The sequence below is a fragment of the Monodon monoceros genome, unplaced genomic scaffold (genome assembly GCF_005190385.1).
Source record: "Monodon monoceros isolate NGI ecotype Baffin Bay Population unplaced genomic scaffold, NGI_Narwhal_1 Super_Scaffold_16, whole genome shotgun sequence".
NCBI lineage: Eukaryota > Metazoa > Chordata > Mammalia > Artiodactyla > Monodontidae > Monodon > Monodon monoceros.
The window spans coordinates 81,465,731-81,754,088 of record NW_021703772.1 but is presented as its reverse complement, the minus strand read 5'-3'; the positions used below and the strand labels follow the sequence as shown (position 1 = coordinate 81,754,088).

Below are 288,358 nucleotides of genomic sequence, written 5' to 3'. Positions count from 1 at the left end.
CTGTTATTCTTGTTATTAAAATTGAGATGATAAGAAATTAGGCATATTGTGCATAAAATGATTGTTTTACTCAAGAGTTATTAATAGTATATAATTTTATATTGCAAACTGGTCTTTTAAAAATGTACGAAAGTACAATTTTATTCTTTTTTCCCAAGTTTTTAGTGCTTTATGTGCTATATTTCTTTACCAGACTTCTTCATTTTGAGAAGGAAAATATTTTTCCAAGGTGAATCTCTTACCCTTTTCATTTCCTACTACCTCTCCCCCAACCCCACCCCCTCAAAAATACCTACCCCGTGCATTCACACTTTAAAAGTAAGTCTGACAACCACAGAACCCACAGAGTGACAGCAGAGGTGCCCTGACAAAGCCTGGGGCGCTACTTTCTGCAGTAGAGATAGACCAATGCTTGGCAACTATGTCGTAAAAATATAATTCAGAGGAAGTAAATGCATGCATAATTGTCCCAAATAGCATGATAAGTAACATGGCACAGTTTAAGGGGAAATGTCATTTCTTTACTTTCACACAGCACTTGCTTTCCACCTTTTTTTCTCTGTTCTCTTCAAAAAATCACAACTACAAATCAGTTTCATAGCTACAGTATTGATCTTGCTTGGTACAGATATATAGTTGATATACAGTTATTTTTCTCACTGGTATGTTTAGCTTTTGAAAGATCACCGCTCTTTAATAAACCTACATCAGTGGGTAGTATGTGACCAAAGATGCCCCTATATGGCCCACAGACCTCAAGACAGCCATCTAGTTTGGTTTAGCTATCCAGTTGGCTGTAAGCACTAATCCAAAGTGAGACATTGAGCAGAGTGAAGATCCAGAAATAGTAATCCATCAGATTTGGCATCACATTGACCACAGGAGCTCTGGCATTATGGTAACACCAGGACCTGGACCTGAGCTCTCCAGGTCAGCAACTGTCAACTGACCCCAAGAAACATAAATGCTGTCGAATACTCCAAAAGGAGGAGGCTCTAAGATGCAACTCGGATGAATACTAAGAGGAGCAAAGAAAGATTTTAAAGCTGAGTAAGAATTCAAATCTGAGTAACAGAAATTTTACTTAGGTCAGGGCAGTATTGTGTTTTCGGGGAAAGTGTTTGTGGATCCTCCAAATGACTTTATCCATACTTTGATTTTTTTTTTTTAATACCATGGGCCTTCAAGTTGCAGTAAGAATGTAGCCATTTATTAGGGACCGGCCAGACTGATTATTTGGTTTGATGCTTCACATTCTTTGTTCTGATGGATGTTGGTCCTTGCTGTAGTTTGAGACATTATAGGAATCTGTAAGGATTATTTCTTGAAAGAGTTAAATCATAGGCTGGTATTATTCCTTGAACTTATATGTTTCCTAGTGTCTTTGTACCAGGCTCCTATTGGGTTAGCACTTTGAATTGAGAAGTTACAAACCACCTTATTAGTAGTAATATTGGGCTGGCCAAAAAAGTTTGTTAAGGTCTTTGTAACATCTTATTGAAAAACCCGAACGAACTTTTTGGACAGCCCAATACTTAGATATTGTCACCAATATCTAATTTCAGCTTCCAGTTAGAACTGGTTTGCCAAAATTTCACCAACATTTTGGGCTAAATTTACTTTGTTGGAATGATCGCTGTGGTGATTGGGGGCTACCTAACAGCTTTAATAGGTAATGTGGTACTCTGTCCATATGCTCTTGTAGCCCTTCACTGTTTTGTACACATCAGCCTTCCAAAGGCCAGCACCTGCATCTAAGCCATAGGATTGCCTTTGAGCTGCTGGAAGCTATTGGGGGAAGACTTTAAGCAATGAGTGATAGGTTTCAGCTTCCTTGTCCTTGGCTTAGGCAGTTCTGAGACATGTGTCTTATACCATTTGCCAGGTTCCCCCATTAGTTTGTTTCTATTGGCTTCTGTGATACCTAGCTTAATAATGTACCCTGTATTAGCTGCCTGCCCTTCTCTTATCACCTTGCCCCCTCCCCTACCAGTTTTGCTGAACCTCCCAAATAAATTATGTCCACTCAGTCCTAGTCTCAGGGTCTGCTTCCTTGGAAACCCCACTAAGATAACTAATAAACCCAAAGATGAGAATCCTTCCCATTTTGCTGGTATAATTTATTTTATACTGTTATGATAAATTGTTTAGAGTAAATGGGCAGTTGTAAAGGTTATCTATTAATTGTTTGGGACTGAAAATATTTAGTATGATAGTATTTTGTATGATACAAAACTGTTAAAATTACTAGCTACCAAATACTGGTAAAAATTAGCAAAGTTATGTAAGTAAAAGGATCTTATATGGTCACCCTTTTATTAAAATTCTAAACATAACTTTAAAATACTAGAATCAATATAAATAGTAAAGTCTCAACACTGGAAGTAAGAAAAAATGCATTTTAACCAAAAAATTAAATATAGTTCTAACAAAACATTTATTGAAACCTACAGTCTAAATTAAAACAAACCTTAATACTCTTAAAATGCTCAAATATAAATGTTTAGGGATACCTAAAAATGCTAAGAATTGAAAACAAAATAATAAAGTAATAAGATCCTGAGAGACTAGAAACTAGCATTCAGAGCATTTAGTATACCAAATTAATGAATAAAATACTTAACGGCCACCTTGATTCTAGAAGTAAAATGTAATTAATTGCTCAGAGGAAAATATTAAGAGCAATCTAAAAATACTAAGAGTGTTAGAGATAAATCATTTAACACACCAAGAAGTGAATTTAAAAAGTAACCTTTCAAAGCCAGAAATGGTCACAGAGCATTCAGAGGAGTCTCAAGGGTAAAAGGAAGGCCTAGGTCTAGTTTGAAGAAGATGGAGTCAGGCAGTGGCTGAGTTTAACCCCCTTGGATCAAATATGCCCATTCTCTTGATCTGAGGGAAAGGTGCCAGGCAAGAGCCTGGTCACTGTTGATAATCCAGTTTGGGGAGCCCAGGCCAAAACCAGTTGCAAACTGTTTGCAGACTGTCTTTAAAAGGACACTTACCCTGAAAGAGGAGGGAGAAATCAAGCCCATTTTAGGGACAATAGATTTCCTGCTGGATTTTCCACCCTTTAAGTGTCATTTTGTAAAACCTATGATAGATATGTAAATAAGAAAAGGAAAGATAACTCAGGAAGTTTAACTGTGATGAAGAACCAATGATAGCAGCATTTAAAGCCTTTGACAATAGACGAACTTGGTATCTCCATAAATCTAATTTGTCTTAGCCTGCTTTTCCTCCAGCCACCAGCATGCGAGATAAATTCAGTGTAGCACTTTTTTCTTCTTTTGCTCAGTTTGACCTGCTTTGTTTATATCACAAATTGAGAAACTACTATGTATTTCTTCTCAGTGTTTTACTTTTTATAAGTATTTATAGGTTTTATGATTTATATAACTCCAAAGACAATACAGTATAGTGATTAGGAGGAACATAGGCCCTTGGTCAAATCCTGGCTCTGCCACTCAATGAGCTAATGTGACCAAGCACATGTTACTTCACCTTGCCTTGATTTCCTCGTTTGTTAAGTGGGCATGATAAGAACATACTACTCTGTGAGAGTTTTTGAGGATTAAATAACTTAAATGTAAAATTCTTAGAATAGTGCTTATCATATATGAGTGCCCAAAAAATTTTTCATGTATGAGAACAGTGCATTATGGATAAAATTGGAATTTATAAAATTGTTGAGATACATAACTACTTTTTTTTTTTTTTTTTTTTTTTTTGGTGGTACGCAGGCCTCTCACTGTTGTGGCCTCTCCCTTTGCGGAGCACAGGCTCCGGACGCGCAGGCTCAGCGGCCGTGGCTCACGGGCCCAGCCGCTCCACGGCATGTGGGATCTTCCCGGACCGGGGCACGAACCCACGTCCCCTGCATCGGCAGGCGGACTCTCAACCACTGCGCCACCAGGGAAGCCCATAACTACTTTTATATAATGATTACTATGGGGAACATTCATTCTAATTCTACTCATTTCAAAAATGAATATTTAAAACATGACCCATTTGTGATAAAGGATTGCAGTTCTTGCTTATTTTTCCATGTAATATTTACTATGTTCCTAGTAAGGTCAGGAGAAAGTAAATGGTATGCCTACCGTGTGCTAATAATAAGCCCATTATGTCATTTCACATAATCCACAATCAGCCCTACTAGGTAGCTAGTAATAACTTTATTTCAAAAGAAGTTGAAATTTCAAAAAGATCCAGTGATTTACTCAAATAGCAGAGCTGCTGTAATATAGTCTCTCTGACTCCAAGCTTAAAGCTTGTGCCCTGTCTTATTAACAGAGGAGAGGTTCGAATTATGTAAGGGCTGGTATGGTCCAAGCACCAACCATAGTGGATGCCAGGGTCTTGTAGGCCTTATGCTCTGCCAAGTGTTAGCTCCTTAGGGATTAGAACATGGAGAACTCTTGGTGGGGGGAGAGGTCCCTCCCCCCACAAGAGAGAGAAGGGGACATATGGAGAGGTTGGAGCAGTGGCTATTTTCCAACAAGTATGGAAGTCTTTTACTATTTAGTATTTAACAACTGGTATAGCCACACTGTTCATTCTGACCAAACATTAGATATATCAAAATACATAATCTTGATATATCTAATATTTGGATAGATATGTAAAGATTTGAATACTGTATTAATTTTTAATGTTTTTTAAGACACATTTATAGGATGAGGCATAACTGAGAATTCCTTCCTTGAGATTTCTGCTAAACTTTTATTGTATGGTCCTTTTCAGGTATATTGATTGATGATTGATCGATCTCCAGTTAACATACATTGCCTTTATTTACAGTCAACAATTTTTTTTAAATTATGAACTTGCAATAGTTTGGAAGAAACTTGTGATTTATGGTTCTCTGACCAAAAATTGTATTAAGTTATTGTAAAGACTTTGTCGGTTTGCTTTTCCAAATGTGAATTTGCTCTCATAACCTTCTTCTTGTTACGTCTTCTTTATCCACATCCAAGAAAAATAAAACAATGATTTTTACCTAATAATCTATATAGTGTATGTTCAAATTTGCTAAAAACCTAATCTCTTAATTTCATAATCTGGGAGCAACAGAAAATGACTGAGAGTATTCTTTCACCTTTTTGTGTGATAGAAGAATTATTTGAAATGCAGATTTCAGTGAATGAATACATTTTTTCTTGGTTTGTATCACAATATTTCGTATTTTTTTAACTGCTTTGAGATCATTTCTTTCTATTATTTTTATATGAAAGAACTGAATATTTCATTTTATTTTTTGCTTCATTTGCTCTCTGTTGCAACCAGCCAATCAGTAAATATTTTAAACGTTTTATATTTAATTTTTACCGAACATGAACCCAGCATACTAAGTTTTCCTTCCACATATTAATTTGCAGTTTACTGTACCTAGTTAAAGATATACTTACTGTATATTTATATAGGGTGCATTTTATTATTTCTGTATCTACCATGGTACCTACAGCTGTATTCTCAGTGCTAAGGAATCATCAGAAGATCACAGCATTATAAATGCTGGCCATGTTTGGAACATTTAATATTCGACTAATTTTAAGTAGCATTTAAAGCTATATGTGAGAGGTGGTATTAAGACTTAAATCACTCAGAGAAAAATGGCCTATGATCTGTGGTTTAAACGTTCAAGTATTTTTCTGCATAGTCATTCAGCTCATTATAAACACAGAGAAGATGGAACAAATTTCTGGAAAGACTTCACATTTTATATGTATAGCATTTGACTTGTCACCTTGGAAAGATCTAAAATGATATTCCATTAATTTTTCATACATCCCACAAAATCTTGACAGGACAATCCTCTAAACCTGAAAAATCTCTAATAAACAAGAGTGACTCAGAAGCTCTTTTTGGTTGCATTTGTGCTCATATTTGGATTTCATTTGTTTATTTCTCAATTATCTTTCACCGAGTCAATAATGACCCCATCTTTGTTTAATCCTAGAGGTAATTTGTATAATCCAGACATCTTTTTCTGTTTATAAGGAATTTATTCCTTTGGCAGTGTGTTATTTTCTCCAGTAAAACTCTTCATTATTTGACAAGTTGGCATAATATTGAGCTGTTCTTGGTAGGATTTGAAATATTGTTTTTGAAATATTGTTCTTTTGGTAAAAGATAGCTGTTTCCAGATATCATAAAATCAGTCATTACTGCAGCTCACAGAATTTCTTACATAATATGGTTTCTTTTGCTGTTATGAGTGCCAGCATCAAAAATCTGCAGAAGGTCTGAGCCTAGTGGTTCCTCCAAGCACTGGTGGCTTTGATACTTTAGTCACATTAATGTGTTTTTCAGACATCACTAAGGATGATATTCCTATTCTTCTGTGCATTTATTTGCATTTTCTCTGCTTGTCATTTTATTGTTTCAATGGGTTGACATATGGGGACTTCACCTCCTTGCACAGAGCTCTATCACCTCTCCCTGCTATCTTTTTGTTTCTGTTGGAAATTGTGGTAGAATTTGATTTGGTTATGTAGGTAATTTTCATTTTGGTTTTTTCCCTCCATTTCTTTCTTTTATAACTTTTTAATATTCTCCCAATATACAACCACTTGTTGGTTTTTTCAGTTATATTGGCTAAAGTCTCTTTTATTAGGATATTACCTTGAATATTTATTTCCATTAATGAGGAGTGATGATTCATCATTTTGGAGAGCTGTTTTGTTTATAATTTGAAAAGTCACTTTGGCTTTACATGTGTTATATAAACTATGTGTTATATATAAAGTATATGTTATATAAAAAGATTATGCTTTCTTTACATTATCAATGTTATAAATATTGGAAGGAGGGTATTTACATATTAAAGGACGTTTAAAAAGTCTTATAGCATAAATTCGGTGTTTGCCTAGGAGCACTTTTTATGCCAGTTTTAATAATCTATAGCTGTATTGTGAAGCTGCTTATTTAAAAAATATCTACAAGAGAGCAATTTTTAGTCTGTATGCACATACTTTAAGTTGTATTTATTTAAAATTTTTCTATAAGTTAATGTAAATATGTCTTCCCTCTAATTAGTTTTCTCTTAAATTAGTCTTAACTAGCAAGTACTAATTAATGAGTCTAGCATATCTTATTAATTTTTAACTTACATGATTTTGTTTTTATATAGAGAACATCTTCCAAAGAGACTTTTTCTGAGTTTTGATTCAGTGTTTTCTGCTAAAGCTCCTATAACACTGTAGTAATTTGTTCAGTTAAATACAGTGGACCTATTATTTTAGACCTATTATCTTTGTTACCACCATGTAAATAAAGCATGGTTCATATTCTGGATCTGGATTTCTTTTTAGGCAGTGGACTGGATTTATGATAGCTTCATGAAATCTTTCTTCATAATAGTGTTCTTTGAGATGTCAGTGTCTTTTATGTCAAGTGCCCCAAAATGTTGTTGTAGCACCATTAATATACTGGAAAATATGTGAAACTTCTTTAAGGCCTCCTAATTTTTGTGCACAAAAACAATGATCTCTCTCTCTCTCTCTCTCTCTCTCTCTTTCGTGCGTGCACGTGCACACGAGGTCATGGACCCATTGTCTGTTTCAGCAGCAGCAGAACATCTTTTTTTTTTTTTTTTTTTCTTTTGCGGTAAGCGGGCCTCTCACTGTTGTGGCCTCTCCCGTCGCGGAGCACAGGCCAGCCATGGCTCACGGGCACAGCCGCTCCGCGGCATGTTGGATCCTCCCGGACCGGGGCATGAACCCGCGTCCCCTGCATCGGCAGGCGGACTCTCAACCACTGCGCCACCAGGGAAGCCCCAGAACATCTTTTTTGTTAGGCAAAATTCCAGTTTTTTCCTTTGGTGGCATGAAGTTCAGCATCATTCCCCAGGTTTTGGTTTTATTCTTCATGTTGGCTCATGATCAGTTTATAATATTTCAACCCCAAGGTTTTAACCTTGGGGTTAGTTAAATATGTTAGGTAGTAAATTGCTGACTGGTACAACTAGTGCCTGTATTTTGCCATATTGCTTTAGAATTTAAAAAATTAGTGATACTCTGTTAAATGTTCATGAATTTCTGTTGTCTTCCTCCAAAAAGAGGCAGTACAACTTTGGTGTTTGACTTGTGAATGCTTTTTTCAAAACATTCTTCTCTTGTTTGCTCATAAATTCAAAGAATCATGGAGTTGGAAGGGGCCTTCAAGGTTGCCATGTTTCAGAAGGAATTTAAGCATGCCCTCTGATGTTGAAATTCCTTCTTTGATATCCCTGTCTCTTGTCCAGTAATCTCATCTACCCTTTTAGCATAATCCTGAACAGTGAAATCAGTAGTTGTTGTCACTCTTACATTTCTTCCCTTCTTTATCCTCCTCTGTAGAATTTTCCAGCATTGAAAAGTACTTCATTTCTGGTATTCTGGAAATGTAGGCAACTCCTGTTGGTGATGATAATCAGAGAAAGAGGAATATGATGTTTTAGAAAAGAAAACTGAGGTGATGTCAGTGGTAGTGACTTTTTAAGGAAGCCACACACACACTCACACACAAAAAGATAAAGGGGGGGATAAACTGCTAGAAATGTGTTGAGAGACTACTGGGACAGGACTCAGGAGGCAAGAGGCAGAACCTGAGAAGATAAGAAGATAGCATCAACATCATCCTAGCTATTTATCCTATAAATAGCTTTATACTGTTTCTATAGCACTGCCTCTGAGGAAGTCCTTGAAAATTTCTAACACATGGAAGGATATATGAAATGATTCCTTTAAAAAATTTTTGTTTTATTGAATGTAAACCTATTAACACAGACCTTCATATTCACTTGATTTCGTTCTCCCAATCCATTTTTTTCCTCTACAACATACTCATTTTTGTCAACCTTGAGTTCTCATTCCATAGTAGTTGAGGAATGAGAACCTTATTTTTGAGGTTGAGAGAGACTATATAGAGTTATAGTAATAAATGAGCTGCCAACCCATTTACTGGCTCCAACTCTATTAGCTCATTAATTGTCTATCAACAAGCCCAATAGGATAATAAGATTAAAGTTGAATTTAGTATTACCAGAATATTAATATGTATGTTCTTGGTACTGTATTTGGCAAAATGTTGTACTTAGTTCTTTCTCTCCAGAAAGGTCAGTTCTCAAGGTGTTTGCATATTAGTGTAGCCAAAAAATCACTCACTAGTATTCTCCAAATAACAGATGTAATTAAGGAGGTCTGTCACAACCAAATTGATTATTTATTTTAGCTGAGGAGATACCCTGCCTAGACCAGATGGATGTTTTTAGAGAATGCTAGTAGGGAAAAAAAAAAAAGGATGGCTATTTTTTCTTTATTTAATGAAAATATATCATTTACTGTGAATACCTTGAATACCCTGGTTATTATCAACTTTCAAAGAGAGAACTTCAGTTGCTTTGGACTTTATAGTTTCCTACTGAAGCCAGATCATATGGACAAGTTGCAAGAGGGCTAAAGACAAGGTTTAATTTGGTGGACAGGATTTAGAATAACCTATGGTTGTTTGTTTTTGAAAGTGACTTGGGCATACTCAATAAGGGCCTCTTAGGCTGTTTACCACAAAAAAATAGAATAGCTACAAAAAAACATATATAAAAGTTATTCCAGATCCACTAAAAGAATGATCTGGAATAAATCTAATAATGGTCCTAACTGGCACTAAGAATGGCTTGAATATGCTCAGGCTAAGATTATTCTCTATGATAAAAACAGTTGAGAAAACAAATCTTCCATGGATTGCATGATTAGAGCTCTTGTACTGAAGAAATTTGGAAACTTTAAGAAAGCAAACATAGGCTAAAAATATTTTTAATTCTTTGAATGTTTGTTTTCTGTTAAGACTTTGTGAGTTTTTTTTATTCTATAATTTCTTTCTATAATCTGTTTCTATTCAGCCATATATGAAACTTGTGAATTAAAAAAATTTTTTACGTCACTGTCAGATCAGAATAAATGGGATCTTGAGGGCTATGAAATTGCATACTGCTAATGGTATGAAAGCAATAACCTGTAAAAGTTTAAATATAATTCCATAGCTCAGGGAAGTAGAAAACTGCCATGTTTTAAACTTGAGAGTGCAGTGATATTTTAAGAAGGCAAATTTTTTTGTAGAAAAAATTGAGTTAAAACCATAAGTTTTATATCCCATTATCATTGATTTTAATGTGATTAGGCTTATAATACATTACATTCAGAAGCAAGACTGAGGTTTTTAGGATATACCCTTTATATCACAGAGGCTTTATTATGTAAATAGTACAGAAATAATAGGAAGCATGTAGAGCTAAATGAGAACTTAGAAATCATCTTATTGTGAGGAAGAAGTGTTGGAATTCCATCTTCCTTTCTGTGGGAAACCTGATAAACTGCACAAGGGTGGAAGGCGTAAGGCAGAAATGATATGAGGATGTATTAGATAAGGCTACCAGAGCTAATGGATGAGGGTTTCATGAAATGCTATAGTTAATTGTAGACTGCATGAGTTGAAAACCCAGCTCTGCCAGTTATTATCTGTGAAACATTGGGCAAGTTACTCTCTCTCTTCCTCAACTTACTTATCTATAAAATGTAGATGATAAAAGCATTTCTTAGTATTGTTGTGAGGATTAAATTAATTAATGCTACTTAGAATTTAGAAATCAATAAACGTTAGTTCTTACTACTGTATTTAAAAGCAAGAAGGAAGTTTTAGCAACTTATATGACAAATGTTGGAGATACCTAATGTGCATTATCTAGAAGTCTGTATTTTTAATCATTGAAGAGTAATATACATAGGTTGTGAATTCTTTGGTGGTGTAAAGTATTGTGTGATTTTAGAGTTATTGGTTCTTCTTAAAACAGGTGGTTTTCCCAAGGAAACACTGAACCATGTTCCCTATGACTTCTGTGTTAAGTATATTTAAATAGATTCTAATTTACTGAAAATTGTTCATTCTTGTTAATTTAGTTGCTATTAATACCAGTAATTATTACGCTATTACTCTCAGCCAAAATTACCTGGCTTATTAGACATTAAGAGAGTTAGGTGCCATAGTCTTCAGAACAGATGGGAAAGTTCATGCAGCATAGGGAGATTACAATTTTTAAAGCATTCATAGTCATAAAGTATACTAAAGAGAAAAGCTAGGTGCCTCACTTAATCACTGTAAAACACTGTACTTAATTACTAGAAAAACATGCTAAATCTTAACTAATAACAAAAGTAGAAATAAGGGACCACAAGTGAGTACCTGATTAATTAGCTAAGTAATTTGCAATAATGAGTGAAGGAAGTCAGAAGAGAAAGATAGCTTTAGTGTCAGGTTGATGGAAATTTCCGTTAAGGAGCAAGCAGTATCTGAGCTAATTTTTGGTTGACCGAGAGATGAGAGATAAACAGCAAAAGGCAGCTGAGGTCAGATAATAGAAGATCAAGAGTCTTCTATTAAAAGACACTGGGACTTCATTTCATAGCTGTGAATCACAGAGGCAGACGTACAGCCTCTGCTACTGGTTTGAGAGGTGGGATAGCTCCCTTTTTGTGAAGACATTTGGGAAGTCCATGACTGTTGCCCAGCTGTTAAGCAGCACTAAGCCTGGGAGAAAAAATCGACTTTGGTCACGAACTTAAGATTGATGTTAACTTAGTAGAAAAACCTAGTCTTTAGCGGCACATGCATGTAGGAAGAATATTTTATTAGGAGGTCTTCCATCTTAGGCAGATAAGAGAAAATATCTATAGTTTTCTTTCAAGGTTTAGTACTTGTTGATTGCCATCTTTATTGTGTATAACAGAGACTCTGATACTTACCTCTGTTTATTATACTTTTTCAGAAAAAATCTAAAGAGTAAGTGATGTTGAATATATTATTTTTATTGTGAAGTACTTCTGGACCTGTTTATAAGAATTTTCAAAACTAAAATGTTAACAGCCTATTTCATGTTATTTTTAGTAAGTTATGTTTGTGTGTGTGTGTATGTTCTTGAGGAAAATGAATCAAGATGTTTTCTTGGCTTTGTATTTAAACAGAGCAAATGATATTAGAGTAGCTTTTTCCCCCCACTAAGTTAAGGACAAAAAATTTTAATTTTGAGACATTGAGGGCATGTTTCTAGTTATATATGAGGTTTTAGATTAAATTTTCATTATAGAATATAACCTGATTTTCTCTTTTTTGGGCCACAAGTATTTTATCAATTACCTACACAGTTTATTTAGGAGGATAGCAAAGCTTACAAAATATATGATCCATAAACATTATTTTAGCTTAACTACATTGATTTATTGCTGAAATCCTATTTACTCTTGTTTAAAGTTACTTTTTACCAGTGGGTTTTAGAATTATCTTTAAAGATCAGAAATGTAACCGCAGAATAAACTCAAGAAGTTTTTTTATAAATGCTTATAATGAAGTTCTAGTAATAGTCACTATTTATAAATACTTGGAGCACTGTTTTTTTTGTTTTGTTTTTGGCCGCGCTATACAGCTTGCGGGATCTTAGTTCCCTAACCAGGGTCAACTCTGTGCCCTCGGCAGTGAGAGCACAGAGTCCTAACCACTGGACTGTCAGGGAACTCCCTTAGAGCACTGTTTTACAGGGACTGTAGACCTTTTGTATTATGATCACCAGAGATAACTCTAAAAATAGAGACTCCTATTAGCCTAGTTCTTCTGAATCAGAATCCCTGGGCATGGCACCTGGGAATCTATATTTTATTTTAAAATAGTACCTTTGGTCCTTAAGTGCATCATAGTTTGGGATTCACTACAACCACCATTTATGCCATGCTTGGATCCATGTAATCTAACTTATAGATTGTTGAGGTAGGTTTATGTGTGTCATGGAAGCTTTGAAGTCATTTTAAATATTGAGTAATGAGATTAGCAAGTATCTTACTAGTTTTCATAGACATCTGTAGTAAGTATTTTTTTTAAGTTAATGTCTTATTAGTTATCTGTAGAAACTAAGTCAAATAGTTGCAGTGAGATTGTTTCTTAACCTGCAGAACAGATATCCTTCCTAAATGCTTTTGAAAAATAGCTAGTTTCTGGCCTCCATGTGATACCAATTAAATCAGAATATTTAGGGAAGAGACTGAGTCTCCATACATTTAGAAGTGCCCCAGGTGTTTTTAATGTGTAGCTGCAACTGAAACAGGGATCTACACTAATGACAGAAAGGAACAATGATGTTCCTAATCAAAAAGTTATTGATTGGCTTTGGAATCCATAGTACTGAAAACCACATGCTAAAGGTATGGCACTGTAGCATCCAAATCCTGTTTCCCTAACTGCTTGTCTCAGGCTTATTTAAAAAATCAAAGGAAATCAGAATCAAATTATTTCAACAAAGAGCATTTTCTCTGAATAATCCCAATTCTCTGTTAGCGGCAATTTCTTTTAAAAGACCCCTGCTAAGCTTTACTAGGTTGATGTAAAGCACTGATTGGACAGTTGAAGTGATAAGGGGTAAATAATACCTTTTCATGAGGGCAGAATATTTAACTAATTGATTTCTATGATTTTGACTTTTATAGGCAACTCAAATGTAATTGAGAATATATTTTTGGTAATTATTCATTCTGAACAAGGAAAGTATTTTCTAGGGTAGGGCTACATTCATGTAGGACATCAGAATCAATGTGTTTAAAATTATATTTCTTAATAATGTTGATAGAAACTAGGTTAGCGAGATAAAATTAGTACTTATAGAAACTATTAAACTCTATGCCAGGGATCAAAATATATGTTTCACAAAACTTTCTGATCTTCTAAAGGGAAGAATTATTATTAGTTTAATTACATAAAATATGTCCTATGATGCATACCTCCCTTTGCACACAGTTATTAAAGAAATCATAAAAAATAATTTCAAGATCTCCTTTAATATTTAAAATAAGTGGAAAAATATTTATAACCTCAAAGTCATGATATTTTCTTATGTTTCTCTTTTAGATGCTTATTGAAGATAACAGTTTCTGCGTATGGGAAGTAGATATTGAAGGGTATATGGTTTACAGACAAGATCTTTAAAAAATAGACACTCAAGGTAAGTAATAAATATAGCCTCATAAATAAGCTAATTTAAATGGTTAGGGCTGCCAAATTATAATTTAATTTGCTAAACTTGCTTACTTTTTGTCACTGGCCCTAAGCAACCTCACAACCACATTCATTCATATTTGGAAGCAAATTTTTATGCCCTAATACCATCTTGACAGGAAGTATCAGATTTCATTTATAATGGGAAGTTGATAAAATTGATGTATTATGGAAGAGTGCAAACCAATTAAGAAGACTGGAGAAGAGATTAAGTAAGCTTCCATCAACACTGTGTGCATAACTCAGTAGAGTTTAACTTGAAAAAATAATTTTACAGAAACTAGTATCCACTGTATTTTTTAAATTTATTTATGTCCTTAACCATATTAAAAGCGTGTTTTTTAACCACTCCAAAAAACACTGTCATAGTTTCAGATACTAATAGTATTACCTCTGAATACCAAACCTCTTTTTCACTATTTTTTGAGCCCCCAAAGATTTGTTTTGACTTACCATATCCTTTCACTTATATTCTGTGCATGTCTCCCATGACTGTTTACATGCTTATGTTACTAAGTAAATTTCTGAATACACTTGGTAAAATTTTGAGTGAGATACAAAGAATACAAAATGCAAAAAAGGTACTTTAAATAATTTCGTGTGTCAGGTAGGTACACTGGAACCTTGGAGAATATGTGACCTGTTAATGGGGCACTTTTGTTTAGCTCTAGAATCCTTTCTAAGTGGGAATATTAGACCAGTAAAATCAAATTTTGTTATTTTTTTTTTCAGAAGAAACCAGAAATACTTTGAAAAGTCCTAATTTTTCAATATCAGCATAAAATTTTTCCTGTGACAAACTCCACTTCTGCTACTGTGTGAATCAAATAAAACAGTATACAGCCTCTGGTGCAGGAATTTTTTTTCCTTTGCTCTCTATTTTTCTTCTTTTTGAGTGTAGGTACTTAGAGTCTATTTTTTCCCCTTAATTTCTGGTTAGCAGCTTAGTAATTTTTGCTAGTTTTCTGTGATGAATATTATTGTCAAAAATGACTTCTCTTGAAAATATAAATATTACTTATTTTTAATTTGTTTCTATAGTTTTATATGGTGAGTTGGTTGCTTAGAAGAGCTATTAAATTGTTTTCTGAATTATGATAATTAGACAGTTAAAAAAAAAAAGGTTTCCTTTTTTTTTTTTTTTTTTTTCCGGTATGCGGGCCTCTCACTGTTGTGCTTCTTCCCGGACCGGGGCACGAACCCGTGTCCCCTGCATCGGCAGGCAGACTCTCAACCACTGCGCCACCAGGGAAGCCCAAGGTTTCCTTTTCACTGTACCTTTTGCATAGAAAATAGAGTTAATCACATTCCTTAGTTCACATGACACACTGTCATCACTGGTCCATGAGAAGCACTTTATTTATTTATATATATTCTTTTATTCTCATTTCCACTCTCATGCTGCTAACCTGGACTCCTAGGAAATCATTCTAATGTGATAGTCTAATATCTGTTGCACTGTTCTCTTTTGTTTATATGTATTTTCAGAACATGAGTATTCGTTTATATATATGTATTTTTTTAATATTTTAAGTGGAAATTTTTAAATAAATAAAAAAGAAAAGAGAGTATAATATCATGAACTTTCATGTGCCTGTCTCTCAGCTTCAACAGTTATCTCACGGTTGAGCTTGTCTTAACTATATCTTATGCCTTCTCCCCCACTTATGCAAGTTAAATTTTAATATGCATAAATGGTATTGTGCTGTGTAACTCATTCTCTTTATTACTGTTTCATTTTACTTATCTTTACATTTTTATCATTTATTTATGTTGTTGTGTTTACATTGCTTCTAACTGCTGCATAGTATTCCAAGGTTTGTAGCTATCATGTTTTAACTATCCACATTTCCAGTGATTTCCACCCAGATTGCTTCCAATTTTCTGTTGTAACAAACAATGCCATGATGAACATCCTCATATTTCTCCTAGCATAGAACTTTGCAAGGATTTCTTTGGGATATATACCCAGGAACAGAATTGCTGGGTTTATACTTAATTTTTCTGAGTCCTGCCAGATGCTCTGCCAAATAAATACTTGGACCACACTTTCACCAGCGGTAACCCCCTCCTTCCTGCCAACCCTTGACATTATCTAGCTTTCTAATACTCTCAATCTAATGTGTGTAATTCTATAGCTCACTGTTTTAATTTGAATTCTTATCACTAATGAGTTTGAGTATCTCTTTGATATTCTTATTGGCCTTTTGGCTTCCCTCTTCTGAAATTCCCTGTTCATATTCTTTATTTTTCATTTGGGTTCCTATCTGTTGGTTAATGTTCTTTAAGAGTTTATTATATATTTTAGATCGTCATTTCCTATCAGTTTTAGATATTAAAAACAATCTTCCATTTTTTTCAACTTTTTAATTTTATGCATGATGTCCTTTAAGTAGATATTCATGTTTTAAATATTCAATTAAAAATATTTTCTTGAAGTCTACTGCTGGTGTACAGAAATGCTACTGAGTTTTTGAAACTTGACCTTGGTTCTAACACTGAATTCTCATTCTTAATAACATTACTGTACTCTCTTTCATTTTTATAGGGAGATGATCATATTATCAACTATACATAATGACGGTTTTATTTCTAATTTCCTTATCCTTACATACTTTTACTTCTTTCTTCTTTCCAATACCTTTGGTCAGTTCCTCTGGAACTATGTTAAATGGTAGTACTGACAGTAGGCATTCTCATCTTATGCCTAATCTTAAAGAGAATATATCTAATTTCTCACTTAAGCATAATGCTTGCTGAAGGTTTTTAATATAAAATCTTTACCAAATTAAGAAAGGTTCTTATTTCTAGCTTGTTATGCATTCTTACCATAAATAACTTTCAAACCCATAAAATGTTTTTTATGCATCTGTTAAAATAATCATGTGCTATTTATCCTGGTATATTAATGTTGTGAATTATATGGATAGAATTTCTAATGTTAAACCATGCCTGCATTACTAGTTTACACCCTACTTGACCATGGTGCATTATTTTAATACATTACTGTATTTGGTTAGCAAATATTTTATTTAGGATTTTAGAATCTACATTTTTAAGTGGAATGTGCTATACTTTTTTCTTCATTTTCCTTGTCTGGTTTTGCAATTAAGATTACACTGGCCTTATAAAATGAGATGAGCAGCTTTTACTCTTTTTCTATTTTCTAGAATAACTTTATATAATACGAATTTACTGTTTCTTTAATGTATGTTAAAACTCATATGTAAAAGTATCTGGTTGTGAGATTTCTTTGAATGCTATTTATGTCTTTAATCCCTTTTGATCTATTCAAGTTTTCCCCTCAGCTTCTTCCAGTCCCCCTCTCATGGGTACTGCTAACACCTGATTGTCCTCCCACCTGCAGGTATAATAGCCCAGACCCACTTTCCTTTCAGTCAGGAAATACCTAGACAATCTCAGTGTCCACACCTGAGCCATGTAATAGTCACTGTTTTGAGCTAATGTCCTAACCCTGACCAGTGGGCTCTGATCTGCCCAATCTTGCTTGACTTAAACTGCCACTGACACATACCTAAATTAATCCTGAACTCCAATAGTTTTCTACTATTCTATAACCAGAAACTTTGGTTAACAATGCTCTGAATTGACTTCTTTACATCTCTTAAAACCTTTGCCATACTGCTGGTTACGTGTGTTAAGGTTGCGTAAAAGGTAAATATTTTGACAAAAGAACAAGTAAGGTTATTATGTTCAGGGAAGGTTAAGTGTTCGGAAAAAAATAGGCAACCATCCAGTCTAATGTCCTGTACAGTATATACCAAATTGTAGTTAACTTTGGAAGATTTTTACTTTATCTCCAGAGTTTGACACTTTATTGTAACCATTTATTATCAGAAGAATAATTAAAGGTATTTCCATGTACAAAAAGAAAAAAGAGTAGAGAGCACAAGCAGGAAGTTCATAGACCCACTAACAAAAAGAAATGATAAATAAACATATAATAGTTATAATTTTTGATGCATTTGAATGTGTTTCTACCATCTTATTTCAGTTTTTCTTACACACTTTCATACTATATCTTTATTTCTTTTTAATTCTTTCTTACTTAAAAAAAACTTTATATATATATATATAAAGTTATATATATATATATATATATATATATATAAAGATATATATTCTCCCCTAAAAAGATTCTTGCTGGGGCAAATTATGTATGAGACTTAGAGGTCTTATTAAGGAATTTAAAGTTTAGGTTTTATTTTAACTCTACAAGAATCCATTGGTGGGTTTTGAACATAGGATTGATGTAATTTCTGAAATTTAAAACATCTTTGGAAAACATTGGATGATAACTGTGACTTTAGTATTTTGTTTTAAAAGCAACTCTTTAAAAGCCATAAAATAATAGATGTGTAATTTTTACTATAAAAATTTTAAATAATTAGAAAGATCTATAAATTAACTTTAAAAAGCACTTCAAAACCTAAGAACTAATAGTTAGTAGCTACAACAAGGAAGATGCTGATTTTCTTAATATACAAAGAGTGTCAACAATTCAATATGGAAAAGACAACCCATTTTTATAAAACTTGAACATGTAATTTATCAAAGAAGAAATGCAGATGGCTAACAAACATGCAAATGTTCCATTTTCCAACCTCTCCCTTGTATTGTAGTAACATTTTTCTAGTGATCAGTTGCTGCCTGTCATTGTGTTTTGCTATTCTTTTCATTCGCTTAGAGTATCCTTGTTATCAGTGCCGTGCTAGTCCTTTTTTTTATTACTCATGACCGAATGTAATGGTTTTACCTGGCATGTATGCGTGTGTGTGTGTGTGTGTGTGTGTGTGTGTGTTGGTGGAGAGGGTCCAGAGTATTGTTCCCAATTTGCTTTCCAAGGAGCAGTCTTCTCTGCTGCCACAGACACAAAATATTTCCTGTAAATATGGCTTGTTTATGTATTCTGTGTGTAACCCCTACCTTCTTTACTTCTCTAAATCTAACGGAGTCTGCTGGATTCTGCTGATAACACAACTCACCTATGTTCCCATACCTGTGATTATAAACAAGGCCTGTAACAACTTAGGGTGTGTTATGTACCTTCAGGGCATATTTTTTGCCATCACTTTCTGAGATCCACACCGTGGTGTCCTTTACCACTACATTTCTCCAAAACTGCTTCTCTTCACTTACGCTCATGTGGCTACTATCAGGTCTCAGCTGCTTTTGCCTATTTCAGAGTTTGGAGATTACAACTGAATCCTAATATTACTGAAAATATATTTAAATGTGTTTCTCCATAAAGAAAGAAAAGGAAAGAGAGAGACACGGAGTGATGGATAGAAAGACACAGAGACAGAGAGAGAAGAGAGAAAATGAATAAAGCAATCAACTCTAGAAGCAGAACTGATCCAGAAAGCAAGAACTCTGGGAAACGTGTTATAAAATGACAGAAGGTGAATTATGAGCTGGCCAAAACAAACTTAAGAAATACTTACTTCAAAGTTGAAGTTGGAAAGAACAGAGGAGAGACTAGACATTATGGCAAGTAGTTTTAAGGAATATAAAAGGTTAAAATGAGAAGAATGAACAAAAGAAGCCAAAGAAAGAATAGAATAATCATAGAAAAAATTTTGTGTGTTATGTCTATAAGTATTGATAGATAAATTGAGATAGACACTAAAGAAAAAAAAGGAACAAATATTTAAGGATAAAATTTAATATCTTTTATAAAATAGAAGGTACATATGGAAAAGGCACACCATGGGCCAGGGAAAATTAACCAAGAACTGTCAGTACTGAGACATAGCTTCATGAACTTCCAGACTTTAAACATGAAGAAAGAATGATTAAGTCACTGATTAGAGGGAAATGGGGAAAAATATTTGCCCTTGTCTCTGATTTATCCACAATAACATTTAGGGCCAGTTGACAGTGGAGTAACATCTACATGACCATATAAAAAACAAAGTATTTTGTATTTTAAATTCAAAGTGTCTTTAGGTATAAAGACTACAGACAGTTTTGAACTCAAAGAATATTGTTTTGAAAAAAATTCCTAGAAGATGAGCTACTGCCATTCAGATGGAAATACCTTAAATTACCACAGAAAGATAAGCAGTGAGCATTGAAAGGATTTAACTGTAAAATAAAGATGAGAACAAAATATAAACACTATATCCTATTCTCTAAAAATAGAAATTACTCACTACCTTGACCTATTTTCTCCCCTTTTCCTCCTGGGTTTTGTAGTTATAAGTTTGTTGATTTCCACTTCTTTAATACTTGAAACTCAAAGAATGTCCATTAAAGCTGCAAATAATAAAAGTATTAGCAGAGTTTAACAGTACAGAGGAAAATACTAAAAAGTATTAACTGAAATATGAAGGAAAGAAAGAGCAGGACAGAGTAACAGGAAATATGCTAATATCTTAATTGCTTATAGAAGTGAACTAATAGATTTTGAATAGGGAAGTAAAAGACAAAGTTGTATAAATTAACTAAGTTAATTTATAAATACAAAGTTGCATAAAGTTATAAAAACATAACTACTGGAACAAAGATATGTACAGAGAAGCTACACATGGAGAGAAACAAGATAACTAATGATAAAATATTTCTTTTAAAAAAAAATCCCTAAAGTAAGTTAAAATAAAAAGAATGAAAAGCAATTCCATTTATCAGATGCCCACTGTCACAATTATCATTTAAGATTGTACTGAAGGGAATCAACCAAGAGAAAAATTAATGTAAATGGGCTTTTAGCTTGTGTTGGTTTTTTAGAAAGTGGATTTCCAACTAAATCACAGAGCAAAATGCTATTTTCTGATATATGCAAGAAATACAAGAAATTGCTTTTAAAATACTGAAAACTAAAGAAGGATAAAAATTAAAATTAAGACAGATAAAGGCAAGCAAATACTTAATGTCAGGCCAGACCAGTCGTTCCACATAAACATCAAATGAGATGAACAAAGTCATTTTTTAATGCAAAAAGTGCAATACACAATGAAGATGTAGCAGTTATGAATATCTGCAAACCAAATAACATGGTGCCAACACTTATAAAGCAAAAACAATGTAGGTACAAGGGAAAATAGTCAAAAACACACCAGACTTGGAAAGTTTATTAATTCTTTCAGTACAGAACAAATCAGCCAGGCGTGGGGGTGAGGGAAGAATGAGGAAACACTGAAAGCATTTGCACAAGTCAGGAACATTGCAAAGATGCCCACTGTCATGACTATCATTTGACATTGTGATGAGGGCAAAAAGCCAAGAGAAAAATACTAGAACTATAAAAGAAATTTAGAAAGATGAAGTTAAAAGCTCCATGTGCAGATCATATGATTATATACTTGGAACTACCATCCAGTGGATTTTACTTAATCAACTGAGTGACTACTACAAATAATAGCATTCACTAAGCTATTGTAACACAAGATTAATGTATCCATATGGGTAATTTTCATGTGTAACAAAATAATTTTAAATTAAGCCCTAGTGCCACATTGTGCTTACGTATATTGTTTGAGTATGTGCCATAAACCTAAGAATATTATTAGTTTCCTATGGCTTCTATAACAATTACCACAAACTTGGTGGTTTAATACAACAGATTTTTTATTCTTTCACAGTTCCAGATGCTAGAAGTCTGAAAGTAGTGTCCCTGGACCAAAATCAAAATCAAGGGCTATTCTCCTTCTAAGGCTCCAGGGAGAATTGTTTCCTCATCTCTTCGAGCTTGTGGTGGCTGCCAGCATTCCTTGGCTTATGGCCACATCCCCGCTTCAGTCTTGGGCTCCATGGCCACATTGCCTCCTCCATTTCTGTGTGTGTCTGATTTTCTCTTATAAGGGCCCTTGTGATTGCATTTAGGGCTCACCTGAATAATCCAGGACAATGTCCTCATTTCAGAATCCTTGATTTAATCACATCTGAAAAGACCCTTCTTCCTTATAAGGTGACATTTACAGTTTACAGGGATTAGGACGTGATAACTTTGGGTGGCCATTATTTAGCCAATGTATGTAGTGAATTAACTTCCTATGCATCTAGAATGGTACTATGTACCATACTTGGGAAAATCAGGAAAGTACTACCCTTGGGATAGTTAAGAAAATTTTATTCACGTATTTTTGTAGAATTTAATTCTCTCACAGAAACCTAGTTGGAAACGGCTATATTGGTGTAGGAAATGACAGAATGAACAGGATTATAAACTTCAGCAATAGACTTAATAAATGCAGGAATATTGAAAATAATAAAGATGGCATCTCATATCAGTGGGCAATTGTTTAAGACATGTTGGGACAACTGGTTAGCCATCTGGAAAGAAAAGTTGAATCCATACCTCACACCATACACCAAGATATATTATAAATGTATCAAATATTTAAATGTAAAATATGAAGCTACAGAGGTTCTCAGTAAACATGGGAGTGGTTTCTTTTTTTCTTATTTTGACTTTAGAGTAGAAAAATGTCTTCAAAACAAGATCTATAAGCTGCAAAATGACATGACTAATAAATCTGACCTCATTTTGCAACACAAACACACACACACAGAAGCAAAACTCAAACTTGAACATAGAAAAAAAAAGTTTGCAATTCTTACTGAAGTGACTAAATTTTTTTTTTTTTTCCCGCGGGGGGTATGCGGGCCTCTCACTGCTGTGGCCTCTCCCACCGCAGAGCACAGGCTCCGGACACGCAGGCCCAGCGGCCATGGCTCACGGGCCTAGCTACTCCGCGGCACGTGGGATCCTCCCAGACCGGGGCACAAACCCGCATCCCCCGCATCGGCAGGCAGACTCCCCACCACTGCGCCACCAGGGAAGCCCAAAGTGACTAAATTTAAAAAAAAATTTTTTTATTGTAGTATAGTTTGATTTACAATATTGTGTTTCAGGTATATAGCAAAGTGATTCAGTTATATATATATTCTTTTTCAGATTCTTTTCCATTATAGGTGATTACAAGATACTGAATATAGCTCCCAGTGCTATACATTAGGTCCTTGTCATTTATCTGTTTTATGTATAGTAGGTGTGTATCTGTTAATCCCAAATGCCTAACTTATCCTTCTCCCTCCTTTCACCTTTGGTAACCATTAGCTTGTTTTCTATGTCTGTGAGTTGTTTCTGTTTTGTAAATAAGTTCATTTGTATCATTTTTTTAGGTTCCACAAATAAGTGATATCATGATATTTGTCTTTATCTGACTTCACTTAAATTTGATAATCTCTAGGTCCATCCATGTCACTGCAAATGGCATTATTTTGTTCTTTTTTATGGCTGAGTAATATTCCATTGTATATATGTACCACATCCTCTTTATCCATCCTGTGCTGATTGACACTTGGGTTGCTTCCATATCTTGGCTATTGTAAATAGTGCTGCTGTGAACATTGGGTTGCATGTGTCTTTTTGAATTAGAGTTTTCGTCTTTTCTAGATATATGCCCAGGAGTGGGATCGCTGGATCATATGGTAACTCTATTTTTAGTTTCTTAAGGAACCTACATACTGTTCTCCATAGCGGCTGCACCAATTTATATTCCCACCAACAGTGTAGGAAGTTTCCTTTTTCTCCATACCCTCTCTCACATTTATCACTTGCAGGCTTTTTGATGATGGCCATTCTGAACAGTGCGAGGTGATACCTCATTGTAGTTTTGATTTGCATTACTCTAATAATTAGTGATTTTGAGCATTGTCTCATGTACCTGTTAGCCATCTGTATGTCTTCTTTGGAGAAATGTCTCTTTAGGTCTTCTGCCCATTTTTTGATTAGGTTGTTTGTTTTTTTAATATTGAGTTGTATGAGCTGTTTGTATGTTTTGAAAATTAAGCCCTTGTGGGTCACATCATTTGAGATATTTTCTCCCACTCCCTAGGTTGTCTTTTTGTTGTTTATGGTTTCCTTTTCTGTGCAAAAGCTTGTAAGTTTCATTAGGCCCCATTTGTTTCTTTTTGCTTTTATTTCTTTTTCCTAGGGAGATTGACCTAAGAAAACATTGCTACAATTTATGTCAGAGACTGTTTTGCCTATGTTCTGTTCTAGGAGTTTTATGGGGTCATATCTTTTAAGTCTTTAAGCCATTTTGAGTTTATTTTTGTGTATGGCGTGAGGGAGTGTTCTAACTTCATTGATTTACATGTGGCTGTCCAGCTTTCCCAACACCAAAGTGGCTAAATTTTTTTTAATATACCTAAAAAATACAAAATAAGTTAAAAGACTAACATTGCAGTCAGAAAAATGACAAAGTATGTGAACAGGCTGTTTACAGAAAAAGAAATACAAATGCCTCGTAAGCATATGAAAATTTCAACTTCACTCTTAATAAAAGAAAAGCCACCATGAAATACTACCTGTCACCTATTGGAATTCCTGAAATTCTCAAAATTGGATATAATAGTTTTGGTGAGAATGGAGGCATTCTTTTATGTTCCTGGTGGACTGTATATAGACACAAATCATATGGAGGGTAATTGGCAGTATCTGTCAAAATTAGAAAAGCATGTTTTCCAATGACCTAGTTAATTACTTCTAAGAGTTTATCCACTGATATATTACTTTATGAGATAGGTACAAAGTTATTCTTAGCAATATTTAATAGCAAATGTTGGAGAGACCTAATGTGCATCTATATGGGACAAATTTAACTATGGGCCATCCAGATGAAATACTATGCATCTGTTAAAAGCAAACCAGGAACTTGCTATTTCTAATAAAGAAAAATCTTCATGGCCTAGTTTTTCAAGTTACAATTAAAATTAAAATATTACACATACAGAACAGTATGTATAGGATGCTACCTTTGTGGTTCAAAGATAATGGGGAAGAGAACGTTCATTTTTATATGCTTACTTATGCAGAAAAATCACTGCAATGATACACAAGGAAATAATAACAGTGATGACATTATCTCATGGAGAGAGAATAGGAATTAGATAGATGGAGAACAGGAGTGGGAGGTAAATTTTACTATAAAATATTTTAAGCTTTTAAAAATTATTAAAATAAATATATATCTTAACTTAAATTAAATGAATAAACTTTTGTTCATTTTTTTTCTCAAATATTTATTGAGGGCCTACTTTGTGCCAGGCAGTGTTTTAGGTGCTTGGGATCAGTGAACAAAACAAAGATCCAAACCCTTATGGAGCTTACCTTCAAGTGGTGGGAGAGGGACATTTAAAAATAATCATAATACATACATAGTGTTGTACTTCAGAAGATAATATGTGCTATGGAAAAAAGCATAAAACAGAGTAAGTTGTATTGGCAGTGTCAGTGGAATTGGGAGAAGGTGTTGCAATGTTAAATATGATTAGCAGGGTAAGTCTTACCAAGAAAGAGCAAATTTAAGCAAAGACTTAAAAGAAGCAAGGGGGTTAGTCATGTGGATATCTGAGGAAAGAATGTTCCCAGGTAGCAAGAACAACCAGTGTAGACTCCTTGGGAGAGGGACATGTCAGATGTTTTAAATAAAAGGGTTAGAGGCCAGTGTGTCTTTAGCAGAGCAAGAGGGATAGTGATAGGATATGGGGCCAAAAAGATAATGATATCCATTGGACTTTGTCTTAGCAGAGAAGTAACATGATCTGACAAATTTCTAAAAAGCTTACTCTGGTTTTACCAATGATAATTATTACAAATAGGCTGATGGGGAGCAAGTGTAAAATCTGGGACGTAATTTGGAAATAATGGTGCCTTAGACCAGAGGAATAGCAGTGGAAGTGGTGAGAAGTCATTGGAGCTTGGATGTAATTTGAAATTAAATCAACTGGATTCCTGACAGACTAGATGTGGAGTGCGAGAGAGAGGACTCAAGGAACAGAAGGTGTGAAGACATTATCTAGGAAAATGAGAGATTAAATGGACTAAGAAATTATACTATGATTGGCTGAGAGTGTTAAGAGCCCACTTGAGTTCTTCATGAGTTTAAAAGTGAGACCAGTCAGTGTATTTATTGGTTTTTCTCCAGCTGCATTCAGCTGCATGACTTAGGTCTCATCCAGTCTAAACAAGCAGATCTCTGTGGTATAATGGAAGGATACCCTTGTTAAATTTTTTTTTAACTGAGTTATAGGACATTATACATAGAATGTTCTTATCTTAGTAATTTTAAAAGGAATACATATATGCTTATTTATATTTATACAAAACTTAGATATGTTTCCCTGAGGTTTAGCTGAACATGTTTTTTACATGCTCATTCTAGACATAAATGTACAAGCATTAAATGATCCTTAATAAACCATGCTTCTTATTCTTACTATATTAGCAGGTGGCAAATATAAGATAAGATCTCAATTAAAAAATTGAGGGGGTGGGGATGGACTGGGAGTTTGGGATTGAGAAGTACACACTGCTGTGCTTAAGAGGGATAACCAACAAGGACCTACTGTATAGCAAAAATAAATAAATAAATAATAAATAAATAATTTTTAAAAAATTGAGGTGACAGGCAGGTAGTGACCATTTAAGGCAGGAATGCATTTCAGAGTGCTTACTTATTTAATCTTTTTACAATTAAGCTTATATTATGCAGTTTTTTAAATGAACATCATACTTATTTTGAGCTTAACATAGTATATAAAATTGTTTATACGGATTTTATGTGTTTCTGATCATTTGTTAACTCAAAATGCTTAAAAGTTTTAGTGTGTAAAAACTTTATGAGACTATGAAACAAATGCTTACAAAATATCAAAAGAGTTGGAAGGATTATTAACCAGATTGAACATCTAGTGAAAACAGCTGGTAAGGGAACATACAGAGGGGGAAAAAAAGAAGTTGGAAATGAAAGGAGGCAAATATCAAAGGCTGAACCAAACATATATAAAAGATATAAATAATTATAACCCACAATCAATAGCAAAGAGGGAATGTGGATGGGGTACATCCAGAAGCAATGCAAGGCATGATGTTACAGTGTTGGAGACAATAGTTAGACATTGAATGAATACACCACATGCCATGTGATAGAGCATTTTCACTTGACCCAACTAACTGAGTTCTCTTTTCTGAATTCTCTGTATAAGCTGCTTCTAGGAAATATACACAAATCCAGAAATAACTCAACAATGAGACCCTTTACTAGTGGGTCCTAAGTTACTACCTGTATTTAGTGAGAGTCAAATATGTAGTGTTCTTAGATTTCAGTCATTGAATACCATGACTAAGAACAAGATTGCGTTTCATTTATAGTGAAGCATGTGAATGAATAAAAGGACACAATTTATCATTTAGGTATATGGTAATATATTGTGTTTCCGTGGGTAGAGTTAATACAGGTCTATAATTGCAATTCTAAAAGGTAGTGTTAATACAGGTCTATAATTGCAATTCTAAAAGGAAAAAGGCTCTGAAATACAAAAGGTTCTTTTTCCCTCAGTACATGTTGGCGGTAAAACCTGACTGACCAGGGAACATTAAGAGCCCACCTGAGTTCATTGAGAATTTAAAAGCTATTTATGACCACACACCAGATAAGAGGTTAATATCCAAAATATATGAAGAACTCATACAACTCAATAGCCAAAAAGTGAACAATCTGGTTTAAAAATGGGCATAGGACCTGAATAGACATTTTTCAAAAAAAGACATACAGGTGGCCAACAGGTACCGGGAAAGGAGTTCAGCCTCACTAATCATCAGGGAAATGCAAATCAAAACCACAATGAGATATCACCTCACACCTGTAAGAATGGCTGTTATCAAAAAATAAATAAACAACATGTGTTGGCAATGGTGTGGAGAAAAGGGAACCCTAAGGGTGAATGTAAATTGGTATATCCATTATGGAAAATATTATGGAAAAAATTAAAAATAGATCTACCATATGGCCCCACATCTGCATATATATATCCCACTTCTGGGAATATATTGGAAGGAAATGAAATCATTATCTCAAAGTGATACCTGCACCCCCATGCTTATTGCAACATTATTCACTATAGCCACAACATGGAAACAACCTAAGTGTCCATTGATGAATGAATGCATAATGAAAATGAGATATATATGTGAAAATGTGATATATACATATCACATATATATATTTACATATGACTGTATATCTATATGTATGTATATGTGAATATTATTCAGCCGTAAAAAGAGAAGGAAATCCTCCCATTTGTGACAACATGAATGGACCTTGAGGGCATTATGCTTAGTGAAATATGTCACACAGAGAAAGACAAATACTGCATGATCTCACATATATGTGAAGTCTTTAAAAAAAAAAATCAAACTCATAGAAACAGAGATTAGAAGGGTGATTGCCAAGAGCTGGGAAGTAGGGGAAATGGGGAGATTTTGGTCAAAGTGTACAAACTCCCAGTTACAAAAGGAATAAGTTCTTGGGATCTGATATTTAGCATGGTACCTATAGTTAACAATACTTATACTATATACTTGAAAGTTGTAAAGAGAGTAGATCTTAAATGTTCTCACCACAAACACACACACACACAAAACTGTAATTAAGTGAGGTGATAGATGGGTTAACTAACCTTACTGAGGTAATCATTTTGCACTATGTGTATCAAATTATCACGTTGTACAGAAATATACCAATTATATCTCAGCAAAGCTGGAGGAATAAAATATCCTCTGAGGAAAAAAATAAAAGCTACTTGTTAATATGTGAAATTATTTATGTTCTATGTTTATATCAAAGGGTGAATATTCACTGCAGATAACATGAATGTCTTTGATTATGAGCTGCTGGCTAGACACCATTGACTGGTGTTAGTGGTAAAATTCAATAAATGCATCAAATTATCTTTCTAAATCTGTAAAACTCCAGATTCCTAAATACATTTGTCCCCAAGAGTTTCTAAGACAGGTGTATAAAATCTATAGAATGAGATATGAAGGAAATTATAATGGTGTTCATCTGTGGAGAGAGAGACGGGGCTTTTATTTTTCACTTTACAACCTGCAGTGCTCTTTGAATTTTACCAGCATCATGAATTACTTTAATAAATTTTTTTAAATGACGTTAGAAATAAACATACGATGGATTATCTCTGTGCTATGGGAAAAAAATCAGTTGGCTTTTTGCTCTATCTCATGACTTTTAAGTGGGTAGTACTCTCAACCAAGAGTCCAGAGAAAGGGGAGCATACTATGAGCTAGAGTGGGTAGGATGGACTGTATAATTCTGGGCCTTGGGGCTAAGTTTTAAAATGTGAGGGGTTAGAGAACAAGAAAGGCAATGAAGAGCAAACCAGAAGGAAGGGTTATATTATATGAAATTACATATAGTGTATAATTTGGGGCTTCTTGCTAATTGTACAAATGTGTTTATTTTTACTTTATATTATGCAGTTATACTTTAATCTCTATGTATGGGACTTGAAAATATTCAACAATGTGTATTACATTGTTGAACTTACATAGTAGAACTTTCCTTGCTGTATTCCACATTAGTTAATGGATTTTACATAGCTTGCATGTCATACAGTTGTGAAGACATGAAATAATGACATTGTACTGTGTTTTTGCTTCACCCAGATAACTACTCTAATAGGCTTAAATTATAAGATTTCATTTCTACTAAGTGAAATGTGTGACTAGAAGCAATTTTGTGATCTTGCTATATACCTACTTCTTGTTTTACATTTTTAGCAGTCAATTTTTTTTAAGTTGCCTATAAGCATCACTTGGCTATTAGTTATTTTTATAGATTCTTTTGTCTGTCACTTATATGGACTCTTCATTCCCCAACTTTTCTGTTTAATTACTTATTTTTCTTAGAAACTTTAAACCAAAACTTTTCATAACAAAGCAAATGCTTTCATGAAGTATAAAGTTAATACAAATAGTTGTCACCAAGTGCCTCTCTTCTATAAGTTATAGTAAAAGAATTTATTTAAAGCAAATTAAATTTTAATTAAATGTCTCCAGTAATGTTTCTGCATAGGATTTCTTTTTGTATTTAATGTAAAAAGTTTCCAAATCCAAATGTGATTTTTAACCCTTATTATTACTTCTCTTTTTCATTAATATTGGTATTAATATATTGTAACTTCTTCATTTGATTTCTCCAAGAATACAGAAGGATTTTTTCTTCCAGGTCTATTGAGATATAATTAACATATAGCACTGTATAAGTTTAAAGTGTACAGCATAATGATTTGACTTAAGTACATCATGAAATGATTACCACAATAAGTTTAATGAACCTCCATCGTCTCATATAGGTATAAAATAAAAGAATGTATTTTACTTGTGATGAGAAAGAACTCTTAGGATTCACTTTCCTAACCACTTTCATATTTAACATACAGCAGTTTAATCATATTAATCATGTTGTATATTACATCCCTAGTATTTATTTATTTTATAGCTGGAAGTTTGTACATTTGACCACCTTCATCCAGTTTCCTCTGTCCCTCCCCTTTCCTCTGTTAGCCAGAAATCTGTTCTCTTTTTCTTTGAGTGTATTTGGTTGTTTGTTTTTTGAAGTATAATTGACCTATATCACTAGATTAGTACCTGGTGACAACATAGTGATTCCATATTTCTTTTCATTACAAAATGATCACAGTAAATCTAGTTACTATGTCACCATACAAATACATTATTACTGACTGTATTTCCCATACTGTCTATTTCATTCCCATGTTTCATTTATTTTGTAACTGGAAGTTTGTACCTCTTAATTTCCCTCACCTATTTCACTTATCCTCCTCCCCTCCTCCCCTCTGGCAACCACCTGTTTGTTCTCTGTATCTGTGACTCTGTTTTGTTTTGTTATGTTTGTTCACTTATTTTGTTTTTTAGATTCCACATATCAGTGAAATCATATAGTATTCGTCTTTCTCTCTTTAATTCATTTCACTTAGCATGATACCCTATGGGTCCATGCATGTTGTGGCAAATGGAAAGATTTCATCCTTCTTTACGGATGAGTAATATTCCACTGTGCATGTGTGTATATATATACCAGGTCTTCCTTAGCCATTCATCTGTCAGAGGGCACTTAGGCTACTTCCATATCTTTGCTATTGTGAATAATGCTTCTGTGAACATTATATAATGTGCATATATCTTTTTGAATTAGTGTTTTTGTTTTCTTTGGAAAAATACCCAGAAGTGGAATTGCTGGATCATATGGTAGTTCTAATTTTTTGAGATAATTCTATACTGTACTCCACAGTGACTACAGCAATTTACATTCTCACCAACAGTGCTTAAGTGTTCCCTTTCCTCCACATTCTAACACTTGTTATTTGTTGTCCTTCTGATAATAGCCATTTTGACAGGTGTGAGGTGATATCTCATGTGGTTTACTCATGATTAGTGATGGTGAGCATCTTTTTATGTGCCTGTTGGCCATCTGTATGTCTTCTTTGGAAAAATTTCTATTCAGATTCCCTGCACATTTTTTAATAGGCTTTTTTTTTTTTTTGGCTATTGAGTTGTATGATTTCTTTGTATATTTTAGATATTAACCCCATATCATATATATTGCTTGCAAATGTTTTTCTCCCATTCAATATGAAGCTTTTTCATTTTGTTGATAATTTCCATTGCTGTGCAAAAGCTTTTTGGTTTGATATAGTCCCATTTGTTTATTTTTGCGTTTATTTCCCTTGCCTGAGGAGACATGTCCAAAAAAATATTGCTAAGACTGATGTCAAAGAACATACTGTCTTTGTTTTCTTCGAGAATCTTTATGGTTTAAACTCTTATATTTAAGTCTTTAATCCATTTTGAGCTTATTTTTGTATATGGTGTGAGAAAGTAGTCCAGTTTGATTTCTTTGCATATAGCTGTCCAGTTGTCCCAGCACCACTTATTGAAGAGGCTGTCTTACTCCATTGTGTATTCTTGCCTCCTTCATCAAGTATAGGGTGACCATATGTGCATGGGTTTATCTCTGGGCTTTCTATCCTGTTCCATTGATCTATACTTCTGCTTTTGTGCCAGTACCATACTGCCTTGATTACTGTGGCTTTGTAATATACTCTGAAGTCCAGGAGCCTGATTCCTCCAGCTCCATTTTCCTTTCTCAAGATTGCTTTGGCTATTCAGGGACTTTTGTGTTTCCATATAGATTGTGAAATTTTTTGTTCTAGTTTTGTGAAAAATGCCATTGCTAATTTCATAGGGATTGCATTGAATCTGTACATTGCTTTGGGTAGTATAGTCATTTTCACAATGTTGATTCTTCCAATCCAAGAACATGGTATATCTCTCCATCTCTTTGTATCGTCTTTAATTTCTTTCATCAGTGTCTTACAGTTTTCTACATACATGTCTTTTGTCTCCTTAGGTAGGTTTATTCCTAGGTATGTTTTTGTTGTCATTGCAATGGTAAATGGGAGTGTTTCCTTAATTTCTCTTTCAGATTTTTCATCTTTAATGTATAGGAATGCAAAATATTTCTGTGCATTAATTTTGGATCATGCTACTTTACCAGATTCATTGATTAGCTCTAGTAGTTTTCTGGTAGCATCTTTAGGATTCTCTTTGTATAGTATCATGTCATCTGCAAAGAGTGACAGTTTTACTTCTTCTTTTCCGATTTGGATTCCTTTTATTTCTTTTTCTTCTCTGACTGCTGTGGCTAAAACTTCCAAAACTATGTTGAATAATAGTGGTAACAGTGGACAACCTTATCTTGTTCCTGATCTTAGAGGAAATGGTTTCAGTTTTCACCATTGAGAACGATGTTGGCCGTGGGTTTCTCCTATATGACCTTTCTTATGTTGAGGTAAGTTCCCTTTATGCCTACTTTCTGGAGGGTTTTTATCTTAAATGGGTGTTGAATTTTGTCGAAAGCTTTTCTGCATCTATTGAGATAATCATATGGTTTTTATCCTCCAATTTCTTAATATGGTGTATCACATTGATTGATTCACATATATTGAAGAATCCTTGCATTCCTAGGATAAACCCCACTTGATTATAGTGTATGACCCTTTTAATGTGCTGTTGGATTCCGTTTGCTAGTATTTTGTTGAGGATTTTTGCATCTATGTTCATCAGTGATATTGGCCTGTAGTTTTCTTTCTTTGTGACATCTTTCTCTGGTTTTGGTATCAGGGTGATGGTGGCCTCGTAGAATGAGTTTGGGAGTGTTCCTCCCTCTGCTATATTTTGGAAGAGTTTGAGAAGGTAGGTGTTAGCTCTTCTCTAAATGTTTGATAGAATTCGCCTGTGAAGGCCTCTGGTCCTGGGCTTTTGTTTATTGGAAGATTGTTAATCACAGTTTCAGTTTCAGTGCTTGTGATTGGTCTGTTTATATTTTCTGTTTCTTCCTGGCTCAAGTCTTGGAAGGTTGTGCTTTTCCAAGAATTTGTCTATTTCTTCCAGGTTGTGCATTTTATTGGCATATAGTTGCTGGTAGTAGTCTCTCATGATCCTTTGTATTTCTGCAGTGTCACTTGTTACTTCTCCTTTTTCATTTATAATTTTATTGATTTGAGTCTTCTCCCTTTTTTTCTTGATGAGTCTGGCTAATGGTTTATCAATTTTGTTTATCTTCTCCAAGAACCAGCTTTTAGTTTTATTGATCTTTGCTATTGTTTTCTTCATTTCTTTTTCATTTATTTCTGATCTGATCTTTATGATTTCTTTCCTTCTGCTATCTTTGAGGTTTTTTTGTTCTTTCGCTAATTGCTTTAGGTGTAAGGTTAGATTGTTTATTTGAGATGCTTCATGTTTCTTGAGGTAGGATTGTATTGCTATAAACTTCCCTCTTAGAACTGCTTTTGCTGCATCCCATAGGTTTTGGGTCTTTGTGTTTTCATTGTCATTTGTTTCTAGGTAGTTTTTGATTTCCTCTTTGATTTCTTCAGTGATCTCTTGGTTATTTAGTAGTGTATTATTTAACCTCCATGTGTTTATATTTTTTACAGATTTTTTCCTGTAATTGATATCTAGGCTCATAGCGTTGTGGTCAGAAAAGATACTTGATATGATTTCAGTTTTCTTAAATTTACCAAGGCTTGATTTGTGACCCAAGGTATGATGTATCCAGGAGAATGTTCCATGAGCACTTGAGAAGAAAGTGTATTCTGCTGTTTCTGGATGGAATGTCCTATAGATATCAATTAAGTTCATCTTGTTTAATGTGTCATTTAAAGCTTGTGTTTCCTTATTTATTTTCATTTTGGATGATCTGTCCATTGGTGAAAGTGGGGTGTTAAATTCCCCTACTATGATTGTGTTACTGTCGATTTCCCCCTTATGGCTGTTAGTATTTTCCTTATATATTGAGGTGCCCCTATGTTAGGTGCATAAATATTTACAGTTGTTATATTCTTGGATTGCTCCCTTGATCATTATGTAGTGTCCTTCTTTGTCTCTTGTAATACTCTTTATTTTAAAGTCTATTTTGTCATATGAAAATTGCTACTCCAGCTTTCTTTTTATTTCCATTTGCATGGAATATCTTTTTCCATCCCCTCACTTTCAGCCTGTATGTGTCCCTAGGTCTGAAGTGGTCTCTTGTAGACAGCATATATATGGGTCTTGTTTATTTATCCATTCAGCCAGTCTATGTCTTTTGGTTGGAGCTTTAATCCATTTACATTTATGGTAGTTATCATTATGTATGTTCCTATTACCATTTTCCTACTTGTTTTGGGTTTGTTTTTGTAGGTCTTTTCCTTCTCTTGTGTTTCCTGCCTAGAGAAGTTCCTTTGGCATTTGTTGTAAAGCTGGTTTGGTGGTGCTGAATTCTCTTAGCTTTTGCTTGTCCATAAACGTTTTAATTTCTCTGTCAAATCGAATGAGATCCTTGCCAGCTAGAGTAATATTGGTTGTAGGTTTTTCCCTTTCATCACTTTAAATATGTCCTGCCACTCCCTTCTGGCTTGCAGAGTTTCTGCCAAAAGATCAGCTGTTAACCTTATGGGGATTCCCTTGTATGTTATTTGTTGTTTTTCCCTTGCTGCTTTTAATATTTTTCTTCATATTTATTTTTTGATAGTTTGATTAATATGTGTCCTGGCGTGTTTCTCCTTGGATTTATCCTGTATGGGACTCTCTGTGCTCCCTGGACTTGATTGACTATTTCCTTTCCCATACTAGGGAAGTTTTCAACTATAATCTCTTCAAATATTTTCTCAGTCCGTTTCTTTTTCTCTTCTTCTTCTGGAACCCCTATAATTCGAATGTTGGTGCGTTTAATGTTGTCCCAGAGGTCTCTGAGACTGTCCTCCATTCTTTTCATTCTTTTTTCTTTATTCTGCTCTGCGGTAGTTATTTCCATTATTTTATCTTCCAGGTCACTTATCCTTTCTTCTGCCTCAGTTATTCTGCTATTGATTCCTTCTAGAGAATTTTTAATTTCATTTATTGTGTTGTTCATCATTGTTTGTTTGCTCTTTAGTTCTTCTAGGTGCTTGTTAAACGTTTCTTGTATTTTCTCCGTTCTATTTCCAAGATTTTGGATCATCTTTACTATCATTACTCTGAATTTTTTTTCAGGTAGACTGCCTAGTTTCTCTTCATTTGTTTGGTCTGGTTGGTTTTTACCTTGCTCCTTCATATGCTGTGTGTTTCTCTGCCTTCTCATTTTGCTTAACTTACTGTGTTTGGGATCTCCTTTTCGCCTGCTGCAGGTTCATAGTTCCTGTCGTTTTTGGTGTCTTCCCCCAATGGCTAAAGTTGGTTCAGTGGCTTGTGTAGGCTTTCTCGTGGAGGGGACTGGTACCTTTTGTTCTGGTGGCTGAGGCTGGATCTTGTCTTTCTGGTGGGCAGGACTACGCCCGGAGGTGTGTTTTGGGGTGTCTGTGACCGTATTATGTTTTTAGGCAGCCTCTCTGCTAATGGGTCGGGTTGTATTCCTGTCTTGCTAGTTGTATGGCATAGGGTGTCCAACACTGTATCTTTCTGGTCATTAAGTGGAACTCAGTCTTACCATTGAGATGCAGGTCTCTGGGAGAGATTTCGCTGTTTCATATTACGTGGAGCCAGGTTATCTCTGGTGGACCATGTCCTCAAGTTGGCTCTCCCACCTCAGAGGCACAGGCTGGACAACCAGCCGGAGCCCCAAGACCCTGTCAGCCACATGGCTCAGAGAAAAAGAAAGAAAGAAAAAAATAAAATAAAGTTATTAAAATTAAAAATTTTTTAATTATTAATAATAAAAAAATTTGAAAAGTAATTTTTAAAAAAAAGAAAGAAAAAAGAGAGCAGCGAAACCAAAAAACAAATCTGCCAATGATAAGCAGCACTAAAAACTATACAGAAAAATAAAGAAAAAGACGACAGACAGAACCCTAGGACAAATGGTAAAAGCAAAGCTATATAGACAAAATCACACAAAGAAGCATATACATACACACTCGTAAAAAGAGAAAAAGGGAAAATTTATTTATATCTTTATATTAAAAGGAAGAGAGCAACCAAATCAATAAACAAATCCACCAATGATAATAAACTCTAAGTACTAAACTAAGATAAACATAAAACCAGAAACAAATTAGGTGCAGAAAGCAAACCCCAAGTCTACAGTTGCTCCCAAAGTCCACCTCCTCAATTTGGGATTTCGTTGTCTATTCAGGTATTCCACAGATGCAGCGTACATCAAGTTGATTGTGGAGATTTAATCCACTGCTCCTGAAGCTGCTGGGAGAGATTTCTCTTTCTTTGTTCGCACAGCTCCTGGGGTTCAGCTTTGGATTTGGCCCCACCTCTGCATGTAGGTCGCCTGAGTGTGTCTGTTCTTTGCTCATATAGGAGGGGCCTAAAGGAGCAGCTGATTCTGGGGCTCTGGCTCACTCAGGCCAGGGGGAGGGAGGGGTACGGAATGCGGGACAAGCCTGCAGTGGCAGAGGCTGGCGTGATGTTCCCCCAGCCTGAGGCACGCCGTGTGTTCTCCTGGGGAAGTTGTCCCTAGATCACGGGACCCTGGCAGTGGCAGGCTGCACAGGCTCCCAGGAGAGGAGATATGGATAGTGACCTGTGCTTGCACACAGGCTTCTTGGTGGCTGCAGCAGCCTTACTGTTTCATGCCCGTCTCTTGTGTCCACACTGATAGCCGCGGCTCACACCCATCTCTGGAGCTCGTTTAGGTGGTGCTCTGAATCTCCTTGCACACCCCAAAACAATAGTCTCTTGCCTCTTAGGCCTTTCCAGACTCCCTCCCGGCTAGCTGTGGTGCACTTGCCCCCTTCAGGCTGCATTCACACAGCCAACCCCAGTCCTCTCCCTGGCATCTGACTTCCGAAGCTGGAGCCTCAGCTCCCAGCCCCCACCTGCCCTGGCAGGTGAGCAGGCAAGCCTCTCGGGCTGATGAGTGCTGGTCGGCACCTACTCCCTGTGCTAGAATCTCTCCACTTTGCCCTCTGCACCCCTATTGCTGTGCTCTCCTCCATGGCTCCGAAGATTCCCCCTTGCCACCCCCCATCTCTGCCCATAAAGGGGCTTCCTAGTGTGTGGAAACTTTTCCTCCTTCACAGCTCCCTCCCAGAGGGGCAGGTCCTGCCCTATTCTTTTGTCTCTGTTTTTTCTTTTTTCTTTTGCCCTAGCCAGGTACTTGGGGAGTTTCTTGCCTTTTGGGAAGTCTGAGGTCTACCAGCATTCAGTAGGTGTTCTGTAGGAGTTGTTGCACAGGTAGATGTATTTCTGATGTATTTGTGGGGAGGAAGGTGATCTCCAAATCTCACTCCTCCTCCATCTTGAAGGTCTCCTGATCACAGTATCTTTACATGGTTTTTTTTGGTAAAGATTTTTTTGCTGTACACCATTTTTAAAGTCTTTATTGAATTTGTTACTGTATTGCTTCTGTTTTATGTTTTGGTTTTTTGGCCACGAGGCATGTGCGATCTTAGCTCCCCGACCAGGTATCAAACACTCACCTCCTGCATTAGAAGGCAAAGTCTTAACCACTGCACCACCAGGGAATTCCCTCTTTACATGTTATTTTAATATTTTCATTCCAAAAAGAAAAGTAAAGCCATAAAACTACTTACTTCTAGCTGCAAGCATTAGCCAATTTCTTCATCCTAAACAGGACCTATAGACTGATTTTCATACAAATCAGTTGCTGTTGCTATGTTATTGTCACATATATGTACCTACCCATCATCCCTTTCTATCTCCAATGTTGAGTGTACTACTTACGAAACAATTCTGAATTCTTTTTTTTCTCATACTTCAAACATACCACATGATTTTATACAAACTGTTCAAGAGATAGCAGCTTCTATAAAATGATTGGGAAGCTCATATTTTGCTAAATTACCTAGATCCAATTATATTTTATACTTTATATTATTAAGCTTTCTAGTAGTAAACTTATATTATGATCTTAAAAAACCAAAACAAATAAAAGAATTTCTAATAGTGTTGTTGTGATTTACCACATATTAAAGTAAATATTGGGAGCTGCTTGAATTTATCTCATGGTCATTTCCTAGAATCTAGTAATCATATTGTTATGTTATATTTATAAATTGAAATTTATTTATTTTACTTACGTTGCCCAATAGGAATAAGACACAAAGTATAAAAATATATATAACTAAATAAATATTGGTAATTTGGTAAGAATTTTATCCTGTTACAATTTATTTTCGATGAATATTAAAGAAAGTGTTTCTTGCTACATATATAAAGCTTTTTGACTCAAAAATTTTCAGTATATGTACAAATTTTCATATATATATATGAAGATTATGCAGTTGTAATTTCACTGTAGACTTTCCCAAACCACTGGAGTAAATTTCTCTCTTTACCCATTTGCTGACTAGTTGTGATCTACCAATGGAAGCAATCATTCAGTTGATCTTAACACCTGAATCATCAAGCCAATTTAAGTATTCTAGATAGTAATATCTTCAGCTCAAGCCTAACTGGAACATCAGTATGGGACTCAAGTAAATGAACATAGATTTTGGTGGACTTTGCTGTCTCTTTTCTTGTTTGTTTTTTGCTCTATAATTCACCTTTTGCATGTTAAAACTTCAGGTTCAAATTCAGACAGATTCTAATTTCTTCATTCTTTCATTCTTCTGATTGAATCTTCAATTTTAAATTTATTCCAGTTCCCAAATACCATTGTTCACAGTGATCCTATTGTAGTGGTTGTAGATTGGTTTATAAATATTTCCTAACCTAATTTGGACTTTGAATTTAGAGGGGGAAAAAATACCAGATTAACGCTTTAGGACTATTTTCAGCATCTGATTGGAATTTTTAATTTTTGTTATGTGTTTGAAGTAAGGACAAACTATAGCCTAAACCAGGTTTAGTCTATCGTTTGATTCTTTTCTTATTTTTCTTTACTTATCCATACTAATTATATGTGTTCCCATGTTTTAGATTTTTGTGTATGTGCTTAGATTTTTAAACGTGAAGTGTCTGAAGAACTTTATTACTACTTTCTTTTAGCTATCTTACAAGATCAATGTGGTTATTCAGTCACAAACAGAAATAGTTCCCTAGGATAGTTCATCTTAGCAGTTTATTTTTAATACTTTAGAGATTGAACATTCTCTGATAAAATAAGTTCATTCTTCTTCATAGAAAAAATTTTGATGACAGCTTTATTAAAATACAATTTGTTATAAATTTCACAATTTTAAATTGTACAGTTCAGTGCTTTTTGGTGTATTCAGAATGTTGTACATCAATTACCACTTATTCCAGAACATTTTCATCACCCCAAAAAGAAACCCTGTACCCCTTAGCAGTCACTCTTCATTCCCCTCTACTCCAGGCCCCTGGCAGTCATTAATCTTCTTTTTGCCTCTATGTATTTGCCTATTCTGTACATTTTATGTACATAGAATCATACATTATTCTGCTCTTTGTGTCTTGATCCTTTCACTTAGCATAATGTTTTCAAGTTTCATCCATGTTGTAGCATGTGTCAGAATTTCATTCCTTTTTATGGCCAAATAATATTCCATTGTATAGATGGTAGTACATTTTATGTATCTGTTCATCAACTCATGATAGTTTATTCTTTTTGAATAAGTTATTATCAGCGACAGGAAGCCTAAAATTATCTTTTGGTACAGAGCAGTCTTTGATGTAGGTTTTAGGCATTAAAAACTTGTGGTTTTTTGTTTTTTTTTTTAGTTTTGGTATGTTTTTTAACAGTTATAATGGATTTAAACTTACCTTTCAAAACTAAAAAGTTGTTAATTACAAAACACATCTGACTCCCAAAAGTTTTGAATGAAGGTATTGTGTAAACTCTCTGGAAATTAAGAGAAAAGGAGAATTTGGTCATCTGTTGAGAATATTTAATTTATCCTTTTTTCTAGATAAACATTCACTAGACCCTGCCTTCCTTATGTCTGTAACTAAAGTGCATCCTTTTTGAAAAGAGAGTCTCTCTTCTGTTTTCGCCACCAGGAACTGAGTTCATTTTTGTCTAGATTATAAAGTAGCAGCTTCTTTACATCTGTGAGCACCTTACTTTACATCTATTAAAGAAGTTAACAAACTGAATTTTAACAATCGGTATACTTGTCACTTTTCTAGCTACCGGCCTGTAAGCTGCTTGAAAACAAAAACTGTCATTTATCTCTTGGCTTTTTTCTACAAGGCTGGCAAAGAGTTTCTACTCATTTGTTTGCTGGAAGAATAATGAATGAATATGTAGAGTCAATAAGTATTATCACTTATTTTCCCTATTCTTTGGTACAGTGTTTCTCAACATTTTTTAATAGGTAAGTGTTAAAACTTTCAAGAAGAATGTCATTGTTTTTCAGTTACAAAAATGTTGGGAACCTATATTGTTAAAAATTAGATCACAACCCAAAGCTTTATGAAGGAACATTACAAATCAAGGGGAAATGGACCTCTACAGTGAACATTCAGAGAAGTAACATTTCTAAATACAACAAGTTTCAAAAACATAAATATTTAGAAAACTGTTTATTGCATAAAACTCCTATGAAGCCTGTAAATCTGCTTGCAAAATCAGCTGATTTTAATTTCTAAATAAGAGAAAATTTTACTCAAGAAAATTTTGAAAATGATCATCACCATATTCTTTTTAATACTGACTTTTAGAATATTTGAGTCTTTTAGGGGTTCCTTTTGATTAGATAAATGCAACTTACAGATTTGATGACAGTCATCTTAAGGCAGATTTACAGGCTTCATAGAATTTTTATTCTCCTCATTAATTATATGTCACCAAAAGTTTCTTTGTATTTGCTGTCTTTAACCAGCATTCTGTGTGACAGTAAATTTGAAAATGTAGGACTGGTAGTTAAACAATTTAAACCTCTGTAATAATCACAAACACCATGGTGTCAAGGAGGTCATCCGAGTGATCAGCTGCCTGAGTGGCTGAGATGCAAGCATGCTTCTCAGGCCCCTAGGATAGTCATTGACTCATATGCCTCGGGTGCTCTCAAATCATTCCATTAGATAACTATGCAGTTACTAATTTCTTAAATTAAAAATTTAAACAGATGTTTTTACCACCTTTAACATGAACTCCTTGGAAAACTCTGTGACCTTCTAGATCAGCGATCAGCTAACTTTTTCTGTTAAAGGCCAGGTAGATAGTAAATATTTTAGGCTTGACTGACCAGCAGGTCCTCAACTACTGTTGAGGCATGAAAGAAGTCACAGGTGATACATGAACGAATGAGCATGGCTGTGTTTCAGCTTTATTTATGGACACTTAAATTTGAATTTCATATAATTTTCAGGTGTCATGATTTTTTTTTCTTGTGGTGCTTTCTGAACCACTTAAAATGTAAATACCATTCTTGGCTTGGGGGGACGCGGGGGGCATAGAAAAAACAGGTGGCAAACTGGGTTTGTTCGCTGGCTGAAGTTGGCCAACCCCTACTCTAGATGGTTAAATCTTCTGGTTGGGAAAAGTCTGCTGTAATGCATTCTTAAACTCCTCCACTACCAATTCTATCATGGCATCCCAAAGTGATTTGAGCTTATGCCTGAAGACAAAAGATGTTCAATTTGTTACCAGCAGCTTCTGTGTGACCCCAATAATGTTGCTTCTTTCTCCCACTTCACAAGTAGCTCACAGAAGTAAATAAAAGGAAATTTCATCGCTGCCTGCTGTGAAACTAATTGTCTTTTGTTAAGATGATGTAGTGTGGTATAATGAAAAGAAAAGCTGGGAAACTTAGAAACCAGGGTGTAGTTGGTTTTACCACTACGCAAAGTGGTCAAATTTCTCAAACTTCTGAGGCTTCATTTTCTCTCCTGCTCATCTGGAAGAAGTATTGAGGTTATATTGTAGTAGTAGATATGAAATCACTGGTAAAGTAAAAAGCATAAAAATCATTGCCATTGTGGTGGTGGTAGTATTGAATGCTTTATTATTTACTCTTACATAAGATTTCTTGCAGGGTTCCCTATATATGCTGATATATTCCTCTTGAAGATTAGGTATAGATTAAGGATTGCTCATAAACTTTCCACGGGCATTTTACCACCACATACTCTCACACTTTCAAGCTACCCTCATCTCCTTACTGTATAGATGTACCAAGTTCATTACTAACAGTACTATGAAATTTTTAAATTATATTCCTCATATTCTTTCTTATTCCTTTATGAGGGCAGAGACTTTGTCTCATCCCTGTTGTATCTTCAGTATCTAAAACAATGTCTGGAATATATTTGAGTCTCATAAATAGTTTCTGAGTGAATCAATGACAAAGATAATCCCATATGTTTACTTGCCTTTCATTATCAAAAGGCATATAGAAAGCTCCTTACAAACAAAATGTATTTAAATGCATAAAATACATAGGGTTACAAAGGAAATCTACTTTTTGCAACTTTACTAAAATACAGTTCTATCCACAGATCCTTTAGGGTCCATGAACCCTGGTTTTTAAAATACGGAAGAATTTTTAACTAGTATCAGGAGACACACAATCCATAACTCTAAACTGCAAAATTACTTTGACAGGATCAAAAAGCAAATGCAAGCTTCATTTGGTCTTTTTAAGAAATCCTTCCTCTGCACTTTTAAATTATAACAAAAAGAACAATGGTTTTTTAAAAGAAAACAATGGATTTTCTTTTGGTTGCAGTAAGAAAAAACAGAGTTTAGCAAGCCTATTTTTAAAAGGGCATTTGCCTGGGAAGATAGTAGAGTATCATGAAATTCACAGGTGGGAAGAAAATGAACAAGGATAGCTCTGGGGATTTCATCTTTCTCTAGAGTAGAGCCATTCATGGGGACTCCCACTCATATGTCAAAATTTCAAGCTACTAAAAGAGAAACCTGGATGATTCAGCTTAGATCACAGATGCATTCCTGAATTGGTCAGCCAAAGTCAGAGGGTAGAATTATGCGGTAGAGCTATGAGCACTGAGGGCCACTGTTCGGTGTCAGGGTGAGCTGGGAAGCTACTTCAAGAGATGTGTAGTCTTATTAGTTTGACTCCAGAAAATAGTACATTTATTTTATATTTATTAATGTCTCAAGATGAAACTTTACACTCAAAGCTACAAGACATCTTTGTCCACTGACAATTAGACTACAATTATGAATTTCAATATGTGCCAGATCACCCACTGCCGTATTAATAAATGGCTTAATATCTTATAATACAGTATGCCAGTATAATGTAGTGGCAATATAGCATAGGGGCTTAAGAGTGTAGGCCCTTGAGCTAGACTTGCATGGCTTCATATCCACCTCCACCGCTTTATTAGCTGTGAAAGTTTGGACAAATTACTCAATCTCTGACCCTCATTTTTGCTGTCTATAAAAAGGAAGTTTATCAGTGAGCTTTTGCTGCAGTACAGACCACCACAAAAATCTCACTGGCATGTCACAAATGCATTTAGTTCTTGCTCAGAAGTCTGGGGGGTAAGCAGGAGGAGGTCTGATCCAGGTTGAGCTCAACTGGACGTGGTTCCAAGTAGAGGATGGGCCTAAGTCTGTGCCACATGTCTCATCTTCCTTGGACCTATAGCTACCTGAAACATTTTTTTCTCAGAATAAAAAGAAAGAGTGCAAGGAGGAAGCCCACTTACTAAAGCTATGTATTTCAAGGCTCTGCTTGTGTGTTGCCTGCTGTTATCCTCTTTGGTCAAAGCAAGTCACGTGGCCAAGCCCAAACTCAAAGAGCAGAGAGGTACACATGCACCTCCCATGAACGTGTGGTGGGGAAAGGGAGGAATAATCTAATATACCACAGAGATTTAATATTAGTACCTAGCTAATAGAATTGTAAGTTTAATACTATACATACGGAGCTTAGAATAGCACTTGGCACATAGTAAATGCCCAATAAGTATTTGTTATTATTAGGCATACTCTTATGCAGAAACTCACACAGAAGTTCAGTATTGTTTACCTGTGATACAAGGTAGATATTTTACAAATGTGTCACTTCAAAACAGGCATGCTTAAATTTAATTAAAAACTTATCTCTAATTTTTAAATTGTAGATTAAATAAACAAGATTATATGTCTTTCAGACTGGCCAGCCAGCTTCTGGGATAGTCAGAGTGGTTACTGCCTCAATTACTTAATTCAGTGAAGTCATAGAACTACTAAAGATTGAGTTCTGCCTTCTCATTTTAGAGATAATATGTTGGGCCAAGAATGGTAAGGTATCTAAATCAAAGATAAAGAGATAGATTGATGGAAGGTGGATAGATAAATGATAAATAGATAAGTAATTAAATAGAAAATGGGAATGCAAGGAATCACCTAGATCTCTAGAATTCCAGTTGAAAACTCTTCCCACTATATTACACAGCCCAGGTGTTGTTTCCTGTAGTTTTGTTTTGGGGTTTTTTTGAATTTTATTTTTTTATACAGCAGGTTCTTACTATCTATTTTATACATATTAGTGTATACACATCAACCCCAATCTCCCAATTCATCCCACCCCCCACCATCCTTTACCCCCTTGGTGTCCATACGTTTGTTCTCTACTTCTGTGTTTCTATTTCTGCCCTGCAAACCGGTTCATCTGTACCATTTTTCTAGGTTCCACATATATGCGTTAATATACTTGTTTTTCTCTTTCTGACTTACTTCACTCTGTATGACAGTCCCTAGGTCCATCCACGTCTCTACAGATGACCCAATTTTGTTCCTTTTTATGGTAGAGTAATATTATCTAAGTGCTGTTTATCATATTTTTTTCTTTCAGCAACCCATATAAGAAGAAATAATTTTAAGAAGCTTTTAAAATAATTTTTTCAACTTCCTTCAACTGAGAAGAATATTATTATAGGATAGGGTTTACTTATAATGTTAAAAAAAAAAACTAATCCTTACAGAAACCTTCACTTACCTACTTAACTAATATTTATTGAGTACTTATCTGTTAGGTACTTGGGCATACGGCAGAAAAAGAAAAAAAAAGCTGGTCTTGTGAGCATACATTACATAGAGGAGACAGGCAATAAACAAACTAATGCATAGTATATTCCACAATCCTTTATCTGCAATTCCAAAATCCAAAAGCTCTAAAACTGAAAGTTTTTGCAATTCATATAATGGTAAAACCTGACCTAATCTTAACTTGTTTAGTGGTAAAACTGATATGAGCTATTTATTGTCTTTTTACAAATACCACTGAGAATGGATATATGTTTTGCTGTAGAGATATTAACATTTTATTTCAGAGTGCTGTCCCAGACCTCTCAGACTAGGGGGAGAGGCCGCATAATTATAGTCCATTTACCATATTACCTTTAAAAACTCAAATGATACTTAATCCCAAAACACATCTGGCCCCCTGGGGATTATATTGGGTTGTTTAATATCTAGAAATTATAAATACTGTGACTGGAAATGAAGTACGTATGGGTATAGAAAAATGAGGGTCAGTAGGGAGAGGGATGAATGCTGGAGGGTGGGAAAGTTGTTTAGCTAGTAGTAAGAGAAAACCTCTCTGGGAGGTGACATTTGAGCAGATTCTTGAAACATGCAGTGGAGCTCTCAGGGAAAAGAATGTTTCAGTCATTGGGAACAGACATGCACCTAGATGGAGAAATGTTCCAGTCTGAGGAGGAACCAAGGTCAAAGACCTTACCCAAAAGTGTGCTTAGTATATTTAAGGAAGAACAAGAAGACCACTAGGCTGTAGATTACACAGCAAGGGGAAAAATGATAGGATAGGCTCTCAGAGGTAGCCAGGGCCCAATCATCTAAGGCAAGATAAGGCCTTTGGATTTTATCATAGATGCTCTGGGATATCTTTGAAGTGTTTTGATCAAGAGTGTCTAAAATCCAATTTTCTTATTAAAAATATTGCTCTGTGGATAATAAAAATATCCTTTTTTTGCTATATGGATAATAGATTGTTGCAGTACCAAAGATTAGAAAAAATAAGTGATCATAATTGTTTGAAATTCAGAAATTTAACAGTGATTGGTCATTTTTAATAAAATACTCTTAATCGTACTTTAATAAAATAGTATCATAGGTGTTCATTGAGCAAGTGCTGTGCTTTGAATGAATAATCTAAATATTACTTAACTATCATGTTTGTTCTTTCTTTCTAGATTTTTCTCTAAGCATTAGGGCTGAGAAACTAGCTTGGTCATGATAATGCTATTCCCAGTCTCCCTTCCTCTTCCAGAGAGTCTTCTCTTCTACCTGCTGGGAGATAACTAGAGGAAAGAGCCCTGGATTTGAAATGATAAGAACTGGTTTGTCACACTGGCTCTGCTACCAGTTGATTGTAACAATGGCTGAGTTGTTTAACCTGTCTGGATTTCAGTTTCCTATCCTGTAAGATATGGGGATTGAATCATCTGATTTATATAGCTCTTTCTTACCTGGAGTCATAAATTTAGCAAGTCCTGTGTGTAAGACTAAAATTCTATGATTCTTAACGAGACCTCGTTAAGAATCTCAAAATGTCTTTAAATATGAATCTAAAGAAATATAGAATAACTGTCTGTTCAGAATTCACCCTTATTTCCTTTTTAACAGGACCAAGGAAATATATACCAGAAGCCAAGAGCACAGAATATTTTTCTTCATCAATCTGTAGAACTGTGATACTCCTCTAATTCCATCAAACACAAAGGAATGATCACCTTGACAGATGGCCACGGAGGATGTCAACAATTTTTTGGAGGCAAGCAATGAAATATTTGTGCTATGAGTTTTCTATTATTAAGTATGTAGAAACAAGTAGAATTATCTTATGTTTTAATGAAAAAATAAAAAGTAGTCTTTAGTATAGCAATTTATATAAGCATAGCTATTTCTTTTTCTTTTTCTTTTTTTCCTGAGTACTGCTGCATGTCAAAAATTATAGTAAGCTGCTTTTGCTTACCTGGAGTACTATATAGTATAGGACTACATTATATCCCTAAATACAAAAAATCTAAATAATAAAAATTAAGTACCCATGTTTGAAAATAGGGCTCTTTGCATCTATCTTGGACACACATATCATATAACTACAAATACTAAATAGTTTGGGAAGTTAGAATTATTTTCTACTTATTTTAAAATTATCCATACCATGTATGAATTTTTTTTGTTTAATTTCTACATTTTTTTCCCTCACTTATTTTAAACAACTATTCTGAAGTGCTCCAAAATCTTGGGGTGTCATCCCTTTACATCCCTAATAGCTTTATATTTTATGATAATCATACACTGCAGGATCCCATTGAACATTTCATTACTTTCACAGCAGCTCTTATTGCTCCTGGAAAAATAGCTGGCCAAGGATTATGGACCACAGTGCCATCTTCAAAATTGAAATTAATTACATTACCCTTTAAAGGGGGTTTGCTTGGAAAGAAATTGACTGGATTATAAAGAAAAAAATAATAAATGTATGGAATCTGCTTTCTCTACTTTAATTGAAAATAAAGACTTAAGTAGATGAATATAAAATGAAATAAAAGTAAACTCAAAAATTTGAGTAGAATGCACTAAAGTTGAATTTCTCCAAGCATTTTATACAAACAAAGAAACTGTAGATATGTTCAGAATTTTTAATTTAGTGTTAATTCAACTCATAGGCCTAAAGTCATCCAGCATATGAGTCTGCTTTTTAAGCTGTACATAAAGGGATGCTTTCTAGGTAAAGGAGACCATAAATGTTTAAAAAACCCAGTGTAGCTTCTGAGTTTTCTTTCAGTAACTAGAGTCAAAATTAGTTCTTGCTTTTCTGTTGGGGAAAATTTCATCTAATTACATTCAAATTATTCTGCAACTTTTTGGACAGCAAATCCTGATCACAAAAGAAAAGAAAAAGCAGCTGTGTTGCCCTTTCCTCGTAGTTATAAGAATAGCATTATTATGCAGTCACTAGGCTTTATAGAACCATAAGTGATTATCCACTGGCGGCTTTCTGGCAGAGAGACACCTAAACCTTTCTGAACTGCTGATAATGTATGCCTTCTCTTTTTAAGGATCTTCAGAAAAATAGATTTCATTGCTTCCTTCAGTAAACCAATCTAGTATAACAGCTCTCAGGAGTAGGGAGATCTTTCTTAACCCTTTTATTAAGTGACTGTTTCTAAAACTTCTTTTCTCAGAATTACACTCTAATCATGATTTAAATCTTCTCTTAGTTCGATATACATAATTCACCTAACTATTTAAGAAAATAGTTAAAATTGACCATTGCTAAATTAATGGAACTAGTTCCTATAAACAGTGCTTCTCTATAAGCAACCTGTAGTCAAATTTCTTCTTTCTCTAATATTTCCTTTTTTAACTCATCCACATGTCATATCTTATTTTGATCTTCAGCTATTCTTTAACCACAGCAACGTATCTTGTGTCAGATAGCTGTAATTTATATTTCTTCCACATTATATTAAGAACCAGCCCTTTGTTCTCTTTGAATTGCATTCTATTTATGACCATGTCATTAATAAGCCACAGATATTTATAATTCTAATCAAAAGTGCTATTTCATTTATTTCCCATATTTTAACATTTATTTGCAAATTATGATTTAAAAAATTTTCAGTAGTTAGAAAGGCAATTAGAGCATAGCGGGTATGACTTACAAGCTTACTATTCAAGAACACAAATTCATAGAACAGATTAAGACTGACTGATTAACCACAACTGTGCCACACCCACCAGCTGTGTGACCTTGAACAAATTGATTCTCTCTGACCCCCAGTTTGTACATCTTTAAATTTGATAATATAATTGTAAGGATTAAATGGGATGCAAAATATAAGTAAAAAGCTTAGCTACCTAGCACTTGTGTAGTACATAATTCAATAAATAGGTGATGCAATTATTCTACTTTTTGCAAAATGAGTAAAAACAGGTTTCCTCATAGTAGCAAGCTGAGCTCTTGCAAAAGCAATAATGAATTTGTCCATTATACTCATGCCAAATTTCTTTTATCATGTTTGTTGTACTGCTAGTAAATTTTATGCCCATTGAAGTTTCCCAATCAGCAGTTGAAAGTTGATTTTTAAACATGTAAAAATAGTTTATCCAGAAATAACCATTAAAAAACATAATTCTTAAAAAATGGTTGTTAACCTTTTAGTCTCATGAAAACTATGTATATGCCAAATTTTGCAAGAAATTTTACTTGGGTGTTCATGGACTCACTGCCTATTATAAAATTTAACTTCATATCAACCACTATTATTTGGAGAAATATTCCATGTGCAAGGCAGAATGATTTGAAGAATTTTCTTATTTGGATTAAATATCTTTTATGTACACATTGATCAGAAATTTATTTAGTCTGAGAAACTGATTTGACATTTCACTAGAAAAATAAAAGTAAACAGGCAGTTTGGTTCTCTGTTAAAGTTTCCTAGGTTTCTGTAAAAGATTACCACAAACTGGATGGTTTAAATTAACAAAAATTTATTCTCCCACAGTTCTTGAGACTAGAATTCTGAAATCAAATTGTCCATAGGGCCATGTTATTTTGAAGGCATTGGGGAGAATCTGCTCTATGCCGTTTTCTTAACGTATTGGCAACATTCCTTGGCATGCGTTGGTTTATAGACTCATCACTCCAATCTCTGCCTCCCTCATCACATGGTTTTCTCCCTGTGTGTCTGTGTCTCTTCTCTTATTATAAGGACACAGTCATGTTGGATTCATCATGACTTCATCTTAACTTGATTACAACTGCTAAGGTCCTGTTTCCAAATAAGGTCACATTCATAGGTGTTGAGGGTTAAGATTTGAACAATGTCTTTTGGGGGAACACAATTCAACAATAACACTGTCTTTTATATATATCTATATATTTTTTTTTAACTGAAAATAAAGTTAGGGAAGAAAAATTGATTTTAAAAACAAAGAGTTTTTTCTCCTAAGAAAGAAGTTTTTACACTTGTGAAAAGGCACCTTTTGCTTATAATGATTTGGCAGTATCTTTTCTTCAACATTGTTTCTTGATACTTTTTCCCATCTCCTCTATAGCTCTATTTCTTAAAATTATATAACAATAGCTATCATTTTATTTGTTTACTTGAGGTCAAAGTTCAAATAATAGCATTATTGTTTTATTATCAAAGGCTTGAGTCCATATTATACATATCAACAAATGAAACACCCTAAAGACTGTAAAGATGGTATAGCGTTTTCATTTATAATTGAACTGGTAGTTGTACTTTGTAAATGAACTGAGTCAGTTTTTCCTTTCCTTTACTTGATTCAAACCAAGGTTACTTTTTATTTCCATGAGTAAGAAATTCGCTTTAAATAAAGTTAAGAAAAATTGATGACCTTTCAAAATGAACATAGCCACTATATATTTTTAACATTAATTCTACGCTTTATTCTAGTCAAGTCTTTCTAACTTATACTTGGTATGTGGTATATAGATCATCAGTACATTTTTATCATATCTTTTTTTGCATTCATTTCCCATATATTTAGACAATTGTCACAGATTTTTCATGTAATAAAACTTATACAGGGTGTACACTCTTATTTCAGCGCTTCAATATAAAGATTTTATGTTTATTTTCTTCTCTTTGAGCTTCCGAAAGGAAGGGAGGTAAAGCATTATAAAATCCTATTGTAGGGTCCTTGTGTTTTTCCATTCTTGCATGAAGCACGTGAAGTTTCCAAAACATACTTTTCTTGTGGGTAAAACCTGCTTCAAATTATTTTTTGCATGCAATAGACACTCAATAAATGTTTTTGAAGTTAATGAAGAAAATTGTAATTAGGCCCTCTGCTGTAGACAGCATCCAGAAGGATTGCTATTGCAAGATAAGTTAATTCTGAAGCCAACTCAGTTGTTCACCATTCATGTTAAATATTTTCCTTGAGTTTGGTATAAATGATAAACAGAAGTAGGAACTAGAGAATTTACAGTGCTGAAAAGTGGAGATATGTTCTTTATTTCCCAGAACTTAAGCCTAAAGGATTCCAGGCTTTGGTTTATATTTTTATCTATTTTTCCAAAAGAATGTTTAGACTTTGGGGAAAAAAACAAAATGCATGGTTAAATGAATAGTTGACTGTGTATTTACGGAGTGAGATTTTCTAAACTATGGATCGAATTAGTAGAGTGGTGGTTCTCCACCCTGACTGTGCTTCAGCATAACCTGGAAAGCTTTTTAAAAACACAGCTGTTTTGGTCCTGTCTCTACAGGTTAATCTTGATTCTGCCAATTACTAGCTGCATGACTTTGAGCTTTATTTAGTCCACAGAATCAGATTCTCTAAAAGTGGATATGATACAAGAGTAGTAGACTTAACAGACAGAGGAAGGCAAGTATCATATGATATCACTTATATGTGAAATATAAAAAAATTATACAAAGGGATTTATTTACAAAACAGAAATAGACTCACAGACATAGAAAACAAATCAAAGAGGAAAGAAAGGGGAGGGATAAATTAGGGATTTAGGATTAACATATACACACTACTATATATAAAATAGATAAACAACAAGGACCTATCATATAGCACAGGAAACTATATTCAGTACCTTATAATAACCTATAATGGAAAAGAATCTGAAAAAGAATATGTGTATATGTGTGTGTGTGTGTATAACTGAATCACTTTGCTGTCCACCTACCTGAAACACTGTAAATCAACTATACTTCAATCAATCAAGCAATCAATAAGAATAGTAGACTTTTGGGGACTTCCCTGGTGGTCCAGTGGTAAAGAATCCACCTTGCAATGCAGGGGACACCGGTTCAATCCCTGGTCGGGGAACTAAGATCCCACATGTCACAGGGCAGCCAAGCCGTGCACTGCAACTACTGAGTTCACACGGTTCAACCAGAGAGCCCGCATGCTGCAAACTACAGAGCCCACGCTCCTTGGTGCCTGCAGGCCACACGCCACAACTAGAGAGAGAAAACCCGCCCACCACCACTAAAGAGAAGTCTGCATGCCACAACAAAGAGCCCGCGTGCCGCAAGGAAAAGACCCCACGTGCCGCAACTAAGACCTGATGCAGCCAAACAAAATAGTAGACTTTTGGATGAGAATGTACCTCACAAAATTGGGAATAAAATATTTACTTAGAGATGTGCTGATCTAATTAGGAAAACTTTGAAGTTTTATAGTATGAAGAGGATCAGTAACAGTGAAGTAAATACCCTGTACCTCTGGTAAAAAATACCTGATGGAAATGTAAGGAAATTGTACTTTTGCCCTCAAATGTCTATATTCAGAGGCCCAGGGTACATCTGAAACTGGAATGGACTGATTTCTTAGGTGGAGGATTTAACATCAATGGAGTGTTCCCAGTGAGATTGAATAACCATTTGGAGTATGACAGTGGTAGTTATGGTGGTGATTAGGGATAGGCTAAGGGTGGCTTAGGGAATTCTTATAGATTGGAAACCTCTAAGGTCCTTTCCAACTCTAACATACTATATTTTTAAATAACAGTCCTTTCTTTGCACTTACTTATTCTTCTATATATTTAGGACACTTTTATTTGCCAGACACCATACTGGAAGATAAAATTTATGGATATGAAGAAAAATAGAATATACCAGATTTGATAATCACTACAATATAGTATAATGGAGGCAATTAAATGACATAATTGTATTTCATTTGTATATGTGTTAGTTCTGTTACCATTTAGGAGCTAACTGAAATGTATGAAATAGGAGTTCCAATGTAATTAAATGTTCAGAAAGAAATTACATTGTGATTATTAGAAAAAGTGTTATTTTTTTAAAAATTGAAATTTTGTTGATTTATAATATTATATTAGCTTCAGATGTATAGCACAGTGATTCAGTATTTTACATTTATACTCCATTGAAAGTTACTACAAGATAATGACTGTAATTCCCTGTGCCATATACTATATCCTTGTTCCTTATCTATTTTATGCATAGTGGTTTGTATCTCTTAATCTCATACCCCTATCTTCCCTCCCCCTTCCCTCTCCCCACTGGTAACCACTAGTTTATTTTCTATATCTGTGAGTCTGTTTCTGTTTTGCTATATACACTCATTTGATTTAATTGTTAGATTGCACATATGATATACAGTATTTGTCTTTCTCTGACTTATTTCACTAAGCATACTATTCTCTAGGTCCATCCACGTTGCTGCAAATGGCAGAATTTTATTCTTTTTTATGGCTGAGTAATATATTCCATTGTATAGATGACCACATCTTCTTTATTCATTTGTCTGTTGATGGACATTTGGGTTGCTTCCATATCTTGGCTGTTGTAAATAGAGCTGCTATGAACATTGAGGTGCATGTATCTTTTCGAATTAGTGGAGTTTTTTCCAGATATATACCCAGGAGCAGAATTGCTGGATCATACGGTAGTTCTATTTTTAGTTTTTTAGGGAACCTGCATATACTGTTTTCCATAGTGGCTGCAGCAATTTACATTCCCACCAACAGTGTACAAGGGTTCCATTTTCTCCACATGCTTGCCAGTAGTTGTTATTTGTAGATTTTTGATGGTAGCCATTCTGACAGTTGTGAGGTGATATCTCTTTGTTTAGATTTGCATTTCTCTAACACTTAGCCATATTAAACATCTTTTCATGTGCCTGTTAACCATCTGAATGTCTTCGTTAGACAAATGTGTATTCTGGTCTTCATCCCATTTTTTGATTGGGTGGCTTTTTTGATACTGAGTTCTATGAGCTGTTTATATATTTTAGATATTAACCCCTTGTCAGTCATATGATTTGCAAGTATTTTCTCCCATTCTGTAGGTTATCTTTTCATTTCATCAGTGGTTTCCTTTGTTGTACAAAAGCTTTTAAATTTAATAAGGTCCCATTTGTTTATTTTTGCTTTTATTTCTTTTGCCTTAGGAAACAGATCCAAAAAAATATTGCTACAATTTATGTCAGTGTATCCTGCCTATGTTCTTCTAGGAGTTTTATGGCTTCAGGTCTTACATTTAGGTCTTTAATCCAACTTGAGTTTCTTTTTGTATATGGTATAAAGAATTGTTCTAATCTCATTCTTTTACATGTAACTGTCCGTTTTTCCTAGCACCACTTATTGAAGAGACTGTCTCTTCTCCATTGCATATTCTTGCCTCTTTTGTCATAGATTAATTGACCATAGGTTTGTAAGTTTATTTTTGGAGTCTCAATTCTGTTCCATTGATCTATGTCTGTTTTTGTGTCATTATCATGCTGTTTTGATTACTGTAGCTTAAGTATAGTCTGAAGCCTGAGAGGATGATAACTCCAGCTTTGTTCTCCTTTCTCAAGATTGCTTTGGCAATTGGGAGTCTTTTATGTTTCCATATGAATTTTAGGATTATTTGATCTGGTTCTGTGAAAAATGTCATGGGTATTTTGATAGGGATTGAATTAAATCTGTACATTGCTTTGGGTAGTTATGGACATTTTAACAATATTAATTCCTCCAATCCAAGGGATATCTTTCCATTGCTTTGTATCATCTTCAGTTTCCTTCATCAGTGTTTCATAGTTTTCAGAGTATAGGTCTTTCACTTCCTTGGTTAAGTTTATTCCAAGGTGTTCTTTTTGATGAAATTTTAAACAGGAATATTTTTTTACTTTCTCTTTCTGATGGTCCATTATTAGTGTATAGAAAGCAACAGATTTCTGTTTGTTAATCTTGTATCCTGCAACTTTGCTGAATTCATTTACTAGTTCTAGTAGTTTTTTAGTGGAGACTTTAGGGGTTTTTATATATAGATAGTGTCATGACATCTGCAAATAGTGATGGTTTTACTTCTTCCCTTCCAATTTGGATGCCTTTTTTTTTTTTTCTCATCTGCCTCCTGTGGCTAGGACTTCCAGTGCTATGATAAATAAAAGTGGCGAGAGTGGGTATCCTTTTCTTGTCCCTGAATTTAGAGGAAAGGCTTTCTGGTTTTCATCATTGAGCATGATGTTAGCTGTGGGTGTGTCATAAATGGCCTTTATTATGTTGAGATATGTTCCCTCTGTACCCACTTTGATGTGAGTTTTTATCATGAATGGATGTTGAATTTTGTCAAATGCTTTTTCTGTGTCCATTGAGATGATCACATGATTTTTAACCTTTTATTAATGTGGTGTATCACATTGACTGATTTGTGAATACTGAACAATCCTTATAAATCCTAGAATCCTAGAATAAATCCCACTTGATCATGCTGTGTGATCCTTTTTATGTATTGTTGGATTCAGTTTGCTAATTCAGTTTGCTAATATTTTGGTGGAGATTTTTACATCTATATTCATCAAAGATATTGGCCTGTAATTTTCTTTTTTTTGTAGTGTCTTTGTCTGGTTTTGGTATCAGGGTAATGGTGGCCTTGTAGAATGAATTTGGGAGTAGTCCATCTTCTTCAATCTTTTGGAGTAGTTTGAGAAGGATAGTTATTAACTCTTCTTTATATGTTTGGTAGAATTCTATTTGAAGCCGTTCAGTCCTGGACTTTTGTTTGCTGGGAGTTTTTTTAATTAAAAATTCAGTTTCACTACTAGTGATCAATCTGTTCAAATTGTCTGTTCTTCATTCAGTCTTGGCAGATTGTATGTTTCTAGAAATTTTTCAATTTCTTCTATGTTGTCCAATTTATTGGAGAAAAAGTGTCACCTTGATCCAGCATCTTTGAGGAGAAACTTCTTAAAACTCTCTACAATATGCAATATACTGTATCTCAAATTACTCTACTAATGGGTCAGACTCAGATCATTACATTAATTACTGTCATTGTTCCTTGTCTGCATGCTTCTCTATTGAGTATGCAACTGATCAAGTTGCTTTTCATGCAGCTATTGCTTGTTAATAGCTAGAATCTTGGGCAGAGAGACCAGTTTCCTGGAAAAAAAAACTGCTGAGATTAGAGAAGATGCATCCATAAGAGAGAAGTCTGAGTGTGATGGGCCCTGAAAGGCGAAACTTGATTGATTTTAGAGTCCCAGAGGGAATGAAGAGAAAGGGAGTTCTAGACAAAACTCTCTAGTTCTGACTTTAAAGAACCAAAATGAAAACGGCAATAATCATTTTCTTTTTTCTGCTGTATATTTCAAAAATAATACAAGGATAAAAAAAGTTCGTAAGTAAAATTGTGCTACCTTTATTTAGTAAACTTCCCTTAGTCTAGAGTTGTACTGCTTTCTGTTTTACCGGATTTTACTAAGTCACTCCCTTTTTTTGAAATGTTTCTAACGCCATAATAGAATACAGCATGTAATGTTGTCAGTGAGTGAGGAGAGGGACTACAGAAATGAATATATTGGTTCAAGCAGTCAGCATATTACTGGTGGGGTTCTACAGAAGTAATGTGTTTCTATCAGGTTTTGCTTTTGAATTATAAAAACAATACATACTCATGGTTTTTAAAATAAGAAACAAATAATATGGAAAAGTGTAAAATAAAAAGTAAAATTTGAAGCCATCCTGTTTCTACTTCCCACAAGTAACTTCTATTAACTTTTTTAATGTATCATTTCAGAATTCTGTCCATATACAAGTAAGTGTATGCACATACATGTGCCACACACATATGCATACACATTTATGCACTGCATATACTTTTATATGCCTTTTTTTGTACACAAACACAGCATATCTATTGTTGTTTGCTAGTGGCCTTTCTGCTATTTGTCTCTGTATTATTGATTTCTAAGAGCTCTTTGTATACAAATAAAATACGCCTTTTTCATGCATTTCAAATGTTTAATTTGAACATTAATTCGTTGTTTAATTTTGTCCTTCAACTTGATTTATGGTAGTCTCTTTTTATCACACTGAAATTTTTAATTTTAGTTTAGTCAAATTATCATTATTTTCTACTATGGCTTCTGGAATTTATGTCCAAGATTATAAGATATATGACACCGTTTTTTCTTCCCTACCCATATGGCTTAATTTTTGTTAAGATACTTTGTTTTACAGCAGTTTCAGTTTCACAACAAAACTATGAGGAAAGTGCATAGATTTCCCATAGACTCCCTGCCCCCAAATATGCATAACCTCCCATTATCAATATGCCCAACACAGCAGTACATTTGTTACAATTGATACACCTACATTGACACATCATTGTTACCTGGAGTCTGTAGTTTACATTAGGGTTCACTATTGGTATTGTATGTTCTATAGATTTGGACAACTGTATAATGGCATGTATTCACCATCATAGTATCATACGTAATATTTCACTGCCTTAAAAATCTTCTATGTTCTGCCTGTTCATCTACCACCACCCCCAATTATTGTATAAAATTTTTTGTGTTTAAGTCACCTAGAATTTTGTTCATGTCCCAGTGGCTTTTCCTGAAATAACCTTTTCTTAAAATGTCACCTTTATCATATATTAAAATCTTATATATATTGTAGTGTATTTCAGGATTCTCATTATACATTTTTCCATTTGTCTATTTCTTCTCTAGAACTAAACTCTTTAATTACTGCACTTTTACAATGTTTTTAACATCTGAAAGGACTGGTCCTTTCTTTACTCCTCCTTTTTTTCAAAATATTCCTAGATAATGACATGTTTTAGCCATATGAACTTTAGTATCATCTTTCAAGTTCTCAAAATAAAAAAATTCTATTGGTATTTTAATAAGAATCTTAGTAAAATAATATATTAATTTAGGAGAATCAGCAGTCTTAGAATATTGATATATCTATTCTGAAAACAAATTATATGTCTTGCAGGTATCTGGATTTATTTTGAGTTATTTTTCTAGTGTTTTTCATATTAAGTGGGTTTATTTCTAGTTTTTATTTTTTTAACTTGGCTTGTAAGGAGAGTCCTAGATTTCCATATACTAATTATATAACTAGTTACCTTTCTAAATTCTTTTTTGTCTTAGTTTTTCCATTGATTTTCTTGGGGTTTTCAAGTATACGTGCATGTCATCACGAAAACTAGGATATAATTGCCTCCTCTTTTTATTTTCTTGGGTTTATTGAGATATAATTGACAGAAAACATTGTGTAAGTTAAAGGTGTACAATGTAATGATTTGATATGTGTATATACTGCAAATAATTACCACAATGTTAGTTAACACATCCATCACCTCAAATAGCTACTGTGTGTGTGTATGGTGAGAGCTTTTAAGATCTTTTCTCTTAGTAACTTTCAGGTATACAATACAGTATTGTTAACTATAGTCACCATGCTGTACATTAGATCCCCAGAACTTATTCATCTTATAACCAGAAGTTTGTACCCATTTCCCCAACCTCATCCTCCCCACACCTCTAGCAACCACCAATCTACTCTCTGTTTCTGAGTTCAGTTGTTCATTTGTTTTTTAAGATTCCATGTATAAGTGAAATCATTCTATAATGCCCTCAGGGTTAATCCATGATGTCTGATGTCAAAAATGGCAGAATTTCCTTCTTCTTTACAGATGAGTACTATTCCATTTATTTTTATCAATATATATACATCATCATATTTTCTTTATCCATTCATTCACTGGTGGACACAGGTTGTTTACATGTCTTGGCTATTGTAAATGATGCTTCAATGAACATGGAGATGTAGATACCTCTTCGAGATACTGATTTCATTTTCTTCAGCTATGTACCCAGAAGTGAGGAACCTCTATACTGTTTTCTATAGTGGCTATACCAATCTACATTTCCACCAACAATCCACAACAGTTCCCTCTTCTTCACATCTTTGCCAGCACTTGTTATCTCTTGGTCTTTTTGATAATAGCCATTCTACCAGGTGTAGAGTGGTATCTCACTGTGGTTTTTATCTGTATTTCCCTAATGATTAATGATGTTGAGCACCTTTTTATGGAACTGTTAGCCATTTGTATATCTTCTTTAGAAAAAATGTCTGTTCAGTTCTTTTACCCAGTTTTTAAAAATCAGGTTTATTTTTTTGCTATTGAGTAGTATGAGTTTCTTATATGTTTTGGATATTAACCCCTTAATCAAAAAATCGTGGCCAATACCAATGTCAAGGAGTTTTTTCACTATGTTTTCTTCTAAGAGTTTTATGGTTTCAGGTCTTACATTTAAGTGTTTAATCCAGTTAAGGTTAATTATTGTGAGTGGTGTAAGATAGAGGTCCATTTTCATTCTTTAGCATGTGGATATTCAGTGTTCTCAACACTGTTGAAGACAGTCTTTTCCCTACTGAATTTTCTTGCTTCCCTTGTCAGCTTGGTCCCTTGCTGACCGTATGTGTGGGTTTATTTCTGGGATCTCGATTCTGTTCCATTGGTCTCTGTGTCTGTTTTATGCCAATACCATACTATATTGATTACTATAGTTTTTTAATATAGTTTGAAATCAGGAAGTGTGATGCCTCCAGCTTTGTTCTTCTTTGTCAAGATTGCTTTGGCTGTTTGGGGCTTTTTATATTCTATACAAATTTTTGCATTTTTTTCCTCTGTAAAACATGCCATTGAAATTTTGATAGGAATTGCATTGAATCTAAAGATGGCTTTCGGTAGTATGGACATTTTATTTAATATTAATTCTTTCAATCCATTAACATGAGATATCTTCCCACTTATTTGTGTCTTCTTCAGTTTCTTTCATCAGTGTCTTCTGGTTTTCAATGTACAGATCTTTCAGCCCCTTGGTTAAATTTATTCCTAAGTATTTTATTTGGTACTATTGTGAATGGGATTGTTTTCTTTATTTCTTTTTCAGATTATTCATTGTTAGCATATAGAAATGCAGCTGATTTTTGCATATTGATTTTTCTCCTGCAACTTTACTGAATTTACTTATTAGTTTTAACAGTTTTTTGATGGAGTCAAGGTTTTCCTATATGTAAGATCATATCCTGTGCAAACAGGGAAAGTTTTACCCCTTCTTTTCCATGTGGATGGCTTTTATTCCTTTTTCTTGCCTGATTGCTCTGGTTAGGAATTCCAGTACTGTGTTGAATAAAAGTGGTGAGAGTGGGCGCCCTTGTTTTGTTCCTGATCTTAGAGGAAAGGTTTCAAACTTTCACCATAGGTATGATGTTAGCTGTAGGCTTGTCGTATATGGCCTTTATTATGTTGAGGTTTTTGTTGAGAGTTTTTAATCATGAAAGGATGTTGGATTTTGTCAAATGCCTTTTTGGGCATCTGTTGAGATCATTTGATTTTGATCTTCATTCTATTAATGTGATGTATCACACTTATTGGTTTGCATATACTGAATCATCATTGCATCCCATGAATGAATCCCACTTGAACATGGTGTATGATCCTTTTAGTGTGCTGTTGAATTCACTTTGCTAATATTTTGTTGAGAATTTCTGCATGTATTTTCATTAGGGATATTGGCCTGTATTTTTCTTTTCTTGTGGTATCCTTATCTGGCTTTGGTATTAGGGTAGGCTGGCCTTGTAAAATGAGTTTAGGAGTGTTCTCTCCTCTTGAGCTTTTTGGAAGAGTTTGTGAAGGACTGGTGTTAATTCTTCTGTAAATGTTTGGTAGAATTCACCAGTGAAACCATCTAAACCTACCTAGCCTTTTGTTTGTTGGGAGGTTTTTGATTGCTGACTCTGTCTCCTTATTCATTATTGGTCTGTTCATGTTTTCTATTTCTTCATGATTCAGTTGTGGTAGGTTGCATATTTCTAGAAGTGTAACCATTTTTTTAGGTTGTCCAGCGTATTGGCGTGTTATTGTTCATAGTAGTCTCTTATTATCCTTTATATTTCTGTGGTGTCTGTTGTAATGTCTCCCCCTTCATTTATAATTTTATTTATTAGAATCTTCTCTCTTTTTTACTTAGTGTATCTAAAGTTTTGTCCATTTTGTTTATCTTTTTAAAGAACCAACTCTTAAGTTTTGTTAATCTTTTCTATTCTTTTCCTATTCTATTTCATTTATTTCTGCTCTGATCTTTATTTTCTTCCTAATGCTAACTTTGGGCTTAGTTTGTTCTTTTTCAAGTTCCTTGAGGTATAATGTTAGGTTGTTTATTAGAGATCTTTCTATTATGTATGCATTTATATCTATAAACCTTCCTGTTAGAACTGCTTTTGCTGTATCACACTAGTTTTGGTGTGCTGTGTTTCCATTTTCATTTGTTTCAATGTTTTATATTCCCCTTCTGAGTTCTTCATTGATCCATTGGTTGTTTAGGAGTGTACGCTTTAATTTCAATGTATTTGTGTATTTTCCAGCTTTCCTCCTGTTATGATTTCTGATTTCATACCATTATGGTTGGAATACATCCTTGATATAACTTCTCTCTTCTTGAATTTGTTGACATTTGTTTTGTGGCCTAATATATGATCTATTCTAGAAAATTTTCCATATATACTTGAAAAGAATGTATATTCCACTGCTGTTAGATGGAATGTTCTATACATGTCTCTTAGGTCCATTTGGTCTGTAGTGTTGTTCAAATCCACTATTTCCTTATGTGGTCTCTGTATGGATTGATCTGTCCATTGTTGAGAGTGGTACCTTTTCATTCCTAATATTTATCTTTTATTCTTTTTCTCCTTTCTAATTAGCTAGTATATTCAGAACAATATTAATATAATTGCTTTTAATAGAATTACTATCTCTTTTTTCCTATGACTACTTTAAGATTTACTCTTTATCTTTGATCTTCAGCAATCTGACATGATGTCCCTAGAGTATGTTTCTTTGCATATTTCCTTCTTGAGTTTTGCTGAGCTTTTTGGATCTGTAGGTTGATTTTTTTCACCAAACATGGGGAATTTTGAAATCTTTTTACTTATTCACATATTTTTTCCTGCCCCATTTTCTCTCTCTTCTCCTTGAGGGGCTCCAACTACATGTACACTAGATTACTTGATGTTGTTCAATGGATAGGTACGTGGGTCACTGAGATTGTGGATTTTTTTCCTAATATTTTTCTATCTGTCCTTGAGAAATTTCTATTCATCTGTCTTCCAGTTCTCCAGCTGGTTTATCTGTGATATCCAATATGCTATTAAGCCTGAACAGTGAATTTTTCATTTTGATGCTGAGCTTTTTATTGCTACAATTTCAATTTGATTCTTTTAAAAAAATGTATTCTGGTAAAATATACGTAACAAAATGTATTATTTTAATCATTTTTAAGTATGCTCAATTCTTTCTTATTGTTTCTGTTTCCCTGATAAGATCTCTATTTGTGCATTCATTGTGATGATATTTTCCTTTATGTTCTTGATAATGTTTATAATAGCTTCCTTAAAATACTTGTGTGAGTCTTCTCAGAGTCTTTTCTATGGGAAGCTTTTTCTATGGACTTTGGGTCACATTTTACTGTTTGTTCATGTTTATTGTATACTGGATAGATATACACATTAGAGATTCTGGATTCTGTCATCTTCCTCTGAAGAGTATTGACTTTCACTAGCTGCTGTCTTTATCTAGTAAAGGCTTGGTTTTATGTTTTGTTAGAGTAGGTCTCTTTGGGATTTGCCCTTAATCCTAGGGTGACTCTTTTAGTACAGGGATATAATCTTTACTCCTAAAATGTTGCCCTTGAGGGATTTCTGTGGAAACCCTGAGTTGTTCACCAAGCTGCTTTAATTTGGTGGGATTCAAACTCCAAACTCTGTCTCACACAGTGAGCAGCAATAGAAATCCCTGTTTCAGCCTTCCATCTGTTACTTTCTGCTGGGTTCTTTAGAGTCTTCCCCAAAAATGTGCAGTTCAGGGATCAACCCTGGTGGGAGTATACATGCAAATTTTTTTTTTTTTTTTTTTGCAGTACGCGGGCCTCTTACTGTTGTGGCCTCTCCCGTTGCGGAGCACAGGCTCCGGACGCACAGGCCCAGCGGCCATGGCTCACGGGCCCAGCCGCTCCGCGGCATGTGGGATCTTCCCGGACCGGGGCACGAACCCGTGTCCCCTGCATCGGCAGGCGGACTCTCAACCACTGCGTCACCAGGGAAGCCCTACATGCAAATTTTTAAACTCCTTCTCTGTTTTCCTTTTTTCTGAAATCCACCTCTCCGAACACTCAATTGTCAACCATTCTCTCAACTTTGAACTCTGGCCTCTGATACCTCAATCAATAAAAGTGTGGCCTTCTGCATTAATTCTAGCTGCTCCCCCATCTTTTTACCTCAAGGGAAACCCATATAAATGTAGATCTTGCCCAGTGATGTTCTCCTCTTTCAAGCATAAAATTCTCTCTTTCTGTTTCTGCCTGCTTTTGGTCACTCTCCATTGTGTCTTCAGATAGTTCTTTTAAATTTGTTTGTTTTAGTATTTTTCCACAGTTTATAATTGTTATCAGTGGGATAACAAGTCTGACTCAAATTACTCCTCAATTACCTAATTGGAATTCCAAAGGATTTTTATTTTCATATTTATCTATCTACTTCATTATTTCACATTCATGTTTATTATTTTACTTCATGATCAGTTTAGTCACTTAGACCTAGATTTGATTCCTGGCTCTGACATTTATTATGTCATTACTTCAAGTTTCTGATCTTTAGTGAGTTTATATGGCCCTTATATGTAAAATGGAAATGAGCCTGTGTACCTTAAAAGGTTGATTACTTTTGAATATTAAATGTGAAGACATATGTAAAACATGGGCACAGGGCCTAGAACTTCATTGACACTCATAAATGCTGCTACTGTTCTTAACATAATTCTATAAGATTGGAAGGTCAGATATTACTATATGGGATGACTTACCTAAGATCTTACTGCTAGATAATAGGAGTACAAATCAATTAAATCAATTCTGCAAGATAAGTTTATGCCTCCCAGAGGTTCCTGTGTCAGTATTATCCATATACAAAGGAGAAACTGCCAGATTATGGTTCGAAGGAGGAATAGCAAAATGAGGATTACTAACAGTAAGGCTGCATGGTCAGCGTTCTGCGCAATGTCCTTTTCTCTTCTTTGAGCATTTAAGAGCCAGCCAACTGACTAGTGGCCAGAAGGTACTACTGTAGCATTTTTTTTTTCATAACAGAGAAGAAAGAGGCTAACTTTCCAATTTTAGAACCAGCCAGAATATTCAATGAGAATACTTAGGCCCAGTAAAATAAGTGGTCCTCATATATATGGTCAGTAAATAGTATATACCACTATGTAATGAACTCTTCTCTCCTCCTGGTTTACTTGTGACTCACAAATGATTAATTTGTACCCTGGGAAAACGTGGAACTTCAGAAATTGGTTATAGAATGATCTTTTCTATGAATAGTTAACATCAATATTTGTTCTGTATACTGGAATCATGTTATAGATGTGCATATGTATTGTTTGGGGTTATATCTAGGCAATGCATAGGATTTTGTGTGTGGTTTGTTAAAGTATTTTGCTATAGAGCAATTTAATGCTATAGATAAAAGGGGAAACTGGTTGATGTTGCATCAACTGTCTCTGTGGTAAGCATTATTACAGTTACTATTCACATTTATGCCCGTTCAAATAGAAACCCATCAGGCATGTAAACTTAGGGCCAGATTCTGATCTCTAATGCATAGCATGAATTGCCACATATTTTTTTCTACCAAAAAAAAAATCCTTAGTAGCATCTGAGATTAAAATCTGTCCTTTCAAATTGATTTTATTTTTATCTAGACTAAAAAGCAAAGTGCAGTGTCAGAAGAGGAAATAAAATAATTCCTGTCAAGCTGTGGGTTCTTTTTTTATATATGATTCTTGTGAAATCAAGTGTTCATATATTTCTATAATCATAATAATAGCTTTGAGAAAAAATAGAAAAATTATTATTTATTCCTTTTAAAATAGAATCTTTTTATCCTTTTGAAATCATATGCACAAAATTAGATTGTAGGGAAAGGCCATATTATAAAAAGAACATTACCTAAGATTATAATATATGAAAAGCAAGCAAAGCCTGTTTACATAGAACATGAGATTTATAAGAATAGATTTTATATTTATTTCTATGAAAATTTAACAATTTTATTAAAACTCACCGATAAAATATTTAAAAAATAAAACTGTCTCATTTGGGGCATTTATATTTTTTTTAAGTATAGGATAATTGCATGGAAGATTTGAAGATAAAATCTTCATTTACATTTTTTCTCAGTCCAGGAAATTTAGTTCAAACTGTGTTTATTGAGAACTTTTTATAACATCACACTGTGCCTAGGCATTTTTAGGGAACACAAGAAAATGAATCTGGTGCCACCCTGCCTCAAAGAAGTATGTAGCTAGTAGGACAAACAAAAGCCCACATGTTACACCTGGATATGAAAAGAGTGGGGAAACCTTCGGAGTATAGTTTTCAACAGTAAGGTCTCAGAGAGTAATGTTGTTGTATGCCACTTATTTCAGAATTACAAGTGATCTTAAGATTGCCCAGCATAGTGCCTGGAGCATAATAGGTGTTCAATAAATGTTGAAAGAGTAGATGAACATTGTCTCATGCTTGCGGTTGGGTAGCAGGCTCGATGTATTGTGAGTCTGTGTGTGTGTGTATGTCGACTATCTCTGTGATTAAACTGTTTACTTTAGAATTAGAGTAATTTTATATGGATTTTACCATCTTTGTGACCTTGGACACCTCCATTTTAAACTCTGTTTTCTTCATCTGTCAAATGTGGTGATAATATCTGTCTCATAAATTTGTTGTAAAGAGTGAATGAGCTAATGTATGTCAGGCCTATTTATAGTGGCTATAATAGTTTAGGTTAGAAAAAATTGTTACAGTTATTCTTACTGTTCTCATTATTTTTACAAATAAAGGATGGGTGGAAGTACCTCATTATGAAACAGAAGTAGTTAAACCATAACATTGACATTGCATTGTATAAGTAGCAGAATTTTAACTCCAAATGGATAGCACTTCATTTTATCTATATTATTTGATTTTTAATTAAGGAAAAATATGTCATGAGTTATAAATAAAATAAGTTTATTATATGATTTTGTACTTAGTAATTTTGTCTTTGCAGAGTGAAAACTCAATCACTTAGGAATGATTATTTACTCTTTCATCCATTCCACAAATGTCAACTGAGCATCTAGTGTTCACCAGACATTAATAAGGAAGGCACTGTTGATAGAGCAGTGAACAAGACTAACTCCCTGCTTTCAAGAAGTTTACATTTAGTTGGAATTCTAGTTCATTGTTCACAGACCTGGATTTACAAGTCCAGCCCTTCAGAGGTGGTTCACAGGTGGTGAGCAGTGTCCTAGGCATAGATGGCATATGAATGAGGGTTTCTTTTTTTGACTCCATGAATTATAACAAGACCAGACACCATCAGGCTTGAAAAGTTACATTATAGCCCACATTCCTGAAAGTTATATTTAATTGTTCTCCTCTGTCATTTTAAGGGAAAGATCAATTTTTGAGCATACTTTAAGAAATTATGAGGGCTTAGGTACAAATGAATAACAAAGTTAGGTCAGGAAGTACATGATCCCAGTTGACTCTAACTCTACTATTAGAGTTCTATTAATTCTATTATCTAGGCTACATTAAGTAAAACTAATTAAATTTCTCTGTCTTTTGAATATTAGAAAACTTTGGGCCTTGGACTGGTATCTAGATTCATAGCTATTTTCTGTTTAGAACTTTTCTTCTATTTTCCCCACCATTAATCACCTTATTGCTAACTATGGTGAAAGAACTTATTTATGATTAATGATTTCATCATTATGTATGATGAAAACAGTGTACTAAAGCTCAGAAAAGGCTATATGTCCTTGCCTTCTCTGCTTTTCTGTTTATTGTTTGAACGAGACAGAACTATTTTTGAGACAGACTGAGCAAACTAAGCGTTTGTAATTTTGTTTCAAGTTTAATTTCTTACCAGTAGGAGGATTTGGGCAAATAGGCTTGTCCTTTTTGCTCAGCTGTAAAGCACAGATGATAAAGCTTGCCAGATAGTTATGTGATTCAGATTTCAAAATAAGAATGAGGCTTTAGAAAGTATGCATAGACTTTGATATAGCTAGCTATTGTTTTTATTGGCAAGAAATAATGAATAATTATAGCAGCAACTATTAATTAAGCATTTTCTAGGCGCCATATGCTTCATATAGATTGTTGGTAGTCCTCACAGTAACTCTGCATTATAGGAATAATTATTGCCTAATTATATATTAAAAAATATGGTCTTCAAAAACATTAACTGGCTTTCCCGCAGGTATTTGAAATACTCAATTGCACAGCCAGAATTCAAATGCATGTTTGTGCCGATCTGAATCCAACGCTTGTTGCACCATATTGCCTCTCTATTGGATGCTAAAACGCCGAAGTGGAGTGAGAAAGCATATGCCTTCAATTCCCTGTTATGGCCTTACTCTTTTTACTTCTTTTTTAAAAAATTTACTCGTTATAGGCACATGTTAAATCAAATAGTATTGAGTGTCCCCTCCATAGGAATCCACCTGAAGATAACTGCTTTTAGTTTTTAATTGCTTCAAATTTTCTCAAGTATTTAGCCACCGAATTGTAAATAATGCTATGTCTAGGTTTACCAATATTAGACATTATTTATAGATAGAAATTATAGATAATTTATTATAGGTGATGACTTAGCTCACTTATACCACCTAGTAGCTCTGTGTCTCCCTGTCTTACCAATATAGTTTTAAAAATTAATGTTTACCTTATTGATGTTATATAAATATTGTTCACTGCAAAACCAAGTAATATATTATAATTACATTTCCTTTCTTGTACAACGATTTTTATTGCCTAGGGTTTTTCTCTCATTCTCTGTTACAAGCTTTTTACGATCAGAAAGAAACTTTCTTTTCACCTGTTCCTTTTCCTATCTCTATCACTATTCTTTGAAACCATGATTGATATAAATGTTAACTTTTATCCAGTTAGTTTCTTTATTAAACTTGCAGCAGGTTTTCTTGTAGACTCTGCAACCCATCTCTGCCAGAAATTCATTTTAATTCTCAAAGAGCCAATGCATTTGATTCCAGAAGTTTGCCAAAATCCACATTTAAAACATCTTTTGATAGACAAAATTTAAGCAGAGATCTTTGCTCTTTTTCTCACAATAAATAGATTCTATGGTAGGAGCAGTATTTTATTTTAATCAGTAAGTACTTTAAGTAAATTAGCATGGGTTTTCATCACAGCTTAAAAATATGTGTATTGGGGCTTCCCTGGTGGTGCAGTGGTTGAGAGCCCACCTGCCGATGTAGGGGACACGGGTTCATGCCCTGGTCCGGGAAGATCCCACATGCCGCAGAGCGGCTGGGTCCGTGAGCCATGGCCGCTGAGCCTGCGCGTCCAGAGCCTGTGCTCCTCAACAGGAGAGGCCACAACAGTGAGAGGCCCACGTACCGCAAAAAATATATATATATGTGTGTGTATTGATACCCTCTTGGCTAGTGGACCTCCAAAATATTGAAATGGTAGATGTCATTAATCGTTCATTTGATCCCTCAAAAGAGGTATGCTTTTGCAGCATATCGGAGCAACCAAAGAAGATGGTAGCTCAAAGCCAGTGAGAGTATTGAGTCCCTTTAAGGAATATAACAGCTACTTTAAATCTACTTAGTATCATTTGAAATAAAATTTATGTAGTATATTGAGCATATTGAAAATATTTTGTAATCCCACTATACCTAATGACTTACAAAATCCTAATCCAGGGATGGAATTTTATAAAAAGAAATGAGAATGTCAAGCCTTGAAAATATGTCATGTTGAGTCTATTTAAATTATTTACTAATAAATAGCATAAAGTGAATTGGTGAGTGTGGGTCTCCAAGCAAACATTGCATATTCAATAAAGTATGTTAAAATATACTTTCAGAGTGTCTTTCAGAAAGTAGGATTCTAAATTGAACAAAAGAGAAATAAATTCAAGATTTGCAAGAGTGTTTTCTTTTGAAAAGGTTCATGAAGAAGAGCTATAATTAATGTGTTAAATTTTACCTGATACAGTGTTTCTTTTTTTAAAACCATGTTAAAGAACAATAGGGAAATATGAGTAGGTATACTGTTTTATATAACAAAATATATAAAATAAAAATATATATCATATGAGAGCAAAGTATTAACAGTGTCTTTGCAATAGCGTTATGTGGAGGTGGGGTGGGGGACTGTAACTTTTATACTTCCATATCATTTGAGGTTCCTCAAGATGAGTATCTGACTTGTTGAAAGCATAAAAATAAAAAAATAGAGACATCTTAAAGAAATAAGTAAAGGGTAGATAAATCTGAAGGAAAAAAATAAAATGTAGCCTTTATGTCTTGTTAGTATGGTGAACTACATACCCGAACGTCTCAGGATAAACAACCAAAAATGATGTGATAGATATAAAAATAGTGTTTGCATACAACTGTGAACTGGAAAGGCAGTGTGGAAGATGGTGATGGTTTGTTTAGCCAAAGAGGTTAAAACAAACAAAAACAAAAAACAAGAAACCTAGGTAAAAATGTGATCCAGAGAGGTATGCCTTAGAGTATTTGTTGAACCTGGTAAACCCTGGGCTAGGGTTTTCACATGCTCATTCCTTTTTTTTTTTCTTTTTTTTTTTTTTTTTTTTTGCAGTATGCAGGCCTCTCACCGTTGTGGCCTCCCCCGTTGTGGAGCACAGGCTCCGGACGCACAGGCTCAGTGGCCATGGCTCATGGGCCCAGTCACTCCACGGCATGTGGGATCTTCCCAGACCGGGTCACGAACCCGTGTCCCTTGCATCGGCAGGCAGACTGTCAACCACTGCGCCACCAGGAAAGCCCACTCATTCCTTATTGAAAGAAGAACAGGAAGCAGTCAAACTCCAGGTTCTTCTTTGGTGGAGAGTTTAAACTTCAGGTCCCCTCAACATAGACTTCAAATCTCTGCACCTTCATTGTAAGAGTGCATAATAAAATCAGCCTGTCACCTCCCACAGCACTGCAAAAAAAACTGATTGGCTCAAACCTTAGCACTGAATATAGTGAAAAGAATATTTCCCTGATCACTTGTAACCACAAGCTGGTCTTGTGTGTTTGCTACTGAAATTCACACTACATGGTGTTATGAAAAAGAAAATTAATACAAGAATTTACAGTGGTCCTAAGTTTAAAATTCCCCCAAGTACCTGGCAGAAGCAAACATAAATCCCCTCTGAAGGACTCTACCTTCAATGAAGGACTCAAAAAATCCCCACAGGTAAAATTTTTTTTAAAAAATGAGTTTGCAGGCTTTCCTGGTGGCACAGTGGTTGAGAGTCCATCTGCCGATGCAGGGGACACATGTTCGTGCCCCGGTCCAGGAAGATCCCACATGCCGCGGAGTGGCTAGGCCTGTGAGCCATGGCCGCTGAGCCTGCGCATCCGGAGCCTGTGCTTCGCAATGGGAGAGGCCGCAACAGTGAGAGGCCCATGTACCGCAAAAAAAAAAAATAAATAAATAAATGAGTTTGCAATCAAAAATTACTAAAACAAGTTGTCATAAATGAGTATCAGGAACAGTATTCAGGAGAATAAGATTAGTAAACATTTCAGATATTAAAATTATCAAACAATATAAAACAAATGTGTTTAATTAAGAAATAATAGAAGGGATTAAGTTCATGAAAGAATAATAATAAGGTGGGGAGACTTGACCTACCACATATAAAGATTTGGTTTAAAGCTTTAGTAATTAATACAGCAATATACTGGTGCAAAGGTAACTGGATTGGCCAGTGAAACAAAATAACCCAGGAATATCTATGTGGGTGGAAACTTACTATATAACAGAGCTAGTGTTATGATAAGGATTGACTTTTCAATAAATGATATTGGGCTCATTGATTATTATGGGAAAACAAACAGATAAATGGGCCAAAGAGTTACTATATTTTAATCTGATTTTGCTTTCAGATGATCTTTTATTTCTGATCCTCTTACTTGTCTGTCCACCTGCCCACTTATCTAAAGGGGCAAAATCTGCTATTGTGTGTTCCTCAGTTACTGCTTTGGCAAAAAATATTAAGGAGAAAATTTAAATTGTTACACTGGAAAAGTTACCTCTGAGCTGACTCACTCCCACATCTTTGTCTACCCCCACCCAATTCATTGGTCCCTTCTCTCAGCTTCTGACCTTTGACACAGTCATTACATTACATTCATTCTTCTTCTGTAGTATCAAGTAGATACTACATTATCTACTTGAGAGTTACTGCTGATAGTTTTCCCCAGACATGATTCATATAAACATATATCATTTTTGTGTTCATAAATCTTTTTAAATTGTGCCTTTTTTCAACTGTGAATCTTTTGGACAGTATTATTAGTTATCTCACTCTTTTTGTCACTACCACTGTTACCATCTAAATCAGTGTTTCTCACCAACGGTGCAAGAGGGTTCCCTTTTCTCCACACCCTCTCCAGCATTTATTGTTTGTAGATTTTTTGATGCTGTCCATTCTGACCAGTGTGAGGTGATATCTCATTGTAGTTTTGATTTGCATTTCTCTAATGATTAATGATGTTGAGCATTCTTTCATGTGTTTGTTGGCAATCTGTATATCTTCTTTGGAGAAATGTCTGTTTAGGTCTTCTGCCCATTTTTGGTTTGGGTTGTTTGTTTTTTTGATATTGAGCTGCATGAGCTGCATGTAAATTGGAGATTAATCCTTTGTCAGCTGCTTCATTTACAAATATTTTCTCCCATTCTGAGGGTTGTCTTTTCATCTTGTTTATGGTTTCCTTAGCTGTGCAAAAGCTTTTAAGTTTCATTAGGTCCCGTTTGTTTATTTTTGTTTTTATTTCCATTTCTCTAGGAGGTGGGTCAAAAAGGATCTTGCTGTGATTTATGTCATAGAGTGTTCTGCCTATGTTTTCCTCTAAGAGTTTGGTGTAAATTGATACAGCCACTATGGAGAACAGTATGGAGGTTCCTTAAAAAACTAAAAATAGAACTACCATACGACCCAGCAGTCCCACTACTGGGCATATACCCGGAGAAAACCATAATTCAAAAAGGCATTACCACAATGTTCATTGCAGCTCTGTTTACAATAGTCAGGACATGGAAGCAACCTAAGTGTCCATCGACAGATGAATGGATACAGAAGATGTGGCACATATGTACAATGGAGTATTACTCAGCCATAACAAGAAACGAAATTGAGTTATTTGTAGTGAGATGGATGGACCTAGAGTCTGTCATACAGAGTGAAGTAAGTCAGAAAGAGAAAAACAAATACCTTATGCTAACACATATATATGGAATCTAAAAAAATTGTCATGAAGAACCTAGGGGCAAGACAGGAATAAAGACACAGACCTACTAGAGAATGGACTTGAGGACATGGGGCGGGGGAAAGGGTAACCTGAGACAAAATGAGAGAGTGACATGGACATATATACACTACCAAATGTAAAACCGATAGCTAGTGGGTAGCAGCCACACAGCACAGGGAGATCAGCTCGGTACTTTGCGACCAACTAGAAGGATGGGATAGGGAGGGTGGGTGGGAGGGAAGGAGACGCAAGAGGGAAGAGATATGGGGATACATGCATACGTATAACTGATTCACTTTGTTATAAAGCAGAAACTAACACACCATTGTAAAGCAATTATAGTCCAATAAAGATGTTAAAATAAATAAATAAAAAATAAATCAGTGGTTCTCAACCAAGGGTAGTTTTTCCCCCTAAAGAAACATTTGGCAATGTCTGGTGACATTTTGGGTTGTTATGGGTGCAGTGTAATATGAGGCCAGGGGTGATGCTATGACAGCCTCCCATAACAAAGAATTACCTCACCCAAAATGTACATAGTGCCAATTTAAGAAGCCCTGCCCCATATAACTGCCTTTTGAGCTAATTTCTTATCATGCTTCTTTCTAATTTTGACTCTTCTGGATGTACCTGCTCTCCTAGGCCACCTTCCTAATGTAAGAAAACACTATGTTCTGAATTCTGTTACTGCAACTAATATCTAGCCATAAGATAGCCTTTTTCTTCAGTGGGTCCCACAAAATAGTGCACAAAGTGGAGAATGGATTGGCAGAAATAGGTTTGAATCAAGATAGCTAGGGCTTTCCTGCTCTCCTATATCAGTGTTTTCCCTGCTTTCCTGTATCAGTGTTTTTCCCCCTACAGATTATGAACTTTAGGCAAATTAATAAAACACAGATAGTGATCCTGCCTTGGTTTTCATTCCCAGACTATATGGAAAAGAAGCGTTTACTGGGTGGCTAGTTATGTGTGCCAATCATTATACTAGGCCAGTGCTTTCAGAGATTTAGCTCAGTGATTCTCAAAACAACTCTAAGAGAAATCTTATTATTCTTAATTTACAGAAGAGAAAACTGGGACTTCGAAAAAGTAAACATAAATGCCTTTCCCAGTTTCACACAGAAATTGGGATTTGATCCCAAGTTTTCTAATTCAGGGTTAGTGTCCTTTCTACTATCCCACTCAACCACTTTAGACTTTATTACTTGCAGCATGCCTGTTTTATCTAGTCCTTTTTTAAGACTTTTATTCTGTTATCCAGAAAAGTACTGGATAACCGAATACTATTTGAAAAATACTGTGACTTTTTAAAAAATAGGTCCTCTTTTTTTTTCCTTCATGTTTTTAAAAGACTATTTTTTAGAGCAGTTTTACATTCACAACAAAATTAAGAGGAAGGTATAGAGATTTCTCATATACTCCTTGACCCCGCACATGTGTAACCTCCTCGATGATCAATATCACTAATCTGAATGGTACGTTTTTTACCAAGGCTGAACCTACAATGACACAGCATAATCACTCAAGAGTCCTTAGGCTTTACTCTTGGTGCTGTACATTCTATAGGTTTGACAAAAGTATAATGACATATATCCATCATTAGAATATCATACTGTTTTCACTGCCCTAAAAATTCTGTGTTCTCTGTTTATTCATCCCTACACCACCTCCCCCCTGGCAACCACTGATCTTTTTACTGTCTCCATAATTTTGCCTTTTCCAGATATCATGTAGTTAGAATCATACAGTATGTAGCCTTTCTGATTGGCTACTTTTACTTAATACGCATCTAAGATTCCTCTGTGTCATTTCATGACTTAATAGCTCAATTTTTTTTTAGCACTGGTTAATATCCTATTGTCCGGATATACCATACTTTATCTGTTCATCTACTAAGGGACATCTTGGTTGCCGCCAAATTTTGACAATTACAAATAAAGGTGCTATAAACGTCCATGTCCAGATTTTTCTGTGAATGTAAGTTTTCAATTCCTTGGGTAAATACCAAGGATTTGCTGGGTCATATGATAAGAGTATGTTTAGTTTTGTAAGAAACCACCAAACTGTCTTCCAAAGTGGCTGTACCATTTTCAATGCCCAGCAGCAATGTATGAGAGTTCCCTTTGCTCTACATCCTCCCCAGCATTTGATGTCAGTGTTCAGATTTTGGCCATTCTGATAGTGTAGTGGTATCTCGTTGTTGTTTTAATTTGCATTTCCCCTTTTCTTCATTTTTCACCCTGCCATAATTCAGAGTGCCTTGTATAGTGCTATGGGTACAAAAATGCTCAATAAATATTCTTTAAAAAGAAAAAAGATACAGGTGGGGGGCAGATGGGTGTAAAGAAGAAAGGTAGGAATGCCTGACTTCTTCAAAACAATGTAAGAAACCTGCCAGAGCAGTTATTTCAAAACAGAAAAGGCTAGGTTTGCATTATAAATTAGGGCTTTGTTTATATTTCCTTTTGACTCAAGAAATACTGTACTTCAGAAGCCCTTATTGCTTGATGTATTTGAATCATTTATCTTACTGATTTGTATTTTCTTGTTGCAGTGAGGTTAAGTGTCATGATGAGTAAAGAAAGGCAAGACCTCCCATGCATTATGGACTTCCTTGTGACTCAGCATTCTTGTTATCATCAAAATTAAAAATGATTGGGTTTCACTTTCATACCAGTTTTTGTTTGTATGACCATTTTGATGAAAATGACAACAGTCATTTGAAAATATTCAATACCTATGCATAATATTTTTAAAAGTTTTCAGTAGCTTACTATAATAAGATAGAGGTGTAATTGTCTATATTAATTGATTTAAAGCATACATTTTACATAATTTCTATTCAATTTAAAGTACCTGTTAGTCATGGTTTTTTGAGAGTTGTGGTCATTTTTCAGAAGAATTATTTCCTAATTTTAATAGGGAGTGCCACGTTCTGTATGTTTAACTTAAAACTGAGTAAATGTAAAAACATTTCAAAGGTAATATTTTTTAAATGTATACATATTCAACAATTAATACAAATGTTGATTTCTCTTAACGTTTTACTTGTATATGTCAAGAGTACAGGTCATTTTGAGAGGGGAAATGCGTAATCATAACCTTCACAACTCCTGCCTTTCATCAATAGGAAATCAGGGACAAAGTATGTATTAAGTATATTAGAGAAATGAATATATTTTAGAGGTTATGTGAATGATCTTACTGAAAATGATTCTCCACTAAGTGTGATCATTTTCATTCCCCCTCACCCATGCCAGAAAGAGTTTGGATAGGTCTGGAGGCACTGTTGACTCTCACAGTGGTTGGAGGGAGCTGAGCACTACTGGAAGGGTCCAATAGTGTTAAATTACTTGCAGAGCGTGGAACAGTCCCCGCTAACAAAGATTTTTCTTATCCAACATATCAGATGTCTGCATTAAGAAACACTGAAAGATATTGATTCATATTCTACTTTTATCACCAAGTATAAGACACTAGGTACCTTTATGAGAAATCTCTGAGAGTTAAGGCATCTCCAAGGCAAAATCTTTAAACTGAACAAACCTCTTCCACTCATGAAGATGTTTGTTGTAAAAATAAAGTTTATCCATGTCACATGGCATTAGGTGTTTGAAGAATGTATCCTGAACTGTTCTTAGAAGCATTTTTCTCCAGTGTTAGCCCTTCAGAAAAAGGCCCAGAAATGAAAATAGAGACTTAATCTCTTATTATGAGGAGATTATTAAGGTTGGGATACTGAAACTCAGCAATGACAATTGGTTTAGATTCAGGTAAAAGGGCTCACTAAATGGCCTGGTACTTTATCTGGTAAAGGTCAAGATTCAAAGCAGAGAGAACTCTAGTAGGAGACTGTCATACTACCATCCCCACCATAGACTGAGAAAATTGATAAAGGGAATTAACATATATTGACCACCTACTATTTGCTAGACATTGGGAAAGGTGCTATGTATATATTCATTCATTTGTACAATAAAATTTTGCTATGATATACAGTAGGAAAACTGCTGGGGGATATATAGCTCCTACAATTCAAGAACATCCAGTATGATGAGGGAGACACAGAAGCAGTCAACTGTAACTACATATGATAAGTGCTATGATATGGAGTACATACTGGTACAGTGGGGGCATATACATTTATTCCTGACTTGGAGAATTGGGAGGTCTGAAAATGCTTTAACAGAGGATGTGACATCTAGTATGAGTCTCTTTATATCATCTAATATCAAAAAAACTATGTTGTACATATTATTTCTATTTATAGATGAGACTGAAGTTACAAAAAGGCGATCTAGTCTATATAAGGCCATATAATAATAATAGCAATTCTTCATATGGCTCTTAATCTGCAAGAGTGTTATATTAATTATTGTAATCCTCACCACCACTCTATAACTTAGGTGCTTTTGTTATTTCAATTTTACAATTAAGAAAACTAAGCCCAACAAGGCTAAGTAATTGTTCCAAGATCACGTATTCATAAATGTTGCGATTTGAACCAAAGCAGACAAACCGTAGTGTCTGTGTGCTTAACCACTGTAGCATACACTCTCTCTCCTACTTGATCATTAAACCAGGGTTCAGAACTCAGCAGTCAGACTCCGGAACCCAGGCTGTTAAGTGACAGAATGAGATTGGCATTTTAGAAAGGTTGTTTTGACAATAGTATAAACAGTGAACTGAAATTAGACAGATTTGGAGACAGGAAGGCGAAATAGAAGAAAGAATGGCTGCTGGTCTGATCTTGGGTAGTGGCAGCTAATGTGTACAGTAGTGTACAGATTCAAGAGATTTTAACAATTGGAAAGATCAGGACTTGGTGATTGATTAACATGGAATATGAAGGAAATAGGAAAGTCAGGGATCACACGAGGGCTTTTTGTTTGACTGAGTGAGAAGTTGATAGTTGGGATGGAGAATACAGGAGGAAGAAGAAGATTTGGAGAGAAAGTTGTTAAGTTTTTCCATTCTCTTTAAATTTTGTGTTTGGAATGCTCTAAGACACCCAAATGAAGATAATCCAAAAAGCAGAGGCATTTTTGAATCTGGAATTCAGGAGAAAGGCCTGGGCTGTAAATAGAGAAAAGGACCAAGCAGGGAAACGTAGGGTTGCCAAGCATTTTTAAAGACACAGTTGAGGTTTTTAGGTCGAAATATATCATGGCCCAAATCTATAAAATTGTGGTGGGTGTGTATGTGAGAGAGAGAGAGGGGAGAATGGGGAGGGAGAGAGAGAGAGAGAAATGGTGGCGGGGGAAGATAGAGGGAGAGGAGAAGAAAAAGGAGAAATCTTGGAAGGCATTGGGGAGGATAAAAGATTGTAAATACTTAAAAGTTAATAAATCTTTTCCTGTTTGCCTGCTCAGCTTCGGGGTCAATTCTTGGGCTGTTTTATAATGTTGGAAGGGAGGAGAATTGAAAGAAGCTGAGAAAGCTTGATTGATTTACACTAGGAAGTTAGAAGGAGAAAATAATCAATCCAGAAGACTGGAGGAGGGTATATATTGGAGGAAAATGTCATATTGGGTGGAGCTTGGAGAGATAGTTGGAGGAATATTTGCGGGTATGAGATGAGATTCTGGGGCAGCCGCGCTGCTCTGGACGAAAGAGAATTTTAAGATCTTTTACTATGCATTAGCAATGAAATCCTACATTAGTGCTTGTTCATGAGAGTTCAGTAAAGATTTAAAATCTCTTTCCGCTTTTCAGTGCTTTTTGGATATAGGCTGCTGTTTTGTTTGTTTTTATCTGAACATGGCATTATGAGTCTGGCCAAAAGGTAGGTTGGCTTTATATAGGTTACTTCTAATTTCTCTCCCAGAACTCCAGCAGCTTCACAATTTCTACTGAACATCTTACATGACAGTTTTAGAAGTACATACTGTTCCATTGTATAGATGTATCATAATTTATTCAAAAATCACATATCTTTGAACACTTAGGTTGTTTACAGTTTTTTAATCATAACGCTTTAATAAAAAATGTTTTTCATTAGATTCGATTACTTTAGAAAAATGCTAGAAATACACCTACTTGGTCAAAAGGTATCACATTTTAAAGACTTCTGGTTGTTATCTTCAAATTACTTTTCAGAAAAGTTATCTCAATGTACACATATAAATGTGTGTTCATTTTTCCCCAAAGTCCCAATATGGATATTTCAAGCTTTTTGTCTTTGCTAATCTGATTGATGAAAAGTAGGATTTTTTTTTTCAATTTAACATATTTTTGAGCCCCTGCTGTATAGATTTGACACAGGCCTAATTTCTGGGAAGAAACAAGTTCCTTATTCTTATGGAGGTTACATTTTAGAGCGTGTGTGAGGTGGTAGACTGAGGGTAAGAAAAATGGTTTGGGAAAGAGAAAAAATAAATACTTAAATATATTTGGAAAAAAGGGAGGATTAGAGGATAATCCAGTTGGTGGCTTGGACTAGGGTGGAGGAGGAAAGAAGGGTTTCAAGAAAAGTGAGAAAGCTTTTCTCTTTGATTTTAATATCAGAATCAGGCAAAGACAAATCGGAAAAGTTATAAACCAGTCTCACATGAATACTATGATGCAAAAATCCTAAATAAAATATTGGTAAACTGAGGTGAGTAATGTTTTATGTGAGCGTTAGTATCTCTGGACCATTAGGCTTTATGGAAGAAATTCAAGAATAGCTCAGTTTTTTTAAAAAAATCTATCAGTGTAATCTATTACATCGAACAAATTAAAGCAGAAAATTATATGATCATCGCAACAGATGTGTAAAAAGCATTCAATAAAATTCAACAATAATTGTAAGAAAAACTTAGCAAATTAAGAATAGAAGGAAAATTCCTTAACCTGATAAATGTTATCTACAGAAATTAAATAAGTAAAACCAAAAACAGCAAGCATGCCATTTGAAAGTCTGAATAAAAGAAAAGGTTGCCTATTATTCCAACTTCTCAACATATTAGAAGTTCTACCCAATAAAAAAAGGAAAGAGAGATATACAGATTAGCTAGCAAAACACAATGTCATTATTTGCAGATGGTACTGTTATCTATGTTGAATTAAAAGAACATAGCAGCAAGTTTGCTGGATAAAAAATAAACTCACAAAAATCAGTAACTCTCTTATCTACTAATAATCAGTCTTTTAAAAGAATCCTGATGTCACTTAGCTGTCTTTGGAGCTTGTCATATATTATGTGTGATTAATAAATAACCTTAATATTGAAACAAAAAAAAAGATTAAAAGGGTATCAGTAATAACAAAAATTATACCAAGAATAAACATAAAAGGAATGTCCTGAACAGTTTATCTGAAGAAACTTATAAAATTATAAAGCTTTGTTGAGACATTTAAAAACATATTAACAAATAGATATATGTTGGTTTGACTAAATACAAAAAAGGTGAAATTTTCCTCCACATTAGTCTGTAAATATAATGTGAATCTAGTTTGTCAGGGTGGGTTGTTTTTTTTTTTTTTAGGGAAAATGAATGAATTTACTGAACAGATGCTTATTCAGGGACTACCCTGTATCAAAATCTGTGGACGCTATTGGGATACAGGAAAAAACAAAACAGGGAAATCCCTGTATTCGTGGAGCTGACATAAATAGTTCCAAGCTTCACAGCTCTTCTAACATTTACTTTGAATGCTGTGAGGAACAGTAAAGGAAGTACAAGGCTAATGCTGATTTGAGAGAGGAGGAAGGGTTGTGAAGAGAGGGAGGAATAATGCAGGCTAGGCTGTCTGTATATTTTCAACTTGATTATAAAGGTTCTTTTTTATTTGAGGTGTAATTGATATAACACATTATGTTAGTTTCAGGTATACAACGTAATGATTTGATATTTGTGTGTATTACAGAATGATCACCACAGAAGTCTAGTTAACATCTGTCACCATACACAGTTACAGAACTTTTTTCTTCTTGTGATGAGAACTTTTAAGATTTACTCTCTTAGCAACTTTGAAATATGCAATACAGTATTAACTTTAGTCACCATGCTTTACATTACATCCCCATGACATTTATTTTATAACTGGAAGTTTGTACCTTTTGACTCCTTTACCAGTTTTGCCCATCTCCACACCCCCTGCCTCTGGCAAACACCTATCCATTCTCTGTAACTATAAGCTTGGGGGTTTTTTGTTTTTTCTTTTGTTTTTTAGATTCCATATATAAGTGAGACCATATGGTATTTGTCTTTGTCTAACTTATTTCACTTAGCATTATGCCCTTGAGGTCCATCATGTTGTCACAAATGGCAAGATCTCATTCTTTTTTATGGCTGAATAATAGTCCATTATATATTCTTTATCCATTCATTTGTCAGTGGACACTTAGGTTGTTTCAATATCTTGGCTTTTTAAAATAATGCTGAAATGAACATAAAGGTTTTAATAACTAAAATGCAATTCTACTGAATAGCAGAATAGACAAATAAAAAAGAAAGACAGAAATAGGCCCAAGTGTAAAAAATTTACAACATGATACAGGTGGCATTTCAAATTAAAATGGGAAAATTATGGATTATTCAATAAATAGTGTTGTGGCAATTTGGAATGAAATTAATACACTAGCCTCATAACTTACACCAAAATAAAGATCAGATGGGTTAAAAATGTTGCAATTTTTCTCACCTTATTTTTTGCTATGAAATATTTCAAATATACTGAAAACTACAGGATAATTAAGTAACTCAAATCAAATTACATTTAATTCTGATTTCTCTCTCACTTAAAAAAAAAATAATAGTATGTTACTGACAAAGCTAAAGCCCACTTTCCATCCCTTCTCCAGTCCTCCCTTTACAGAGGTAACCACTATTCTGAAATTAATATATTCAAATGCATGGATGTTTTTATGTACTTTTTAAATATATGTTGATAAACAATAGTATTCATTAATTTTTTTAAATCTTATGTTTAAGTCTGCAGTTCATGTGTAGGGCTTAAATCCACCTGGAATTTGCCTTACATATGATTTAAGGTAGGGATCTAATTTTTTGTGTGTGTGTGTGTGTGGTACGCGAGCCTCTCACTGTTGTGGCCTCTCCCATTGCGGAGCACAGGCTCCGGACACGCGGGCTCAGCGGCCATGGCTCACGGGCCCAGCCACTCCGCGGCATGTGGGATCTTCCCGGACCGGGGCACGAACCCATGTCGCTTGCATCGGCAGGCGGGCTCTCAACCACTGCGCCACCAGGGAAGCCCAGGATTTAATTTTTCAATATAAATAACCTATTGTCCAGAAGAGCCCATCCTATTCCTACTGATTTTAATAGTATAGTTTCTATGAGGTTTATTACCATTACCAAGTATGTATGCTTTTTTGTTTCTATTGTATTCTTCCTTGATACTCATCTTTCCTTCAGTCTCTCCATTTTTTTCCATTTGCTAGAGTATATTTTAGTCTGACACTTAAACATCTGAGTGTCTAATCAACTCTCCTGAGTGGGATCTGCCATTTCTTACACTCCCTAGTTTTCCTCTTTCTTGATTCCCTCCCTATTGCTAGATGCTCAAGCTCAAATAATCATCCAAGAAAGGATAATAGGAAATTCTTCTATGCCTGAAAGTCTTTTTATTCGACTTTTCATATTTGAAAACTGCGTTTGTGGTCCAGTGGTTGGGAATCTCACTTCCAATGCTGGGAGCCTGGGTTCAGTCCCCAGTCGGGGAACTAATATCCTATAAGCTATGTGGCACAGCCAAAAAGAAAAAAAGAAAAGATCGAAAACTGCGTTTGTTAGATATCTGATTTCAAAATCATCTTCTCACAAATTTAAGATATTGCTCCATTTCTTTCAGTGTTGCTGATCAGATGATTGATCTGTGACTTGTTTCTTCCTTTTGGAAGCCTGTAAGAGCTCTTTATCTGGTGGTCCAAATTTTCATAAAGATATGTCTAATTATAGGTACTTTTTAAATCTGTTGAACTTGGCATACAGGTCTCCTTAAATCTGAGGTCTTATATCCTTTTTGTCTGTGGCATTCTACCTTCTGTTATTTCTATGATTATTTTTTTCATTTCTATGTCTTTATTTTTTCTCATTCTGGGACTTAGTTGAATGTTAACCCTTTAGAATCAGTCCTCTATAACTCTTAACTTACTATATCCTTCCTTGTGCTTGTAATTCTACTTTTTAAAGATTTTTCTCAACTTTACTTTCTAAGCTCTGCTTTATCACTTACCACTCCTTCTACTTTCATTCTTCCCAAAGTTATTAAACTCTCTTTTCTACAGATAGATGGTCCTTCATTTTTTTTCCTTATTGTATGCTTTTCCCTTTAAAAAAGTATTTCATTACTAGTATATTAATGAGATCTCAAGAGAGAGGAAATGGAAATATGTGTTCAACGTATAATCTCACAGCAGAAACACACCTTAAGAGCTTTTAACTGCCTTTACTGTTCTTTTTAAAGCATAGAATATGCAATTTATGTTTTTATTTCCTCTTTGGAGAATCATTTTTAGTCTCTAGATAGTATTATTTATACTCTTTATCTTTAGTCAGTAGTTTCCAGTTTTATTGCCCTGTGATAGTTTCCAGTTTTATTGCCCTGTGATTAGTGGCTGCCCTATAGATTTTTTTTCTATTTTTTTTTTTTTACATCTTTATTGGAGTATAATTGCTTTACAATGGTGTATTAGTTTCTGCTTTATAACAAAGTGAATCAGCTATACATATACATATGTTCCCATATCTCTTCCCTCTTGCATCTCCCTCCCTCCCACCCTCCCTATCCCACCCCTCCAGGCAGTCACAAAGCACCAAGCTGATCTCCCTGTGCTATGCGGCTGCTTCCCACTAGCTATATACCTTACGTTTGGTAGTGTATATATGTCCTTGCCCCTTTCTCGCTTTGTCACAGCTTACCCTTCCCCCTCCCCATATCCTCAAGTCCATTCTCTAGTAGGTCTGTGTCTTTATTCCTGTCTTACCCCTAGGTTCTTCATGACATTTTTTTTTCTTAAATTCCATATATATGTGTTAGCATACGGTATTTGTCTTTCTCTTTCTGACTTACTTCACTCTGTATGACAGACTCTAGGTCTATCCACCTCATTACAAGTAGCTCAATTTTGTTTCTTTTTATGGCTAATATTCCATTGTGTATATGTGCCACATCTTCTTTATCCATTCACCTGATGATGGGCACTTAGGTTGTTTCCATCTCCCGGCTATTGTAAATAGAGCTGCAATGAGCATTTTGGTACATGACTCTTTTTGAATTATGGTTTTCTCAGGGTATATGCCCAGTAGTGGGATTCCTGGGTCATATGGTAGTTCTATTTGTAGTTTTTTAAGGAACCTCCATACTGTTCTCCACAGTGGCTGTATCAATTTACATTCCCACCAACAGTGCAAGAGGGTTCCCTATTTTTGGAGTTCAGTGAAGTTTTCTATGTAGTACAGAATATAATCAGTTTTGATAAACATTACATGGACGTTTGAAGAAAATGTGTTTCTGTTATATACAAAGTTATGTGCATCCATTCTGTTAGTTAATCCTTTAATTTACTTCTAAATGCTTGATTTGTAAATGACTGTGTTAGAGAAGCTGTTATCCCAAAACAATTATTTCCATCTTTTCATGTTTTCCTTGAATTTCAAATAGCTTTCTTTTGTTTCCTTTTTAAGTGCTATGTTATTTGTAGTATAAAACTTCATAAAATATATATATATATATATCTCCTTATTGTAGATCTACACTTCTGATCAGTTTTTTTAAATTCACTTTGTCGGTGAATGTGCATTTGCTTTGATTTCCCCAAATGTGCTGTTAACGTTGCCACTCTTCCTTTTTTTGTTTGTATTTGCTTGATATATCTTTATCTTTTCCATTAATTTTAACTTTTGCTTACAAATTTTTAACATGTGAATCTTACAGCATATAATTTCTTATATAGCATAGAATTGCTTTCTTATAGCATAGAAAGGAGCATAGAAATCAATTTTGTTGTTTAGACTAGCCTAAGAGTCTTATTTTTCTAGACAAAGAACTGAATGATCTCACTGTTACTATGAGAAGAAATATGTTTGTTTCCATGTTCTCTATTTTTTACACTTATTTTTAGAAAACATTTCTCTTTTTTTCTTTTGTTATATCTCTCATATGTGCCCTGGGAAGTGACAGTGCTTGAATTCGCCTGTGTCCCTTACGAATATAAGCAGTTCACTGTCATCACATATACTTATCAGTGTTGGACTGTTTTTTTCTTCCAGTTTTATTTAGATATAATTGACATACAACCCTGAATAAGTTTAAGCTGTACAGCATAATGGTTTGACTTACATACATCATGAAATGATTATCACACTAAGTTAAGTGAACATCTATCATCTCATATAGATACAAAATTAAAGAAATAGAAGAAAAAAATATTTTTCTTTGTGATGAGAACTCTTAGGATTTACTCTCTTAACGACTTTCATATATAACATATAGCAGTGTTAATTATATGTTTATCATGTTGTACATTACAGCCCTGGTACTTAACAGGGAGGTTGTACCTTTTGACTGCCTTCATCCAATTCACCCTACCCCTACCCCCGCCTCTAGTAAACACAAATCTGATTTCTTTTTCTATGAGTTTTTTTTTTTTTTTTGATTTTTGAAGTGTCATTGACCTACAACACTGTTAGTTCCAGTTATGCAACATAGTGATTTGATACTCTATACATTACAAAATGACCACAATAAGTGTAAGTTACCATATGTCACCATATAAAGATATTTCATAGTTGTTGATTATATTTCCCACACTGTACACTTCATATCCGTGACTGATTTATTTTGCAACTGGACGTTTGCTTAATCTCCCTCACCTATTTCTTCTGCACCACCCCCACCTCCCCTCTGGCAACCACCTGATTGTTCTCTGTATCTATAACTGTTTCTCTTTTGTTATGTTTGCTCATTTGTTTTTCAGATTTCACATATAAGTGTGCCCATCCATGTGGTTGCAAATGGCAAGATTTCATTCCTTTTATGGCTAAATAGTAGTCTATTATATATTCTTTATCCATTCATCTGCCAGTGGACACTTAGGTTGTTCCCATATCTTGGCTTTTGTAAATAATGCTGCAGGGAACATTGGGATGCTTGTACTTTTTGGATTAGTGTTTTTGTTTTCTTTGCATATATAACCAAAAGTGGAATTGCTGGATCAATATGGTAGTTCCATTTTTAGTTTTTTTTGAGGAACCTCCATACCGTTTTTCATAGTGGCTGCACCAGTTTACATTCCCACCAACAGAACATGAGAGTTCCCTTGTCTCCACATTCTCGACGATTCTTATTTGCTGTCTTTTTGAAAATAGCCATTCTAACAGGTGTGAGATGATGTCTCATTGTGCTTTTGATTTTCATTTCCCTAATGATTAGTGATGGTGAGCATCTTTTCCTGTGCCTGTTGGCCATCTGTATGTCTTCTTTGGAAGGAGGTCTATTCAGGTCCTCTGCCCATTTTATAATTGGGTGGTTTGTTTTTCTGATGTTGACTGGTATGAGTTTTTTGTATATTTTGGATAGTAACTCTTCATCAGATATATTGTTTGCAAATATATTCTTCTATTTACTAGGTGGCCTTTTCATTTTGTAGATAGTTTCCTTCACTGTGCAAAAGCTTTTTAGTTTGATGTGTTCCTGCTTGTTTATTTTTGCTTTTATTTCCCTTGCCTGAGAAGACATATCCAAAAAATATTACTAAGACTGATGTCAAAGAGCTCACTGCCTATAATTTTTTGGAGAGGCTGTCTTTTCCCTAATGTATATTCTTGCTCCCTCTGGCATAGATTCATTGACCATAAGTGTGTGGGTTTATTTCTGGGCTCTCTATTCTGTTGCATTTATCTCTGTGTCTGTTTTTGTGACAGTACCATACTGTTTTGATGTCTGTAGCATTGTAGTGTAGTTGAAATCAGGCAGCATGATACATCCAGCTTTGTTCTTCTTCCTCAAGATTCTTTTGGCTATTCGGGGTCTTTTGTGTTTTCATACAAAGTTTAAAATTATTTCTTTTGTGAAAAATGCCATTGGTATTTTTAAAGAAATTGCATTGAATCTGTAGATTGCCTTGGGTAGTTATGGACACTTTAACAATATTAATTCTTCCAGTCTATGAACACAGTATATCTTCCCATCTGTTTTTGTCATCTTCAATTTCTTTCATCAGTGTCTTACAGTTTTCCAAGTACAGGTCTTTTACCTCTTTAGTCAGATTTATTCCTAGGTATTTTATTCTTTTTGATGCAATTGTAAATGGAATTTTTTCCTTAATTTCTCTTTCCAATAGTTCATCGTTAGTGTATAGAAATGCAGCAGGTTTCTGCATATTAATTTTGTATTCTGCAACTTTACCAAATCCATTGATTAGCTCTAGTAGATTTTTGGTAGTATCTTTAGGATTTTCTATGTATAGTATCATGTCATCTGCAAACAGTGACAGTTTTACTTCTTCCTTTCCATTTTGGATTATTTCTATTTCTTATCTGATTGCTGTGACTAGGACTTCCAATACTATTGGGATGTTGAATAACGTGTCTAGGGTGAGTATCCTTGTCTTGTTCCTGCTCTTGGAGGAAATACTTTCAACTTTTGACCATTGAGTATGGAGTTAGCTGTGGGCTGTCATATATGACCTTTACTATGTTGAGGTAGATTTCCCTCAACACCCACTTAGTTGAGAGTTTTTATCATAAACGGATATTGAATTTTGTCAGAAGTTTTTTCTACATCTATTGAGATGATCATGTGATTTTTATTCTTCAGCTTGTTATTGTGGTGTATCACATTGATTAACTTGGGGATATTGAACCATCCTTGCATTCCTAGAATAAATTCCACTTGATCATGGTATATTACCCTTTTAATGTATTATTGAATTTGGTTTGCTGATATTTTGTTGAGGATTTTTGCATCTCTTTTTGGATTTTTTTTTTTAGTTTGCTCTTTTCTTTTTCTCTTCCTATATTTTGCTATATCTGCTGAGTTTTTCTTGATCTTTCTTTATTCTAGTTCCCACCTGGAAGTTTTACATTATATTTTTACTCTACTAGTGCTTTATTCTTCTTTCAAGGTCATGAATAAAATTATGTAATAGTTCCCCTCATGTACAATGAGAGATTTAACATTTTACTTCCTCCCATTCTTACCCTTGCCACAAACACACACACAAGTGCGTGTGCGCATGCACGCATACCACTTTTTTGTCATGATAATCTTGACTTTTAGCTTTAGATCAACGTTATCTTTTTTACATTACTTAAATTTTGTTAAATGATTATTTTAACATGTTCTTTGGCTTAGACCCATGTTAACTTGGGCATATAATCCAAAGCTTTAATAGTTTTTTGGTGATACTTCTTCATTATTAAGTATTTTGCGTTTCTTAAATTCATTTGTTTTTTGTTTTTGTTTTTTTGTTTGTTTTTGTTTTTTTGCGATACGCGGGCCTCTCACTGTTGTGGCCTCTCCTGCTGTGGAGCACAGGCTCCAGACACACAGGCTCAGCGGCCATGGCCCACAGGCCCAGCCGCTCCGTGGCGTGTGAGATCCTCCCGGACCAGGGCACGAGCCCATGTCCCCTGCGTCGGCAGGCAGACTCTCAACCACTGCGCCACCAGGGAAGCCCCAAATTCATTTGTTTTTATGATGGATGGTAAGTTTCTGAGTCCTTGCATGACTGTGAAATACTTTTGTGTCTTTGAAAGTGAAAAATAGAGCTAGGCTAGTTTTAGATTCTTGGGCAGAAATCTTTTACTTTTAAAAATTAATTGATTATGGTCCACTGCCTTCTATTACATATGGTATGAGAGAAGTCTAGTGTCAATCTGATGTATTTCATTTTAGATGACATGTTTTTTCTGCTTGAAACCCATATAGGGTTTTGTCTTTCCTTTATTATTTAAATTCTTTAGATTTAAATGTATCACCAGGGTTTTTTATGAGTAAGACTTCTTTGTGTAAGTTTGAGTAAGCCCTTTTATTGTGAAAATTCATATTTCCTTTATCGCAGGAAAATTTCTAGTATTATTTATTTGATTGCTCCCCTCCCATCTACTATCTTTTCTCCCATTCAAATTCTTATTATATTGGACCTCCTGGATTTGTCCTCTGTATGCGGGTTCTCCAGAGAACCAATGGGATATATGTATGTGTATACATACCATATGTATGAATGTATACATATTTGTATATATAAAGAGATTATTTTATGTATATAAAGAGATTTATTTTAAGGAATTGGTTTGTGCAGTTGTGGCAGCTGGCAGGGAAGTCTGAAATCTGTAGGCAGATTTCAGTCTGAAAATTCCAGCAGGAGTTGATGTTGCAGTTTTGCATCCCAAGGCAGTCTGTAGACAGAATTCATTTCTACTTGGAGGACCTCAGTCTTTCCTCTAAATGCCTTCAAGTGATTCGATGAGACCTGCCCACATTACCAGTTAACTGCTTTACTCAACATCTATTGATTTTTTTCATTAATTAGTTAATTAATTTGGCTATGTCGGGTCTTAGTTGTGGCACATGGGATCCTTCATTGCGGCACACGGGCTTCTCTTTAGTTGTGGCGCATGGGGTCCAGAGTGTGCAGGCTCAGTAGTTGCAGCACAGGGGCTCTCTAGTTGTGGCATGCAGGCTCTAGTTGTGATGCATGGGTTAGTTGCCCCATGGCATGTGGGATCTTAGTTCCCCCACCAGAGACCACACGCACATCCCCAGCATTAGAAGGCAGATTCTTAACCACTGGACCACCAGGGAAGTCCAGCATCTATTGATTTTACATGTTGATTACATCCAAAAATTACCTTCACAGGAATATCTAGACTGGTGTTTGATCAGACCAAAGTGCACTAGAGTGCAACCAAGTTGACATAAAATTAACCATCATATCCTCGGAATCACTTTCTCTTTGCTTTTTATTTCTTTTGCCTTTTAGTTTGAATTCTAGGAGAATAGTCTTCTAAAACAGTCTTCTAAATTCACCCATTTGCTGCTTGCAGCATTTATTGCTTTTTATAAATTTGGTGATCATGTTTTTATTTAAAAGCAATATTTACTGATTTCATATTTTTCATAGTTATAAACTTTCTATTTTAATTTGAAATATTTTTTGGATAATTATATATTTGTTTTTAAACAAATTTAAATTTTTTTTAATTTTTAAAAAATTGTTATTTTTTAACTAGTATTTGAGTATTTTTTAAAACTTTATTTTGAAAAATCTCAAAGCTACAGAAAATTTGGAAGAATAGTTTAATTAATATCATTATACTCTTCACCTAGATCAATGTTTTTCACATTTGCCATATTTGGTTTATGTCTTGTCATATCCATGAATCACTTATCATTATTTGGCTAAACCATTTGAGATTAAATTACAGACCTTGACTTCTGTCTAAATAGTTACTTCAGTAATATCTCCTAAAGTAGGATGACTTAAAATAGTTATTGAAATCAGAAAATTTAAATTTAACATTGATGCAGTACTGTTATCTAAATATACAGTCTATATTCAAATTTTGCCAGTTATTTCAATACTGTCTTATTATAGTAATTTTTTTCTCCAGTCCAGTTTCCAGTCGAGAATTATACATTGACTTTAGTTACCATCTAGGAGATTTTTTTTGAAATGATACGCTCTTTCTTGACATAAATCTGTTTTATAGGGAAATATTTAGTGTGCCTCTTCAGAACAAACACCTTCTTTTCATATATTTGATGTTTTTTTTGTTTGTTTTCTTATCATAAAGAGCAGTTGTATATGTATCCAGTATCAGGAGTTCAGAATTTGATAAAGCTTGTATTAGTCCTTTCAAAAACTTCAAACCCAGGGAAGAGGAAAGGGAAAGTTTGTCTTTTTCTAGTTTTAATATACTCAGTTGATTTACTCTTGACTCTATAACTTCAGAAAACAATTGTGTCTTCCTTTCTTCAACATCATTCTTCAGGAACAATTTTCAGTTGTTATTCACAGTATTTAGAGAGCATTTTGTTAAGCCCATCTGAGAATACAAAGTAAGTGTAAAGTCTGGTTGAATGGGCAGTAATCATGTAGAGAAGGCAATTAGAGAGCAGCTTTGAGAAATTGGAAGAACTTATGGAAAGTTCAGAGCTTTGGGACTGAAAAGATGCATAAGATTTGCGTAATAGCGTAAAGATTCCTAGTGAGACTTCAGGAGGAATAGATCGTTAAAAGTTTGATTTTAGTATGCCACTATGAAGCATTTTGTAAAACCTACCCCTTTACTTGAATTCTATCAGATTACAAAAACAGGCAAACAGGCATAAATTGTTCAATTCCTCCACACTAGCAAATATGTCCTAAAGTTTTTAATATTTTGTTATTTTTCATACCTTATCTGTGATAGTGTCCCCTTCTCATTCATAATGTCTTTTGTTTGCTCTATTCATCAGTCTGGCTAGAGATTGGTTTACATTGTTATCTTTATCATTTCCCTCCTTCTTCTTTCCTTTTTTTTTTTTAAGGCCGCACCATGCGGCATGCAGAACCTTAGTTCCCTGACCATGGATCAAACCCGTGCCCCCTACATTGGAAGCACAGAATCTTAACCACTGGACCTCCAGGGAAGTCCCCTTCTTACTTATATTTACTCTTCTTTTCACACTTCTTTGATTGAAACACTTTATTGATTTTTAAGCCTTTTTTAATTTAATAAATGCATCTGAAGTGATACCTTTATTACTGTTTTAATTAATTAAGCAGGGTTTCAAAATCAGGTTAATTAGGGTATAAGTTGTACAAAGTAAAATTACCTTTTTACTGTACAGTTCTGAGCTTTGGTAAATGTACATATTCATTTACCCACCACCATAGTGAGGTTATAGAACCTCCATCACCCACAAGAATTTCTTTGTGCCCTTTTGTAGTCTGTGCCTCTCCTCAACTCCAGTCCTTGGAAATCAATGGTTTGTTTTATGTGCCTATAGTTGTGTCTCTTCCAGATTGTCATATAAATATAATCATACCATGTGTAGCCTTTTGATTTTGTATTCTTTCACTTAATGTAATACACTTGAAATTTATCTGTATTTTTACATGGCTTGGTAGTTCATTATGATCAGACTACTGGCCTGTATTATTCTGAATCTTTTATCCTTATTGAGGCTTATTTTGAAGTTTCTTATGTCCTCATTTTTCATCAATGGTCTCATATGTACTGGAAAGGAATTCTCTATTTTTTGGTGCTGTGTTCTATATACAGCTGCTAGAAAAACTTATTAATTCTGTTGTTCAAATCTTCTACATTCTTACCTCTTAGCCAAAAGAAGTACTAGTACTGCCTGGAATATCTTTTCCATTTTTCTTTGTTTTTATACCACTGAATCATTTGGTTCTAGGTGTGTCTCATCTGAGCATCATAAAGCTGGATTCATTTCCCTAATTCCATTCTCATATTTTTTAAGAAGTTAGTTTAACGCATTTGTATTTATTGTAGACATAGACACATTTGATTCATTTTTACCATTTTATTTTGGTTTTGTTTAATTTTTCTTTCCTTTTTTCCTCCTTTCATGCTATCTGTTGAACTTATATTCTTTTCTGCTTTTTTTACTCCCCTGCTGGTTTGGAAGCTGTAACTTTATATTCTGATCATTTTAATCATTAGCCATAAATTTTAATATACATAAGTACTATCATATTTTCTCATAAATTTTAAAATCATTTATTCTATCCTCTACCTAAGCAATCTTTGCATGGTTTATCTCCCACCTTTCTTAATAATTTTTTCTAGAATTGTAATAACATCTTTGTGTATTGTTGGTTTTATTTTTAAAAAGATTAATTTGATTTCTGTGCTCAGAGTTATGTCTTATGTCCCATGCTTTCCCTCAATGTTCAGTTTTTTCCTTGCTTTAAGAAGTAGCTATTTCAACAAACATGTCTAGCAGGTAAACTAGATCTTATAGGCCTAAAAATACCTTTATTTTGGCCTTACTACTTAATGGTAGGTAGTTTTAAATGTTTAGGTTGCAGTTGTTTTTCCCTCAGTACTTTGAAGATATTCCTCTATATGTTCCAGCATCTTCGGATACAATAAGAAGTCTGCTATTTAATTATTGTTTCTTTACAGCTAATCTTTTTTTCTCTCTAACAGTATTAAGATTTTCTTATCCACCTTGATTTTTACATTTGCTCTATGTGGGGGTTGAGGTGTGGATTTATTTTCATGTATCTTTCTGTAGATTTAATGATGATGATGCTTTCGATCTTAGATATTACATTGATCTTTAGTACCAGAAATATCTCAGGCACATGTCTAAACATTGCTTATCTGCCATAACTTTTATATTCTATTTCTGAAATATCTGTTTTGATAGATGTTAGAGCCTGTTTCCTCCATGACTGTTAGCTGTTTCACAATTTTCATCTCTCTGTATCTCACTCTTTGTGAATTCCTTAATCCTGTTTTCTAGTTTACTGTCTTTTCTACTATATCCAGTCTAGAATTTCTACTGTATGCTACGATTTTCTTTTTCAACTAACATATTTTCATCTCCAAGAATTTTTGTTGTATTTTTACGTATACATCTACTCTTGTCTTTTCTTTTGATTTTGTTTTGTATTTTCTTTTTATTTTTATAGGTGTTGTTTATTCAGTGTTTCTTTGTGAATTTTAAACTCTTATTTTTAAGATGTTTTCTGATTCCTCCAAGTATATATTTGTTCTTACATACTTTTTTCTTTTTTTAACTTTACATACTCTTTTTAAATTTTTATTTTGTATTGGACCATAGTTGATTTACACTGTTGTGTTAGTTTCAGGTGTACAGCAAAGTGATTCAGTTATACATATACATATATTATTCTTTTTCAAATTCTTTTCCCATTTAGGTTATTCCAGAATATTAAGTAGAGTTCCCTGTGCTATACAGTAGGTCCTTGTTGATTATCTATTTTACATATAGCAGTGTGTATATGTCAATCCCAAACTCCCAATTTATCCCTCCCCACCCCACCTTTCCCCTTTTGTAACCATAAGTTTGTCTTCGAAGTCTCTGAGTCTGTTTCTGTTTTCTAAATAAGTTCATTTGTATCATTTTTTTAGACTCCACATATAAACGATATCATATGATATTTGTCTGTCTCTGTCTGACTTACTTCACTTAGTATGATAATCTCCAGGTCCATCCATGTTGCTGCAAATGGCATTATTTCATTCTTTTTAATGGGTGAGTAATATTCCATTGTGTATATGTAACATCTTCTTTATCCATTCATCTGTCAATGGACATTTTGGTTGCTTCTGTGTCTTGGCTGTTGTAAACAGGTCTGCAGTGAACACTGAGGTGCATGTGTTTTGTCCAGATATATGCCCAGGAGTGGGATTGCTGGATCATATGGTAGCTCTGTTTTGTTATTTAAGGAATCTCCATACTGTTCTCCATAGTGGCTGTACCAATTTACATTCCCACCAACAGTGTAGGACGGTTCCCTTTTCTACACACCCTCTCCAGCATTTATTGTTTGTAGGCTTTTTGATGATGGCCATTCTGACTGGTGTGAGGTGATATCTCATTGTAGTTTTGATTTGCATTTCTCTAATAATTAACAGTGTTGAGCATCTTTTCATGTGCCTGTCAGCCATCTGTGTCTTCTTTGGAGAAATATCTATGGAGCTGGAGGAATCGGGCTCCCTGACTTAAGACTGTACTACAAAACTACAGTAATCAAAACAGTGTGATACTGGCACAAAAACAGAAATATAGAACAATGGAACAGAATAGAAAGCCCAGAAATAAACCCACACACCTATGGTCAATTAATGTATGACAAAGGAAACAAGACATACAATGGATAAAAGATGGTCTCTTGAGTAAGTGGTGCTGGGAAAACTGGACAGCTACATGTAAAAGAATGAAATTAGGTGGTCCAGTGGTAAGGAATCTGCCTTCCAAGGCCAGGGACACGGGTTCAATCCCTGGTTGGGGAACTAAGATCCCACATGCTGCAGGGTAACTAAGCCCACACACCACAACCATTGAGCTCACGCACCTCAACAAGAGAGCTCACATGCTGCAAACTATAGAACCCATGCACTCTAGAGCCTGCACGCCACAACTACAGAGTCCACATACCCTGGAGCCCTGCGTGCCACAACTCAAGAGAGAAAACACACACACCACAACTTGAGAGAAGCCCAAGCACTACACCTAGAGAGAAACCCAAGCAGACCACACACCGTAATGAAAAGATCTCACGTGCCTCAACAAAGATCCTGTGTGCTGCAACTAAGACCCAGTGTAGCCAAAAAAAAAAAAAAAAATTAAAAAAATAAGGAAAATAAAGGAATAAAATAAATTTTTTTAAAAAAGAATGAAATTAGAACACGCCCTAACACCATACACAAAAATAAACTCAAAATGGGTTAAAGACCTAAATGTAAGGCCAGACACTATAAAACTCTTAGAGGAAAACATAGGCAGAACACTCTTTGACATAAATCACAGCAAGATCTTTTTTGATCCACCTCCTAGAGTAATGAAAATAAAAACAAAACTAAACAAATGGGACCTAATTAAACTCAAAAGCTTTTGCACAGCAAAGGAAACCATAAACAAAGCAAAAAGACAATCCACAGAATGGGAGAAAATATTTGCAAACGATGCGACCGACAAGGGATTAATCTCGAAAATTTACAAACAGCTCATTCAGCTCAATATGAAAAATACAAGCAACCCAATCAAAAAATGGGCAGAAGACCTAAATAGACATTTCTCCAAAGAAGACATACATACTCTCCTATTGTTGCGGTTGTTGACTTTTTTTCTTGGCTTTAATTTGCCTCATGTACTTTGGAAATTATTTTGCAGGTTCATATTGAAGGGAAACTTTTTTCTCTATCTCTGTCTTTTTCTGCTTTATCACTGAGTCAGTATGTGACTTGGCCTGTGTTTTAGGAGGTAGACTTAGTGTCCTCTGGACTCCTGCGTTTTTATAACCTTTAGTTCTAAGAACTTTTTTCAGCCTCTTTTCATAGTTTGGGGAGTCATTCCTCAGTATAGGTATCATGCATTGAGACTGACTCAAGTCTTTTGCCGGGTAGTTATTTTTATCCCCACCCCCATGCAGTATCCAACCCCTGGTGCCTCTGACTGCTACCAAACCTGGAACCAAACAAGTCTATGCTGTCATCCTTGCTTACTACTTTGTGTTCTGTTGCATGTCAATTTTTATTTTTATACAATTGCACTTTTTACTATTTTCTCTTATCTGTTATTACTAAGTATCTGAAACAGAGAAGTCTCTAAAATGTGTACTCCCACTGCCATCTTGACCAGAAGAAGTCCTATCAATATAGTTTTTATGTAAGAATTTGGAAGTTAGGATATGAATCTTTGTCAAACCCTTCATCTTTGATATATATATAAGATTCATTGTGCCACCTTATTTAATGCCATAGATTTGGTGCACCAGAACAAGAAAATGAACACCAATTCATATTCTACGGGCATAATTTCTAGACTCAAAGTGAATAGGTTCAAATCATGGCAATTGGTATTCACTCCCTGTGTGACTCAACCTTTCGAAGACATTTGTTTCTTCATCTGTATTTATGAGTTTGTATCTACCTCATAGACATGTAAAGGATTAAATATGGTAATATATAAAACATTAGTATAATATATGACTTGTAGTAAGCCCTCAATGAATGTTAGCTATTATTTTTACGGTGAAGTTCATGATATGCACATTAAATTGTATAAATTCAGCTAGAGTCATTTTCTTTTGTGAAATATATGTAAATAACACATGTATAAAATTATATTTAGGTATATACCCTAGTAAATGTGATATATTGATTTGTACTTTGAAATTAAGTATTACCAAGATTGTTAACCCCCCATATTATGTTTATACCTTATGGGTGATTTAAATTATCTTCAAAGGCAATTTTGACTACTGGATATTTTTCCCTTACAGACCGACTTTAAGACTTAATCGTCTCATCAGGTATAACTATCACTAGTTATATCTAAACTAATCAGGTGTGTATTTATGACAGGCATTGATAATCATATATAACTGTGCGATAATAGAAAATCATTTGAGCTCAGAATCAGAAGATCTGGGTACACATCTGGACTCTGCCAGTCCCTGGAGGTGGGATTTTATCCAACATCACCTCTCTGAACCTCAGTTTCTTAATTTCTTAAACAGAGAGAATAATACTCACATACCAGTGTGTTTGTAAAGGTTAAATAAATTATGAGGATGCAATCTGTAAACTGTAAATCACTGTAGAAATATAAGCTGTGATTGCTTGCCTTCATTACAGTGACTTTATGGAGCTCATATGGAAAGCAGGTTACCCTGAGCCTGTAAAGTTTGTTTCATTTGCAGTCCATCCTGTACTTTTGTAATAAGGATAAACTCTCAGAGAGTAGTCTATGAAGAATGATTGTTAGGGAATGGCAGTGATATACATTATCTAGTGTTTATATTTGACAGTTTAACTGCTGAGACCAAAGTTTTAGAATCCTTTGCTCTTTCAAACACAGCATACAATATTTAGTTCTTAGCAATTTGGAAAAGCAATAAAGGAATCCTAATTTTAGTTCTGGAGTCAGCTGAGCAGGCATTTCCTTCCCTATTCAAATAAAATTACTGCATACCTTTAGTGGGCTATGCCGAACTCGAAGATGTGAGCTGTTTATCCGTAGTTGATGTCTCCCTCTTTTTTTTTTTTGGCTGCGGCTGCATTGGGTCTTCGTTGTTGTGTGTGGGCTTCCTCTAGTTGAGGTGAGCAGGGGCTACTCTTCGTTGCAGTGCGTGGGCTTCTCATTGCGGTGGCTTCTCTTGTTGCAGAACACGGGCTCTAGGCACGCGGGCTTCAGTAGTTGTGGCACACGGGCTCAGTAGTTGTGACTCATGGACTCTAGAGTGCAGGCTCAGTAGCTGTGGTACACGGGCTTAGTTGCTCTGCAGCACATGGGATCTTCCCAGACCAGGGCTCGAACCCGTGTCCCTTGCATTGGCAGGCAGATTCTTAACCACTGCACCACCAGGGATGTCCCAGTGGCTCTATTTTAAGTCACAAGAAATGTGTTCCCCACCTAAGTCTCCAATACAGTTTTTCCCTTCTTTCTCCAGACTCAAATGTAGCAGAAACTACTCTAAGTGGAATGCTTTGTCGTTACCAGAGCAGGATAAACATTAAACTAAAATTTTAGTTCCTGGAAGCCCAGTAAAAGGTTAGCACGTAAACTTGTAATTCCACTCAGCTCCTTTTAACCCCTTCCTTAACTGTCTTCTTAACTTTCCACATATGGTTCAAAAAACAAAGCAGTATGAAAAAGTATTCACTGAGAATCTTACTTTCAATCCTGTTCCCATCTGCTCCCACCATCACCCCCTTCTGGTCAAAGCTATTACTGGTTTCTTATGTATCCTTCTGGTATCTGTTTATACACACAAACACAACAAGATAGACAGAAAGATTCAATCCAAAGTAGGATTTACGGGGTGAAAGAATAAGTGCATTCTTTTAAAAATAAGTTTTTTGTTTCAACCACCGCAAAACAACAGATAGTAGAGGCATAGGGGATGGAGCCTGTTGGAGTTGTGCCGACAGCCTGGATTTGGTCCAGGCTTCTTTATTCCCTGGCCACGCGGTTTTGGGCAAGTCATTTCCCCTCTCACTGAGCCTTGGTGTACTCCTCTGCAAAAATTGGAGACCAGGCTCTGTCTTAATTGGTTGATTATGAAATTAGATGAGATAATGGATGAGAATTGTCAGCATTGCCCACCTTTAAGGTACTATGATTATCAACCTGAAAATGTCTACAACCCTGTGCCCACGTGCTACGCTCACTTGCTTTGTTTTCTTATTATCATACAGTGAAACTGACTTTTTTCTTTTTGATGTCCCGTACTATAAATTTTAACACATATGTAGATTTGTGTCACAACCACCATAATCAGGATACAAAATAGTAAGTACATTTTTATTTTAATCAATAAAATAAAATGGCTAGTTGCTCTCCACGATGAAGCTTTTACACCTTCACTGGACTCCCGCCAACAATATATGAATGAGTTTTTCTCATAGCTTTGACAAAAGATAGAGTTGATTGTTTGCTCTGATTGTTTGTTGTTATAGCATTCTCCGGGCAGAGATATAAGCAGTGGACTAAGGCTGCAGCAGCTGTCTGGTCCTTCTTCTCTTGATTAAAGTTGCTTAAGCCTAAAATCTAAAGCTTAAACAGAAAAATAAATACTAAATGGAGGCCTCACATTTTAATCACATTTGAGAGTAGCTACTTTTCCCATCTGCTCTTGAAACAAATAGACAGCTCAGTTTTCAGCACTCTGTCTTTCTGAATAACTAAGAGAAACCTAAAGGAGAGGAGAAAAAGTAGTCTCGATTGCAGTTGTGTATCTTTGACATGATAACGGTTCTTCACTAAATATTGCCAAGTTCAGATGCACATATATTTTCTCTTCTGCCTCCTACCCAGTGTCAAAACATTTAGAAATGGATAAAGTGATATTACAATTTTATATTTTCATTTGTAAATTTACTTTAAAAAAAGAATCGTATTAATAGGATTGACATGAGAAAATTGGACTAAAGTGTTTGAAACATTTTCTTTCTGCACTAAAAATGTAAATCAGCCATAGATAACCAAAATAGCATTCCTTTGTACTTGGTTTGCAAACGGCTGTCCTACAGGCCGGATTCAGCGAGCAGGCTTGTATCATCTGTATCACATAATCTTTCAAAATGGGGAGATTTTGCATTGAAATCCAAATCTCTGGTTTGTCTTGAATAATCAGACTATCTGGCCACAGTTACACATATTATTGCACTGCCACTGTTGATTGGGGCATGCACTCTAATTCACTACATTTCTGTATATGACTACTTCCCTTATTTTTTTCCTACATCCTCTTCAGAATATTATATTATTTAGTTAAAGTTTTAACAAGTTTTAATATCAACAAACACTTGTTTTTATTACCAGTATTTTTAGGTTTCCATAGAGTATTTAGCAGTAATATTTCAGCAAAAAAATATAGTTATCATTATTAAACTATTTGTTTTTACAAACATGAAATCTGACATTTGATTTAATGGTCTACTTACCATAGAAATTTCTTTCCTTCCTAATAAATGAACGTATTTTCTTAGAATCTTAGAAAACTTTCATTGATTTTTATCACTTTCCAAATGAATCTTGCCTTTTTTCCACCTGATAGATTATTCCATATCCATGTCATTTGACTTCTAAAGATACATATTGTACCTTTAAAATACTTTAGTTGCTGAGAAATGATACAGCAAAGTTATGATCAGAATTACAATCGTATTTCTTCTGCATTTTGATCCCTGAGCTGATGAGCTGACTTACTGTATAACTTCTCATTGATTTTAATCTTCCAGACTTTGCACACTTCTTTTCTATTTAGTTGAGCTTTAATCACTTGTTCACCTAACACCCTACACTCTTATTTTATCTTTTATTTTTTTTACATCTTTATTGGAGTGTAATTGCTTTACAATAGTGTGGTAGTTTCTGCTTTATAAGAAAGTGAATCAGTTATACATATATCCCCATATCACTTCCTTCTTGTGTCTCCCTCCCTCCTACCCTCCATATCCCACCCATCTAGGTGGTCACAAAGCACCGAGCTGATCTCCCTGTGCTATGCGGCTGCTTCCCACTAGCTATCAGTTTTACATTTGGTAGTGTATATATGTCGATGCCACTCTCTCAGTTTGTCCCAGCTTACCCTTACCCCTTCCTGTGTCCTCAGGTCCATTCGCTAGTAGGTCTGCATCTTTGTTCCCATCTTGCCCCTAGGTTCTTCATGACCATTTTTTTTTAATTTTAGAATCCATATATATATGTTAGCGTACGGTATTTGTTTTTCTCTTTCTGACTTACTTCACTCTGTATGACAGACTCTAGTTCCATCCACCTCACTACAGATAGTTCAATTTTGTTTCTTTCTACGGCTGGGTAATATTCCGTTGTATATATGTGCCACATCTTCTTTATCCATTCATCTGTCGATGGATACTTAGGCTGCTTCCATGTCCTGGCTATTGTAAAAAGAGCTGCAGTGAATATTGTGGTACATGACTCTTTTTGAATTATGGTTTTCTCAGGGTATATGCCCAGTAGTGGGATTGCTGGGTCGTATGGCAGTTCTGTTTTTAGCTTTTTCAGGCACCTCCGTACTGTTCTCCATAGTGGCTGTATCAATTTACATTCCCACCAACAGTGCAAGAGGGTTGCCTTTTCTCCACACCCTCTCCAGCATTGATTGTTTGTAGATTTTTTGATGCTGGCCATTCTGACGGGTGTGAGATGATATCTCATTGTAGTTTTGATTTGCATTTCTCTAATAATTAGTGGTGTTGAGCCTTTTCATGTGCCTCTAGGCCATCTGTATGTCTTCTTTGGAGAAATGTCTATTTAGGTCTTTTGTCCATTTTTGCATTGGGTTGTTTGTTTTTTTGATATTGAGCTGCATGAGCTGTTTGTAAATTTTGGAGATTAATCCTTTGTCAGTTACTTCATTTGCAAATATTTTCTCCCATTCTGAGGGTTGTCTTTTCGTCTTGTTTATGGTTTCCTTTGCTGTGCAGAAGCTTTTAAGTTTCATTAGGTCCCATTTGTTTATTTTTGTTTTTATTTCCATTTCTCTAGGAGGTGGGTCAAAAAGGATCTTGCTGGGATTTATGTCATAGAGTGTTCTTCCTATATTTTCCTAACCATTTTATAGTGTCTGGCCTTACATTTAGGTCTTTAACCCATTTTGAGTTTGTTTTTGTGTATGGTGTTAGGGATTGTTCTAATTTCATTCTTTTACATGTAGCTGTCCAGTTTTCCCAGCACCACTTATTGAAGAGGCTGTCTTTTCTCCACTGTATATTCTTGCCTCCTTTATCAAAGATAAGGTGACCATATGTGCGTGGGTTTATCTCTGGGCTTTCTATCCTGTTCCATTGATCTGTATTCCTGTTTTTGTGCCAGTACCATACTGTCTTGATTACTGTAGCTTTGTTGTATAGTCTGAAGTCCAGGAGCCTGATTCCTCAAGCTCTGTTTTTCTTTCTCAAGATTGCTTTGGCTATTTGGAGTCTTTTGTGTTTCCATACAAATTGCGAAATTTTTTGTTCTAGTTCTGTGAAAACTGCCATTGGTAATTTGATAGGGATTGCATTGAACCTGTAGATTGCTTTGGGTAGTATAGTCATTTTCATAGTGTTGATTCTTCCAATCCAAGAACATGGTATATCTCTCCATATATTTGTATCATTTTTAATTTCTTTCATCAGTATCTTATAATTTACTGCATACAGGTCTTTTGTCTCCTTAGTTAAGTTTATTCCTAGGTATTTTATTCTTTTTGTTGCAATGGTAAATGGGAGTGTTTTCTTAATTACACTTTCAGATTTTTCATCATTAGTATATAGGAATGCAAGGGATTTTTGTGCATTAATTTTGTATCCTGCTACTTTAACATATTCATTGTTTAGCTCTGGTTGTTTTCTGGTAGCATCTTTAGGATTCTCTATGTATAGTATCATATCATCTACAAACAGTGACAGCTTTACTTCTTCTTTTCTGATTTGGATTCCTTTTATTTCTTTTTCTTCTCTGATTGCTGTGGCTAAGACTTCCAAAACTATGTTGAATAATAGTGGTGAGAGTGGGCAACCTTGTCTTTTTCCTGCTCTTGCTGGAAATGGTTTCAGTTTTTCACCGTTGAGGATGATGTTGACCGTGGGTTTATCATATATGGCCTTTATTATGTTGGGGTAAGTTCCCTCTATGCCTACTTTCTGGAGGGTTTTTATCATAAATGGTGTTGAATTTTGTTGAAAGCTTTCCCTGCATCTATTGAGATGATCATATGTTTTTTCTCCTTCAATTTGTTAATATGGTGTATCACATTGACTGATTTGCTTATATTGAAGAATCCTTGCATTCCTGGGATAAACCCCACTTGATCATGGTGTATGATCCTTTTAATGTGCTGTTGGATTCTGTTTGCTACTATTTTGTTGAGGATTTTTGCATCTGTGTTCATCAGTGTTATTGGCCAGTAGTTTTCTTTCTTTGTGACACCTTTGTCTGGTTTTAGTATCAGGGTGATGGTGGCCTCGTAGAATGAGTTTGGGAGTGTTCCTCCTCTGCTATATTTTGGAAGAGTTTTAGAAGGATAGGTGTTAGCTCTTCACTAAATGTTTGATAGAATTCACCTGTGAAGCCATCTGGTCCTGGGCTTTTGTTTAGTGGAAGATTTTTAATCTCAGTTTCAATTTCAGTGCTTGTGATTGGTCTGTTCATATTTTCTGTTTCTTCCTGGTTCAGTCTCAGAATGTTGTGCATTTCTAAGAATTTGTCCATTTCTTCCAGGTTTTCAATTTTATTGGCATATAGTTGCTTATATTAGTCTCTTTTGATGCTTTGTATTTCTGTGGTGTCAGTTGTAACTTCTCATTTTTCATTTCTAATTTTATTGATTTGAATCCTCTCCCTTTTTTTGCTGTTGAGTCTACCGTAAGGGTTATCAGTTTGTTTATCTTCTCAAAGAACCAGCTTTTAGTTTTATTGATCTTTGATTGTTTTCTTAATTTCTTTTTCATTTATTTCTGATCTGATATTTATAATTTCTTTCCTTCTGCTAATTTTGGGTTTTGTTTGTTCTTCTTTGTCTAATTGCTTTAGGTGTAAGGTTAGGTTGTTTATTTGAGATTTTTCTTGTTCCTTAAGGTAGGATTGTATTGCTATAAACTTCCCTTTTAGAACTGCTTTTGCTGCATCCCATAGGTTTTGGGTTGTTGTGTTTTCATTGTCATTTATTTCTAGGTAGTTTTTGGTTTCCTCTTTGATTTCTTCAGTGATCTCTTGGTTATTAAGTAGTGTGTTGTCTTTTCGTTTTTTTTTTACTTGCGGTACACGAGCCTCTCACTGTTGTGGCCTCTCCCGTTGCAGAGCACAGGCTCCAGATGCGCAGGGTCAGCGGCTATGGCTCACAGGCCCAGCCGCTCCGTGGCATGTGGGATCTTCCCAGACCAGGGCACGAACCCGTGTCCCATGCTTCGGCAGGCAGATTCTCAACCACTGCACCACCAGGGAAACCCAGTAGTGTATTGTTTAGCCTCCATGTGTTTGTATTTTTTTCACAGATTTTTTTCCTGTAGTTGATATCTAGTCTCATAGTGTTCTGGTCAGAAAAGATACTTAATACGATTTCAATATTCTTAAATTTACCAAGGCTTGATTTGTGACCCAAGATATGATGTATCCTGGAGAATATTCCATGAGCACTTGAGAAGAAAGTGTATTCTGTTGTTTTTGAATGGAATGTCCTATAAATATCAATTAAGTCCATCTTGTTTAATGTGTAATTTAAAGCTTGTGTTTCCTTATTTATTTTCATTTTGGATATCTGTCCATTGGTGAAAGTGGGGTGGTAAAGTCCCCTACTATGATTGTGTTACTGTCGATTTCCCCTTTTATGGCTGTTAGCATTTGCCTTATGTATTGAGGTGCTCCTATGTTGGGTGCATAAATATTTACAATTGTTATATCTTCTTCTTGGATTGATTCCTTGATCATTATGTAGTGTCCTTTGTCTCTTGTAATAGTCTTTGTTTTAAAGTCTATTTTGTCTGATATGAGAATTCCTACTTCGGCTTTCTTTTGATTTCCATTTGCATGGAATATCTTTTTCCATCCCTTCACTTTCAGTCTGTATGTTTCCCTAGGTCTGAAGTGGGTCTCTTGTAGACAGCATATATATGGATCTTGTTTTTGTATCTATTCAGCCCCCCTATGTCTTTTGTTTGGAGCATTTAATCCATTTACATTTAAGGTAATTATCGGTATGTATGTTCCTATTACCATTTTCTTAATGGTTTTGGGTTTGTTATTGTAGGTCTTTTTGTTCCCTTGTGTTTCCTGCCTAGAGAAGTTCCTTTAGCATTTGTTGTAAAGCTGGTTTGGTGGTGCTGAATTCTCTTAGCTTTTGCTTGTCTATAAAGGTTTTAATTTCTCTGTCAAATCGAATGAGATCCTTGCCAGCTAGAGTAATCTTGGTTGTGGGTTCTTCCCTTTCATCACTTTAAATATAGTAATCTTGGTTGTAGATTCTTCCCTTTCATCACTTTAAGTATATCATGCCACTCCCTTCTGGCTTGCAGAGTTTCTGCTGAAAGATCAGCTGTTAACTTTATGAGGATTCCCTTATATGTTATTTGTTGTTTTTCCTTTGCTGCTTTTAATATGTTTTCTTTGTATTTAATTTTTGATAGTTTGATTAATATGTGTCATGGCATGTTTCTCCTTGGATTTATCCTGTATGGGACTCTCTGTGCTTCCTGGACTTGATTAACTATTTCCTTTCCCATATTAGGGAAGTTTTCAACTATAATCTCTTCAGATATTTTCTCAGTCCCTTTCTTTATCTCTTCTTCTGGGACCCCTATAATTTGAATGCTGGTGTGTTTAATGTTGTCCCAGAGGTCTCTGAGACTGTCCTCAATTCTTTTCATTCCTTTTTCTTTATTCTACTCTGTGGTAGTTATTTCCACTATTTTATCTTCCAGGTCACTTTTCCGTTCTGCCTCAGTTATTCTTTTATTGATCCCTTCTAGAGTATTTTTTTTCTTTTTTTTTTTTTTTCTTGCGGTACGCTCTGGACGCACAGGCTCAGCGGCCATGACTCACGGGCCTAGCCGCTCCACGGCATGTGGGATCTTCCTGGACCGAGGCACTAACCTGTGTCCCCTGCATCGGCAGGTGGACGCTCAACCACTGCGCCACCAGGGAAGCCCTAGAGTATTTTTAATTTCATTTATTGTGTTGTTCATCACTGTTTGCTTGCTTCTTAGTTCTTCTAGGTCCTTGTTAAACATTTCTTGCATTTTCTCCATTCTATTTCCAAGATTTTGGATCATCTTTACTATCATTATTCTGAATTCTTTTTCAGGTAGACTGCCTATTTCCTCTTCATTTTGTAGGTCTGGTGGGTTTTTACCTTGCTCCTTCATCTGCTGTGTGTTTCTCTGTCTTCTCATTTTGCTTAACTTACTGTTTTGGGGGGTCTCCTTTTCGCAGGCTGCAGGTTTGTGGTTCCCGTTGTTTCTGGTGTCTGCCCCCTGTGGCTAAGGTTGGTTCAGTGGGTTGTGTAGGCTTCCTTATGGAGGGGACTAGTGCCTGTGTTCTGGTGGATGGGGCTGGATCTTGTCTTTCTGGTGGGCAGGTCCACGTCTGGTGGTGTGTTTTGGGGTGTCTGTGACCTTATTATGATTTTAGGCAGCCTCTCTGCTAATGGGTGTGGCTGTGTTCCTGTCTTTCTAGTTGTTTGGCATAGGGTGCCCACCACTGTAGCTTGCTGGTCATTAAGTGGAGCTGAGTCTTGGCGTTGAGATGGAGATCTCTGGGAGGTTTTTGCCGTTTGATATTACGTGGAGTTGGGAGGTCTCTTACGGACCAGTGTCCTGAACTTGGCTCTCCCACCTCAGAGGCATAGCCCTTACACCTGGCTGGAGCACCAAGAGCCTGCCATCCCCACAGCTCAGAATACAAGGGAGAAAAAAAGAAAGAAGATAAAAGAAAAGAAAAGAAGATAAAATAGTTATTAAAGTAAAAAATAATTGTTAAAAAACATTATAAAGTAATAAGTAAAAAGATAGAAAGAAGAGATCAACCAAACCGAAATACAAATCCATCAATGATAACAAGCGCTAAAAACTATACTAACAAAAACCAAAAAAACCAAAAACGGACAGACAGACTGTAGGACAAATGGTATAAGCAAAGCTATACAGACAAAATCACACACAGAAGCATATGCATACACACTCACAAAAAGAGAAAAAGGTAAAAATATATGTATATCGTTGCTCCCAAAGTCCACCTCCTCAATTTCGGATGATTCGTTGTCTATTCAGGTATTCCACAGATGCAGGGTACATCAAGTTGATTGTGGAGATTTAATCCACTGCTCCTGATGCTGCTGGGAGAGATTTCCCTTTCTCTTCTTTGTTCACACAGCTCCCAGGGTTCAGCTTTGGATTTGGCCCCACCTCTGCGTGTAGGTCACCTGAGGGTGTCTGTTCCACGATCAGACAGGACGGGGTTAAAGGAGCAGCTGATTCGGGGGCTCTGGCTCACTCAGGCTGGGGGGAGGGAGGGGTATGGATGTGGGGCAAGCCTGCGGCAGCAGAGGCCAGCATGACATTGCACCAGCGTGAGGCGCACCGTGCGTTCTCCCAGGGAAGTTGTCCCTGGATCCCGGGACTCTGGCAGTGGCGGGCTGCACAGGCTTCCAGGAGGGGAGGTGTGGATAGTGACCTTTGCTTGCACACAGACTTGGTGGCGGCAGCAGCAGCCTTAGCTTCTCATACCTATTTCTAGGGTCCGCGCTGATACCTGCGGCTCACGCCCATCTCTGGAGCTCCTTTAAGCAGCGCTCTTAATCCCCTCTCCTCGCGTACCGGGGAACAAAGAGGCAATAAAAAGTGTCTTGCCTCTTCAGCAGCTCCAGACTTTTTCCTAGACTCCCTCCCAGCTAGCTGTGGTCCACTAGCCCCCTTCAGGCTGTGTTCACACAGCCAACCCCAGTCCTCTCCCTGGGATGTGACCTTCGAAGCCTAAGCCTCAGATCCCAGCCCACACCCGCCCCGGCGGGTGAGCAGACAAGCCTCTTGGGCTGGTGAGTGCTGGTCGGCACCGATCCTCTGTGCAGGAATCTCTCCGCTTTGCCCTCCACACCCCTGTTGCTGTGCTCTCCTCCGCAGCTCCAAAGCTTTCCCCACTCCTCCACCTGCAGTCTCCGCCCGCGAAGGGGCTTCCTAGTGTGTGGGAACCTTTCCTCCTTCACAGCTCCCTCCCACTGGTGCAGGTCCCGTCCCTATTCTTTTGTCTCTGTTTATTCTTTTTTCTTTTGCTCTACCCAGGTACGTGGGGAGTTTCTTGCCTCTTGGGAGGTCTGAGGTCTTCTGCCAGCTTTCAGTAGGTGTTCTGTAGGAACACATGTAGATGTATTTCTGATGTATTTGTGGGGAGGAAAGTGATCTCCGTGCCCTACTCTTCTGCCATCTTAAGCTCCTCCTCCCTGCACTCTTAAGATGGCTCATTTTTAAATGGTATAAGCAAAGATTGAAGATGATGGACATTGCTTTCTTTGCACTTTACCAGAACTGTGGAATGCTTTGTTTATGAGCACACTTAATTAAGGTTCACATCTCTGTTAAAAAGAAATTCATTTAAATCTGGTTTTATTCATTTTTAAAAATCAAAATTCTTTTCATGACTTGTCCTGTATTATTATTGTTATCTAAGAATAATTGGTACCAGGATGAGAAATTTAAATGAAGTAGGAACTAAAGATTTATGGTAAATAGTAGGGACATAGGAGTGAAGAGGGAAAGTTTAGTAAGACTTTATTATGAAAAGTATTAAACCAAAGGCTATTTAAAGACAGGTTATAATTTTAACTGTGGGAATAACAAAAATCAACAGAGTGAATAACATTTTTTTCTTTTTTCTGATGTCTAACACAGTTGATAACACAATATGACATTCTGTCCTTAATGTTTAACTTCCTAGCATGCTTTTTAAAAGATTCCTTTCTTACAAAAATATTCAGAGCGTTTTTTCAATTTTCCCAATGCCCTCTCCAATCCTTTGATATTCAAATTATTCTCCTTTGTAGCACCCATTGAATCATCATCCATTTTCTCTATTTCATTTTAACTGGTATAACTGGCTTTATGTATGATTTGAGTAGTATTCAAATATCACTTTCATTAACCTCATGAAATTCTGCATTTTTCCCAGTATTGACTTTGAGTCAATTTGCATTACATTATTTATAGCCATAAATAGCATCCCAAAAAACATATACATTTACATCATCCAGTGATTAAGGGAAGATTGACCAGCAGAACTTTCATCATGATGGGTAAGGACAGGCTCTTTAGTGTTGAGCTGGGAAGAATATTTGAGTAGGGAACAGTTAGTGAGTGATGCATGCATTAGTCAGTATTTTATGGTGTGAGAACTTTTGCTTGGGTGATGAATATTCAGATGATGGGAACTCTTTTGGGTCTTTAGTCTTCTGGATATGGAACTGTGCCTTTCTGGGTGGCAGATTCTGAAGTTTTTTGAGTTTAATGTAAAAGCTTCCTATCTGACATATACTCATCAAGTATATATTTCTTTAAGTACCATAAAAATGTGTGTGTGTGTGTGTGTGTGTGTGTGTGTGTAACCTTTAGACTTTGAAAAAAGTGAATTGATTTCTTCAAAATAATAAGATGGAAATTCATTTGTAGCATTGGTTAAATGAGGCTGCCAGTGTTGATACTGATATTCATTTAGCATGAATAATATTCTACCAGCCAAGAAAGATATTTTTCTGTGTAATAGATATTAGACAAAAGAGCATAACACCAGGGGACTCACTACTACATTACAGTAGATGCTCCAAGGACAAATCCATACCAAGGAAAAGAAAGCCCTGATGACAGAACTAGATGAACCACACGTGCAGTTTAACCACTCACTGCAAGGATGAATTTAGTTAATCTGTCACAACCTAATTTGTTAGAAGTGAGTCTTAAAGTAGAAATTTAAAAAATGAAAGAACAGTAATCTAGAAATGGGGGATATAATGGCCAAATGTTATAAAACACTAATTAAACAGAACTTAAAAATTCTGACATTTATTGTTCAAAGACTTTTGAATAATGTTAAGACAAAGACTTTTTTAGGTTTCCTATATATGTAGTAAGTTCTTTGATTAGCAAATCTCATTCTAACCTTAAGTGATTTCTCTTTCCTGTGAACTTCTAGAAGTTTCGTTCTCCATATTGCTCCTTTGACAGATAATTTTATGTCAACCATGAACAACTCTTCTGCAATTTTCTGAAACTTACTTAAATCTTACATTGTTACTGAACTACTTTTGTGCTTATACCTTTCCAACCAAACTCTAAGCTTCTCATAATCCATCATACTTTCCAATTTCTATTATTACACCTTATTAATGGTAGACACGGCCAAAATATTTATTTGATTTGGCTGATACAAACCCATTCTTTTCCAGAATAAGAAAAATTAACTTGATTCCTTTTTAATGTATGGGTACAATACTTTCGTGAAACTACAAAAAGCCTTTGTAGCAAATTTTAACCAATACCCCATTACTAAACTTACAATGAATTCTTCTAATATGCATTGTGAGTACAATTGCAGATTCATGCTCTAAAGACTTTCTAAGAGGATAGCATTTATGAGGGTGAGATGATGTATTTGTGAAGGTGTTCAGAAACAAGTATTTTCTGACACTGCTGGTGGATGTAAATTAGTACAACTCTTGGAAAGCAATTAAGATATATATGTATACCAGAAGCCTAAAGATATTATTATCCTTTGACCCAATTTCTAAAAATCTATTCTAAAGAAGTATAGAAAAAGCATTATTCTAAGGAAACTGCAATATTATTTAATAATAATTAACTTTGGAAAAAACCTAAATAATTAATAAGAGTGAATGGTAATAGGCACATTACAGTACAATAATATGATGTTATTATAAATAATGTTTGCAAGGAATTTGAAACATTGACTTTTTTGTTAAGAAATGTATAAAATTTAGGTATACTAGTATCACTGCTTTACAAAAGAAGTGCATAGGGGAAAATGTCTGGAAGAAGCTATGCAAAAAAAACCTAACAATTTAACAGTGATTTGTCTTTGAGTGGTAGAACTGTTTCTTTCTTACACTTATTTGTATTCTCTAATAATCCTATAAAAATCATGTATTATTTTTAGAATGCAAAAACAAGCTGCCTTATTTTTTTTAATCTATGAAGCAAAACTTAAATCATATCTCTTTGGGGAAAGACATACTTTTAAAAAATGAGAACACAGGCTTCCCTGGTGGCGCAGTGGTTGAGAGTCCGCCTGCTGATGCAGGGGACATGGGTTCGTGCCCCAGTCCGGGAAGATCCCACATGCTGCAGAGCGGCTAGGCCCGTGAGCCATGGCCACTGAGCCTGCGCGTCCGGAGCCTGTGCTCTGCAACGGGAGAGGCCACAACAGTGAGAGACCCAAGTACCGCAAAAAAAAAAAAAAAAAAGAAATGAGAACCTTGCCTTTTAATAGTTTTTAGGAACTTCAAAATAAAAAAGGAAAACTAGAACTACTTTAAAACACTGAGGACCTGATCAAATTCACAGTCATTCTGCCATGACTCTTCCTCCTTCCAAATGAAAGAGGCCTCAATGCAAATCATCAGACTCCTTTTCTCATCTGGCCTTCTCTCTCATATATATATATATATATATATACACATGCATTTATATATATCTTATATGTATATATATAAATTTTTATTGGAGTATAGTTGATTTACAATGTTGTGTTAGTTTCTGCTGTACAGCAAAGTGAATCATTTATACATATAGATCATTACAGAGTATTGAGTAGAGTTCCCTGTGCTATACAGTGGGTACTTACAGGCCTTCTTTTGACTTACCAGAGACTAAGCCAAATGCCTGCCCATTTCAGTGTGGCAACTTCCAGACTCCTGCCTTTACTACCCATTATTTACTCTTCATTTCCTTCTTATGAAACCAGATAGAATTGCCCCTTGTAGCTTTCACCTAATTATGTGTGCTGAGTCCAACCTCATGTTTTAAGAAACAGACTAGTGAACTACCGAAGGAAAGCTTTACCTCTATTTGAGATGGACTACTCTTAATCTTTCTCATGTATTGTTTAATGTCACTGACATGGGTGGTTCAAATTGCAGACACAAAACTTCATTTTCTGAAACTCAACTCACAGTTCTAGTTCAGGCATTGTTGTTTATAATTTGCACATACTAGTATAGTTGGGCCATTAACTTTTTAAAATATATGTAACAGCTTTATTGACCTGTAATTCATATATCATACAATCCACCCAATTAAATTATGTAGTTCAGTGTTTTAGTATGTTATAGCTTTATTGACATATAATTCATATCTAATACAATTAACCCAATTAAATTATATAATTCAATGTTTTTTAGCATATTCACACAGTTGTGTAACCTTCACTACAATGAATTTTAGAACATTTTCCTCACTCCAAGAAGAAATCTATACCCATTAGCAATAACTCCTCATTTCCCCCAAGCTGTGTTCCCCCCTTTGGGGGGGAACCAGTAATCTGCTTTTTGTCTCCATAGATTTTCCTATTCTGGAATTTCTTAAAAATGGAATCATATAAAATGTGGTCTTTTGTGACTGGTTTCTTTCACTAGGCACAATATTTTTAATGTTCATTTTGTAGCATATATCATTAATTTGTTCCTTTTCATTACCGAGTAATATTCCATTTATGGATATACCCATTTTTATTTATCCAGTCATCAGTTGATGAATATTTAGGTAGTTTCTACTTTTTAGCTATTATGAATAATGCTGCTTTGAGCCTTTATGTACAAGTGTTTGTGTGACCATATGTTCTTATTGCTCTTCAGTGTATAACTAGGTGTGGAATTACTGAGTCATATGGTATCTCTATTTTTAACATTTGAGGAACTATGAGGCTGTTTTCCAAAGTGGCTGCACCATTTTTTCGCCTACCAAGGGTGTATGAGGGTTTCACTTCCTTCATATCTTTGTCAGTGCTTGCTAGTATCTTTTTTATTTTGTTATTACCATCCTAATGGATGTAAAGTGGTACCTGATTGTGGTGTTGTGTATTTCCCTAATGTCAGATGATGTTGAGAATCTTTTCTTGTGCTTATTGACCATTTGTATATTTCTTAAAGAAATGTCTATTCAGATGCTTTACCTGCTTTCAAGTTGTCTTTATTATTGTTTTAAGAGTTCTTTATATATTCTAAATATAAATTCATTCTTGTGAAGCACAGAAGTTTTAATTTTGATCATGTACAACTTTTTCTTTCTTTATCACTTGTGATTTTGGTATCATATCTAAGAAGACTGCCTAACCAAAGATCACAAAAATTTATTCCTATATTTATTTCTAAGAGTTTTAGCTTGTACATTTAGTTCTAAGATCTATTTTGAGTTAATTTTTTTGTGTATGGTATAAGAAACATACCCAACTTCATTTATTTTTTTGATGTGAGTATCCAGTTGTCATAGCACCATTTCTTTTTTTAAATACTATAGTTTTGTGATGTTTGAAATAAGAAAGTAAGAGTCCTCCAACTTCGTTCTTGTTTTTCTTTACTCTAGCTATTCTGGTTCCCTTGAATTTCCGTATGAATTTTTTAAGTTCAGCTTGTGAATTTCTTTAAAGAAGCCAGCTGTAATTTTGATAGAGATTAATCTAGAGATCAATTTGGGGAATATTGGCATCCTAAAAATATTAAGGCTCATGTTCATCCATGAACATGAGATGTCTTTCCATTTATTTGTCTTCTTTAATTTTTTCAACAATGTTTTATACTTTTGAGAATGTAGGTTTACACTTCTTTTAATAAATATATTTCTAAATATTTTATTCTTTTGATATGTAAATGGAAATTTTTCTTCCTTTCATTTCATATTGTTCATGGCTAGTATAGGGAAATATGGCTGATTTTTGTATATTGATCTTGCATCCTGTAACCTTGCTGAACTTGTTTATTAATTTCTATAGTTTCTTGGGGGATTTATTTTGATTTTCTTCATATGAGATCATATCATCTGAAACACAAATAGTTTTACTTTTTACCAATCCAGATGTCTTTTATTACATTTACTTGCCTAGTTTCCTTGGCTAGAACCTCTAGTACAATGTTGAGTAAAAGTAGTGAGAGTGGACATCCTTTGTCTTCTTCCTGATCTAAGGGGAAAGCATTCATTCTTACTTCATTAGGTATGATGTAAGCTGTGGGTTTTTCTTAGATGCCTTTTATTAGTTAAAGAAGTTCCCTTCTTATTCTAATTTATTGGATACTTTTATTATGAAGAGGTGTTAGATTTTTGTCAAATTCTTATTCTGCATCTATTGAGATGATCACTTGATTTTTGTCTTTATTCTATTGATATGATGGATTACACTAATTAATTTTTGGATGTTAAATGAGCCCTACATTCCTGAGATAAATTCCACATAGTCATGGTGTATGATCCTTTTCATATGTTGCTGAATTTGGTTTAGTACTATTTAGTTGAGGATGTCTGTGTCTGTATTCATAAGAAATATTGTTCTATAGTTTTCTTGTGATGCCTTTGTCTAATTTTTGTATCAGGGTAATAATGGCTTCAGAATGAAAGGAGAAGTGTTCTCTTCTCCTGTTTTTTTGGAACAATTTGTGAAGAATTGGTATTGATTGTTCTTTAAATGTTTGAAAGAATTCACCAGCGAATCCATCTGGGCCTAGGCTTTTATATATGGGAAGGGTTTTTTTTTAAGACTTTTTTAGAGCAGTTTTAGTTTCACAGAAAAATTGAGGGGAAGATACAGTGATTTCCCGTAAAACCTCCTGTCCCTATACGTGTGTGAATCTTTCATTATCAACATCCCCCACCAGAGTGGTACACTTGTTATATTGATGAATCTACATTAACACATTGTGGGAAATTTTTATATTACTGATTCAATCAGTTTACTTGTTACAGGTCTATTCAGATTTTATATTTCTTCTTGAGTCAGTTGTAGTAGTTTATATCTCAGGAATTTGCATATTTCACCTAATTTATCTAATTTTTTGATTTTGTATTCCCTTATATTCTTTTTTTTCTACAAGTCAGTAATATCCTCTCTTTCATTTCTGATAGTAGCAATTTGTGCCTTCTCTGTCTTTTTTTTTTTTTCTTGATTAATCTAGCTAAAGGTTTGTCAATTTGGTTGATCTTTCCAAAGAACCAAATTTTGGTTTTATTTGTTCTTCTCTACTTTTTCTAGTCTCCATTTTATTTATTTCCACTATAATTTTTATTATTTCCTTCCTTCTACTTTCTTTCAGTTTAATTTCTCTTACTGGTGTCTTAAGGTGGAAAGTTAGGTTACTGATTTGAGATCGTTCTTCTTTTTTAATATAGGTGCTTATAATTTTCCTCTAAGCACTGCTTTAGCTTCATCCCATATATTTTGGTACATTATATCTTGTTTTCATTCATCTTAAAATATTTTCTAATATTTCTTTTATTTCTTTCTTGATCCACTGATTATTGAAGAATGTGTTGTTTAATATCTACATATTTTTTAATTTCCCAAATTTCTTTCTGGTACTGATTTTTTATTTCATTCTGTTATGATTGGAGAACATACTTTGTATGATTCAATCCTTTTAAATTTATTGAGGCTTTTTTTTTTATTCACAAGATATGGTCTAGCCAGGAGAATGTTCTGTGTCCAGTTAGAAGAATGTGTATTCTGATATTCTTGAGTAGAATATTTTATGAATGTCTACTGAATCTAACTGGTTGGTTTATAGTGTTATTCAAGTCTTTTGTTTCCTTGCTGACCTTCTGCCTAGTTGTTCCTTCCATTAATGAAAGTGGGATATTGAAGACTCCAACTATTGCTGAATTGTATATTTCTCCCTTCAGTTCTGTCAGTTTTGCCTCATGTAATTTGAGGCTCTGTTGTTAGATACATTTGTGTTTATAATTATTATATCTTCCAATGGTCCTACTTTTTATCATTATAAAATGTCCTTTATCTTTCATAATAATTTTGTTTTAAAACCTATTTTATCCAGCTTCCTTTGGTTGCCATTTGCATGAGCTGTGTTTTTCCATTTTAAAAATTTCAACCTATTTGTGTCTTTGAATCTAAACTGTCTCACCTATAGCATATAGTTAGATTTTGTTTTTTTAATCCAATTTGACAGTCTCTGCTTCTTGATAGATTGTTTAATCCATTTGCATTTAATGTTATTAATACATTTAGATTTATGTCTGAAATTTCATTCTTTGTTTTCAGTATGTCTCATATCTTTTTTGTTCCTCTATTCCTCCTTTACTGCTTTCTTTTCAATTAAGTGAATATTTTCTCATGTAATATTTTAGTTCCCTTAATGATTTTTCATTATATTTTAAAGTTATTTTCTGACTGATTTCTCCTGGACTTACCATGTACACCTTAACTTATCAGATTCTACTTCAGATTTTACTAACTTAATTCCAGTGAGATAATTTTATTTCTATATAGCCCTATTTCCTCTTCTGCCTTTTTGTGCTGTATAAGTGTTATGCACTTACATGTATATGTGTTACAAACATAACAACACTTTGTATAATTTTATGTCTTTTAAGAAGCTAAGAGAAGAAAGGAAAGCAAGTGTGTATTTATAGTTTGTTACATTAACCTTCTTATTTACCATTTCTGGTTCCCTTTGTTTGTTCTTGTGGATTTGAGTTACAATCTGGTGTCATTTCCTTACTGCAATACAGCTTTGCTCCCTCCCTCCTCCTTACTGAGCTGGTGGGCACAGATGAGTGAGTGAGTGGGTCATGATTCAAGTGCCAATGACTCTCACTGTTCTTACCAAGAGTTAGTAAATTGTCTTGCTTAATGTTTCTTCATTTACTTTGTACCCTTAGGACAATTTCCAGAAATTTTCAGTGACTTTGTTTTTATAATTTTTACCAGTTATGATTGTTTTACTGGTGAGCTCCTCATCCATTTCACAAGTGGATCTTGGTCATTAACTTTTGGATGGTATCCTATCAACCTCTCCGTTCTTTACAGAGGACCTTTATTACTGTGTGATTTATAATTTATTAATATGTTGGTATAGTTCTAGAAATCAACATCATCATGCCATAAATCACTTTATACATTACATGTCAATGAATTACAGCATCTCCAAATATCAATAATACATGTGTAGACTTATGGCCAACAGTGTGGATATATATTCAACCTAACTTAAGATCACCTGTGAATATATATTCAACCTAACTTAAGATCACCTGTTTATATAGATGACACTTTGTAAGTCATATACAAGGAAAGGAAATAAGCAATTCTGGGTCACAGCCAATCTTAGTTTTTGTCATGTTATTGCCTTCATCCATATGCAATGTAACAAAGCCAAAGGGGAAACTTTCCGCTTTCTCTGAGAGATGATTCCCTAGTTAACCCAGGCTATGCCAGCCAGGATGGAACAGGCCCTCCTTCCTTCTCCAGCAGCCATTCTCTTCCCAGAGCCTCCCTGGCAAAAGGTGATCTTTGCTCTGTACTCTGTTTAAAGAACTTTGTCTCAAGTTCTTTAGAATTTTAAGAGTTCTGAAGTTAAATTTTAAGAGTTTGACTCTGAGGAGTTAAAGAATTTGAAGAGTTCTCACTTCTCCCCACCCAGTCTGCATTGGCTACTAATCCTCCACTCTAATTCACCCAAGAAAACCAGAGTAAAAGATCTTCTGGATCTATTGCTTGATTAAGCCTTCAGGCACCTGCATACAATATGTTAAAAAGGCTCAGTTTTATTCCATTTTCTGGGTAATAATTTTTCTGTTTTGTTTAATAATTGATATCTAGTCATTTCCTATTGTTCACTGAAGTGTTAATATTTCACCCACATGCAGGTTAACAGGTTTCTCTGTTGTGTTATTCCAATTTTCAGAAATGTCTGGTGGCCTGTAGAATAAACTTAAAACTGCTCAGGAAGTCTTTTATAACGTTTCCTATTTGGCCATAGTTTACTGGTCTTGCCTCATCTCTGATCTTCTGCCTGTGCTTTACTTATACTGGGCCAGCAACTTACTACTTTCTCCGAACGTCTCATTTACTTCACATGTTCATGCCTTTCCTTTCAGAGATGCTAAACCAAGTGATTGCAAAAATATCCTGAAGATAATGTGAGGTGGTAGGGCCCCAGTCCACATCTACTGAATCAGATTCTTTACAGATGATGAGTTTTTTAAAAGCTCCTTAGTTGATCATAAAGCTACTTAGGAACCACTGCTGCTCTCATTTCTCTCTTTGCAGCATCTTCCCTTTCACTTGCTTTCACATTTCCTGACAAAATCTTGTTCAACAGAAACAAGAGACCCAACTAAATATAACCCAACTAAAATATTACCTTTTCTGAAAAATTTTTGTCAATTCTGTCTCCATTCTTAGTCTAATGGATATATGTTATTGCTCTTGGCTAATTAGTAGTAGGATCCTCTTTCTGTGCTCAGAGAGTTCCCTACATTCTGAATTAGAGATAGTTCCTACCTAAAAGACTTAAAATGCCAACTCTTGACTTTCTCAGCCTTCCTTACATATTGAGTGTGACTCCACAAACAAGACTCTTAAGCATACACACAACATCTTTGAAGCAAAACCTAGAGACATTTAAAAACAGACCACAGACTCCTTTTACAGAGAAGGTAGTACTGGCAGTGGCAGCTACTTGCAGTGTCCAATATAACAGAAAAGTCATTCTAGTGGCAGCATCCAGCTTGCAGCTCCCAAGCAGGAGCATTGTACACTGCTGCCTCTTTTCTGGCTGGGTCGCCTCCAAAGCTGATTCTACGACTCCCTGGAGAATTCTGTGAGATGCTTCCTACCTTTTAATAAATTTTTCTGCTGAAATTACACTGAGTTGGTTTCTGTTGCTGGTAACTAAGATACAGGGACATCTAATAGAATAACCACCCCATTACACTTCATTCACAGGCCAATATAATAATGAATTATATTGTCTTATAGTTAATTGCCAGTAGAATATGGGTTAACTATGTCAAGAGGGAAGGAAAGAACATTTTAGGCAGAAGGCATAGCAGGAAGCCATATATGGCTGGAAGGAACATAGAGAATACCAGCCACTGAAGGGACAATGTGTCCAGAAGATAAAGTGAACTAATTGGTGAAAGATGTCAATGGATAGAAAGTTGTTAGAGGAATTAAGTAACTGGATCATAGTAGCTCTACAAGACCATCTGAAGACACTTTTATTTTAAGTTCATGAACAATGTAAAGCTATTGAAGGTTTTTAACTGGCAGATGTTATGCTCAGATTTATATTTTGGAAAAAAATTACTCTATCACATAAAGAATAAATTGGAGGTGGGGAAATGCTGGTAGGAATTCGCTTGGATTTGAGCTTTGCTCATAGTATTATGAGGTTCTACATTGTTCCAAGTTAATCTCTGCTTTCTAGCTATGTCTTGCTACTAATTCTAAAATTTTCCTTTTGGAGTAATCCAGGGTGAAGTCCTCCCTCTCCCATCAGAGAGCCCTTTAACCTTTAAAGCTAACTAAACATGCAGAGCAGTCTGGGGCAATATTTTCTCCAAGTTTCTTGCTGTTTATAAATAGCTATTGCTAATAAAGACACTTAAATTTTTATCAAGTCCATTTAACTTCATATAGATGTATAACTTAGATTGGATTCTTTTGATATCCAGGAATTAAAGCAGTTCTAGTTTGTTTTTTGTTTGTCTGGTTTTTAAGAGCTGGGGTACATTTCATCTTACTCTTTTAAAACTAAAAATGAAAGTATCACAGTAAAACATATGCTAATAATGTGTCTTTATATTATTTTATGTATTGTTATGAATACTATGGCTGTATTACAAGAGCTATTCAAAACTAAAATTAAGTCTGAAGATACTATTTATACTTTTAGTTGGTCTCAGAGAATGAAACAATGATTGCACATGGCCAGATTGCAGATGGCCAGCCAAATAATTAGAGCTGCTACTGATTTTAATAAGTATGACCTTCTGAATTTTAGCATATCCCCCAAAACATTACAAAAGGCATTCAGTGGAAAGTCAACAATTTGGTTTTTCATTCATTAGTATAGTCAAAAACCTTTCAGTTTCTGAAGAATAATGTTACCATTCTAGAAAATCTTTCCAAGCAATATCCCATGAGTTTGTTTCTAAGTCTATGAGTCTGTTTCTGTTTTGTATATAGATTCATTTGTATTTTTTTTAGATTCCACATATAAGTGATATCATACCAAAGGGGAAAGGGGGGGATAAATTAGGAGCATGGAACTAACAGATACACACTACTCTATGTAAAATAGATAAGCAACAGTGATTTACTGTATAACACAGGGAACTATATTCAATATCTTGTAATAATCTATAATGGAAAATGATCTGAAAAATATGTGTGTGTGTATATATATATATATATATATATATAACTGAATCACTTTGCTGTACACCTAAAACTAACACAATATTGTAAATCAACTATAGTTCAATAATAATTTTTTAAAAAGCAATATTAAGAACAAAGGCAAGGCATTTGGTGACTAATACATGCAAAGTTGGTAGGGAGATATCTCTAAGGCCAGCCTGCTCACAACAGCACTGCAGAAACTAGGGGAGGAATCAGAGGTTAAAGGTCAAGACAGAGGAGTTTTGCAAGTTCCAGACTGGTATCTTACATAAGAGTGATTTTGTTCAAATCATTCTGTGTTTTTTTGTTTTGTTTTGTTTTGTTTTTGGCTGTGTTGGGTCTTCATTGCTGCATGTGGGCTTTCTCTAGTTGCTGCAAGGGGGAGCTACTCCTGTTGCGGTGCATGGGCTTCTCATTGCGGTGGCTTCTCTTGTTGCAGAGCACAGGCTCTAGGCGCCTGGACTTCAGTAGTTGTGGCACGCAGGCTTAGTAGTTGTGGCTCGTGGGCTCTAGAGCGCAGGCTTAGTAGTTGTGGCACACGGGCTTAGTTGCTCCGTGGCATGTGGGATCTTCCCAGACTAGGGCTCGAACCCATGGCCCTGCACTGGCAGGCGGATTCTTAACCACTGCACCACCAGGGAAGTCCCATTTCATGCTTATTTTAACAAACAAAGAAAAGTGTAGAATTTGCTTAAGAAAAATAAAAGTATATATTATTTGTCCAAAGTACGTTTAAGGTAATATGAAGCTGAACCATATGAAAATGTCATTTTTGTAAGTCAAAAATGATTAAATATGACAATTTTATGTGGCCCAACCTAATAAAACCTACCAGTGCACTATAACATACCATAACATATAGCAAATCATTGAGTTTGCCCATTCTGAGAAGACAGATATACATTTTTCTCCATTTTTTAGTATCAACAATTATCTTCTATCAAATAAATTTAGTCTTACTAGATGCCAAAAACACTTGCTGTGGACATTTTTAAAATACGTTATCAAATTTATAAGAGAATTTGATGGTAATATTTTTAATGGTAATGAAGGGGCAACAGGGTATAAAATGTACTGATGAACTGGCTCAACCTATAATGTTTTTAAAGCCCTCATTGATCTCTGGGCTGATATTCTAGGACTCAGGGATTTTTCCAGAGCCATCACAGAATTAGAGAAGATATACTCACACTGTAGATCTCCCTAGTTCCTTGGAACTTAAAATCTCAGGAAAAATGAGGGTTAATATAAATAGTTTTTTTTTAAAGTAATTGTGGCAGCTAACACTTAAATAGTGTTTACTGTGCCAGGCACTGTTCTAGGTGCTTTACATGTATTAACTCATTTAGTCCTCACAGCAATACAGTGAAGTAGGTAGTACTGTCATTAGTCCCATTACACAGATGAGGAAGTAGAGATACAGAACAGTTTGTACAAAACTTATACAGCATGTAAGTGCCTGCGCTGAAATTTAACCCTAAGAATTCTGGCACCAGAGTTGGTACTTAACCAACAGTAAACTGCCTCTCAACATCAAGAAGGTCTAGTATCATTCAGTCAATTCTAATATACTGCAAGGTTGCTATATTAGTTGAAATACTAAGTTCCTTAATAGAGCTTGTCAAGTTTCTTTCCATTCTAATAGCTGCTATTCTGGACTGTTGCAATAGTTCCAATAGTTCTTTAGCTAGGATACAGATTTCTAATCTTCTCCCCCATTTCTAGGCCAGCCTGCATCCTGCTGCTAGATTAATACAAGTAAATCATCACTTCAGTCCTGTTACTACCTTGCTCAAATTGCTTTAATGACTATATTTCCACTGCCAGGAAAGGATGTAAATGAGAGCACCCCCTAGGATCTGGTAGCATAGCTCACCACAAGCTCAGTATTTCTTGGAAGTTTCCTGTTTTATCTTAAAAATTTGCACAAATTTTACATCCCACTCCATAGTACATCTGTTTGTTTTAATATAAAAATAATGTATTAAATTTAAATAAATGTTTTAAAATAGTGTTTTAAATTAAAATTTAAATTACTTAATTCTGCAAATTTTCAAATAAAATTGATGAGCCAGAAAGATGCTTTATATTTATTCTGGGCCTTCTAATGTCACATGAGGTTTGCATTCTCCTATTTGAAGAGCCTGGGTATTCAGGATAGATTTTAGGTGCCTTTGCTTCTTATTTATTGATTTATTTATTTTTGGCTGCGTTGGGTCTTTGTTGCTGTGCACGGGCTTTCTCTAGTTGTGGAGAGCGGGGGGCTACTCTTCGTTGTGGTGCGCGGGCTTCTCATTGCGGTGGCTTCTCTTGTTGCGGAGCATGGGCTCTAGGCACACAGGCTTATGTAATTGTGGCTCACGGGCTCTAGAACTCGGGTTCAGTAGTTGTGGCGCACTGGCTTAGTTGCTCCACAGCATGTGGGATCTTCCCAGACCAGGGATGGAACCCATGTCCCCTGCATTGGCAGGCAGATTCTTAACCACTGAGCCATCAGGGAAGCCCTGCTTCATATTTTAGAGTCTAAGTTATCTGGCCATATTCCAACCTTCCCATCTTATAGCTTGCTGTTTCCCTGTATTCATCCTCTGATAAATCCATCTACCCATCCATAAGTATTTACCACATACCCTCCTAAAGATGTCATGTACTGTATACCACCTATATATCTTGGCTTTTGTCCTTTCTCCCCGCTTTGTAATATAGGCATACCTCATTTTATTGGACTTTGCTTTATTGCACTTACTTCACAGATATTGCATTTTTTACATATTGAACGTTTGTGGCAACCCTGCGTTAAGCAAGTCTTTTGGCGCCATTTTTCCAACAGCATTTGCTCACTTCATGTCTCTGTGTCGAGTTTCGGTAGTAATTCTTGCAATATTTCAAACTTTTTAATTATTATTGTATTTGTTATGGTGATCTGTAATCAGTGATCTTTGATGTTACTGGTGTAATTGTTTTGGGGCACCAGGAACCACACCCATATAAGATATGGAACTCAACCAGTATTGTGTGTGTTCTGACTGCTTCACTAACTGGCTGTTCCCCCATCTCTCTCCCTCTCCTTGGGTCTCCCTGTTCCCTGAGACAAAACAATATTGAAATTAGCCCAACTAATAACCCTACAGTGGCCCCTAAGTGTTCAAGTGAAAGGAAGAGTTGCACATCTCTCCCTTTAAATCAAAAGCTAGAAATTATTAAGCTCAGTGAGCAAGGCATGTAGAAAGTTAAAACAGGTTGAAAGCTAGGCCTCTTGTGCCAGACAGTTAGCCAAGTTGCGAATGCAAAGGAAGAGTTCTTAAAGGAAATTAAAAGTGTGAGTCCAGTGAACATATGAATGACAAGAAAGCAAAACAGCCTTATTGCTGATAGAAAGTTTTAGTGGTCTTGGATAGAAGATCAAACCAGCCACAACATTCTCTTAAGCCAAAGCCTAATCCAGAGTAAGGCCTTAATGCTCTTCATTTCTGTGAAGGCTGAGAGAGTTGAGGACGCTGCAAAAAAAAAAGTTTAAAGTTAGCAGAGGTTGGTTCATGAGGTTTAAGAAAAGAAGCCATCTCCATAGCATCAAAGTGCAAGGTAAAGCAGCACGTGCTGATGTAGAAGCAGCAGCAAGTTACCCAGAAGATCTAGCCAAGATAATGAAGGTTAAGAAAGAGAAAAACAAATACTGTATGCTAACACATATATATGGAATCTAAAAAAAAAAAAAAAAATGGTTATGAAGAACCTAGGGGCAGGACAGGAATAAAGATGCAGACGTTGAGAATGGACTTGAGGACACGGGGAGGTGGAATGGTAAGCTGGGATGAAGTGAGAGAGTGGCGTGGATTTATATATACTACCAAATGTAAAATAGATAGCTAGTGGGAAGCAGCCTCATAGCACAGGGAGATCAGCTTGGCGCTTTGTGATCACCTAGAAGGGTGGGATAGGGAGGATGGGAGGGAGACGCAAGAGGGAGGAGCTATGGGGATATATGTATATGTATATGTATAGCTGCTTCACTTTGTTATACAGCAGAAACTAACACACCATTGTAAAGCAATTATACTCCAATAAAGATGTTAAAAAAAAAAGATAATGAAGATTGGTACACTATACAACAGATTTTCAGTATAGCCCTATGTTGGAAGAAGATGCCATCTAGGACTTTCATAGGTAGAGAGGAGAATTCAGTGCCTGGCTTCAAAGCATCAAAGGATAGGCTGTCTCTCTTGTTGGGGCTAATGCAGCTAGTGACTTTAAGTTGAAGCCAGTGATCATTTACCATTCTGAAAATCCTAGGGCTCTTAAGAATTATGCTAAATCTGCTCTGCCTGTGCTCTATAAATGGAACAACAAAGCCTGGGAGACAGCACATCTGTTGACAACATGGTTTACTGAATATTTTAAGCCCACTGATGAGACCTACTGCTCAGAAAAGAGATTCCTTTTGAAATATTACTGCTCATTAACAATGTACCTGTCACCCAAGAGCTTTGATGGAGATGTACAATGAGATTCATGTTGTTTTCATACCTGCTAACACAACATCCATTCTGCAGTCCATGGATCAAGGAGTAATTTCAACTTTCAAGCCCTATTCTTTAAGAAATACGTTTAATAAGGCTATAGCTGCCATAGATAGTGATTCCTCTGATGGATCTGGGCAAAGTAAATTGCAAACCTTCTGGAAAGGATTCACCATTCCAAATGCCATTAAGAACATTTGTGATTCATGGCAAGAGGTCAAAATATCAACATAAATAGCAGTTTACAAAAAATCGATTGCAACCCTCATGGATGACTTTGAGGGGTTCAAGATTTCAGTGGAGAAAGTAACTGTGGATGTGGTGGAAACAGCAAAAAACTAAAATTAGAAGTGGAGGCTGAAGATGTGGCTGAATTGCTACAATCTCATGATAAAACTTGAATGGGTGAGGAGTTGCTTCTTAAGGATAAGCAAAGAAAGTGGTTTCTTGAGGTGGAATCTACTCTTAATGAAGATGCTGTGAAGATTGTTGAAATGACAGTAACTTAGCTGATAAAGCAGCAGCAGGGTTTGAGAGGATTGAGTCCAGTTTTGAAAGAAGTCCCGCTGTGGGTATGGGTAAAATGCTATCAAACAACATTGCATGCTACAGAGAAATTGTGAGAGCAAGAGTCAATCAATGCACCAAACGTCACTGTTGTCTTATTTTAAGAAATTCCCACAGCCACCCCAGCCTTCAGCACCCACCACCCTGATCAGTCAGCAGCCATCAACATCGAGGCAGGACCTTCCACCAGGGAAAAGATTATGACTCACTGAAGGCTCAGATGTTTGTTAGCATTTTTTAGCAATAAAGTTTTTTAATTAAGGTATGTACACCGTTTTTTAGACATAATGCTATTGCACAATTAATAGACAACAGTAGAGGGTAAACATAACTTTTATATGCACTGGGAAACCAAAAAATTTGTGTGAGTTGCTTTTTGAGAATAATATTTGCTTTATTGCAGTGTTCTGGAACTGAACCTACAGTATCTCCGAGGTATGCCTGTACCCTCTCTCCTCACTTCTGTTAAAGTGCTAATCTTTCAAGACCTAATTCATTTACTAGCTTTTCCTGACTACTCCAGTCAGGACTTTGAATTCCTGTAATACTTACTCAATGCTTATTATACAACAGGTTGCATTTTTAATATTTGTTTGACTAAGTCTTACACATAAACTTTTTAAGAGTTCAACATGCAGAGAAGCAAAAAAAAAGGACATTTCGGGCAGTGGACACGGTGTGTACAAAGGCACAGAATTATGAAGTAGCACAGAGTATCCCAGTAAATGCTAGGTTGTTTACTATAGCTGGAATGTAGAGTATATACTGGGAATGTGAGAAAAGTAGGAATCAAACCATGAAAGAATATATAACTCATGCTACGAAATGTACATCTCACCTGCCCCAGCCCCTACTATAATTAATGGGAATTCATCAAAGAAATCAAATAGGAAAGATTTATTGTATTAGTTTTAATCAACTTTGATGTAATTTCTCTAGGTTTTAATATTCTTCATTTTCTTAGATCTTATTTTATATACCAGTAAAATTATTATCATATTTTTATGCAGTCTTTTTTCTTAATCTAAATATATCCTCCATATACTCAATGTGTATACACATATATATATAGACATATATAGAGAGAGGAATTGTTCATTGCTTTAAAGGATGGGATTACGCACACACACACACACACACACACACACACACACACACACACACCCGCACCTTGCATTTCTCACTCTACAGTGCTTTGTAGAAATAGCTCTAATTTAGTTTTTTAATGACTGCAATATTGTGTAGTATGGAGGTACCAAATTTTTTTTAACTATTCCCCTATTTGTAGACATTCATCTTGTTTCCAGTTTCTTTATATTTTTTAAGGAGGTATAGCTAAATCAAACCTTATGTTTATCTGACTAAATTTCACTGTAGCCTATGATTAATTCACCATAAACTATTAAATAATCCATGTAGGTTTGGGTATATAAGATGAAGTAAATTTATATTGATAATTTCTTATTATGATACTGTCTCATACCCTCTGTTTGCTACCAAATTGGTGGATATTTAGCAGTTGTTCCCAGTAGTACTATAACATCATAATGCATGAAATAGACCCATTTGATGACTCAAATTTTAAGTTAAAGTATAGTGATACCTTATATATTAAAAATAGGGATATTACAATAATATTTTCTAAACTGAGATGTTAACAGGAATTTTATGACAGAAATGTTCCATGGTCAAATTATTCGGGAAAATATACTGAATTGAACTGGGTTCTGCAAATGTTCGCATTTCTCTAAGAGTGCATTATTCCATGAAATGCCATTTGGTAAGGAGTGCTCTACATTATTCTAAAATAATATAGACATCTGAATTGTGTTCAGACATAAGAGTAGATTTTCAAAGGCCATTTTTTGTGACACCATTTTGATAGACGTGTACTGTTGGTCCCCCGATAGTACAGGTCTGGGAAAGATGACCCACTCAGATTGCTGCTAATTTGTCTAAGTGTTATTCCCAGTACCCCTCCTATAGTTAATACATCTATTAATCAATCACAAAAGCTTGGAATTCCAGTGATACTGGATTATGAATATTGTAAAGCATACCCAGTACCTTCCTTACCTTCATAGTTTTGCAAACTTTTCCTGTTCCATCTGCCCATAATCCTCTCTTGTTATGTTTCTGTATATTAAGATCTCAGTTTTCTTTAAATGCTCCCTTGTTTTTGAAGCTTTCTCCAGTGGGAATTAAAACCATTCCTTTTCTGACTTTCTCATACCGCTTCGCCTTTCTTTCAGTAATTTAACTTCCTGCCTTATGATTCACACAGTTGTTGTTCATGCACGTTACAGTAGATGTTGTGCCATGACCTCTAGTTCATGTGGAGGAGCTCATAGACCAGCTGAGGATAAATAAATTTATACAATGTGATGTGATATGTATTTATAATGGTACACAATGCTAGTGGTAAAAGGAATGACATGAGAAACTATGGACTAAAACGTTTGAATGTAAATTAGCTTATATAACTAAGATTTTAGCTTTATTTAGAATGTTTAAGTCTAGAACTGAAGTAGAATGTTGTACTGGTTATTGTACGTAACTTTCTCTTCCACTTAGCTTATAATTGCTCTGAACACCTGGCCTGTATATTACTTATCTTGCTGTTTTCTATTGTACCTATAGCACTCCTATAGATAAATAGAATACATTCAATAAATGTTTGTTAGATTGAATTAATTTTTAGAAGCTGCAATTTTAAAAAAATTTATTCTCACAATCTGAAATTTGATAGTTTATGTCTGCATATTCAGACTGCTATTTTATTCTTAATTTAAGACATAGTTATAGGGACGGCGACAACATTTTAAAATCTTTATTATTTTTTGACTCTCAGAAGCACTTTTGGAAACTGTAGACTTACTCCATGGATACTGCCTTTGCACAAAATATTTATGGAATTGCTTTTGTTCCTTAACATACTATTTTGCATGCACATTACTAGTTTAATGTGAATTCTTAAGCCAACTAAATGTCATGTCAAACTAAGCTTAGTGGGTCAAAAGTTATGTATGCCTTTTGGGGTCAGAAACAACAAAGGATCTTGTGTCGTACAAAAGTTAACTGTAGATGCAATTACAAAAGAGAAATTCCAGAAATATTTTCACAATTCTGGCATTTCTGGGCTTGTTTACAGCCTCCGAAGATAACCATTTTGAAGGACAAAAGTGACTTAAAGTATATTTATTAAAATACCACATTCTTCATAGTCCAGTTTATTAAGAAAAGTTGTTGGTTTTGTTGGACTGGAATTTAAGCATTTTATTATGTTTCCTGACTAATTATCTAATACTATTTTTAATTGGTATTAAACTTTTACCAGTGACCCTGATATTATAACTTGTTTTTAATTAAAGAATAGCATTCTTATCTCATCATTTTCTTTCTTTAAAAAAATGCCATTACAGCCCAGTTTTTTTTTTTTCATTTTGTATTGGATATTTTCCATCATGAAAAAAATGTATACATTCATGCTCATGATTTTCTCATTATTATATTCATTGTTATCATTAGGTATTGATAATGGAAGATGAGACCAAAGTCATCCTTATTACCTGATTATCTGATCCTTTACCTAAAGGAGCGTAATCTAGAGATAAGACCTCGGAGATATCAGATGAAGCAAATACTGTAAAGCAGCATTTATTTCAATTGCACTTATTTCGTTTCTGAGAAATTAAACAGGAGTTGAGCTAAAGTTTACTTTTGCTTTAGCCAGAAAGAAAAGAATTGTCAGTCATATTAATCCTGTAGACATGAAGAGATGGATCTATTTAAGAAAACAAATGCCTTTTTATACCCTTTGAGGTCACTTGGGATATCATTTATTTCTAATTTTTATTCTGAATTCAGAGTATTTTATTTTATACATTTATAAAATCAGCTTTTATAGGGACTAGGTACCATTTTTCAATTTCTCTTTAATTTGTGTTTTACTTATAAATAATAAAATAATTGTACTACTCTAGACTTTACTAATTAAGTCTGATAAAATTCACTTGTAAGTAATTAGTACAGAATACATATTTTCAAAAGGATTCAAACAGGTTTATGGAGCATACAACTTTAAATATCAAAGGGTAAAATAGAGATTTGGGGTGTACTAGCCTAACCTTTTAAATCTGGTAGATAAGGAAGCTGTCTGAGCTGCTGTCACATGCATGACCTGGAATAATTTGGACAATTGGGCATTCTTATATTTTTTATGCAAAATATATATTCACAAATACTATCCATCATGTCCAGATTTTTAATAAGGTACTTTGATTTTTGTGAAAATAAGTTATAACTATTACAAGGATAGTATACTTTGTGAAGAAATTGGGCTTGTGTTATTACAATTTTTAACAATTAACATTTGCATACTCTTTTACGTTTATCCAAGATTTTTATATTTATTATCTCAGTTCATCTTAGAAACAGTAGAGATAATACTTACATGGTTGATAGGAGTTAAGACTCATTTAGCTGAAGAACACTTGCCCTTTCTGCCCTCCCCTCCCCCTCCCCTCCCTCCCCACTCCACACACACAAGCTTAGGCTAAAAGGAGATATTGTGGTTTATAGGATAGAATGGTCTCTAGAAAGACTAATCTGAGGCTCGCAGTTCTTATCCCCTGAATTGGCTTCATTGTCAGCTCCACACTTGGCGTCACTGACAGTTTTGAGTGTCAGTGGTCCTGATCTGATTAAGTATCCATCCTGATCTGATTAAGTATCCATCACTGTGGACAGAGGGATAGGGGGCTATGCAGACTGGCTTTGGCAGTTAGGCCCACCTCTAAAGCTGTCGAACGGGTGAGTTGTCAAAAGGAAAATTGGTATACAGTTAGCAGAAATAGCAGGAAAGCATGGTGGAGAGACAAACTTCAAGTATCCACTCCAGCAGGTATTATCATCTCTTAACAGATGAGAAAATGGATAGTCAGAGAGGCTAAATGATCTGCCCAAACTTAGGTCCTCTGCTTACAAATTCTGCTCCAGGCTGCCTTAAAGGAAAAGGAAAGTAAGAATGGATAAGACAAAAGAGGTGGTTCCAGGTATTTATTTCTAGTTTGTGTTTTGAAGTGAACCAGGCAATATTGATTTTAGGGTGATGATTAGGGTTAGAGTTGTTGAACAAGACATTTGTGGGAAATAAAATGTCGTGAGGTCTGTGCAAGGGAGTAGTAGGAGGTACAGTAGACATGATCCTTAACATCCAGAGTTAGGATTTGGGGATAAAAATTAAAATAGCTAGCATTTATTAACCATTCCTTATGCCTCAGGCACTGTGCTAAACACTCTTCCTATAATATATGTTAACACTCACAACATTCCTATGAAATGAGGATTTTACAGATAAGGAAGCATAAACAAAAAGAGATTTAATATCTTGTCCAAGACTATATAACTAGAAAGGGTTAGAGTCAAGATTTGAACCCAGGAGGTCTAGAACCCACCACAGTGCCTGTTTTTGTTTTTCATTGTTACCAGGTAAAGTAGCAATGTTTAGTTACCTGCCATGTGCTGGCTGCCATAGCAGATATTTGTCTGGTGTGACACCTGTTTTCTAGAAACTTACCCTTTAAGGTTGGACAGTACAGCAGTTCATACGCAGCCACATTTAAGAATTTAAATTTGAATTGCTAAGTTCCTACAGATCATTGTTAATGTTAATTTTATACTGTTTTGTTCTATATTTATCAAAGTTACACATGCACATAGTTTAAAAAATCAAGTAGTCCTACAAGACTTATTTTTAAAAGAAATTAGCAGTTTCCTGTTCTACACCTCTTTTCACCATTTTTCCAATTACCAGAAGCAATCACTTTCGGTTCTTTCTAGGTGTTTCTTTTGGTGTTTATGAAGAAGAATATCTCTAAATAAATTATGATTATTTCTACTTCTTGATTTTTTTTCAGCTTCACATTTAATCCATTAATTTCCCACTGCTCATGTTTAAAGAAAGAGGGATATCTGGATAATACATAATTGGGGCTTGATGACTGTGCATTCCATAGATCTGACTATGCTGTTTTGTTCAGGAACTCCCAGTGTCAATTTATTGAGAACTTTAATCCAGTTTTTAATCCAGTTAGATTCTCTTTAATCCAGTTAGATTCTCCAAAGAAGAATCTTTCACTCTCCTACCTAGAGGTTATAAGATGCGCTACTAGCATTTTACAAACTAAGTAGAAGAGGACTTGGGATGTCATATTCAAAGTATAAAATTTCATTCAGTTCTGTTTTCAGTAGAGTACTCTGCTGACCAGAATTCTCCAAATTTCCCAGTTTGGGAACCTTCTGTTTTACCACTCCAAAGAATAAACATTGTCTTCGGCTAGGATGATAGAGGGAGGGGTACTTGTCCAGTTGCAGATGGTAGAGAGGGAATGCAAGAGACTAATTCTTAAACAGACTTCCAACCAGCCTTGCTCTTATTTCTACCTTTAAACTACTTCCATAAGTCTGGGTGCTACCAATTACTAAGTTTCTTGGAAACTGTAATGCAAATAAAACTTTTTCCTGGCTTTATCTCCTACTAGTTTAAGATTTAGTTTGTTTGGATTTGCTAAGTCAGTTAGCTGTAGTCCTTCTGCTGTCTAGTTTCGAAATTTTGGTACTGTCATTCATCCCTCATTCTCTTTTTCTTTCTTGTTTCATGCTTTTTAATGAAATATTTAATATTATATTGTATTTTAATGTGGTTTTGAAAGGGGATGGAATTAAGTATATGTTCAATCTACCATCTTTAACCAGAAATCAACATTATTATCTACTGAGTAGTTTTTCTTTCTAACATGTGTTAGATTTGAGATAAATACCTTTTTTTTAATATCTTTTTCAAAAAGATAATTTCTATTTTAAGAAAATGGGAAATTACCATATCCAATTCCTATACTCAGTCTCAGAGTAAGACTTGAAGAGATTGCTGGTTATGTATCATATATTTTATATTGAATGCTTTTATTATGACACAGGCCTGCTTTCTTCACAGTGTGTGGGGATGTTTAGTACTCCATTGCCCTGGGAACAATAACTAAGAGCCGTATATTACAGAGCTCAATATATTAGAGTCAGGACATGGACAAGATTATCAAAATTTCCAAATCAAAAACTGGGCAACATTGTTTAACCTTTAGAGGAAGTAATTGTTTGTTTCATTATCTTACTTAATATATGTATACAGTGATTTTTGGTTATTAAAGACAGTGTCGTGTGTACATTTCATTATTTCACTTAATACAGTATAACATAATTTTTGATTGTCACACTATGTTTTATGAATAAAGATTCAGAGACTCAGAGAAGTTAAGTTACTTCCCCAGATTCTTACAGCTAGTGGGTGACAGAGGTAGAATTTGAACCGAGGATTCACTTACTTCAAAGCTAATACTCTTTGGAAGTGGCCGTGTATAATAAAATTTGGAAATATAGGACCACCGTAAAGTTCCCCAGAACTTGGGGGGAAGTCACAGAAAGGTTGCTATCAAAAACTGTAACCAGCAGAAACTAATGCAACATTGTAAAGCAATTATACTCCAATAAAGATATAAAAAAAAATTGTAACCAGAAAATCACACCATTTATTCTTTGTACATTTTCACACAACCATTTCATTGAATCCTTGTAACAGCCTTATGAGCTATGTAGGTTTAAACCTTATTAAGTGTGTAAAATACCGTTTGCCTATGTGTGAACAGGATTAACTCACAAACCTCTTCTCCTGGTCCCCCCACCCCATCACTTCCATAGATAAAGGAAAACTTAATCTTACCAGCTGGTAGTAACTTGGTCACTTCTGAGTTAAAATTGAGTCAGTTTAGGCTTTAAACTAAGATTCTTCTTATCCTCTCCTTCCCTTCTGCTCTTCCCCAAGTTCCTGGGCAGACTCATATCATCCTGATATTAGCGGATAAGCATGGGCTTCCACATTCTTCTCTCTGCTTGCTGGTCTCTGCTGAGTTACTCAGGGCCCTTGGCATTTGGGCACCATGTGCCGTCATCCGCTGAGATGTGTTTCCTCTTGCTGGGCCTCTGGACTTCATATACTTAGTCTACTGCTGCGGTTCTTGCTGTGGTCTCCAGTTGTGAGGAGCAGGTACTCTTCACCCTGTTTCCTCAAACCCCAGTCTCCTTAATGTCTGCCAGATCAGTCTTAGTCACTTTTGCACCCCTCTCATGGCAAAGGCTTCAGTAACTTTTCAGATGTTCTGCCACAATGCACTGGTACTCTCTGAATCCAAAGATGTCTTCAGACAAATCCTCCCAGCTACCTTTCTCAGTCGTCATCTTCAGTACTCTACCCTCAGATACCTCAACGCTCTTTTTTGTCTGGTGGACAGTATTTTTTTTCCTTTCCATGGGAAAACACCTGTTGTGTCGTCTTGCGTTCTTATCTACTCTGTAGTTTTTACAGTATAAGCTTTATGAAAATAATATATAATAATGCAGCTCTCTATGTACTGAAGTGATCAATTGACAAAACATATTACATAAAGAAAGCAAGGTATAGAACAGAGTGTATAACCTGCTCCATTTCTGTAAATACATGTATAGATATGGCAATGCATTAAACATTTCTGGAAGAATACATGAGCGGTAGCAGGGATTGCCTCTGGGGAGGGAAAATAGATGTCTGGGGGACAAGACTGGATGGGAAATTTTTCACTGCCTTTTTATATCTCTCAAATTCTATATCATGCAAATAACCTATTCAAAAATAAATAAAAGATAATTATAAAACATTTATAATTTGGCTTCTTCAGTCCTGCCAAGCTCCAGATCATCTGATTCTCATCCACAGACAGAAAGTAGCTCTTTTGGCAAAGCTATCTTTTTTTCCCTTCTCTGCTTCCTGATGTGCCACTCTTTCTTGTAGAACTTTATTGAAGGCTGCATGAAGCAGCAGCCTGCTCCAACATTCTGAATTTTTCCCCTTCATTAGAAGGGAAAACACTTCAGTAGGAAGATGGCCTGAGTCCCAAATATATCAGATGGTGGTTTAGCCACTTTGCTAACTTGCCAGACTAAGATAGAGGGGTCCGCACCACCCTTCACCTGACCTCTTTGGCCAGGCCAAGACTGTATTTTAAGGTCTGTTACTTGCAAGAATTTTTATTATCTGCAGGCCTATCACACTGAATAGATGTTTAATTAATTATGATGCATATAAATGCATGAATGAATAATTTTTATTTACAGGAATAATCCACCTAATTTTAAATGTATTAACTAATAGGGATTTTAAAAGTCTGTATTTTAAATTTCCGAACTGTTCAGTAATTATAGCTGTCTTTTTTCCCCCTGATTCCAAGATCCAGTCAAGGATCATGCATTGTATTCAGTTGTCATATCCATTTAATCTCCTTTAAACTTAAAAAAAGAAAAATTCCCAGCCTTCTTGTGTCATGTTGTTGACATGTTTTAAAAGTCTGGGCAAATTGTTTGCAAGATGTCTCTTAATTTAGATTTTTCTGATTTTTTTTTTGATTATTAGATTGAGATTAAACGTTCTTGGCAAGAATATTCCATTGGTGATGTTGTGCTTTCTCAAGGTATCATATCAAGTGTAAGAGGAGATTAGTAACACCGTAGAAAAGCACACTACTATGGTTTGATGGAAGATCCAGTTTGAGTTTTTCAGTTCTACTTGCTTTAACTTTACACTAAACAGGTAGTTTCTAAGTGGTTTCTACTTAAATAGACCAGGTAGCAGGAAATAGTATTATATCCAGTCCATTTGCTATCATTTTGGAACACCAAAAAGTTGCCTTTTTAAATTTATCAGTTCTTGTGAGTTTGTAACAGTTTGGGGAGCTCTGATGAAATCAACTTTCTGATTTGCAAAGCTGAGGGCTAGGTGGTAATAATATCCATTCATAGCACTGAAGTGAGAATTACTTGAGATGTTAACAGAAGTAAAATATCACTGAAAGTAATATGGTCTGTGAAGAGTCTCTATTAATATAATCAACCCCACTCAGGTATTTCTCTTTAAAAACCACATATATGGCATACACTATTGTTATTGTATCTGACACTGTTGTACTTTATGAATATTAATCTTTATAATAACCCTTCTACTTGGGTACTGTTATTATCCCTATTTACAGATGAGGAAACTAAGGCACAGAGAGGATAAGTAATGTTCCCAAGGTCATATAACAAATAAGTGGTAATGGGGGACTTCCCTGGTGATCCAGTGGTTAAGACTCCACGCTTCCAATGCAGAGGGCGTGGATTCAGTCCCTGGTCAGGGAACTAGATCCCGCATGCATGCCGCAACTAAGAAGCCCACATGGCACAACAAAGGTCCCTCATGCCACAGCTAAGACCCAATACAGTCAAAAGTAAATAAATAAAATGGTTAAAATGGTAAATTAAAAAAAAAAATAGGACTTCCCTGGTGGCACAGAGGTTAAGAATCCACCTGCCAATTCAGGGGACACGGCTTTGATCCCTGGTCTGTGAAGATCCCACATGCCGCAGAGCAGCTAAGCCCATCCTCCACAACTACTGAGCCTGTGCTCTAGAGCCCACGAACCACAACTGCTGAGCCCGCTTGCCACAACTACCGAAGCCTACGCGCCTAGAGCCCATGATCTGCAACAAGAGAAACCACCACAATGAGAAGCCCACGTACCGCAATGAAGGGTAGCCCCCGTGCACCGCAACTAGAGAAAGCTTGCACACAACAACAAAGACCCGATGCAGCCAAAAATAAATAAATAAATTTATTTTTTTTTTAAAGTGGTAATATTTCCAACTGTTTTTCTGTGAGACCCCACTTGAAAACAGGCAGCAGCCTATATAGCTCCAGTGTGTACTTAAGGATAATTTACATTCCTTTAAATAAATGTGTGTGTCTATGTTATTTCTGTTACAGAGAGAAGAGGTACTCCTTTATAGGGACTCGTAAAGGCATAGAGCATCTAGAGATTTACTGCCTCCATTACGCTGCTGGGTCTCACAGCACATGTTATGTTTTTATCAGTTTCTCTGCAGAAGGTAGGAGTTGTTTTCTCTGCATGAATTCTTCATATAATTATAGTTTTCTTGTCTGTGAACTTAATATTTATTGAATATGAAAAACATCTGACATCTATAGATTAAAATGCCAATTGGGAGATTGGGATTGACATATATACACTAATATGTATAAAATGGATAACTAATAAGAACCTGCTGTATAAAAAAATAAATAAAATTCAAAAAATAAATAAAATGCTGGACTTCTCGAAATAGTTGACATACAAACACCTCTAAAGAATATTTCTATTATAAAATTAATACATGTTTATTGTAAAAACAAGAAAAGACAATATGGAAAAGTAGAGTAATCTTACCACCTTGAGATAAGTACTTTTTATATGTTGTCATGTCTTTCTGAATTTATTGATATATGTCTATATGATGCATAATAATACATATATATTATGCATTATGTATTATTATATACATATGTACATATATTATGACTAGAAATAATAGAATATAAATGTTCCTTGGCTAGAATGCTTCTTTTTTAATTTTTTAAATTTAATTTAATTTTATATTAGAGTGTAGTTGATTTACAATGTTGTGTTCATTTCAGGTGTACAGCAAAGTGATTCAGTTATACATATACCTATATCCATTCTTTTTCAGATTCTTTTCCCATATAGGTTATCACAGAATATTGAGTAGACTTCCTTGTGCTATACAGTAGATCCTTGTTGATTGTCTACTTTATTTATAGTACTGTGTATATATCAATCCCAATCTCCCAATTAATTCCTCCCTACCAATTTCCCCCTTGGTAACCATAAGTTTGTTTTCTACATCTGTAACTCTGTTTCTATTTTGTAAATGAGTTCATTTGTATCATTTTTTTAGATTCCATATGTAAGCGATATTATACGATACTTGTCCTTCTCTGTCTGACTTACTTCACTCAGTATGACAATCTCTGGGTCCATCCATGTTGCTGCAAATGGCATTATTTTGTTCTTTTTTATGGCTGAATAATATTCCATTGTATATATGTACCACATCTTCTTTATTCATTCCTCTGTCGATGGACATTTAGGTTGCTTCCATGTCTTGGCTATTGTAAATAGAGCAGCAGTGAACATTGGGGTGCATGTATCTTTTCAAATTATGGTTTTGTCCAGATATGTGCCCAGGAGTGGGGTTGCTGGATTATATGGTAGCTCTATGTTTAGTTTTTTAAGGAACCTCCATACTGTTCTCCATAGTGGCTGTAGCAATTTACATTCCCACCAACAGTGCAGGAGGGTTCCCTTTTCCCCACACCCTCTCCAGCATTTATTGTTTGTAGACTTTTTGATGATGGCCATTCTGACTGGTGTGAGGTGATAACTCATTGTAGTTTTGATTTGCTTTTCTCTAATAATTAGTGATGTTGAGCATCTTTTCATGTGTTTGTTGGCCATCTGTATGCCTTCTTTGGAGAAATGTCTATTTAAGTCTTCTCATTTTTTGATTGGGTCGTTTGTTTTTTTGTTATTGAGCTGCATGAACTGTTTATATATATGGGAGATGAATCCCTCCCTGGTCACTTCATTTGCAAATCTTTTCTCCCATTACGTGGGTTGTCTTTTCATTTTGTTTATGGTTTCCTTTGCTCTGCAAAAGCTTTTAAGTTTCATTAGGTCCCATTTGTTTATTTTTGGTTTTGTTTTCATTACTCTAGGAGGTGGGCCAGAAAAGATCTTTCTGCAATTTATGTCAGAGAATGTTCTGCCTATGTTTTCCTCTAAGAGTTTTATACTTTGCCACCTTACGTTTAGGTCTTTAATCCATTTTGAGTTTATTTTGTGTATGATGTTAGGGAGTGTTCTAATTTTATTCTTTTACATGTAACTGTCCAGTTTTCCCCACACTACTTATTGAAGGGACCATCTTTTCTCCATTGTATATTCTTGCCTCCTTTGTCATAGATTAGTTGACAATAGGTGTGTGGGTTTATCTCTGGACTTTCTATCCTGTTTTATTGATCTATATTTCTGTTTTTGTGCCATTACCATATGGTTTTGATTACTGTAGCTTTGTAGAATAGTCTGAAGTCAGGGAGCCTGATTCCTCCAGCTCTGTTTTTCTTTCTCAGGATGCTTTGGCTATTCAGGGTCTTTTGTGTTGTAAAATTGTAAAAAAAAATTTTCTAGTTCTGTGAAAAATGCCATTGTTACTTTGATAGGGATTCCATTGAATCTGTAGATTGCCTTGGATAGTATAGTCGTTTTGATAATATTGATTCTTCCAATCCAAGAACATGGTATATCTCTCCATTTCTTTGTGTCATCTTTGATTTCTTTCATCAGTATCTTATAGTTTTCAGAGTACAGGTCTTTTGCCTCCTTAAGTAGTTTATTCCTAGGTATTTTATTCTTTTTGATACAATGGTAAATGGGATTGTTTCCTTAATTTCTCTTTCTGAACTTTCGTTGTTAGTGTGTAGGAATGCAAGAGATTTCTGTGTATTAATTATGTATCCTGCAACTTTACCAAACTCATTGATGAGCTCTAGTAGTTTTCTGGTAGCATCTTTAGGATTTTCTATGTATAGTATCATGTCATCTGCAAACAGTTTCAGTTTTACTTCTTCTTTTCCAATTTGGATTTCTTTCTTTTTCTTCTCTGATTGCTGTGGCTAGGACTTACAAAACTATGTTGAACAAAAGTGGCTAGAGTGGACATCTTTGTCTTGTTCCTGATCTTTGAGAAAATGCTTTCAGTTTTTCACCATTGAGAATAATGTTTGCTGTGGGTGTGTTGTATATGGCCTTTATTATGTTGAGGTATGTTACCTCCATGTCCACTGTCTGGAGAGTTTTTATCATAAATAGGTGTTGAGTTTTGTGAAAAGCTTTTTCTGCATCTATTGAGATGATCATATGGGTTTTTTTCTTCAGTTTGTTAATGTGGTGTATAAATTGATTGATTTGTGTATGTTGAAGAATCCTTGTGTCCCTGGGATATATTCCATTTGATCATGGTGTGTGATCTTTTTAATGTGTTGTTGGATTCGGTTTGCTAGTCTTTTGTTGAGGATTTTTGCGTCTACGTTCATCAGTGATATTGGCCTGTAATTTTCTTTGTTTATGATATCTTTGTCTGGTTTTGGTATCAGGATGATGGTGGCCTCATAGAATGAGTTTGGGAGTGTTTGTTCCTCTGCAATTTTTTGGAAGAGTTTGAGAAGGATTGGTGTTAACTTTTCTCTAAATATTTGATAGAATTCACCTGTGAAGCCATCTAGTCCTGGACTTTTGTGTGTTTGAAGTTTTTAATCACAGTTTCAATTTCATTACTTGTAATTGGTCTGTTCATATTGTCTATTTCTTCCTGGTTCAGGCTTGGAAAGTTGTACCTTTCTCAGAGTTTGTCCATTTCTTCTAAGTTGTCCATGTTATTGGCATATAGTTGCTTATAGTAGTCTCTTTTGATGCTTTGTATTTGTGGTGTCAGTTGTAACTTCTCCTTTTTCATTTCTAATTTTATTGGTTTGAGTCCTGTCCCTTTTTTTGCTGATGAGTCTGGCATAAGATTTATCAATTTTGTTTATCTTCTCAAAGAAACAGCTTTTAGTTTTATTGATCTTTGCCATTGTTTTCTTCATCTGTATTTCATTTATTTCTGGTCTGATCTTTATGATTTCTTTCATTCTACTAACTTTGGGTTTTGTTTGTTCTTCTTTCTCTAGTTGCTTTAGTTGTGTTTTTAGGTTGTTTATTTGAGATCCTTCTTGTTTCCTGAGGTAAGATTGCATTGTTATAAACCTCCCTTTCAGAACTGCTTTTGCTGTGTCCCATAGGTTTTGGATCATTGTGTCTTCATTGTTGTTTGTCTCTAGGTATTTTTTTATTTCTTCTTTAATTTCTTCAGTTATCCATTGGTTGTTTAGTAACATTGTTTAGCCTCCATGTGTTTGTGTTTTTTACAGTTTTTTTCCTATAATTGATTTCTAATCTCATTGAGTTGTGGTCAGAAAAGATGCTTGATATGATTTCAATTTTCTTAAATTTACCAAGGCTTGATTTGTGGACCAGGATGTGAACTCTCCTGGAGAATGTTCCATGCGCACTTGAGAAGAAAGTGTATTCTGCTGCTTTTGGCTGGAGTGTCCTATCAATATCAATTAAGTCTCTCTCGTCTAATGTGTCATTTAAGGCTTGTGTTTCCTTATTGGTCTTCTGTGTGGATGATTTGTCCATTGGGGTAATTGGGGTGTTAAAATCCCCCACTATTATTGTGTTACTGTCAGTTTCTCATTTTATGGCTGTTAGCATTTGCCTTATATATTGAGGTGCTCCTATGTTGGGTGCATATATATTTACAATTGTTATGTCTTCTTCTTGGATTGGTCCCTTCATCATTATGTAGTGTCCTTCCTTGTGTCTTGTAACAGTCTTTATTTTAAAGTTTATTTTGTCTGATTAAAAAGCTGCTACTCCAGCTTTCCTTTGGTTTCTATTTGTATGGAATACCTTTTTCTATCCCCTCATTTTCAGTCTGTATGTGTCCCTAGAGCTGAAGTGGGTCTCTTTTAGACAGCATATACATGGGTCTTGTTTTCGTATCCATTCAGCCACTCTTTTTCTTTTGGTTGGAGCATTTAATCCATTTACATTTAAGGTAATTATTGATATGTATGTTCCTATTGACCTTTTCTTAATTGTTTTGGATTTGTTTTTGTAGGTCTTTCTTCTTCCCTTTCTCTTTTGTTCTCTTCTCTTGTGATTTGATAACTATCTTTGGTGTTGTGTTTGGGTTGCTTTTTCTTTTTGTGTGTTATGTATTGTAATTTTTTGGTTTGCTGTTCCCATGAGGTTTTGATATAGCAGTCTATATGTATACAAGGTTGTTTTATGTTGCTGGTCTCTTTCCCACCTAGGGAAGTTCCTTTAACATTTGTTGTAAAGCTGGTTGTTTTTGTTTTATGTACTTACTTTTTGCCATATAAAGTTAGCATTTTTATGAGGTTAAATCTATCATCTTCCTCATGGGTTCTGGTTTTGGTGTCTGCTGGTACATTGGCTTTTTTTTTTTTTTTTAACTGTGTATATTACGGACGGTTTTAAACACAGAGTATTTGGCAGAATAGTATAATGAACCTCCATGTACCTCAGTCTGGCTTCAGTAATTAAGAACTCACAGCTAATCTTGTTTCACTTATATCGTCTGTATTATTTTGAAGCAAATTCAGATATTAAATCATTAAGTACTTCAGTATGCACACTGACTTTAAAGGTATTTTTAACTAACCTGTATTTTACATCTGCCATAGTTTGTCTTGCTGGAATCACTGACTTTCACTACAAGATACTTATAATGTTAAACCAAACATCAGCATTAGTTAAGATTATTGTTACATAATTCAGGATTTTAAAATAGCCTCTATGAGAATTTAATTATACTAAATACTTATGTTACTCCTCTCTCATTGATTAAATATACATATCTGTATGATATCCGTATAACTTTTTTGTTACTAAAGTTATATCTTTTTTTTTTAACCAAATCCTGTTCTTTTAATCATTTTTTTTTTTTTTTTTAGATGTTGAGGGTAGGAGTTTATTAATTATTTATTTTTGCTGTGTTGGGTCTTCATTTCTATGCAAGGGCTTTCTCTAGTTGTGGCAAGCGGGGGCCACTCTTCATCACGGTGCGCGGGCCTCTCACTATCGCAGCCTCTCTTGTTGTGGAGCACAAGCTCCAGACGCGCAGGCTCAGTAGTTGTGGCTCACGGGCCTAGCTGCTCCGCAGCATGTGGGATCCTTCCAGACCAGGGCTTGAACCCGTGTTCCCTGCATTAGCAGGCAGATTCTCAACCACTGCGCCACCAGGGAAGCCCCTAAAGTTATATCTTAATAAAAAGCTTCAGCTTCCTTTTTTACTAAAGTTATGCCTTATTAGAATCTATGACTCTTCTTATACCATGATATAAATTTTATTTTCCTGTCCTCAGAAGGCACTATCCTAAATTGTGAATTATGTTACTATATTAAAAAGACTTTCCAAGCCTTTTGAGTAAAACTTTGTATATGCCTCTCCAGAAACATAACAGGGTTTGTTTTGTTTTTTTTTAATCCGTGGATTAGATAGAATTTCATTTGTTATATGTGGTTAATATCTGATTAGTTTATGAGCTATCAGTTCAGAAGAAAGCAATACCATCTTAAGGCCTTCTTTGGGGTTTGATACTGAATGTAAAAGTTCATCATAAGAAGTTAAGAAAGTATCTCATGATTACTAATGCCAGAAAGAGTACAGAATATCATTAGACATGATTCTTATTCAAAGAAGAAGGATAAAAAAACCAGAGTTAGTCTCAACTGGAAATAAGATTGTCAATACATATCAAATGTAGAGAAGGAAAATAAATCTGAACCTTCGTCACAGCTAAGTAATATCATGTAAGTTTTTATAGTTAAGAGACTCCTTTAGGTTAATATTGCCAGATTATTTCATTTTATAAATGAGAAAACAGAAGAGCAGAGAGCTTAGCTGAAGCTTATCCAAAGTCACAAGGATGTTTCTTTATCCAGTTTTCTCAGAAGATATTTAAGAAGTATTATAAATAAAAGGTTCTAAAAAGTTATCATTATTAGCAATAATAACAGTTATTCAGTGCTTACTATGTAGCAGTCAATCTACTAAATACTTTGAATTATTTATTTCATTTAATCCTTACAGTGTGCTTTGAGGTAAAATCTTTTATTATCCCCTTTTACAGAGGCAAGGAATCTGACTCTAACCTAGGCAGTCCGAGACACATAGTCCTCACTCTTAATTGCTGTTATTCAGAGAAGAGACTCCTAAATGTTATAATCAGTAAGAAATTGTATTTCTCTATCAACTAAAGTAGACAGAGTTACTGGAAGAACAGAGAGAGGATTCCAGCAGTCAATCCTAGAGATAAAGCAGGAATGGAAAGTTTTGGCAAGATAGATGGCAAGAAATTACATCCTAAGGAAAAATAATTTGAAAGGTCTAATTAAAGAAATGTGTGGCATGATTTGACTCTAGATTATTCCCTTATTTTCAGGGAATGCTGCATCCCTCAATTCATTTTTGCATTTATAAATTTTATTTTGGTTTTCAAATAAAGGATGGCTTATCTTTTTCATAAATTAATGAAGAAAGCAACACTCAAAACATGTTGACTGTTGCTCTAGGTTTTAATATTTGCTGCAGTTCGTGTCTAAAGGTGCACATGGATTAAGCAAAAAAATGAAATCATGAAAGAAGAAAGAATTTTTTTAATGAATTTGCAAGTTTAGTTCTAAGTAGCAATCACAGTTTTAGCTTGAGGCTTTTCTGGGTGATTGTGAATAATGATTAGGTGAGATTACAGACCCCAGGCAAAGCCCGAGGACATTAATCCTCCTAGACAGTCATTTATCCTCAAAATAAATGGTCCTTAGTTTGTGGAGTATTGTTTGAAATACCAGAAGGAATCAAGACTTGAGTCTGTCATTTTATCCCAAGGGTCATCTCAGGAGTCTGAAGCTTAAATGTTAAGATAAATGTTTACCAAAATGAAAACCGTTGGCAGGCTTTTCATTTACTGTTGCTTTATTTTATTTTTACTGCTTTGTGGGTATGTATTTTTATTTACCCTCAGATGGAATTATGTATTAAAAAATTGTAACCCCAAGAAAGTAATATCACTATTGAAAATTGTGTTCAACTGTGTAGAGCATCTATTCAGGGGAAATGGGTAAGATTTTTTTAAAAAAGATAATAAATTCCACCTCTCATTTTTATTAGATTTTCGTGGAAATTTATGTTTGAGAGAATTCTGATTTACTACTCTTTGCTAAAAACATTCTTCTAGCCCGATCTTATCATGTAAAATTATGAACTGGTTAGTGTGGCTATTTTGAAAGCCCTGAAGTTTTGAATTCGTGGATAATTATGTATTTTCAATTACCAAAATCTCCATTTCCTTCGATCCTTATAGCTCTTTGCTCTAACTCTTCTCTAAAAACTTTGTGACTTAAGTTCTTAAAATGACTCCACCCTCTTTTAAAACATATTTACATAATAGATAGTAAGAGGGAGGAAATTAACAAACTAAAACATTTACTTAACTCACCCAGTGTATGGAATAATAATGATGATAATACTAATAAAAAAGGTAGTGTTCTCGTAATCATCTAATAACATGAAGAAGGGTAACGAGGCTTTATATAGGGTTTACTATATGCTGGTCACTATTCTAATTCACATTCTAACTCAAAACTCCATTATTATCCCCAATTTTAAATGAGGAAACTGAATCAATAAGAGATTAAATAGTAAGTAGTAAATTTGGGATCAGAAACCTGAACCAGGGCTTGAGGGAGCCACAGTAGAAAATTCTCAGTCCTACATGGCCTCACATCAATACATATAAGGCTTTGTACTGGAAACATAGTGGTAAATGAGGTAGGCACAGTTCCTGATTTCATTAAACAGAAAATTACACAATTCATTTCATTTCCACATTATAAGGTAATGCAAGAACATATGTAGGGACCTCATATAGTCTGGGAAAATCAGGCAAAGGATCTCCGAAGAAGGGGCTTTTTGGCTGAGATCTGAGGGATGAGTAGGATCCACAAGGTCAGGTGGAAATGGGGAGTAGGATAGGCAGGGGCCACACTGTGACTTTTATGGGCCCTAGACACTTTTGCCTTCATGGGCCCCTTCCTCCATAAGAATATTAAAAATTGTATTTTGTGATTATACTGGTGTGAAGACAAATATGTTAGTATTATATACTAAAACATTTTCTTTCAACGAAAAGTGTTTTTTTTTTCCTTATTTTAATAGAAAGTAAAACATTTTCATGGACTCCTAAAAGTATTTTGGGCCCTAGGCACTTGTGCCCGCTGTACCTAATGGATAAGTCAGCCTGGAGGTGAATATTGGGCCAAACATTTCAGATGGAAGGAACAGCATAGGGACTTGCTTGCTCAGGAAGCTGAAAGGGGGCCGGTGTGGTCAGAGCAGAGAGTGCAGGTGAGGGAGGCATGAAGTGAGGCTGGTGAGGCAGGCAGGGCCCTGTAGGCAGTGTTATTTATCCTAAGAGCTTCCAAAGGGTGTGTGTGTGTGTGTGTGTGTGTGTGTGTGTCGGTAGGTGGGTGTGCTTAAGTCAAATTGATATATGCACATGGTTAAAATCAATAGTTCTTTGGTTCCCCTTTTCCCACTGATGCCTCACTTCTCTTTCCACTTTTCCTTCTGATATTTATCTTCATTTATCCAGGTAAAAGTAATTTGCTTCCACCTCAAATTTTTTAATTTATCACTTTTAGGCATCATATAGTAATGCACACACACATACACACACACACAAATAAAGGAGGCATTATAAATTCACTCACTTAACCCTACCCCACCTCTACCTTTTCTCTATCATTCTTCATTTGGTTTTATCTCTGTTTTGGGTTTCTCTGTTGTAACTGTGGATACAGCAGTATACCTTTATAATACCTTTATTTCTTATCCCATTAACTGTAGGTGCTGCTTTGGGATTGTCCCCTCTAGCAGATGAGGATAAGTGTGTCCACATTCTCCATGGTTCTGTTCTCAGTTCTTTCATTTTTGTATTTCCAAAATTGATGCCATTTACATCTATTTTATAACCATAATTAAGCATTTATATATTATTGTGTGAAAAGTGCCTTTGCATTTTCTGTTCCTACCACCTGGAACATCCATTCACCCACAGGACCACATTGACTGTTCCTGCCCTTCCTTAAGTTCTTGACCCAAGTGACAGCTGCTCAGTAGGGCTGTTCCTGACCATCTTATCGGAAATAGCAACTCCCCTACCTAGGATTCTTGTTTTACTGTCTGTTGTATTTTTCGCTGTAGCACTTATTGTTAATACAAATCATATATTGTATTTCACTTAATTTTTAAAATTATTGTCACTCTCTCTGTCCTTGACTACAGCTTCAAGGAGACAAGGATTATCTACTTTAATTTCTTTGATTTTTTTGGTTTACTATTTTTCCCCTCACTTTTATAATCTCAGTGGCTAAAATAGTGCCAGATACAGAATCATTTGAATTAATGATTAATTATAGTCCCAAGTAGTCTTCTTTGGTTATATTCCCTTACTTAGGCCATTTTTCAGTTTTCTTAAAATTTCTAATTGCCTATTTTTGTTTTTCTTGCATTGTTTTTCTTTGTCATATTCCCAATTCTTTCCAACTCTTCATTATGTGAAACATTCTGGGCATCTCTTTTTGTTTTTGTTCTTTTCCCTGGGAGCTGCTCTTCTAGATCCTTACATCCTTTGGCTGCACAACTGTCATCCTAAGGCTTCCCTTTCCTCCTCAACCCACATTTTTTCTCTTTATCATTGTACATCCTCCTTTAATGAAGCATATCCCTTAGCAACTTTCTAAGAAAGAATATATGGATGATAAACTTTTTGAACTTTCACATGTTTGAATGTTCTTTATTTTATTCTCGCTAGAAGTGTATCCAGGTTCTAACATCAGAAGGTGCAAGCATGGGAGCAGGGCCTGACTGGGGGAAAGGGGAGAAGCGGGGTTTGTGCATCAGTATTGGAGAGGGAGAAAAAGCATTAAAAGGTGCCACGTTCGACTACTTGCTCTACATGAGACACAGTCTAACAACTGACATTTTGTGCCACTTCCACAACTGACTGTTTTTATAATAGTCTTAACAATCGTTGTGTTAAAAATTGTAGGAAGAGTACCGCCTTTGAAGAATGTGCTGAGGGTAAGCAGTTGCTGCCTATCTAGCTGCTTTGCCATCTGAATTGTAGGTTGTCTGGGATTCTAGGGTACAAATCATTTTCCCACTGAACTTGGATGGTGATGCTCCACAATCTTTTAAAATTTATTTACACCAACCTGAGTTGGTCCTTTGTAGCTCACCTGTTCTTTCCTTCTGGTAACTTTTGGGGTCCATTCTTGTTTTTCTTGATGTTTTCAGTTCCCAATGATATGCATGTTATAGGCTTTTTTCTGTTCATGTTGTATTCAGTGAGCACTTTCATCTGAGGAGTTTAATCCCTAGAAAATCATCTTGTACTATTTCTTTAGTAATGTCCTTCCTTTTTTTTTCTTCTTGTTCTTTCCTTCTGTAACTGTTGTTATTCTGTGAAGGACCACAAGAGCTGAACATCTAATGTCTCTTCTTTACAATAATATTTTCTATTTCTTTTTAAATCTATTTCCAGGCAATGCTCTCAATTCCTAAAACCAAACCAAAAGAAGAGATTCATAGGAGGGTTGCAATATAAAATTATGTTTTCATTTTCCAAGAGTCTTTCATATTCTCTGGGAGTTTTGTTTGTTTGTCTTTGTTTGTTTAAAGATGAAGAGGGTAGTGATTAAGAGCACAGATTTTGGAGCCAGACTGAGCTTGAATCCCTATCTCCCACGTAGTAACTCTGTGACCTTGAGCAATTTTAAATTATCTGTCTCTGTCCTAATCTGAAATGGGGATAATAATAGTCTACTTATCTCAGAGTTCTAAGGATTAAATGAGTTTGTAAACATAAAACGTTAAGAATAAAATCTGGAATGTAGTAAGCCTTATATGTATTTGCTATTATCGTTACTATTATAATCATCACTAATATTATTTTGTGTATGATGTCTGCTCACTGTCCCTGAGGATGCTAGAGTTCTTTTTAAAATTCATCTTTTTTCCCTAAGTTACCCATTGCCTCCAATTCAGCTTCATTTTTCTGTTCGCTTTTTTTTTTTTTTCCTCTTTTTTATGCAGGAAGCTTTCTTTAAATATCTGGTAATTCTTGGATACAGGTTCATATATAACAGTGAGGAAATAAACAGCTGATTGGGAGCTTTGCATACAAAGGCAGCTTTTCCTGATTTCAGGTGTTTAGGGTGGCTAGGACAGGACCCATTCATAACAATCGAGAGTCCCTAAATGCCAGAGATAAAAGCTATTCATAGGATTGATTTTCCCCAAGAGGAGCCCTTTGATTATTTCTTTAGGAATGCCTGGCTTCAGTGGATGTGGGTGCCAGCTGTTCCTTATACAAACCTTAAATTAATCCCCCCGTTTTCAGCCCAACCTCTCACTGCTGCTTTCATTGCTGCCCTCTCACTGGGCATCTGCGAGCCTTTGAACCTCTCTGTAGTTCTGCAGATTGATGGGTCCGATCTTAGCTTTTGCCACTCCATGTCTACTGTAGGCTGAGGTTTCCTGTGCTCCACCGCAGCATTTTCCTCTCTGTATTTTCCTGTTCACATTAATTTTTTGAAATCTCTTATCTGTTGATGGTCTGTCCCCCATACATTGTGGTGTCACTTATTTTTTATTCCTTTACTATCATTTTAGTAGGTCTTAAAAGAAGTAAAAACATGTATGGTCTACCTCCCATCTTTAACTAGAAGTCATTGAATGTTCGTAAGTAGAAAAATGACCAGATCAAATGTCATTTGAAGTATAGCAGCATAAACTAACAGACTAAGTTTTCCTGGATATAGTTATGTGATGCTTATAGCACCTAGCACATGATAGATAATAAAACTAGTTATTAAAATAATGACATAAATATATGTTCTTAGACATAAATAGATCAATATTTAATGAAATAAATATTAAGCAAAATATATTTATTATCATATAACATAAAATATTAATATGTTATATAATCTATTATTCCCCAGGCTAAAACAGAAGTACATTTCTTCAGAAGTCATCTAATCTCTACCTACTCTAGCAGTGCTTTCCATCTGTTGCTGAATACCAACCTATCTCTTTTATCATTGAATATAAACGTGATTTTGCATAGAATAGCAGTAAATTAGTCTTAAACCAGCCTTTGACTTCTAGAAGCTTATAATCCTTTTTTTGCAGTAAGATGACAGCTATGAGGATCAAAATACTATCTCATAGGGTGGCAATGATGATTAAATGAGATAAAATATATAATTTCATTTTCCCCTTCTTCATACTGTGGACCCATTTTTAAACCACCCCTAGAATATTTCCATAACTAGAGTAAATTCACTAATCCAAATCCCCTAACCTGTATCTATATGAAAATTTTGGTACTTTAAAGAGGATTGTTGCCAGCTCATGGAATGTTACATCTAAAAAGTGTTTTTCCTGCTTTCTTGTTGTCTTAAGCAGCTCCGTTGGGTACTTGATTAAAAGATACTTGTAAGCTTTAGTGCTGTTAAAGAAATATACATTGATTATAGCCAAGTCTTTATATTATGAATCATTTCTTTATCAAAGTTCTATCTTTATAAATTCTAGTCACTTAAATGCAGTTTTTTAGTATTTCCCATCTAATTTGTTGTGCTGTCATGTGTGATTTCTCTTTAATGTTATTGAATAGATTAAGAAAAATGCACTTAGACAAGTTGCTTTCATTTGAATCTCCCTTAAAAAGAAATATACATACATAAAAATTATAAGTGGTAGCAGAGTTTTATTATAGATTATTAGGGTCTCTCATTTACTTCCTGTCTTTCTCATAACCTGGGGAAGGGGAAAGGAGAAATTTTAAATCCAAAACCTAACAAATTCAGTAGATTTCAAGGAAATAATAAAAATTACAGTAAAGAAGATTCCAGACTCCAGATATCTACAACTATGTGATTGTGGCCTAAAGAAATTAGGAAACCACTATGCATTTTTCATAATTAAAATATATTGTCCGCCCCTTGAGTTTCCTTATATAAATAAAAAGATTGTAATTTCAGATATCATTATTGTCATACCTATTTGCCTTTATTGTAACTGGAAATTTTCAGTATCTTCTTCTTGCCTCTTTCTGACTGTTCAGTGCTCACACACACATACAGTGTGTGCACGTACACACACACACACACACATCTGAGGGAGTAGTAAAAACAAAAGGCATTTTATTAGGTAAATAACGCTCCTCAATGGTTTTATTCATTTTAAATAATAGATCAGAAGTTCATTTTTAGGGCACTAGCTTCTATTTTTACATAGGAATTCTTTTTAAAACCATACTATGCTATTTTCTTTCATAATTTGAATGTTGTTATGATTTCTTGGTAGCACTACAGAAATCTTCCTGCTTGTTTTTTTTCTCTATTCACAGTATTCAAAGTGAGTCATGTGACCTAGATATTGAAAATTGAGGTGGAGTGTGCTGCATTGCTGATATTTACCGTGAAACCTCAGAAACTGCTTCCACAGCCTAGAATGACAGGGTGCACACCATTTAATATTGCTGCACCATCATTTTTAAATCTGGCATTAAAATATTGTTTTAAAATATTCAATTAATAGAACATAATGCTTTTATATTCCAGTTTAAAATGCACAAATAATGATTGTTCATTTTAAAGTTTTAGATCATGCTAGATAAGACTCATTATGGACTTTTCCCCATTATTTACCTTGTGTTTAGAATTACAGTAATCTACTTATTTTGAAATCTAACCCCAATAAGGTGCAATTAGTCTGTTGCTATTTCCTAATTTGGGGTGAACTCTGTTAAATTATTAAAAATAAAATAGTATCTAGAGTCTGCAGTATAAAATTGTGATCATCAAGAGAAGTTATTTTATCATCTATCAGATTGGTGTAGAGCATCTCTTACAAGAAGTCAGCTTTCACATTCAGGAAGCCATATTCTCCCAGTGTGGAAAGCTCTTTCACCATTTAATACTTTTGTGTAAAAAATAAAACCCAGAAAGGAAAGCACTGAATGAATTAAAGCATCTGAACAGGTGACTGACTTTCAAGTCATGTATGTACTGAAAGAATCTGATTTGTTTTCTCTTTACTCACTGCAAAAATATTATAAAATAGAAGAAATAACAGATTACATAACAACTCTCAGCTAAGAAAATTAAAGCACAAATGTGCTAAGGATCAGCTCTGTAGTTTTGTTTGTCCTCTTTTTTTTTTTTTTGCGGTACGCGGGCCTCTCACTATTGTGGCCTCTCCCGTTGCGGAGCACAGGCTCCGGACACGCAGGTGCAGCAGCCATGGCTCACGGGCTCAGCCGCTCCACGGCATGTGGGATCTTCCCGGACCGGGGCACGAACCCATGTCCCCTGCATCGGCAGGTGGACTCTCAACCACTGCACCACCAGGGAAGCCCTGTTTGTCCTCTTGATGACAGAGAGATTAGCTTACCAAACTAATTCATAGGTTTCTTTATATAGCCAGGGAAAACTACAGAGTACCAGGGCAGATGACCAGAATCCGTATTGAGAAGTCTAAGACCATAAGCTGGAAACTCAGTGCCTAGAATCCAATCTGAAGTACAAGGAGAGGCAGAAATAAGTAAGGAATACAACCAGGTTTGGCCAAAGCTGGGTAGAATGAGATGCAGTAAACAAATAAACAATAAGCAAATACAAGAGAGTGGCCCGGAACCAGGACTCTAACAGAAAGTGTGGGTGCAGCATATTAATACCTTTTGGGGGAGTGGGAATGGGAGGCATATCAGGACTAGAAACTTATTATAATTGAACAGTACACTGAGCTCTGATTTGTCTCCAGCTCCTGGATGAATTTGCTCATCCTTTTTCCCAAATCAGTATTTCCCAAACTGGTGTTTCATGGAACAGTCTTCTAAAAGCTGTATCATGAAGGCTGGGAGAAAATATCACTTGTCAAGTAAATCTGGAAAGTGAAAATACACACACACACACACACACACACACACACACACATATATTCTTCATATTTTTCTTTCTTGAAAATGCATAATGCCCTTATCATGTAAAAGTTTCTTAGTAGTCCTGGAAAAAAGAAATCTGTAAACCCAACCATTCCCAAACATGTTTGACCTGGAACACTATTTTGCATCATGTCAAGTTCCATCTTTTAGAGCTGTGTTCTCCAGGACACCAGTTTGGGAAACTAACTGTCTTGTTTTATAAGTATTTCAATAAGCTGTTGCAAAACCATTTTTAAAAGGTAGGATATATGCTGAATAAACGAATAAATTTGTCCAATATTTACTAATATAGTTGTTTCAACTTCGCACAAGATCCAGTCTTTGATACAAGAAGGGCTCACATTATTATCTGTATAGTCAGACAAATAGGAAATCACTATAGCAACTTATTTTTAAAGGTCACTTACTGTGTTGAGTTATATAAGCTAGGCTCTACAACATAGAACCACTGATCCTGTATTTGGGGCAGCAATCACTATTCATTAATAAGAGCATCAAAGCATGTTTCACAACAATTATATTGTGCTCTTAGTAATTCTTGGTAAAGAGGACTCCAACTAAAAGGGTCCTGAAGTGGTCTTGTGTTAACAAGACACACAGAACTGCCAGTAGCCAGGAGATTTGTACTTTCTGTTCTGGATCTGCCATCAGCTGTCTATGAGACATTATAAAAGATATTTCTCTTCTGAAAAATGAAGAGATTACCACTTCCCAGCTAGATATTAAGAATGAACTTCTAAAAAATTCTAAGTTCTGTGCTCATTCTGTACTCAATATTAATGTGAATTTCCAAAAGATGGATGTAGTATTAAAAGTTTCTGTTACCCTATATTTTAAGTGATCTTCTAAACATAGTTTGGGAAATACAGGACTAAATATATTCCAAAATTCCTTGTAATTCTGAAATGTTATATTCAATTATTCTAAATTATATATTTACATTTTTCTCCTTACAAGAAAGAGGATGGTATAAGTTCTTTATAAGCAAAGAACTTTACCATGTGCTTGTGAGGGACCAGAGCTATTTGAATAATGTCCTAGGTTACAGCATTATCTTATAACAGCTCAACATTTAATTAGATCTTTTTAATTTTTAATTAATTAAAAATAATATATGCATGATTTTAGAGTGTTAAAGATTTTTAAAGTTGTTATATAGTATTGGTATTTATGATTTCTAGATAAAATACTCTAAAATCATGAACATATTATTTTTTACTTTAAAAAATTGCATGTTACAACTCTAAGGAAATAATAGCTAAAGAAGAAATAGTTTTTCCAAAATAGAAACCGTGTTGGGTTTTGTCACTTAATTTAGTAGTTCATCAGTGTCATGTGTCATCGCATATTCTTCTAAAACATTTTTGAATATGACATAGTAACTTTCTGCTATTAAAAAAAACAAAAATAAAGGAAAAATATTTTATTTCTTTGGCGGTAGAGTGGAACGTAGAATGGTTGGGATTTTCTTAAGGAAAATTTAGTTGCAAAAAATATTTGGGACAGGAGACCATTTGAAAAGATCCTCACTGGCCAAATTTGAGACAGTTTGAGCATCAAAATAAATAATGATGATAATGAATTATAACACACTGAATAAAATAAGAATCCAACCATTAAATGAATAAATAAATAAATGAGAGAGAAGAGAAAGCTCTTCCTTAAATTAGAACGACAACTAATACAAGAGATCAGATCATGGAGTTAGAAAACCATCAATGGGATGCTAAAATTAGTGGGTAAAATTTTACATAAAATATTTCCAAAATATTTCCCCACGAATAACTTTTTAACTATAAAGGAAACAATAATTTGACAGTGGAGAAACCGGTGGACATCACATTAACAAACTGATGAAATTTAACACCATCAATATTGTATTAAACTGACATTTCATGTACCTCCTGATATGATGCACTTGAAAAGCACACAGCATTACCTCTGTAGTGTTCCCGCCAAAATGCATAACGCAAAGCTAATCATGAGGAAACATCAGACAGACTCAGAATGAGGGACATTTAACAAAATACCTGGCCTGCATTCTTCAAAAATGTCAAAATCAAGAAAGACAAAGAGAGGCCAAGTAAAAGTTCCATTTTAAAGGAAACTAAAGAATCTTTAACAACTAAAGGTAATGTGTGATAATGGAACCTGGCCCAGGGGATTTTTAAAAAAGTATAAAATGCTAAAAGGGCATTATTTAATAGTTATCAAAAATTTAATATGAACTGTGAGTTACATATATTAAATTTCTTGATTTCAAAAATTATATTGTGGTTATATAAGAGAATGCCCATGTTCTAAGGAAATGCTTACTGAAGTTTTCAGAGGTAAATTGGCACATTGCTCCAATTTACTCTCAAAATAAGAAATTAGATAAGATACTTAGATGACAAAACAAATGGGGCAAAATATAAACAATTGAGGAATCTGGATGATGTTTCTGGAGAGTTCCTCATCCTATTCTTGCAACATTTCTCTAAGTTTGAATTTATACCAAAATAAAAAGTTTTAATACTTCTTTGAACTCGAGTATGCCACTGAGAGTTAAAGCCAGTTTCATTATCATGGGTCAAATTGTTCCAAGTATTTAAGAAAAAACGCCAAACCTTAGAAATGTATTCTTTGCTCTTTGTCCAAATTGATAAAATTATAAACCTAAATTAATATGGTGATTAATCCTCCTCCCTCAAGAAAAGGTAATTTATAGTGTATTTGTGAGCCATGTTAAATTCTTTTTTTTTTTTAAGGTTTATTTATTATTTATTTATTTTATTTAGTTTTGGCTGCATCGGGTCTCAGTTGTGGCCTGCGGGATCTTCATTGAGGCACGCAGGATCTTTCCTTGCAGAGTGCGGGCTTCTCTCTAGTTGTGGTGGGCGAGTTTTCTCTTCTCTAGTTGTGGCGTGCGGGTTCCAGAGCTCGTGGGCTCTGTAGTTTGTGGCACACAGACTCTCTAGTTGAGGCACGCGAGCTCAGTAATTGTGGCATGCGGACTTAGTTGCCCTGCGGCATGTGGGATCCTAGTTCCCTGTCCAGGGATCAAACCCATGTCCCCTGCATTGTAAGGTGGGCTCTTTACCCCTGGACCACCAGGGAAGTCCCTCGTGTTAAATTCTTTATGTTAAATGTACCATATGAATTCAGGGTATTAATATTTTAAGTGAATGCACTTGGAGAATGTACAATGGACAGCTATTTCAAGACACACATAAAACTTAGACTACATCCATTCTTCCCAACCTCCACCCCACCTGCCACACTCTTGTTTATTCCTCATCCTGCACTTTATGTGGCTAATTCAAGTGTAACAAGAGCTTTGTCTGGTAATCTTTTTTGCCTTCTATATTTTGTAATCATTGTCACCGCTCTATAAAGGTGATAGTTTATGTATAGAAAGGTTTTTTAAAAAAGACTTTCTACTAAAAAAGTTACCTAGTTTTTGACATTTTCTTTGTGTCATATATTACTATGTTTTATTTTTTAAGTGGGATAATCATTAAATTATCCTTTTAAATATTTCGTGTGCATTGCCATTTTTTAAAACCTGGCACAATATGTATATTTATGTTATGTATGTTATTTACATGTATTATATGTATATTTACATAAAGGAAGTAAAAATATGTTTTACTTCTTTTATCCTTCTCAAAGTATAAATCTTGCTTTCTTTGGACACATAAGCTATATAGTCTTTATACACTAATTAATATTTGTTTTCTTTTCAGAAGTTACATTTGCGAGTTGGTTGACATTGCAAGTTGGCAAGTCAGAGTAAAATCCAGAGGACTAAATTGTTCTGTGGTTTAATTTTTTTAAGATATTTTCCGTTTAATAGATAATCAGGAGACAAAGACTGTAATAGATTCAGATATCAGCTGGTATAATTTTTGAATCCAAGAGTCTAGACCAAAAATAAATGAGTAAGAGGGGTAAACTAAGAGGGACAAAGTATGTGTGAATATGTGAGTATGTTTGAAGCAGGATTTTTAAATTGTTTTGATGTTTCTGTGTAAGAAAGAATATTATTATTATTATTATTATTATTATTAGGCCATACCGCACGGCATGTGGGATCTTAGTTCCCTGACCAGGGATTGAACCCGTGCCCCCTGCAGCAGAAGCTCAGAGTCTTAACCACTGGACCACCAGGGAAGTCCCAAGAAGGCATATTCTTATTCTTAACGTTATAAATATTGAGAGAGATGAAGGATTGTTTTCTCACAGAACATTTAATGGCTTTCTAAGTAAAGGTAAACATATAAGCATTTCAGCAAATGATTTTTTTTCTGTTGAATCTTATTTTTTTTAATTCCACCAAGAATTTTATAGTCTACATTCAAAATGTATTGAATAAAACATGCCAGTAATATTCTTGCCCTTTTAACAACCATATAATTTCTCTGAGAAAATGGTCCCGTGTCATCATGTAAAATTATTTTATAGAATTAAATCTTGGCGCTCTTATCTACATAAGAAAGGATTCAGCATCAATGTTGACCTACTTTTTTTCTCATTCAGATTTTTTTAGCAAGAGAATAACTGTCTCACACCAAGATTTGAAACCAGAATTTTATCGTAACATATTTAAAAAGAGAAACTCATTCTTCTTGTGTTTCTGTAATCTGAATATCAGGTTATACCATATCAACAGCCAGCAGATGGAGAAAAAAAAAAATGCTCTGGGAAGCTAGGCTATAAATACTAGGTTAATTCCAGAACTTCAAGATTTTCAAAATTTTGCTAAAGCTTCTCTAAACTCTCTGATCTTTTAGTAAGAAATTCATAGTTTAGAGTGGGAAAGAAAGGCACAGAATCTCAAGTTGAGGTCTGTATACTTCAGGTCGTTTCATCATCCTCTTATACTTTCTGTGAAAGCCATTTTTGGTTCTCTAATCTCCTCACTGGTGTCGGTTCAAAAAAATCATTCAATTGGGAATCGAAAAGTGATTTTTTTTCCCCATGATACCAGCGTTGTGACTCTCTTATACATCTAGTGATCTTCCTATTAAAAAAAAATCAATGTATTAAATTTACCCTTAGTAATTGAATGCCCAGTTGGAAAAGCTGCTTTGGCTTTCATTCATTAAGTATAATTCATGCATGTGTGCCAGGCTCTGTAATTGGATTAATGTTGCAGACATAGAAGATATAGTTCCCATTCTCAAGTTGCTTAAGACAAGCCGACTGAACCATAACAATGCAATATAATAAATATGATATAAGTAAGCACAATGTGCTATGGAGGTATGTAGTCATAGCTCCTAACCCAAAGTGGGTAGTTGTAGAAGTCAGTGATTTTGACCACCAAAGATGGGGTTAGTAAAATATGAGGTGAATTTTGTGATCCAAATCAGCTTTTTTCAATACAAACATTAGTCTTATTAACATTACCAATGTATTGAATGTCTATGATATGTTAAATGTTACAACAAATGCTGTCTTATCATCTATATTAGATATCTTAATAATAATGAGGATTTTTTTTCCCTAAAAAATATTTGTCTTATTTCTTCTGATTGTTGGGCTCTTTATGGTTACTGGTATATGCCAGTTCAGGGCACACAACTCTCACGTACTGTTGGCTTTCAGAGATACCTAAGGAAAACTATGGATTCATTAGTAAAAATTCATCCTTTACTACTATAAACCCAACTCAAACTCATGTCATACTAATGATTGTTGGATCATTCCCTTCATCCTTGTGTGTGAAGGACAGTAAATCGTGATTACATTGTGAGCCCTCAGTGATAGGAAAAGCATTGTGATCTAGTGTTTCTGAAAAGTAGTAGTAATGAATTTGGAGAAACAGCTTTGAACAGAGAGGGAGATTTCCAAACACAAGAAAAAGGGATACAGAAATTAAGATGAAAGATAAGAAGGTGGGAAAGGTTAGCAAAGAGAACATGAGTTTAAGTGAAGTAAGGTAAGTGGAAGAAAATGTAGTAGGCTCAAGAAGTTTGAGGACATTAATAGTTAAATATCATGCAAAAAGACTTAATGGAAACTCACTTGTACTTGAAGTTGGGATGTTGGGCAGTCTTTGTTATTTTCTACAATTCTGTCTCTGATTTTTACCAACTCTGCTACCACGGTAACTGCGGAAAACTACTTTAGCCTTTGATCAGTTCTAATTAGCTCTCTATAGTGTAGTGAAGACCTATATCTTATCTTTAGTTGCGTACTGCAGTAAACACATAGTTTAATCGTATATAGTCATCTAATTTTTAAAAGAATTATGTGTTGATATGGCTACAGAATTAATTTTTAACTTTGGTAGGAACAGACTTCAGTGGTAAATGAAAATTTTGTTCTGTAATATCACAGGAAAGCAAGCAGGCCCAATTTTTAAATAAGCTGAACCATTCAACATTTTCAGGAAGCAGAGGGAGAGAATATCTTTGAGAAAGTTTTGTTTACTTATTTTTTATTTCCACTCATGATTTTAGTAGATCTCAGTCAATTGGGGGAATAATACCTCTTGTTTGGTGATACCATTTCATTATAGTGAGAAGTACACAGTGAATAACTGGATAATGACCTAACACAGTAATGATTCTTGTTGATTTATATCTCATATGGGGAAAAATAAAATCATGTTCATCTGTATTTGCTGTTGAAAGGAGAGGTTTTACAAGTACCATTTTTGCTTTCACTTATGCATTACATCTATTATCTTTTCAATAACTGATAAATCATAAGACTTTTTGGACCAAAGTATGTTGGAATCTTTAGGATTTTGAAAATTTCAAACTGATGGTATTCATATGACATAAATGTTGATGATGGCTTAAATTTTAAAATGGACAAGCTTCTGTCTACCTGCAAGTCACCTTTTTAGGAGATTCTGAAACCAGTTACATTTACTGAAAAATCCCCAATTAAAATTTGAAGCAAGTAAAATACTCTGAATAGTCATTAGGTGACTATAATCCTTTTTTTTGTATTTACCAATTAGAATTATTCTTAATACTGTAATTGGCTTTCCACACCCTCCTTTTTCAGCACAGTCCTTTTAAGTGTTGAATATAGCCTTACCTGATGACATTACTGATATAATATATTGAGATACTTCATTGGGTTGGAGTGACTTACTAGATGCCAATTTGCCACACCCAGAATGTTGCAAAGCTTAGAACATGGCACACAGGCCTATTTACTTGTTCCAGACTAAATAAGTATCTTTGTGTATGTGTGTTTATATACACATATGCCCATGTATTCCTTTATTTCAATGATCTTTATTACAGCGATAGAGGGCAAAACAATTCTGAATGTATACGTAGGTGTTTAACAATCCTCAGTCATCATATTATCTTTTACAGTGTAAAAGACCCTTGAGCAACATTAAGCAATATAAGACTATATTCTGTATTTCTTTTTATGGGTCTAAGATATCCTGTTTTCTTTTTTCTTTTTTAACCTCGATAAATTAGTTAGTTAACAGGTGCTTGTTGAACACTTTTTAAGTGTAACCTAAAGTTTAAAGTAATATTAAGGAAAAGAAAGTGAAACCCTGGCCTCTGTTGACCTTCCATTTAAGTGTTTCCCCATAGTAGGAGAATCTGCAGGTGACCAGTCTGCTCCCTTGCACTGGGGTTGAGGTGTGGAGGACAGAGTACATCTTCTCAGGACCCTGGGATACTGAAGAAGATGATCTTTCAGACAGATGTGCAAATTGGTGCTGCAGATACAAAGTAATAATAATACAGATTGTACTGTCCTCCTGAATTGTCATATCTAGCCTCCTTTCTGCCACACATACATATGACTATACTTATATTTTAGAGCATTTCTTTTTTTTACTCCTAAGTGTGCTTTTTTCTTAACATTAGAAAACAATACTATTTTAAATACTCAATCACTATTCCAGTATAATGATTTTATTTTGGATTCAAGTTAACTTCTTCGCTAACATTATTTAATACCTGTTGTATACAAATATTATGTTAAACATTGATCCTGAATGCCACAGCCCTGGACTTTTATTTTAACATCCTTTCCAAAGTATAATACATGTAATTAATGAAAATTCTATAAGCACCAGCTCCAAAACACCATGGTTTAATAGTATATCTTAGGTCTACTGCTGAATCTTTACTTTATTAGTAAAAAGAGAGTTTAGGGAAGAAATATTTTTAAATCATATATTTTTGTATTGGTCAAGATTCTTTATTACAAATGACATAATCCTCTTTGACCAGTTTAACATCAAAGGAAACACATTGAAAGGTATTAAGTAGCTAACAGACTCCAGCAGGACCAGAGAGCTGGCTCTGAAGTTAATAACATTTTCCAAACATCATTCAGGAGCTCCTCTAGCAAAAAACACTCTTTTCACTGGCACCCAGCACTTATGATGCATCCGTCTGAACATCACTGCTGTCCCAGAAGAATATCCCAAAGAAATACCTGATATTTCTACCAACAAATCAAGTTCTCCAAGAAGAGTTGTATCCTCAGGTTGTTTGCTTCCAATGTCAAATCATGCTCTGTGAATTTGATTCCTGGAACCAAAGGTACTTGCCTAGCTGCAAGACAGTCTCAGAATGCTAGTTTTCTGATCTCTGCCATGAGAAGATTGGTATCGTATTGTAGAAAGTTAACAAAATGTAAAGGAAGTGTTCAAAGTGTTGTGGCAGCCAGGGTGACCAATGCCACAGACAGCAGTGAACTAGATTAATTTTCATGTTAAATCTTCTTTGCAGCATTTTATATTTTTAGGGGTCAGATATAGGTCATTATCTTTCTCTGGGAAATTTATCCCAATCTTTGCCTTCAGTAAGCATCCAAATTATTTTCTCAGTAAATCACCCACCATATATTAACTTCTCTAACCACCATTCATTGTTGAACTGAACGAGAGGAGCACATCTGTGGTGTAAGGCAAGATTTCTTGCCCTTACCACTATTGACATTTCAGATGGATAATTCTTTGTTGCTGGGGACTGTCCTGTGCATTATGGGATGTTTAGCAGCATCTCTAGCCTCTACTCATTAGGTGCCAGTAGCATACACACACACACACACACACACACACACACACAATGATAATTAAAATTGTCTTCAGAAATTGACAAATGTCCCCTGGGGTGCAAAATCACTGCCAGCACTGAGCTCTGCCTACCAGAGCAACAGGCAGCTCTACCCACCACCAGTACCTCCCATCAGGAAACTTCCACAAGCCTCTTAGATAGCCTCATCAACCAGAAGGCAGACAGCAGAAGCGAGAACTACAATCCTGCAGCCGGTGGAACAAAAACCACATTCACAGAAAGATACACAAGACAAAAAGGCAGAGGACTATATACCAGATGAAAGAACAAGATAAAACCCCAGAAAAACAACTAAATGAAGTGGAGATAGGCAACCTTCCAGAAAAAAAAGTGTAGAATAATGATAGTCAAGATGATCCAGGACCTCAGAAAAACAATGGAGGCAAAGACTGAGAAGTTGCAAGACATGTTTAACAAAGACCTAGAAGAATTAAAGAACAAACAGAGATGAACAACACAATAACTGAAATGAAAACTACACTAGAAGGAATCAATAGCAGAATAACTGAGGCAGAAGAATGGATAAGTGACCTGGAGGACAGAATGGTGGAATTCACTGCTGCAGAACAGAATAAAGAAAAAAGAATGAAAAGAAATGAGGACAGCCTAAGAGACCTCTGGGACAACATTAAACACAACAACATTCGCATAATAGGGGTCGCCGAAGGAAAAGAAAGAGAGAAAGGACCCGAGAAAATATTTCAAGAGATTATAGTCGAAAACTTCCCTAACATGGGAAAGGAAATAGCCACGCAAGTCCAGGAAGCACAGAGAGTCCCATACAGGATAAACCCAAGGAGAAACACACCAAGACACATAGTAATCAAGTTGGCAGAAATTAAAGACAAAGAAAAATTATTGAAAGCAACAAGGGAAAAACGACAAATAACATACAAGGGAACTCCCATAAGGTTAACAGCTGATTTCTCAGCAGAAACTCTACAAGCCAGAAGGGAGTGACATGATATACTTAAAGTGATGAAAGGGAAGAACCTACAATCAAGATTACTCTAGCCAGCAACGATCTCATTCAGATTCAATGGAGAAATCAAAAGCTTTACAGACAAGCAAAAGCTAAGAGAATTCAGCACCACCAAACCAGCTCTACAACAAATGCTAAAGGAACTTCTCTAAGTGGGAAACACAAGAGAAGAAAAGGACGTACAAAAACAAACCCAAAACAATTAAGAAAATGGTCAAAGGAACATACATATCAATAATTACCTTAAATGTGAATGGATTAAATGCTCCAACCAAAATACACAGGCTTGCTGAATGGATACAAAAACAAAACCCATCTATATACAGTCTACAAGAGACCCACTTCAGACCTAGGGACACATACAGACTGAAAGTGAGGGGTTGGAAAAAGATAGTCAATGCAAATGGAAATCACAAGAAAGCTGGAGTAGCAATACTCAGATCAGATAATGGACTTTAAAACAAAGATCGTTACAAGAGACAAGGAAGGACACTACGTCATGATCAAGGGATCAATCCAAGAAGAAGATACAATTATAAATATATATGGACCCAACATAGGAGCACCTCAATACATAAGGCAACTGCTAACAGCTATAAAAGCGGAAATTGACAGTAACACAATATTAGTGGGGGACTTTAACACCTCACTTACACCAAGGGACAGATCATCCGGACAGAAAATTAATAAGGAAACACAGCTTTAAATGGCACAATAGACCACATAGATTTAATTGATATTTATAGGACATTCCATCCAAAAAACAACAGATTACACTTTCTTCTCAAGTGCGCACGGAACATTCTCCAGGATACATCACATCTTGGGTCACAAATCAAGCCTCAGTAAATTTAAGAAAATTGAAATCATATCAAGCATCTTTTCTGACCACAATGCTATGAGATTAGAAATCAGTTACAGGGATAAAAAACACAAACACATGGAGGCTAAACAATACTTTATTAAGTAACTAAGAGATCACTGAAGAAATCAAAGAGGAAATCAAAAAATACCTAGAGACAAATGACAATCAAAACAATGATCCAAAACCTATGGGATGCAGCAAAAGCAGTTCTAAGAGGGAAGTTTATAGCTACACAAGCCTACCTCAAGAAACAAGAAAAGTCTCAAACAATCTAACCTTACACCTAAAGGAACTAGAGAAAGAAGAACAAACAAAACCCAAAGTAGCAGAAGGAAAGAAATCATAAAGATCAGAGCAGAATTAAATGAAATAGAAACAAGGAAAACAGTAGCAAAGATCAATAAAACTAAAAGCTGGTTCTTTGAGAAGATAAACAAAATTGAATAACCATTAGCCAGAGTCATCTAGAAAAAGAGGGAGGGGATTCCCTGGTGGCAAAGTGGTTAAGGGTCTGCCTGCCAGTGCAGAGGACATGGGTTCAAGCCCTGGTCTGGGAGGATCCCACATGCCGCGGAGCAACTGGGCCCTTGAGCCATAGCTGCTGAGCCTGCGCCTCTGGAGCTTGTGCTCCGCAACAAGAGAGGCCACAGCGGTGAGAGGCCCGCGAACCGCAATGAGGAGTGACCCCCACTCGCCGCAGCTGGAGAAAGTCCTCGCACAGAAACGAACACCAAACACAGCCAAAAATAGATAAGTAAATAAATTTTAAAAATTAAAAAAAAAAAGAGGGAGAAGACTCAAATCAATAAAATTAGAAATGAAAAATAAGTTACAACAGCCAACGCAGAAACACAAAGCATCCAAGAGACTACTACAAACAACTCTATGCCTATAAAATGACAACCTTGAAGAAATGGTATACCTTCTTAGAAAGGTATAACCTTCCAAGACTGAACCAGGAAGAAATAGAAAATATGAACAGACCGGTCACAAGTAATGAAATTGAAACTGTGATTAAAAACTTCCAACAAACAAAAGTCCAGGACCAGAAGGCTTCACAGTGAATCCTATCAAACATTTAGAGAAGAGCTAACACCCATCCTTTTCAAACTCTTCCAAAAAATTGCAGAGGAAGGAAAACTCCCAAACTCATTCTATGAGGCCACCATCACACTGATACCAAAACCAGACAAAGATACTACATAAAAAAGAAAATTACAAATATCACTGATGAATGTACATGCAAAAATCCTGAACAAAATACTAGCAAACAGAATTCAACAACACATTAAAAGGATCATACACCATGATCAAGTGGGATTTATCCCAGAGATGCAAGGATTCTTCAATATACACAAATTAATCAATGTGATACACCATATTAACAAACTGAAGAATAAAAACCATATGATCATCTCAACAGATGCAGAAAAAGCTTTGGACAAAAATCAACACGGATTTGTGATCAAAACTCTCCAGAAAGTGGGCATAGAGGGAACCTACCTCAACATAATAAAGGCCATATATGACAAACCCACAGCAAACATCATTCTCAATGGTGAAAAACTGAAAGCGTTTCATCTAAGATCAGGAAAAAGAGAAGGATATCCACTCTCACCACTATTATTCAACATAGTTTTGGAAGTCCTAGCCACGGCAATCAGAGAAGAAAAACAAATAAAAGGAAAACAAACTGGGAAAGAAGAAGTAAAACTGTCACTGTTTGCAGATGACATACTATACATAGAGAATCCTAAACATGCCATCAGAAAACTACTAGATCTAATAATGAATTTGGTAATGTTGCAGGATACAGAATTAATGCACAGAAATCTCTTGCATTCCTATACACTAATGATTAAAAATCGAAAGAGAAATTAAGGAAACACTCCCATTTACCACTGCAACAAAAAGAATAAAATACCTAGGAGTAAACCTACCTAGGGAGACAAAAGACCTGTATGCAGAAAACTATAAGACACTGATGAAAGAAATTAAAGATGATACAGGGGCTTCCCTGGTGGCGCAGTGGTTGAGAGTCCGCCTGCCGATGCAGGGGATGTGGGTTCATGCCCCGGTCCAGGAGGATCCCACATGCCACAGAGCAGCTGGGCCCGTGAGCCATGGCCACTTGGCCTGCGCGTCCGGAGCCTGTGCTCTGCGACGGGAGAGGCCACAGCAGTGAGATTCCCGCGTACCGCAAAAAAAAACAAAAAGATGTTACAAACAGATGAAGAGATACACCATGTTCTTGGATTGGAAGAATCAATATTGTGAAAATGACTATACTACCCAAAGCAATGCAATCTATACTACCCAGATCCAATGCAATCCCTGTCAAATTACCAAGGGCATTTTTTAAAGAACTAGAACAAAAAAATCTTAAAATGGGGATACAAAAGACCTCGAATAGCCAAGCAGTCTTGAGGGAAAAAAACGGAGCTGGAGGAATCAGACTCCCTGACTTCAGACTATATTACAGAGCTACAGTAATCAAGATAATATCGTACTGGCACAAAAACAGGAATATAGCTCAATGGAACAAGATAGAAAGCCCAGGGATAAACCCACGCACCTATGGTCAACTAATCTATGACAAAAGAGGGAAGGATATACAATGGAGAAAAGACAGTGTCTTCAACAAGTGGTGCTGGGAAAACTGGACAGCTATATATAAAAGAATGAAATTAGAACACTCCCTAACACCATACACAAAACTAAACTCAAAATGGATTAAAGACCTAAGTGTAAGTCTAGACACTATAAAACTCTTAGAGGAAAACATAGGCAGAACACACTATGACATAAATCACAGCAAGATCCCTTTTGACCCACCTCCTACAGAAATGGAAATAAAAACAAAAATAAACAAATGGGACCTAATGAAACTTCAAAGCTTTTGCACAGCAAAGAAAACCATAAACAAGATGAAAAGACAACCCTCAGAATGGGAGAAAATATTTGCAAATGAAGCAACTGACAAAGGGTTAATCTCCAAAATTTACAAGCAGCTCATGCAGCTCAATAGCAAAAAAACAAACAACCCAAACCAAAAATGGGCAGAAGACCTAAATAGACATTTCTCCAAAGAAGACATACAGATTGCCAAGAAGCACATGAAAAGCTGCTCAACATCACTAATTATTAGAGAAATACAAATCAAAACTGCAATGAGGTATCACCTCACAGCAGTTAGAATGGGCATCATCAGAAAATCTACAAACAACAAATGCTGGAGAGGGTGTGGAGAAAAGGGAACCCTCTTGAACTGTTGGTGGGAATGTAAATTGATACAACTACTATGGAGAACAGTATGGAGGTTCTTTAAAGAACTAAAAATAGAACTACCATACGACCCAACAATCCCACTACTGGGCATATACCCTGAGAAAACCATAATTCAAAAAGACACATGCACCCCAGTCTTCATTGCAGCAGTATTTACAGTAACCAGGTCATGGAAGCAACCTAAATTCCCATCGACAGACGAATGGATAAAGAAGATGTGGCACATATATACAATGGAATGTTACTCAGCCATAAAAAGGAACGAAACTGGGTCATTTGTAGAGACGTGGATGGATCTAGAGACTGTCATACAGAGTGAAGTAAGTCAGAAAGAGAAAAACAAATATCATATATTAACACATATATGTGGAACCTAGAAAATGGTACAGATGAACCAGTTTGCAGAGCAGAAACTGAGAAACAGAAGTAGAGAAGAAACGTATGGACACCAGAGGGGGAAAGCAGCGGGGGCCTGGGGTGTGATGAATTGGGAGATTGGGATTGACATGTATACACTGATGTGTATAAAATGGATGACTAATAAGAAAAATAATTAAAGAAAAAAAAGACAGGCAAGGTTCCTGATCTCATGTAGCTCATATTCTAGAACAGTGGAGGATGGGGAGGAGGCAGACAATATACAAGTAAATAATAAATGAACAGAATATTAAAAAATGAAAAAATCACTGCCAGTTAGAGCCACTAAGTTACAACTGTGTTTTTGCCTAGTGGACAGCTTACACAAATAAATGGAAGCCACCTTTGACTACTTTATCTGTGTTTCTCACCATTGATGTTGTAGTTATATGTCTCTCACTGCTTCCCCTAAATTCTTTTCATCAAAATATAAGAAATTGTATAAGTCTAAAAAGTAGGTTGAAAAATTATCTCTTCTGTGTAGCTTCCTCCAGTACTTCCCTTTTGCTTTGTCTTCTGTCCCTTTTGCACAGTGTAACTATTCTACATCCTCTCCCTTCTTCAAGGGTAGTCTTGACATTGGATACCTATAAGAAGGAAGGGAGAAGGAAAGGTAGTTCATATTTTCAATTTAAACTTTGTGCCCCAGAAATTTGGTTAATTGAGTGAGTACATATTTCTTAAGCTTATCATTGGAACAAATGAAATACAAGTTTCCATTTTGTCATTACATTAAATTTACTTGAAAAGATGTTCCCAGGATACAGAAATTAGCTGTTATGTAGTCAAGATTTGGGATAGAGCGTGGAAAGCCTCTTTAAAAAATCTTCCGATATTTCCTTTTGTAATTCAGAGCATGCACAGGGAAATATAGATAAGCCACATAAATTGCCTTTTTCTTTTCATGCTTATTGCAGTACTGATTAATTTATATATATTTTCACTCCTTAAAAAATAGTTTATATGAGTAAGATGGTTTTATGTATTAATCCTTAACTATCCAAAGCAAAGATATAATAGTAAAAGGAAAGAAATTCAGTTTAATGACATTTGGTTTCCTGATAAATTTCAAAGTTGACATGAATCATATTGCTACTTTTTCAAATTAACTTCCAAAATTGCTAACCTGTTTTAATAGTTTAGGAGCATGCTTTTCCAAAATTGAAAAGTAACATCTAATTTCCTTATTTTAAGCATTTCTTTTACTGCTTAATAAGTTGTAGCTTTGCAAGTATAAGAACATGATTAAATTTCTTTTTGTATTGCTTTTAAATAGAATGAATAATTCAGCTTCTTAGAAGAATAGTTTCAGTTTTTATACTGTATCATAAATAGCTCATCAGCCGTGTTAAAGAGATTTTTTTCTCCTTGCCAGAAATACTTAAGGTTTTTCTATTATTAAAAAAGAGAGAAAGAGAAATGTTGATGTTATTCTGTCTTGAAATAATTCACTTGAAATAATTCACTAATTCTAAACAATACGTTTTTATTTATTAATTTTGGCTAACTTTATCTTAATGTATCTCCAGAGTGTTTATTATTCTAATTAAACTCATTTAGAATTTGGTATAGCTCAGATATGTTTTAACAGTATATATAGGAAAAATACTTATTTACAAATGTGTGATAGGTAATCACAAACATATAATTTTTTGCTATCCGTTGACCTATTTGGAAGTAACAAATATTTTGTGGCTTACATCTTCCTATTTTTAATATTAGCGAGGTTAGAATTTTACATAATGCATCAAATGAAAAGAATTTGGAGAGTCTGAGGTACACTGTGTAAAATATAATTAAACATAAGAAATTGATATTCATGTTTTATTATTTATGGTTAAAATTAAAGAAAATATTTAATTGGAAAGAGAAGAGTAATACATTCTTGCTCGTCTGAATTATCATTAAATTCTTTAGAAACTATTATTTTTATTATAAAATAATACTATTTTGAAAACAGTGGAATAAGTAGAAAATCAGAATGAAGACCTCCATTTCTAGCAGTGTAACAGATTACTCTCAAGGGCTGTCTTAATTGTAAACAACCAAATCTTGCATAAAACTTAATATTATTTCATTGTTATGTTCCACAGGTTGAAGTAAAACCTCAACAAGCAAGGAAAAAAAAAACTTGGGCTGAAACTAAAGCATGAGCAGTAAACATGCAAGACAGGGGGGGTTGTCTTAATGGCAAATGAAAGTAAAAACACTTAATCCAGAAAGAAACCTATAGGCCAACAACAAGATAAAGAAGCTAGAAGAAATTCTCACTTAAAGCCCCCAGGTGGGGTTTTTTTCCTTTTGTTTTTTTTGTTTGTTTGTTTGTTTTTAAAGATGGCTCTTTTTTTTATTTTATTTATTTATTTTTGGCTGCATTGGGTCTTCGTTGCTGTGCGCAGGCTTTCTCTAGTTATGGTGAGTGGGGGCTACTCTTCGGTGCTGCATGGGCTTCTCATTGCAGTGGCTTCTCTTGTTGAGGAGCATGGGCTCTAGGCACGTGGGCTTCAGTAGTTGTGGCACATGGGCTCAGTAGTTGTGGCTCGAGGGCTCTAGAGCGCAGGCTCAGTAGTTGAGGCACACGGGCTTACCTGCTCCGAGGCATGTGGGATCTTCCCGGACCAGGGCTCGAACCCGTGTCCCCTGCCTTGGCAGGCGGATTCTTAACGACTGCACCACCAGGGAAGCCCTCCTCCTGTTTTATTTACAGATTATGTCAACCATATATGTGTCCATAATCAAAGTCCAGCAAACACATAAGGAAATAACCCATTGTGAGTGAGATTTAGCAGTATTGACCTAAAACAAATAGGCTGCCAGTTATTTCTCCAGGGGAAAAAAAGGGGGTTAATTTGGGATCAGCAGAGAAGTGAAATTTGGAGTCTGCATCCATGGTGAGCCACATGCAAGTCTCCACAAAGCAAGGAAAGGAGAACTGCTTTATAGAAGAGAGAAAGAAGTTGGAAGGGCTATAGTAAAGTAAGAGTTTATGATTGGCAGAATTGTTGCCAGGAAAGAAGAGAAGTCTTTCTTCTTCCTCTAGGCTCTGCCGTCATCTCAGAGCATGAGAGCTCCCTCTTCTGGTATCACGACTCTGTTTAATTGAGGTTTCTGTTTATTAATTTTTACGGCAGAAACAACAAATTACAAATTTAGACCCCAAGGACTGTAGATACTGAAATTATCTGATGTAGAATATGTAAAAACAAACCTGAAATACTTTTAAAAATAAGCCAACAGAATTTAACTTACAAGTGGAAAATTTAATTGTCGAAATGAAAAAGAAATCCTCAATGGATAGGTGTATTAGTCAGTGTCTAGTCAGAAAAACAAAAACCATTCTAATTATTTTATACAGAGACAATTTAATACAGGGAATTGGTTACCCAGGTTATTAGAAAGGACCAGGAAAGCAAAGAGAGGATGACTGGCAGAGCAAATAAAAAGTAAAAACGAGTAATAGCCAGAACTCAGAAGCTGCTAACATTTCTTGGTTGGAGCCTGTGATCCTAGACTCACTGAGATGCTGTTGCAGTCACTTTTGGATCCACCAAAGTGGTGTCATCTCAGCCAGAATTACCAAAAAGTCACACTGCCTCTTCTCAAAATGCTGGGTTCCAGAATCACCTCTTTCCTGTTGCCCAAATAGCAACTCTTTCTTTATAATCTGCAACTGGTGTCTTTTATTGGAAGAATTCAATAGGAAACTTGTCAGGGGAACCAGGCATTTTCAAACTCCTCACTTCATACAATACTAAGCAGAGTATAGAACAGTGGAAACAATGAGGACTTTAAGAGTCAACAGACAGATAGTTGGCAGAATGGATTATGTGTCAGTTTGAACACAGCTGAAGGGAGAATTGGTGGGTTAGATGGGATGTTTTAAAATGGCAGAATATATGAGAAAAACAAATACATTGAAAACATGAAACAAAGGTAGAGATTTGTAGGCTTAAATGGGAAATTCTGAGACTAATCAAAGCTCCCCACAGAAAAAATAGAGGGAATGAAGGATAGACAGTATTTAAAGAGCTAATAACTGATAATTTTCCAGAAATGGTGAAGAATAGAATCTACAAATAGCAGAAGCACAAGATGTAACAAGCAAGAAAAATAAAAATAAATCCATATCTTGAGATTGTATGGTAAAACTGTAGGATATCAGGCAAGAAAAGGTTGTAAAAGCAGCCTGAGGGAGTAAAAACACATAAGCTGAAAAGAAACAATGAAATGGACAACAGACCCCTCAAAAGCAACAATGGAAGCTAAAAATCAATGGAATATCTTTAAAATGCAGAGAGAAAATACTTGTAAACCTAAAATTGTGTGCCTAGTGAAACTTTTTTTCAAGCCAAAGTTCTAAAAAATGTAGACAACCAAAAACAGAGTTTACCACCAACAGACATAAACTAAAGGAACTTCTAAAAGGAAATGATTAATTAAGAAAAATATCATTAAAATGACAGGAAAAAGGAAATAATTTCAAAGTCAAATATATGAAGGTAGAAGTAATGATGAGTGAAAAAAATTGGCAGATAAAATAAGTCCAATAAAATCTATATAAAATACCATTACTACTAGTAGTAATAATAGATATTATTATTTAAAGTTTCGGGGGTTGAAGAAAATGGAAAGAATGTAATGTCAGACATCAACAGCATGAAAGCCTGGGGAGGGATACAGCAGGGATTATCAGTACTCATAGTAAAATTTCCAAGGAAATTAAAAGAGTATAAAAGGAGTGTATGAGGGCAATTCCATGGCAGTCCAGTGGTTAGGACTCAGCTTTTTCACTGCTGGGCCTGGAGTTTGATCCCTGGTTGGGGAATTACGATCCCACAAGCCACACAGTGCAGGAAAAAAAAAAAAAAAGAGGGTATGATATCCAGTCCAATAGAAGGGAGAAAATGGAATAAGTTCCAAACAAATAAAAACTATGCCAATCAATTTTTAAGGCAAGAAGAGAGTTTTTTTTTTTAAGCATAGAAAAATGGGGCCAATAGAAAGCAAAAGGTGTAAAGTAATTGAAACAAGCCTAAAAACATTAGCAATTACAATCAATGACACTCTGAAAATATAAAGACATGAAAAAGTTAAAAATAAAAGGTAGTAGAAACTTATACTGGGCAAACAAAAGCTGGGGCGTCAATCTTTTTTTTTTTTTTTTTTTTTTTGTGGTACACAGGCCTCTCACTATTGTGGCCTCTCCCGTTGCAGAGCACAGGCTCTGGACGTGCAGGCTCAGCGGCCATGGCTCACGGGCCCAGCTGCTCTGTGGCATGTGGGATCTTCCCGGACCGGGGCACAAACCCGTGTTCCCTGCATCGGGAGGCGGACTCTCAACCACTGCACCACCAGGGAAGCCCTGGGGCGTCAATCTTAACGTGACAAGCATGACTAGAGGTAAAAAGAGTCACCACATAATAATGAAAAGTTCAGTTCACTAGAAAGATGTAATATATAACATGCTCCCTGGTTTCAAACTATATTACAAAGCTATAGTAATTAAAACAATATGGTATTAGCATAAAGACAGGCATGTAGATCAATGGAACAGAATAGAGATCCCAGAAATAAACCCATGCATGTATGGTCAATTAAGTTACAACAAAGGAGCCAGGAATATGAAATGGATAAAGGATAGTCTCTTCGATAAATGTTGTTGGGAAAATTAGACAGTCTCATTCATGAAGAAGAATGAAACTGAACTGCTTACATCATACACAAAAATTAAAATAGGTTAAAGAACACAAGACTTGACACCGTAAAAATTCCTGGAAGAAAACATAGACAGTAAGCTACTTGACATAAGTCTTGGCAATAATTTGTTGAATTTGACACCAAAAACAAACCAACAAAAGCAAAAATAAACAAGGGTGACTACATAAAACTAAAAAGCTTCTGTACAGCAAAAGAAACTATCAACAAAGTGAAAACACAACCTACTGAATGGGAGAAAATAATTGCAAATCTTACATCTGATAAGGGACAAATATCCAAAATGTACAAAAAATAAAATTTAAAAATAAAAATTGGGCAGAAGATCTCAATAGATATTTTTCCCAGGAAGACATACAGATGGCCAACAGGTACATGAAAAGATGCTCAACATCATTAATATATAAGGAAATGCAAATCGGACCACAATGAGATATCACCTTACACCTACCTGTTAGAATGGCTGTCATCAAAGAGTAAAAAAATAAGTGTTGGTGAGCATGGAGAAAATGGAACCCTTGTGCGCTGTTGGTAGGAATGTAAATTGATGCAGCCACTATGGAAAACAGTATGGAAGTTCCTCAAAAAAATTAAAAACAGAATTACCATATGATCCAGCAGTTCCACTTGTGAATATTTATCTGAAGAAAGTGAAAACATTAATTCGAAAAGATATATGCAGCCCCATGTTCATTGCAGCATTATTTACAATAGCCAAGAGATGGAAACAACCTAAGTGTTCCTCAGTGGATGAATGGATAAAGAAAATGTGGCGTATATGTACAATGGAATATTATTCAGCCATAAAAAAGAATGAAATCTTGGCATTAGAGACAATTTGGATGGAACTCAAGGGCATAATGCTAAGTGAAATAAGTCAGAGAAAGACAAATACTGTATGATTTCACTTATATATGGAATCAAAAAAAACAAATCAAGCTCATAGATACAGAGAACAGATTGGTGCTTGCAAGAGGTAGGGTTTGGGGGGTGAGAGAAATGGGTGAAATTTAAACAAAACAAAAACAAGTGTTAGAGAACTGACATACCTAAACTTCCCAACAATCAAGCCAAACTAAAGAGATAAAAGGATAAAAATATATATAACAATATTCAAACTAAAGAGATAAAAGGATAAAAATATATATAACAATATTAAGCCTCTATACCCATAAAAACATGGCTTCAAAATATATTAAAATATTAAAATTCAATAAAATTAAAGGAAGAAAGTGATAAACTCAATACCATAATAAATATTAACATACATTTGTCTGATTGAACTATGTACCCAACAATTAGACAGTATGCATTCTTCTCAAGTGATTACTCATTTACAAAAATACACCATATTTTTTAACCACAAAATGTCAATAAATTTCAGAGAATTATCTTACAGACCACATCTTCTGACATATAAATAAAAGTCAATAGCTAAAAGATAAATTTTTAAATGACTATACATTTGGAAATTTAAAGAAAAAAGACTTTTGAATAACTCATGAACCAGAAAGGAAATACTTCTAACTGGACAAAAGTAAACATTTCAAATGTATAGGATACATAACCTTAACTGCTTACGTTAGAAAAGGAGGGAGGCTGAAAGTCAATGACCTAGGGTTCCAATTTAATGAGTTAGAAAATGAACAATAGCTTTAAAAACAAAAAGTAAGAAAGATAACAAAGAGCAGAAATGAATGAATAGAAAACATTTAGCAGGTGGGATCAACAAAGCCTGAAATTCCTTCTTTTAAAACACCTATGAAATAGATAAACCTCTGGAAGTTTAATCAGTTAAAAAATAAAGGGAAAAAGCAGAAATAAATGATATTATCAGTTTTTTTTTAAAGGTACACACCTACAAATCAAGTAGGGATTAAAGGATAAGAGGATACGCTTAACAACTTGATACCAATAAATTTTGAAAACTTAGGTAAAATATACAAACTCCTAAGAATTATCACTTACCAGAAGTGACTCAAGAACCAGATGAAAACCAAAATAACTCTGTAATCATTAAAGAATTAAATACTTTGTTAAAACCTTATCATTTAAAAAAAAAAGAACACTTCTGGCAGAGTTACAACTGACCTCTGACATTTCAAATAAAAATTATTTCAAACTTACATACTCTTCCAGAGAAGAGAAAAAGAATAAATATCCCCAAATTCAGCAAATACATCTATATCAAAACCTTAATATCCAAACCAGACAAAGACAGCAAGAGAAAATAAAAAGTATCATTCATTCTCACTCACGAATGTTAATATCAAATCCTAAACAAAACATTAGCAAACTGAATACAACAATGAATAAAAGGAGAAAATACATCAGGACTAAGAAGGGCATCAAAAGAATGCAAATGTGGTTTAACATTAGGGGGAAAAAATCTGTATGTGTCATTTAGCATATTTACAGGAGAAAAAACGTGGTCATCTCGATAGATTTTTGAATAATTTAGTTGACTCATTCAACTAAATTGAAGGAGGAATAAAACCTCTTAGCAAAAGTGGGAAAAAAGGGAAGATTCCCTAACTTCATAAAGGGTATCTATCAAGAATATGCAGCAAATATTATTCTTACCAATGTAATACAGACATTTTCTTTAAAATTGGGACAAGACAATTTAACATTGTAGTGGAGGTCAGAGTCCCCACAGCAAGAACAGAAAAGAAATATCAAGTATAAGCATTTGAAAGGAAGAAATAAAACTGCCTTCATTTGTAGATGACATGATTGTCTACATGGAAAACTCAAAATAATGAACAGGTAAACTGTTAGAAATAATATGAGAGTTTAGCAAGTTGACTGACTATAAAATCAATAGACAAAGATAAGTTGAATTTCTAATGTTAAAAAAGTTAGAAAACATGCTGTTTACTACAGCCACAAAGACTTAAAGTACATAGAAATAAAATGAACAAAAGTACGCAAGATGTCTATGGAAAAACTATAAACTTTATTGAGCAACAGTAAAGATCTAAATGGAGAGTTGCACTAATATATTAGATTCAGTATACTCAGGTTTTTCCAAATTGATTCATAGATCAATGTGATGCTAGTGAAAAATTGTAACAGGATTTTTAAGGAATTCTACTTCGGAATATCTACTTGATATTAACCTCTCTTGGAATTCCTTTTTATATTTCTATAAGAAAAGCAAGAAAAGGGTCCTGAATAGGAAACAGACATAGTCATAAATCACATAAGACTGTAAAGTCTGCATTTCAAGCCAGTAAATTGAAACTCCCAGGACTCTTTAAAAACCTAATAATGGAAGAGACCAAAGAAAACATTCCGAGGTTTCTGAATATTTAATCTTAGATAGTTGCAAGTTATATTTCAAGGTATTTTTTATCTTCTATAAATGACTTGGAGAAATGTTGATTATTTTTTAGATGTTTAAGAAAACAATGTTAAAGAACAATACTTACTAGGAAGAACATCTGTATCTAAAAACAGTTTTATCACATGAGTTTATATTTCAGCACACAAACAAAAAAAAATTTACAGGTTTAATTTGCAGCCAGCTATATTTTTGACATATTCTTGCTTTACTAGACTGAATGACTCAATGACTTAATATTTCTCTCTGCACTGAATGCAAGGAATTTTACCAACTACCCAATAATTTAATGTAATTTATACTGTTTAAATCTCTTTTTCCTGCCTGAAAGTAAATTTTGACTCTAGAATGCTTTTCTTTTGACATCACATATTTCACAAGTAATGTACTTTGGGGGTCACCTAAAAAAAAAATGGGTTTCTTACCAGCAGATACCATTCCCATCTAATATGTTCAGTCTGCCTGACTTTTAGTAAGCATGTAAGAATTAATGGAAGTGCCCAGATATTTTTACAATAGGCTTATTTCTTCAATTATTCTGTATTTTTCAAAGCTTAATAGCCTGAAACCTAATAGATATATTGATAAAGTTGTGGGATAAAAACAAATATTTACAAATCATTATTCTGAAAACAGATGATATTCATTTGTTTCAGGTTTTGCATTTCTTCCTCAAGGGATATAGATATATAACATGTATTCTCTAAGGGAATGTTTCTGTTGCCTTTATATGTATCTTTTTTTCAGTTCTCTCTGAAGTATTGAACTGTTGAAAAACAAATAGAACATTTAATAATTTTTTCCTGTAGCATCCCTCAATCTGGTGTACTATGTTATATAAATTTCTGTTGTACTTTTTTCTCACAAAGTAGAAATTACTTCATTGGTTTTTTTTTTCTGAATATAAAAGTGGTGCTACTTATTGCAGATGTCTGTTTTTCTAATAATGTAGACAAAAGTTTATATTAGAACGGGTTTTCTGGAAGATGTGATATCACATTTTATTATTGCCATAGATATTTCTGTAATAAGAGCAATGTAGACAACACACAGTAACATAATTCCAAATTCCAAATCTTTGTCATGGGATTTGATTGGTTTTTATTAACAAAATCAACTGGGGAACTGCCACATACTCTATTTCTTTTTTATATTTTAGACCAGTGTTCTTCAATATGTGGCATTTAGACTTCCACTTCTACCAAAATTACCTGGAAGTGCTTGTTAAAAAGTACAGGTGCCTAAATGCTACCCTGTAGTTTCTCAGTTAGAATACTGTCAGTCTGGCCTGCACATATGCATTTTAACAAGCAGCACTGGTGATTCTTAAGCACTCTACAGTTCCAGAACCACTAATATACCCTATAGCCTGAAAACTGAAGAAACTTTATTCTCTGCCTTTTTTGGTATACTTCATCTTCCAAGTTACTACTTTTTTATTGAGGTATAATTGATATAATATTAGTTTCAGGTATACAACATAATGATTCAATATTTCTATATATTACAAAATGATCATCACAATAAGTCACATTAACTTCTATTACCATACATAGTTACAAAAAGATTTTTTTTCCTTGTGATGAGGATTTTTGAGATCTACTCTTTTAGCACCTTTCAAATATGTAACACAGTATTACCAACTGTAGTCAGCATGTTGTACATTACATCCCCACGACTTATTTATCTTATAACTGGAAGATTGTACCTTTTGACTCTCTTCATCCATTTCACCCACTACTGACTCCCCACCTCTGGCAACCAGCAATCTGTTCTCTATCTATAAGCTTGATTTTTGTTTTGCTTTGTTTCATTTTGTTTAAATTCCACATGTAGGGAATTCCCTGGCAGTCCAGTGGTTAGGACGCTGCACTCCCACTGCAGGGGGCACGGGTTCGATCCCTGGTGGGGGAACTAAGATCCCACAAGCCGAGTGGCATGGCAAAAAAAAAAAAAAACCCACATGTAAGTGAGGTCATATGGTATTAGCCTTTGTCTGACTTATTTCATATAACATAATGCCCTCACATTCCATCCATGTTGCCTCAAATGGCAAGAATTTTTTTTTTTTTTTACAGCTGAATAATATCCCATTGTATCTGTATACCACATCTTCTTTATCCATTCATTATCCATTGATGGACGCTTGGGTTGTTTCTATCTCTTGTCTATTGTAAATAATGCTGCAATGAACATGAGAGTGCATATGTCTTTTCAAATTAGTGTTTTCACTTTCTTCAGATAAATACTCAGAAGTAGAACTGCTGGATTATATGGTAATTCTATTTTAAAATTTAAATTCTATTTTAAAATTTTTGAGGAACCTGCATGCTGTTTTCCATAGTGTCTGCACCAATTTATATTCCCACCAACAGTGCCCAAGGGTTCGCTTTTCTCCACATCCTTGGCAATACCTGTTTTTTGGTGTGCGTGTATGTGTGTGTGGTTTTGGTTTTTTTTTTTTTTGTCTTTTTGATGATAGCCATTCTGACAGGTGTGAGAAGATATCTCATTGTGCTTTATATTTGCATTTCTTTGATGATAGTGATGTTGAACACCTTTCCAAGTTACTTCTTTTTTTTTTTTAACATCTTTATTGGGTTATAATTGCTTTACAATGGTGTGTTAGTTTCTGCTTTATAGCAAAGTGAATCAGTTATACATATACATATGTTCCCATATCTCTTCCCTCTTGCGTCTCCCTCCCTCTCACCCTCCCTACCAAGTTACTTCTTAATGCTATTATATCTGCATTACAGCCCTTAAGCAGCAACTCAAACCAAGGCGAAGCAGCCTCAGCTCCCACTCTGAGCTAAATGGTCTTCCCTACACTAGTTTACCTGAGGAACTTCTCTTCATCCTTTACAGCCTATGGCTGCCCAGTGTTTGTCTGTCAGGTCTGGAGTACAGATAGCATTTGTAAAAATCTGTCCCATTCTTTCTTGTTACAAAGAGTTTAGGAATTATTATCTCTTGATTTATTTAAAGAAATATTTTAGTCCAGTATTAACTTAGGGGATAATGTTTACAGTGAAAGGTTTGCTTTCATTCTTTAATTCAGTGTAACTACAAATTCGAGCAGCTTTTAACTAAGTTAAAAAGAAAAATTCACTGCCCTTCAGCCTCTTAAATACAGCTTGTAATTCTCTACCAGGGGTTATGATATATTTCTAAATTTTAGCTCTACATTACTAGGATTTAGTTAGTTCCAGAAACCTTATAGGCTACAGGCCTTTTTTGTTATGTAGAGACCAAGGGAGGTAAAGATAAAGACCTTCCAGCAAATTATTCGGCTCTCACTCCTGTAAGAGTTTCTGGATAAAAGAAATAAACTGTCAGCATGTTTTAGAGAATTGAGAAGTTTGACAATCCTGTGGGGAAGTATTCCTATCTAATCTTTTAAATGTATGTCCATCTGTGTTTTCCATAGTTTTCGGAATCTCCTCTTTAATTCCTGTGATACTACAATAAAGAAATAAATCACCTCCAGAGTCAAAAATCTGAAATTAAGGAAAGTAAACAGTACACTACTCAAGCTTTTTTCTTCCCCTACCCAGTTAAAATAACAAAATAGAAAAGCAACATGGTCTGTAATTAACATCTCCCTTTTCCAAAGGCATTGCTAGCCTTATGTCATCCTCACAGGTTAGCAGGGAGTATACGTTGAAGCCATGAGAAACAGATTGTGTACCCCCAGCAGTCAAAACAGCGAACTGCTAATTTCATTGGTTCCTATGCATTATAAACCAGTGCTTCTAAGTTATCCTAACAGGTTAACCAGATATACCAGATTTGGGGGACCAATGGCAGACATCTCCTTGTCCAGGGCTCCGTTCTCTTCTCACTTTTATCCTGATTTGGGAAGTCTGATTTTCCTAGCCTGAGAAGTTCACCAACTTTGAAAGAAAAAGTTCAGCCTCCTCTGAGATGAACTGGAGATAGAGCAGATGTTCTTAAGTTTATGTTCAACCCTAACACACCTGAGGGATTAGTAGCAGTGACAAAGTACAGTGGCGGAGAAGGGGAGGTTGGCAGATTTGGAGTAAGAAAAGGAGTTGTTGAGACCACTGAGGATTCACGGTAGTTTTGAATTGCAAGGAAAAGGTCATGCTTATAACTTTAAGGTAGATATTAAGGCAATATTAACTTATTACTGTCTAGTATATTATTTACACTTTTTACTGCTTTATGTCAGAAATCTTCTGACTTAAGATTTTACAAATAGCAAATGCATTTTTGCATTAACAAACATATGAGGTCATATTTTTGCTTTTCTTCCATACTAAATTCACCATGGAGCTGGATTGTTTTTTGCGGTGCTATTTCTATCTGACTGGCTAAAATTATATTAGCTTCATAAATAACTCGGGTAGCCTTTATTCTTTTTGTATTTTTCTGGATCAAATTACATGAAATAAGAGTTCTATATGTCGTAAAATTTGTTCAAACCTACCAGCATAGCCATCTGGTCCTGGGGTTTCTTCACAGGTGTGGTCTTTGACTGTTACTTCAATTTCTATATTACTTATTCAAGTTCTTTATTTCTTCTTGTAATAGTTGTGATATTTTACATTTTCCTGGGAATTTATTTATTTATAAATTTATTTATTTCATCTCTATTTTCAAATATTTTAATATATAATTGTTCATAATACCCATTCTCCTTTTTTAATCTTTTGATATCTATAGTTATTTTCTTTTTTTAATTCTGTATTTTGTTTATTTGCACATTGTCTTGTCTTTTTTTCAGTCTTGCCCAAAGTCTACTTATTTTATTAATCTTTTCAGATAATCAGCTTTTGGGTTGCTATTCTTGTTTGTTACTATTGTGGAGGTTGTTGATGTTGTTCTCTACATCACCTGCCCCTATATTTATATTTCCTTCCTTCTTGTTTCTTTGGGCTTGCTCTGTGACTCTTTTCCAACTTCTTTAGCTGGATGCTTAACTTCATTTAGTTTTAATCTTTTTTGTTTTTTGCTTTTTTTTGATAAATGTTTGAGCTATGGACTTCCTTCCAGCTCCTGCATCAACGCATGTTCTTTCTTTCTTAGGATCACTGAATATTAGATTTTCAGTTTTGTTCAAAGCAACCCTTTTCACTTGACTTTTCCTTTCCTGACTCCTCCACGGCTTTCCTTTTAGTCCTTGTCTTAGTGTTGGAGTTTGGGATTCGAGGAACAGAAACTCATTCACATTAAGAGAAAAGATGAGTTAATGTAAGGATACCAGTGAACCATAACTGGAAAGTTATCAGATACCAAAGCAGTTCTCTGTGTCACTCCTTTAGAGGGACATGGCCTCTCTTGGAGCCTCCACCTCTCCCCCCCACACATCTCTGTTCTCTTATGTTTCTCTAAGATCTAACTTCCTTATGCTCTACCTAACAGATGATTCCATCATCCACTCATGGTTTTTATTTTGTCTGACTTCAGCTTTAACATTGCTCATCACTGCTGTGCTGTGCCTTCTTTTTTTTAATCATTACTCTTTCCTCTGAGTTTCCACTGCTAATCAGCCAATTATTTCCATATTTCTTAGTTCATACTCCTAACAAAGAGAATCCATTTGGCTCAATTCATCTTTTCTTAATAGGTCATTAACCAATTTATATGCCTACTATAGTCAATCACCTGTACTGAGGGGTGTGGGCAAGACACTTTCCCTTAGGGAACAGGCTCCAGCCATCTCTAATAGTTCTCTCGTTCTTATTTATTCAGTTTCACTCCATTAGCTCCTTCTCCTCATACTTTAATTTTGTTTTGTCACTCTAAAAAAATACTCTTTTGATCCTGTTTTTGTCTGGCTACCATCAACTCATTCTTTTTTTCACCTCACCCATTGTATTCAAAAGAACAATATTTGAAGTGTTCACATCCTTGTCTCTCATTAACTTCTCATCCCACTGAAATTCCTCTTTCATTATATTCCTGAAACTGGTCTCATCAAGGGCACCAGTAATCTTCTAATTGTCGTATCCAGTGGAAATTTTTCAGTCCTTATTTCACGGCTGTTCTTCAACATTTGGCATTGACGGCGACTTTCTTCTCCAAATATTCTACTCCCTTGGTTTCTGTGCATCTACATTCCATGGTGCTGCTTGTAACCTTCTGACTATTCTTGCTCTTTTTCTTTTTGCAGGTTTTTTCTATGCCCTCCACTTATAATGTTGATATTCCCCAGTATTCATACTTACCCATGACTCTTCTTCTCTGTGTTCTCTGTATTCTTATGTTTTCAACTATCATGTATAAACTATTGATTCCAAAACTCCCATTTCCAGGCTGGACTTCCCCACTGAACTTCAGATTCATATATCCAGGGATGATCTTTGGGCGTCTCCAAGTCAACATAACCTAAACTGAATTTATCATCCCTGCTCCCTAATATGTTCCTCTTGTATTTTTTGTTTCATTTGTTGGTATAGCTACTTATCATTCAGACAAACTAGAAGTATGAAAGTCTTCATACTCCAGGGTTGGGAAACAGAAGACACACATGCTTATTACAGGCATAGGATTCATGAGCACATGCTGACACTGCCTCACCCCATTCTCATAATAGGTATATGGCTCTCATGGTTGTTTATCCTAATGAGGTTGGATGACATCACAGAATCCTTTTCTACATGGTGTTGTAGGCAACTACTCTCAATCGATTAGGCTTAGTATCCGGCTTATTCTTCACCCAACTCTTTGTGCAGTCACCTTTAGGACTACATCAAGAGCTTTCTTGTCCTGTGTCTTCTGGGTGGGTTTGCTGGGAGGCATCCACAGAAGATCAAAAAGTGGAAGAAGAGTGATATTGAGATATTTATTTTTACAGGTGTCGTCACAGTGAAGGACACAACTCCTGTCAATACCCTCTTCAATTCTAGAAACTGCTCTTTTCTGACTTAGGGATGTAATGGGTCTTTGGTATTGCCAGCCCTGGGGCCATATACTATCCCTTGCCAGTTCCCCTAAATCTGCTCCACATCTTTGCAGGTAAAGTTTTTCACAAATTACCCAATTTGAGTGTACTGTTGTCTTATTTTCTGCTGAAATCCATGCTATATCAGATAGCATGTGAATTAAAACTTATTTGCCATCCCTTTCCTAGACTCCTTACATCATCCTCAGGCCCCACACATCCATATAATAACTAAGATTTGCTTATTTCAGAACCCAAATATTGCTCAATTGTATTCCTTCTCTCTAGTCTCATTCTCAGAATCCTAGTTCAGGCCCTCAGTATCTCTCTATGAGATAAAAATGTGTGAAATGGAAAAGGATTGATATTGAGGCGAACTATTTAACAAAGGTTGCCAGTCCCTGGCAAACTGATTACATGGCCTACTTGATTATATTTGGTTTTATTATTCTCTGGTTAATTCACGAGTGTGTATTCTGTGGCCCCTATAATTTTGCCTTCTGCTCCTTATATTTTAAAAGGTCATTGTTTGGGGGCGGGGGGGTTGTTTTATTTATAAATATAGGAATCTTTGATCTAATAGAATCCTCTTATATAAAATAAAAGTGGAGCTGGTTCTTGTTAAAGTAAGGTTAGCACTTCAGACACAATAGGAAAATTACTGCTCAGCATCTATTACCAGTGCTTAATAATTATTTTTCTCCTATTGCCTCCAGCTCTAACTCTACTGCCATCCTGGACCTGTGCCAAATTAGCATGTATAAATATTCTCACCTGACCTTAGCCATGATACATTAATAAATAGGCTGTTCCGTTTTGCTAACAGAGAGTTTGTTCTACCTATATTCACCAGGGTAATCAGAAACTGGTTAAAATGAGATCTTGGCTCTCATTCTATCTGGGGAAGATGATTTTTCAAGAAAGATTCTCATTTCAAAGGCATTTGGAAAGTGTATCATAAGAATTTGCTTATTCTCATTTTTCTATGAATTAAAGAAATTTGATGAGTGAAATATGGAAAATTTTACAGTTTGTCAGAATTCCCCATTCTTTTTCTTTATAACCTTTTTTTTTTTTTAATTTTTGGCTGCATTGGGTCTTCGTTGCTGTGTGCGGGCATTCTCTAGTTGCGGCGAGCGGGGGCTACTCTTTGTTGCGGTGCGTGGGCTTCTCACTGCAATGGCTTCTCCTGCTGCGGAACATGGGCTCTAGGCAAGTTGGCTTCAGTAGTTGTGGCGTGCGGGCTCTAGAGCGCAGGCTCAGTAGTTGTGGCGCACGGGCTTAGTTGCTCCGCGGCATGTGGGATCTTCCCGGACCAGAGATCAAACCCAAGTCCCCTGCATTTGCAGGAGGATTCTCAACCACTGCACCACCAGGGAAGTCCACAGAATTCCCCATTCTAATGTAGGCTGAATATCACTCTCTGATAACTATGATCCCGTTGGCCCTTCTACCAACTATATTGTACAGCAAGATTTTATATCATATACTATAAATTATATCTCCTCCATCTTCCACTTGACCTTATTTTTTAAGGTGTTTTTTTTAAAATTCCTTTAAGGATATTAGGATCCTAATTCTATTCTGCAACCATCAACCATTCTTCCATCTCAGAGTTTCTTCATCCTTGTTAATGGAAAATGGTTATTTGGATAGGATTGCAGAGAAGAAGCCTTTCGATCTGCCAATAGAGAATTCTAATAGATTGAACTTGGACATTGAGTCATAAATCTGTAGTCATTCAGTCAATAATGAATATATACGACTTCTGAAATGTCACCTAGCTCTTATTTTACCATCTGGTCCACAAGCTTTCTAATGACTTTACCAAATACCTTCTTAAAATCAAATTTACTAGGGCTAGAGTATTTTTCCGATCTGCCAAGCAAGCGATACTTTCAGGAAATGACTGAGGTTAGTCTAACATGACTTGTTCTTGGTAAAGATGAACTAACTCATAGTTATCACTGTCTTCCTTTCTAAATACATGTAAAGCTATCTGTTCATTAGTTCCTTCCAGAAATCTTGCAGAGCTTAAAAAGCACGATTTAAAACCTGACTGGTTTATAACTTGAGATCTCCACATTCTTTTCCTTTTCAAAAAAATTAGAGTTTCATTATCTAGTCTCTTATCATCTCTTCTAGTCTCTGTAGTTCTTCAAAGATTACCATCATCCAGGGCTTCTCTCGTAGTGCAGTGGTTAAGAATCTGCCTGCCAATGCAGGGGACACGGGTTCGAGCCCTGGTCCGGGAAGATCCCGCATGCCACAGAGCAGCTAAGCCCGTGCGCCGCAACTACTGAAGCCCACACGCCTAGAGCCCGTGCTCTGCAACAAGACAAGCCACCGCAATGAGCAGCCCGCGCGCCACAACGAAGACTAGCCCCAACACGCTGCAACTAGAGAAAGACCGCGTGCAGCAACAAAGACCCAACGCAGCCAAAAATAAAATAAATTAATTTTAACAACGTATTTTTTAAAAAAGGATTACCGTCATCCATCCAGTCATTTCATCTCCAGGTTCTCTCATTCATTTCTTTCAGGCAATCATGTAGGGCAAACCCGTGCCCCCTGCAGTGGAAGCACAGAGCCTTAAGCACTGGACCACCAGGGAAATCCCTGTGATTTATTCTGTAAAAAAATTTTTTTTTGTTTTGAAATAATTTTAGACTGAAAAGAGAGTTATAAAAATTGTGCAGAGCATTTCCATGTAGGCTTTACCTACCCTCCCATAATGTTAACATCTTGCATAGGGCATAATCAAGTGGTCAAAACTAAGAAATTAATATTGATGCAATATTATTAACTGAACTATAGACTTTATTCTGATTTCACCAGTTTTTCCATTAATGTACTTTTTCTTTTCAAGATACCGTCCAGGATCCCACATTACACTTTATTTTCATGTCTCCTTAGTCTCCTCCAGTCTGTTAGAGTTCCTTAGTCTCCTTACCCTTCATGCCCTTGACCCTTTGAGTACCAACTACTCAGGCATTTTCTTTAATGTCCTTCAGTTTGGGTTCATCTGAAGTTTTGTTTGATTAGATTGCCATTATGCATTTGTGGGACAAATATTTGGAAGTGATGTCCCCTTCTCAGTGCATTCTAGCAGGTGGTGCATGATGTTGATATGCCTTTCTACTGATGGTGTTAACCTTGATCACTTGGCTTAGTGGGTGTCTGTCAGGTTTCTCCACTGTAAAGTTACTATTTTCCCCCTTTGTAATTAATAAATATTTGGCAGGAAATACTTTTATGCTATGCAAATATCCTGTTCTTATACTGTCGTCTACTATTTTTAGCATTCATTGATCACGCCTGCCACAGTTATTACTGTGGTGTTCAAATAGTGATTTTCTGTCTTCCTCATTTCTTCTGCATTTATTGACTTATTCTGTAAGGAAGAGTTGTTCCTTTTATTTATTTATTTTTATTTATTTTATTTATATTTATTTTATTTATTTTATTTTTATTTTATTTTTATTTATTTATTTTTATTATTTATTTATTTTTATTTATTTTTAATGGTTTTATTGTGATATAGTTGACATACAATAAACATATTTAAGGAGTACAGTTTGATGTTTTAACATGTGAAACCATCCCCACAATTAAGATAACTAACATATCCATGTCCAGCAAAAGTTTTCTTATATTTCTTTATAATTCCTACCTCCCTTATCTCCGCACCCTCTTGATGTCCTCAAGCAATCACTGATGTGTTTTCTGTCACTGTAGATTCGTTTTCATTTTCTAGAATTTTATATAAATGGGAAAATGCAGTATATACTCTTTTTCATTAGGCACTTTTCGCTCAAGATGATGACTTTGAGTTTTATTCTTGCTGTTACATGAGTCAATAGTTTTTCGTTTGTTTTTCAGAGTTATATTCCACTATATGGATATACCATAGTTAGGTTATCTATCTGTTCACCTGTGATGGATATTTGGGTTTTTTCAGTTTGGGCTATCACAAATGCCCCTTCTACCTTTCTTTTGATTAGTGTTAATAGATTTATCATTGTCATTTCGTTGCTATCTTTAAAAGTATGGTTTTTCTAAGCAGCATTACTTTTTATTTTTTACAAAGTCTGACAACCCCTGCCTCTTTTTTTTTTAACATCTTTATTAGAGTATAATTGCTTTACAATGGTGTGTTAGTTTCTACTTTATAACAAGGTGAATCAGCTATACACATGCATATGTCCCCATATCCACTCCCTCTTGCGTCTCCCTCCCACCCTTCCTATCCCACCCTTCTAGGTAGGCACAAAGCACCGAGCTGATCTCCCTGTGCCATGAAGCTGCTTCCCACTAGCTATCTATTTTACATTTGGTAGGGTATATATGTCCGTGCCACTCTCTCACTTTGTCCCAGCTTACCCATCCTCCTCCCTGTGTCATCAAGTCCATTCTTTATGTCTGTGTCTTTATTCCTATCCTGCCCCTAGGTTCTTCAGAACCTTTTTTTTTCTTTTTTAGATTCCATATATATGTGTTAGCTTACGATATTTGTTTTTCTCTTTCTGACTTACTTCACTCTGTATGACAGTCTCTAGGTCCATCAACCTCACTTCAAATAACTCAATTTCCTTTCTTTTTATGGCTGAGTAATATTCCACTGTACATATGTGCCACATCTTTATCCATTCATCTGTCAATGGACACTTAGGGTCCTTCCATGTCCTGGCTATTGTAAATAGTGCTGCAATGAACACTGTGGTACATGACTCTTTGAATTATGATATTCTCAGTGTATATGCCCAGTAGTGGGATTGCTGTGTCATATGGCAGTTCTAATTTTAGTTTTTTAAGGAACCTCCATACTGTTCTCCATAGTGAATGTATCAGTTTACATTCTCACCAACAGTGCAAGAGGGTTGCCTTTTCTCCACACCCTCTCCAGCATTGATTGTTTGTAGATTTTTTGATGATGGCCATTCTGACTGATGTGAGGTGATACCTCATTGTAGTTTTGATTTGCATTTCTCTAATGATTAGCGATGTTCAGCATCCTTTCATGTGTTTGTTGGCAATCTGTATATCTTCTTTGGAGAAATGTCTATTTAGGTCTTCTGCCCATTTTTGGATTGGGTTGTTTGTTTTCTTGATATTGAGCTACATGAGCTGCTTGTAAATTTTGGAGATTAATCCTTTGTCAGTTGCTTCATTTGCAAATATTTTCTCCCATTCTGAGGGTTGTCTTTTCACCTTGTTTATGGTTTCCTTAGCTATGCAAAAGCTTTTAAGTTTCATTAGGTCCCATTTGTTTATTTTTGTTTTTATTTCCATTTCTCTAGGAGGTGGGTCAAAAAGGATCTTGCTGTAATTTATGTCATAGTGTGTTCTGCCTATGTTTTCCTCTAAGAGTTTTATAGTGTCTAACCTTACATTTCAGGGCTTTAATCCATTTTGAGTTTATTTTTGTGTATGGTGTTAGGGAATGTTCTAATTTCATTCTTTTACATGTAGCTGTCCAGTTTCCACAGCACCACTTATTAAAGAGGCTGTCTTTTATCCATTGTATATTCTTCCCTCTTTATCAAAGATAGGGTAACTGTATGTGCGTGGGTTTATCTCTGGGCTTTCTAGCCTGTTCCATTGATCTATATTTCTGTTTTTGTGCTAGTACCATACTGTCTTGATTATTGTAGCTTTGTAATATAGTCTGAAATCAGGGAGCCTGATTCCTCCAGCTCCATTTTTCTTTCTTAAGATTGCTTTGGCTATTGAGAGTCTTATGTGTTTCCATACAAATTGTGAAGTTTTTTGTTCTAGTTCTGTAAAAAATGCCATTGTTAGTTTGATAGGGATTGCATTGAATCTGTAAATTGCTTTGGGTAGTATAGTCATTTTCACAATGTTGATTCTTCCAATCCAAAAGCATGGTATATCTCTCCATCTGTTTGTATCATCTTTTTCTTTTTTTTTGAATTTTTGAATTTCATTTTATTCTTTTTATACAGCAGGTGTTTATTAGTTATCCATTTTACACATATTAGTGTATATATGTCAATCTCAATCTCCCAATTCATCACAGCACCACCACCACCCCCTGCTGCTTCTCCCCTTGATGTCCATACGTTTGTTCTCTACATCTGTGTCTCAAATTCTGCCATGCAAACCGGTTCATCTGTACCATTTTTCTAAGTTGCACATATATGAGTTAATATATCATATTTGTTTTTCTCTTTCTGACTTACTTCACCCTGTATGACAGTCTCTAGATTCATCCACATCTCTAAAAATGACCCAATTTCATTCCTTTTTATGGCTGAGTAATATTGCATTGTATATATGTACCACATCTTTATCCATTTGTCTGTCGATAGGCATTTAGGTTGTTCCCATGACCTGGCTATTGTAAATAGTGCTGAAGTGAACATTGGGGTGCATGTGTCTTTTTGAATTATGGTTTTCTCTGGGTATATGCCCAGTAGTGGGATTGCTAGGTCATATGGTAATTCTGTTTTTAGTTTCTTAAGGAACCTCCATACTGATCTCCATAGTGGCTGTATCAATTTACACTCCCACCAACAGTGCAAGAGGGTTCGCTTTTCTCCACACCCTCTCCAGCATTAGTTGTTTGTAGATTTTCCGATGTTGCCCATTCTAACTGGTGTGAGGTGATACTTCATTGTAGTTTTGATTTGCATTCTCTAATAATTAGTGATATTAAGCAGCTTTTCATGTGCTTCTTGACCATCTGTATGTCTTCTTTGGAGAAATGTCTATTTAGGTCTTCTGCCCATTTTTGGATTGGGTTGTTTGTTTTTTTAATATTGAGCTACATTAGCTGTTTATATATTTTGGAGATTAATCCTTTGTCAGTTGCTTCATTTGCAAATATTTTCTCCCATTCTGACAGTTGTCTTTTCATCTTGTTTGTAGTTTCCTTTGCTTTGCAAAAGCTTTTAAGTTTCATTAGGTCCCATTTTTTTTAATATTTTTTTTATTTCCCTTGCTCTAGGAGGTGGATCAAAACAGATCTTGCTGTGATTTATGTCAAAGTGTGTTCTTCCTATGTTTTCCTCTAAGAGTTTTATAGTGTCTACCCTTACATTTAGGTCTCTAATGCATTTTGAGTTTATTTTTGTGTATGCTGTTAGGGAGTGTTCCAATTTCATTCTTTTATATGTAGCTGGCCAGTTTTCCCCGTACCACTTATTAAAGAGACTGTCTTTTCTGCATTGTATATCCTTGCCTCCTTTGTCATAGATTAGTTGACCATAGGTACGTGGGTTTATCTCCGGGCTTTCTATCATGTTCCATTGATCTGTATTTCCGTTTTTGTGCCAGTACCATATTGTCTTAATTAGTGTCACTTTGTAGTATAATCTGAAGTCTGGGAGGCTGATTCCTCCAGCTCCATTTTTTTCCCTGAAGACTGCTTTGGCTATTCTGGGTCTTTTGTGTCTCCATACAAATTTTAAGATTTTTTGTTCTAGTTCCTTAAAAAATGCCATTTGTAATTTGATAGGGATTGCATTGGATCTGGGTGGTATACATTGCATTGCTTTGGGTAGTATAGTCATTTTCACAATATTGATTCTTCCAATCCAAGAACATGGTATATCTCTCCATCTGTTTGTATCATCTTTTATTTCTTTCATCAGTGTCTTATAGTCTTCTGCATACAGGTCTTTTGTCTCCCTAGGTAGGTTTATTCCTAGATATTTTATTCTTTTTGTTGCAGTGGTAAATGAGAGTGTTTCCTTCATTTCTCTTTCAGATTTTTCATCATTAGTGTATAGGAATGCAAGAGATTTCTGTGCATTAATTTTGTATCCTGTAACTTTACCAAATTCATTGATTAGGTCCAGTAGTATTCTGCTGGCATCTTTAGGATTCTCTATGTATAGTATCATGTCATCTGCCAACAGTGAGAGTTATACTTCTTCTTTTCCAGTTTGTATTTTATTTGTTATTCTTCTCTGATTGCCATGGCTAGGACTTCCAAAACTATGCTGAGTAATAGTGGTAAGAGTGGACACCCTTGTCTTTTCCTGATCTTAGAGGAAATGCTTTCAGTTTTTCAACACTGAGAATGATGTTTGCTGTGGGTTTGTCGTATATGGCCTTTATTATGTTGAGGTAGGTTCCCTCTATGTCCACTTTCTAGAGAGTTTTTATCATTAATGGTGTTGAATTTTGTCAAAAGATTTTTCTGCATCTATTGAGGTGATCATATGGTTTTTATTCTTCAATTTGTTAATATGGTGTATCACATTGATTGATTTGCATATATTGAAGAATCCTTGCATCCCTGGGATAAATCCCACTTGATCATCGTGTATGATCCTTTTAATGTGTTGTTGGATTCTGTTTGCTAGTATTTTGTTGAGGATTTTTGCATGTACATTCATCAGTGATATTGGTCTGTAATTTTCTTCTTTTGTAGTATCTTTGTCTGGTTTTGGTATCAGGGTGATGGTGGCCTCATAGAATGAGTTTGGGAATGTTCCTTCCTCTGCAATTTTTTGGAGGAGTTTGGAAGGATGGTTGTTAGCTCTTCTCTAAATGTTTGATAGAATTCGCCTGTGAAGCCATCTGGTCCTGGACTTTTGTTTGTTGGAAGATTTTTAATCACAGTTTCAATTTCATTACTTGTGATTGGTCTGTTCATATTTTCTATTTCTTCCTGGTTCAGTCTTGGAAGCTTATACCTTTCTAAGAATTTGGCCATTTCTTACAGGTTGTCCATTTTATGGGCATAGAGTTGCTTATAGTAGTCTCTAAGGATGCTTTGTATTTCTGCGGTGTCTGTTGTAACTTCTCCTTTCCCATTTCTAATTTTATTGATCTCAGTCCTCACCCTCTTTTTCCTGATGAGTCTGGCTAATGGTTTATCAATTTTGTTTATCTTCTCAAAGAACCAGCTTTTAGTTTTATTGATCTTTGCTATTGTTTTCTTTGTTTCTGTTTTACTTATTTCTGCTCTGATCTTTATGATTTCTTTCCTTGTGCTAACTATGGGTTTTGTTTGTTCTTCTTTCTTGAGGCATAAGGTTAAATTGTTTATTTGAGATTTTTTTTGTATCTTTAGGTAGCCTTGTAGTGCTATAAGCTTCCATCTTAGAACTACTTTTGCTGCATCCCATAGGTTTTGGATCATCGTGTTTTCATGTCATTTGTCTCTAGGTATTTTTGATTTCCTCTTTGATTTCTTCAGTGATCTCTTGGTTATTTAGTAACATATTTTTGAGCCTCCATGTGTTTGTGTTTTTTACATTTTTTTCCATGTAATTCATTTCTAATCTCAAAGTGTTGTGGAAAAGATGATATGATTTCAATTTTCTTAACTTTACTGAGGCTTGATTTGTGACCCAAGATGTGATCTATCCTGGAGAATGTTCTGTGCGCACTTGAGAAGAAAGTGTAATCTACTGGTTTTGGATGGAATGTCCTATAAATTTCAATTAAATCTGTCTGGTCTATTGTGTCATTTAAAGCTTCTGTTTCCTTATTTATTTTCATTTTAGGTGATCTGTCCATTGGTATGAGTGAGGTGTTAAAGTCCCCCACTATTATTTTGTTACTGTTGATTTCCTCTTTTACAGCTGTTAGCAGTTGCCTTATATATTGAAGTGCTCCTATGTTGCGTGCATATATATTTATAATTGTTATATCTTCTTCTTGGATTGATCCCGTGATCATTATGTAGTGTCCTTTCTTGTCTCTTGTAACATTCTGTATTTTAAAGTCTATTTTATCTGATATGAGTGTAGCTACTCCAGCTTTCTTGTGATTTCCATTTGCATGGAATATCTTTTTCCATCCCCTCACTTTCAGTCTGTATGTGTCCCTAGGTCTGAAGTGGGTCTCTTGTAGACTGCATATAGATGGGTCTTGTTTTTGTATCCATTCAGCAAGCCTGTGTCTTTTGGGTGGAGCATTTAATCCATTCACATTTAAGGTAATTATCGATATGTATGTTCCTATGACCATTTTCTTAATTTTTTTGGTTTGTTTTTGTGGGTCTTTCTCTTCTCTTGTGTTTCCCACTTAGAGAAGTTCCTTTAGCATTTGTCTGGTTTGGTGGTGCAGAATTCTCTTAGCTTTTGCTTGTCTGTAAAGCTTTTGATTTCTCCCTGTAATCTGAATGAGATCCTTGCCAGTAGAGTAATCTTGATTGTAGGTTCTTCCCTTTCATCACTTTAAGTATATCATGCCACTCCCTTCTGGCTGGCAGAGTTTCTGCTGAGAAATCAGCTGTTAAGTTTATGGGAGTTCCCTTGTATGGTATTTGTCATTTTTCCCTTGCTGCTTTCAATAATTTTTGTTTGTCTTTAATTTTTGCCAATTTGATTACTATGTGTCTCAGCGTGTTTCTCCTTGGGTTTATCCTGTATGGGAGTCTCTGCGCTTCCTGGACTTGGGTGACTATTTCCTTTCCCATGTTAGGGAAGTTTTCTACTATAATCTCTTCAAGTATTTTCTCGGGTCCTTTCTCTCTCTCTTCTCCTTCTGGGACCCCTATAATGCGAATGTTGTTGTGTTTAATGTTGTCCCAGATGTCTCTTAGGCTGTCTTCATTTCTCTTCATTCTTTTTTCTTTATTCTGTTCCAAAGCAGTGAATTCCACCATTCTGTCTTCCAAGTCACTTATCTGTTCTTCTGCTGCAGTTATTCTGCTATTGATTCCTTCTAGTGTAGTTTTCATTTCAGTTATTGTGTTGTTCATTTCTGTTTGTTTGTTCTTTAATTCTTCTAGGTTTTTCTTAAACATTTCTTGCATTTTCTCAATCTTTGCTTCCATTCTTTTTCCGAGGCCCTAGATCATCTTCACTCTCTTTATTCTGAATTCTTTTTCTGGAAGGTTGCCTATCTCCACTTCATTTAGTTGTTTTTCTGGGGTTTTATCTTGTTCCTTCTTCTGGTGCATAGCTGTCTGCCTTTTCATCTTGTGTATCTTTCTGTGAATGTGGTTTTTGTTCCACAGGCTGCAGGATTGTAGTTCTTCTTGCTTCTGCTGTCTGCCCTCTGGTGGATGAGGCTATGTAAGAGGCTTGTGGAAGTTTCCTGGTAGGAGGAACTGGTGGTGGGTAGAGCTGGCTGTTGCTCTGGTAGGCAGAGCCCAGTGAAACTTTAATCTGCTTGTCTGCTGATGGGTGGGGCTAGGTTCCCTCCCTGTTGGTTGTTTAGCCTGAGGCCACCCAGCACTGGAACCTACACAGGCTCTTTGGTGGGGCTGTTGGCATACTCTGGGAGGGCTCATGCCAAGGAGTACTTTCCAGAACTTCTGCTGCCAGTGTCCTTGTCCTCATGGTGAGACACAGCCACACCCCACCTCTGAAGGAGACCCTCCAACACTAGCAGGTAGGTCTGGTTCAGCCTCCTGTGGGGTCACTGCTCCTTCCGTTGTGTCCCGATGCGCACACTACTTTGTGTGTGCCCTCCAAGAGTGGAGTCTGTTTCCCCCAGTCCTGTTGAAGTCCTGCAATCAAATTCTGCTAGCTTTCAAAGTCTGATTCTCTAGGAATTCCTCCTCCCATTGCCGGACCCCCAAGTTTGGAAGCCTGACATGGGGCTCAGAACCTTCACTCCAGTGGGTGGACTTCTGTGGTATCAGTGTTCTCCAGTTCGTGAGTCACCCACCCAGCCATTATGGGATTTGATTTCATTGTGATTACGCCCCTCCTACCATCTCACTGTGGCTTCTCCTTTGTCTTTGGATGTGCAGTATCTTTTTTGGTGAGTTGATGATTGTTCAGCAGTTATTTGTGATTCCAGTGCTGTCACAAGAGGGAGTCTCCATCTGTTTGTATCATCTTTAATTTCTTTCATAAGTGTCTTGTAGTTTTCTGCATACAGGTCTTTTGTCTCCTTAGGTAGGTTTATTTCTAGATATTTTATTCTTTTTGTTGCAATGGTAAAGGGAGTGTTTCCTTCATTTCTCTTTCAGATTTTTTATTATTAGTGTATAGAAATGCAAGAGATTTTTGTGCATTAATTTTGTATCCTGCTACTTTACCAGATGCATTGATTAGCTCTAGTAGTTTTCTGGTGGCATCTTTAGGATCTTCTATGTATAGTATCATGTTCTCTGCGAACAGTGACCGTTTTACTTCTTCTTTTCCAATTTGGATTCCTTTTATTTCTTTTTCTTCTCTGATTGCTGTGGCTAAAACTTGCAAAACTATGTCTAATAATAGTGGTGAGAGTGCAACCCCTGCCTTTTAATTGGGGTATTTAGGCCATTTATGTTTGATACAGTAATTGATTTGGTTAGGTTTGTCTATCATTTTGCTGTTTGTCCCATGTTTTTTATTTTGTATTTGTCCCATTTGATCTTTGTTCTTTTCCCCTTCTCCGTCTATTTTCCTTTTTTGTGTAGTATAAACCTCATGTTACATTTTTAAAAAGTTAAATTGTTAATTATCTTTAAAGATATTTAAATGCAAGAAAAAGATTTGATATGTTTAGCCAAATAATTTCTATTTCTTGTGCTCTACATTCCCTTTGTCTTAGATCCAGATTTCAATCTGGTATTATTTTGCTTCTTCCTGAGGATCTTTCTTTATCATTACTTAAATTCTTTCAGCTTTGTATATCTGAAAAAGTCTTTATATCACCCTCATTTTTTTTTTTTTTTTTTTTTTTGCCGTATGCAGGCCTCTCACTGTTGTGGCCTCTCCCATTGCAGAGCACAGGCTCCAGACGCACAGGCTCAGCAGCCTTGGCTCATGGGCCTAGCCGCTCCGCGGCATGTGGGATCTTCCCGGACCGGGGCATGAACCCGCATCTCCTGCTTCTGCAGGCGGACTCCCAACCACTGCGCCACCAGGGAAGCCCTCACCTTCATTTTTGAAAGATACTTTTGCTGTCTGTAGAACTCTAGGTTGACAGATTTGGGGGTATTTTTTAGTACTTTAAAGATGAGAGCTCACAGTCTCCTCACATGCATTCTTTTTAGTGAGGAATCTGCTGTCATCCTTAACTTTGGTCTTCTGTACATAACACATTCCCCCATCCCTCAGCTGCTTTTCAGACTCTTATTTCAATCAATTTGATTATGATGTGCCTTAGGGTAGTTTTCTTCATACTTTTTTTGTTTGGAATTTATTTTGTTTCTTAGGTCTCTGGGCTTATAATTATCACTAAATCCAAGAAAATTTTAGCCATTGTTTCTTTAAATTTTTTTGTTCCTGCTTTCTTCTTTCCTTCAGGAATTCCAGTTACACACTTGTATTACACTTGAATCATCCCACACGTCACTGACATTGTCCGTTTTTTTTCAGTCTCTTTTCTTTCTCCATTTCATTTTGGATAGTTTCTATCCTTATGCCTTCACATTTACTAATCTTTTCTGCAGTGTCTAATCCACTGTTAATCCCATTCAGTGTATTTTTCACCTCATAGTTTTTGCCTCTAGAAGTTCAATTTGGGTTGTTTTTTTGTTTTGTTTTGTTTTACTATCTTGCATATTTTTTTATATTTTACTATCTTGCATATCTCTTTTATAGTTACAGGAACGCTGCCAATGTTAAAGTTACAGTAACTCTGCCAATGTTCTTATCTGCTAATTCTAAAATCTGTGAGTCTGGATGAGTTTCAATTGATTGATCTTTTTAATTGAAATTTTTATTCATTTAATTGTAGGTTCACATGCAATTATAATAAATAATACAGAGAAATCCCATGTACTCTTTACCCATTTTCTGCCAATGGTAACATCTTGTAAAACCAGTGTAATATCATAACCAGAATACACTGATACAAAGCACTGATCTTGTTCACATTTCCTTGATTTTACTGGTACTCATTCATGTGCATGTATGTGTATTTAGTTCTGTACAGTTCTATCCCGTGTGTACAATTCTGTCCCATGTGTAAGTTCTGTTCTCTGTTTCTAAAATTTTGTCACTTCAAAAATGTTAAATAATGGAATTATATAGTATATAACCTTTGGGAATTGGCTTTTTTCACTCAGCATAATTCCCTGGAATTTCATTCAAGATTGACTGGTTTTATGCCTCACCACATGTTTTATTTTCCTGCTTTTTCCATGTCTGATCATTTTTACTTCATGTTATACACTGTGAATTTTTCCTTCTTGAGTCCTGGGTATTTTTGTATGCCTTTAAATATTCTTCAGCTTTGCTCTGGAGTGCACTTAAGCTACTTGGAAATAACAATTTGATCCTTTCAAGTCTTGCTTTTAAAACTCATTAGGTGGGACCAGAACAATGTTTAGTCTAAGCCTACGTATTCCCCACTATTAGGCAAGACACTTCTGAGTATGCTACTCTATATCTACTGAAATATGAGGTATTCTAGTTCCCAGCCCAGTGTGAATGCCAAGTGCTATTCTCTCTATCCTTTCAGGGAATTCTTTCCTCAGCCTCAGTTATTTTCTTCACATGCATGCATTTATCAGTACTCTGAGGGATGCTCAAAGGGAGCCTTCCACAGATATCTGCATTTCTCTCCCTGCAGCTCTCTCTTCTCTGGCATTCTGTCCTGCAAATTCACACTGCCTTGATCTCCCCTGACTCTTCAGCTACATCTCCTCAACTTAGTCTGCTGAGCTCCAACTGGGTTCACCCTCTCTGCACACAGAATAGAAACTCACTCAAGGCAATAAGCTAGGGCATTTCTAGGGCTCATCTCCTTTGTTTCCTATTTCTGAAAGATCACTGACCTTGATTGACTGATGTCTATTGTTTCATATATTTTGTCTGGTTTTTTTTTTTTGTTAATTTCAAGCAAGTGGGCAAATACGACCCCTGTTATTCCATCTTGGCTGGAAGCCAGAGTCCTCTATGATTTATTCTTAATCAAATTTATTTTTTCATTTTGACATAAGATTTATTCTCTTTGATCAAGAAGACAGAAACAAAATTGAAATTTAATTGTCTTTTAATTTCATTTTATTATTTCAGTGTTTATCCAAATAAAAGTCTTTCCCTGAATCTTCTTCTTGTTCCAATCATAACTTTAAAAGTTCCTTTTACATCTTTAGGATTTTTCTAAAGCCCAATTCATTCTGTACTTGATAAAAGTTTTTATATTTTTCTTGCATGCCTTTTCATTTTTCCCTTCTTTTCTTTCTACTTTTCCTCCTTCTTTCCATTCAGTATTTATTGAAGGCCTATAATGTGCCAGATGCTGTGTTAAGCACTGAGAATAACTTATGGAAAGGATAGACAAAGTCCTTACTCTGTTGTGTAAATTCTAGTGATGAGAGAAAGGCAATAAACATAAACAGATTATTTTATTCAGGAATATGTGCTATGAAGAAAATAAACAAGATGGCATTTTGAGGTGATGTTTGAGCTCAGATATTAGAAGAGTTTAGGAGAGGGAACAGCAACTGCAAAAGCCCGAAGTCAAGAATAAGTGTGACATATTCAATAAACTGAAAAAGGACACAACTGGAGAGTCATTTACAAAGAAGAAACTGGTACAAAATGTAGTCAGGTAAATATCAAGAAGTCAAATGACATAAAGTCTTAAAGGCTGAATCTTCAGTTTATATGACTTTTCTTTTGCTTTTGAAACATACCTCTTTATACCTAAGCCACATGGAAAGCTCCCTGTTCAACCCCTTGAACCTCTACATAACTCTCTGGTTTCTTCATCTTTGGGCTTAGGCTGGTTGTATGGTCATGGTCAGAGTGTCCTTTTTTTTTTTTAATTTAAAACTTTCTTTGAGTTCCTTATAATAGATGCTGACAATGCACTTTTGTCTGTCTTTGAATACTTTGAAATACACTTTCCTAAAGTGTAAGATACCTTTGTGACCACACCCAGTGTGCACTTCCTAGGCTATTACAACCTCCAAGAGAACATGACCGATTTTTCCAATTATATTCCAACTATACCTGTTATTATTATTCACAGTTAAACACAAAGAAGTACTTTAAAGAGACAGTTGTGAACAGGCATCCAAAATTTTGTCAGGCTCTCAGCCTTTATCACAAAAACTTCTATCAGATTGCTTCTCCCAATCCATTCTTTTTTTTTTTTAACTTTTAAATTTTTTTTTTTTTTTTTTGCGGTATGCGGGCCTCTCACTGTTGTGGCCTCTCCCATTGCGGAGCTCAGGCTCAGCGGCCATGGCTCACGGGCCCAGCTGCTCCGCGGCATGTGGGATCCTCCCAGACCGGGGCATGAACCCGTGTCCCCTGCATCGGCAGGCGGACTCTCATCCACTGCGCCACCAGGGAGGGCCCTAAAATTAATTTTTATTGGAGTGTAGTTGATTTACAATGTGTGTTACTTTCTGCTGTACAGCAAAATGAATGAGTTATACATACACATATATCCACTCTTTTTTAGATTCTATTCCCATATAGGTCATTACAGAGTATTGAGTAGAGTTACCTGTGCTATACACTAGGTTCTTATTAGTTATCTATTTTATATATAGTATTGTGTATATGTCAATCCCAGTCTCCCCATTTATCTCTCCCTGCCCCTTCCCCCTTGGTAACCATAAGTTTGTTTTCTACATCTGTGGCTCTATTTCTGTTTTGTTAATAGGTTCATTTGTACTATTTTTTTGGATTCCACATATAAGCGGTATCATATTTGTCTTTCTCTGTCTGACTTAACTTCACTCAGTATGACAAACTCTGGGTGCATCCATGTTGCTGCAAATGGCATTATTTTGTTCTTTTTTGTGGCTGAGTAATATTCCATTGTATATATGTACCACATCTTCTTTATCCATTCCTCCATCGATGGACATTTAGGTTGCTTCCATGTCCTGGCTATTGTAAATAGTGCTGCAGTGAACATTGGGGTTCATGTATCTTTTCAAGTTATGGTTTTCTCCAGGTATATGCCCAGGAGTGGGATTGCTGGATCATATGGCCCAATCCATTCTTTTTTTTTTTTAATATTTATTTATTTGGTTGCACCGGATCTTAGTTGCAGCAGGCGGGCTCCTTAGTTGCAGCATGCACGTGGGATCTAGTTCCCAGGCCCCCTGCATTGGGAGCATGGAGTCTTAACCATTACACCACCAGGCAAGTCCCCTGGTCCAATCCATTCTTAACACAGCAAAAAAGAAATACCTTCCTAAAGTGCAATTAAAGTCTTGTCAATCCTATGCGTATACTCTTGAAAGCTTCCCGTTGCAATGAAAAAAAAATTCACAACATGATTATGAATAATGAGGCCCTACATGATTCCCTCCCTGCCTATTTCTCCAGCCTCATCTCATGCCACTCCCCACTTCCCTCATTACATTTCAGCAACGTGGATCTTCTTTCAGTTTCTGGATCACACCCAACCCTTTTCCAGCTCTGGAATTTTGCACATGCTGTTTCCTTTGCCTAGAATACTCTTGCCCAGATTCCCTTCTCATGGCCAGTTTCTCTCTCATATTTCAGGTCTCACTTAAATTTCATCTCCTCAGGGAGGACTTCCCATCTCTCTAAGGGAGATCTTTCCTACCCCTCACCCTTGTTCTCCCTTAGGTCCTTATTTATTTCTTTCATAGCACTTAACATGACTGCCAGTTATTTTATTTATATATTCATTTCTTGATTTTTGGTCTTTCTCCACCACTGCATTGTAAGCCTTCCAATTGTAGGATCCCCACTGCCTACAACTATGTCTGATATGTAGTAGGCCATAATGGATTTAAATAATTTCATTTGATTTTATACCTAGTTCATATACTTTTGAATGAATGAATGAATAACCATGTTATAAACAAATCATAAAACTTAGAATAAAACTGACCAAAGATTTTCTTTAATACTGAAGTATTAAAAAGTCCAGTGAGGGAAAGGACATATAGGTATTGTAAAATTCTCATTATCTGAATTACTGGTTCAGTGTGACCCAATTACTCTAAACACATCTATAGCTGAACAAATGAAAAAGATTAAGAACAGTATCATCTCACAAAATACATTTTTACTAAACATAATTTCATTTTTAATGTTAATGACAAGTCTTCTTTTTGTATTTTATAAGATTAATCAAGATTTGGTATATGAAATTTCCCTGTGGCTTTCTGGTATTTTATATATATGTATGTGTGTATGAATATTTATATATTTATATGTACAGTCATATATATATGAAGTAGATTGAGGCTACCAAAAATTTTCCTAGAAAAATAGAATTTATACAGTAGTGAGCTGTTTGTGATGCCTGATATAACACCAAAGTTGAAAATATGAAATAGTGTGGGATTTTATCTCTTTATCATTCAGCATTATTCACATAATACAATTAAATCAAAGCACTTGTATTGTAATATCCTGGTGTTTTTATCAAACAGAATATTTTTGTCTGTTGAAAAAAAAGGGGGTGGGGGGGGCATGGAATTCCCTGGCAGTCCAGTGGTTAGGACTCGGAGCTTTCACAGCCGTGGCCTGAGTTTGATCCCTGGTCAGGGAACTAAGATCCCACAAGCCACACAATGTGGCCACAAAAGAAAAAGATATTGTCTGTTGAAGTGTTCATACTTAAAATATATACAAATTATTGCTGCAGTTGTCTTTTGAAGTGTTCATGCCTGAAACATTAAAACTATCACTGCAGTCTCATCTTTGGATTTGTGTATTGTTTATTACTAGTAAGAAATGACCTGGTAATATAAATTTGAAATTTACTTGAGGGTTTCAGGATTATTTTCTTATAAATTTGGTAAATTCCTTTTACTTCTCCCTCTTGTTTTCAGTGTAAAAATTCATAGCTATGTTTTGTTGTTACCTGCTGTGTTTAATAGATGACTTATATGTCAGCATCTGTTTTGGGGGGGTTTTTTTGCGGTACGCGGGCCTCTCACTGTTGTGGCCTCTCCTGTTGCAGAGCACAGGCTCCGGACGCGCAGGCTCAGTGGCCATGGCTCACGGGCCTAGCTGCTCCGCGGCATGTGGCATCTTCCCGGACTGGGTGGGGCACGAACCCGTGTCCCCTGCATTGGCAGGCGGACTCTCAACCACTGCGCCACCAGGGAAGCCCCCAGCATCTGTTTTCTGATTCTAATTTGGATATCTTTCTGACAAAAATAATGAATCAATAAATAGTATTACTGCTCAGCTATGAACTAGAATTAATAAATGCTCCTAAAAGTTACATAGCATTCCAGATACTTTGACTCTCTAGATCAATAGAGACTAGTTTATTAGCTTACAGGTTAATCTGAGTCATCAATATCCTTCTTGAAAACTATAAAAATAAAAATATTAAAACATAACCCTGTTGAAGGTTAGAAACAAAAAGCTTCAATAAAGAGTAAAGTTTTCAAACAGTACCTATAGTTAGAACTAAAAAAATCTTTATCTTTTTATTTTGCACCTTTGCTTCTGTATCAGGTTGCCATGGAAATTTTTTCATTAACATTAGATTGATTTTCCTGAGATGAAATTGCTTGCATCGTATCATCTCCTAATATTCCTAAAGCCTCCTAAGCCAACTTTAGTGGTTTAACCTCCAAGTTCCAGATTCCCAAGAATTTCTGCCATGCTGAGTATTCTTGAAACTCAAATGTAACACACTGATGTGTTCAATGTTAATATCAAGGTTACTGCCATGTTTTCATTCTTGGTACAAAAAAAGTGTTTTAAACATTTTTAGGCATCAAGGAAAAACTTTGAATTGTAAGCTGAAGAATTCCAAGGACATTTACCTAATAAAAATAAAGAAACAAAATCAGATGCTTTTATAAAGGCTTATACATAGTATTCTAGGCTTTTTTGCTATAAAATATTAAAGTTCAAGTTAATGAACAAAGAAAACAGTATTTGATTTGAGTAATTGGACCTTATACACCTCTACGTAATATGTTAAAATTCGTACCTGAGTCAGTTCTTAAAAGTAGAACTTCACCTTGTGTAGACTGCCAAAAATAAACATAGTTTTGTCCTAAGTACTTGATTGCTTCACGCCTCTTGAGTGAACATCCCAAGTGGTTTCCAAAAGTTATTCCTTGGGTTTTGAGGGAACATACCTTGTGTTACTTGTTTTTGAGCACCTAGATTTTTAGTAGATACTCAGTACATGTTTCTTACTACCATGTTTCTTACTGACATGTAATTTTAGCCTAAGATAAGATACAAAAGGCACCCAAGGAAGAAAAGTTTGAAAATTCATGGCATTTGATGTGAAAAGGAACCCAATTTCACCATCAATAGATACAAAAAATACTATTATACATCCTTATGTATGATATTTTAATGTAGCTTAAATGTTTCTACTTTTTTTTTAGGAAGTAACTTTTTATTTTTCTTTATACAAATACAATTTTTAAAAATTCTGCATCTTTTTTTTCAAGCCCAAATTTTATTATAAGATTCAGTGAACATAACTGTTAAATTGCTAGCACAGTTTCTCACTCTTTCACACACTGTTCTTACAGACTGACAGTGCTCTCCACACCTCACTTTGAATAGCACTTAGTAGTTAAGTGATCATTTAAAGTTAGGGACGGTACCTAACTTTTGAGCCTTACTTTCTTTATTTGTCCAATGGAACCAATAATACTTACCCTGGCATTGTCAGAATTAAATGAAATCATTGAGGTGTCTGTCATTGCCTGGCAGAAGGTGTATGTCTATTAAATAGTAGTTCATTAGTCACCCTCCAATGCCTAGGGAAATTCATAGGAATTCGATTTCTTTTCTTTCCTGCCTTTAGCAAGTCTGTGCATCCCAGGCAACTGGAGATCCGGTTTCTTTCAGTCCAACCATGGTGTTTAGAGTCCTTAGGCTTAGCCTGGGAATGTTCATTGTTACTGGCTGACCTTTGCTTCTATGCCTTTTCAGTAAACAGCATTCTATCCTGATGATCTTTCCATAGCAGTACATTAGTGATCATCTCCATTCTAAATGTTTTTACTTTTAGAACATGTTCTTCAATTCATTTTTCCTCACTTGACAATATGTCTTAGAAATTTTTCCATATCACTGTAGAACTACCTCTTTTTTTTTTTTTTGCGGTACGCGGGCCTCTCACTGCCGTGACCTCTCCCGTTGCGGAGCACAGGCTCTGGACGCGCAGGCTCAGCGGCCATGGCTCACGGGCCCAGCCGCTCCGTGGCATGTGGGATCTTTCCGGACCGGGGCACGAACCCGTGTCCCCTGCATCGGCAGGCGGACTCCCAACCACTGCGCCACCAGGGAAGCCCAGAACTACCTCTTTTAACTGTTGTATTATCTTCCATATTATGAACGTTTTACTATTTACCCATTCCCTAGTTAATAGGCATTTAGGTTGTTTTGTATTTTTCATTCTAATGATCAGTGCTAGTGAATATCATTTTACATAATTTACATAAAATTACATATTTTATTATTTTTTATTATTTATTTATTTTTTATTATTTTTCCAAGCATGATAAAGAAGAGGAGCTACTGTTTCAAAGAATATGCATATCTTAAGTTAATACTGGTGCTGATATATATACTTCCTAAAAGGAGGTAAATGGTCCTTCTACCAGTAGTTTGACACTAGCTGTTACCCCATACTCTTGAGCGAACTTGCTATTACCAGCCTTTTAAAAATGTTTACACATCTTAGGAGTGAAAAGTGATACTTTGTTATTGCTTTATTTTGCATTTTCTGATTACTACGAAGATTGAACATCTTTTCTTAAGCTTACAGGCCTTTTGGCATTTCCTCTTCTCAGCCTATCCATATTTATGGTCCATTTATCTTTGGGGCTTTATATCTTTTTTTAATTGACTTTTGGAAGTTACTTATACATTCCAGATACTAATGCTTTAGACTGTTATATATGTTGCAAATATTTTCCCCCTATCAATTGTCTTTTAAGTATTTTGGTGATTCTTTTGCTGAACAGAAGTTTTAAATTTTGATGTAGTCAAATTTAACAGTCTTTTTCATAATTGCATTTGCTTTTTGTATCTCCTTTAGAAGGCTTTCGTAAATATAGTTCAAATAAACATTCTTTTATATTGTCTTACTGCATTTATGTTTTAGCTTGATTTAGTTTTTGTTTTTGACTTATGTCTTGAATCATCTGGAATGCATTTTTGTAAATTACATGAGTTATGAAAGTAACTCATTTTTTTCCCCAAGTGAGTATACAGTCGTCCCAATGCCATATATTGAATTGGCCATCCCTTTCCTACTGATTTAAAATACCACCTCATAAAAAAAAATAAAATGCCACCTCTATCATCAACTAAATTTGCATATCTATGGGTTTATTTGTGGCCAGTCTCTTCTGTTATACTACTTGCCTATTCTTGTATCAACACTACAACTTTTTAATATGTTTTACTATTTGATAGGGCAATTATCCCTTTCTTGTTTTTGTATGTTAGTTTTATACTTAGCTACCTTCTAAATACCTTTGTCCTTGGTTCTAATAATTTTCCAGTTTGGGTTCTTTAGGAAAATGATCATGTTGACTTCAAGTACTGACAGTTTTATTTCTTTATTTCTATTAATCATACCTCATTTAATAGTTATATGTCTTACTAAATATTCAAGGCCAAGCCAATTCCACATAAACACCTAAGAAGGGACACATTTTTATCAGCTTCTCCAGAAGGTTTTATACTTCTCTACCTATCCCTCTCCCAAATTTTGTCCTCCATTCACGCAAGATGGATTGGAGTTTTCTTTCTTCCTTCCTTCCTTCCTTTTTTTTCTTCCTTTATTTTCTTTTCTTTTTTTTTTTTAATGAACAGTTCTTTAAGCTTGAGTTACTCCAACCAATATATGGGGCTAGGGGAATTAACAAGGTAGAGAAGCAATTCAAAAGTAGAATAGCCCATTATATTAATCTTTTCTGACCTGAAGTCGAATTTTTCTTTCTCCTTTATTTATTTGGGCATTTAATCACTTTGCCTTATAATCTTCAAAAGTCTATGTTTTGTCTCCCCAACATTTTAACTCCTTCCGATTAGGCTATTTCTCCTGCCTCATATACTCACAGTTCCTTTCCTCCTCCCGATACCTGTACTGCATGTCCTTTAACTTCATATAAACCTGTATTCCAGCTTAGATTCTGTGTTCCATATTTCAGTCACACAAGTGCCATATCTCAGACTTCATTGCCCCTCTATCTTTTGCCCACCTCTCTTCAAAACCATGCTCCTATTTTATTTTTGTTTGATTTTCTTACATTTTCTGAAATAATTTCAAACTTACCGAGACGTTGCAATAGTGCAAAGAACTCTATTCACACAAATTCAGCAATTAACATTTTGCCATATTTCCTTTATCATTCTGTCTTGCCCCACTCTTTGTGAGTGTTTGTGTATATTTTTTAGAATACTTTGATATTAAATTGCAAAAATCATATAATCTGTTTTGTTTTTGTTTTTTCTGTGCCTATACTCAATAAGCCAGAGGTCCAGCTCTGTCCATACTGCTATCTTGTCTGATAAGTCATGTTCTAGTGAATAAGTTCACCTTTTGGATTCTGCCATAAATTCATGATCATTGACCTAAAATTGGCTTTCACCGCTACCTATATATGAGTGACTGTTTTTAAATTTACAAATAGAGGGATGTTTGGGGATATCATTTTGTTATGACGTCCTGTATGGAAATTTGATCAGATGATACATTGTGTGTGATTTCATTTGTCTGGAATCACTGAGATTTCCTTTATGGCCAGCTATTTTTATTTATTTACCTAATATTTACATAATGCTTACTATGGGCCAGGAGCTAAGTACTTTATAAATCTTCACTTATTCAATTTGCTCAACACTGTGTGGTAGATATTAGTATTATCTTCAATTTGCAGATGAGAAAATTGAAGAAGAGAGATATAACTTACCCTAAGTCACACACCAAGAGGTAGAGTTGAAATTTTATTTTCAGCAGTCTGGGTCCAGAATTTGTGCTCTTAACCACAATTTTTAGGGTTTTCCCCCCAAGATTCTGTTCTTTTCCATCTTGTTCAACCTCACTTTTTAAGAGGCGGGTATTAAAAGTTATGCTTTCAACTTAATTTTTTTTTTTTTTTTTTTTTTTTTTGCGGTACGCGGGCCTCCCACTATTGTGGCCTCTCCCGTCGCGGAGCACAGGCTCCGGACGTGCAGGCTCAGCGGCCATGGCTCACAGGCCCAGCCGCTCCGCGGCATGTGGGATCTTCCCGGACCGGGGCACGAACCCGTGTCCCCTGCATCGGCAGGCGGACTCTCAACCACTGCGCCACCAGGGAAGCCCTTTTCAACTTAATTTTCATGGAAACAGTCATTCTCTTTTTATATTTATATTTCATTTGTTTACAAAATATTTTATTAAATTCCTAAATGACACCAGCAAGTGTTATTGACTCAGACAGCTTTGGAAACAACACAACTGATATTCAAAAGCATATAATTCAGGTGGTAAGAGTAGAAGTAAGCTTTTGCCTGTTTTCAAATGGAAATGCTGTTTTGATTAATTCAGTGATTTGTTTATGTGGAGGTCCATTAAGAGACTTTCCTCTGTAGTTCAAATGAGAATATGTTCTTCAAGTAAATAAAGGCAGAATCACTGAAAAGTTATTTTCCATCTGACAGGTGTCATTATCAGAAAATAAGTACATAGGAATGAAATTGCATTTGTAAATTAAGATACTTGTAGACCAGCAATGCTTATGTTAGAAATGTCATGGATCTATGATACCAAAGCTGTTTTTAGCTTTATGTGCATAGAGATTCATCCTATGCTAGGAAGACTGAATATTTTTTAAAGCCGTATTTCTGATACTCCCTAGCACAAGTTCTCCACTTCAGTCTGGTCAGGCTCTTCCCTCATCCCACGGGTATCGAATCTCAGTAAACATATATAAGATTGAGTTGAAAACATTGAAGTCATCTTTATAAAGTATTTCTTGCTTTTCTAGCTTATGTAGAAACGATAGCATTGGAATGACCAGGAGAACATCTAGCTCAGAGGAGGTTCTTCAGAGTTTTCCAAACGTTGGACACTAATTTACATTTTTAAATTATATTAAGTATTTTAACACAGTCACAAAAATAACATGCCCACTCACATGTGTTATACCAAATTGTAACACATGAACACATCATGAAACAAAAATAAGCTGTGCTGCTAGTTTATATTTTTATGAACTGTTGACTAAAGCCTTGCCACCAATTTCCCTGTAGATATTTGAACTTCTTATGAGTATGCATTTTTATTTTTAGTTGGCCTTTTTTTAAAACTTGAGTCCATTGTTGTATCTCCAAATCAAATTATGGAAGCAAGAGAATAGCTGCAGCATATGTATGCTCCATTAAATAAATACAAATACGACATAGAGGAGTCTTCCTGCCATGTATCCTTATCACTCCTTTACAATTCTGCAATGGCAAATTAATGTGATAATATTGTATTAACGAAAGTCTTCTTGCTTAATTTAAGTTTTTGGTAGTTCTTACCCATATTTTGTATTCATGACCAAAGACATGAGTAATGATTAGATATAGTCATTCAATTTTGGCAACAGGATTTTCTTTACTTCCCTTCAAGCTTCTAGACCACTTTGATTGCAGCGATTTCAATATTGCCAAAGCCAAATTTGCTATTTTTCAAAAAAGTTGACATTTACAATAGCTTTTATGTGGTAATCAGAATTGTCTCAATATTATAAAACCAAAACAAAGTACAGAAATAAATTTGTTGATGAAGATTACTTAAATTGCAACTGTCACCTATATCCCTTGGTTTCATACGTTTTATTAATCAAAATAGCCCATTATTCTTATTGATGGATTTTAATAAGTAATATTATAATTTGGTCTTCCAAAATGAATTATTACCAACAAATCTCTTTTTCTGCTTTTTATAATGGAAGTTCCATTTAGATTTTATTAGACAAAAGAGACCTCCAACTAAAATAATTTGAAAACTACTGATCTAGTTCAGTCCATTAATCTTAGCAAATTGAAAAATTAAAGCTCAGGTTACATATCTTGCTCAAAGTTATAAGCTGGAAAATTGTAGATACCAAACTTCCTGTTCGTTCACTGTTCTTTCTATTATGTGTTATCTCATCTCTGAGTTCCTATAGTACATTTAGTTTATGCCATACCATTTAGCATTTAATGCCATGGTTTGTATACAGGCATTCATTTATTTATTCAACAAGTAATTTTCTGTGTGCCGGATACTCTTTTTTTTTTTTTAATAAATTTATTTATTTATTTATTTATTTTTGGCTGTGTTGGGTCTTCACTGCTGCACGCGGGCTTTCTCTAGCTGCGGTGAGTAGGGGCTACTCTTCGTTGTAGTGCGTAGGCTTCTCATTTGCGCAGGCTTCTCATTGCGGTGGCTTCTCTTGTTGCGGGGCACGGGCTCTAGGCGCCCAGGCTTCAGTAGTTGCGGCACGCGGACTTCAGTAGTTGTGGCTCGCGGGCTGTAGAGTGCAGGCTCAGTAGTTGTGGTGCATGGGCTTAGTCGCTCCGCGGCATGTGGGATCTTCCTGGACCAGGGCTCGAACCCGTGTCCTCTGCATTGGCAGGTGAATTCTTAACCACTGCACCACCAGGGAAACCCATGCCAGATACTCTTTTTTGGCACTGGAAATAGTCTCTGAATCCAAAAGTTGAGCTGAAAATAAAATAAGAAAAGTAGATTCTATTCAGCCTTCATTTGATTTTGGTTAAATAAATACACACCTACAATTGATCACCTTGTGTATCACTGATTGGTTTTAACATATCATTAAGAACTTTTATATTTGTGATTATATTTTAGGGGAGTAAAAAAAAGTTCTCTAGGTGAGAAAAACAAATAATTCAACTCAAAGCACACTGTTTTCATACCCAGTACCTGATAATGTAAGTACATAAAACAGAATATGGTAAGGGCTGTTACATGCATGTAAGCAGTACTGTAGAATGAGATAGTAACTCTAAACAGGAGACTGGAAGAGGCTTCATGGAGGAGTTGACCCTGGAATTTAAAGGACAGAAGGTTGCTTTAAGAAAGTGAGAGGAAATCTTTCTGTGCCCAGGGAACAACACGTGCATAGGCATAGAGTTGTGAACAGTTGTGGCATTTCCAAGAAAGATTAATGCATTAGAATACTAGGATGTCTTGAGAGAAGTGGTGAATAAGCATTTTTAGGCATCATTATATGATTGAACAACGGAAGTAATGAAATGTGAGGACTTTTTATATTGTACACCAGGTATTCCTCATGCATCTACCTGTTTCTATTCCTAAGTTCTTGAAGAACACTGATGGTATTTTGTACTTGCCCATTTATGGTGACAAGTGCAGTGCCATACATGGCAAGGGCTTTGTATATCCTTACTGATTAATTACACTCATCATTCACTCAACAAATATTTTTGGCTCCAGCATGTGTAAGATTCTATACTTTGTGCTATGAGAAGTAAAAATAGTTGCGATACAAAGCCAGCCTTCAAGAAGCTATTGAGCCCAAAGCACAAATTAGTCTGGGATAAACCATAATGGGAAAGAATATTAAAAAATAATGTCTATATGTGTAAAACTGAGTTACTCTGCTGTACAGCAGAGATTGGCACTACACTGTAAATCAACTATACTTCAAGTTTAAAAAGTTTTTTTTAATTAGCAAGGGTTTTTGTCTGTTATGGTGACTAAAACATCCATATGTTCACAGAGCTTATGTTCTTATCAGAGGAGACAGACAATAATAGGATAAATAGTAAAATACAGTATGTTAGATAGTGATGAATACTAAGAAGAAAAGTAAAATAGGAAAAGAGGGAAATTGATTATCAGACAGGAAAAGGAAAGGTAAAATTATTTAATTTCTCTTGCCTCAGTTTCCTCAACGCTAGAAAAGAAAAAGTAGTAGTACTTACTTACAGGGCTGTGACAAGGCTAAGTGAGTTAATATGTGTATGTATAAAGTCCCAGAAGATGGTAGGATGTCAGCCAGTATTATTTATACATTTGGCCAGAATAACTTTAGCACAACAGTCATCTTATTTTCATCACTTATGGACTTCTTTTATTTTAAGACATACTTTTATTAAAGGATATACTTCCAAACAGTTTTGAACTACTTTATCTATGGAGGAAGGCTCCCTCATCCATATCTTGTTTGTTTTAGCTTCTGCTTCCAGTGCAGTCACATCTAAATCACTTTCTTACTGAAGTGAATCATCATCCTTTCATAGTATTTCTTATACAGAACAATATTTGCTTATCTGGTTGTCAGGGCATCATTTTCTATTTCAGGTATCGGGCAGGCATCCAGATCTTCCTGTGGAAAATATTCATTAATGCCTCGTCACTTATCACATCTCAGGGTTAACAGATCTAACAAAATGAGTCCTTTATGCTTGCTTACCAGCTAAAAATGAGTACCATATTGGGATTATTATTGCCAGATAAATATAAAATCTTCAATATTAATCTTTTGGAACTAAGATCATTTGCATGGATTAGGTAAGGTTTCAGGCCTCCTACTAACCTTTCTTTGCCTGTGTAACCTCTGCACATCCTTAGATGTATCCTGCTTCCCCCTTTCTCTGATCCCTGAAAACTGGACTAGCTCTTTCTTTGTGTTCATTTAGCGCTCCATACTTAGCCCTAGCACAGCTGGTGTCACTCAGAGTTCTAATTAATTACCTGTTTACCTGACTGCCCACCTCCCTACCCTCCACTGCTCAGACAGTAAGCTCCTTGAGCTAGGGGAACAATGTTCTCTTTAGGTCTGGGCCCCGAGTATCTGTTACAGTGCTTCACATGTAGTTGACTCCCAATAAACTTAAAACATTAAATATAATGCCAGGAGTACCTTTAATATATCAGGAATATAGAAACGTAGTTATTTAACCTTGGTCCCACATCCCTTAGTTGTTTCTTTGTCTCTCTTGGCTGCTTTCTGAGGAATAGCGTTGCTCAAGCATGCTGCTACACCCTGTCCTACACAGTCCCCTGTCCTGCTTTGGCCTAAAATCAAAAAGAAAAAGAAAAAGTAGGCCAGATATCTGGAAAGACCTCAAAGGTAGAGGAGCACCCTGTGGAGTACTGTGGTCCAGGATGTGATCCCTACTTTTCCAATTTTAAAACATTGACTTCGCCATTCCTCTCAAGGGTGATGGGCCTCCTAGGTTCTGACAAAGACCATCTATATATATATTTTTTTTTTAACATCTTTATTGGAGTATAATTTCTTTACAATGGTGTGTTAGTTTCTGCTGTATAACAAAGTGAATCAGCTACACATACACATATATCCCCATATCTCCTCCCTCTTGCGTCTCCCTCCCACCCTCCCTATCCCACACCTCTAGGTGGTCACAAGGCACGGAGGTGATCTCCCTGGCTATGCAACTGCTTCCCACTAGCTATCTGTTTTACATTTGGTAGTGTATATATGTCCATGCCACTCTCTCACTTCATCCCAGCTTACCCTTCCCCCTCCCCGTGTCCTCAAGTCCATTCTCTATGTCTGCGTCTTTATTCCTGTCCTGCCCCTAGGTTCTTCAGAACTTTTTTTTTTTAGATTCCGTATATATGTGTTAGCATACGGTATTTGTTTTTCTTTCTGACTTACTCCACTCTGTATGACAGTCTCTAGGTCCATCCACCTCACTACAAATAACTCAATTTCATTTCTTTTTATGGCTGAGTAATAGTCCATTGCATATAAGTGCTACATCTTCTTTATCCATTCATCTGTCAATGGACACTTAGGTTGCTTTCATGTCCTGGCTATTGTAAATAGTGCTGCAGTGAACATTGTGGTACATGACTCTTTTTGAATTATGGTTTTCTCAGGGTATATGCCCAGTAGTGGGATTGCTGGGTCGTATGGCAGTTCTGTTTTTAGTTTTTTAAGGAACCTCCATACTGTTCTCCATAGTGGCTGTATCAATTTACATTCCTACCAACAGTGCAAGAAGGTTCCGTTTTCTCCACACCCTCTACAGCATTTATTGTTTGTAGATTTTTTGATGATGGCCATTCTGACTGGTGTGAGGTGATTCCTCATTGTAGTTTTGATTTGCATTTCTCTAATGATTAGTGATGTTGAGCATCCTTTCATGTGTTTGTTGGCAATCTGTATATATCTTCTTTGGAGAAATGTCTGTTTAGGTCTTCTGCCCATTTTTGGTTTGGGTTGTTTGTTTTTTTGATATTGAGCTGCATGAACTGCTTGTAAATTTTGGAGGTTAATCCTTTGTTAATTGCTTCATTGGCAAATATTTTCTCCCATTCTGAGGGTTGTCTTTTCGTCTTGTTTATGGTTTCCTTTGCTGTGCAAAAGCTTTGAAGTTTCATTAGGCCCCATTTGTTTTTGTTTTTGTTTTTTTTACAGTACGTGGGCCTCTCATTGCTGTGACCTCTCCTGTTGCAGAGCATAGGCTCCAGATGCGCAGGCTCAGCAGCCATGGCTCACAGGCCTAGCCGCTCTGTGGCATGTGGGATCTTCCCGGACTGGGGCACAAACCCGTGTCCTCTGTATTGGCAGGCAGACTCTCAACCACTGCGCCACCAGGGAAGCCCCCCATTTGTTTATTTTTATTTCCATTTCTCTAGGAGGTGGATCAGAAGGGATCTTGCTGTGATTTATGTCATGGAGTGTTCTGCCTATGTTTTCCTCTGAGAGTTTTATAGTGTCTAACCTTACATTTAGGTGTTTAATCCATTTTGAGTTTATTTTTGTGTATGGTGTTAGGGAGTGTTCTAATTTCACTCTTTTACATGTAGCTGTCCAGTTTTCCCAGCACCACTAATTGAAGAGACTGTCTTTTCTCCATTGTATATTCTTGCCTCCTTTGTCATAGATTAGCTGACCATATGTGTGTAGGTTTATCTCTGGGCTTTCTATCCTGTTCCATTGATCTATATTTCTGTTTTTGTGCCAGTACCATACTGTCTTGATTACTGTAGCTTTGTAATATAGTCTGAAATCAGGGACCCTGATTCCTCCAGCTCCGTTTTTCTTTCTCAAGATTGTTTTGGCTATTCAGGTATTTCATGTTTCCATACAAATTGAAATTTTTTGTTCTAGTTCTGTGAAAAATGCCATTGTTAGTTTGATAGGGACTGCATTGAATCTATAGATTGCTTTGGGTAATATAGTCATTTTCACAATGTTGATTCGATATTTGCAAGAATTTAATTTATAAACCAGGTGACCTGTTTGTTGGTTGGTTTGTTTTCATTGATTGAAATACCTGTATCTGATATCTAAGTCACTAACTTAATGATATCAAAGCTCCTATGAAATCCATCAAATAATTAGAGGGTTGTTCAATGCCTGTGGAAACAGAACAAAATGAGTTAAACTGCACAGAACAAAATGAGTTAAACTGCACCAAGGATTATTTTACCCACGCTGAGTAGCAACCTTGTCCTTGTCTCCCTGATGGCTAGGAGAAAATTAAGTAAGGGGTAATAAGGTCTCAAGTATACTTTTGAAAGTCCTTATAATGTTTTTCCTTATTTGCTAAAAGGAAGCCGTTTTAAAAGTCAGGGGAAAATGTCTTTTTGTAACTCAATAATGATAATGTACAATTTGGTTCCATAATTCTTTGATCCCAACATTAAGTTCCTGAAATAATGATAATGTGGTATTGCTGACAATGGTGCTAAGAAAGAAGGAAAGATAGAGAATTAAAGTTGGATGAGCATTCTCTGTACCCTCTGACTCCTCTAATTCAACGATCACCATAGTCACAGGGTTAAATCAATTTCATTAAGAAAGTTGACTGTGTGTGCTTGTGGTTTTAGCTGGCTTACCGGCTGGTATTCCTTCATATACTAACAATGTGTGAAGATTCACTACAGAGTAGAGTTCATCCTCTACCCTTGTGAAGAAACAATGAAGTGTAGGTTAAATGGTCATTAAAAGAAATAAGTTGTACCTCTTGTCAAGGTCTACAGTCTGTCCTTCAAGCCTTACCTCAAGGTCCTTTCTATTCCAGAAGGTTGGAAACCCAAGTGCCTACGGAGGCCAGGCTGGTGGGAATGAAGCAGGAAGCCACTGCAGTGTACTGGAGAGCCAAGTCCTTTCTGAAGGAGCAGCCACTGCTCCGTTCCAGATAATTGTTGCAAGGCAGGAATGCTGACCTAGTGTTACCACATTGTCCAGTTTCTCAGGTAAAGCAGGAAATGCAAATTTTCATGTGACATCTTTTGATTTAAGTATTGTCAATTAATTCACTTGTATTATTATTCTCAAACTGTGTGCGTGCCAGATACTTCCACAGGTGGGATTTGGCCCAGAGCCCTCGTGTTTGTAACTTGGTTTTGTATTTTGCTTACCTATTTGTTAAATTGCAGACTTTATTTTCTACAGGTTTTGCTTTGCTTCAGCATGTTCTCTAAAATATTCTATGCCTGGTTTTGTGCTATTGAAACTACCTTTCTCTCCAACCTGAACATTTTGTGCATAAGTTTTCTTTGGCTGCTACATTTTCTCTGCCACCATCAGCATTCCACTGAGCAGTCAAATGCTAGATGGAGTCTCATTGAGACACTTTTCTTATGTCACCACTAAACATCTACAGGTATTACTACTTCCTCATTTCCTTCCTGATGTGTAAGCTAAATAAACACAGTAAAAGATCATGGGATTTAGAGATTGTATGCTTTGGGCTCCCCCTTCTAGAATTTACACAGAGACTGTCTTCTTTCTCTTGCATCTTAAGAACCTTATCAGATAATTAATTACATTATGGTTATCCTTTACATTTAATTATGTTTGCTGGAGATGTTGATTAGACTTAAGTGTTCCTAGATATTTATACATATAAAGAGACAATGTATTTGTTTCTTCAATGGCTGAGGAATCTTCCTATTTTCACTTTGAGTAACTTGATTGTCAGTGTTACAGGGGGGCGGTGGGGACCATTACCTCTATGTGGAACTACTTACTCCAGGAAGGAACTTGGCATCCATTGCCAGGTGAATTGAAGAATGCTAAAACATTTTTTAAGTAAAAGAGTACATAAACATTAGTTGTTTCAATATGTTGTACAACCCCCAGATGGACAAAAATCACAATTGTTTCATTCTTAGTACAGTTTTGATTTTAAAAAATTGATATACATTCTTTTTTTTAACAATGATTTGACCTATTGAGCTACCTTGAGTAGCCAAAATACTAGTAATTCACAGATAAAATGTGAAAATAACCCCTTAAACTTGCTTAATGCACTCTTAAAAAGATTATGTAAATGTAAGCAAGTATTTTTTATAAATAATCTTTATGAGAAATTTTACTATACCATAGAAAAGCAAAAATAGCCAACTATGTTGATGCCAAATATGCAGAAATATATCATAAATAAATTTTCCCTCAGAGTTATAGTGAGTTTATTAATTAGTTTATAAATGTTCTGTTGTGACCTGTTACTACACTTTAAAACAGTTCTCTGAATTTTTTTTAAAGAATATGTATTTGGGAGCTGTGATTGTTCACTTTTTGGCTTCTAAGAAAGTAAACTGCATCATAGTCATTTTCTACATGTGCATACAAACCCTCACTTTCCTTCTATATTTTTAAAGGCACAAGGGAAGCTGTAACTTGAAGTTAGCTGCCTCAGTTGCTTTTTCTTTGTCGTCATGTAGAATGGTGAGCGCAAAGAAAAAGCTCAGTTATGTGTAGTAATGCATGTGAATTCCTGAATATCATAAGGGGGAGTTATAAAGAGAACTAAATTTAGACGTGGAAAGCCAAATAATGACTGGAGAAACCAGGGAAGGCCTCTCTGAGGAAGTGACATGTAAAAACTGAGATAAACAGAAGTTGGTTTAATGAAAAACATGGGGATGGCAGATGACATTGCAAGCAGAAAAGTAAGGGTGACAGCCTGAGGCATTTTAGAACCAATCAAAGGGATAGCCTTAATTTTTCTTTCTACTATTTAGGTCAGTCAGGTTAATGTGGTATTCTTTCTGACTCTCCCTATCTTTTTCTCCACTTAGCTAAAACAGAAAGAGAAATAATAGCATAATACTAGACACAAAGCTTGTGACTGTTTCCAATAAAAATCTTCCCTAATGCTTTTAAGTATTGGGGAAACATTAATTAGCTGTTCTATGGATATAACATTTAATTTTTTTGGAAATAATAGTTTTCCTAATTACAGATCCAACACATTTTTATTATAAAAATTTTTTGAAAATATAGAAAAGCAATGAAGAAAATAAAAGTCACTCATGTTCCTGCTATCCAGGGATAAGCTCGGGGAAGATACTGCTGTTCTATTACTATATCTACATAAATAGTAGCATTTTTGTAAATGAATATTTATAACTATACATGCAACTTTGTCATGTGTTTTTTCACCTGACAATGTCATGGACCTTTTCAATAACATGATTTTAATAGCTATGTATAAATAATAACAACTTAGATATTTATTATGTGCTAGGTACTAGTTTACGACTTTTAACTTATTGTATCCCCAGAACAAAACAGTTCTATAAAATCTCCATTTTATAAGGAAAGAAAATTTTTTAAACTTTTCCAAGGTCACAAGCTATTAAAATGTACAGCTACATAGCATCTCAATACTGTACTTAATTTAAATAAAACCCTATTTTAGACTTCTAGATCATCTCCAGTATAGTGTTTGGCTATTTGAAATAATACTCATGATTCTGTGGGTTGGAAGTCTAGGCTGGGCTTAACTGGGACAGCTCATCCCTGTTCCACATGGTGCTGGCTGGGCTCAGTTACATGTCTGGGGCTTCAGCTGGACTAGCTGGACCAGCTGGACTTTTCCCTCTCCACAGAGTAATAAGTCCCAATTCCTGATGGAAGGAGCTACAAAATATTTGTGGCCAATTGCAATCTACTACATTCAGCACTTAATCCTCCAAAGGCTTCTATGTGCCGAGAATGTGTAAGTTGCTGAACGTTGGTAACATGAAATGGCCTGTGTAAGTAATCCTCCTGACCATAGAAGGGCATAGGTCAGGATCCTTGTTACCTTGACTCTGAAGACTGGCCTCATTCTCAGGAGCCTATCCCTATACCTTCCGAGTTTGTGAAAAAATGTAACCTTCCACGTGAATGTGATCCTCATGCACAGTTTTTGAATGTTTACACTCTTCTGCACTGAAAGGGCAAGGACGTTTGAAACTAGAGAGTTTTAGTGATCAGAGCAGGAAAGATGTGCTTGTGATATCCTGATACAACTGTATAAAACAGGTGTAAATGTACTGGGGTACTTCGGGGTGAGTAAGTAGAGCCTGGCAGAGGCATTAGGTCTCTTACAAAAGATGTATCTGAGAGGTATGTTTTGGAAGAGGTGGCTGCACAGTGAATATAAGAACCAAATGAAAATAATAACCAGAGTTAAAATGAGGCTACTTTTTGGAAGGTATATAACTTCCAAATATATACAGTATATAACTGTAAGATAAGTGTGCTCATAAATAAAAATGCATAGCTTGAGTAAATAGGTGAAAGGTGAAACAGATGGGAAGGTTGAATGGGAAGGCTGGCTAAGTACTTTTAAGGAACTGTTTAAATAATAGATATGAGGATGAAAGATCACTGAAAAGGGAAATGTCATTCAGGGTTACCCTGAGAAGCATAATTTAACTTAATAATGATGGAAAGATGATGAGTATATCCATTCATTACCCAATCAAATGATAACATTGTAGCCACTCAGACATTACTCTTCAAAATGCTAATGCTTATGTTATTTCTTAATCCAATTATACCTGTTGTTGCATGTACATATTGTTTTGGAATTTAAGTATAGAGGTAGGTTTTATGTGAGCTTTTTTTCTCAATTGGAGAACATGAGGCATTCACCCTTGCAAATGTCAGAATGGAGGAGACTTCTTTTTTCTATTTTTTTAAACTTTTTTATTGAAGTATATAGTTGATTTACTGGAGGAGACTTCTTAACTTTGACTATTTCCTGAGTTAAGTTTATAATCATTGTATAAAAAGTACAAATGATAACTTATACCTATATAACATTAAATATTGGTGTTTTACCTAGTTTACATCATCTCACCTTGGTAATAGCTCATTCAGGATTCATTCTGTCCTACTGTGTATCCAAGTAATGGCCCTGAGCACAAGATTAATGCGTGATGTCATTATAAACATTTTAATAGAGTTTACTCATAATATCACATGACTTAAAAATCAATTCATTATTTTTACATTAATCAAGGTTGTGTGACATTATTCAGAAGAATGTATGATGTTTGATGTTATTCAGAAAGATTTATGAAGATTACCTACTTATTTTCATGATGTCATATTCTGTGATATTTAGTCTGCATGGTGTTTTGGGTGTAACTTTTAAAATATACTCTTATCACTGCATAACATAGTGAATTTATTCTTAGGTTGACAAGAATGTCAGTAAAGCAGATAGAGAAAAAAGGTCTATTGCATTAATTATCATCCTGTTGAAATACAAGTTTTATTTTTATATGGTTGCATTCATCTATTTTAGTGGTTCCATTATTAATCCAATTAAAGTGTGTATATAAACCATTTAAATAAAACTCTGATGCACTTTACAAATAAAGTATAAAGTTAGCATATTGTTTTTTTTAGAAGCCCTATCATACTTTTGCTACACAGAAGTTATTACTCAGAGATTTTGAGATCATTAGGGACAAATCTAGAGCAAAAAATCTCCTTTGTATTTTTTGTCAACATGCATAGTCACCGGCTTCTGTTGACTTCTTTTAAAAACTTTTCTTTCACTTTAGACGCCTGTGTTGCTAAAACTTTACAGGCCTACGTGGTAAAAATCGAAATATAAAACTGTATTGGCTAACTAGAATGTAGTCATTGTAGTAACTTGTAACTAGTCTTCATCAAGTATTTAAGCACCTCCTGTAGGCCAGGGGTACTACACCAGGAAGTGGGACTACTGGAGGAACCTAGAGAAACAAGTCCCTGCTGTGAGGAGTTTACATTCCTGTGGGGAGAGATAGGCAATAAACAAACAAAAAATGATAAGAAAAAAATCGGGTAATAAGAGGTATCAGTGAATTAACAAAGTTTCAGAGAATACCTAGGATTTACATTGTGGTCTCCTTGAGGAGGTGACATCTAATTTGAATTCTGAATGAAGCCAATGCAAAGAAGTGAATCAGGTCACTAAAATTCAGTTCATCAAAAGTCGACTCTCATAGACTAATTTGCATATTGAAAGGTGGTTGGAAAATGAAATTGTTGGTAGAATGGTGGCAGATATTCTCAGAACATATACACACATGCACACACACACACACACACACACACACACACCCCTTTGTGAATTTTGTTATTGCTACCAGAAATGTTTGTGAAATAAATTTAAATTATGTTCTAAGTATAAGATCTATCCCTGATCCTTAGTATTAATGAGATGGAGGTGCCTTTCATATTACACTATCTTTTCTGTTTTAACCTGTGTCTGCTGGGCTTGAACCAAGCCATATAAACAGGGTGGGTCATAATGGAATCTTTGGGGAAGGAGTGAAGGGAAAATGTTGTGGATATGTAGTTTTTATGTTAAATTTGGGAAAGAGGAGAAACTGGTGTTTTCATCATAAAACTATAAAAATAAAACTTGACTAAATCTTGAATGATTGGTCTATATAGAAGATAAACTTGTCAGAATCTCGGAGGCAAATAGAATAGATTTTAATATTCAGCAAAAGAGGGCATGCATGGATTTCAAAAGTTTGAGGAGCATGTCCTGAAATGTTTTCCTAAAACTACCCTCTTGGCGCTTTAGGAAATTTATCAAAGGCCCTAAAATTATGCAATTCTATTTTAGCAAATACTTCTAAGTGAATTATCAAAATGCCCATATATTTATGTACAGAGATATTTACCTCAGATTTATTAGTAATTGTGAAAATTTAGGAGAAAATCTATGTCCACAAAAGGGAAGTAAGTAAATAAATTATAAACCTCTGTCCAAGAAAATTCTAAGCAATTAAAAGTCATATTTTGGAAAAATATTTAATGCCATAGTAAAATGCTCAAGGTGAAAATAAAGTATAAAGTGGTAATAATTCAATATTTAAAGGAAAGAAGGCACTATTATACATAGAAAAAAATGGAATTAGTGTAGCTACTTTAGAGAGCAATTTGGCAGTGCCTCTAAAGTTTAAATGTGCAGACCCTACAACCCAACATTAATATGACTGATATACCAATAGATGAATAATTGTAAAGTCATATGTTAGAATACCATTCAAATGTTTAAAATTAACAAATTGGATCTATATATCTGCAACAGAGATAGATCTATGTATCTCAACAGAGATAGCACTCAAAGCAATGTTGAATTTTAAAAAGCAAGTTGCAGAATGATATATATGTATAATAGTATTTATGTAAAAACTTTAAAATACATATAACAAAACCAAATATTGTTTACATATATACATAAGGAATAAACATATAAAAACATAGCCTCGGGCTTCCCTGGTGGCGCAGTTGTTAAGAATCCGCCTGTTAATGTAGGAGACACGGGTTCGAGCCCTGGTCCGGGAAGATCCCACATGCCACGGAGCAACTAAGCCCATGCGCCACAACTACTGAGCCTGCACTCTAGAGCCCACGAGCCACAGCTACTGAGCCTGCATGCTGCAACTACTAAAGCCCGCATGCCTAGAGCCCGTGCTCCGCAACAAGAGAAGCCACCACAATGAGAAGCGCACACACCACAAGGAAGAGTAGCCCCCACTCGCCGCAACTAGAGAAAGCCCGCACGTGGTACCGGAGACCCAACGCAGCCAAAAATAAATAAATAAATAAATTTATTTTTAAAAAAAAAAACATAGCCTGGAAAGATACAGACCAAAAAAAGGATGTTAGTTGCCTTTAAGCCAGAGGGGAGGTGAATGGGATGAAAAAGAGAAATTGGATGGGGGTGAGGGGTAGTATTTAACTTCATCTGTAATATTTTTAAAGTGTTTTGTTTTTTTAAATAAGCAAAAGTGACAAAATGCTTACATTGTGAATTTGGAGTAGTGGTTCATTGTTTATTAGATTAAATTCTTTTTTTTAATGTGTGCTTTTAGAAATTTCCAAAAACAATGACTGAAAGAAAGTCATCCATGTTTGCAGTGGTTATGATTCAACAGTGAGATTACAGTTCAATTTTAGTTTTCATCTCAAACATCTCTGAATTTTCCAAATTTACAAAATGAATGTTGAGGAAATCAATGCCTCTTAGAGATAAATAGATGATAACTATATAGTTACTGGACCTCAGCTGCGTGAGGGGTTCCTAAGGCCCTTACAACTGAGCTGCCTCTAGAATGGTGAAGTATCAGCCAAAAAAAGGATGACCCTCCCAGAAACAAAAGGAAGTAGCAGGCTGGCTGCCTGCATGGTGTAGAAATGTAAAACCGGTCATGTCCAGGGATGGAAAGCAGGGGCATTAGTCTAAGCCAGTGGGTCTCAAGCTTGAGCATGCATTAGAATCACCTAGAAGGCTTGTTAAAAAACAGACTGCCCCCAGAGTTTCTAATTTAGAAAGTATGGGGTCAGTCCTGTGAACTGTATTTCTGACATGTTCCCAGATGTTAGTAACAATGATGATGCTTGTCGCAGGACCATGCTTTGAGAACCGCTGGTCTAAGCAAAACCCAGCCGTCAGATATTTGTATTTTTGATTATTGAAATATGAGGGAGACATTTGGCAGAAATGAATCCAATGTTATTATCTGGCAGATATACAAATTACTTAATGGAGTGAGCCAGTCAGTCTGGGGGAAGTTGGAGTCACACGCAAGAGCAGGCAGACAAAAAAAAAAAAAGAAAGAAATAGGCATCAAAAAGAAAGCTTGAAAGTGAGGAAGATGAGAGGTGGTCCAATCTAAAGACCACGGAAGAGGTTTCTTTAGGAAAGAGAAAGGTAGTAAAATGAGCATGAAAAAGGACTGTAAAAAAAAAGTTTCACTCATCGGGGTCTGTTGCTATTTGGCCAAACTGGGAGTCCAGGATCACACAAAATTCTTATCTCTGTCACATCTTTCACTAGCACCAGGAACTCCACAAGGCCGGAAACTCCTTGAGGACAGGAACTGTCCCTTCCTTGCTCTCTCCATCCTTTCTTGTCCCACTCCCTGCCTCTTTCCTTTCTATTCTACCCCACTCAGCAGCTTTTTTTTTTTTTTTTTTTTTTGCCACACCACCTGCAGGATCTTACTTCCCTGACCAGGGATCAAACTCTCACCCCCTGCAGTGGAAGTGCAGAGTCTTAACCACTGGACTGCTGGGGAAGTCCCTCAGCACCTCTTTAGTGCCAAACACAAATATTTCCTGGGGCTTTGGATAAACTGGTGTCTTACCGTCTTTGTAATCCAGCACATAGCATAGTGCCTCGTACATTATAGCCACTCATTAACTGTTAAATGAAACATGAATAAAACACATATGTGATCAGCAGGGGTCGGTGAATGGGAGACAGAAATAGGAAGCTGTGCCTGCAAGCAGGTCATTTCTTTGAGAGGCATAGACCCAGTGGAGTGGGCCCAGAAATGCAAATTAGCACCTTGAGTCACCATTGAGAATGTACTACTTGGCACTATCCTTTACACCCCACATTTTTCCCAATAAATTTTTGCTGGTTTTCCCATTGCCTGCCAGTGTTTCCCACACCCATCCCCATGGTTCCTGACTTTCAGCTATATTAGTATTTGCTTCATTACAACACCTTTAATCTGCCTCAGAGCCAAGACTGCAATAAGGTATATGCCTGAATCATGATGCCTTTTACTATAAAGCATTCTCCTGCTTTCCCAATGAAGAGATCTAAAAATAGATTTGGAACCAACTTAAATATGTAGACTTTTAAGAATGCAGATTGAGTAGTTTTGTGTATACTTACACTATGTGTTGATTGAGTTATACATGCACGTGTATTTAAAACAATCTAAAATATTAATTTTTATTTAAATTTTTTAAAGTTTTACTATTATGATATGAATCTTAAGTCATTTAACAAAGTTTTTGAGGGACTTCCCTGGCAGTCCAGTGGTTAAGACTTCTTGCTCCCAATGCAGGGGCTGTGGGTTCAATCCCTGGTCGGGGAACTAAGATCCTACATGCCACATGGCCAAAAAAAAATAAAAAAAAGAAAAAGTGATTGGATTAACACACAACCTTCTAGTTGTCAGGTTATAAGAGGTGATAAATATGTTTTTATTGTCAGTTAGAAGGAGGTTGTGCGTAAATATGTTTTTATTGTCAGTTAGAAGGAGGTTCTGTGTGTATATGTGTAATGCCATAATTGTGGGTCTATCTCTATCTTGCAATTAGAAAGTTGCAAGAGCAAGCAAATTGTTTTAACTGGAGTAAGTGGATCAAGTTGGAAGAAGAAAACACGTTGAGTTTGACATGTGATTTTGACAGCAGAGGACATAAGAGTGGTTTAGTACACTTACCAGTTTATTCTATTTTTAAAAGTGTACAGCTTAGAACAGTATGGAGGTTCCTTAAAAAACCAAAAGTGGAACTACCATATGATCCAGCAATCCCATTACTGGGCATATACCCTGAGAAAACCATAATTCAAAAAGAGACATGTACCACAATGTTAATTGCAGCACTATTTACAATAACCAAGACATAGAAGCAACCTAAGTGTCCATTGACAGATGAATGGGTAAAGAAGATGTGGCACGTATATACAATGGAATATTACTCAGCCATAAAAAGAAACAAAATTGAACTATTTGTAGTGAGGTGGATGGACCTAGAGCCTGTCATACAGAGTGAACTAAGTCAGAAAGAAAAAAACAAATACCGTACGCTAACACATATATATGGAATCTAAAAACAAACAAACAAAAATGGTTCTTACGAACCTAGGGACAGGACAGAAAAAAAGATGCAGACATAGAGAATGGACTTGAGGACACGGGGAGGGGAAGGGAAAGCTGGGATGAAGTGAGAGAGTAGCATTGACATATATACACTACCAAATGTAAAATAGCTAGCTAGTGGGAAGAAGCCACATAGCAGAGGGAGATCAGCTCGGTGCTTTGTGACCACCTAGAGGGGTGGGATAGGGAGAGTGGGAGGGAGACGCAAGAGGGAGGGGATGTGGGAATATATGTATACTTATAGCTGATTCAGTTTGTTATACAGCAGAAACTAACACAACATTGTAAAGCAATTATATTCCAATAAAGATGTTAAAAAACAGAAAAACAGTGTGCAGCTTCTCAGTTTTTCATTATTAAATGTAGTGTTTACATATTTACATATGTTTCAGGCTACATTATTGGAATTTTGAAGACATGAAAACATCAGATGAACCAACCTGCAACATCTTGGATTCAGATTGGCAGATGAAGAGAAAGTTTAAAGAATGTGGTCTATAAAGGCGGGTAGTACCTGGAAATATTAACTGACTCACACTGTAAAAATGAGAACAGTTTCTAAACAATAGAGGTTATTTTAGTCCAACATCAAGGTTCAAGACAAAATGTTGAACTAAAAACTTACACTCCTCCCCTCCCCCACTTCAGACAGGTACCAGCATTGGTGAATATGATTTTCCTTAGTCAGAAGCACTCGTTTTTACCTATGTAGACCATCCTTAGGAATTAAATATTGATTATTTAATGTAGATTATAATGGGAAACTGATTTTTTCTACAATGGCAGATTTCAAGGACTTGGTTCCAAACTGAGCCGAAGCTTCCCAATGCATTTTGTACAGTCTGGGGAAAACTGTGCTGCGTTGGCCATTTTTGAAGGCCATGATGCCCTGTAATATAAGGATATCATCTTATTGCTGATATCTTTGGGGAGTCCCAAGCAGACACAGAAAATGAATGGAGGCAAGGAGTGTGACGGAGGGGACAAGGATGGAGGTCTTCCAGCTATACAAGTTCCTGTGGGTTGGCAGCGACGTGTGGATCAAAATGGAGTGCTTTATGTCAGGTGAGCCCTTATTATTACCTGTGCTACCTCCAAGTTTGTGGTCCCCAGCTGAAGGAGGTACAGTCTGTTCCTCTGAGAGTGTAAATATTGTAACTGACAGCACCTGAACTTAATTTGAATAAATGATCTTCGTGCTGGAAATATTTAAGTGTTTTTATTCTGTACTGTTTTGTGATGTAAATTGCCTTAGGTTACAAGAGAGGATTTTTATGCATTATTTGTGTTTATATAAAATGTCATCCTGCTTATCTCTCTAACAAGGATAAAGAAAAATAGGAAGATTTCTAAAAGAAACTCATGAGCATCATTACTACATTCACAGGAGAATGTAAAATACTGAAAACAGACCCGATGTCTCCTCACACTATTATTGTGTCCTTCATAGTGCGTCAGCTGGCTATTCTGATGTAAGGTTAAGTGTTTTTATCTATAGGCAGTTTCAATTATTAGTTTCTTAATGCCTGATATTAACTAAAAATAATTTCCCTATTTTTTCTGTGCAGTTTTTAATCTATTCCCTGCATATAATAGTAAAAGAAAAAGTCATGATGGAGTCATCTCACAAGTAAAAATCGTACAAATTACATATAAATGCCTGCTCTTTTAAATTTTGACAGCCTTTATTATGTTGAACAACTTGAATGAAGTAACTGAACTGTTGGCAAGAAGTTTTAGTCTTATTATTAAACAATTGGCACCTAAGTTCCTTACTTTGTAGTTTATCAGTAAGTATATGATTAGAATACCATAAATCTTTCTTTGTGATGTAGTAAGAAAACCTATTACAAAGAGAACTTTTTAAAAAATATCACATTGCATCATTACATTAATGTTGTTACTTTCATTGTGGGTATTTGTATCTCAGCTTCAACGGAATTCTCATTTGTGCAAAGATGTATTTATATAAATGAAGAATTTTCCATTATATAAACCCAAATGATTTCATACTATAACAACTCTACTGTCAGTTCAGATTCTGTCCTGGGTTGGTTGGTTGGCTGGTTGGTTGTTTGGTTTGTTTTGTGGAAGGTATTTCTTGAGGTAAACTTAATGACCAATTGAAATTCTTTTGCACACGTGTTTTTTGTTTCTGTAATATTCAAGCTATGCTCTATATTAATTGAGGTGAAGGGATAAGAAAGCAGGGAATGTGGAGCTCACCCCATGGTAGCTTAGATGGATGAGGACACACGGAATAACTTTCTCAAAGTGTTTCTATTGTCAGTGCTGTTAACAAACTGCCAGAAATACTTTGTTATCAATGTATCAATAATATAGCAAGATATCAGTGTTATGTTCATAGTTACGGTTTTCCTTGTCTGTAAGGAGCAAATATATATTCAGCTTAGAGCAAATAACTCCAAAAATCTTGATAATTTAGTTTGGGGGGGATTTTGTTTGTTTTGTTTTTGTTTTACTTCATCTTTATCCCTACGAAAGATAAATCAGCTTTTCAGGTTGCTGAGAGTTAGGTTAAAGCAAATTAAGTCTGGGAATCTGTCAGTTATCTTGCTCCTGACTTTTCCAAGTCTGAGTAGACTTTACTATCTGTTAGTATGAGTTTGAATTCTCCCAATCCAAATCTGTACACTAAAGATTATTTTGGAAACTAACTTTGCCAGATAAAGTAAGACACCTTCAAATAAATTCAGCCAGCATGGGTTTGATTTCTTTGTATATAACTGGTTAAATTACTACTTGAACATGTAGAAGAGGCTAGCCCTCCTTCTATAGCTTCCTTTGCAATGTGCAGTTTGCTTATAAGTTGTAGGTTAGTCTCCAGCTGCTCCTGCCTCAGGGTGGCATTGAGGCTGCACATTAAATTTCCCACCTGCTTCCAATCTTTTAAGCTTTATCTATGCCATAAGACTTGTAACTATTTTTATGTTAATTATTACTCCCAAAAGTTAATTAAAGAGCTGCACCTAAAGGAAAGAACCCAACTGACTGATTGAGAGGAAGTGTTTTTAAAGTGTCTAGAGTAGAGTACTCATAGAATTCAGGAATTCTTGTCTTCAAGTTTAATTTTACAATTAACTGCCTCTAGGATTCATTCATACACTTTTTTTAACTGTAACACATTAGGCAGTTTCTTTTCATAAAATTCATGAATTCTTCACATAACTAGTGATTTTGTTTTATCAAAATTACCAGACCTCCAAAAACATCTTGCTGCCCCTACCGCTAGGGTGGGACTCCAGTCTGTAATATGGGAATTATTATTCTTTGCATATCATCTGAAAAAAATTGTTAGCCCAAATAAATGAGAGAGTTAACAAAGTTGAGGATTTTAATTGTGATTTTCTACATGTGTTAAGTCACTTACATGATTGTCCATAAGTAAAATACGAATTGCATTTTAAAGCTGGTTTATTTATAGACACCAAACTACTACCTGTGTTTTTGTAGAAGCAGAATAGTCTACCCGCGGTAATGTAAAGCTTTGTTTATGAAATGGAGATATCGTTTCTGGTTAAACTTTATCAGATGGCTTAAGTGAAAGTTTTGGTAAATAGTCATAAATAAAAGATATTCTTGAATAAAAAGTATATAATAGTTTTCAAGACATAATATGCATGCAAGCTGTAAAATCAGTACATTAATAATAGAAGTCCTAAAATGCGAATTGCCCATTTTAAACTAATCCTCATTGTAAACAAACATTAGAGACTTATCCTGTCATCAGGATTAGTACCTAATCTGTAGACTTAAATTTGATCAGTATTCATATATCATACTAACTTCTGTGACCCAAAGAGTAGTAACGTTGAGAGCACTATCCAATCACCAGCCGCAAGGCCTGCAAGGCACCTTTCTGCCCCCTAAAACCCTATCTCCTCAAGAGTTCCCCATCCTTATAAGTACGGCTTGGATCTTCAGTAGAATTTGAGCTGGGTCACACTGATCTGTCTTCAAAGAAACACATGAATGAGGGAGGAAAAAGAGAAGCCTGTTTTTACACAGGGGCAGCTTGGTTCTAGACTCCAAGATTAAAGGGAAGAACTTGTTAGCTCGAATTTTTGTAAATTTAGTGACTTTCTGGTTTGACCTCCAACGTGTTCCTAAATTTCAGTTTTTCCTCAAACAGCTTTAGAAGTAGATCTTCTAATTTAAAATGATAATGATTACTTTCATGTAGTTTTCTTGTTCCTTTCTTACCTGCTCTTTCTTAAGAATACATTTTTCCCATCCTTAGTCCACTCTTGGTTGTCAAAATACTTTTATTTATTTTTCTATGAAGATCTGTATTTTTCTGAGAAGTATTTTGGTCAGAAGAAAGGGTGATAGTGTTAAAGGCTATAATTTAGTAGCTAACATAATACTGACAAAGAAAATGCTTTTCCTTAGTAGGAAAATATTTCATAGGAAAAAACCCTGTGAAGGACAGTAAGACTATAAATTATGCCGTTTTTCATATAATATGTGCAGTCAGAATTATTTCCTGATGTTTTTTTAAACTATTTTCACAGTCCCAGTGGGTCTTTGTTATCTTGCTTGGAGCAGGTTAAAACATACCTGCTTACTGACGGAACATGCAAGTGTGGCTTGGAATGTCCTCTTATTCTTCCCAAGGTAACCATTTCGCAATAGATGTATCAGCAATTTTTCATTTTTTAGGTGTTTCATATATTTGCTTTTCTCATTTGGCATTTTATTTTTATATTACTTCTCCAATCATTTATACATTTTAAAGTCTTAAATTATATATCTTTTGCATGCATTTTGGAATGCTTAAAGATTGTGGAAAATAGTTCAAGTCCAAGAGTCATTTTCAAAGGTGACAAACCTATATTCATATTAAATATTTCATCAAAACCCCTTTTGCACCGTTTTATTAGAGCTATACCCATGCTCACTATTTAATAGTGCAGTATTTTTTTCCCTCCTCAGTCTGCAATGTTATTTTTAGCACTGGTGTTGATAGACCTGCCACAAATATTTCTTAAATTACAAAGCTGAACCCTCATAGCCAAAAGTGAAACTGTTTTACTCCTTTGCAAGGTAAAAAGTAAAATCATTTTAAATGATAAAATATTTACTATAGAAACATGTCATTGTTTTCTGGGTATCTATAGTAGTCCCAATCATAGAACTAACGATTAATAGACAAGTTTTTCTTTTTTATTTGTGTCACCTCATTCACAAAAAAGCACTTGAAACAGCTTATAAGTATATACACAATAAATATTTTTTAAAATAGATTGGTAGATTTTTTAAATCAGTGAAAAGGTCATATTAATATAGCAATAAAGTAAAGCCAAAGGAAAAGTTAGCATATAGCAATGTCAGATTTTAGGGTTTCTTAACTGTACTTCATCTGTTTTTGTACTGTTATAACATCAGGAAGTATCTAAAATTGGGAACATTATCAGATACTATTCCTTTCCATATATTTATCTTGGCTATCTCAGAATTAGGATAATTCTCATTACTTACCCTGCCACTAAAAACCATGAGTTCAGCAGAAGTATTTATTCCATTATATATAAAGTTGCTTTTCTTAAATTTAAAAACTTGAGAAAGTTGTATTCAGCTTTATGGGTTAATCTATGCAAAACTTTTTTTTTAACAAGGGGATCTTTTTACCTAATATTTTTACAGACATATTGTAAACAAAGGCTGTGCTTTTTCCAGGTGTTTAATTTTGATCCTGGAGCTGCTGTGAAACAGAGAACTGCAGAAGATGTTAAAGCAGATGAAGATGTCACAAAGCTATGCATACATAAAAGAAAAATCATTGCAGTGGCCACACTTCATAAAAGCATGGAAGCCCCACATCCTTCTCTGGTGCTCCCCAGTCCCGGAGGAGGAACAAGTATGTAATATGGTGAAGGTTTTAGGGATTTTTCCTCCCCCACTCCTCTCCTGGAGGAGTCACTAGAAATCACTTTGCCAAGCATTTTCTGAGTCCACTTTTCAAACATGCACAATGCATTCATTTAAAATTATGTATGTTTTATCATTTTATTGCAAATAGCAAATTAGTTCTGAAAAATTCCCATGAAGTTGTCACCCAAAGTTTCCTATCCAAATCATTTAGTTAAATGAGGAAAATAAACACTGATTAGCACATACAAATGCTATGGAGGTGCATAGAGCTGAGCTAACAAAAGAGAAAGTGCCATTGGTTTTCAGGAAACAAATGTAGCCTTTTTCCTAGGGCTGTATTGGAATGTGTAGTATCAAGTCCTTAAATGCAACTAGCAATGTTATCAAGAACTGGCAGTGTTATTCTTTCAGTCATTTAATAGCTACATATTGAACACCTACTAACAAATCACCTTGCCGGGAATTTTTTATACCTCCATCCAACACGTACATGCACACACGCTTGTATGCACACACGAATTTTTTAAAAATTTCAAAGCTGCAGAAAAATTACATGAACAGTTCGAGTACCCTAGATTTACCAGTTAACGTTTTGTTTCAGGAGTTGCAGATATTGTGACAGTTCACCCCTAAGTATTTCAACACACATGGATGTTCTCTTATATAAACCACGGTCTAATTATCACATTCAGGAAATTTAAAACTGTTATGATAGTGTTATCTAATATGCAGTCTATATTCAGATTTCTCCAGTTGTCCTAATAATATTCTTACAGTTTTTTCAATCCAATCTTTTTTAAAATCCAGGATGCAAAGATTGTGCAACTGCAAAGAGACGTTACTTTTCTTTAATCTACATCAATTCCCCAGTCTTTTTAAATCTTTCATGACGTTGATACTTCTGAAGGGTCTAGGCCAGTTTTATAGATGTTCCTCAATTTGGATTTGCCTGATTGCTTCCTCATATTTATATTCAGGTTAAACATAGTTTGATAGGAATACTGCATAGGTGATGTTATATCCTCATTAGGAAGCACATAATGGCAGTTTATCCCGTATTGATGACATTAAGTTTGATTTCTTGGTTAAAGTTGTGTCCACTATTGAGGTACATTTTCCCTTTATGATTTATATGTAATTTGTGGAATTATACTTTGAGGCTGAGGAACTTCTTTTTGTAAGGGCTAGAATATGAACTCTCCAAAATATTACAATTAACACTTGAATAGTAATTCTGGATAAAATACAGCTGAACACCAAAGCATTTGTTTATGAAAGATAAGTAGCATTGTTCTGCAGAGTTCTGAAAAATAAGGATGAGGAATATAACTTGTAGTGATGAGAGAAAGCTTTATGGTAGAACTCAGATTTGAACCAGCCCTGGAAAATGGTAGGACTTAGACACATAAGGGAAATAAGAAAATTCTTGTCTAGAATAAGTATAGCATAATTAAGAAATGATGTGGAAACTAATGTGACTTGAGTGGAAAATTAAACCTGCATAGGTAAATTGAGGCCAAATTATTGATAGTTTTAGATACAAAGAGAAGCAGTTGTGACACCAAACAGGTCATCAAAGAGTCACACTTAGAACTCATGTGAAGAGGGTAGGGAAAGACAAACTTGGCAGTTATTAGCAGAGAGCTCCTCTCCAATAACCCTCTAACCTTTAAACTTTAACAGGAATGATCAGAAAAATTTGCTCCACTAAGGTATGTAAGAAAAAAATATATTTTAGTGAATTTTTCTTTTTCTTTAATGAGCTATGTTTTTTAAATTAAAAGATATTGCAACAACTTAAAGACATTTAACAGTAATAAATTATTTAAAATTTATCATTAGCCTGCCACCTTGATGTAAGTATGTTTTCATTTTTGCATCTTACCTTGCACATGCTCATATCTGCTGCCATTCTCACTTCACATCATATCAAACCATTTCAGCTCTGTCTACAGAGTCTGCCTTGTTTCCTTTTTAATGATTGGAGCAGAATCTTGGTCTAGGTCCTTTGTCCTCCTCTATGCATACAAGTTTCATTATTGAAATTAAAGGTAAATATTTAACTAGTATAGGTATAAGAGGTATATCTCCATCTCCTTTTAAAATGGTATACTTTATTGGATTCAGACATAGCATTTGTTTCAATTTTCTAATTTTAAATTATATTAAAAGGTTGTGATTTAAATAAAGATTAAGAAGACTCATGTAGTAGTTTTCACCTCTCTTTATTTTACATGCATAAACATACAACACCTCTTTCGAAAGGTCTATTTAATATACACAAAAGCACTTGATGAGTACCTAGCATTTACATTTGCCAACTCTTGTAATACTTTAGTTCCTAACTGCAACATAAGAGCAGCATGACTTCTGTTTGTTTATCTGTTTAGTATCCCTTTTATTTTAAATATGGTAACTATTTTTCCCCAGTATGGAAGAAATCCTTTCTAAACGACAGCTACTTTCTAAATTCTGTTGAATGTAAAAATGCCAATGTCTATATTTTTTAATCATTGAATTGTAGACAGCTATATAAATGAACAAGAAAAGACACAACTTGGTGGCTTTATTACTAAAGAGGACACAGTCCCGTAATAATGTTAGTGATGTTAATACAGATGACTATGTTCTCACTATATGCCAAGCTCAGTGCCCCAAATATTTTTCATATGTTATTTCCTTGATTACAAACTGTAAAAATCTTTCTTTAACAAGAAAATGAATTCAGTTGAGTTTATCTGCTGCGATTTTCTTTTATGATCGGTTCTCAACTTTTCATATACTGTATTATGTACAGAAATCACTCTATCAAAGAATCTCTACCATACCAGAAACAGAAAGCCCACATTTCCCAAGAAAAATATACGTTCACTACATTCTCTTACTTCTTGATTGTACACTACCAAGACTTCTGTTTATCCCAGGTTGAGAACCACTGACTTAGAAATTGTTATGTTATGATTTGACCTGTATACTGCTCAGCAGGTAGGAGAAGTTTATTTATCTTAAATGTGTAATTATCCGTTTAAGTAAATATACCTCTGATTGCAAATGAATCCGAGTATACTTGCTGATATGCTGTAAGTCTAAGAATTGGGATGGCCAATGTATAGTATGAATAGTACCACTCTTATCTCCTGTGCCTCTAATAGACTCATTGGCATTTTCTCATGGAGTCCAGCTAGAGCTCAACACCCTTTTCAGCATAGCTCTCTAAGCAGCCACCACCAGTTGATGGGAATTGGTATATGAAACTAATTTTATTTGCCATCCCTGTTTTAGAAGTCACAACCTTATAAAATAGTTAAACTTCCTTTGGGGCTAAAAAAACTTAAACCTAGAATTCTGACATCAAATGAAAATTCTATATGATGAACCAGGTTGCTTTTGTTGCCTGTATTCTGTCTGATCTCTGAAAGAACTGAAGGGATTCCAAAAAGCCAGCGAGGGAGCAATGAACTCTGTAAAAAGAGAATACTCAATTGGAGCCCAGTACTGAAGATTTTTGCACTCTGACTAAATTTTGCATAAGAATTCTATCCTAATAAAAGAATTGCAGTCTTTTACCTAATTTGGTTGACTGAGGCTGGTTTTACAACAATGACTAATTAATGGCAAAGAAATTGAAGTGTTAAAGTATTGCAAACTTGATATGAAGTTTAGCATGATTGTTTAACTTCACTGTATTTACTGTTGTTATCACTCCCTTTGTAAAAGATTCAGAATCTTATTTACTTAATTCACAAAAATTAAGACTCTATTACTCTCACAGTGAAAATATTGGGTTGAGGAAGAGTTTTTGTAGCTGTCCCGAGGAGGTTTCAGTAAGGTTATACAAACCTTTATAAGGCAACAAATTTTCTGGTGAAAGTGGCAATTCATTTAAATCACTCAAGAAAATATTATGCCACACAGATTACAAATTTCTATTGTAACTGTGTTGTTAATTCAAATCCAAAAAATAAAATCATCATCATTTCCATCTGGGCTGTCATTCTTGATTTTGCATATTATAAATATTATTAGAATGGCTAATGTCAGTATGTACGGATTCAGATCCCCATCCTTTCTCAACAGACATGAGGGAAACAAGCATAATGAGCAGTTATTGAGAACCTTTGTTCAACTAAGAGAGAACAGTGTGCATCTTTTACAATCAAAATTTATTGTAGAGTACAGAACTTTTTTTTTAATTTCAAAGAGTCACAGCTTCTGTTTGCAGATTTCTTTTTTCAGATGCCCTCCCTTCCCCATTTCCTTCCCTCCCTCCATCCTAACACAAAAGAATTGAGACTACTAACAGATTTTTTTTTTTCTCTTTCACATCAGATGCAACTCCAGTAGTACCTTCACGGGCAGCAACTCCAAGATCTGTAAGAAATAAGTCTCACGAAGGAATTACAAATTCTGTAATGCCTGAATGTAAGAATCCTTTCAAATTAATGATTGGATCATCAAATGCCATGGGAAGGCTGTATGTACAAGAACTGCCTGGAAGCCAGCAACAAGAACTCCACCCTGTCTACCCCCGGCAGAGATTGGGCAGCAGTGAACACGGACAGAAATCTCCATTCCGTGGCAGCCATGGAGGCCTGCCCAGCCCAGCGTCGTCAGGTTCCCAGATATATGGAGATGGCTCAATCTCTCCAAGGACTGACCCACTTGGAAGCCCTGATGTTTTCACAAGAAATAATCCTGGTTTTCATGGAGCTCCCAATTCTAGTCCTATTCACCTGAATAGGACTCCTCTTTCTCCCCCTTCAGTAATGCTACACGGTTCTCCTGGACAGTCATCCTGTGCAATGGCTGGAAGGACTAATATACCTCTTTCCCCAACCTTGACTACAAAGAGTCCAGTAATGAAAAAACCAATGTGTAATTTTTCAACTAATATGGAAATACCACGAGCAATGTTCCATCACAAACTACCCCAAGGCCCACCTCCCCCTCCTCCACCTTCTTGTGCTCTTCAGAAAAAGCCATTAACATCTGAGAAAGATCCACTTGGCATTCTTGACCCTATTCCTAGTAAACCAGTGAATCAGAACCCTGTTATCATTAATCCAACTAGTTTCCATTCAAATGTCCACTCTCAGGTACCTGTGATGAATGTAAGCATGCCTCCTGCTGTTGTTCCTTTGCCAAGTAATCTCCCTTTGCCAACCGTAAAACCTGGCCACATGAATCATGGGAGTCATGTACAAAGAGTTCAGCATTCAGCTTCAACCTCCCTGTCCCCTTCTCCAGTGACATCCCCAGTGCACATGATGGGGACTGGAATTGGAAGGATTGAGGCATCGCCCCAAAGATCACGCTCATCTTCCACATCATCAGATCACGGAAATTTCATGATGCCACCTCTAGGACCCCAGGCCACTTGTAGTGGTATTAAGGTTCCACCCAGGTCACCAAGGTCAACAATAGGGTCCCCAAGGCCATCAATGCCATCAAGCCCTTCTACCAAGTCCGATGGACATCATCAGTACAAGGATATCCCTAACCCATTAATTGCTGGAATGAGTAATGTACTAAATACCCCAAGCAGTGCAGCTTTTCCTACTGCATCTGCCGGAAGCGGTTCTGTAAAGAGTCAGCCTGGTTTGCTGGGAATGCCTTTAAATCAGATCTTGAACCAGCACAATGCTGCCTCCTTTCCAGCAAGTAGTTTACTCTCAGCAGCAGCCAAAGCACAGCTAGCAAATCAAAACAAACTTGCTGGTAACAACAGTAGCAGCAGTAGCAATTCTGGAGCTGTTGCCGGCAGTGGCAACACTGAAGGACATAGCACTTTAAACACCATGTTCCCTCCTGCTGCCAACATGCTTCTCCCAACAGGTGAAGGGCAAAGTGGTCGAGCAGCACTAAGAGATAAGCTGATGTCTCAGCAAAAGGACTCACTGCGGAAAAGAAAACAGCCACCTACCACAGTGCTGAGTTTGCTCAGACAGTCTCAAATGGATAGTTCTGCAGTTCCTAAACCTGGACCCGACTTGCTAAGGAAGCAGGGTCAGGGGTTGTTTCCCATCAGTTCAATGTCTCAGTTACTACAGTCTATGAGTTGTCAAAGCTCTCACTTGAGTAGCAATAGTAGCCCGGGTTGTGGGCGCTCAAATACTGCTTTGCCTTGCTCTGCTAACCAGCTGCATTTTACAGACCCCAGTGTGAACTCCAGTGGTCTTCAGAATCCACTGACACAGGACGTACCTTTAAGAGGGGAAGCCGTGCACTGCCACAATGCAAACACTAACTTTGTTCACAGTAACAGTCCAGTCCCAAACCACCATCTCGCAGGTTTAATAAATCAGATTCAGGCTAGCGGGAACTGTGGGATGCTCAGTCAGTCGGGCATGGCCTTAGGAAATTCATTACATCCCAATCCACCTCAGTCAAGAATTTCAACGTCCTCCACTCCAGTGATACCAAACAGCATTGTTAGCAGCTATAATCAAACAAGTTCTGAAGCAGGTATGGTTTTATTAGAAAAAAGTACCCAAAGGTACTAAACTTTTATACGTTTTTTTAAAATTTATACCAAAATATTTATTATGATAAGAAATGATCCTTTCCCCATTGTGAAATTCTCATCATTTCTTTAGTATTTATAATTTTATTTACAGAATGCTAGGGATTTGTCTCAGAAAAAATAACAGCCAAGAGGATTCCATGTGTTTCCGTTATGTGTCAACCTGTGTCATTTTGAATTTTGTTCGACTTTCAGTTGGTTCTATAACCATTGGACTCGAAACTACAAAAGAAGCCATAGAAGGCAGGATTTCCTGGTTCATGAGACATGTACTTGGTCTATGCCAATATAAAAGCTGTTTCCCCTAGCTCTTGTTTGTATTCAGGTAAATGAAGCTCATTTGGAAAACCCCCAAAAAAAGGCAGAAATACATGGATTTTTTGTTCTTGCTGCTGACCAGAAATAGGTGAATGGATAGGAAGAGGTAACTAGATGTTGTATGAAGTAGAAAGCTGTCTTCTAATGTGTTTTCTTATCCTAGTTTGCTATCCTTTATTATTATTTGTTTGAAAAAATTCATAAATGGATATTGGCTACTCCCTTTTTTAAAAAGGTAGTAATTGAAGTTTTCCAATAAAAAAGGCTTGAAAACCTGATTTCCAGAATTTTTGATCTTGAAATTATTTTACAGTTTTCTTGGAGAACTAAACCATTGTTTTTACCATTGACATTATGGTATCTCTTTATCCACTATTAATGAAGGAGAAATTTATTTAAAAGTAGACACATTAGAAAGAACTATATTTTATTTCAGTAGAGTCCTCAGAAATTGTTACAAAAAAACGTAAAGAAGCACTATAGAGATAAATTCATTGAGACATCAGAAAATTTGACCATAAGAATAATAGAAAGAATACCCAAAACCCAACAATAACGATTTGAGAGATTGGTGGGAAATGACAGGGAGGAAATAAAAGATGAATATAGAGACAATATTATTCAGCTATGAAAACAGTGGGCTTTTAAAACCAGATTGCTACTGGAAGCGGGAAAACTGCTGAGGCTTTTAATAATCTATTGTGTAGATATATATAGACTGTGTTATACCACCATGCTGGAAAGGCATTATGACCTACATGTCTTTGTTGCTGATAGTAAAATCAAGTGTTTTCCTTCCTGGTGTCACTACTTTTACCTGCCATTCTCCACAACTTGTGTTATGTGTTATGTTTTGATGTCAGTATTTAATGAAGAACTGTTCATTGACCTCTTCTGTTAAAAAGAATATAAGGTGAAGATGATAATTGAAATGATTAGTGCCTTCTTGATATTCTTAGTCTAAGGAATCTCATGAAACTATTTTTTACGTGTTTAACAGGATTCTTATTCTGAAGGGGCTTCCAGCTTTTCAATGACTCAGTTTATTCCTTTTTAGATAATCCCAAGCAAATGAAAATTTAATCTTATGCATTTATCAGATTAAGATTACATAAAATCAGTAACTATTTAAAAATACACTATATTTATTAAGCATACCTTCAATCATTCAGATGAGGCATTGTTAGTCTCATTGTATTATATCTTTCAATTTTGATACCCCTTACCTCAACTTACTTTGTTTCAGGTCTAAGTTCATATTGCAAAGTGTACGTATTTTATTAATGATGTATTTTAATTTATCTATAATGGAAAAGACCAACATTTATTTATATTCTTGTTTCTTCTGATTGTCAAGTTTTGACTTATTTTATATAGTCTTAGACATGTATTTTCTTGTTCCATGCATCTCTGTAAAACATCAGATCTGGATTGCCAGTGCTGGGAGTGTCAAAACACACATGTTGAAAATTTACTAATATAAGTAAAGTGTTAGCATATAAATAGCTAAAAGGGATGAGAATAAATGTCTAGTAATGATATGGATGTGACCAATCATGTGTAAGTTAACAGAAAGCATATCCCTGATAAAAATCTAGGTCAATAAGAACTTTTTAAAGTAGTAACCTAATAAAATTAAATACTGCTTAATGTACATAGCTCTGATGTGCAGCTGGTAATAAAAATGGGTAGATTTACTAATTAATATAATTCTTTTGATGAGCTGAATGTTAAAGAGGTCTCTAATATCACGTTTCTTTTAGATACACAGTGAACTGTGTCAACTGAATGCACTGTTATTATAACTGCTTAGCCTGAATGTTTCTTTTCACTGACATTTATTCATCCATCAAATAAACACCAAAGCGGGGCTTTCAGAGTGAGACAGCTGATGACGGTTACAACTATCCCTTTAAGTTTTGCTGAGTATTCCTAGCATACTAGTCAGACATTAGAAGAAAACCACATTTTATTCTTAAAATGTTGCTTTTAGCTGTCATTGAGTACCTATGATGTGCCAGGTGATTTGCCTGTATTATTTCTAATTTGTGCAGTTTTCCAAAGTATAAGGTACTCTTGTCCCCATTTTACAGATGAGTACATTGGGCCTCAGAGAACTTGAATAACTGTCCAAGGTCATACATAATTGAATTAGGATTTGAACTCAGCTTCCTCTATTCTAAAATCCATTTTCTTCCCAGCTGCATAAGTTTTCATTTGAAACATCTAGTTGTGAAAAATACTGTTTTCACTTTCAAATCTTTAAAAATACCCAACAGGTAGTGAATCAAAGCATATCAATGCATGTTAGGAACTATGTTTGTAAACTTTTGATGCACTTTTAGACAAAAGTCAGTAAGTTTGCCTTCTCTATTTGGACTCTAATATCCTAGTGTACAATAATTAGGATGTTGGTGCCAGTGCAGATGAAATGTCCACAGTATCAAAAGAACTACCCCTCATTTGTGAATCACATTTGGTAACCTGTATTTGAATGAATTTGTATCACCTAACTCAGATAAAAATGGGTTTCCTCGTGGGTGATGTGTCAATAGGCCTTTGAAGAAGGCAACTCTGCAGACGCTAGCCCTGCCGTTCCAGGTGTGATAGCACAGTGAGGGTGAAAGAGACCCACAGGTAACATGGCCCAACTCTTCCCTGTGGTAATGGAGCATGAACAGGACTCAAGTGACCTCCTGCTCAATGCAGTGCCTTTTTTCCCCACTCTTCTAAGCAGCAGCTCAAAAATGTTACATTAAGACCTTATTTAAGACCAGAAATCACTCTGAAAACGTTTAATTCGATTGGCTATTTGTTTTCAAAAACTTCTCTTAAAGAAAGTTTTTCTATCATAAACAGCCCAAATATTCATTTTTTAGGCCTATATGTGAATACCAGTCCATATTTTAAATGTATTAAAACTCATATATGAGAATCAGAGGCAAAGTAGTAAAAAAAAAAAAAATTAGATTAAAGGTACGAAATGCTTAGAAAACATTAGAAAACATTTCTAAAACTTAAGAATATACAAGGTTTTATTAATTCTATTTGGTGTTTTGAAATTGCCTTTCCACTAAAGCTCTCTAAACACTTTGCATTGTAAAGTTTACAGGTTTCTATTAGCTTTTTGGATATGAAATTACAAGTGAAGTTTAATATTTCCATGTAACAGATTTAGAAAATGACCAGTAGGATACTTGGTGACATTCCTCAAGTTGTAAAGCAAAGCTCTGGTGGATCTGGCAACCAAACCCCAATCAGTTCCTGATTCTCAGTCCAAACACTCAAACTGCTGAATGCAGGTATGTTCTGAAATCCATCACTCGTGTACATTTAAAGCAACTTTCAGTTTATGAAGTGAGATAAGTTTCAACACTTAAGTGGTTCCAGCACGTGTCCTGTGGTGTTTTGGTTTAGGGAGGAATTCAAAATCAAGTACCCCTGACTGACAAATTTCATCAAGTCCATGCCTCTTTGGGCCTCTGACTGCTGCCCATCTGTTTACCATAGAACAAAAACACACATGCCAGTAACCTGGGCCTCTGCAGAGGACCCAGCCCTGTCAGTGTCCACATGACAACCCATCCTTCCATGGCCCTGTGGGTTTTCACAATTTTCCAAGAAGCAAAAATATTTAGATTATTCTGCTAACCAACTTAATAACTGAACCTTACCTCCCTCCAATATGATAAAGTCATTAAATATAACTTTTTCACTTTAAAATGCCTTTTATATTCTCATTTTTTTTTCTAATAAAAAACATTTAATCAACTCTTCTAAAACACATGAAAATGTAGTCCTGTGAAAGGGCAGAGTATGAGTTTGTACCAAAAGAGAAAATAATTCAATCATTTATTTGCCTTAACTCTTAAAGATATACATTGACTAACAAGAATATAAATAAACCTATGAATAAATATTTGCTCATGAATATTTATATATATATATTTTTTTTTTTTTTTAACTCTGGAAAAGAAAGTGTTTTTTTTTTCAGCACAAAATACATTTGATTGAAACTCAGTGCAGCCACTAATATGGTAGGTATAAGAAAATTAGAGATCACAAAAGAATGCTTTGGATAAAATATTGCAAAGTGCAAGCTTGGTTTTTTGTTCTATGTATGTATTTATTCTCAGAGCATGCCAGTAAAGAAAATAAAGGGAAATTGTCCTTCCCTTCATTTGAGGTTATAGTTGCAAAAAGATTATGGGATAAAAATACTCCAGGATGGATTGTTCTATGTTAGCTGTCTCAGGATATGGGACGTTTGTGTGGAAATAAGCCTCTAGTCTTTTATAGACTTATGTAGAATGAAAAAAGGCAGAGACTCCTCTAAGGTTGTGACTGAATTAATAATAATTGCTATTGAAAGTATTTCCATCCAAGTTTTTAAATGCCTAGATTTTACACCTCACCTGATTGATGCATAGGCTTCTAGGTTGAAACTTGCCCTCTGCTCTTGTTTTTTAACCAAATACCAAAACTATATTAAAATCTTGATTATGTGATAAAAATCTATGTCTATTCTTTTAGTTAAATTTTTGCAAAATGAGCCATTTCTTCTTTGCTGTAAGTTATTTTTACAACAGGCAGTGTCTTGCTGTTTAAGAAGGTTTCCTAATATCAGGGTTACACCACTTGCTTTGTTTACATATTCCAGGTTTAATGTTTCCTTGTGTACAAAAAGAGGAGTTAAAATATGTTCGAATTTAGACACTGAGTCTATGTAATCAAAGGTGATAACAACTCAGAGTGGTGTGATGTGTTTGCTGATTCAATGATCTATTTTGTACCTTTCAAGAAATAAATTGTCCCAGTGTGCAAATTGGGGGAATTTTATTCTATTGCAACACACTAAGCTCACTTATGAAATCACTAGAAATCCTTCAATTCTCAAGGGGATGCCTAAGCTATTATTTACTAAAATCAAGTGGTCTAAGAACATTGAAGCAGCGTCTAAAAGTACCTAAATTCTAGGCAGTAATGTTAACTCTGCAAAGACTTGACTCATTAAAAATAATGCTTAAACATTTTCCTAATGTCATCAAAATAGATTTCATTTCCACGTGCATGGAGTACTAAATAAATCATAAACTTCCTGCCTTCAAGGAACTTATATCAAACAACATTAATGCTAACAAAGCAAAGAGTAGAGTAAAAATTATTTTCTAAGAATTATACTTCTTGCAAAGTCAAAGTAACAACTCACCTTTTTACAGATTAGGAATGGAACTAGACAAACAGAAGTCTGAAGGAGTTGCTGAGATACTCCTGGGGTAGGAGCTAGTCCAGGGAAATTCTAAATATCTATCCAAGACCCATGGGTACAGGTATAAGAAAGAGTAGTATTTATCACAAATGCCCCAGAGCGGAGCTCCTTGTGCTGCACGACTCCACTGGGATACCTCTCACTTTAGAGTCTGATAAACATGCTTCCTGGAACACAACTCCATAGACCATCCCCCACGGAGTTGAGCAACTGAGAGGCCTGATCCTAAAGCAGAGTTTTTCAAACTTATTTTTACTTTTAACCACGGCAAGAAATTAACTTGCATTCCATTTAACTAGAGATATGTCTTGAATGTACAACAAAAGTTTCCTGAAAAAAACACTCTGTGTGATGCACTCTGACATTTTAGATCCCATTCTATCTTATCCTATCTTATTCTATTTCTTTTTTTTATGACAGTCATGATCTACCGAAATGATTTCATCACCCACCAGCAGGACATGACCCAGCACTCACATGTATAAGTTAACAGAAACAGTTTCCACAAAATAATATCCCAGTTATGCAATGTACTCTTTTTTTTTTCTTTTCTATTTCATTTATCAAAATATACTGGTTTGGGGGCGTACTAAATCGATTTTACAGTCTTAAATAGGTCTAAGCACTGTCTTAGAATATTCATGAGGTAATTAACTCAGCAAATATTTATTGAATACCTAATATGTGCTCTGCACTGTTTAACACTGAAAATAAAATAGTACACAATGGAAAGATACAAAGTTAACTATTCATAATCTAGAATCTCTACTTGCTCTGCTCATTAAACAACATGAGATAAACTTCCAGTTGGTATATTGATGGATGGAGCATTTTAACTGTTATTCTAGCATTTTGAGAGAACAGAAATCCTACCAAGCAAGAGACTTAACCTCTTCTCTCAGCATTTGCTTCCTTACAATAAATATTAAGAAAAATGTGATAAAAAGCATTTGTAAAAAAAAAAAAACCAAAAATCTTTGTTACTTGAGAAGCAGTGAAAACTCTCAAGCAATTTTTTTCATTTCAACAGTTTTCAGAGTAATTCTATGTGTTAATAAAGGAAGCAGAAGTGATCAGTAGTAAAACACCCTTTTTTTTGTCTGACCCCATTACCACCCGAAGACTGGGCTCGCCTCCTCAACACGGTCGTAATCACTCAGACCTCATATTCCAAGATTCAAGCTACAGTCCTTCCACTGTTCTTTCCTCTTCCCTAAGAGGTTGGCCCTGTTGAGGGTGGAGAGTATTTCCTCAGATACTGCCACTGATCACTTTCCCCTCTTCCTTTTCTCCTAAGTTGTGTTGGTTTTGGGTCCCTCCCTCCCTTCCTTATGGAGAACAAATAGACACTAGTCCCTAGGGCTTCCTGCCTACTTCTGTTAAAGGAATGCTAGGAATTTACATCAGGATCCAAAGCACAAAGATAGAATTTGGTATATTTTTGTAAATACATATTACCATGTCATTACTAAGGCTTGGGAAAATAATATCTTGTTGGAAGATCTAGACCTCATAAAAGTTATCTTTCAATTTTTTAAATCCTTTAAATATAGAAGAGAAAATTTTACTATTTCCATGGGATTGAAAAGTGAATTATATTTATTAGACTCACTAGGGCATGATATTTTCTCTTGTCTCTAGAAACATTCGTTTTTATTAAGGATTATCATTGACCCTGTTTGCAATTAAAATACACTTGCCAAAGCAAATGATAAAGGTCAAATAGTGAAGGAGTATGTTCCATATGATGTATTTCTTAGGTTCTTGAATTTATGGATAAAAACCAGTATTTGGGCATATCAATTAAGAAAAAGTTTTCTAGCATTAAGTAGGATTTATTCAAAATTGAAGCTATAGATCAAACTGGTAAAATGACATTTTAAAAGCACCTATTGGTCCATTTGGAACGAGCTTTATGCCCTCTCTTGTACACATACAAAGACATGTACAACAATATTATTAATACTTAAGGGCTAACCATGAGAGAGTTTAGCATGATATGAACAATGACTCTTCTCAAAGAATATTGGTGACGAAGAAGAGAAATAACTCTAAAGAAGTAGACATTACCTTTGTTTTGAAAAGCAGTGTTTAAAAAATGAGGCAAATAAAACACCTCAAGAATGAAATTGTTAGTAATAGGAAAACATCCTTTAAAAAATCCTTAAAAAAATTACTGATGCTATATCTGTATACACACACATATACAGACACACACACACACATCATTAATTATATGTGTGTGCAAAGAATACTGTTTATATCTGGAAATCTACCCCACTGGAAAAAGCTACCACTGTTGTTTCCTAATTGTACTGGACTATCTCAGTGTCTGATTGGGTGTCTAGGCATGTGATCTCACACCAGGAAAGTTTATTTGGATGGCTTTCCAGTCTTATTTCCTACTTCTTTAAAAGTAACAGGAACAATGAGAAAAAGAAGTTATGCCAGTTCATGGTGCTGCTGGCTGGTGTGAAATAATAATTTTTTCTAATTAAAGGACTTCTCCAACTTACTAACTTGTTCAAGGCTCCCAGCTGCCTTTTAGTTATTTAACTGCTAAATGTTTAGTGAATAGTTTGCTATTTTAAAAACTCTTTTAAAAAAACTCTCTCCCTCATTAGATTAAGCTCAAAACATCTTAGCTGCCAAAAGAAAACTCAGCTTTAAGAAAACTTTTCCCCACATGCTTCAACAGACCATAGGTTTTTATGCAGAACTATGAAGTAAGTTCACCAGAGAATGCCTGTTCAAGATTAAGTGGTTCAGAAATAAGCAATTTCCAATTTCCCTCCTGCTATAAAAATTCAGGATCTTCTTTCAATGACCCCAAGCATTAATGATTTGACTTTAAGAATTCAGAGTACTTTGGGATGGACGTCTTCCTCCATAAGATTATTTTAACTCCCCAGCACACTTGGGAGTCTTCTAAAGTAACTTGACATCTTTCAGCCATCTCCTTTCCAGCATCCCTTATCTCCTGGCATTGGACCAATCATGCCCTACAGAGTCAGTTTTCACTTTTCTCCACAAATGGGTGGTATTCTCTCCTCCACATACACACTTGCCACACACACACAGCATCAAGTGATCTGATTCCTAGAAGTTGAATGCGAGTTTTACGATCTTAATAGATTGATTCAACCAACACTTTTTGAATGCCAACCACGTGTCAGAGACTCTTAGGTCTTGGAAATACAGAGGGAAATAAGAAGTGATCCTTGCCTTTAATGGTTTAGAAAGATGATTTTAAATTTCTTCACTGCTTATCTAAGGCAGCAGGTTTAACCATGGGTGGGAGGGCTTGGGTGTGTAGGAAAGCAGCATACAATATTTTCAGTCATATTTCTTTGTTCTGAGGATACATAGAATTCTATTACCCTCCATACACTTTATTATCTCCTTGCCTTTTTTAAAAATTACTTTGCTTCTACTTAGAAGCCTTTTCTATCTCCTTTTCCACTCTCAAATCCCAGATCAAATGTTACCACTTGCTTAGTTTTTCCTGACACCTTCAGTTTTACAATTGTCCCCTTGTTATATACCTGCTATTGTTCCTGGCATATTGCCTTGTAGTTATACTAGATACGTGAAAAGAGCTTTAAAATTGCCTGGTTTGTAATAAGCTCTCAAAAAATGTATATTTGAGAGAGACAGAGAGATCTGTGTGTTTATCACATTGCCTAAACTCTGAGTTCCTTAAAGAAAGGGCAGGGTGTTGTGTTGTTGTTGTTTATTTGTTTGTATCACCATTTCTACCCTTTTGTTCAGTAGAGTGTACTTGATTGTTGAATTGGTGTGTTGAAAATTAGAGAAAATAAAAAATATGCCTGATCCGCATATTAGCCTTAAGAAGCTTGTGGTATTCACCCGCTTCTTGTTTGTAATGCAAAAATATACCCAGAGTAGCTATATTTTCTTTATTGTAATTCCTCAAGAATATTTAGATGGAGAATTTTTAGAATAATGTCCCCAAATGACTACTTTCATGAATCCTCAATGTGGATGTTTCTCTCTTACGAAATAAAGATAAAAGAATAATAACCTCTACAGAAATCCTTCATCTACAAAGCCTTGTCATATACACACTAGAGTATTTTGAAAATGTACTCTGTGATTAAAGGAATGGGTGATCTGTACATTTAAATATGCCGTTATTATTTAACAGATAGGGGGAAAAGCCATAGATAGTGATTACTAGTAAATAAGAGTTTTTATTAGCTTGTTTAAAAAGATGGATTCCAAACGCAAATAAGGCACATACCTATTTAACGGAAATAGCAGAAAGATTTAAGAAGCAATGAAATGTTTAAGGTGTTGATTGTTTTATTACAAATCTGAATTAATATTTAAAGAATTGTATACCATATGCCTACTTCAGCATTTTGTCTCCTTTAAATGAAACAGAGCTTAAAAAAAAAAAAAAAGACCACAACAGCTAGGAAAAATTGCAAAGTCGTGCTATAGAGATATATATGTTGGATATGCTGATTTATACTTACTACTATTACCATGTCATCACAACTAACTGCCGCTACTAATGTCAATAATAATGATGACAATGATAACTCCTTTTATTTGTATACTTTTACACATTGCAAGCCTTGTCACTTAACCTATTTTTGAGTCTCACAACGATCATGCCAATGAGTTTCCTTAGGAAAAATTCAAAGGTAGGAAAGTTTCATATGCAGGAAGATGTCCATTCGTGTGTTATATATAATGATGAAAAAATCAAAATATAAATGCCAAACTTTATTGGATCAATAAATATGATCAATCCATATGCTACATGGTTAAAAATATTAGTATGGAGTTTTTATGTCAGAAAGGAAAAATTATTGTGTTAGTCTGTTAGGAGGAAACAAGAATAATATATAGTTATATTTGTACTACTATTACAACTATGGAATCATTTCTGTGTATTTGAACAAGGCCTCAATGGTAACGTGGTCAAATATAAAGTTTGTTATCATGACATATAGCACAGCAGTAAAGTGTTTGAATTATTTTAGATTTTCAGTAACACTGGTATTGTTCATAATAACATATACATGTTTAATATTTTAATAAATTAAGTGTATGTGCTTATAATATTTGCCAAATGCATGTATTAAATGAAACAATGCATTTCTTTAGGGTAAAACATTTTTCAGAAAAATGATTGTAGGTTCCTTCAACAGAATGTGATTCTCACCCTCCCCACCCCACCCCTTGTGCATCTGGATCACCAGGGGTGATTTCAAAGAATACTACTGCCCAGGCTGTGCCGCAAGAGACGAGTTTTCAACTGGTCTTGGATAGGGTCCAGACATTGGTTTGTTTGTTTGTTTTTAAGTTCTCTAGGTAATTATTTTGTGTAGCTTGGATTGATAACAACTAAAACAATTATAATACACAACTGAAATTTTATTATTAATTTCCCTGAATTTAATATACATTACTTTAGTATACTTTAAAATATACATCTTTAGCATACATAAGACTTTCAAGGTTAAGAATGCTATTTGGAAAAAAAAAAAAAGAATGCTATTTGGGTGAAGACTGGTCTGATTTAAGGAATCATGAGTATAAAGTATCTTTATGCTATTAGAATGACAAAGATTTAAAAATAATGATAAAACACAGTGTTGGTGAGAAAAATGAGTGCTGCCTACATTGTTTATAGAAATATAAATTGAATATATATTGATCATCTTCACTGGAGGCAGTCTGACAATGTCTATCCAGAGCTTTAAAAATATGTAAACGCTTTGTCCCTGGAATTCCACTTTTAAGAATTGTCCCTTAGAAAATAATTGAGCATATTGGCAAAGATGAGTTAATGTTTATCGTAGTGTTGCTTGAAATAGTAGAAGATTGTAAACAATTGAAATATCCACAACAATGGATTGAATAAATTATGTATATCCATACATGATACTAGTAAAATGGATCTATAGTTAACATGGAAGGATATTCACAATATATTGATAAATGAAAAAAAGTTACAGAACAATACGATTCCATTTTTGTTAAAAAATATATGTAACATGTATATATATGTCTGCATATGTATATACATATAGGTGGGAAAAGCCCAGAAAACTATACACTAAAATATTAATAGTTATCTACATAGGTACTTTTTATTTTCTGTTTTGTATTCTCATGCATATTCTATTTGGGGGGTTTTTTTCCACTAAAAGAAAGTGCTGGTATTATAAATATAGAACAAAAACTTTTTTTTAATGTAAAAATATATTTTGAAAAATGAAGCATTGTTACTTTTATCTACCCAATTGAATGGACTACAACACAACTTCCTCCATTTTCACCTTGTCTGGTTGTGAAAGACAAAATATTTGATAGTTAGAAACAGGTATTGCTTAAAGTACTAAGCTTCTTCAATGTATTCATGTTCAAAGTAAGTCAAGAAGTATGAAGTCAAACTAGTTTCATTAACATGTCAAATCATCTCTAATTACAGTTTATCTGGCTAGAATCTACAGAGGACATGTAAAATATTATTTGAAATGTATCTTGATGTATTTTTATAGAGTTGTCTTCCTTAACATCCATAATTAATAAGTGGGTTTTTTTCCCTTTATTTTAGGCGGTTCAGGACCATCATCCTCCATAGCCATAGCTGGCACCAACCACCCTGCCATCACAAAGACAACATCTGTCCTTCAAGACGGCGTCATAGTCACCACCGCAGCTGGAAACCCACTGCAGAGTCAGCTGCCCATTGGGAGTGATTTTCCTTTTGTTGGCCAGGAGCACGCACTTCATTTTCCATCCAACAGCACTTCAAACAACCATCTTCCACACCCCTTGAACCCCAGCCTCCTCAGTTCTCTACCTATCTCTTTGCCAGTGAATCAACAGCATCTCCTAAACCAGAATCTATTAAATATCCTCCAGCCTTCAGCAGGAGAAGGCAAGTCTGAGATCAACCTCCACCCTTTAGGTTTTCTCAACCCGAATGTAAACGCTGCTTTAGCTTTTCTCTCCAGTGACATGGATGGGCAGGTATTGCAGCCTGTTCACTTTCAACTCTTAGCAGCCCTGCTTCAGAACCAAGCCCACGCAGCTGCCATGCTTCCCCTGCCATCTTTCAATCTGACCATCTCAGATCTTTTGCAACAGCAAAATACCCCTTTACCCTCATTAACACAGATGACAGCCCCACCAGACCATTTGCCAAGCAATCAGTCAGAGAACAGCCGAGCTGAGACCCTTTTAACCAGCCCCCTGGGGAACCCTTTACCAAGCTTTGCAGGCAGTGACACTACTTTTAACCCCCTGTTCCTCCCAGCTGTCACTGGGGCCTCAGGATTAATGGCCTTGAATCCCCAGCTGTTGGGAGGTGTCCTGAACTCGGCATCGGCCAACACCGCTAATCATCCAGAGGTTTCCATAGCAACTTCTTCCCAGGCAACCACTACCACAACCACTACATCATCAGCAGTGGCAGCACTGACTGTCTCAACACTTGGTGGGACAGCAGTGGTGTCAATGGCAGAAACATTGCTGAATATATCTAGTAATGCTGGGAATACACCTGGTCCAGCTAAACTGAACAGTAACTCTGTGGTGCCACAGCTACTTAACCCTCTACTGGGGACAGGTCTGCTTGGTAAGTTAAATTTTTTCACAAATTTTTACAAAAGAAACGTTTTTCTAATTCATTTTCTCCTTTTTAAAAAAAAACTCCATTTTGTCACACTATTTTTAAAAATGTTTTTGTTATGTCACAGCTTGCTTAAGGAACTAAATATAATAACACCCACACACAACCATAGTTATACAAACATGAAAATGACTTCTTCCTTTTCCCCTATTCTAGCAGTACTAAATATCATTTTAATCTGCTTTCTCTTCTAATTCTGATGCCACCTAAACCTAACCTACCCATCATTCTCTTAAGCCAAGTAGAGTCTTATTTTTCAAATAATTAAAGCACAGGTGCACCTTAAAAATAACATTTATTTGAATTTTAGTTGGTGTGGCATCACAGGGCTAGTATGAGCAGCTGCACTGTGGATGAAAACGGTTTGAGGAAGTGTTTTTCCATGGGATCCCTAAATAAACAAAACTAAATGCTTATCCAGCAAAAGAAGAAGCAAGGCATAATAACATTCAAAGTTAAAGTTTGCCCAAGTTCAAGGAAACAGAAGGCCCCAATAGCTACTGCTAGGTTTTCTCAAACAGTATTATTCTTTAGAACTCTGTGGCTTAAAAACAAAATCCTTTATGTAGATTATCTTATCTCAAAAAATTTAGAAAATAATGTCAAGTATGTTCAGCTGTTTGATGTGAGTAATTGTAATATAAAGTATAGAGATGATGTCCATAAAGTCTGGAAACATAGGCAAATATACATGATGTTGTCAAGGGTATCTTCAGTATCTTAAAAAAATATGTTTCCAGATTTCATGGACACCTTTACAAAAAAGTTTAATTAGTTCTATTTGGCAGTCAAATCAATGTAGTTAAGTAACCTACAAAGCATTACAGATTTACAGATTTCAAGCTATAGGGCAATTTCTATGACGTTATCCTCAAAATAATTTCAGTGTAATTTCAAAACAAGTTAATTTTGAATTTTGAATATAAATGTAGTTATTAACTAATCCTATCTGATTATATAATATTTATTTTTAATGACTGTGACAATGAATCCTTTTGTATTATTAGCTTTCTTTACAATTTTAGTTTTAGATAACCAAAATACATATTTTGTATAAAAATACACATTAAAACAAAACAAAATACATCTTTCTAGACCAAATCTGATTTTATTTGATGGTATTTATTGATGACTGTGGCTTAAGAACTAAATTTTGTAAACAGGCCTGATCAGACCCACTTGTTTTAACTATCTTGTCAAATACTTATGCTTGCTACAGCAGTTAGGACTAATTTTAACTTTTAATTGTAGTTGCTCTAACAAAAATGGTTTCAAGGAATTCTATAACACTGAAAATCAATATATAAGGATTGGCTAGTGGATAGACCAAAGACTTAACTTGTCTCTCCATGATACAAAATCAAAACACTAATTGTGAAAGATGAAATTAAATAATAAAACTACTCTTTCCTTACCACTTAGTAAGACTTTGAGGAGAAAAAGAAAAAAGAATTACCATGTAAGTCTAGTTTTTAGTTTTTGTTTTAGGAATCCTCAACAAAGATAGGCATAGGACCTCCAAAGAATCACATTGACTTATATTTTATGTTTTTCAAACTATAGGTGACATGTCCTCAATAAACAGTACTTTGAATAACCATCAACTGACTCATCTACAGTCGCTGTTAAACAACAATCAGATGTTTCCTCCAAATCAGCAACAGCAGCAGATTCTTCAGGGGTACCAGAATCTCCAGGCTTTTCAAGGACAGTCCACAATTCCTTGCCCAGCTAACAATAACCCCATGGCTTGTCTGTTTCAGAACTTTCAGGTACTCTACTTCCCTGGGTTACTTTAGTAGAAAACAATATTTACTATTTGTTTTACTTAATTGGGGGGGAAGAGACGAAAGAAGGTAGTTATGTACCTTTTCACCTTTACTTACTATTATTTCTCAATAATGAATATTGTTAAACATTCCAGTTTTTTGTGTGAAGCATTTTATTTTGTCTGAAGCATATCACTGGTCCTTTTGGAGCTGTTAGTAAAAACTGATCATGTTACCCTGTTAAACACTTTTGTGGTTTCCCGTCGTTCCCATGATTAAAATCCACATCCTTAACATGCTTACCCTGCCTCACTCTCCAGCCCCAGCTCTCACCACTCTCTCCCTGGCTTCAGCCACATGGTCTTCTTTTAGTTCTACAAACTGAATAAATTCATGGTAGATTGAGGAGCTGGATGGAAAGAGTAACACTAAATAAATACATGAAAAAAATATAGAAGATTTTAAAATAATCTTGGGGTAGAGAAGCCTCATTCAGCAAGACACAAAACCAAGAAGTCAAAAAGGAAAGAGGTAACAGAATTGAATACATAAAACTTTAAAATCTGTATGACCAAAGGTATTCTAAACAAAGTTCAAGACAGGTGGCAACCTGGCAGAAAATACTTGCATAATAATAGCAAATAATTGCCATTCATAATATTTTTAAAGCCCCTACAAATTAGGAAGAAAAAAGATAATTGATCTGAAAAATGAGCAATAGAAATGAACAGACAATTCAGAGAAAATTAAATAATAATTAGTAATAAACATGAAAAGAATAATCAGAGTTATATAAATTACAACATTACTATGTTCATCAGATTGATGATATCCCTTGCTGATAGAGGCATGGGAAAATGGATTCTTTCAGATATATGTTTGTCTGATTGTATGCTGATATAGTCCTTTTGGAGGGTAATTTGATAGTTCAGCAGTTTAAAAAAAAAAAAAAATATATATATATATACATATACATATACATATATACACACACCTCCTTTGACCCAGAAGTTCAACTTCTATGTATCTATTTTAGAGAAATCTTCAAATGTGAACAAAAGGGCACAGTCTAGAATGTTCATTACAACTTGATTTGTGGCGTCAAAAATTAGAAACCACTTAAGCAACCATCAGGAGGAAAATAGTAAAATATGTTATGCTATATCCATCTATCTAGTAGTTTACAAGATTAGATAGATTTATATAATCTGATATAGAAGATCCACAAGATTACAGAGCTCCAATACTGTAGTATTATAGAACAATACTAAAATATAATACCATTTATGTGAAAGAAAGAAAGAAGGCAGGAAGAAAGGAAGGAATGGAAGAAAGAAGGGAGACTAGATATACACCTACACACCTTAAGGTGTTAAAAACAAGTCTGCAAGGATGCACTAGAACATTGATTACTTCTGAGAAAGAAATGGCATCAGAGTGGCATGCAAAAGTACAGATTTGGGTGGGGAAGTGATGAAAGCTCTTCTCTTTTCTGACAATGAGAAAATGTTCATATATATCTTATATAATAAAAGAATTTAGAAGGAAAGAGGACGTGCTCAACCATGTCACTGAGTAAATAGGTAGATAAAGCCTGAAGGGACTCCATTAGATTTAGCAGTAAGAGCATCACCAGTGACTTGGTGGAATGCAGTTTTGCTGGAGTTGTGGGAGCAGGAACCAGACTGCAATGAATGTAAGGATGAGAAAAGAAAGAGTATGGATTACTCTTTCAAAAACTTTCAAAAACTTAACTATGAAGAACATACGAGAAACAAGGTAGTGCCCCAAGGCGGGTGTAGATTGAATGCAAACTTGTAAAATATGGAAGCCACGCACATAGGTGAATGCTAAAGGAAAGAGGCCAAAAAAAGTGGAAGAGATTGAACATAAAGAAGAAAAGGGGTAACAGATAAGGCAAGATCCCTGAGGAGAGGCTTGGGATCAAGAACATGAATGGAGGACGACTCTCAGAGAGTAGAAGGGGCTCCTCTTACACTGGGAAGCAGGACAGGATCAGGGACACATATACTACAGAGAAGTGTGTGCTGCCAGAAGGCAGGGAATAGCAGAGTATAAGAATTATGAGAATTCTTAACCTGTGAACTTCATTATCTCTAAGTAAGGTCATTTCCTAAGAATACTGTGGGATATGGTATAGCAGCTGGCTTGAGGAAGTGGGTAAATACCTGAATAGTTGTGAGAGGGAGTGATACCTAACCAGAGAATCATAGGATTGATGGGAACGTAAGCCCCCAGCTGTGGTTGGAAGCCATAAGTTCCTGTGGATAGATACTCAGCATCCTCACTGTACATATAGATATATAAGGTAGAGAGTTAAATTGATCCAAGATTGGGATTTTATCTGATAGGTGTAGACAAGGGGAGAATGGCATGAGAGTAGTTATGTGCTGATAGATCCCAGGTTCTGGTTTAGTAGGAAAGGATATAAAGACAGGAAGGGAGTGATCACTGTGGGGGAAAAATCCAAAGTATCAAGGGTGTATAGCAGCAATTCTTAGCTGAGGTTGGTGAAATTGGAATAACCTGTGGACTTTTTCAAATTGCACTCATCATTCCTGTCCTGAGTATTGATATTCTTCCCTGGCGGGCATTCCCTCCCTTCACCTCTTCCCAATTAAGCATCACCTCTGTAGCGAGCCATTGTCACTGTTGGCAGCATGGGGGTGTCCCTCAGGCAGTGGCCTGGTAAGGTTCAAGAGTAGGCATTACTACCCTATTTAAAGACTTCAAAAATTTAGTGTCATATCAGAAATAGTTTATTGTTAAGAAAGGGGTATATGTATTTTGTTTTGTTTTATCTTATATTGTATTTCACTTAGATCAGTAGAAATATCAGTGAGTTAGAAATCATTTTTAAATCTGCTTTCCTTTTTAATTTGAGCAGTGCTGGTGACAGATTTGTTTCTCTCTTTGAATTCCAAGTTGCAAAACGTGTAATGACACTGAAAACATGGAGTCATCACCTGGCAACATTTTGGTTTTGTTTTTTTTTTTTTTTTTGTGGTACGCGGGCCTCTCACTGTTGTGGCCTCTCCCGTTGCGGAGCACAGGCGCAGGCCCAGCGGCCATGGCTCACGGGCCCAGCCTCTCCGCGGCATGTGGGATCCTCCCGGACCGGGGCACGAACCCATGTCCCCTGCTTCGGCAGGCAGACTCTCAACCACTGCGCCACCAGGGAAGCCCACCTGGAAACATTTTGTATCCAACCACCTCAACTTTAGTTTTCCTAGAGAATGTTTAGTAATGATGATTTTTTTAAAAAACCTGTTACATGTTTTAATCAAAGAAACTGTACCCAAATATAATCAAGACATAAGCCTTTCTATACAGAGTGACTTTTAATTTCATTTTTGAGTCTTGTTCTTTCTTTATATTGCCTTCCTTGTTATATTTGTTTGTCTTCTGGTAAATCTTAAAATTATGGTCTTTCTCTTTAAGGACTTGAATATTTTTTTCTCTCTCTCTCACTTCTTCCTGTCTATTTCTTTAAGGTGAGAATGCAGGAAGATGCAGCTCTCCTAAACAAAAGAATAAGCACTCAGCCGGGGCTCACAGCACTTCCCGAAAATCCAAACACTACACTTCCACCTTTCCAAGATACATCTTGTGAGTTGCAATCGCGGATTGACCCATCTCTTGGTCAACAGGTGAAAGATGGCCTCATTGTGGGTGGCCAAGGTGATGCTTCCATAGATGCTATTTACAAAGCAGTTGTTGATGCAGCCAGCAAAGGAATGCAGGTTGTCATCACCACTGCAGTCAACAGTACGACTCAGATCAGCCCCATTCCAGCTCTGAGTGCCATGAGTGCCTTCACTGCTTCAGTTGGTGACCCATTAAGTCTCCCCAGTGCTGTCAGTGCGGTCATTCATGGACGAAACATGGGCAGTGTTGATCATGATGGTAGGCTGAGAAGTGTAAGAGGGGCTCGGCTGCCCAGCAATCTGGACCATGGGAAAAACTCAAACGAAGGAGATGGGTTTGAATATTTCAAGTCGGCAAGTTGCCACACATCTAAAAAACAGTGGGATGGGGAGCAAAGCCCTGGAGGGGAGCGAAACAGGTGGAAGTGTGAGGAATTTTTAGATCATCCAGGCCATGTCCACAATAGTCCTTGTCACGAAAGACTCAACAATGTCTCTACACTGCCATTTCTGCCTGGGGAACAGCACCCAATACTGTTACCATCAAGAAACTGTCAAGGGGATAAAATTCTGGAGGAAAATTTCAGGTATAATAACTACAAAAGAACTATGATGAGTTTTAAGGAGAGACTAGAGAACACTGTGGAAAGATGTACACACATCAATGGGAACAGACCTCGACAGAGTCGGGGCTTTGGAGAGCTGCTGAGCACCACAAAGCAAGACCTGGTCCTAGAGGAGCAATCTCCGAGCTCCTCAAATAGTTTGGAAAGTTCTCTGGTCAAAGACTACATCCATTACAATGGAGACTTTAATGCCAAAAGCATTAACGGGTGTGTACCTAGCCCTTCAGACGCTAAAAGCATTAGTAGTGAAGATGACCTAAGGAATCCAGACTCCCCCTCTTCAAATGAATTGATACATTATAGGCCAAGGACGTTCAACGTTGGCGACTTGGTCTGGGGCCAAATCAAAGGACTGACTTCCTGGCCTGGAAAATTAGTAAGAGAAGACGACGTTCACAGTTCTTGTCAACAAAGCCCCGAGGAAGGGAAGGTATACCAATCTTTATCCATTGTCAAATACTAACCTTTGTTCAGATATCAATTATTATTTTTTGTTATCATCACTTTGGATTCTTCATGACTCATTGAGGTCTCACAAACTTCTGGAGCATAAAATGAAGAGGGGATGGTTGTAGTCACCAAAATGTCGTATCGTCAAGGGGTGAGTTGTGAAGCATTTGTAGATCCCACTAGGGCTCAGGGTGGCTCTAACCCAGGAACCAGATTTCCAGAATTTTGTTAACTTTGCCTTCCTTCCTTGCATGTACCTAATTCTTCATTCATACACAGAGAATGAAGGCAAGTGGCAATAATGGGAGAAAAAAAAATATGGTGGTTGCTGGAAACCAACAGTGTGGCAGAGGTAGGGGTCCTCCCAGGCAGCAGGAAGTGCCAGGGGACTGCATCTCTCCCGTATGCTGACATGTGACACATAGAGCTGGCGAGAGGGTAAAATTGGGGTGGAGTTGCAGCCATTTCTGGAAGCAGCAGGTAACATCTGAGTTCAGAATGGAGTCTCCTTTCAGGAAACGTTCTGGGTCTTTATAACATATGGAAATGTTTAACCCCATAGTCTGGTTCTACTTAACACAATCTGATCACATAAATTCAATGAAAACTTCTCCATGAAACTACCATTCAACTTAGAAGAAATTAGTAGGGGTCTTCTGAGCTTCTTTTTCCCCCTCACAATTGGTAGAATTGACTCACTAGGCAAGAAATATGCAGAATGTTTAAAGTAGATAGAAAAATTTATATCCGAGCAGGAGGAGATAATAATGTACATTCCCCACGTATGATGAAGAAACATGTAATTTTTCATCTCCTTAGGAAATAAAAATTCCTCTTACAGGTATATATTATTCTCTTAAAGAGTACATTGTATAAAGCTCTTTCAACTCTGCTCAAACCTCCACTGGCATTTAGGTTTCATGGCAAAGGAAACCAAAAGCATTCTTGCCAGCACAATAAAAGGATTGTCCTTCTCCAAATGACCAGGAGGTCCTTTAACCCGTTGCTTATAATGCCTAATATATACTTGTCAGGATACACTCTGGGCATAATGTTTCTACCTTTGATAAGAAAATGAATTCCATACTCCTATTCACAAAACATTTTATTCTTTAATCTCTCTGAGACCAGACAATCATTCTTTAGGTTGATAAACCTAAATATTTTTGACAGTTTATTCAAAATATAATTAGAAACAGCAAAACTGGGCTTTTATGATATAAACGGACCTGCTACACATACAAGATGTAGACATTAAACTGTTTTATAATCTCTGTGCAAATGAAACCAAGTCTTTTTTGCGTGCCATTTTACCAAAAAAAAGCTTAACTAAGGAAAAGATTATGGCCTCACTTTCCTGGAAACATTCTTCCTGTCCTAAATGACTTGTCTAAATATCTTTTTATGTCCTCAGGAGAATAAAGGCATGTACTTTCAACACATTTCACATTAAACAGTGGTCCAAATCTTCTGCTTAGTCTGTGTTAGCAAATCCCTGAGGTTTGAGTTCCTCACTGATGTTTAAGGAGATGCACTTAAAAAAAAAGAAATCATTATCTAAGAGTCCAAGAAACATTTATTTTACTTTATTTAAATACTCGACTGATTTTCAGTCACTATAAAAGTGGTTCAAAAATCCAGATTCTTCTTCTTTATTATAGACAATAGGTGGATTCCTAATAGAGAGCATAAAATTGTTTCTGTAAATTCAAATATCCCCCCTCCCATTGGCTGACATTGTAATTTTGCATTCTCAAAACTTTGATATCAAAATCTTGATATCAAGATACACTAAAAATACTTCCAATAAATCAGAAAAAGTAATTGAAAGCAAACATTTAGAGGTGAAAAACTGAAAATTTATAATAAAATATTAATGATAACCATGAAATATTTATCTGTCATCAAAAATCAAGGTATAACAGCCTTAAAAGCTCTAGGGCACTTAACATTTAAAAAAAACCTCTGGTCTTTTCAGGACCTACCTCACTTTTGCATATAAAAAAACAAAGTGCTATTTCACAAACCCTTTTTCCCCCTATAGTTCACCAAACAAAGGAAAGGCTTCCTCATAGCTTATTTAATGATGCCCAGCTAGCCAAACCCTGTTCTCAGTTGATAATACCAAGAAAGGTGAAATTTCAAACACAGATCTCTCTGACTTCAAGCCAGATGTCCTCTGCCTCATGTCTTGGTGATCCTGGTCTACCTAGAAAAGACTAAACTATGGTTAATATCTGTGTAAGACAAAGCATGATCTATTTGAAAAGATCTCCTATAAAACATGTTTTACAGTAAAATTGGTTTAAAATTGTGAACCAATTATGATGTAAATTTTATTTACATAGAACTCCTTAGTCCTCACAATATTGGATAAAGTCTTCTGCGTTTATAACTAGACTTCTGCTTTTAGAAAGGTAAGCAGGGTATTAGGTTTCCTTCCATATACTGCCTGACATTTTAATGAAGACAAGAGAGGAAGACAGAGACTGACTTCATAAACTATTTGTTTATTATAGTAAAATCTTATTAATTCTGTCTTGCTGATGTGGAATGTGGGACCATTTCCCCCAGTATGTGTCTCTGTAGTATCTCAGAAGAAAAGGTTCGCTAAACAGTTTGCTTACACATGATTATTTAAAACCTTCTTAGCCTCTCAGATTTTCATATTAGTATTTCTGTGTCCACCCAAGTATGTAACTTAATCCAAGATCCTGTCAGATCCCACCAGATAAAATCTGTGTTAACTCAAGTTTTAGAATAGATTTATTATCTTACCTCCTCCCATCCCTCACATCTCACAAACTTATCATTTGTTTTCTGTTACAATCTTTGTTCTCAGCAAGTCACTTCAAATCCTTTTCGGAAGCAGGCAAAGTAGAAAAAATAATAATAATTAATGAACACAATTGCAGGTTACTAGTTCAGAGCAAGCCAGGCCCCTCTCTTGTTTTCAGGTTGCAGGAGTGGTCTCTGGACTGAGAGGTCAGGGCTGTGATTGGAGCAGGCGCTGAGATCTCCAAGTTGTCCATAACCTGATACTTTAGCCAACTGTTTGTCATGATAGTAAATGACTTGGTCAGCTTAGAAAGACATTTTTAATCTTCCGTGGGGTGTTAAATGTAGCAGAATTACTAATAATGCATTAGAAATGCCCTGCAATTTCTGAGATTCCTTTCTAGGAGGTATGATTTCTACATATCAAATACTGTGTGAACACAGTCCTCAGAGAACTAGAGAGAAAGCCAGATGTGGCAAAAAGAGGCCTGGGCTTCGGGCATTCTTGTGTGGGCTTAAACTCACCTCTGCCAGTCACCTAAATGGTCCTGAATAGGTATATTAATCTCCAGAGCTGAAATCTCCTCACTGCTCAAGTGGGAATATTAATTCCTACTCAGAATGATGTTTAAGAATTAAATGCATTACCGTAAATAGAAGGTACACAAAAGAGGCTCAGTAAAAGTTAGCCTCCTCCTCTCTGTTTTCTATATTAAACAACCTTATGTATATGTGCTGCCGAAGCAAGCCCTGTATTAAACAGCCTTAGGAATTTGGATTCCACCATTATAGAACTGTGGTCATTTGACCTTCATTATTGTTTACCTATGCATTATCTGTGTAAAAAGGACTTACTAACCAGGCTGGGGGTGAAAGGGTAATAATAACATATTTAATGAATGAAATAGTTTATAACTATTTTTTCCGAACCTCAGGACGTTGCATACAAATTGGCATATCTGATTATAAATTACTATTAGCTGTTCATTTTAAGCAGGAGTTCTACTTGGAAGCATTTTAAAGCACTTAGTTTGTTGAGTGAATTTGAAAGCCCCCCTCTCCTCAATGTTTCTAAACACTATAAACTCAGACTTTCTTCCTCTACCTTCCTACCCCACAAAACACTCAACAATAATTAGTAGAGATTTTTAAGTCTGTGTAAAGTTGCACTGAATCACCCCTATATAATACTGTCCCAATATTGAAGTTATGTGACAGCACCGAAGGACGTTATGTGCCTTATATAATACCATTCAGGAAGTGGTATCTCCTTACTAATTCATTTTTTCCTTTGACTATCAGTTTGTAACGAAGTACATTCTAGAAGATATTTATACTTTTTCTAAAGAAGTGGTACAAGCTTCTATCTGAGCCATGAACCCTTTATAGTTTCAGATTTAGTGGCCAAGAATAAGACCTCAGTGCTTAGTCATGGCTGGAGAAATGTACTGCCAGATCTTGGCACAGTATTAAGGAATTCTTGGAAAGGAAAATGGCTTCCACTGGCATTATACCTATACACTATGATGTACAAACATTTTAAGCCTGTGCAACTATGGGGGGTAATGGTTATCTTTATGTATTTATTTCAATAACTATTTTAAAACAGGAAAAAATGCTCTTTTTTTCTAAGATATATTTTGTAATTATCATCCACCATCTTTGATCTTACATTAACTAGCCTAAAAGGATTGACTATCAAGTAATAATCAAAAAATAAAATTCTTATTTTTTTCTGAGTAGATTATTTTTACTCTTTTTGCACACTGTCCCATTGGTCTTCATATTTCATTGTTACATTCGATGTGTGTTCTGACTCAAGCCAAATTTAGGAAAGAATTTATTTCTATATTGGCACCAAAATGTTCCCTTTCAGTGAAATGTTTGTTGCTGTTGGACAGGTAGAGACATCTCCTGATTACCCAGAAAAGTTCTCCATGTTGGTTCAACACCACTTGGTTAAATGAAGACGTTTTTAAAAGCAATGGGTAGGGTGCTCATTCTCTAGACTCACACTTTGACTTTTTTCCACATGGTTATATTTGACAGGTAGAGATTAAAGTAGCTCTCTGAATGGTTGTTTAAAACAGAAAGAACTCATCATTATTAAAACTCATGCCAAATTTTTTTTGACACAATCACTTTCTGTATGTCAGCTCAGTATCACATGCACTCACGTTTTGATGTTATGGAGCAAAACCAGAGATAGCTTACAGTGGCATTCTGGGGATGTGTAACTTGAGATATTGAGCCTGGGAACTAAATTTGGGAGGTATGCCCTCCTGTGAGGTTTAAACACTGTTACTTTGAAGAACATTCTTTCTGGGCTTGATTATCAGGGTTAACTATTTATATTCTTTGGTACTATCATTCTCTGTTGAAAGTGTTCTTTGTGTATTCCCTTTGCCTTATGTATTTTCTTAACCACTTCTGGAAATGAATTATTTTCTCTATACCCAGTCAATATCCACAATATTTTGGCTGCATTTTGGCTGGTGGGGCGGCTGGGGCAATCAATGCTCTGTAGCAACAGAATCTTTTTGAGAAAGGAGCAAAATCGTTTTTGCAAAGGAATAAGCAAGATAAAATCCAGGCAAACAAAGTCAGTGCCTGATCAAAATTTGAAAGGTAATAAACATGAAAAACTAGGTAACATCAAAAATATGAATATTAGGGAAAAGACTAAACTGAGTACAAAGCTTAGGTAAACTTTAGTAAATTGTGGAATACCATGAACTTTTTTTTTTTTCTGAGAAAGATTAAAGAGGAAAAGGAGGACTGTCTCCATTCATAGATAACTGAGACCAAGCACAGAGTTCTTGAGCTTGTTAATACAGTTGTCATATGGTTAGTAGCAAATGAAATCTCAGGTATGAGGCAAATACATGCTTCTGTTATATGGACTTTTAAACAGTGTATCCTTAGAAGTACAAGTTTATTCAAAACATTTAATTCTATATGTCATATGGATCTATATGAAGTGTATTGTCATATTTAGAATAGATTTACTCTAGTCCTATAGTATAGTTCTCTAGTACTTAAAAATGCTGCTATCTGAACTGAAGAGGAAAGGAAACCAAGAAAAAGCCTCAGATAATGCCACCGACTAAAACTGTAATAATGTGGATTTGCTTAGTCCCTTTGAAAAAAATTGTGATTCACTTTATGGATTTTTCCTTAAGTGCTATTGTTGGAAAATTAGATTCATCCTTTCTGTCACAGGTGAGTCAACTTTTTACCCCCAAATTATTTGTTTATCATTAATTCCCATACTTGCAAAACTGTTGAAATATTGCACTTAAGTTAGCAAGACATTTTCAGCTTGAAGATTAAAATAGTTACTATTAAAATAGTTACTATTTAATAAATATTTGATAACAACAAACCTAATAAATGCCTCCTATTTGCTTATTGCTTCAGAACTGCATTTCCCAGACTTCAGCTCAAGTCACATGGCACCTGTACTATTAGTTAAAATTTTTCTTTAAATTCATTTACTCATTTATATATTCATTCAACAAATATTTTGGGCACGTATTATGTAGGCACTATTCAAGCCACTTTAAAAATAACTTCTAGTCTTATTCTAAGGTATCTGTGAAATCACAGGTATAATGTTTTCATATTTTTCTAATATAAATTTATATGGGTATATAACTATTAAAAATGATTAAAGGTCTGTCCATGTTCCACCTAAAACAATTTCACATGCCACCGGTGGCACTTTGGGAAAGGCTGCTTTGGTGTTTATAAAGCACCTTCCTATTTATAATCTTTTTAGATCCTCTCCATAAAGATGTGCACAAGTACTTCCATTTGGAGCTCAGGGAAGCGGCATTCCTAAGGGCACAAGTCACAAGCAGTTAAACCAGGCCCCAACCCTGGTCTCCTAACCCTAAGCTTAGTACTCTGCGTGATACCATTCCCCCAACAACAGGAGCTGATGACGCTGTAGAAATGGGATGGGAAGTGAAGAATGAAAAGGGGCGATTGAGGTCAGCTGTTTTATCTCTGTTATGAAATCTGTGACGTGGCTCTGCTCTATCCTTTGACCTTTGTGTGACAGCTTTGCCTCAGCACTAAGTACCAGCAAAGTAATCACCAAGAGATTTAATCCTGTTATCAGGGATTAAAACCTGTGGGGAGTTTTGACATCTCCTCTAGTTAACTGGCTCTATTCAAAAGTGATCTAGAATCTTTGGTCCAGGTTCTTCTAATACATACTATACCTCGCTTTCAGAGGGTCACTTTGGCTCTCTGAAATGTTTGTGTCTCCTTTTGTCATAGACTTACTTCTGAGATACACTACATGCTACTGTGCTGACCCCAGATCAAACTTAATTAAATTACCAAATGTTTAATACGTGCCTTTTGAACAGAATAAGCAACCAGAGCTTCAGACTTGTTCAGAAAACTCAAATTTCCACCATATAATAATGTCTGGCTCTATGGGTATGTTTCTAACCCTACAGACAGACTACAGGACTATTTATGTCAAAGAATTATTATATCTAAAGAATCTGAATGAATGAAAGAAGGGATTTAGTATTCAACATATGTGTATGTTGATACGTGAGGTAATATATGTACTATAAATACCTATAAGTTCTGGATATCTTTTTCTAATTCTAGAATGACATATGTGCAGAGTTATACCATGATAGCCATTACTGTTAGCATCATCACTGTTAGAATGAGAATATGTTGGCAGATTATTGGTAAAGATACATTATAAAGTTCTCCCCCAATTTCTCACCAAGATAGGAATCAACTTATGGAGCTTCTGCCTTTTGGGTATACAGGAATATAAGATTATGAAATTACAGATTAAAATAGTGTCTTAAATTACTTGCTCCTTCAGTGTAAGTTTTATTTTAAAATACGTATGTGTTTAATCTTTTTAATGTTATATTTATGTATTTGATTCCCAGTACTTTCTTCATTTACCAGTTAGCTAAGTAATTTATGAGGGAGTATTCATTAAATCATTAAATATGATTTCTATTTGACTAGAGATGGAATTTATTTTGTTGTTCCCTGATACCTTTGGTGGGGGGGGGGGGCGGGTATCTTTAAAGACTTTCTTGAATGTTGTGGAAGTAGATGAATATTTCCCCAGAACAAACACACCCACTTCATGTATTATATTTCATAATACAGAAGAGTACTAAACTTGTGAAACCAAATAAACTAAACATTTACTTGTGGATATGTATGATCTTGTCATCTCAGAAATACAGAGTGATGTGTGTCTTACTTATATTTAGTTTCAGAAAGCACCGTCATTGCTTTCTCTTTCAAGGTCATTGAATCCTTTATAAATAATGTAATTTATTATGAGATACCATAGAACCTTAGAGGCATATTTAAATGAAGAAATCATGGTAGAGAATTAGTTCAAAAAAATCACCAGAAAATTATCCAAGCATAAAAAAATTTTTGAAGATAAGTTTGAGCAAGTATCATCTAAATATCTATAAAACTATAATTGGATTTAAAATAATTTGACCTAATTTTTTGAGTATTGTGTATATACATATATACCTACATGTGTATATATGTGTGTGTATATATTTATATATATACCTATATATATTATGTATATTTCAATGTATATTAGAGTTGGTGTGGTGGAAAGAGGCTGCTTTGGAGTCAGGTCTGAGTTTCAGTGCTGGCCATGTTGCTTAAACTCACTTAGTCCCATCTGTAAAGTGACAAAACAATACTAGTGTGCAGTATTACCACATTAAATAATAAAAGAGTACCTTCTACATAATAACTGCACAAGAAATGCTTTTACTGCCCCTTATTTCTTAATTAAAAACAAAAATAGATGATTTTTTAAAAGTAGTTCAACCTAACTTAGTTTTTAAAATTAAGACCAATTGGGTAAGTTTTCATTGTGATGTGTTGCTTTGTTTCACTGTGAATCTGCTTTCTGTTGCCTGCGTCAATCCCTGCTGAGATCTCTCACTACACCAGTTTGTGTCTAATAGAAGTTTATGTTACAGGAGAGCTTTCTCCTGGCTGCCAAGAAAATAATTTAAATATAAGCAGAATTAGCTATAAATTACATAAATGTAAGGTGTGAAATATCTTTCATACTTTCTTTGTGTGAGTGAATGCAAGATAGAACCTCATTTCTAATGTGAAATGTGAAAAGGTATCCAGGCACCTTTTTTTAAAAAACAACACATGGATATATTCATCTTACTTAAGCTTTTCCAGTCATCCCAATAAGACACTTCATCCCTCCTGTAGAATTGTTACTGGAACAAAGTTCTCTCTTGTTCCGGCACAATACATTAGGTATCCCCAATGAACGTGTGTATGTAAGACATTTGGATCCTTTGGGACAAAATACAGAAGTCATGAAAAGGAAAATGTTTCCGTTATTTGACTGTTTTTCTCATTGAATAATTAGAAATGCTTGTTTTCAGACTTGATAATGGAGACCCTTTGTTAATCATTACTGTGTACTAGATTTGAAGGGGTCAAAGAAAAATTATTTATGAATGGTGTTCATGAGTCAGGAAGATTTAAAGACAAAAGTTAATCATTTCCTTGCTTATTAGTGTAAATTTTCTTACCCACTAGGCGTTTTGGCAACCTCTGAATTTTTATACAGAAGTAGTGTAGGGGTGAGGGAAAAACTGGGTTAAGGGATGGTGGGAGACTTACTTTGAAGCTATATTTACACAGCAAGCAGTACTGTTTCTACTTAGATTGTGTTCAGGATCAATAAAAGTAGCAGTGTTTTTCTAAATGTGTTTTTATTCACATACAACATTTCCTATTTATTAATTGCTTTTCTTAGGAGAAGTGGCTTCAAGAACCATAATAGAGTTTATAAGGGGCAGGTGGCAAAGGCTGCACCTCCCCTTCCCCACTAATCCCCCAGCCACCATTTAGTGGCACACTGCCATGAGATAGCAGACGTCACATAACCTAGGCTGGCGGGGGGGAAAGCAGGACAGGGGAGAGGACACGCCCATGAGGTGTAGCAACACCCTCTTCCCACATCATTAAGGAGTACATGCAGCTTAGTGCCCCACTCGTTCTCTGGCCTCTGCAGAGCCTAACGCATACTGAGTAACACTAGCTGCTCTATGCTTAGCTAAGTGTTCAGCGTGACTTGTTGCATTTTAATTCTCACAGCGATTCTAGCAGGAAGGTAGGTATTATTGTCCTCATTTTAAAGAGGAGGAAACTGAGGCTCAGGAAATTTAAGTGTTTTATTCATGCTAGAAAGTGAGGAGGTGGGATTCAGACTTGCATCTGCTGGCTCCAAAGTCCACCCCCTTCACTAACCACCGCCCTTGTTCATCCCTAATGAAATACAGCTTTGCAATTGCTGAGCATCAGGCAGTGCAGAAAGCAAACCAGGATCTCCTGTTTATATGATTTTGTGAAATGAAGGTTATTTAAATTCCAAGTTTTGTTCTTAAAACATTATTTTGAAAATGTTGACACTTTTGAAAGCCAGTCTTTCATTTCCCCTGATGTTGCAGCCTGGGAGCCGCAGAATCAACCTCTGCTGGAGTGAGGACAGAGCATTTGACAGGGCAGTGAGGGTTAAGCCTCCCTTCCCCCAGTGCAGCACCTGCTTGTACAGCAGGAAAATAAACACACTGTTAACAATTGCAGGTCTGGGTAATGTGGTTTGGTCTTCATGCCTTCACTCAGGTGGAGCCCGAGAAGTTGAAGACACTAACAGAAGGTTTAGAAGCTTACAGCCGAGCCCGGAAAAGGAACAGAAAGTAAGCACTATTTTTTTTCTGTTTTGTTTTTCAAGGATATAATTTACTGGTTTTCCTTCAAAGGGACGATGAAATCTCACTGATTTTGTCCATCTTGGTTCTTGCCTAAGTACTGCTTAATAGTTATCATCCAAGAGGACCATTATAGATAAATTAGCTACACAGAAAATATTTTCTTAACAATTTATACTGTGTGTGGGGTTTCCCACTTCATCAGCTCTTTCCTTACTCCTTCCGTCTCCATCGCTCCCATTTAATGGGAAAGAAAATATGATTAATATTCTCAACATGTAGCAATTAGTCTCTGAAAGTGTAGCAAAAGTATATCCCTTTGTAATTCAAATACTTTGGGAGGGGGAATACCCCCTCGCCCCTAGTTGTACACATGTGAATAACTTTGGCAGATTAACTGTTAGTCAAAGTGATGGTAAATCATTATTTTTTCTTGGGGCAGGGGCAATAGGCTTTCTTTGGAATTATAATAATAAGTTGAACTTTGGGACATTATTATTATTCAATTTTTTCTAGATCTTTATAGTCTGAGTAAATGTAGTATGGACAAGTAGATAATGTTTGAAACACAATTTGACTGTAATGCAATGTAGTTTTATATATCATAACTATTTCATTTTAAGGTAGAGAACTATAAATGTGCTTCTGTATATGTACATGGAAAGTTATTTTAAATATGTATATAATCAATACACCTGTTCAGTTACTATAATTTTCATATTATCCAACATCTAAGAATTATGAAAACATAATGATTAGTAGTGTATCTTGTATAAAAGACTTGTATGTGGATAATAATATCTATTAAAGGGCACTCATTCTCTTAGTGGTATCTTCAGTAATTCTTGCCAGAGCTAAAATTTTAGAACTCAACAAATCTTGGGGAGACTCTCTTCACCTCACTAGAATGTCTCAAAAAGATGCCAGCTGCAAGGAGTAAACTCCTGTGCTCCTACGTTCGGGACTCCTTTGGAAGGTAGCAAGTTGGCACTGGTTGTGGTGAGGGCCAAGTGAATGGCCAGATTCACTATAGATAAGGCACACAGTGAGGCAAGTCCCCTCCCCTCTATTCTGACTGCAGTGACACAATGCAGAGCTTAGTAGTAGAATAAAGCCTATAAAATTCATACAAGGTCTGGATGAAAGGAGGGAAATTGCAAACTACCTACGTCACAAATTTTCAGTGGGCCATTTGCTTTAGAATATTCAATAGTACTTGTTTTATTTTTATTTTTTATAAATTTATTTATTTATTTTTGGCTGTGTTGGGTCTTTGTTGCTGTGCGCGGGCTTTCTCTAGTTGCGGTGAGCGGGGGCAGGCTTCTCATTGTCGTGACTTCTCTTGTTGCGGAGCACAGGCTCTAGTCGCGCAGGCTTCAGTAGTTGTGGCTTGCGGGCTCTAGCGCTCAGGCTCAGTAGTTATGGCACACGGGCTTAGTTGTTCCGCGGCATGTGGGATCTTCCCGGGCTAGGGCTCGAACCCGTGTCCCTTGCATTGGCAGGCAGATTCTTAACCACTGCACCACCAAGAAAGCCCGATAGTACTTGTTTATTGGATGTAAAATATCCCTGAAATCTTTTCTTCGGTGAGGTATGCCAGTTAGCTGGATTATGTGCAGTATATCCAAAACTGTTGATAACACAGAAATAAAATAACTCCTCCAAATATTTAGATATACTGCCTTGAAATGAGCTGTATTTTCCCCATAAATTTGCTATTAAGCAATTTCTGAAAGGTAATGAGTAACAAACAACAGTTTAAGCATTTTTCCTCAAAGCCAGTTTACTATTTCTGGTGAATTTATATGAGTCCTAAGTGGCATTATCTAAAGGAACTCTCATGAAACCATAAACTTAAGAGTATGGATTGGAGAGGTAAAAGACAAAAATATGAAGCAAAACAGTTTTGTTTATCAGACTGTTGTCTAAGTAAACTGACTTGCCTTATAAATGCCTAGTAGAATACTCTACATTTTGCATATATGATTTAAAATCCATTTTTCTATTCTCCCAATCAGAAGATGGGCCAGAATTACTGAACCCATTTATAGATGAGGACACTCAGACCGAAATAGCTTAAATAATTAGTTGAAGGTTACATAATGATAAATGATATGTTGAACCCAATCACTTATTTATTTATTTAATCATTTATTTATTCTCCAATTTAAGGAGATTAATTTAGCAAAAAATCTGTGCCAACCAGGCACAATGCTGTAGTCCCTGGACATCACTGTTTAGTGAAGGAGGCAGATGTAGAAACAAATAATTAAGATGCTAAAGTTGCAATGACAGGAATATGTATAGTATATTTTGGGATCACAGAGAAGTGGCATTAAACTCAGGTAATGGAAGATGTCCTAGAGGAGCTAATAGCTGAGCCAAACCTTACACACTGCATAGGTATTAGCCAGACAAAGGAAACGAGGATGATGGGGTGGAGGTGGGAGATAGCATTTAGATAAGATCAGCGGTTGGATTTAGGGGACAGGAAACTGTAAAAGATGAAGCCAAAGATATAATCAGGAGCCAGACCATAAAGGGCCTAGTAAGGCCTCGTGGGTCTTTATGTTATTGGAAGTGCCTGAAGGGGACAGGTGGTTGGATTTTCACTTTAGACATAGCTATATGGAGGATAAATTTTAGGAGAACAGTGTTGGAGACAAGGGCATCCATTTAGGAGGCCTTGTCAGAGGACCGGGGAGGATGAGGACTCAAACCAGGAGGGGAGCCATGAGAATGGAGGAGAAGGAATATGATCAAGATATATTTAGGAGGTAAAACTGACAGAACATCATGGTGATTTGGTTGGAATGTGAAGGAGAGCAAGCAATCAAGGACAACTCTCAGGGTTTTAGCTTGGGTGACTTCATGGGTAGTGGAAACTGAAATGGGGAACACAGGAGAAAACTGTTGAGTGCAGTCTGAGGTACCTGTGATCCCACAGGTACAAGTCTGAAACTGGGAAGAAGTGGTATTTGATTATGTAAAACTGACTGCAGTCACATATTACCAATTTGAATAGTGGGCTAAGGATTGAACGCTGTGGCACTTGAACATTTACTAGAGATAATGAAGGAGATGGGAATAGTGATCAGAAAGGAGGAGGAGAACCAGGGGGTAGGTTTATTTTTGCCAGTTGAAACATTCTATCACCATATTAGATGTTTAGAGCATTATGTAGTCATTTTAATTCTCAGTATCCTATAATCAAATCAAACTGTACAATAAATAAATATCTTTAAAGTGATGTGCTTATTACAGCCTAATCACAAAAGAAATATTAATGTATTTATTGAAGAATCACTCAGGGTCATTTTCTACTTAAAAGAGGAAATAGCTTCATTAAAGAAAAAGATTACATAGCTTTTAGATATGATTTTAAGTAAGGATCAAATCTTCTGCCTATATGTACATATATATTTGTTCAGTAACCTTATTTTTATGAATCTGGAGAGTGATAAAGTAATAACATAAATCACACTTTTACTTTAAAACCAAGAAATGATACTTATTGTATTAAATTGTCTTTATCTTTTAAAATTGAAATATAGTTGGTTTACAGTATTACTTTCAGGTATACAACACAGTGATGCAATATTTTTATAGATTAAACTCTGTTTAAAGTTATTATAAAATACTGGCTATATTCCCTGTGCTGTATGTTATATCCTTGTATCTTATTTTATACCTGGTAGCTTATACATCTTAATCCCCTTCCCCTCTCTTGCCCTTCACCCCACCCCCTCCTTACTGGTAACCACTAGTTTGTTCTATATATCTGTGAGTCTGTTTCTGTTTTGTTACATTCATTTTTTTTTGTTTTTGTTTTTTTTAGATTCCACATGTAAGTGAAAACATACAGTATTTGTATTTCTCTGACTTATTTCACTAAGCATAATACCTTCCAGGTCCATCCATGTTGTTAAAAATGGCAAAAGTTCATTCTTTTTTATGGCTGAGTAGTATTCTCATTATATATATATATACTACTTCTTTATCCATTCATCTGTTGATGGACACACTTAGGTTGCTTCCATATCTTGGCTATTGTAAATAATCCTGCCATGAACATTAGGGTACATGTATCTTTTTAAAGTAGTGTCTTCACTTGATATATCGAGCTAGTTCTCCTCCCTCCAGATGTGGTCAGAGATACGTGCACTGGCAGTGGCTGCCTCTGCCCTGGTCAGAGGGTCTGTGCGGGCTCCCTTCCCTCTAAATGTGTGAACCCTCACTGGCAATGGCAGCCCCTGCTCTAGTGGAGAGCAGTGCCCGAGTGAGAGGGGCTGGAGCAGGAACCCAGTGAAGGCTAGGGAGTGTGCTGACGAGCCAGCCAAAGCACCAGGCTGTTTCCAATATGCTGTCTCTCTGCTGTGTGTGTGTGTGTGTGTGGCGGGGGGGTAAGCAAGTCTGTGCATGCACTCTTCAAGAGCAGAGTCTTGGTTTCTTACAGCCCTCCAGTAAGCCGCACTTGTTTTCAAACCAGCTCAGGGGCTCATCTTCCCAGTGTTGGACCCCAGGGCTGGGGTGCCTGAATGTGGCTTGAACCCCATGCTCCCCAGGGAGGATCTCCAAGCTGGTGATACCCCCTCCTCTTCTGTGTGCGACTCCCGACCAGATATCTTCTCCTCCCTTCCTACCAGACTCCATGTGGACCTTTCTCTACAGTCTTTGTTGTAGAGGAGTCATTATTGCTAGTCTCCAGGTCGTTTTCAGCGAGAGTTGCTCAACAAATAGTTGTATTTTTGATATATTCATTGGGGCAGGGGGTGGGGTGTGCAGGTAGGTTCAGTGTCCTCGCACTCCACCACCTTGATCTCTCATGTGTTGAATTTTCTTAAATCTGCATACTTTCCCTATGGATTCGGTTTTAGAATCGAAGTTTCTTGACATTTATGTCTTATCCAAGTTTGTTCTGTTCTACACGAAGTGAGTTGCTTAAATTCTGAACTGATAGTCCAGAGCAACGTGCACTTCTCATTTCCCTCTTATTTCTCATACCATTCACAGATGTGTACCTGGCTTTTTTTTTTTAACTAGTGAGGATAAGGGTAATGTGTGACAATGTAGGCAGTGAAGGTAAGTGGTAATTATCTCCATTAATAACTAGAAATGTGATTATATGAACATCTATTGCTTAATCAAGTAGCTTTTAGAGTGTCCATCAGTAAAAATGTTTATTATTAAATGTCAGTGGGGAAGAGAAAATAGTAGAAGAGACTCCATAAGGAGGCCCTCTGGACTAGAAGACTGAATTTTGACTAATTTTTCATTTCACGGACTCATGGAGCTTTCTCTTCCTCTTTTAAGCTCATTTTTTTCCTGACTTGACCAGCTAGTGTAAAAATTAGTATGCAGATTTGACATCTGGGAAACTCTCTTTACCTCTTGATTCCAATGATGTATTCATGTGATTTCCTGCGCCACATCTCCATATTTATTCTCTCTTCCAAAAGTAGTCATTTCACCCTCTAATAACTACTTAAGTTTGTTAAAGGAAAAACATACTGATTACCTTAAATTGATACAAGGTGTTTATAAACATTTTAAATATCTTGTTGAAGAATGAAATCACAAACTCCTAAAATTTTGTCTATTTATTCAACAAATAATGTTGAATTATTTTTATTCTTTAATGGTGATGTCACTGTAATTTTTCATAGTTAGGGAAAACATTTTTATGACTCTATTACTTTTGAAAACTATTTGTAGTTAAATATCCATCTCCTTCGCTATAAAATTGCAGTTGGTTTCACCAATTTTCCCTAAAAAGTCATGAAGTATTGCGTACAAACAGTTGTCATAATACCGACTTCATCAGATTGTTATAAGGATTAAATGAAATAATGTATATAAAGATTTAATACAAGTCTTGGCACATATAAACTTTTCAATAAATACTAGCTATTTTTGTTATTAAAGGTGAGAGAACCAAGATTCTCTGATGGTTTTTCACTGAAACATTTTACCTCTTTTTAGATATTTAGAACTTTTACATAGTCAATTTTAAACCCGTAAGATAGTAAATAAAAATGCATAACAAATATCTTTTAAACTTATGTTCATACTTTCATACAAAAGAAATAGTAAGGATAAAGCTATTTAACACATTACACAAGGGGTAACATTGTCAGGCAACTGGGCAGTTTGTGATACTGTCAAGACGTTTGCTAAACAGTCCACAAAAGGGGCCGTAGCCCAACCCCAGCTCAGCTTAAATTGCCCTACAGAGTCCTGGGATCGGATTCCTATCCAGTCACCCAGAATCATGCTTAGCAAACTCCTCATTGGGAAAACAACTCAGACTGACTCCACAAGATGCCCAGGGCCCCTTAAAACTGGAAAAGGTAGGTAAATAAAAGACAGTATGTGAATAGATTATATCAACTGGGACAGTACTCAAAAATAGCAATAAAAGGGAAAGAGAAGTTGCAGAATGGTAGGTATATCAGGACACCATTTGTATGATATATATATATATAAAACACGTAAAAGACAATACTAGGTACTGTTCATGGATATATAAAATATTAAAACACACTGTAAGAATACACAACACAGCTAGTTGCCTTTGGGGAGGAGGGTGGGAGAGTATGGGACTAGGAATTGATAACATGGGAACTTCAGCTTAATTTTTTTATAAAAAAGAATGAAAGGAAATATGTAATTTATTAACAGTTTATTTTTGGAAATGGGTTTGATAGGGATTGCTAATTTATTCTATTCACTTTTCTGCATTGTTTACATTTCTGAAAGTAAATGGGAAGAATATAAAAGCTAGAGGTTAGCTTACAGGCCAATAAAAGGTGGGGGAAGAGGTTGGTGCTGCATTGCCCTTATAATTTAGTTACAACCACTACATTAATCTTTCCTTTCAGTTAAACTGACTTAAGTGCATATATATTTCCCAAAATATGGAGCCGTTGTTTCAGCTTTAGACAAATATTTTTATTTAGTAAGTACATGGAGCATCCACAAGGTACCTAGCAGTATACTACTCAGGATTACATACAGAAACTAAATGTATGAATTTTTCAGTCCTGGTATATGAGGGTAAAACTTGGTGAGGGCTGTGGTAAACCAAAAGGCCTCATCTGAAAGCATTTCACTAGGGCTTCTCTGGTGGTGCAGTGGTCGAGAATCCACTTGCCAATGCAGGGGACACGGGTTCAAGCCCTGGTCTGGGAAGATCCCACATGCCACGGAGCAACTAAGCCCGTGCACCACAACTACTGAAGCCTGCGCGCCTAGAGCCTGTGCTCCACAGCAAGAGAAGCCACCACAATGAGAAGCCCACGCACTGCAACAAAGGGCTAACTGCAACTAGAGAAAGCCTGCGTGCAGCAATGAAGACCCAACACAGCCAAAAATAAATAAGTAAAATAAATAAATGTAGAAAAACAAAATAAATAAATAAATAAATATTTTAAATAAATAAATAATAAAAGCATTCCACTAAAGCTCAAATATGTTTCTAAACATGATGTGAGCCAAACCAAATGGGTCTGTGAGCCAAAGTCTTCTACAACTGCAAATTTCCAGTCTCCATGTAGATGCTGGGATAGGACTTAATTCTTGGAAAGCTATGCTAACAGCCTATTTTGAAAAGGTTTACCTCTGCAGCTTTTCTGGTAATTGTCGTGACAAGATAAATGAAATGAATCACCTTAGTACTCACAATAACTGGGTAATTCTTTATATGCATCAAGAAGGAAAAATTAGAGTGTACCTAACTATAGACATGGATAGTGTAGATTTGCCTGATTTTAGTAATTAGTTCAACAGCTTCCTAGATAAAACTTTCAATCATGGCAGATGTTCCATGTGTTATAGTACATGTGATGGTATGCTGAGTGCAGAGAAAAGGTCAGACGAGTGATAGACACTCTGAGCCCATCATTCTTTATTTGCTCAAATAGTTATGTCATTTTGGTTTGGGGGGGGGGAAAATGTGGCAGAGCCTCAGGTGTAGCGAGTTGAACTGTTTCCCACCTGGAACAAATGTGTACCAGGATTTCAGCCTTCACTAGTTCAACTCCTGAAGCCAGGAGCTCCAGAGAGGGTAGAGGGAGCTCCCTAGTGGCCAGAGCCTGAAGTTCAGAGCCCTTCCTCTGGCCACACAGCCGGACCGCCTGCAAAAGAGACAAACCAGAACAAAAGGCAATGCAAAGCAGGCTGGACTCTAAGAGGACAAGCTACATCTGTGGGAAAAGAGACCTGTGGCCCAGCTTTCTTGCAAAATCATCAGACTATAGAAGAAACATGTGGAAGGGGAAAGAATCCATTTTCCCCAATCATGTGTTCAATTTTTCTTCTGTAGTTATGTGACTATCATTAGTATTCAGTTGTGAGAATCCCAGAGTGTTTTGTCATCTGAATTGTCAAATGTAAATATAAATTGACTTTCTCTTGTGGAATGGGTACTTCTGTTCTCTGATTAGGGAATTACATTGAGATTTTGTTTCTTTAATTTATTAATCTGGTGTGTTGTTTTCATTAATTCCAGAAGTGGAAAGCTAAATAACCATTTAGAAGCTGCTATTCATGAGGCCATGAGTGAACTGGACAAAATGTCTGGGACTGTAAGTTAATTTATTTTTCCATTATATTGTGTTTCTTTGGGAATAAGTTGTATTATACTTTTTGGTAAAGTCCCTTAAGTACTGTCAAGCAACTCACATAGCAATACTAAATTACTAGGCTCAGAAAAAGACTGATATCAGAAAAGATTAAAAATGACTTAAGAAAAAATAACCTAGTGGTATTAACTATGTTTTTTTCCTGAGATAAGTACCTTTTTTTCCCCACATAACATTCTTTTAAAATGTGAGCAGCAAAATATTGAAGTTCAAATCACGGCTTTTACATTTGACTTTCAGAATAGCAGTGATCATTAGTGTTGCCTAAGTATTCAGTAATATAAATTTCACTCTGCCCATAAAACAAAAAGGGAAACTGAACATAGGGTCAAGATCAAGAGTATATAGACCTCTCACTTCCTTTCTACTATTACGTAAAAACATAAAATATTTGGCCCAAAATTCTGTTGTTAAATTATTTAACACTATAACCACTGGTTTTAAAGAAGTAGAGTCTACTTTTTCTTTACATTTTTTTTGGATGGTGCATATAATAGTGTTGAATGTGAGAAGTTTACTCGTCATTCTCTAATTTATATATTGGCTAATGTAAATGCTCAAAATACAATTTTGATAATCTCTAATAAATGTGAATTATCAAAAGCTACTCAGCAATGAAAGGTAATTTACTTTTACTTGACACTGTGTTAAGAAGGTTATCTGAATCCTAACAAGTCGTCTAGTGACTATTGAATGACAGAGATAAGTTATACGTTCATAGAGTGTTGGGATTGGTATGGGCTTTAGGGATTTTGTGATCCGACACATCATTTCAAAAGTGGGTAAACTGAGGCCCTGAGATGTTAACTTTCCTGGTAGAATTATAGGAAAATTCTGGAGCGGAGATTATAAACTCATACGCCTTCTAGGGCCAGGCAAATAATATCATTAAGTAAAAGGGGTCAGGTATGAGTAAAAGAGCAAGTTCAGTGGATTAAGAAATGCCAACCAAGATGCACTGGTCAAGGTAAGCTGTGTACCAAGTCTCAGTCTTAGAGGCTCAGCGCCATAAAGATGGTTCCTCACTTGGGCCTCCTGGTTGAGGAAGGGCTTGCTCCACACCATCATTCAGGGGCTCAGATTCTTTCTGTTTCTAGTGTCCACCCTTCCCTAGGGCCTTAGAGTGCTCCATTACATCCTTTGCATCCAGCCCAGCAGGGGAGAGAAGACTGTGTACACAGAGGACACCAGGATAGGTTTTATGGGCCAGACCCGAAAGCTCATCACTTGTGCTAACTTTCCACTGGCCTCACCCAAAGGCCATCATGTGGCCTTTTTAATTCAAGGGGACTACTAAACGTACTATACACCGTGCCTGCTCAGGAAGAAGAGAAATGGGTTTGGCAATATCTCGCTAGTCTCTGTCTCAGGACATTTGGCCTTTGTGGCCAGCAGGCAGTCAGCAGTGCTGGGGACCCTGGCAACTTGGGGGCTGTGCTCTGTCCAGAAGGAGCTCCTGCTTCCATGCTGCAGCACATCTGAGCCATGTGAGGAATTGTGTCAGTGTTGCAAGATCTTCCCATTTTTCATGAGATGCTACAAGTCTAGAAGTAAAATTTCTCATTTTTTAGTGTTGCCAACTATTTTTGAAATATTAAAACACCATATAGCTAAATAAAATCCCTTTCCAGGCCACATTTGATCCACAGGTTACTAGTTTGCAGTCTTGAATAAAGGCTTCTTTCCTCAATTTTAAAAAGGTTTCAGTTGGCTCTTTATCAGAGACTAGTGGTTTTAAAGAATGTATGTGGAGGGGTTAGGAGGATGAAGCAGTGTGAGAAGCTCATAGGTGTTATTTTTGAAATATAATATTTTTTAAAGTTTTCTGTATTTGACTCTGAATAGCATTGGCCTTTGCTTTTATCTAAACATTACCTTTAAAACATGCATTTGAGCCAACTTGTAGTGGATCTTGAGAGCTGATTCCGCACATCCCTTCCTAAGTCTGAGTTCTGTGGCATCCCATTGGTAGCCTGAAATTGGCTGTGGTGAAAACATGTATTATACCACAGAGATTGGCATAGGCTACAGTGGGCTTGTGTCCCTCCACAGGGAGCTGATTGTTAAGCATTTACTACACCATTGCCTTGGGCGCATCCTGCCTTTCCTGGGTCCTGACCTTGCCTCCTCCTATCTGTATCACAACAGCCACAATACAACGTGGGGCACCTCATCACCTCCCTTGCGCTTGTCCTCTGCCCCTCAAAACCATACATGCTGTCTGATACCTGGGAACCAAGTGCTGCTGCTGCTCTACCACATTCGATCTGACGCACAGCCCTAAATGCGGCTAGTTTCCGCATTTGTATATAGAGATGAGTTGTATGAATTGCTCTTCCCAGGCTACACAAGCTTAGATTTGCCAACAGATGGTAGTGGTATTCTGTTTTCCATCCGATTCTTCTCCTAAGTAAACCTCCTTGGGCTGAGTTGTGAGCATGTTTGTATTATCTTTGACCCTTCTTAGCAGTTATAAAATAAGTACAGTGATGAAATAAAGAAGAAAATATGTTTAGTATATATTTATCCACTTTTCCAGACTTCAGTGAAATTAGGGAATTCAGGGAATCTCTGATGGGAAACGTCTTATTTTTGTCTTAAATGGACAACGGGGGTAGCAACTGCAAGTCCCATTTCCCACATTGATTTTTTTTTCCAGTTCCTCCTCTGTATTCCACTAGTTGGGGGGAGGGTCCACAGAGTGTTGCTCTGCTTGTTAGTTTCCAAGATTTCTCATCCTCTGTAGTGACTGTGGGCACGCTGTGATCTGGGCCTTGGTAAAAACTTTAAATGCCTCAGGATAGCAATGATAGAAAATGAGGGCCAGAGTCTGTTCCCTACCCTGTTTCTTTGTCGGAAATCGTATGGTGTTTGTGATTTCAATCTCTGTTGTTGTTGTTTTTTTTCCCCATCTCTTTTATTTCCAGGTTCACCAAATCCCACAGGGAGACAGACAAATGAGACCCCCCAAACCCAAGAGGAGGAAGATCTCCAGATAACAGGGACTACTCCACCAATGCGCAGTGTTTATTAAAGGAATGTGCACAGATAGAGCTGTATATAAGTATTGATATAGCCACTGTTATATCAATATTTATACTATGGCAGATGGTTAACACCGCCACAGGGTGCTAAAAGAAACAGCGATACAATATTTTTTTTTTTTTTTGGATCAGGAAGGATAATGAATGCTGGAAAACCAATCAGAATCCCTGAATGATGAGAGTGATGGTCAAGAGATTACTGAGAAACTCTTTTTCTATAATACTAAAATTGTGATTATAAGAAATAGTCCAAATGTTTCTGAAGAATTTTCCATGTTGTATATAGAAAATGCAGAATTTCATGGTGATATCAAAAATGTAAATATTGTACAATATTGTCATGTACAAGCATACCTAATGCACACTTTATCTTTTATTGTACAAAGAAATAGTGTACAAAATTCTTTGGTTTCTATGGAGTACACCTACCAGAGACTACAAGTGTAAAGTGATAAATAAAAATACAACCTAAATGCTTTTCTATGATAATGTAAAAGATGCTGTTTTTGTATTTAACAGCAGAGAAAAGGCATGATAATGTATTAACTGAATTATGACATACACTGCACACCACTGAGTGTCCATTTATATTGTCTGTTTGGAATGAACCTTGCCTGGAAGCGCTGGACTTGATTTCGGGTGTCTAGGAAATCGAAACCTTGCAGATTTCTAAAGGGACAAGGGCTCACAGGTCTAAATTAAGAATTCAGAAACTGCAACCATTTGTTGCATATTTTTTTTACCTAAGTTTTAAAGTAGAGTAGGTTTTATAAAAAAAAATCTTAGATGGGATATTTTACTCAATCATTTCTGTAGTTAACGTTTGATAGCCACCTCTTGAACTAGGAAGCTTATGCTGTACCACCACTGACGCTCAGAGTTGAGGTTTTTTTGCAAACAATGCCTGACAAGATAAAACTTTCTGTTTCCGTACATGGAGGCAAAGCCCCACTTTGAAACCATTATCAGAGGTAAGGTTGATTATAATTCAGTTTTTCTATAGCAGCAAAAATAAGTACAAATCATCAAAGCAAGTTTCACATCCATTCATCAGTATTACTTACACCAGAAGTTAAGGTGGCTTATGAAATTATTAGCAATGGTAATTTTTTATCAGTATTATGTAACATATCAGATTTATTTTATTTAAAGAATTATTTATACCATTAATAGATTCCTATATATATTAATGTGGCTGAAATGTGCAGGTTGAATCTATTAACCAAATTATTTATATTATATTAAGTAAAAAAATGTGAAACAAATGTAGAGAGAAAATACTACACTGCAAGTATACAAACCTAAAACTGTGAGCCATTGTAAAGTACAAGGTTATTAATAAGAAATGTAGCACAACATAAATATCTTTTTTTCACAGTTTTTGTGGTGGTGGTATAACCCTATCTCCCAGGCAATTGAGCCAAGTTTCAGGCCTTCAGCCTGAAATTGATTGGATTGGATTCAATTGATGGGTTGTCAAAGGAAGGGATCCCTTATCTCTTTATTCTTAGAGCCACCAACCCCACCTCCAAACCCTTAACCCTCGGGAGAGCACTGCCTCTTCCCCTCACCTGGGATTCCCTCCACAGCCTACTGCTTCGGCTTCTGGGAGGCCCTCCAATGGCAGGCTCTGAACCCGTTAAATGCCCACCACGTCGCTTCTCTTCTCTCATCCACCCCTCCAGCTCCTCAGTCCCATGATGTAGCAGAGTTCCAGTCACTCAGGAAAAGGAGACCAAGGTCATTCCTCTGTTTGGTTTCTCGGGGCCACAGCACAGAGCGCTGCACCTGGGCTCACTTTTGATATCAACAGCTCTTAGCTCTTCTCCCAGGTCTCCTGTGTCTCTCTGTCCTTTCCATTCCCACTCTCACCCCTACCCACAAGCCTGATGGAGTGCAACTGGCTACACTGGGCTTCATGGCCTGGAGGCAGGAACCCTTCCTTCTGGGGGTAGGTTGAGTTTGTCTTTCCTGTCATGGCCGGATTGCCTGCCTGGTCCTTCCTGCAGTCACCTGAAGTAACCTTGTGTACTTTAGTTGACTATTTTTGTTATAAGTTGATGTATTTGGTATGTTTAAACCATTAATGTTGTCCTTTTTTTTGTACCAGTCTGCTTTTCTACTGTTTTGTCTACACGGTTGTCTTTATTTACAGATTCACAGCGTATGTGTGTTTGCGTATTGGGTGTGTCTGCGTGTATGTGGGTTTTTGTGTGTGTTGATATGTAGAAGCTTTTTTAGCCTTTGCTTTTTTGTCTTCAGACTGAGTTTATGTCTGCCAAGACTTCTTTTTGATATTTTAAACTAATTAGGTTTCTGCATCCCTGACCCGTGTATACTTTACATCAGTAGACCATGTAAAGTATGTTTGTGCCCATGATTTCACTGGTTGCTTATGGCTTCATGTGGGTGCTAGGTATTGTTTCAGTCCACACAGGTTTGGTTTTTTTTCTTTTTCTTTTTCTGTTTTTTTTTTTGCGGTACGCGGGCCTCTCACTGTTGTGGCCTCTCCCGTTGCGGAGCACAGACTCCGGATGCGCAGGCTCAGCGGCCATGGCTCATGGGCCCAGCCGCTCCGCGGCATGTGGGATCTTCCCGGACCGGGGCACGAACCCGCGTCCCCTGCGTCGGCAGGCGGACTCTCAACCACTGCGCCACCAGGGAAACCCAGATTTTTTTCTTTTTTCCTCTCTTCTACAGTTCTATGGTTTCATGTAAGCAGTTAATGTAAATATTGTTAGCATTACATGCAGTGCTCTTAACAGTTTTTTAAATGTTACACCTACTTTACAATTTAAAAAATTGGTCATTCGTACTTGAATTTTGCCCACAGAGCCATTTCGTTCTCTTTGTACTAAAAGCCAGTTCATTTTTTTAAAATGAAGGCTAGCCCTTCTACATTAGTACATTTTTTTATTCCCTAAAATAAACTTTTTTTTTCAACAATCTGAGAATGGAAGCAGAATGAAAAAATTTTGCTCCTTTAAAGAACTGCATAGTCCCTAATTTTATTTTGTGCCCTTTAGAAGTCTTAGGAAGCACAAGGAGAATAAATTATACCTTTAAGTGTTTTTTTAAGATTATTTCAAATGAGTGAAATCTAACTGAGCAGCACTTATTTAATCTGTCTTGTTTGTAGCGTTAAAAGCAATCAGGGTTTTTATTTATTTAAGGAACATTTTTGGTTTGTACTTTTTAGTCCTATTGTGCATGTAAATTCTTTGAGAAGAATATTCATCCCTTGTGATATCGTGGGCCACTTTTAGTCTTTTATTTGAACCCTGACTTTGAGTTATTTGCTATGTCTGTTTTTTAAGTAAACACAAGCTTCTTTTTTGAATGTTAACACTGCAGAATTTTGGGAGGAGTGGAGGGTGGTTGTTCTACTTTCTGTAAGTTTTATGAAGATTTTCAGCTGACTTATCCCATGAGGTGATTCTTTTTTTCATTTCAGACCATGATAACATATTGTAGTTAACTTTGGTAATCTTCCATGCAGTTTGCAAAGTTCCCTTGTAAGTCACAAGTGGTTTCGCATTGAGATTTTAAAATCTAAGATGTTTAAGATGCTGGTGACATTGCTCTTTCTGAAAAGAAAGCCAAGATTCTAGACCTTACTGAAAATCTGGTATCTTGTTTACTTTGCCCATTTATGCCCAAATGATGTAATGCAAGACTCAAGACTTTTCCATGTAGTGTATAAAATGAGTTATGCATTACTTGACTCATTTGGGGACTATGAACAAATACTATCAACCAACCAGAACTGTAATACTGAATTATTGTTTATCTTTTTCTTTCATTCACTCTATCACATTTGCATTAGCCAAAGAGATAAGAACATTAGTAATTCATATGTGTAAACAACCCAGAAGTGAATATTAAATCAGTGAGCCAAAAAGCAATAAACAACTCAAGCATGGGAAATCCTGCTAACAGTGGGCAGTCTGATATAGAAAAAATATATAAAAAACATTATCTTCAAATATGAAAGATTAATTTGTATCTACTGTAAATATGTATTATCAGCCTTATCTGCTTTTATACACACTGTGTGTGTACCTCAGTGACCTTTTATAAACCGGAAAAATGGTTGATTTAATAATTTGTTATGTAAATACAAAGTTGTCTATAAATTGGAAAATTTGATGCCAGATGGCTTCACAATATACAAATGTGTTTTGTAACATCATGCCTTTATGGATTAAGTATAAATACACTGGATTGTCTGTGTAGAAGAGTAGCAATTTACATTTCACCTGCATATCAAATGGATATTTTTGTCCAAATGGTTATACTCTTAGAAAAAGAAAATGACCTGAACGGTTTCAATGTGAAAAACAAATATGGTTTTGAATTCACCAAAACTCCTTTTCACACTCAAGAGTCTATTCAATTCCACACGAAATGCCTTGTATTATGATATTTCCATAGGAGATTCATTGATTCAAGACTGGGATCTACCTAGGAAGCCTCCCCAAACTGAATAATTCTACTTTAGAGACAGGCTGTGCATCTTAATTTCTAAATCACAGGCAGGGGAGGAACCACAGCCTTCTTATTGCTTTTTAATGTATTCTTTTCTGCTTTGTTTTCATACATCATGGAGAGCACCACACAGACAAAGAGGGCCTAGTTCTGTGCACCAAGGTATCTACAGAGTGTCATCTCCACTCAGAGCTCCTCGGCCTCAGCACTGTTGACATTTTGGGTGAGCTCATTCTTTGCTGTGGGGCCTGTCCTGTGTATTCTAGGATGTTTGGCAGCCTCCCTGGCCTCTACCCACCAGATACTAGTAGCATCCCTTCCAAATTGCGACAATCAAAGGTGACTCCAGACATTGCCAAATATCTCCGGGCATGGGAGTCGGGGGCGCAGGTGGGAGACAAAATGAGATTCGAAAACCATTGTGTTAACGGAATCAGTTCTGGAACATACGTCTGTATAAAATATGGGCATGTTTTGCATGCTGTAATCAACAGGAAACTGATTCCTAGATCAAAATCCAAAACAAAATCCATGCCAAAGGAATGCTTCTCAGTCCATGTTTAAGAAAGTGAATATACTAGCTTCAGTTTCATTTTGAATGCACTTGACACTTTTGATCATAAGATTGACCCAGGACAATCCTGTTTTGTTTTTTGTTTTTGTTTGTTTATTTATTTATTTATTTTTGGCTGCGTTGGGTCTTCGTTGCTGCGCGCGGGCTTTCTCTAGTTGCGGTGAGTGGGAGCTAATCTTCGTTGAGGTGCACAGGCTTCTCATTGTGGTGGCTTCCCTTGTTGCGGAGCACAGGCCCTAGGCACACGGGCTTCAGTGATTGTAGCACGTGAGCTCAGTAGTTGTGGCTCGCGGGCTCTAGAGCGCAGCCTCAGTAGTTGTGGCGCGTGGGCTTAGTTGCTCTGCTGCATGTGGGATCTTCCCGGACCAGGGCTTGAACCCGTGTCCCCTGCATCGGCAGGTGGACTCTCAACCACTGCGCCACCAGGGAAACCCTCGATCTATTTTAATAGCTCTCTACATCAGCCTGGTTCAGGTATCTGTAGTTTTTGTGTGATCCTCTTTGAAGTTCTGACAGAAACAGTTCAATAGATCTTGGAGATGTCATTGATACATTTATTAATTCAGTAAACATTTGTTGAGTCCCACTCTATGCCACAACCTATATGCAGCAATGTGAGTAAGGTAGACCCATTTCCTGCCCTCACAGAGCTGCTAAGGAGGAGACCACTTAAACATGTAAGTACGATAAAGGGTGATAAGGGCTGGGATAGGGTACACATCACAGGCCCCTGACCTAGTTTAAGGGGAATGGGGGCTTGAGTGAGGGTCAGGGAAAGATGCATCAGAATTAGACAAATGAGAAGTGTGTGCCTTGTGGGAGGTTAAAGGAGAGCTTTTTACGGGCAGAGAGAAGGGCTTGTATGAGGCCTGGAGGTTAGAGGAAGCAGGAAAGAAGAGCGGCTAAAGTGCATAGTGCTAAGGGGAGTATGGAGAGAAGTGGGGCAAAGAGCAGAGCGGGGGTCGGGGCATGTCCTGTCAAGACCGCACTGTAGGGAATTCCCTGGCGGTCCAGTGGTCAGGACTCCATGCTCTCACTGCTGAGGGCCCAGGTTCAGTCCCTGGTCGGGGAACTAAAATCCCATACGCTGAACCACATGGCAAATAAATATATACATAAATAAAAATAAAAATATTAAGAAAAAAAGAGACTGCACTGTCACGTGACAGTAATGGGGACCATGGCAGGGATTTAAGGATGGGCGTGATATGACCAGGTTTGTGTTTTAGAAAGATTATTCTGACTGCAGGTGAAGTACAGGAAGTTGGAAGGGGACAACATCAAGTGCAGCATTTTATTTTATTTATTTATTTACAAATTTTTATTTATTTTTGGCTGCGTTGGGTCTTTGTTGCTGCACGCAGGCTTTCTCTAGTTGCAGCGAGCGGGGGCTACTCTTCGTTGCGGCGCGCAGGCTTCTCATTGCGGTGGCTTCTCTTGCTGTGGAGCACGGGCTCTAGGTTGCTTGGGCTTCAGTAGTTGTGGCTCACGGGCTCTAGAGCGAAGACTCAGTAGCTGTGGCACACGGGCTTAGATGCTCCAGGGCATGTGGGATCTTCCTGGACCAGGGCTCGAGCTCGTGTCCCTTGAATTGGCAGGCGGATTCTTAACCACTGCACCACCAGGGAAGTCCCCGCAGCATTTTATTATTTCGAGGTATAGCTGATTACAAGATTACGTTAGTTTCAGGTATACAACATAGTGATTAGTGATTTGAAGATTTTCGTGGAATATACTCCATTTAAAGTTGTTATAAAATGTTGGCTATATTCCAGGTGCAGCATTTTTTAAAAGGAAAATTTTTAAAAGATCTGAGCCCACCATAATTCTTCATATTACATTTGTTGAGCAAGTTCCATCCCAGTCCTGAGGTATGTACGTAACTATGTGTAAATTCACACTAATAGTCATGAAGAAATGCTATTCAGTACACTCACAGTTACTGCCAACAACATGATTCCCTATGTCTCTCACACAAATTAGTGCTCTATTGGTAGAGCAATAATGTTTCTACTTTGATGATCAGAAGTTGGGAAAGTTTGAAGTCCCAAAGCATTCTGTTAGATTGTTAGGAAGCAAGGCCTGCTTCCCAGAATGCACAGGTAAGTATAGGTCAGGTCCAGGCCCTCGGCACCATCCCTTCATCCTACACACCTCACTGGAAAACAGGAAGCTGCAGAGGAGCATGCGAGATGTCAGAGGTACCAGGTGAGCACCAAGGGTTATGAAGGCACAGGAAAGCGGGACCACAGGGAGTCAGGGCCCAGAACAAGGCCATCTGGCTACAAGGACTTCTGCCCCACAGCAGGGGGGACCACAGTGGCCTTTCATCATCCATTCCAGCCAGTGTTTATGTACATGCCCTTCAAAATATCCCCAACCACAATTAGTCACCTCCTACATTCAATGAACATTGAACTCGAGGGCTTTTGAAAGCTAATTATCTGTGTAAAAAAAAGGGGGTGGGGGCAGAAGCAATTCTATGATCCAAATGCCAGGAAATAGCCCTTCTCTCTAGCACAGGGTCCTGTACACAGGAAACGGAGCCTCAACAGAGAGCCCATTATAACGTTTACAAACTGGTCCTTGGAGGGGGATTGTCTACATTGAAATCTAGGCTGTACCACTAAATAGTTGTTTGACTTTGGGCAAGTTACTTTTTCTGTGCTTAGCCTCCAGGTCTAAGAAGGAGGGATAATAACAGCACTTCCCTCATGGGGTTGATGAGGGATAGAATGAGATAATGCAGATAAGCTCTTAGTGCTTGGCACAGAGCAGGCACTCAGGGACTGTTTATTGTTAAGCTGCAGTTTGAAAGGTTTAAATTAGAAAAGGGAACTTATTGCCAGGGTAAGCTGTCAGACATAAGGAGCAGTTGTGTGTAGAGTTGCTGTCTCCCCAGGAAGCCTTTTAAAGGTAGAGTGGTTCCCCTGTCCAGGGCAAACTGCAACACAGAAGCCCTCTCTGGTGCACCCTGTCCAGCCCAGTTTCTGAATCTCCTTCCCGGGGTGTTTCTCAGATGAATTCCGTTGTCTATAATGCCACATGCGGAAATGGACCAGCAAAATGATGTCCCAAGAAACTAGTCTGGAAAATGATTTCTCCAAGAAGTGCATTGGCTGTGGTAACCAGAACAGAAACGGAACTTCAGCCACAGAGTGAAGTTAGAACCGGCTCTTCAAATAAGTAGTTCAAGATGTGAAAAGTTTCAACAATTTATAATCAGTCAAAGCAGAGGATGCAGCGTTTAGAACAGGGAAAGGTGTATTTGACTTGAGAGACTGAAATTTGGTGTCCTTATTCTTGCCCCTGACTGGCTCCGTGAATTAGGACAAACCCCTGAAAAGACTCTGGGGCCAGACTCCTAGGGTGTGAGGCCAGTCATTCAGTGGTGGTGTGACCTCAAGCAAATTGCCCTCTAAGTGCTTTAGTTTCATCATCTGAAAGTGGGGCTACTAGGATCATAACGTTGCTTGAGGATTAAATAGATTAATCGACATGAAGCCCTTAGAAGAGTGTAGGCTTGGAGTAAATGCTATGCAAGTCTAGCTATTGTACTGTTATTACTGTTAATAATAGAAGTGGAGCCTCACTCAGTTCCTTCATCCACAGATGGGAACGACGAAGCCCTCACTTATCTTGAACCAGTCTTCTGGGGGTAATCACTTGAGGGGGTCATGCTCTTCACATGGAGCCATTTATTTCTCTTCCCTGATTTCAACATAGGTGCCTTTGGACCAAGCAAGTGTCAGGAAGTTCCCCAAACATTTGAGAATATGGAGGGTTGGAAGAAGATGTTCATAACTCTCCTAGGATGAGCCTGTCCTCAGACATGCATGAAAATGAAAAGAGATAAATACACGGAGGCATGCTTTTAAAGAGGAGAGGAAAGAACTAATAATCTGGTAGTATTTTTCAGCGCTATTAAGTATTACTATTTGTTTCTTACTTGGAAGTTTATATCTAAATACTATACCTAGACTTTTTTGTCTAGGTACAAAAAAGTCTAGTTATAGTATTGAAGTATATGAAAAATACTTCTAAGACTGTGAAGCCTTAGGCACATCTTGCTAAAAGAGGGGGCAGAATTTGTCAAACACTGGTGAAAGGAGTAGGTTTAGCTGAACACTTAGTTGCCAGGGGCAGGGCCTCTCCAGGGTTTACTGTCTTCCGCTCCATGGGCCTCTGCAAAACACTGATTATGGGGAACGTGGCCAGGATGACTGGCCCCCCGGGGCTTTGGTCCCTGGACTGTGACTGAATCCCCCCAGAACATAGCTCTCCCCGCCAAGTTAATCTTAAATAGCTTTCATGGTCAGGGAGGATATCCTTAGGAAATCTGAGATCTGTTACAGTTTCTGTCCCCCTTTTCCAATCAAATAGGCATCATCTAGAATCGGTAGGTTCCTTCAAATTTCAAAACAATTTGAGGAGGTTAGGAGCCTGTGATTTCAGGCTGAGTCTCATTGTTCTGGTTTATTTGGCACAGAATGGGAAGCAAAAATTCACAGGAGCCAGGAAAGAAAGCATGCAAGGACTGGTGTGGAGTAATATACCGGCTCTCTCTGGACAAGCCATCTGTCTGAACAAGAGCAGGCAAAGCTGAAGAGAGATTGTTCCCCCACCCCACCTTTCTCTTGGCTTCCCAGCTCTTCCCAAAGGTCCAAGGTGATTATGGAGCAGGTGAGGCATCCTGGGAGGAGGAGAAAGTGTGTGCACTGTGCTTCTGTGCTTCGTAAGGCAACCAGGTTAGCCAAGAGATCAGGCCATATAGCGATGGCCATTCTGAGGAGCTCATAGCTTTCTGAGCAGAGAACAAAATAAAAAAGAGATGTGGTTCCTGCCTCAAAGAATAACTTTCCTTGTTCTGAAGCAGTGGTTTCCAAACTTTATTATCAGAAATTCCTATCAGTAAAATAAAAATAAAATTGGGGACATACTATATATAAGTATATGTGTGTGTGTGTGTGTGTACTATGTGTACTACTGAATTAATATGTGTATTACAAAACACCCAAAATAAAAATTAGGAAAGACTGAGATGAACCAAACAGAAATAGAAATTTTTATTTTTTCCCTCTTTCTCACCCCAGTAGATTATCTTGCACTGTGCCTGGGGTGCGTGCACTCAACTTTGGAGATCACTCTAAGTGATGAAATACTGGGAGGTCATGGCATGTTGCTCCAATACCAAAGGCAGCAATGGAACCAAACCATCAACGGGAGCTCCTTGAGGAGGGACCCAGTTTTTCTTATTCAACTTTCTATGC

General features: G+C 35.8%; 2 protein-coding genes across 2 annotated transcripts in view; both read left to right on the top strand.

The window, feature by feature from the left end:
• Positions 1 to 48,434, top strand: part of LOC114896587 — a 171,423-nt gene extending 122,989 nt beyond the window's left edge. Inside the window, exons 4-5 of the mRNA XM_029224607.1 lie at positions 13,927 to 14,020; positions 46,932 to 48,434. Coding sequence (XP_029080440.1) covers positions 13,927 to 13,966 — 40 coding nt within the window. The 3' untranslated portion in view covers positions 13,967 to 14,020; positions 46,932 to 48,434. The remainder of the gene's footprint in view (positions 1 to 13,926; positions 14,021 to 46,931) is intronic.
• Positions 48,435 to 135,256: 86,822 nt separating this feature from the next.
• Positions 135,257 to 278,496, top strand: MBD5 (methyl-CpG binding domain protein 5). The gene is made up of 12 exons (XM_029225964.1): positions 135,257 to 135,633; positions 213,703 to 213,877; positions 223,990 to 224,662; positions 228,133 to 228,235; positions 229,298 to 229,478; positions 233,822 to 235,957; positions 248,198 to 249,223; positions 250,841 to 251,049; positions 254,562 to 255,770; positions 266,255 to 266,328; positions 274,850 to 274,925; positions 277,910 to 278,496. The coding sequence occupies exons 3-12, from the start codon at positions 224,550 to 224,552 to the stop codon at positions 277,979 to 277,981; spliced, it is 5,199 nt and encodes a 1,732-aa protein (XP_029081797.1). The 5' UTR covers positions 135,257 to 135,633; positions 213,703 to 213,877; positions 223,990 to 224,549; the 3' UTR covers positions 277,982 to 278,496.
• Positions 278,497 to 288,358: the final 9,862 nt, after the last annotated feature.

Bases quoted from the DNA above. Each gene is read 5' to 3' on its own strand.
- MBD5 (XM_029225964.1), top strand. From the start codon at position 224,550: ATGAATGGAGGCAAGGAGTGTGACGGAGGGGACAAGGATGGAGGTCTT. The intron at 249,224-250,840 runs GTAAGTTAAATT...TTCAAACTATAG, and splicing joins ACTGGGGACAGGTCTGCTTG to GTGACATGTCCTCAATAAAC. The intron at 255,771-266,254 runs GTATACCAATCT...GCCTTCACTCAG, and splicing joins AAAGCCCCGAGGAAGGGAAG to GTGGAGCCCGAGAAGTTGAA.